Source organism: Photinus pyralis, unplaced genomic scaffold (assembly GCF_008802855.1).
Source record: "Photinus pyralis isolate 1611_PpyrPB1 unplaced genomic scaffold, Ppyr1.3 Ppyr1.4_LG3b, whole genome shotgun sequence".
Classification (NCBI taxonomy): domain Eukaryota; kingdom Metazoa; phylum Arthropoda; class Insecta; order Coleoptera; family Lampyridae; genus Photinus; species Photinus pyralis.
The window spans coordinates 9,508,200-9,796,557 of record NW_022170510.1 but is presented as its reverse complement, the minus strand read 5'-3'; the positions used below and the strand labels follow the sequence as shown (position 1 = coordinate 9,796,557).

Here is a 288,358-nt window from a genome sequence, read left to right as displayed (position 1 = left end):
ACAGTATTTTAACCCATTTATAAAAAAAAGAACAACTCAATAGGGCGGAGTTCAGACTGGAGCTACCAAGATAACCCCGTCTGCTCTACCACTCAATCCTTCAACAATATGTATTAATTACAGTGACAAGAACAGCTGTTATTAAAGACCCGGTAATGAGAGAGAGAAAGAGATAACTATAACTAAGAGTGAAAAGCAAAAGCACAGACTGCTATCTATAGCTAAAGTACAAAAATTTATAAAAAAAAGTAAAGAAAGAATGGTGTTGCTAAGCATGTTTCTGTCTCTCAAGGAGTATGAGGTACAATTTCTTTTTCAATGCATAAGAAGATAATTGTTTTAAATCAGTTGGCAATTCATTGTAGAGGTTGGCTATATTATAACTGAAGGAACGTTTAAAAAGTGTCGTTTTATGGTGGGGTATCGTTATTGATAGCTTATCTCTAATATTTAAATCGTGAACGGAGCTCCTAAAGATTACTTTTTCAAATAAATATGTAGGTGTTCTGGTTTGCAGTATGGTATGGAACAAACAAGCGGAATGCAACAATCTCCTATTACACATGTTTAGCCAATTCAAGTTCGTTAGCTTATGTGTCACTCGGTCGTATTTACGTATTCCAAATATTAGGCGAAGGCAAGAGTTCTGCATCTTTTGAATTCTCAAGGAATCTCTTTGGTCAATACATGGACCATACACACAGTCACAGTAGTTAAATTGCGACAGTACCAATGCTTCACATAACATTATCTTAATGTTACGAGTGATAATGAACCTACTATTAAATATGATCTTAAGATTAATAAAAGCTTTGTTTACAACTAGATCAATGTGTCTTTTGAAGCGTAGCTTAGAGTCTAACAACCAAGGTTTTTATACTCATAAACGATTGGTAATACCGTATCTTTTAACCTAACCATTAATGCATGCTTGTACTTGTCAACAATTAACGATCTACCGAATAACATAACAGCTGATTTTTAGCGCATTTTTGAAAAAAATACGCTATTATACTTATTCGTTATTGCTGGCAGGCCGGCTGTCCGCGTTAGATCTCCACAACTACAATAGCTAGAGACTTCAAATTTTCACTAAAAGTTTTCTGCTATAGTGTAGATGTGCAGGCTCTAGTCTATTTTGAGTTAGATTACTTGTGAGATCGATAATTGAAGAAAATAATTTCGATATGGGTTTCGGAGGTGCTATAATTTTACCGTTAGATAGCGCTACCCGTATAAAAACTTATTATTTACTTTGTGATTTGTTTTACAAAATGAAGACGTACCGTCAATTGAAATGAAATAAAATTAATTATTTAACGCAGCCAAAATTACTCGTGAGATCGATAATTTTAAACTTCGCTAATAAAATACTGACCTGCATTACCAAAAATGCGCTTTAATCATGCATATGCTGATTTACAACTTGTTTACAATTGAGCTGTAGTCCATGCTTTTCAGAGGTTTGCAGAATGTTAGATAAATCAGCGCTGAGATGCATATTCACGGTGTCCATATCTAGGCATGCATCAGATGTTTTATAAGAGTTGCGTATCATCAGCATACATGTGATATGTACAGTGCTTTAGACATTTATGAAAATTTGAAGTGTATAAAATATATAATAGGGGTCCTAACACTGATCCTTGAGGGACACCTGTACGTACTGCTATAGATTTGGACACACATTTATTAAAAACTACACGTTGAGATCTATTGCTAATGTAACTTGAGATACATTTAGCTGCTGAACTACCAAAACCACTATAATTTAGAATTGCGAAAAGTATATCGTGATTAATTCTGTCAAAGGCTCTGGAGTAATCCAACAAAACGAGAACTAAGATATTTTTACTATCAATAGCGGAAAAAATTGAATCTGTAACTTGTAAAAGAGCTGTCGTGCAACTATGATTTGCCCTAAATCCCGACTGTAAAGATGGTAAAATGCTTTCGCTATTCAAATAATTTTTATTTGCCCAGCCATGATCCTTTCCAGAACCTTCGACAAACAGGGCAATATACTTATGGGTCGCAGATCAGAATATTCTTTCGGGTGTTTAATTTTTGGTAGAGGTATGATTTTGGCTTTTTTCCAGGCATCAGGAAAAGTACAAGTACTAATACATCGATTAATAATATGCGTTATTACGTCACATAGATATGGAAGGCACAAATGTAGCATGTTGAGACTAATCATATCTTCCCCCACATGATTTCGATTTTAATTTATATAAACAATTAAGTATTTCGGATTCCGTGGTAGCCACAAAGTTAAATCTATGTTTCAGATCCCTACAATTATTATAATAAAAGTGCAATAAGCTATCATAATTTGTGTTACTATTTGTAAGTGTACAAAATGATTCATTAATTTTATCAGCATCACATAGTTCAGTTGGTATTTCGTGGCGAGTTTTCGTGCTATATATGTCTGCTTTCCGCAACTTTGACCATAATAACTTTGGATTGTCTTTAGAGAACTGTAATTTAGCCTCCAAGAAAGATTTCTTTTCTGACCTGATAGCAAACGTGGTATAATTTCGTAAACTTTTATAATACTCCCAATGGCTGACTTTGCGTGTCCTTTTGTACCTCGTCAAAGCTTTATTGCGAAGTGACATCATTAAACGTACGTTGTCAGTTAACCACGGGGCATAAGGTTTAGAGATTTTTATTTCCGATTCAAAAAAATGATCAAATATAATTTTGTATGCGAAATCACAATTATCCGAAGGCATTATGCATATTTACTTTTACACGATACGATCCCGCCGTGTATCACAACAGACACCGCGCATCCTGACAGCACACGGCATGCCAGATTTCATAAGTTTTCTAAATGTTGAATCACAAATTACTTCATTGTTTAGTATATCAACCATATGCATATTTTATACACACACAATCATGGTGGGCTTCCCTAAACGACCAGCCATCTTAGTGAAAGGAGACCATTCGAACTGACCCGATAAATTACCACCCATTCGTTTCGCCCTGCCAGACCACGGGATTCACACGCCGCGTATGGTCCTTGGGGCGTAGAACGACGGATGAATAAATCAAGAAGAAGCGCAAACCAACGCAACGGAAAGGAGATTGCGGACCGCACACCCCGCAAGAAACCGGTCAAAAGGCATCGAAGGACTGTACAAGATCCTCCAGGCCCTCCCTCCCACGACTTGCAAAGTTGAGGACAAAGATATACCAGGGACGGCGCTAGGATCACAACATCGAGTCCATCCGACCTATAAGGAAACGGGGCCGCCCGAGGAAGACACCCTCAAATCCTAACACTGATCAGGGACCGAGACGTTCGCCCGTCCAGTAGGGGGAGATTGCAACGCACCCTTTTCACGCTTACACAACAACCACCCATATAGCATCGAACACGTGCCAACTAAGGGCGCGAGAACGTTACTGACCTACCCTAACCAGCAGACGGCACCCGGGAAGAGAATAAAAAGCTACTTTTCCGTAATTGATAGTGCTTCCTTTTCCAAAAACAAGGTCTCTCTGTCTCCCTCTCTCTTTTACCCTAATGAAATTGATTGTTTTAAAACCAAATTTAAACAAATGCAAAAATACAAACAATACTTTGTTTCGTGTTAATTGGATTAAATTAAACTCATTAATTGAAATATATGCTAATTACAAAGGAATCAATACTTAGGTATACTCGCAAATGGAACTATTCATATAAAATATTTGAAATTGTTAATCTTATTATTGTATTTTTTTAGAACCTTAATTGGTAACTGTAATTGAGTGCGAGAGCTGTTCGAAAAACAACACAGTGCTCCTTTGCTGCATTGTACACCAAAACGTCTGAAATGTAATGCTTTACAATATTAGAGTTATGCAAAATTTAGATTTATACCATTCGCCATTGTGAATCTATCAAAAAATCACTTGATTTAGTACATTTCGTGCATGTCAAGTGGAATCTTGGTATCCCCTAAATGTACAGTTTTATGCGAATCTTTTATGAAAACGTGAAATGTTGTCTTACATCAACTTACTTCGCGTTTAAATTGCATGACGTTAAAAGTTAAGTAAGAGAAACTATTTACCACTATTTACAAGTTGCGGGGAACACTTTAAGCATTGCCTCGATTTTAGAGCTTTTGCTTTTGTATTATCTAGTGTTATTTTAATTATTGTTCCGTATTTTTCATTAGTTGCTGACCGTGCCGAGATTTATGCGTACCCTGTATAAATTATGTATTAATTTAGACTGTTGATAAAAACAGAATAGACCCTTACTTCACATTCATGAATATTGTATCAATGCTAAAGAAAGTCAATCTAATATAAAAAAATTCTTTAAACATAGTATACGTCTCCAGTTGAAAGCTCTTTTTGTCCGTTTATTAATTGAATTGATTGGACGGAATCTATTGGAGTCGAAAAATGTAATAACGTTATAACAGAAAGAAAGTTCCATCGCCTAATTATTTTAATTTAATGGCCTATGAAATTGAATGTGCTGCGGACATTTTTTATCAAATATTATGAAATTGTTTATTGGGATTAACATAGAATATCATAAAAGGTACATGAGCATGATCATTACAATAAAGTCCTTCCAGTTTCCCCTAAGGGGTTAAGATTTTAGATTGTTCAAAAATATTAACCGTCTGGTCTGCAAATCAACCCCCAGAATGGTATACTTTAGTCGTGGCAATCTACCTACAGCCATCAATTTTGTTTTGAACTCTGAACATAGATGAAAAATTAATCTTTAGTTTATTTAAATGAAAAGCGATTAAATAAGAGAATAATTGAAGATTATGCGTAGGGATTGTAATAAGTAAATCCTTTCTTCTTATACGAATATTGTGAGTGTCAGTTCTAAACCGCGAGAAATTGTAGTCATTTATTGACAACTATTTTATAAAAAGTGCAGTAGCAATGCAGCGTCGTTCGATCTTCCATTTTTAACCAACCTGCCCTTCTAATGTAATGGAGAATTCCTTCCCTTCTTCTGACGCCAAATATAAACCTAAGACATGAGTTTTGAACGATGTGAATCCGTCTTTTTTCACAGGAACCCAAGTTTGAACTGTAGAGTGTATCGCAAAGCAGATTTTTTAAATGTTGGTTTAATGAATGCCTATGAGAATACAACAATTTCAGCGTACAATATGGTTTATGTATTAATTTTGAGAAGTGCAACTTAAATCGCAAATCTGAATCCATAATGAGCTCAAGATTGTTAGTACTATCATAGATTAATTTAATCTATGGCACTATCACCAACCGTACTCGAGTAATATTGTGGTATTATCTTCCTCCAAAACTTCGGAAAAAGCAAAAAAATTATTCGTGAACACGCATTGTACGTAGTTGGAAAGTAAAAAGGAAAAAAATATCTCTAAATAGAGAAACAGTTGAAATTGTCCCATTCCCCTGTGTACTTAGCAATTATTTGACTGTCAGATATAACATCTCAGTGTTCTGCTCATTATCTTTAAAGCCCCCTTTAAGCATCGTACAAAAATGCACGACAGAAATGTGTCAATCGTTTAGAATCTTGTAAATTATTAATAATTCTAAATTGCAAAACGGGCCTAAAGGCAAGTCGTAAACTTCCTCTTGCTTTACGTCTTTTACACCAAAAGCGTTATACCTTCCTTCGACATAAATAGCCATTAGCTGACAGTCAATTACATTTTGTACATCTTTGTTGGGTTCGTTATTGATTTCTTGCTGTTAATATTTCCCTATCGTACATAGGTAGGATCAGTAGCTGATTTGTGTCTCTCGTTAATGTAGAAAGATCGCGATCTATTAATTTTTCACGTGCGACAAAGGTGGTGAAATGCATTTTCTCAAAAAACTGCTCTGTTCTTTATGTTTCAGTCAAACTTATCTGATATAAATATGTGATTATGTTAGTTTCCATGGAAATGACTGTTACATAGATTTAAGGGTGACATAATAAGTAACAAGTCTTAAATTATCTTATTCATTAAAATTTCTGTATAGGAAAGCGCTTTCCAGACGGCGCTATCAATATGCACCAACCAACGGCCAGGAAACAATAATACCTATACATTCTATAATTAATTAGCCCTGTATATTCATGATTTACGTCAAGTTTAGTTTATGGTTTTGAAATTATTACAAAGTTATTATATAGCAGGTTGAGAGATAATCTAAACCGGTAGTTATCTCAGCTGCAATATAAGTAAGTATAATAGGGAGCTAGAAACTTCAGTTTTTCATTACCACCTTTTACATTTACATACTCAGCTGCAGAGTAAGGTTCGAATAATTCGAGATTTTAACAATATTATTTAAAAAAACTGTAATTCTAATAGTTCTGGAGGTGTTAATAATTCTAGAGGTTCTAAGAGTTTAATAAAAGTTTTCCTACGTGGATCACGTGTACACTTTTGAAGATTTTAAGTGGATTATGGTAAAATTCTAAGCGTCTAGGACGTTTTTAAAATAATTCTAAGGATTCTAATAGATCTAAAGATTGTAGAGGTTCAGAGATTTCGGAAATATTATAATGGCATTCTAGAGAGGTAGCAAAACGATTTTGAGAAAATCTTTAAAAAATTTCAAGAGTGACTCTAATAGTTCTGCAACATTCAACAGAGATTCTGAAATATAGGATTCCAGGAACATTATAGAATTCAAATGTTTTTTGAGTAACCTATTGTATATTTAATGCATACTTTGTAACGAGAGTATTTTATGGTTTGGACTTATACTCTCCAATTTCTCGCAGAAATAAGTAGGAATTCCTTTTATAATTTAAAAATTTGTCTATACCACAATTTGATACATAATTTACAAAAAGAAAACCTATAAAATATAAATATGCCAGACAACCTTTCACTGTTTATGTGTAAAGAGCCCCCTCTCCATTAATCATCTACCAATAAACATCGATAAATATAGCATAATGTCAACTATTCTCTAACAATTTGAAAATGCAAGGGTTCACTCAAAAATTCATATCTCTATACAGAATGTTAATAAAAGTGGCCCTAAAATTTACCTCTGCGCTCATTTCTGGCGTCAAAAATAGTAGTTGCAACTTGCAATTTGAAAAACTGAAGTTTTTGACATTTTTTGAATGGTAACTGAAAAATTCTGGAAACTTTTTCAAGACGTTCACTCAAAAATTCCTTAGACTTTAAAGATTTGAGTATTAAATAGGACGATCACTTTTGTTAAACGGTTTAAGTTTAAGAGATATGAATTTCTGAATGGACCTTTGCATCTTCAAATTTTTCGAGAAAAATTGACATATGTCAAAAACTATGACAGATAGGTAGGAACTTAAATTTTAATTGCGTTGAATTCAGAATAAACTAACGCATTTAGAAGAAAATAGAAAACGCTATGTTTCTCTTAAAAAAATCAAGATGGCAACACTTCCGGTATTTATGGAAGGAGCGCCATTTTGAAATTATTTTATATTTCAATTCGTAATGGTCGGTTATGGCTGTAAACCAAGTCTCTAGTTCAACTGCAAGTTAGTAAATCATATAAACACATTTTATATGATTTACTAACTATAGTTCAATTTTCAGCCTTTCACGCATACAGACTTAGTACTTAACATTAATGACTTTTTCGCACATTCTACATTCGTATTTCAAAACCTGACTGAAATATATTTATAACATTCGTTCACCAAAAAATGTATTCCAGCAATGGCCCTCAGAAAAATTAACAAAAATATGTTTCACCATTTTAGTCCATTTATTTCCTTCTATATTATTATAAAATGGAGCACTACATCAAACACTACAGTTCCTACTTAAGGAAAATCTGAGGGAAAATCTGTTACTCTGTACCTACATGCGCAATGCAATTTTTGACATATACGCTTTGTACGTCCTTTCATGTCAAGGACCTGTTGTAAACATTTATCAAAAAATCGCATCTATGTACGAGGTAATTTTTCACGTGCGCCTTGAATTTGCTTTTATTTGAAGGATCCACATTAAAATTTTGAAAAAAATTGAGTTTAAAGGAAGTTGGGTATATGCATGCATTTTTTGACGTTTTTCATTTTTTACAAAAATCGTGTACGAATGAGCGAAAATAAGCTTCCGCTATAACGTTCGCCTGAAATTAAACTTAATACAGCCACTACAACAAGGAATAATGACAAAAGAAACAAATTTCTACTTTCTTCGTGCATTTTGAAAATATGGGCCAAACGCATTTGACGCACAGAAAGGGTTCAATCCAATCGAAAAAAGTAATACTTGGAACTCTACCAGGCCCGCCATTATGACTTCGATGTTACGATGCACGATAATATAAAAGAAAGAATCCACCGGGTTTAATCCACTAAGTCCGGGTACGGATCAGGATTTTACCAACCAAGCCCTGTCCGACTCCGGGTCCGGGTTTTACCCACCAAGTCTGAATCCGGGTCCGGGTCCGGGTTTTACCCACACCCAATCCATCAGGAATTATTTAGTTCAACGAATCACCATAGCGATCCAAAGAGGAAATGTTGCATTTTGTTGATTGTTTTAAATTATTAACTTTGTAGCTTATGGTATGCAATAAGTAATTAAAATTAAACAATATGATTGTAGATGGATTCTTTGGCTACTTCACTTTCGCATCCCCATTAAGCTCTTGCAAAAATACAACTTTGTTAAGATAAATAAATATTCACATTAAAACTCCATATTGCGTGGAAAACACATACCCAACCACCCAAGTCTTAAATTATAATGTTCGCATGCTCCGTCCGGGCTGGTTAAAGCATGAAATTTTAATTAAGCGCTAAAAGGGTTATATCGAATTGTTGCATAGATTCTCCCTTGTAAAGTGCAATCTTATATTTGAAAATTTAAAGCCCTGTTTGCATTAAAGCTTAACGTTCTTGGACAATTGTAAAAACAATCAATTTTTTTTGCATTGACACAAGATAAACAGGAATAATTTATGCCCAAGCGAGTATGCGTCGAGTCCAGCAAGTTCAACGGTAAACTTTCATATGCTAAAACAAACTTCAGCTTATTGAATATCAAATATTAAAATCTGTTAGCGAACACAAAAAAGGAGCAGGTATTGTTTTAAGTAAAAGCATATTTTGCAGAAATTAATGTAGAGCTGCGTGGGCGAGTTTTGATGAAAATCCTACGCTTGTTCACAGGAAAACTTAACAGTATTCACTCCAACGCTATTCAAATTCAAATTATAAACAACCATCCAGAGGGCCTCTAAATTTCCATGTGAATATTAATCAAATAAACAGAAGTGTCGAGGCAAACAAACTTGGTCTGCCGTTTTCTGGTGGGAACAGATACGCATTGAAAAAAAAAACAATCTTCAACCCTGTTTTGTCGGCGAAAGCTTAACGTTAAGGAATTAGCACACAGTGACAGGCCATGAAATATCGTGATAGCTCAAGCGAAGTTTAAGTGGTGTTTGGGAAAACGGTTCGACAAAATTATCTTTTGAAGTTTCCGAAATATGGTGGATGTTTTATAACCCTTTTACGTGTACATAATGTACACACCAAGTGCTGTTAGTTTCACAATTTGACATTTTCGAAATGATCGACGCTTTTATACGTGCACGCTTTCACATAGGAACTTGAGAATTTTGAGGTGCTTATGGATTGAGGGATTTTATTTCAAAAGGAAATTACTGCCTAGTTGGGAGGCATTTTTAGCTAGGAATGTACCTCTACAAAGCGAAAATCTCAAGTTTACCAAAAATTTTTTGAGACAGTGTAAGGTACACTGGGAATCAATTCATACAAATATGACATAAAAATAGGAAAATGATTCAAGGCAAAATAGTCCAGTATGCAAATAATTTTGACCTGTATAAAGTGGTGTAAAAGATTTTATTATTTTAAATGGTCCATTTGGACCCAAATAACATGGATTTGAAGAGTGCACACCAATTTTTTCAACATTGTTTTGGGTGTAATGCTTGCCAAAACTACGTCTTTTTTTGGTTACTAATGATTTTGGACATTTTCGACCTTCTACATTATTTCAAGTTATTACTAAATTTTATTGTAAGGTACTTGTCTTTAAAAAACACACCAAAACTTCTATTCCCAAATGACATCGTTTGTGGTTGCGTTACCACCATAATAATTTCATTTCCGAAATTCCTTAACTAACACGCTTCAACTACAGTATTTTTAGTTAATTTTCATACCAAATTTAATGAGCTTGGTTTGATAAATAGCCCTCGAAATTTAAAACATCTCTAAAACCGTCGTTTTAGATGTTACACTTACCCAAACCACGTCTTTAAGCAATGGGCTAAAGAATTTGAATTTTCTACAGCATTCCTAATGAGATTTACAACATCCCTAGGGGCGTCGTTTGGGGATCAAAAAAGCACCTCCTTGGATAGGAATTTTACAGATCAGAAAAGCATGCCCGAAACCTGGGTATAGCCGCAAGTTCAATCGTTCCATTAGTCATGGTTGCTGAGACAAATACTATTAAACACTCATGCAAGAGATAATAATCCAAAACAAAATTATCTGGTCTGAATATGCGAAAAATGGAAATCCATTTTTCGTCCATTTTTCGATTCTTCAGCTCTAAAGAAGTTTGTGAATACGTTGATATATTGAATGAATTTTTGGGTCAATTAAATACCTCTAATAAGGACCCGAATTTAACATGAATACAGAGAGAAAGAATGAAATTGCTAGTCACCATTTACGTACAGTTTTTAGGCATGAGGTGACACAATAATCTTTAATTGCCTATTTCGATTTCAACACATTTCATTTTGCGAAGGAGGTATTAATTGGTTCACTCGTATCAAATTAATTCAAAATTAGAAAACTGCGACAATTAATATTAAAGCTAATAAAAAGGCAAGTGTGGTTTTTGATAAAAAATAAATTATCAACAGACTTCTAAACACCTGTTTAAAATGCCGACGTCGCCGACGCAATGGACTACACATGTGTTTCCAATTGTAGACTTGGATAGATAAGATGATTTTAATTGTCGTATATAAATTTTTGATTTAAAAAATGATTGATTGAAACTAACGAAAGTTACATATTGTGTTGAGGTAAATTTCCCTACACAATATTTGCCCAATGCCCAATGTTTAAATGTAATAATCCAAATTACTTACTGAAGCATTTTACGCGGTACCTATAATCTGTCCTTCTCAAGATTCGTCCTTAGCTTCCTTGCTTTCGGTACTAGGCATTCTCCTTGGAACCATTTGAAATTTTTGGAGACCATTCCGCACAATATGCACTGCACTTCGCGTTAACACGATCGAATGATTTGGTCATAAGTTATATTTTTGATGGAGGGGCGGTAACGTTAGTAGGTAGAGATTAATCACCTGATGCGCTTATCTGCACGTGCGGTCACTTTTACCTTTCAATAATTGTTTTACCGAATGAAGTCGTTCCTGATAAAATACGACATGTGAACTTCAATTTTTTTAACCAATGAGATTGTGTTCTAAATTAATTTTCGTTCTCACATGGAAAAAGTCAAAATCTGACTTTCCTTGTCTACATTCCAATAGCATTTTGTCACTCAAATAGCTTTCTTTGGCTCGTTCAAAAATAAACTTTAACTTCTAATTGTTTTACTCAATATATTGCCACGCAGTATTTCAAATATAACAATCGCAAATATTGTTATTAATTTAATAATGAAAGCGGCGGTAGTAAAGTATTGGAATGGAGTGTCAAAAGCAAGTATGGGGAAGAATTTAAGATTTCGAAAGGATTTCTGAGGATTTATAAGGAATTTTATCCGATTTCAGGGATTTCCTTGGATCTCCAGGAATTGACGGGTTGCTTAAGGGATTTGATTTGATCGCTTTAAAAAAGTTTTCTATTGGACCGATTTTGTTTGTTCATCTTTTGATCGACGCAGGATTGTGTTTTCTATAATTTACTAAAGAAGTGTTATTCATATAATATGGACCGAAAAACTGCAAAAAAATCCGAACATTTTGAGGTTTTTTGGCTGCCAAAAGTTGTGCCGGGAAAAAATTGGTGTGCACTCTTCAACTACATGTTATTTGGACCCAAATCGACTATTTAAAATGATAAAATCGTTTACATCACCTTTTGCAGGAATCGGCCCTTTTGACTGCTCCGCATACTGGACTAAAAATTATTTCCTCGTTTTGAGGATTGGGTTTTATCGAACTTTAGTTTATTATCTCTGTCAGACCTACAGCTCCTTCTTTGTTTGAATGGTATCAGTCGCCACATTGACGAGAATTAGTATCGTTTCCTAAAAAAAAAAGGTAAGTTAGGGGCACCAAATCTGTTTCCAATGAGTCTTACAGAACGAAAATCTCAAAGGCATCAGAAACGATGGTTTTAAAGAGAATTTGGTCTTTAAATACGTATTGAAAATAAGGTGTTATTGTTTAGACACACAAGGCTACAAGGCAAAATTTCGTTTATGTTAAACTGTACGTTGTTTGATCAAAGTACGAAATGGATATTAGAGGTTATTGTTCAGGATTAATTACAATAAGGGGTAATAAATCAAACAATGCGGCACGGTATTGTATGGAATTTTAGTTCGTCTAAAAGTCCCAAAACGTATTTTAGATTGACTCCTATTGTGGGCTTTAGAAATGTCTGTATATTATTATAAATCGAGCAATCAAGTAAGCATGATCGTAGTAGTCGACAAGACATACAATGAACATTCAGGGAGCACACTACAAATTAATGAAAATGTAATGAGAGAATTCTTGATTTCAACACCTTCCCTCCTTGGATAATTTGTTATATTCTCAAGCTCAAACCCACATTATCACGCAATGTTAGAAGTCTTGGCCTGAATAATGGTTTCATTATGATATCAGCTATCTGGAATTCGGGGATGCTATCTATTAAAACCTTCCTCTGGCTAAAAAATGCCTATTGCGTTCTTCGATGGTACTCAGGGTCCTCAGGCAACCTGCTTCATTATCAACCATCAGGGCAGGTATCCCTTTCAGATCGACTACGTCAACTGATGACTACCTTTGACTCATCCGTGACACCGCTCCGTCTGCAATTGGTTTAACAGGAAAATTTACACAAATACCGCTTCGTAGCAAACATGAACAAAAGTATATCTGGAAATAAGCGATAGCATTGATATTAAATTGTCCTTACTTATTTCTTTTTATTTTTCCCAAAACTTCATTGGATTTTCTCTAAAGGTTCTCTAGTCTCTTTAATGTTTGTTGTCACAATATTGCTAAAATTTCTTTCTATTCTCCGAAAATGTTTATCTATTCTCCCAAATTCTCTCCTAAAATCTCTACGTTGACAAAAATGTCCCATATACGATACATTTCTTCAAAGTATGCTCTCGGTTCTTTTTCTAAAATTTTTTTTTATTTATCCAGAATTCCTTTGCCTCCAAAATGTACTTAAACATTTACTGTTTTAAAATGTATTGTTGTGCAATGTGGTCGATCTTTTAGCTTCAGCACCATCAATAATGTTGGGTCATCCTGCATGTGAATAATTTCAATGTTTAAGTGTGAAACTTGTGGGTTTTTACGAATAAACACAAAATGTGATCGTTTCGTTTGAATTTATATTTCAGTATTTGTTTTTCTTTTTAAAAATTCGTGCAGATGCGTAATTTTCGCTTTACTTTTGTCTCTCTGTGTAAATTATTCGATTTAGATAAGGTGCTGGAAGTAAGGCACATCTGGCACGTGTCACACGTGGTGCTAGTTTGCTTGTTTGTTTAGTAACGGTCGTCCTATTTATTTGGTTGGAGGCTTTCATCGTGATCATATTAAAGTTTGCAGAAAAAATTAAGTAATCGTGTTAAAGTTTTAACGTTTTAAAGTGATTTAGTAAAGTTATTGCGGGAAGGTTTGTCATTTATTAAAAGTAAAAGTGCTCTACGGTCCGGGCCACCAAATTTTGTCATTCAATTCAACACGCCAGTTTCCTTTTATTTTGTCACTAAGATCCTGTTTAGTAAAAAAGAAGTGAAGTTTCCCGAAGGTGTCGGCCAATGCTTTTGTGTCAATTGTAAGTGCACCTCAGTATGGCAAAATTTTTACCACCAGATTTATTGGATTATTGTAAACCTATAAATGATTAAGATTTTTTTTATATATTTATCTGTCGAACGTCTGTGTACGTGGTATGAAAAATTATGTCGGGTGTTAATTAAAATTCTTTGGAATTGTTGGGAGTTGATTGAGGCCACTGTGTCTCTGAAATTTTAAAAAATCCAACTCAGTATTAGGTTGTATAGAAAAATCTCAAATAATTAATTTTTTATTTTAGTATGTACTCCGCGATTAAAGCAAACCAAAATAGTTCGTAAATTGAAATGCGCATTTAACTTACAGTTAATTTGATTTTATGACGCCTACATTTATTTCCATCACGCAATATGAAGGTTACTGCGAATTACAAAGTATAATATATTATTTTTCTGCAATAATCGAAATCACGGTACTCATATTTTGCTTAGTGAACCTGAGCTATATTTCGGAAAAGGTTGATAGATACTATTCACGTTTGTGTTATATACTCGAAGTACAACATTTCAAATGTAAAAAAACAGCGCCATTCTGGCGGATAGGATCGGAAATGTAGATTCTTGTTTAAATATTTACCGTGCGTAATTAACGTAGACCAGCAAGTATGATTGTGACTGTTCAAGAAAAATCGGCCACAGCGTAAAAGTCACCGGGAGGGCTGGGATATAAACGAATATAGAACGAAATTTGAAAGAAATACAATTACGTTTTAGTGATTAGCAACACCAGTTCGTGCTCCCGCCAATTACTCCTTTATTATGGAGTTTTCGACGTAGAAGCTTTGCGAGGATGTTATTCGTTATCGATCGAAACGGCCATTCATAATATTTTATATCGTACACGAACTGCGTTAGAAATTAAGATGTTATCTACGGCGGGAATGTATCACAATTTTCTTCATTTTGTTCGGACGTGAACCGGAACTACTGAAATGTTGCTGATTGGAACCGCGGACAGTAAATTCGAATTGATATTAATTATGGAAAAAAATACTCGAGTTTGTACCAGAATCCGGAAGAACGTATTTTTTAATTAAAATTAAGGGATGAAATGAAATTAATAACCAATTTAATTCGTAGAACGTTTTTTAGATTTGGGTGAGAATAAAGATTATTATGACTCCTTGCGCAGTTGACCTAGACGATGTGATCAAGGAAGATTCCACCACTAACAGTAGGGGAACATTCTTGAGGTGGCTCTGTAAAAATACAGATGGATATTCTATGATTTTATAGCCATAAAAAAAGTAGGTACATATTTGTTGTCTGTAACCACGTAAAGTGGAGGCCGGTACTAGACCACGTGGTATGTCGCAAACACCCTTTATTTTTGACCTCTATCTAGATTTGCAATTATAATAATAATAAACAACATTCTTCCTACAATGATCTAGGACGCTTCACAATGTTCTCGAAAAAACACGTCATATTTCTCGGAAAGAATACGTTACATTCGCATTCGTTCTTTATCGCCTATCACTAATCTTTCATTGCACCTCGATGTCTGTCTAGATTTGTGGAATGTTCGGTACTATAATAACGTGTGTACTGGACAAACAAGCTGGTTTGTGGAAGGGCTGTCGGTTTCAATCAAATTACACACGTTTGGAGAAACCTAAGCTAGTTATTGTAAAGGAAGTGAGGTATAACCTGACTGCTAAAAAATGTAAAGTGATGTTATCCCAATATGACCTTTGCTATTTACAAAAACCGAAGAGCTTTGGTCGACATTTCTGCATTTACATAAACAGTTGAATCGAATAAAGAACGATACTCCCAATTTCGAAATTTTACTTGAGCTAACAGGAGTAATCTCCATAAATTTTACACGAATTCGTGTCTTCAGGAGATTTTAATTATTCATGAATCTGACTAAACGTCCTCACTTTAAAAAAATACACGTAGAATTAATTTTTGGTTAATTAAAATTAATACAATACGTTCCGGACCAATTAGTTTCAAACGCACTGCAAACAGTCGTTATATACCTAGCAATTGAGGTAAACAAATCCTCATTAATTCACATTCGGTCAATCAAAGCTGTCCAATTTACTATAATTGTGGAAGGAAATGAATCATTAATGGGGTTTTAAACCCCTCACACCCCCGCGCGATAACGGTAGACCTATGTTAATGTACGTAATTCTTTTATCTTTGAGTCTTTTTCACTTATAATCCATTTAGGGTCCACGGCCGACCGATTTAATCTCTCCGCTAAGTTAGTGCCAACTGCTCGAGATAATTAAAATCTTCCAAAGGGCTTCTTTCTTTCAAACCGATCAAATGAAATGGGCGCACGTCCTTCGAAAATAATCTAAATAAAGTTGACGTCGAGGACAACAATATTATTATTCTCGTAATCAATTCTAAATGAAGGATTTGCGTGTTGAATTAATACTTAAAGGGGTTCACTATTTTTTCAGTGTCGCGCCGTACGTAAATATTATTTGGCATATATCGTCGAGGGCTTTTGAATAATGCACGATTCGTATTTACCTAATGAGCTTTTTCAGAAATTATGAAAACGAAAGTGAAAGGAAAGCTGTCAATATTAGTAACGCACACCAACGGTAACAGTTTGATTCTCCCCTGGGAAATTTACGAGAATGTTTTAAATATATGTATACACTCTGCCCCCTAACATTTCAATTGTTGGTCCAAAACTGTCTGGAGACCTCATCAAAGTTTTCTTTTGAGCACACGACGCTCTAAACTGAGTTTTTACACATGATGATTTAGACTTTTCGGACCCTTTCCATATTTTAATAAAATGGGCAATTGTCATGTAAAGTACGTAATGCATTCGAACTACTTACGGTATGACTTACAGCGTGAAATGGTATTTTTCCTTTTAGGCTCGGATACCAACCGTGCATTATGTAAATTTAAATACCTTGTCACGTTACGTTATTCTTGAAAATTGCCACGTCAATGACATTTTATACAATTCGTATACGTACTGGGCTCCTAATTTCCATTATATTCTAAATTTGTTTTACGGTGAGTGAGTGGTGCCTGAGGAAGTATTCGGCATTCATAATTATTTGGGTTTGTACGGAATAGTTGAATGATGTGGTTTCGTGTGTCCAACAAAACTTTAAACCTTGAACTCGCCGATATTTTTCTTTTATCGATTTTCCTTTACCATCACGTTGCCTTCATTCCCTTCAACAGCTGAGACTGATCCTTCTTTACCTTACTCTTATTCATCCTTCGTTCTATGGGCAGCATTTACGGGTTCTTGTGTACTTCAACTACCTACTCTACTTGTGCTACTTGAAATATCACGGATTTGCTTCCATGGAAATTAAGTATCCAATAATTTTAATGATAAGATGAAAGATGAATATGAGGGATCCAAGACTTCCAAATATTGGAGTAGGATCTTGTTAAGTGTGGGAGGTGCAACGTTGTGTCTTCTGTAGAATGTTATGCAGTGAGTTTTTTTGGCCGAATACGGTCAGACCCTTTCTCCAAGCAGTTAATCGCTTTTTCCAGGTACCTTTGAGTAACTTCAAGGTGTCTCTTAGAAGTGTAGATTAGGAGATCGTCTACGAGGAGAGATGCTTGTATTAGGTATTTTGCGATTCCTTACGCCTAATTGCTAAGTACCCTCCTCTTTATCTCCTTCTGCAGGAAATTTCCTACAGCAGTATCATATGCAGGACCGGCACCTGCATCCTTTTCATTGAGGTAGTTGTTTTCTGTAAGGATCGGTTCTAGTGCTTTAGGGAGCTCTCGTGTTTCTTGTTCTTCTGACTATAATTGTTTACTTTAGAAATGTTCTGTCCTGTAGAAAGATTCGATGGATATAATCGTCAATATTGATTACAATTGAAGGTAGTGAAGTGCTCCTTTTTTCGGACTTGATATACAAGAATCTTCTGTAGCTGACTATGTAACTATCCACAGAGCTGGGCAGAATACTTTCAAAAAGTATTTGAATACTAAATAGTAAATACTTTACACAAATCAAAGGTATTTGAATACTAATAGTATTTTACATTATTTGCCAGGTAAGTGGGTTTTTACTGGCGATAGGAGAAGTTGACTGGCGAGCCGTTAGGCGAGCCTGTCATCTCCTAGAGCCAGTAAAAACTATTACCTGGCGTATAATGTACAATATTTTATTTGTTACTCATTTGTAAACGTAAATAATTAGTTCTTAAATTGATCTTGAAGAAATGTCTAAAATATCATGTGATCCATGTAACAGAGACTTCGCATTAATTCTGGCCAATGAAATTACTAGATTACTAACTTGTAAAATTTTTACAGGTCAGCTGTCAGTTTTACAAGTCAGTAGCGTTTAAACATGACGTTTACCCGTTTGCGTTTTGTCTTGTTAATCAACGTTTACAACTGAGTAACAAATAAATACTTTTATTTGTTACTCAGTTGTAAACGTTGATTAACAAGACAAAATGCAAACGGATAAACGTCATGTTTAAACGCGCCTACTGACTTGTAAAACTGACAGCAGACCTGTAAAAATTTTACAAGTTAGTAATCTAGTAATTTCATTGGCCAGAATTAATGCGAAGTCTCTGTTACATGGATAACATGATATTTTAGACATTTCTTCAAGATTAATTTAAGAACTAATTATTTACGTTTACTATTGTTTACAAATGAGTAACAAATAAAATAGTACATTATACGCCAGGTAATAGTTTTTACTGGCTCTAGGAGATGACAAGCTCGCCTAACGGCTCGCTAGTCAACTTCTCCTATCGCCAGTAAAAACTCACTTACCTGGCTAATAATGTAAAATACTATTACGTCCAGCATAAGCGCATACTAGATACAGATACATTGAAAAGTATTCAAATACTTTAAAAAATAAGTATTCACGATAAATCGAACGACATATACACATCTTCGAAGAAAAGATGAAGTACTGCTAAGAAGGCTAAGAATAGGGCATACTAATATTACGCACAACTACCTGCTGAACCGCACAGATCAACCCATCTGTGAAGTATGCAATGTAACAGTAAACTGTGGACCACATCATATTAAAGGGCAAGAAATATACACAAGAACGGCTCAACCACAACATACCAGACAACAATGAACAACTATACTCTCAGCATACGCAAAATCTTATAAACGTTCTAAAAAATATAAATATCATTGACCTATTGTAACATTTATTTCAACAGACGGTGCTAATAATCATTGTAATTGATGCACCTTAAATTTGTTAAATAAAAAAAAAAATACTTTAGAATGTAATACTTTCAAAAGTATTCTAATACTATCAAAGGTATTCGAATACTATAAAAAGTATTCGAATACTTTGAAAAGTATTCAAATACATGTCACTCAAATACATTAAAAATTTAAAATAGTATACTAGATAAAAGTCTTAATACTGCTTAAAAAATCAAGGTATACTTTGTATGGGGTTAGCTTTTTATATTTCTATTGTTATATACAAATTTAAGGGGAGTAAAAGCGCAATATTATTATTATATTATTATACAGGGTGACACTTTTAAAACTTTCAATGGGCGATATCGTTTTTTATATTAGAGGTATCACAAAATGGCCAAAACCGTTTCGGTAGAATCGAGGGGGAAGCAAAATGGTCGTATAAAGAAGGAACCAACTTCAACCTCGTACCCCCCCGCCACCCCATGCCTAAATTGTGAATTGTGACGCATCACTTGTGATACATCATTGGAAAGCTCTTAAAAAATGCTTTTCAGAAATACCATACACTGGTACATTTAAACTGCCCATTCACAATTTATTACACTAAAATGTGAACTCCGCAAATAAACAACTTTTATTTAATAAAATGTTCAAAATGTTCACCGTTTTGTTCTAAACAATACCACAAACGGTTTTCAAATTCATTTCTAACATTTTTAAACACTTCCCTGGAAAGTGAACGGCACTCCCTGACTATCCGGTAGCGAAGATCATTTATGGAAGCTGGTTCAGTTTTGTACACAACCGATTTTAAATGACCCCAAAGAAAGAAATCCAATGGTGTCAGATCTGGAGATCGTGCTGGCCATTCTATAGGACCTCTTCGTCCTATCCACTGTCCCGGAAATTTCTCATCTAAAAATTCACGAACAGCCATAGAGTAATGAGGAGGAGCCCCATCTTGTTGAAAATGTATGAAATCTTCAATCAAATTCATGTTTCCGTCAATTGGATTTATTTGATTGTCTATTTCATGAGTGATGAGAGGCTCGACGGTATTTTGTAGCATGTTTAGGTAAGTATCTCCAGTTAAATTTCCTGCGATAAACAGAGGACCAATAATGCTATCACCTAAGATACCTGCCCAGACGTTAATTTTTTGGGGCCGTTGAGTATGCCCCTCGCGAAAAAGATGAGGATTTTTATCGTCCCAATACCGGCAGTTATGTTTGTTCACATTTCCATTTAAAAAGAATGTACATTCATCACTAAAACAAATGTTTTTCACCAGTTCCGGATTATTTTGAATATTCTCGGTCATTATTTCACAAAATTGGATTCTTCGGTTAGTTCCTGTACAATCTGCATCTTATAAGGGTAGAATTTGTGCACCTTAAGAGTTCGTCGTACAGTTTCTCGCGAAAGTCCGGTCATAGTCGCTGCTTTTCGAATAGATGATGTTGGGTTTGCACCAAAATGACCTAAAACTTCAATCTGAGTAGCTTCATCCATTATTCTTGGTCCGTCTCTTTTCTTATTTTCCACTGACCCAGTTTCTTCAAATTTAGTTACTATCATTGCAACATAAGTGTGACTGATACGTCGTTCTGGGTGTCGGGCATTAAAAACAGCTGCTGTTCTAAATGCAGATCGCGCTTCAGAACCATAGATGAAAATAATTTCAACTCTTTCGGCTAACGTGTACACCATTATGAAATCTTTAGTTAAATTCAAAATTTGTAATTTTCTTGCCAAGAAATACTAAAAACGAGACTAAAATAATAATAACCGATCAACAAATAAAGCAATAGAAAATTATTATTTACTAAAAATTGCTGTCATTGTTTTTCCAAAGCATCACTAGATCTAAGAAATTTTTTTTATTTCAAACACTGACAAATTCATCAAATACTCAAATTACTCATTTTTATTACACAAATTTTGAATGGGCAGTTTAAATGCACCAGTGTATGGTATTTCTGAAAAGCATTTTTTAAGAGCTTTCCAATGATGTATCACAAGTGATACGTCACAATTCAAAATTTAGGCATGGGGGTGGCGGGGGGTACGAGGTTGAAGTTGGTTCCTTCTTTATACTACCATTTTGCTTCCCCCTCGATTCTACCGAAACGGTTTTGGCCATTTTGTGATACCTCTAATATAAAAAAGGATATCGCCCATTGAAAGTTTTAAAAGTGTCACCCTGTATAGGAGATACCGAGGGAGATACCTACCAGGTCTTATACCAGTTATATCCTTAAGAATACGTGTACCAGTTTTCAAAGCGATCGTACGTCGTGCACATGATACGTACGCCTTTCTGAAATTAATCCTAGCGATTTTGGAACAGATCCCTTTTTGACCATCCGTTTGTCCGTGTGCATGATAGTTTGTTTAGAAACGTGCGATCGCTTTGAAAATTGGTACACAATGGTCTTAAGGATATAAGAAAGGTTCCTATTGCTTTAAAGTTACGTGGACTATCGAGTCACAAAGTTTCACTCCAGGATCGTTCGGTATTCAGTTGTATCGGATTTTTATATTTGATTTTGTGACAATGGAAACTTTTCCTAAACATTTCTAAATTGTTCTCAAATATTTGAATAACTGCCTTTTTTTGAATCCGGAAAAAAATGTCTGAGATCGACCGGGAAAAAACATTTTCTTATAGAATTTGGCCCGTAGAATCCATAATTTAAAACAGTTTGAAGATTGGGCTACTAGAAGTTACAGCTCTTTGAATTTTTTTTCGAAATTTGTTTTTTGTCCATAAATTTATATCGAAAAAGAACGAATTGTTTTGGATTCTACGCACCAAAATTAATAAGAAAAAGTGTTTTCCCGAGAAATTTTGGTGCAGTCGATTTTTGATAAAAAAAAAGGAAGGTTATACACTGCCTCTTTTTGAGGCCCGAAAAAAAATTGTCTCAGATCGACCGGGAAAAGATTTTCTTATAGAATGTGGCCTGTAGAATCCATAATTTCAAACAGTTCCAAGATTGGACTACTAGTTCAAAAGTTACAACCCTTTGAATTTTTTTTCGACATTGGTTTCTAGTCCATAACTTTTTATTGAGAAGTCTGAACGAAAAAGTACGAATTGTTTTGGATTCTACGCACCAAAATTAATAAGAAAAAGTGTTTTCCCGAGAAATTTTGGTGCAGTCGATTTTTGGTAAAAAAGGAAGGTTATACACTGCCTTTTTTTGAGGCCCGAAAAAAAAATTGTCTCAGATCGACCCGGAAAAAAAATTTTCTCATAGAATGTGGCCTGTAGAATCCATAATTTCAAACAGTTCCAAGATTGGGCTACTAGTTCAAAAGTTACAGCCCTTTGAATTTTTTTTCGACATTGGTTTCTAGTCTATAACTTTTGATTGAGAAGTCTGATCGAAAAAGTACGAATTGTTTTGGATTCTACGCACCAAAATTAATAAGAAAAAGTGTTTTCCCGAGAAATTTTGGTGCAGTCGATTTTTGGTAAAAAAGGAAGGTTATACACTGCCTTTTTTTGAGGCCCGAAAAAAAAATTGTCTCAGATCGACCCGGAAAAAAAATTTTCTTATAGAATGTGGCCTGTAGAATCCATAATTTCAAACAGTTCCAAGATTGGGCTACTAGTTCAAAAGTTACAGCCCTTTGAATTTTTTTTCGACATTGGTTTCTAGTCTATAACTTTTGATTGAGAAGTCTGATCGAAAAAGTACGAATAGTTTTGGATTCTACGCACCAAAATTAATAAGAAAAAGTGTTTTCCCGAGAAATTTTGGTGCAGTCGATTTTTGGTAAAAAAGGAAGGTTTATACACTGCCTTTTTTTGAGCCCGAAAAAAAAATTGTCTCAGATCGACCCGGAAAAAAAATTTTCTTATAGAATGTGGCCTGTAGAATCCATAATTTCAAACAGTTCCAAGATTGGGCTACTAGTTCAAAAGTGACAGCCCTTTGAATTTTCTTTCGAAATTGGTTTCTAGTCCATAACTTTTGATTGAGAAGTCTGATCGAAAAAGTACGAATTAGTTTTGGATTCTACGCACCAAAATTAATAAGAAAAAGTGTTTTCCCGAGAAATTTTGGTGTAGTCGATTTTTGGTAAAAAAGGAAGGTTAAGTATTCAAATACTATGCGAAGTATTCGAATACTTCTCAAAGTATTCAAATACCTTGCGAAGTATTCGAATACTAAATATTTGTGAAAGTATTTGAGTTACAAATACAAATACTGCTTCCATAAAAGCATTTAATTACAAAGTATTTGAATACTTTAAGGGATTTGAATACTAAAATGTATTTACAAAATCGAATACTGCCCAGCTCTGAAACGAATGGATGCAAATCCTTAATAAGGATGAAACCGCTAAATAAATTCAAATTACATAACAGAAATGTATGGACTTTTCAAATATTTTGACAATACACACAAACTTGGTTATTCAAATTGGAGGATAATGCTAACGGAATCACATAAGATGGACTAAACTAGGACAAGGCAAAGTTCACCAAAACCATCTTTACGAATACAACAAAACGTAACGTCTCCTTGTTAAAATGAAAAAGCCCTTTTGCCATTACAGACCCAGAGCCAATAACTCAATCACAAGGGATATGTTGCGCCGAAAAATGTACCTACTTCCTCGTTTCATTCTTCCACCCCTAATTCCGACGTCTGCATATCCTACGACCCTTGAAATCGATCCGATTTTATCTATTCCAATATTATCCTAGGAACATTCCGGTCCGATAATGTCAACGGATAACGACACCGAGGGGTTTAGAGATATATGGATTATCCGTGAATTCGCAAGACGTATTTCTAACTTACATAAACCCATCTACGGGTTAATGCGAAAGTTCTACTTTGGTTTATAAAGGCAAACTAGTGTTAGTTACAAAGAGTTTCACTTGACTCTTTCATTGTATGCATAATGTAACATTGTTCCAGTACCTATGCGTAGAACTACACGTGTCTTGTTACAAAAGAGTCCTGACACTTCACTCGCGTTTATTCAGCAATCAACGAAGCTTTCAAAAGCTCGAATTGAGCTTCGACTGCAGTGCGATTGTAATAAAGGATGGCGTATTATGAAGCTCTCGAGTAAAGGAGAATCTAATACCTACAGTTATATTTTATCATTTTGTAATCTAACTATGCTTATTAGTCTAGTACTTTTTATGTGTCGTTTTGTACATGCAAATCTGTTAATACCTAACAAGTAATAGCTAGATATTGGAAACAAAGGCATATTTGGTATAAATACTCAGTGGTGTCACTACGGGTGCGCGAATTATTATTATATGTTGTTGAATTTCTATCCCCAATTTAGTTTGGGCTTAAAAAAGTACACACCCCCTACCTTAATAAATTTAATATACAATGATGGCGCACTGCAATCAAAGGTATTTCTATATTTCTTACTTGTTTGCTTCCGATTTCTACCCCCCAAAAAAATATTTTTCGCTTTTGCAGTTCTCGTGAAACCAATTAATTAAAATAATTGGAAATTAAAAAAAAATCCTTTTGATAAATGAAATTGTTTCATTGTAATCTTTTATTGGAAAAGGTATATTCGTAATGTTGTTCAATTACTGCAATGAAAGTAATTGGTTTTTAATTGGTTTTTAAATTTTGAAAGTAATTGAATTACCTACAATTAATTTCATTGCTAATTGAGGGAGTTTAACGAAATTTTATGTATGCAATATTTACTGGTTATAGTGCAATAATGCATAACATCTTAGTTATATGTAGGGGTTGAAGGTCCCACTAAAATAAATTTTAATCTCTGCGACACTGGTACTGTAACAATCAGTTTTTTGGAAAATCCACGGCTAGCTCAGTAATAAAAAACTTTTGATTACTTCTTTGCGAAAAGTTGCTTCTTTATTTCCCCTTATAATCTGAAAATCAAAACTTGATGCTCTGGTTTGATCACTATCGAATAAATCCTTGTAGCCGTTACGATGGAGATAAATTTTTGATTTTGTGACTGAGTGAGTTCATAATTTTATTATCAGGTACCAATCAACTTATCAACGTTTCGTGCTAAAGAAGTCAGTGCATGTCGATTGTATGCAAATTTCTCAAAAATCTCGAATTATTAATTTGTGAACAACCACAAATTTACGTCGAAAATCATGTGACGTTGACAATATTTTGCAGTATGTAAATGAAAAGTATAAATTATGAATAATAATGGTCACAAGCTCGATCCCAGTGGACCTCCTGCAGATAGCAGCAAATATGTAGAAAAGCATATACTTAAACTTACAATTTGTGACCAATAGGAGAGGTAAATGGATTGGACATTCAGTTAACAGCAGAGGAAATGAATACAAGGTATACTAAAATTGGAAGTAGGACATCAATTTTTGATAAACTTGGATGAGAGACTGGGGGGCCATAAAATGGTACTAATTTTTTTTAAAAACTGCATATTTCAGAGAGGAATATCTTTTGCATTGGGGTACAAATACTAGCAACTTCGACAAAAATAAAATAACTCAAAAATCGTTTGTTCCAGGCCGTAGATTTATAACAGTAATGAAGCTCGCAGAAATCGTGCAATCTGAAAACATCCCTTTTGTGTACATCCTTATAATCAAGCATAAAATTCACTATTAAAGATCGATTAGAATTTGGTTGTCACGAATATTCTTAAACGGAAGGTCTAATAAAAACTAGGACTCCTCTGAATTATCTAAAACTAAAGATTCATTTATCGAGGTTTCAGGTTGTTTATCGAATACTGAATCATCTCAAAATTTAATTAAGTGCCGCTTGTCTTCGACGACACTTAAAGGCGGATAAAGAAAAAAAAAGGCTTTTAATTACTGTAATGGATAATTTCTCTTAATTTAAGACGGTGAATGCCGAAATTTATAGACGTAGGCCTCGTAAAAAGAACGTACGTACTGTAGGTGGTGTGTTTTTGTACCATTTATCATGTTTGTCCTATTTCCCACTTGTTATATATTCATGGCACCTACTGCATACCGTGCCTACCATTTTAACTTATTCAAATCTCTATTCTTTTCTCTAACCTACTGTCCGCGTCGCGTATACAAAAGCTTCCTATACATCGCTGAAAAGTAACGCATACCTACACATAACAATATATACCTGAGACTTTCTTCACGGACTGCCTTCCAAATTTACGTAGGCAAACCATGGTATACATACAATTCTCAATTTAATTTAGACTTAAAAAATAGTAAACTTAGGTTCTGGTCGTCGCGGTCGTTTCCATAGAAACAGCATTATCATATGTTCTGAACCTCATTTTGTATCGTGCTCTGCATCCCATTTAAAATAAAAATGACAGATGTCATTAGAATGTACTTACGTATATTTTATTTATACGTACACACGTTGAACAAGTGTTGGCAAGCAAAGCGAAACCTGGTAGTAATACGACACCAGTTCAAAACTCTGGAAAACTTCCATTTTTAGTGACTTTTTACCAGTGACACATTTGAAACTGATATTCGGTTGTCAACCATTTTGACTGTAACTTTGCTTACTTTTAGCACGTACACTTATTCTTATGCGACTGTATTTACACGCAAAGTTTTGTCACGGTCGCCACAAATGTTCTATCCTGCCGAAGATCAAAATAACAGTTTGATTCTGGTTGGGTTATTTGAAAAATAATACGCTGGGAATAATACGAGTATAAACAATATTTTATTTATACAGAGACGTTGAACAAGTGATGGTAAAAAAAGCGAAACCTGGTAATAATACAACAACCGATTGAAAAATGGTAACTTTCATTTTTAGTGCCTTTTTACTGAACTATTAATAAAAGAGAGTAACCGATTGTGTACCACAGTTGCTCAACTTGTGATTACATTTGCCTTTTATCCTATCGGTTCTATGCATCCTTGAATCATAATACACAATTACAATTTAATAATTACTAATTGCAATTAAAGCCAACGATAATGCTTCCGTACTTTCCAATTAAGCTTAATCAATTATTCGCGAGTTAATATGATTTTCAGTTTGAGTGAGCCTAATGACTGAACTGTGGGATTTCTAAAAATTCAGGCCGCAACTTTGACGTGCTGCCACTTCTAAACAAAATCTCTAATTATAGAGCTCGTGTTTAAGCAAGACACAAAGCTTCTGTCCATTTTTACTTCATAAACAAAAATTGAGCTTAATCTATGTGCCAATGCACCTACAAATTGAAATTCGTTATGTAATTACAGTCGAAAAACGACGCACTTAAATCACTCCCCAAATTAAAAATCCATTCAACTAACCCTATATTTATGCCCTATCAAACAAGTAGAAATGATCCTTGAAAGCTTTCATTAAACCGATCTTGAACTAAGATTATACCTCGTCAAGAACGGCTAACAAGCCTTAAAACGACTTTAAATAGTACTTGCAGGAAAACTTCTAGGAATATTTAAGGACGAAAATATATTTAGGGTTCTTTTTCAGTCGACTAAAAATTCGACACGCAAAATGAACTTCATTTCCGTTTTATGTAGATAGTTAAAACAGAATGATCGTGATAACGTTGTTTAGCATCAAATATGTAGCGAGCTACGTGCTGTCTTTCCGCGTTTCATAACGGAAGCCTTATTTCCTCGTTCCTGTTTTTTTATTATAAAAGTATGCTGCAGTCAAAATGTTGGAAGTACATCTTGTAATGTTACCAAATTAATTACAGGTTAGCTTCCAACAAGAAGAGTCGAGCGGTTCTGCCGCATAATATGCAAATAGATATAAAAGCTTGCTTAAGGCGTTTTGCACTTTGAAATATAATGGTAGCGGTGCAGCAATTTATATTTTATTCACCTTCCATTTGCGTCAAGATGCTATTTCGCGAAAATATCTTTACACTGTCATAATTTTACGGAACAAAAGTTTAATACAATGATGCGGGCTAAACGTTTTTGGCTTGAGGTAGGAAAATTGAGCTTTTGTATAACATTATGAAGAACCTTAAATTTCTACCTTGATTCTTTAGAACGATAAAACACTTATGTACTATGGACAAGTAAATAGATTTTTCATTAATGACATTTTTGAAATTTAGGATTTCATGAAACATCCCTCTAAATTCCTCTTAAATCTCGCCTCAACTTTTTCAAAATTCATTAAGTACCTCAAAATTGTTGTTAGACGTAGACATGCCCGGGTTTTAGAATTCTAAGGCATTGGTAATTATTCCAAAAACATTTAACTTTCCCTAAAAACTACTAAGGGAGCCAATATTTGAAGTCCTTAGCATTACTACGCTGAAGGGGGAGATCACTGGAAAAGGTTGTAAGCTCTAAAGGTTGGTACGGTAGTGTGTGTAGTTTTAAAATGGGTCTACTTACAGCTCCATCGGCGATTTTATAGAGGAGAAAGACTGATTTAGACATTGAGTGGCCCACAGTACTGTAGCGAATTTTCTAGAGCGATGCCAAGGAGGCATTAAGTCGATAAAGGATCTGTCACCAGCGATAAGGAATGAAAGCGAGCGTGACGAATCTTTCCATGAAAGTATGATATGCTGATTCGAGACTTCTCTAGAAGCTTTTTTTGGGCTATATAAGCAAACTGAATTGTGGTTAATGGCAGTTCCTACATCTTTATTCTTTCTTAATTTTCATTATCAACAACAAAAATTCATAGAAGATTTTAGCTATTTCACTTAGAGTTTCATTTCTTTCAGATGTTGTAATAATAATTTTCAATATTCCTACCGAAACCACTCGGATTTTGACGAGATTTAGTGCTTAGGTCTTTTTGAACCTGAAAATAAAAACTGCGCAATTAGTTTTCAAATTTTTGGTAAGTTACAAATGCAATTCGTGACCGGACAACAAAATTTTGCCAGACTCATAGAATTTCGCATATGATCTTTCAGAATTTTGTACCCTTGGAACCGACTAAGAATGTTTCAACATGCATTGGTAGCCCCTGAAAATGATTTTAGGCCTACGCTAGTTTTCTTGCATGTTAAAGTAATTTTTTATACTTGTTTTCATGCTCAATAATCCCCTGATGCCGTATTTTTTCAAAATGTAGCTTTAGCGTCGCGCAAAGAAAAAATTACGGTTAAAATTTAAATGAAACGTCCTGTGTGTTTACTTGCAACGTAGAATTTGCTGAGCGAGCAGGTTCCGAAAAGAGATGAGATTGATTAACACCCGTTCGGGATTGTTAAAGAAAAAGACACCGACCAATCGAAAATTCCGAAAAATCCACCATTGTGGACGTTCAAAGTTATGAAGAAGCTAAGGGTGGATTAATCCGATTTAAAAAATGAATTAATTAAGCCCTGACAATTGCGGTTGCCAGAAGTAAGCTGAACCTCTGAGGATTAATATGATGCCTTCGGGTTTTTTTAACCATAAATGTGTCCTTAACGATACGTTAAGGGGGAAACAAGTGTACACTAAAAATTGAAATTCAAATTCATTCACGTTAATTCAAAATAATTCACGTAAATTTACATTAATTCAAGTTAATTCACGTAAATTCAAATAAATTAACATTAATTCACGCCAATTGAAGTTAATTCACGTTAATTCGAATTAATTCAGAGGGGTGTACACCAAAAATTCAAAGTTGTTTTCGCCTAGTTACGTACTTTAATTCATTAGAAGTTCAACAAAGTTAGTTGCCTCGCTTAAAAAAAACTGCCCCCCCCACTTTTTGAAAATTTGTCATGGCTTAACCGTGATGGTGCTAGCTGTAATTCAAGTGGCGCAATTGAGCGCATAACCAAATGTATCAGGTGACCTAGTTACCAGCGACAAAATACGTACTGGGGGGGGGGGGCTACGTACACTTGCCTCCTCCCCCAACGTATTTTCGGATTTCTAAAAAGCGATAATGGCGCAAGTTATTATCGGCGGCGCATGTGAGCGGTGAGGGGCCAAGTTAACGGACCCCCTTCCGGACATCATGGTATCATAAGTTACTGGGAAATAATGCTACAGAGAGATAGGAATAATCAAAACTTCGGACCTGTTGTTAAAATTCTATTACACATTGATCCCTTATAGTCAAGAGGGAGCATTATACAAAATGCAAAAATTGTTCTAATTGGCGCTTCATTATAAAATGAGAAGCCCATTCGTCTGTACAAGTGAGGAAACACTTAACATTCTGACGAACTTTAGGAAATCCTAACGAGACGCGTACCTTTGCTTTATTAATGTTAACTAAACGACCTCGTTTATCAGATTTAGTTACCAGTTCAAATAAATAAAATACAATAGCAGAAACCACTACAATTTTTTCATAAAAGAAACTCAAATCAGTCTATAGAATAACCGAAATTTGGAGAATTATTGTGTCATTTCATTAGGAGGGTGTAAGCAATAAGTTGCGTAGCTTTAGTGTATATTTAATCAAGAACTTGTACTTAATTATGCAACGAGTTATGCAACATTTCTAAGATTTAAAGTTTCCAAATGATTAGGAAAGGATTATGAATAAGTATCAATGACTCATATTCAACGGGACAGTAAAGCAAGAATTCATTTTAGGAATGGCCACAAAATTTCAAAGTAAAGTGCACCTACCTTCTTCCTCGATTTATCCATCATCCCATTGGATTCATCCATAGTCACTGTCCAGAATGCACTTTAACACACGGCCCCGAAACAACTACGAATTAACTAATCACAAACGGTGTTCAAATTTGCGTTATCAGCCGAAACCTGTACGTAACGCAACACGTGTTTAGGACATAATGAACTATAAATTCGATATACAACTAACAGGTGTTCTGCTCTTACATTAATAATTTTGAGATACGTCACATTTTATCTGCATTCTCCATTCTTTTTATCTTTCCATTACCATAGTGTGTTTCGCGCATTTTAAGTATAAGAAATTCAGAAAAATACACGAGATACTGAGTCCAAAGATTTTAAATTTTGAATACCTTTGCCCCTAGTGGTCGAAATTAAATTACTACCCCCGTGGAGACGGTTCGAGCGAAAAACAGTTATATCCTTCATGGAAGATTAATGAAATGTCTCCGGCTCCACGCCAAACCAAAGTTAATGCAAAATATAGCCAAATTAGATTTTTTATCTACCTTTTATACCTTCAAAATCGTAATCGAAGATGACCCGTCCCAGGTAGATGAGTTCTAAATAGTTTTGGCCTTCAAAGGATTACAATTAGCGCTTCAAGGCTAAACTTTAAACTTAGGGTGAGAATCTAAGCTTCATAAATCATGATTTAAAGGTACATTTTTGAGACTTAAATATGATGCAAGGGTCAACTTAAAATTTAAGGTTTCCAGTTTCAAATCGAACCTTCCAACTTCGATTGTCAAACTCAGCATTGAATTTTAAGCCTATTAAAAAACTCAGCCTTTAATCTAGAGGCTAAAATTCCATATTGACACCATACCTTAGAACAAATTGCAATGATTTAAACAACTTCAGTCGTGGGATTCCAAGCATAAAAGGAGAAGCATTGGGTACTCACGCTTCATTAGAGAAACTTCCTATATGATGCTTCATTTTCGAACACTACGCTACTTGGGCTTCAAAGTTGCCAGTAGAAGCTTAATGTTTGAGCTTAAAATTCGAAGATGCATTGTGTAAATTTCAAGCTTGAATTCTACAATGAGACCAAATCCTTGGAAGATTAAGTTTAATTAATTGCTTACAGGGAATAATATTTTGCGGGAATACGTAGCAGCGGGGAGTTTGGAAGGGGGTGGAATCAGTGGCGGATTTAAATTTTTTGCGCCCCTAGGCACACTGAAATTTCAATAACAATAAAAATCAAATTATAACATGAAATTTTGGAAACTAATATGAAAAGAAAGTATCTACCAATTCCAATTTATTTCATAATTTTAATTAAACATTTTTGTTATTTGTAACTTGTTAGAGGAGTTATTTTAAAACTTAAAATGTTACCTAAAATAAATATAGTGCGAAAAATGCCGCCCCTTAAAGCTGCCGCCCCTAGACACGTGCCTATATGTAAATCCGCCACTGTATGGAATACCCCCAATAAACGAGAATTTCATTCGTGTGAATATAGAAAACTATGATGAACGAAAGGACCATTCCATTTTCTTTTTTCTGGGGGGTATGATACCCTCCAAACTCCCCGGTTCTAGGTTTTTACCCAGAATGAGAATTACTGCACTGTAGTAATCGCCTAGGACATTTCGGGAAGGAGCCATATGGAATATATGACTATGAAATACTCGTTCGAAAATGAAGATTAGATACTATTCTTCTAAAGTTATGACGGGTAGGTAGAGTTGGCGCTGCGTTAGCTCAAAGCCACAGCGTAAACGGCCAACTAGCTCAGGGTTAAACACAAGGTAAGAGCTTGAAAACCTTCCACTGCGGTAGTTCGTTCTGGGTTATGATTTTGGTAACTTCGTTGCACTTATCAAGGGTTGAGCGCCACTTAATTGCTAACTTAACACTCCCCGCATGAAATTGAGCAGATACAGGGGTATTGCCTAGGGTATTACAAAAAAGGCAAATCAATTTAGGTACCGAAATAAATGCTGGTTTATTGTTACTATTAAATGGCAACAGAAAAATGGTCCTCACAATAGCGTAATAAAAACACACACAAAGAAATTGGTGTTCCGATTACAATAACAAGTAAAAAGTAATAAGACAACGTTTACCTTAATGTAAATTAGATATCGTCCAGAAAAGTAAGCTCAGTTCCCGGATCCATAAACCTGCAAATAAAGAAAACTCCCAAGCCACAAAGCTCGGAATGCAATGAACTGAACAATGCCTGAAGGGCATCGCCTTGTCCGTGTAAGCTTCTGTGACCAGTGCGATACTGACTCGGCCAACCTCTCCCGGGGGAAGTGGCAGGCTACCATAACATTTGCGTGTAAAACTGGACCATAACTTAATAGAGTTCGTATATATAATAAATAGGCTGGTACTGAAGTTAACAAACCCATGGCTTATTAACACCGAAAGGGCAAAATAATCAATTATTATGAGGGCCAATTATATATGAATGTGCAGCAATCATCCGATCGTCGATAGAAATTATATTATGCCAAATATCAGTCTAAATCTAACGTCAAGTAAATTAAATGCAAATGGGGTACTTATGATAAGCCATAAAAGACGCAATTTATATCATCCTCATATAGGAGTCAAGGGCAAATCCGTCCATGAATTAATGTAGAATTTCAAATTGAAGCAATTTAAGGATGGCGGCAACTTAAATTCCATGCGTTCTCCACTAAAGCCTCAGTTGTTTTTTTACGAAGTGCACTCTGTTGGAGCTCACAAACGAAAAAAGCAAGCCGAATTAGGGCAATCTCTCACCAACGGGCGCTAAAAATGCACGGTTAAAATTTCTCTTCCAAGGTTACGACTATTACGAGGATCGTCAATTAGTAAATATTGGCTGAAGAAAATAAACCCTTACAAAGTGAGAGGAGATCTTACAGGTGTTAAAATTTTGCGTGAGAACGTAGCAACAGGGGACTGAGAGGTATTGAATACCCCCTATCTAAACGAAAATTTAATTCATGCGAATATACAAATAATTCCATGATGCAATGAAAGAATTATCAATTTTTCTTTGCTATGAGGTATGTTATACCCCTCAGACCTCTGGTTCTATGCTTTAACCCAAAACTAGAACTATTGCCCGGTAGTAATCGCGTTAGACTGTTCGGAAAAGGGCCATTGAACTACGACTCAGGACCCATGACGTATGAGATACTCGTTCGAAAATAAACTCCCCTTCTAAGGTGTCACAAGATCTCTGAGGATGGAATACCCCCCAGCCAAACCAGAATTTCATTCGTGTGAGTATGTAAATGATTCCATAATGAATGAAAGGACCATCAAATTTTCTTTCTATGGAATGCACAATATTCGAGCACTTGAAGAACTTTTTAATCGCATACAATGTTTGCTTTCTCACATTGTCATGTCTTGCAGAGACCAGTGCAGCTGCACTTACCGAATTATGATATTGTGGTCCACACTAGCTCTCACTTCTTGTTCATTTTCCAACCAAAGTCACTTGGGCTTGGAACCATAGGTTGCTTTTGATCGCTTGCGCGCTTTTTGCTTGACCCAAACATCGAATGAAAAGCAAAAATTTCTTAATCATTACTTTTCAATCTGAAAAGTGCTTCTAATGAAAAGTGAAACCGTGCGTAAAATTTGATTGTCACTCGGTATTCCGAGAGTGTTGAAAATAAAATCCACGGTACACATACCTCACCGTATCTGAATCCTCTGCTTTTCCACGGCTTTTCCCACAACTGGAAAAAAACATGTGTATTGAAAGTCCTCAATAACTGCCGGCTTAAAAAATACCTTACACAAACGGTTACGGTTTTCTTATCAATTGAAATTCGACTCGCGCTTACAGACTGTTTCCTCTTCATCCCTATAACGCCGCAGAGCCTAACATTCGATTTGGAGATACTTAACGTGAATTTCGTAATGTAAGATGTATCACACGTATGCTCTAAAGCTACATTTAAAAGGGATCTAAGAATAGACAGCAATTAGCCCTGAATTAGGCAAAAAAAATGCCAATAACTGCTGATTTTCGACTACACCACATACCGTCAACGTTTTAGGGGGAAAAGATAACATTCGAGCGCTAAAATGTGTTACGATCGACCGAAGAGAGTGGCATTGAAATGTAGCTTTATCGGAAAACTCGAAGACGCATAAGAAGTAAAGGCGGGATTTATGTTTTTTCGAAGAATGCTTTCGTGTGACAGCTTCTCCAACTAGGCGTAATAAAAACCTCGCTTTCCGAATTGAGGAACTTAAATTGGACAATGAGGGCAATTAAGGTCATCATTCTGATAAGTGATCAATATGTCTTACAGGAGCAAGTTAATTCCATGGGAATTGTCGGTTTAACTGATTAGGTCAGGCAATTGGAGAATGCTGTTATTTATTCAGGGCCTAATCCTCTATAAGTTTGAACATCTTGCGGTGCTTTTAGGCTTATTGTAAAATTTTCAGTTGTTTCTTGTGCCTTTTCATTGTATTTGGTTCAGGATGGGTCAGAAGGAATCTTATTTGTTGCTAAAATGTTAGTGCAAATTTAGGACACAGTAGCAGCTTAGATAAAGTAAGTAAGATAAGTAGAAGTTTTAAATACCTTTGATATTTCCTTCAGTATTATCGATATATTTAAAACTTTCTTTTTCCATCGCCATTCTTTGTAATAGACTTTATTGGATTTTTTAGGTAGCGACTTTTCCTCAGCTTCTGCAACAAACCACAGACTGGGGACGGTCTATTATCTTTTTTAGCCGAATTAATTTTGTTTCAATAGACGGGCTTCAATAGGCATTTCCTAGATAATCATGGAATTTCGAATAAGCAGCCCTACAACGGAAAAGCGTTAATAATGAGTATACACCGAAGTTTTATTTTACAGCTATAATTTATAATTGTGTTAATACTTTTTATTAACATGTATGTAAATTCCTCTTTTAATACATGAAGTATTATTGTTGATTTGGAATTTATTTAGTGAAATGTATAAGAGTACAGAATGATATAAAAACGTTTACCAATAAATGTTATATGTCCATACTTCTATTAGTATAACCCGCTTAAAGTACGGGAAAATAAAGTCAATATACAAAGCCATTTATTGTGCAAAACAAGTAAAAACTGTATTGTTTGATATCTAATCGATATCGTATTAATATCAAAATTCTCAATTTATTGCTTGAAAGCACATTTCATCGACTAAAAGGTTGGTAGACCTTTGGTTTGTTTTGCTATTTCTATTATCCATTCTTATTATGCGACTGTATTTTACTCAAACCTTCCATTTTCTTCATCCACTTGAACCTTCTCTCCGTTTTTATTCCAGTATACTGCAACTAACATTAAATAGGTTTCATTTTTATGAGGAAAACTTTTAGTCTTCGTGAATTCCGGAGATATCTGTGATTGCAATGTCCAGCTTAGTGTTCCTCTTGAAACTTGATGGGGTGATTATGCACCACATTTCAATGAGAGCTCGGTTACGTATGTCTTTGTATCTGTAAAAAGAAATTGCAATGACTTTAAAAGAAAGACTTAATTAAAAAAAGAAATAAAATATTGGATTTTACCTTAAGCGTTATTTTAAAGACAGCAAAACATTGGAAGAAATTAAAATTTACAAAGAAGCGAGGGGAAAAAGGTAGGAAGTTAAGCACAATTCAGTTACATATTACGGAAATTGAGGATTATAAATATTCGACTCGAAAAAAACAGAAATTGTAAATATTAACGTAAGTAGACATCAAAGTAAATTTAACGAAAGCGGCGCAATTAAAACAAATTCGTTTTTAATAACATGCAGTACAATAATTATGGTATTTTAAATTACAGTGTTAGATTCATCCTTGTAGGTGTTTCCCACTTTGTTGAGAGTTTAGTTAGTTTTCATAAACTATTTTCACTGTGTTTGGATAGAGATTTTTCTACTTATTACTACTTAAACTTTTATAGTGTCATATATATTGCTGTGTGTCGTAGTATATGGTCACTATGCCACCCACAAAACACCTGTTCACAACAAAGCAAAGCTTACAAAACTTGTTTGGACATATTACCCCGCACGCAAGTGGTCGACAAATAAAATAAGAAATCTTAAAATTACTGACAGTTTTTTTCTTAATAATCCAACACAGACGCTTCTGAACTGCACTTGTTTTTGATAACACTGAATTAAATAAACAAAACTGGCTTGATGAATAAGATTACTAATTTTCAGAAGCTGTTCGGACGGTAGAAAACCCACCACTGTACCACATTGAAGCAACTCGGCAAAACTTTAGATCCGTAATCGAACAACCCGTTTATCTTTCTCACACAAAGCTTGGTTAACTTGGTTCTGCACAGGTTTATTATATCAAATGACGAACTGCGTCTTCAACAAAACAAGTCGGACTGACTGCCCGTAATTTAGTGTAAAGAGCTTTTCATACGTTGCGAAAACTAGCAGCAGCAGTCTCACTTTCTCGTTGTCTCTCGTATTTAAAGAAACCACTTACACCATAAAAGATTTCCCCACTTACCGTGACTTACATCGATTATTTTCGAATATGTTTGCTAAAATTTGACATTTTTTCTTATATTCTAGACACCAAGTCCGTATGAAATTAACTATTTAATTTTAAATAAACCGATACATGTCGGATGGACCCGACAAGTATCTGGAACTTCAGGAATTATCGATATATGTATTCACCCTGACAAAAATACCAAGATCCTTCAAAGCTCTAGGATCTTTCGTACAAGAGTTGGCAAAAAATCACACCAGTGCGAATATTTATCGACAATCGACCATCATCAAAAACCAGGTGTCAAATTCTTGACAGAATAGCTTCCTAGCTGAAACCAAAAATTGCCAACATATGTACGCACTTACAGATGGGAAAAATGTATTCTTTAAAAGTTGCTTAAAATGATCTAAAACGTCAACATTTGATGAAATTTCGCATTGTACCTAGCTCATGCTATGAAGAGAAAACCGTCAGCATTTTGTTTGCTTTTATTAGAGGGACCTACCATCCAATTTTCGTTAAAATTGCTCCATAAATAAGAAAGTTGGATGTTGCACATGCGCAACTCGATTTTTTGCGCATGAATTTTGTTTGCTTTTATTAAAGGGACTTACCATAGAAATTTCGTTTAAATTGCTTCAGAAACAAGATCGTTGCGTTTTGCACATATGCAACACAATTTTTTGACTTTGACAATTTTTTTCTCCGTTTTTTGATAATATAACCCGGCCCAATTTTTTGTAGGTTGTACACAGGAAAATAAGGTCTTCCAAATAATAGAATAAAAATTTTAGGTTGCTATTTGAAAAAAAAAGTTCGATGCCGTTACGGCGCTCCAAAATTTTTTTTCAAAAATCCGGCCCGTTATTTTTCTGTTCGGTATGCCTAAAACATATATACAAAATTTCAACAAAATCCGTCGAGCCGTTTTCTCAGAAAATTGCCAACAAACGTACGTACGTACGTACGTACATACAGACGGAAAAAAATTTTATTCTTTAAAAGTTGCTTAAAATGGTTTAAAACGTCGACATTTGATGAAATTTTGAAATGTTCAAAAAACGGCTATCGCAATAGCTACCTAGCACATGCTAGGAAGCTAATTATAGGTAATTATCGATTTCCATTATCATTAAATAATATCGGACTAAACCAATTTTTAGATAAATCGGCAACAATTTTATTTATATTATTATTAATGTAACGTAAAGCACGATGAAGCCTTTGCGGCGTAAAAACTTGTGGGGTACATTATTAAAGGCGGAAAAAGTAATTTCGAAATATGTTCCCCCAAGTTTCCTACTAACCCAGTTCAAAATAAAAGTTGGTTTCAACCCTTTGCCCAAGTTTTTCACAACTCAGTGCGGCGTTAGATATTCCAGTTAGAGTTCGAAGGTGATATTAAACTTTTAGATTTTGCAGAACGACACGAACGATAAAGGTCACATCTTTTAATAATTTATTGGAGATCGGTTCCAATGAAGGGATACGGAAACAAACACCATAACAATCAAAAATTAATGCATTTCAATAACAGCATAGAAATAATGTGCGTTTATTTTTCAGTTTGTGATGGGGAGAATAAATTATTATCACTTAGTTGCCGTGAAAAAATGTCTGTGCTATATAGTTTTAGTAATTGTACATTTGGGGTAGGTAAATTCTTGACCTCGGCGTTTTACTTATAATAACATATCATTTTCGGGTTTCTCTGGATTGCCAGCACGGCACCATAATTATATGACCGATTATCTTATGGGAACAGCGACGAAGCGTCCCCTTTTCTATTTATGCCGTAGATGGCACTTATGCAAACTATGCGAGATATTTACAATGAAAGAATTCAGTTGCTAGCAATCATGACGAAGCACAGTAGGGGTAGGTAATCCTAAACACGCGATTTCAATTATTTTAGTAGTACACAGTTTTGCTAATTCATAAGCTTTCTAGGGCGATTAATACTTAATTAGGATCACTGTTTTCGTTGAACAAACCCAACGTTTGCAAACGTTTTCCGTTCGAAATGGAAGCGAAAGTAAACACAATTAAAATCTCTCGAGACATACTAAGTGTCTCGAAAATGGCACTTAATACGGTAGGCAGTTTATTGTTGTTTTCGTTTTGGAGGGTTTACCTGTAATTAACCCCCTACGGAGGGAATTCTTGTAAAACAAACGGGAGGCATTTGTTTCTCTCGCGCACATTCACTCATACAGCTAAGTACACTTTTGCGGTAATTTTTATGCGAATTTCTGCAGAATACAATGTGCAATGCGTCTATTGTACTCGTAGTATGTCCTAGTTCAGTTTAGAGAGTTAGTGCTGTTATTTCATGCAGTCCAGGCATCATAATGTAATGGTAATGAAGTTGCGGGGCTTACCGCAGTAAACAACAAATGAAAAGAGAACTGGAGCGCAATTTATACAATAATACAGAGGTCCTCGCTTCGCCCAGGGATTTAAAAGGAATGACCCCTAATTTTCAAGTCATTGTTCAAAGTACCTGAATAGAAATATGTCTCAATAGTTAAGGTCTAGACAAATTCGCGATTTATCGCAAATTGACTTAGTTTTATATGTTGCAACAGTGTACCTACATCCAAATTTAGGATAGCAGAAAATATGCAAAGTTAATTCTTATCGCAATGGATTAAAAAATGTGCCAACAGCACAGATGCCTTCTCCAATTTAGCGATTTTTAGTACCCCCAAAAAAATTTCTCATTTTTACTTCGGTTAGCTCCACCAAGATAACTTCCGTTCGTCTACGCGGCTGTGTCAATCGTCCACCCCAGATTTCATCCCCCTTCCCCCGAACACTATAAGAAACTACCAAACTTGAAACTGGGATCAACATCCTATAACACACATCGTTTTTATTTGCCACAAAGCATAAAATTTAAACAGCTTCCTTACGCGTGCAATGTGGGAAGAAGGCCATTTTTGGAATGCTAAAACACAAAACAACAGTCCCTTAATTCTCTTATCCCACTGCCCTCCCACCCCTCAATACAGTTGCAAGGTAAAAGGACACTTCACTTGGATTCGCTCTTTCCCGGAGCTACAGGGGTAAAATTTCAAAGCAAACGATTTATAGTAAACGGATAAAGACCAAAACAATGGAAATAAAAGCAAATTACATCCCATACACAAAACCCTCGTTGTAGAGTCTGTGAAGGTGTCATGTTTTCTAGCAATGGACACGAGTATCATCCAATGCAACGTAAACCATTCAAATCTGATTGGATGATCCCTCTTTCTATATACATAGTGCAGTGTCTTTGAGCCAGATGTATTCTTCCAGCATGAATAAGTGTCTGTTTGAAAATTATTGAATTAACTTACCCAGATACGACAAATTCGTAAAAATTGCGAAATTACTGAATAAACTAACATTAGTCGCAATGTGAACACTTGTACAACCTTCCTTTTTTACCAAAAATCGACTGCACCAAAATTTCTCGGACTTTTTCTTATTAATTTTGGTGCGTAGAATCCAAAACAATTCGTACTTCGATAGACTTCAAAATTATTCTCTCAAAAAAAAGTGTATATACAACCTTCCTTTTTTACCAAAAATCGACTGCACCAAAATTTCTCTGGAAAACACTTTTTCTTATTAATTTTGGTGCGTAGAATCCAAAACAATTCGTACTTGTGTACGTGAACAGTTTATACGGCTGGAAATGGCAAACAGGAGAAAATTTATTACTTTCGCTCTACTCGAAATTAAGGCATGCTCAAACTTGCTGTTCGGAAAAGTGAAATAACCGCGAGGATTACCATTTTTAGACGTCTCTTTTCCAGGGTGAGAATTGAATTTTAAACTACCCGACCGCTCGATACGATAAAGGTCAAGTAACAATCAAATTTAACAATTCGAGCGCCGTTTTACGAGTACGGTAGGCATCCTCGAAACTTTGTTTATTAATCACAAATGTCCGAATTCGGGTTTATGTGGATGCATTGTACGATTTCGAGGCGATTCGGTCGAGGTCAGGTCATCGCGTAACCTTGACTCACTCTTTACCCTTGCACGACACAACCCCCAGCTAACCCGGCGTCGTGACGTCACGCGACGGTTTCACTACCAGACGACAATTCTTAATTTACTTCCAAACGTTATGCTGATAATAACGGCGAGATAAACGCATTTTCATTTGCGAACCGAAATTGGTTTTTGTTCAATATAGAAAAGAAGTGGGGGTCGCATGCGTTTCGCAAGAGCGACCGAACCAAAAAAAGTTCGCCAGATTAAAACTATCGACCAAAATTTTATATCGCCTTTTTGTATTTGAGCCCTTTTACGTTCTCTATACTCTATTGTCCTAACCCTTAAACCCAAGAAGAGCGAATATCGATTTTGCTCCCCTACTTTACTACCTTAGGTATATGAGTATGCATACGTACCTTTGCACCCTCTTTATTTCAAAGTAAGCGTTTTTGATTATTTCTCACTCGGAATCACTTTGTAGGAATTGACTTATTTTTGTAGAATACTTCTACAGGTCGGTTGATTATTAAAATTTTATACCTAAGCAATGGTAGTGTTTCTGAATTTTAGTTATCGGCTAATTAGTTTCATTAGTATAGATAAGTTCTAGAAAGATTGAGTTGTTTAGAACAATATAATTAGGTACTTAAATACCTCAGGTTTGGAGAAGATAACAACTTTGAAATTTTTGTGTCAGTTTAATATAATTTAAAGTACTGGCGGGCGTGAGAAATTCTAAAAATTAGTTTTGAAACAAGATCATCCCTTAAAACATGTTACGGAGAAACTACCTCATGCCCTAGATTGGAACTTCGAAAGAATGCTCTCGTGTAAATAATCTCTGACTACCATTGAGGAATTTTGAAATGCAAAGTAAGATAACCATGCGAAAGCCCGAGAGGAGTCAGAAATGCGTCTGTGCCCTTTTTGCCTCATATGTCGTTACGTATATAGGGTTGGGCTAGTGTTATGTTGTTCCTTCCTTCAAATTTAGTTTTGATTGTCATCGCTTTGGTTCCTTAAAACTTTATTGTTAGTACCAAAATTTTCAATAATTCGGTTCCTCCTAATTTTTTGTAATATAAATTTCAACATCCTATTCATTTTCTATGACATTTCAATAATTGTTCTTTAAAATATCCATTTGTGGGCAACGTTTATTGAAAACTGATTGTGTGCAAAGTGTTTGTGTTTCTATGTCTACCTGAATACAATAAGTTCAGCGGTACTCAATAAGTGAGCATTAATTACAACAACTTTAACCATTTTAATTTTCCCATTGTTAGGAATAGATTCAAATTTTGCTTCTCTCTGCCCTTTAGGCTTCGTTTAAGGCGCCCTTAGGTATTCCTGTATTTGAATCACTCTCGTTCACGTGAAATTTTTGAGGTTATTGTATTAGATCAATAACGAATAAAATGTTAATGTTAAAAGTATTACACATGCATTGAATACAATGGCGCAGCATAACTCGGGCCCTCCCTTAGACTCGGCTCTCTACGTCCACGGTGGCAAACGACGTTTAACACATTACACTTTTTTTGCACACCTTCGGGTCGCTCGGCATAGCTCGGACCCTCCCTTAGACTGGCCCCTCTACGTCCACGGCCTACTTACACGTAACACGCAGTGCCGGATTAATTATTAGACAAAGTATGCAACTGATGCCTAGGTCCCCGTGTACCCAACAAGAAAAAAAAATGAAAACGTTTCATCGAACGAAAATTTTGGTTGAAAATAATGGAATATAATATACACTGTGTCCAAGATAAGGATAGGGATTTCGGAAACCATAGATGATACTATGATGGTCAAATTAGGGAAAAGTTGCGCAATTAAACAGCTATTATCATGCTTTAAACTAAACCAGAAAATTCCGATTACTTATAAGATATACCAGAAAAACCGAAATTTGTCACTTTTGTTTTTATTTCTTACTGGTGTTATTTGAACAGTTACAGAAAATAAAAAAAAACACTTTTTGAGTTCTACAAGACAGCGTTAATAGATTTTTAATACAGCGTTTCGTTTCGGAGAAATCATCATCAACTTTATTTGTTTATATGGCCAGTAGAAAAATAGTAGAAATTTCCGATAGGTATTCTGACACGATTAGGGCATTGTGCGCGGGTGCACCATCCCGTTGAGACCAAAAGTTTCCAACTTTTGTTTTTCTTTTGTGTGCCCTACATCGTTGTATTCGTAATAAAAAATGCTACTCGATATAGTGTGTACTTTTTTTCAGGGCATATAAAAAAATAAAGTTGATGATGATTTCTCCAAAACGAAACGTTTCATTGGAAATCTCTCAACGCTGTCTTGTAGTGTGTTTTAATTTTTTTCGTAACTGTTCAAATAACATCTGAAAAAAATAAAAACGAAATTGGCAAATTTCGGTTTTTCCAACATATTTTCGGAAGTAATAAAAACCTTTCAAATTGAACTTCTTATCAATTTTTATAATATTTTTCATATACCTTCTAATCGATCTCACAATTTTGCATGACCCTGACGAGGATATTAATTAAACATTCCAGGGTGTTTTTCTAAGTTCTCATTTAATTGACGCGGTCCAACAAGAATCGACTCTCAAAGTCAAATCGTTTGGTGTGATGTTGGATAAACTGGCGAAGACTTAAAATCTCCACGAACATGAACTCACCGTAAAATTTTGTTCGAAGCTAGAAGTTAAAAAATTTATGATCCGTTGTAAGGGCAATGAATGGCGTAAAGAGTGGCGCACGAAGGTGGTTGTTAAACATTTGGGATTCGAGGAAAAACCTCACGAACGGAATATAAAATAGAAGAAACAAAATTTTATTATATACAAAAAAAATGGTTGCTAGGGACTCTGGGGTTTAAAACTTACCTAATTTTCTTTTGTTTCAGGTGAGTTTCGCCACTTGTAAGTATATGAATTAATCAAGCTCTTAGTTTACTATTTGTTTATTACTACGCTCACTGCAAATAGAGAAATCCGTTACACAAAGCACTTAATGGAATCAAATTTCTAAGCAAACACTTCCGTTTGGTGTAAACAGCAACCGCACAGACAAAGCGTGTTTTCCGAATGTAATACAAAGGAAACAATCTACTTTTCTTTTGTGACCAATGCTTTGTAACCAAGTATGTGACAATTCGAAATTTAAAGACGGCCTGATGCTTTGAGATTTTCCTTGAAATGCAATACTCCAAACGCATCTTTTGAAGTCATACGGAAGAGTTTTATACTTGTAGTTTAATTTTCCATGTTTAAATATAATTTGAAACGTACTTTAGCGTTCCACCTACGTATTTCAAGTGTAATCCCTAAATCTCAGGCTAGAGATTCCGATGTTAAAAGTAAAGGATCTTTCTGGAGCTAATGGCCGGAACTAATTGATAGGATCTGATGCGCCGTAAAATACATTGATTTAATTGATTTTGATTGATTACATTTTCTCGCATGGCGGGCGCGAAAAAGTTTGGTTGCGGACCTCCATTAATTTCTGTATGTGTTGAATTTGCGGCTATGAGTAATAACGAGCGCTACCCCATTCACGGTAAATTGAATACGCTTCCATTATATAATTTTTATTTATTCTAGTGAAAAGGGTTCGTTTCCTAATGCACTTTGTTCAAAATTTATACATGTAAAAATACCTCTTGTTATTAAAACGAGGGTCATAATACTTGGATTACCTAAACAGCATTAAGCAGAGATAAAAAGCGGGATTGGATGATTTGTAAAAGCTTTTGGGCTTCATCAAAACTCCCTAATGAAAACAACTTGCTAATTATTTGCTAAAAAATTCAAAGAAACGGTATGGAAGTGACGGGTAATTTTAAAATGAAAAGTTAAGCTTTCGATTTTAAAATTTGAAAGGACAAATTTAGAAGGCTATTGACGGAACGCTTTCGACTTTATCGATATAATACAGACGGAAAATTTCGTGCGCGGTATTCACGGGTTCTAGTGTTGATATACAGAAGTATCCCAACTCGAGTGGGAATGCGTGGATTACTTTTACATTATTAAAGGTTGTCGTTCAGAATCCCTTAAAATTCGAAAAAAAAATATTGCTGAATCCGCCGTTATAAAATATGACTGATGTCAAGGTAGCGTTTGCTGGCACTTTTATTGGATGCAAGGAAAACTCGACAAAGAATGATGCACTTCTATCTTTGAAATTTCAAATTTCTCCTCAACTTAATTAATTCCAGTAGATGCACACGAAGGTCTGCAAAGCAGTGGTTACGAACTTATGCAATTCGGGCAGTGTTAGCAACCGATTTAATCTGTTAATATCACACTGGGAAGTCTAAGTGTATCCATAATTTATACCTCCACAATCCACATGCGCTTTCTGAAGGAATAAGTGGTCTACTCGTGAGTTTGCACTGATATCCCCAAAGTTTCAGTTAGTTTTTCCTAACTTTTACCTTCTTAGCACGACACCGTTGCGATGTAAATTCAAGACAGTGGACAAAAAACCACGGTTATTTAAGATCACATGTGAATTATAGACGGTGTATAATTTTTTCGGTTTGGTTATTTTTTTTTATTTTATAGCATATGTTAAAATGACATTTTAATATGTTTGAATGACTAGGTTAACCCTTGTATAACCGTAAGGATAGATAAACCGATCACTTTAACCATAAGGGTAGATAAAGTGGAACAGATGAGTGTGCATTCTAATGACATCCGTCATTCTTATTCAAATCCACCATATAAAATGGCGTCCAGAGCATATGACAATTCTGTTTCTATAGAAGCGGTCTCGGCGACATAATTTAAGCTTACTATTTTTGACATCTCTAAATTAAATTCAGAATTGTCAGAAGCTTTACAATGGCTTCTGCTATAAAATAAAGTTTTGTATTATAGACGACGATAAAGAGAAACTACCATCTCGTGAAGGTTAACTCACTCAATGGTTAAAATATCCCTTTATCGTCTTGTATAATAAATAATTATTAGTTAGTTATGGATTACACTCTCGCTGTTTCGTTATTAAATCCTGTTGAAATCAAGAATTGTCTCATTACATTTTCATTAATTTACTTCCCGTACATTGCACCGAGAGTTCCGAAACGTCATGTTCAATGATTTATTTTGTCGATTGGAGTTCAGCGAGCTTTATCACAGTCAGCACCCGATTGCCGGAAATTGGTATCGTGTTACGTGTTAAAAAGAGGTACTGTAACGTTACATATCTGACACTGCGAGTTGGAATTGTCTCCAAAGGAGAGAAGTAAAATTTCTGCTATGTCTGCTATGCTAAATAAATAGACTTTGTTTTAAATTGTAACGGCAGAATTCCACATAAAGTGAAATTGCAACATAAAAAATTGATAGTACGTCGAGATTGAAATTTGTGTTCATTTTATGTCGCTAATGGAATTTCCCACACATTAAAACCTAAAATTCAGGAACTAACATTTAAAAAAACCACCGAGTTCAGGCTTATATCAACTATCAAAATTGTGAACTGACCAAAGGAATCACGACCTAAAGCTGCAGATAAACCGATTCGTTTCAAAGCCGTTTCTTTCCGAAAGCTGTATTTGGAGTTAAACATATCCAGGCCGTCGGGTTATGAGTGCTTTTCCAGCCATCACTGGTCAACTATACCAATGTAATCAATCATCGCCGTGAGTTGTAAACCACCTAGGTCCCACGACAAGGCTTGTTACACATATTGTATTGTTATTATAAATTCCGATCAACATCTTTATTGTCTCTTATCAAAACCAATTTTGAACTATCACTAGACCAACTAAATTCAGAACCGGATCATAAAGGTGACGAAAAACTTATGTAAAATTGTATGAACTTTGTATCGAAAGAAATCTCTGAGTTTGTGACCAGTCTTTACAGACTTTTTCATATTTTCCTGGGATTCACGCAAATTCGAATTAAAGTTCATGTCAAGGGAATCGAACCCGGAAGGTTTCCATTATATACTGCGTTAATACAAAACAAAATAAGCTGCTTTTGCAGAACAAACCATTAAACCATTTAAATGTAAGAAAGAAATAGCCATTTCTCCTTTAGGAAGGAGTTATTTAGGTCCGTGCGAGGTAGAAATTTCAAGTAAAATAATTTCATAAAAATTACTGTAGCTAAGCAAATGCATACGTAAGTTTACAATTAATTTCCGTGTCTGTTTTCCTTCAATATATCAAAAGTTAACAATTTCTGTCGTTGTTCTTGAATTGGACAGTGCAAATTATTAGCATTCCATATTTTAATAATTATTTCAGCTGGGGAAGGTTCCTTCAGCAAACTACCCTGAGACAGGTAAAATATCCAACCGACTGAGCTAGTTACCGGGTCAATTTATTCAATGTTATATTTTTGTGCCAGTTTTCTAATTGCAATTTTCATTTTTCAATCCAAACAAACTAAATTGTTAATCAACAGAGCGTTATAGTATTGAACCTGGGGATGCATGGCGTACCAAGAGAAAAACTGTTTAGGTACACCTAATCAGCTCGAGAGCTGAAACTTTACTAAACGAGAAAAGAAATAAAACTGCACCTAGTGGATTAAAGGGCCCAGAACAAGAGAGGGATAATAAATAAATAAATAAATAAATAAATAAATAAATAAATAAATAAATAAATAAATAAATAAATAAATAAATAAATAAATAAATAAATAAATAAATAAATAAATAAATAAATAAATAAATAAATAAATAAATAAATAAATAAATAAATAAATAAATAAAACGGAACAATCCCAGATCATGTAAATAGAATCCAAATCGGCAATATCAAATGGTAAGAAAATAGCGTTACACGTTGCATTTTATTAACACCTCCACCAGTCTCATATTGGGCATCTCCTTTACATCTCGCACCGAAAAAGAATAAGGGATAGCGACCGTGCGGTGACTATCTCTCGTACTGTTCCAGAAAAATACCATGTTTTACAATCCTGGGTAGAGGTTCAGTCCCTAAAATACGAAATCGTCTCTGACTTTCCATACTTGCACTACTTTTTCACCGTTGTAAATAATTAATTCTATTACAGTTATTTAACCGCGGCTTAATTAACATCATGTACCACCAGGATGGACAACCAAATTTCAAGTGTTGAGCATAGTCACGTAATTTGTGGGGAGAGACTAAAATTTTTGTACCTTTCGGATGATTGAGGATCCACATAACTGTTTAAATCGTATAGTGATTTTATACTAATTCGATTCGAAACCTTTTTTAGTGCTTCTAATATTTAGAGTTCAATAAAATATCATTAATTTCAAGTCTAATGAAATTTGTTGCTCAAGCTCCTGCTAACTATAAGCCGAATTAAGCCCTTTCTCTTGTTGCTGTTTTTAATCTAAATCTAAAAAGCAAACATTTACCTACATTAAAATTGCGATTGTCATTCTACCATGGCAGGGAGCAGAAGAATATTTACAATGCCGAGATTTTGTTGTTGGAGGCGAAACACCTGGGGTGTATGAAACTGTAATTGAATGAGGGAATAAAAATAACTCTAAAAGCAATTTTGAAATATAGAACAAGCATTTACATGAACTCACATTTAGCGATCCCCCGGAAATTATTCCGTTCCTTTATTCCTACGCAACGCTTATTCAAATTCAAGCAGATTTTCCAGTTTTTCCAGCCGTAAAACACCCACAACGCACAGCTTTCAGTTTGCGCTGTGCCATAAAATTGTTTTACTAACAACATTTTCAGGTGGCGTTTTGTTTCGCACATACTACGTACAAAGATCTGTACTGTTGGCCCGAATTTACAATTTTCCAAGCTACCTATCTGTACAAATGCAACGTGATTGTTTTGTAACGACATTACCAGCGCGACGTTCCAACAACGTTACTGTCATACGAATTATTTTTACAACCATTTGCAATTATGGCAGATTAAAGTTTCAATCAAATTCACGAAGTTGCCACGTTTTGTGAGATACTGACATTCTATTATGTATTTTCCAGGTTGACAAATTATTTTTTTTTTGTTTAGCAACACGCCAGGACTGGTAAAAAAATTTTATATTAATTTAAATTCCGTGCATGAATAATGTCACCAAACGGAATATAACGCCATTACATCGATAGGAAAAATCCGCCCACGTCGAAGTATAACACAAAATAAACTAAACCAATGCTAAATTATAAATGAAATTTAGGGTTAAGTAAAGCCTGAAATAAATAAATACGCTATTCCCGTTTGTCGTTCAAAAAGTTTGTAATTAAAATCGTGTCCTTTATTTGTATACATTTGCTAGGAAAATGTTTGTGATTGCGATTTAAAGTTAGGTAGGTACTCTGTGCGCTGGAAATATCAAAGGCGAAATGTGGATTTAAGAAATTAGTAAAAAGTACGTAATTCCTTACGCCAACGAATTTGTTAGCAATAAACGAAAGTACAAAGGAAGCTTTTAAATGCATTAGTTTTTTGTATTCCAAACGCGCCTGTGTAAGTATTTTTTTGTAATTGTGAGTGGTGCTTTCCCCGTTAATCCGAAAGTAAATATGAATAGGGCTTTTTACACATTTCGACAGGGTTATGGATGACACGCGACAAATTTAGATGCATTGAAATGAAAGACCTTTGGTATGGGTTATATCGATTAAACTTTGTAATTGTGTATGAGTAGAGATCCACCAAGGTAGGTACGTAGAAATAACAAGCGCGCATAATTAGATTTGTTTCAGATAGGGTTACCGTGCAGGATGTAATAGTATTTTACATTATTAGCATGGTAAATAGGTTTTTGCCGGTATGGAGCGCCGTTTTACTTTTAAATACTGCCGCAAGCTAAAGATTTGGAAGATTAATTTTCCATAAAATAAATATATACTTCAGAAATATTTTAAATACTCAAGCACGTATAGAATTAAAATTAAATTGAAATTAAAATATCTTGGTGATATTTTTAAATAATTAGAAACATTTATTGGAACAAATTTGTCTTCTACATTGGAACCCAATGAGATATTTTTACTTTTTATATTTGCATGAAAGAAAACTAGGTATTCAGAGCCAAAGTACACATAGCTACATATCGATTGAAACAATTAATTAAAGAAACCTTAATTATCTTAAAGTATTAATAGTCCAATATATCCGATCGGAACTGCGGTTTTCGTTAACTGATGCGCAAACACAGACACCAAATAATGATACCTCGGAACTACACTTCTTTGATTGCACTTGAATTACGATTTTAACGACAATGGGTTCTATTAAAGTCCGTCTCAAAAACAAATACGATTCAAGTCTTCCTCTACTATTTAAAACATTCTTCCCTCTCTCAGTGTCCTCTGCTTCAGTTTGCGCCATCGAAATTAAACATCTGTGGCGAAATCTGCTGGTTTTGAAACTAATTAACTTACGCAGCGATAACGAATTTCTTATAACTTTAACAAAGCATTATTTCCAAATGTCCTTAGTCTTTCTAAGTAAACAATAAAATAAAGTCAAAATACTACGCGATTATTTACACAAAATTACACAACAAATAATTCTTAAATAAAATTACATTACACTTCAAATTCAAATTTCGTGATCGAAATTGTGTTCAAACGACCACCTTTGTGCTTAAAGAAAATAAATTTTCTCGAAAACTTACAATTTGTAATTAATAGGTCTCCAAATTCTTTATTGTTCAAAAGCGACAACTTATTGGGGCTGAACCTAACTACCTGAAAGACCAAATACAATTTTTTGTTTTATAATAATTCTTGGATAGGTTTCTCTTTAATACATCAAATGCGCGAAGGGCGACCTTCAACCGCTGCAGCAACTACTTTCTCTACTGTTTGGAAAATGCAGCAGTGGTTTTTCTTACTCAGGAAATTGACGATCTTTCAGATGATTTTTGGTTTTTTGAGGAGATCGGTCATACTAGATACCTAGGTACGAGGCGTGTCTTATCATGCTGCTGCCACTGATTAGGCCAACCATGGTGGCTTGCAGCACTGCATTTTGGTATACTTAAGTTGGTCCTTACAGTTTGATTAAATTTGAGTTTGAAGGATGAAGGAACTAAAAATTTAAAGCCTAAAAGAAATCAAAGGTAAACCCTCTACGTTGATGTCATAAAATGTACATACCTCTTAAATAAGAGGGTTCATTATAGAAGAAGCATCAATTGTTGATGGAAACATTGTCGACAGCTGTATCTAAAGAACCGGTCCATTTCAAATGGAAATGCAAATGGCGGTACTGACGATAAAGAAGAAAAAACGCAATTATACCCTCCTACGGAGTTAAAGGCGACCGTTCACTAATTATTCCAGAATCCCCAATTGAATGTCAGAGATTAAGAAAATATGGATGATGACAATTAAAATTCCATGCGTTCTTACCAACGTTTCAGCTATTTAATTAAAATGAAGTACACTTTGTCACGGGTCACAGAAGAAAGAAGAAAATGAATGCCGACAATCGATAACCAAAAATCACGGTGCCAAAAAATGCGCGCCAAAATGGCGTGGTTAACATTGACGTTCATATAGGGGATCATTTTTATTAGTATAATCTACAATTGTTGCACTAAAAGGGCAGCGAACTTTGAATGCACATTTTTTTTCAAAATGGTCATTTAAATATTTCAAAACGAAATAGTTAAATATTTAAATGGTGGCCATTTTGGAAAAAAATGAAGCAGGTGATTATTTTTATGAGTTTAGCTTTGTATCCTCGCGCATTATATTCTCCTGATACAATATTTCTGACCTAACCTAACTATCACTCTAACCTAACTTCTCTCATAGTTTATCCTAACCTTAAATCTCCTCGCGCATTATATTATCCTGATACAAGATTTCTGACCTAACCTAACTATCACTCTATCCTAACCTCACTAATATTTTATCCTAACCGTCAATCTCCTCGTACATTATATTCTCCTGATACAAGATTTCTTACCTAACCTAACTACCACTCTTACCTAACCTCACTAAAACTTTAACATAAATTTCAACCACCTCCTCGTTCATTATATTCCCCGGATACAAGATTTCTCACCTAACCGAACTATCACGCTAACCTAACCACACTAAAACTTTAACCTAACGTTCAATCACCTCCTCGGACATTATATTCTCCTGATACAAGTGTTGTAAAAGTTTAAGACGAAGTAAGGCGTTGAAATATTTCTGTAAGAGCTGGGTTTACAGTCTGTATGCCCTATGTCCGCACAGGTGTTTGTAGCTCGTATCATATCGTATCGTATGGGTGGCACTCTCTAGGTACAGACGTTTTCAGCCGTCTGTGTGACTTTACGATAGTTGTGGTATGAATGCCGTGACCGCCAGCTTTACATGTCCTCCGAATCCTGGTAGTCAGAAGATGTTCTGTACCACTGAAAAGTGGCAAGATGTGGGATTCGAACTCACAACCTGTGAAATTAGAGTCCGAGTCTGTTGTGTATTTTGAGGTGGCACACTATTAGTTAAATTTACATGTCTTTAGTTTAGTAAACTTTAATTATCCATAACACAGAAGTACAGAGAACTATTTATGTCGAAATTAATATCCTAATTGAAAAGCGATGCGTAACTAACTAAAAAAATAATAATTGACAATCTTTTTTTTTCCTAGCAACAGCGCGCTAGATTTTTAGGCTTAATTCTAATTTAAATTGAGAACATAATAGTCTCCCCCCACAAAATTATGACAGTTGTAACAACAGTTTGAATCACATGATATAGTCTCTAAAACGTTCTGGAGGATGGCGGGGTCGAGTAGATCACCGGACGGATTCCACTGTTGGAGATTGTCCAACTTCTGAAGGTTCAGCTTCGACATCAGGAATAACATCCGATCGAGGATTGGCTGGTAGGAGCAGGGACGCCAGTTTTTCGTAGTGGTGGTTGATTTCAGGTGATTCCGAATCTAAAGTAATTTGTGGAGGTTGCAAGGGCGGCTGACGGTTGGGGTATATATCGACGTTGGCTTTTCTCAACTGGTTCGTGTGTCGTTTGAGCCGGTAACCATTATTAAGTTCAACTTGGTAGTGGAGATGTCCGAATTTTTGGATGATCGAACCAAATTTCCAAGTATTCTTGTTATTCGAATACCATCTTGCTAATACCTTGTCCCCAATTTTGAATTGTCGCGATGGTGGCAGGTCGAATTGTACTCGTTTTTGGATTTTTGAAGTAGGAGGCTTGAAGACGTCGAGCTGGCACCTAATGTTTCTATTCAAATACAATTCGGCTGGAGTTTTGCCATTCTGGAGAGGAGTGGCTCTGTATCTGAATAATATTTCGCGTACCTTGTGTTGAATAGAACCTGGTTCGGTCATACACTTCAGTTTTGGTTTCAAGGTTTGTATATAACGTTCGGCCAACCCGTTAGTTGCAGGATGACCTGGCGCTATAAACTTTTGCAAAATGGCATTGTTCAGACAGAAGGTTTTGAATATGTCACTGTGAAAAATAGTCGCATTATCTGATACCATGATTTCAGGGAATCCATGAGTGCAAAAAATGTCCAATAGCAGCTCTATGGTAGTTGCAGTCGTCTGGGCGTCTTTAATGATGCGAATTTCAGCCCACTTTGACTTGGAATCGACAAGGACAAGAAAATGGTGATTCAAAAACGGCCCAGCATAATCAATATGAACGCGTTCAAAATTATGCTGCGGATCGTCCCAATGATGGAGAGGAACTTTAGCTGGACTTTTCTGGGATAGTGCGCATTCCTGGCAGTTTTTTACCATAGCTTCTATGTCTTTGTCGATGTTTTTCCAGAAGCAGTGGCGTCTTGCCAACTGTTTCATTTTTACGATGCCCACATGTGTTCGATGCAGTTCCAAGAGAACTCTTTTTTGAAGGGCTTCAGGTATAAAAACTCGTTGATTCTTGAAAATGATGCCATTGGAAGTGCTGTATTCGGGATCACGTCGTTTTCCAGAAATGAGATCTTCATGAAGGTTTGAAAGAAATGCGTCCTTGGCTGTTTCTTCAGCAATAGTTGAACTGGTGATGACGTCAGTAGAAATCTGGTTGATGATCTGATCTTCAAGGGTTGAAACTTCGAGACTCATGATGCATTCTGTAGAGGAGCTAGATTGTGATGTAGGATAAGTAGCTCTGGAGAGACAATCAACATGTATGTGATCCTCTGCTTTTCTGTGTACAACTTTGTAGTCGAACTCTTGAAGAAAAGTCGCGTATCGAAGTAGTCTCGCTGACGTAAAGGATGGAAGCTTTCGTTTCCGGGTGTAAAATTCTGGTCAGCGGCTGGTTATCAGTGATTAGCGTGAATGGACGACCAGTAAGTAAGACATATACAGTCTTGAAACACAAAAAATTATTGCGAGTGCCTCGCGGTCAAGTTGGGAGTAATTTTTTTCTGCGTTTGTCAAAGATCTTGATATGAAGGTTATAGGCCTTTCTACGCCATTAACGTCGTGAGATAAAACACCAGCGATTCCCGTGGGACCGGCATCGCAAGCCAAACTTACTGGAAGCGATGGATCATATGGCATGAGAACTCGATCGCTAATGATTTCCGTTTTGAGCTGCTGAAATGCCTTTTGGCATTTTTGAGTCCAAACCCATTGACTTCCTTTATGAATCAATTGCTTTGTTCAGATGCAAGTCGTTCTTTTTTAACCTTTCGAGGCAAGCTATCAGTCTCTGCTTACACTCTTCAAATGTAGAGCCGTGGACGATTATGTTGTCATAGTACGACATGACTCCATCTAGATTAGCCAAAATCTGATCGAGAATTCTGTTGAATTCGCTTGGCGCGGTTTTGATACCAAACGAAAGACGATTCATGAGGTAAGTACCTCGATGTGTTGAGATGGTTTGAATTGCCTTGCTTTCGTCGCATACTTGAATATGTAAATATGCTTTGAAAAGATCCAAATGGCAGAAAAATTTTGAATTTCGAAGATTATTGAGAATATCATCAATCTTTCTTATAGGGTAATGAGCCGATTTGAGTTGTTTATTGACGCCAATCTTGTAGTCGACACAAAGACGAAGCGAATTGTCAGTCTTTGGAATAATGACTAGAGGAGAACCCCAGTCACTAACTTCAATTTTTGAAATAATGCCTGATTTCTCGAGATTGTCCAGTTCGATATTAACCTTCTCCAACAGAGCGTATGGGACAGGTCGTTCTTTGATGAAAACTGGTCTTGAATTAGGGCGCAACTCGAGGGAGCAAGTGATTCCAGGTACACATCCGACTTTGGGCTCAAATATATCAGCAAAATCTCTCATTATGTCTGCAATAATGTCAAGTGAGTTTACATTTGATAATGTAGAATTTTGTTCGTCGATATCTCCAAGGCTAATTTTCAAATGTCTAATCCAGGTTCTACCCAGGAGTGGCGAAAACTGAGCTGGTACTATGAATAGTAATTCGGTCGATTTGTGATCTCGGTATTGTACTGTAACTTCTGCGACCCCAAGAGGTTTGAAAATTCCGGAGGTGTAGGAACGAAATTGAACATGAGTCGGCCTGAGTAATGCCTTATTGAAATTCAATTTTTGAAAATCTGGTTCCGGAAGGAGCGTAATTCCGGCGCCAGAATCCACTTCGAAGGTTTGCGGTTTACCCTCAATGAGAACTTCAACAAAATATTTATTTGAGTCTTGACCAGGGCTGGATTTTTCGAAAATGTCAATAATTTGGTTGATGGCACTCAAGTCATGGAAAGAGTTTATGTTGACAAAATTTGTGTTTTGAGTTTCAGATCTTTTCTTCTTGGTTTTCTGTTGCATGAGAGTTGAAATACAAACTGCTGCAACATGACCCGTTCGTTTACAAGAATCACACCGCAGTTTTGATTTATCAGCGCGGCAATCTTTGGTAGGATGCTTAAAAGAGCAACGTAGGCAGCGGTTGTCGAGTCCTAGGTGCTAGTAATTGAGTCGAGACCGTGATTTTGAACGCGAATCTCGAGACGAACTTTGTGTATTGGTAGATGAGCTATTTGAAGACCTGATTCGATTGTCATGGTTGGTGGATGGATTTGGAGCACGCGATCTGTGCTGTCCAATTTTGTTTATGTCATTTCCTCCAAGAGGTACTGATAAAGTTGGTTGACGGTTAGAAATTTCACGGCTATCAATTTTAGACGCCTCAAGTGCAAGTGCCTTTTTCACGATGTCGTCGAATTTCGATTTTTCATCATCTAATTGCAAAATTTGTTCCCGGATAGCATTGTCCCGTATGCCCCAAATGAGTTGGGCACGCAAAAATATTTCCGCAATACTGGCTTGACAATTTTCTGCGTGACACACAAAAGCACAATCGGAAATATCGCGACGCAAAACCGCAATGTAGTCTGCAATGGACTGCCCGTCTTGTTGATACAAAGACAGGAAACGGTGTTGAGCAACCAAAATGTTTCGTTTAGGACACAAATGAGTTTCAAGCACTTGAACAATATCTTCGTACGATTTTTCGATAGGTTGCTTGGGCGCGACCAACGACACAATTAACTGGTAATTACTAGAACCTATTGAATTCAGGAGCATTTGAGCACATAACGTTTTGTCTTGAAAAACACCTTTCATCGTCAAGTAATTCTCAAAACGAGCTCTGTACATTTTGAAGTTTTCTTTGGAAGCATTGAAATTTTCGAACGGCGGTATAAGAACTTGTGGATTCACAGGAGCTTGTGTTTGAAAACCACTTTTCTGAGGTTGACCAGCGAATGTTTTTGCGATAGTTTCAACAGTGCTTTTTGTTGATTATTGAAGACTTCCATAAGCGATTGAAACTGTGTTTGATCCATTTCGAGTTAGATCGGAAATATCGAATAATAAGTAATTAAAGATTGCTTACCCTGACAAGTAAACAATACGCAAATGTCACTTTCATCTCGTCGCCAAAATTGTTGTGTATTTTGAGGTGGCACACTATTAGTTAAATTCACATGTCTTTAGTTTAGTAAACTTTAATTAATCATAACGCAGAAGTACAGAAATTATTAATATCGAATTTAATATCCTAATTGAAAAAACAATCCGTAACTAACTAACAAAATAATAATTGACAATCCTTTTTTTCCCCCCAACAGCGCGCTAGATTTTTCGACTTAATTCTAATTTTAATTGAGAACATAATAGCGTCCATCACAACAAACAAGCAACGATTGACGATCACCACCAAAAGAGCGTGATCGAAAGGAAACGATTCCCATCTACGAGAAACAGCAACGAGTAAAGCCCGTCTCTTCTATTTAAGACAATGTTTCTTTCCTTTTAACTTCCTCTTTTACTTTTCTCATCTTGAAACTAATTAGCTTAAGCAGCGATAACAAAACATTTATCTATCACTGGAGAAAATCATGACATAATCTTTTACAAAAATTACGCAAATAATTTCAGATGTTTAAATCTAATCTTTTAACATGTAATTTCTTTACAATTCAATAAACAAAACACATGCGATTACATATTTAAACAAAAGTTACACATCATTAATTAAATAATTCTAAATACAATCAATAATGACTCCAAACTAGAATAACATGATCGAAATTGCGCTTAGACCCAGTTTACAAGCAACTGTAAACGGTAAAAATAATACGGGGTGTCCTGTTACTGCAGGTGCCAAAGCCAAGTAAAATCCCCGCACGGCGTAGTTTATAGCAGCTTTTTGGGAAGATCTCCATTTTTTGCCAGAGTAATTTCAGGTAAGTGAAGGGTAGTGCAAGGAAAATTTATGTATTTTCTAATAGGGCGATCGATTTCGGGTTTATAATTTGCCCATCATCAGGCCGTGCGCCAAAAGTTGTAAAATATATACATGAATTATTAGAGCGAGCATTAGTGTCCAATCTGTGTAGTGGTGCAGCCATATATTGTAGTATATAGTTTTAGGTATGATAGTATGTTAAAAAAAGGGGACAAGAGAGGAGACGAACATTTCCCGAATAAACCAGGGATCCAACACGTTCCGTATCCCAAATTTTGGGGTTTTTCTTTACTTTCTTTCTCACAAAGTATAACACATGGAGGTATATGAAGCTTTATAAAATGCTATTGCCGATTTTGTAAAAATTCTGATCTCGACCAGATTTGGTCTCCAGGGTAACTGTGAACATGAAAAATCTAACTTTCTTTTTCGAAATTTTGAAAGAAATCCCAGCTACTCCTGTCGTAAGGATACCACTTAACTCTCTAACTGTGAATCAACCCTTAGACCAGCGTTGTACCTAGGTACTAAAAAGATTGCCGTTTTTATATTTTAGCATTTACATGCTCCCTGCCATTCAAAACATAGTTTGGTTATAACTGGAACGATCGAGAACGACTCCAGCCTCCAGCCCCCAGACGCTTCTTATAAAAATGCGATAAACGTAAGTAATCTACGGCAATTGCATATAACATTTAGATGCCATTGAATGATATTGGTAATTTTTATCATCGAAAGCAGTTAAGATAACATAGTTTTAAAAATGGCACACGCCCACTTACTACTTTTAATCAGCATTTTGTGCTATCAGTCACCTTCTGTGAGGATTTGTGCACATAGTAACCTGATATTGCTAAATTAGCGATACTAATAACCTAGGTTAATGGTTATCTTAACGTGATTTAATGATAACTGTAATTTTATTGCAATTACTGTGCAGTTTTTCCTTATCTCTCGTAAAAATAGCTACAAAAATTTCGAGCCGTTATTTTCGCAACAAACTTGTACCAATTTAATCGAAACGATTCTACCAGTAAGGAATTTTGTGGTCGTACCGTACGCACTTTGGGAAACCAAAACCCTCTGGTATCTGCCAACCAAGAGTAGGTACTGGTAGGTACTATTTGCTGTTATTGGAATTGCTACTACAATGGCTCTCATTCAAGTTCCCTTACGGTACATTTCGCTCCTCACATTTCTCTTCCGGACAATTCACCCCCAAAAATTTGCTCCCGGGTGGATCTCCTCTGGCGCTTCTCCCCTCAATGTTAGCTTGAATTTTTGGCATATTATTTGTATCTTCTCTTTGCTTATTATACTTTACCAGCCGTATTCCATAGGTTTGATGATGAATTTTGATAAACTTTTGAAAATTGTCTTGGTTTTGTTTGATAGTAGGGCGTGAACCGCACTTCAGGAACTGTTGAACCACACGATCTACGTCATTTATTTGATATTATGGAGAAATATTTCCAAGTCTGTTGGTAACTCTTCTGAGATGTACAAGAGAATATTTAAGAAAATGAATTAAATTGTGTTTGCAACACGAAGGCTCTCATTTTGAGCATGTGTTGAAGAAGAAATGGTTTTTTAAATAATTTGATCCTATTTTCATATAAGTTTTGTGTTTTAAATTATAGCTGATCACATTGTTGTCTTTTTTATTAATGAATTATTTAGACTAGAATCAATGATATTAAAGAATCCTTTCCTTGATTTGTTTAAAATTCGATTGCTATAAAATCATGGCTAACTACTGAAAGGAAAATGCGAAAAAAAATGGTATCAATTCAATGACATGGGAATAAATCAGAAACGTTAAAGATAGCTATAGGAACATGTAATATCAAAATATGCCAATTTCGATTCTATATCTCAGGCAATAGTAACAACATGGTCATTCCATTTAAAAAAACTGAGTTTTAGTCTTTGAAGTTTCTTAAATTTGGATCTCAGTAGGTGAGTAAGTGCACTAAAAGAAAGCCCTATTCATTGTCTATGAACAGATAAAAATGGGTTGCCATGACTACAACCGTTTTCAAGTAATCAGTTATCAAGGTACCATCTGCATCCGACATTTTTTTTCATAAAGTGAAAATAACTTAAAAATCATAAATGGCAGATATCAACATGTGGGTATCAGAAGAAATGAAATTTCACGTAGAATCCAAAAATGCAATAAAAAATAGGGGTTGCCATTTAAAATATCGAAGTTACTATCTACTTCCGGTATTTCCAGAAGTGCAGCCATTTTGAAAATATTTTATGAACTCTGACGTTCGTAACATCTGCAAATTTTCCCCGGGCGCACATTACTCTCACTATACCTCCATTTATCCATACGGTTAGTTTATCCTTGTAGTCCAGTCAAATAACGGTTTGGGCTGGATGTTGTCACTTCACTCAACGAAACCAAGCGCATCCTATGTAAAAAAATCCGCTGAATCCGAAAATCACAGTCCCCCTGGCCGGAAACGCCCGGAACGTATTGTTATTAACAAAAAACGAAGAAAAAAGGAGGCAAAGTCGAGTTTTTTCGCATTTGACTTCGAATATCTCGTTAACTATTGCTCTGAGGGAAAGAATGAATAGAAATGAACTTGTTTAGAATAACATTTTCTATAAGATGCAGTTGGTCCGGAACGATCATTTTCAATTGTTATTGTTGTTTATGGAAAAATGTGAAAAATTAATCCCTAAAATTAACAGTTTATTACCAAGTAAAATTCTTCCGATCTTTTTGAAAATCCGTATTTAGTAACTTATTTTGATAACAAAACAATATGACAAACCCGATCATCGTAGGTTTCATAGTAATTGATTTATACTCAGTGACATGGAAATTGCAACACCAAGAAGGAATTGGAATTTTTTGACCAAACTTGGCAGAAACGTTTAGCTACTAAAAGGTAACAAATGATTAAAATTTAAAAGAAAAAGGATGAAATATAAACATATTTTTAATAATAATAATAGTAGTCCCTCCCTATTGGTTACGCACTCCCTCACGCTTCGTAGCATCGATTTTAGCAGACGGCCGATTTCCTCTTGAGGCATTGTGTCCCAAGCAACTGTGAGTAACCTCTAATTCATTGTGTAGAGCTTGCAGCGTCTGCGGAGGATGGGGTAAGTTCATCAGTCTTCTCTTCATAATGTCCCAAACTTGCCCGATAGGCGATATACTGGGAGATCTGGGTGGCTATGGCAAGAAATTGACATTATCATGTGCAAATAAGTCCATAGAACGTCTTTCAATGTGGGGAGGGGCATTATCCTGCTGGAAAAGTGGGTCTTCCAACTGCTGAAGAGATGGAAGAATATCGGGTTCTATCACGTCATCCACATATCGCTGGGGGGGTCATATTACCTCGAATGAATAACAAACGAGCCCTACTCCCATAAGTTATAGTACTCCATACCATAGTCCCCACAGGCCACAGCTTAGTGCACATGCCTCATAACAGAAAATTCAACATTGCGACGTTCCCCTCGTCTTCGGCTGCCCTTCATACGGCCATCATGCATACCCAAACAAAATCGGGATTCATCACTGAACACCACCCAATGCTACTCTAGGTTCCAGTGCAGTCGCAACCTACACCACTCCAAACGCTGCTGATGAGCTGTTAATGGTAACAAAAGATGTGGCCGATAGGATTGCAAGTCGTAAGCTCTGATTCTGCGGTAAACCTTTCGAAGTGTTACAGGACGACCTTCGTTAGCTAACAATTGGTCGGCAATTGACCTGGTACTAGAGAATCGGTTTCTTGTTGCCATAAGTGAAAGATGGCGATCCCGCACTTCAATTGTTCTTTTTCGCCTCCCACCCTTTCCTACCCCCTCCCTTTCCTCTCTACGACGATCCTGCCCCTTTCCAAATCCATGCCCGATTGCAGCGAATCATGGTGGATTGACTTCGGTTAAGATGATTTGCAATTTTTGTGAACGAAAAACCACCTCCGCCCAAACCAGCAATATGACACCTGTCAACTTCTCTTAATTCGCGGTAATTTCCACTTTGGCGTATCTAGGCATGATCACAGCCTCAAAAGAAACGATTAAACACGAAAACAATAAGAACTGAACAAAATCTCGCAAAACGTACACGATATAAGAATACTAGAAAAAAATGAAAGAACTGTCAAATAAGCCATTACCACTTGATCCATATGAATGAAATTTTAATCAATTGTTACCTTTTAGTAGTTAAACGTTTCTGCAAAGTTTGGTCAAAAAATTCCAACTCCTTCTTGGTGTTGCAATTTCCATGTCACTGAGTATATTAAATAAACAATTAACAAAAGGGATGCCTTGTCTTTCAAACTGGGGGACTATTCGATTTTGTAAATACTTTTTAGTATTCAAATCCTTTAAAGTATTCAAATACTTTGTAATTAAATACTTTTATGGAAGCAATATTTGTATTTGTAACTCAAATACTTTCACTAATATTTAGTATTCGAATACTTCGCAAGATATTTGAATACTTTGAGAGGTATTCGAATACTTCGCATAGTATTTGAATACTTAACCTTCCTTTTTTACCAAAAAACGACTACTCCAAAATTTCTCGGGAAAACACTTTTTCTTATTAATTTTGGTGCGTAGAATCCAAAACAATTCGTACTTTTTCGATTAGACTTCTCAATCAACAGTTATAGACCACAATCCAATTTCGAAAGAAAATTCAAAGGGCTGTAACTTTTGAAATAGTAATCCAATCTTGGAACTGTTTGAAATTGTGGATACTACAGGCCACATTCTATAAGAAAAATTTTTTCCCGGGTCGATCTGACACAATTTTTTCTTCAAGCCTCAAAAAAAGGCAGTGTATAATAACCTTCCTTTTTCGCCAAAAATCGACCTCGATTTCTCGGGAAAACACTTTTTAGCGCATTTCCACAAAAATAAAAAAAAATGCGCTATTGTGGCCACTTTGTCCGTCCGTCCGTCGATCCGTCCGTCCGTCCGTCCGTCCGCTCGTTTTGCGACGCTACTAGTTCTTTATCTTAAGAGCTATTGTTCTACTTTTTTCGCTATTTGGTTCGTTATGGTGTCGAGTCTTGTACCAAGGAAGGAAATTTTTCTGTACCGCTTACAAAAAAAGTTATTGTAAAAAAAACAAAAAACCTTTTTTTACATGTTCCATAATTTTACACTTTTGCCGTTTATTAACGATCCTAGAGATCGTTTATAATTTTGCATTGCTATCTGTCGCCTCCCGGTTGGTCTCTCCGTCTGTTCCTTTGTCTGTCTGTCCATCTATCTGTCCGTGTGAACGATAACTTTGTTTAGAAATGTTCGATCGCTTTTACATCTCCGTTAGTTATGAATTGAATTGCATGAAATTCAATATGGGCATAGATTTAGCCATATAATACGCAATGCCAAAAGTTGAATCGAATCGATTCAAAATTCACAGTGGCCTTTTCGCATCTCGACCATTTATAAACCGAATTGCAAACTTTTTAGCGCATTTCCACAAAAATAAAAAAAATGCGCTATTGTGGCCACTTTGTCCGTCCGTCCGTCCGTCCGGCTGTCCGTCCGTCCGTCCGTCTGTCCGCTCGTTTTGCGACGCTACTAGTTCTTTATCTTAAGAGCTATTGTTCTACTTTTTTCGCTATTTGGTTCGTTATGGTGTCGAGTCTTGTACCAAGGAAGGAATTTTTTCTGTACCGCTTATAAAAAAAGTTATTGTAAAAAAAACAAAAAACCGTTTTTTACATGTTCCATAATTTTACACTTTTGCCGTTTATTAACGATCCTAAAGATCGTTTATAATTTTGCATTGCTATCTGTCGTCTGCCTGTTGGTCTGTCCGTCTGTTCCTTTGTCTGTCTGTCCATCTATCTGTCCGTGAGAACGATAACTTTGTTTAGAAATGTTCGATCACTTTTACATCTCCGTTAGTTATGAACTGAATTGAATGAAATTCAATATGGGCATAGCTTTAGCCATATAATACGCAACGCCAAAAGTTGAATCGAATCGATTAAAAATTCACAGTGCCCTTTTCGCATCTCGACCATTTATAAACCGAATTGCAAAATTTTTTACTTATAAAAGCATTTGAATGAAATTTGATACATAGGCACTTGAAATAAAGGAAAATCAACTGCCAAATTCAAAATTTGGTTTTGCGCATGCGCAGTGCCAACTTTTTTATTTATGGAAGAATTTAAACGAAATTTGATACATAGGCACTTGGGATAAAGGAAAATAAAACGCCAATTTCAAAATTTGGTTTTGCGCATGCGCAGTGCCAACTTTTTTATTTATGGAAGAATTTAAACGAAATTTGATACATAGGCACTTGGGATAAAGGAAAATCTAGCGCCAGTTTCAAAATTTTATTTTGCGCATGCGCAGTGCCAACTTTTTTATCTATGGAAGCATTTAAGTGAAATTTGATACTTAGGCGCTTGGAACAAAGGAAAATCTAACATTAGTTTTAAAATTTAGGTTTGCGCATGCGCAGTTCCAACTTTCTTAGAAAAGCATTGAAATGAAATTCTTCTCATAAACTGAAATTGAAGTAGCACGTCAAAAATGGATTGCCCATGTGCAACGCTATCTTTCATATTTGTGGCCGGATTTTTACCATTTTAACAGAAGTTGCATCTTACAAATGGGAAATGAATGCAAGTGGAAATGCGCTTTATGTAAATCGTTTACGATTACTTTTTAACTTGTTTGTCCTTTACCTCATTCCGTAAAAATCCAATTAGGCACCTATAAGAAATAAGAAAGTAGTAGCTTATACACGTAGCGTGTAATGGAAATTCTGACAACCGATTCAGATTCTTATTTATTTGTTTATTGACGTATCGATAATTCGACGATTAAATGATTGATTCTCCGAAAAAATGTGCCCATTTACCCTACACTGTATTTCTCACCCTTACGGAGATCCCAATGGTGAGACACGAATTTGAACAACCTTGTACTTCATGCCTCATTTTCCTAAAGTTAGAGTCATTACTGTGTAACCAGACAAGTTTTCAAAAATTTGGGGGGGGGGGGGCTAACTTAACATCAAAAGTTACTCTTTTCCTATCATGTTTTTATACTAAATTGTGCTCTTAACGAATGCGCCGTAAAAAGATATCTTTGCGCCAGTCTTGTTTTTAGTTATCTTTAAGTATATATGGTATGGCACGTGATCGCAGCCCCCCCCCCCCCCCCATAACGTATTTTGTGTTGTTGTTACCTATGCCAATCGATACATCCAGTTATGGAACCCAAATACAATTTTACTTATAAAAGTATTATGCTATTGAAATCATATTTGAGTGATCGTGCTCAATATGTGGGTTTTAATTGCTTTGAAATCTCAAATTATGTGTGGAGTGCCGCAGGGTGCAGTTCTCGGTCCGATACTGTTTTTGATTGACATCAATTAAAAGGTTGAAAAATGGCTTATTGACAATAGACTAAAATTAAATGAAAATAAATCGGTAGAATGTGCAGTTTTTTCGAACCACAACTAAAATGAATTTGTAGGATATTTCAATTTTTTAATAAACGAAAAGAAAAATATTGAATACACATCGCCCCCCAAATCGTCCCTCGCTATCTATCCCCCCTCACTCATACCCTAAACCGCTCATCTATCCGATTTCATATGGACACTTCCGGAATCACTTCCGGCTGAACCGGAAATCGATGCAACTTTTGTTTTTCAAATGCATTGCCTGTGTTTTTCAAGATATTTGAAAAGAGGACTCAAGTTCAAAGAACCGCAAATTGTAGGACAAACTAGGACGCTGAATTTTCTAAAAGTTTTCTCGAATTTTCTTCAATTAATACATATTTGTCATCTGCATAATAATAAATTTTTATTAAAACTAGTATTGAAATTGAAAATAAGGTTTCGGAACGTTGGTCCCAATACAGAACCCTGAAGGCACCCTTTACTTATTTCTTTGGTGACCGCTTGAAACTTATTAAGTACTGTAACGTGTAATACGATCTTTTACGTAATTTTTTATTACACTCAATAAATCTGTTTCACAATTCATGCTTTTGACTTCGTACATGATAGCTGGCCACCATATACTATCGAATACCCCTTTAATTACAAATAAATGGTCCGAATGTATTTTTTATCAGAGGATTTAACACGATTAAAAAGTTCTTTAATCGCGTGTTCTGTTGGCCTGGCTAAATAAACTGTTTATTATTTATTTTGTTTTCTTTCTCCAAAAAGTAATTTAGTCTGTCATTAATTAATTTTTCTAAAATATTTCCAGAGCAAAGTAGAAGCATTATAGGTCTGTAATTTGAAGGATCCAAGAAATTTCTATCTGCAGCTTTTTTTGATTATTATTAATTCGTTAATTTTCCTGATTAGAGCAAATCTTAAACGCATTCATTGACGGACCTTCCTAAATTTTTGTTATCAGAAAGAAATAAAAAACTCAAAAAATATGGATCTCAGTTATTTAAATAAATTATAATAACGCACATGAGAATTACGGAACGAAAAATAAAGTAAGGAGTACTTACAGCGCCGTTGGTTGAGCAGAACAATGACTGGATTTTTGTTTATTCTTCTATTGTGAAGTTTAGGTTCTTAGAGTTGAAGTTTGGCAGGACACGTTAGTAAAATTTTTATATTAGCAAGCAGCAAAATTGGAACTTGTTTTCTTCTATTTTCCAGTTCTGTTCACGACGCATTTCCTGATTCCACGAATATTTTTCGTGCGCACTAAGTAAGTACATACAAGGACGGACACAAAACGGCAGGGAAAATCAAAATTGTGAGTAGGTAATAACTGTATCAGGAAATTTTAAATTAAGGGAAAACGTACCTGATATTTATCTATGCAACATTTCCATTTCTTTGGAAAATATCCATGTTTTAAGCATGCATTGTAAATTATTTTTAATTTTTTTCTTACATGCTGTTTTTATATCGATATTACTTTTGTCCCTAACCTGCGGCTTTTTTCTTTCTGTTTAAAGATGCCATTTTGAATTTTGCTATGAGTGAATTTTATAGGATTATTTTGACTTATATTTGGGGTTTCTGAAATAGTTCTTTTTAATATTCAACTGTTAGTTTGTTCAATAATTTGGGATTAAATATTCAGTTAATTTTGTTGCTATTTCAATCCAAGCAGTTGTAATATTACCTTTTTGTGCCAAATTGTTTGTATATCTTTTTTTTCTTTTGAAATTTTATGTATGATACCCCATGGTTAGTCGTTGCTATGTGCGGTTACAAATTCCTTTACATTTTCTTATTTTGCTTTTCTAATCATTGTTACATAGATGTTCCGTTCTTTTTTTATAGTTTTATTTTGCTGTTTCTTTTAATTCTGAATTTTTTTTATGTTTTATGACCCATTACCTACCTTCTTTTCTGTTTTAAACTTGTATTCCACGATCTATTAAATTTTACACTTTGTTTAATTTTAGGTATGATTTTTATTATTAGCTGGTTCTATTTGTTCTTCTTTTTCTAAAATTTCTTGTGTGTTAAAACTTAAATTTTGACAGGCCAGTTTTTCAAAGAGCATCGTTCTTTATCGATTTCTAGTATATTATTTTTATAACTTACTAAATTTATTTGAAAAGTTATGACATTATGATTACTAATAGTTAAATTATTATGACTTTCTATGAATTTATATTTTTCCTTAAATTTTTGGTGATGGCAGTTGCCTTGATCTTTGTTTCCCCAGTTCCTACATACGTATAAGAGTTTCCCGATTTATTAGAGCTTGATTATTATGATATTGTTTTCTGCAAAAATTTTCTCTAGATTTTGACACCTAGTTTCCGTTCTGTGACTATTCCATGTTATAGATTTTGCGTTGGAATCCATTCCTATAATAAATTTGTATTTTGCTCTAGGGGGAAACAAGTACCACTTTGGTGTATTCAAATTCAAATTAATTCACGTTAATTCAAATTAATTCGCGTTAATCAAATTAATTCACGTTAATTCAATTTAATATCAAATTAATTCTCGTTTATTAAAATTAATTGACATTAATTCACTTTAATTCAAATTAATTCAAAGAGGTGTACACCAAAATCTCAAAGTTGTTTCCTCCTAGCTTTTGCTACTTCTTCTTCAAATTTATGGTGACTGTTTTAGAGTGTTATAAATTTAATTGCAAGAATTTTAGTGTTTTACTTTCCCTAATCTTATACTTCCGTTTATCCATATTTAATCCTTTTAGCATATTGGTGCTTGTAATATGGGCAATCGATACTTTTTACACTATGATCCGCTGGTTTACAGAATCTTTTACAATATTAACGCAAGTATGTTCGTCTTCTTTGCAGTTTTTAATATTCGTGACTTTTAATTCCACATTTACCACAAGTGTCAACTTCTTAATTGCAGCGCTTTGAAGTGTGACCAATACCTTGGCACTTGTAGCATCTTTCTATAGACACGAAGTCCTGAATGTTACACCTTTCCCAATATATGTAAATTTTGCCTCGATTTATTAACTTTTCTCTTATTTCTTTATTTGTCTCTAAAAAGTGTGTGTTGTCCGTATTTTTAGGACCAGTTTTAAAGCTTAATTTGATTTGTTCCTCTGAAACAATTTTCTCTAGTTCTGTCTCATCATTAGTTAGATTTTGCTTAATTAGTGCATTAATGATTTCTTCTTTCTATAGATTCGAACATTATAAATGATTAATTTTGGCCTATTTGAGTTTGGAACCCTAGTAATCAACCCCTCGTTTAGTAATGAAATTTGTTATTTGTTCTATGCCTGTTTTTTCCAACGTCTCAATTAGAACACGCTCGTTTCTTGTAGGTATTTCTAATTTTAGTTATTTTCAGGCTTCTTTTAGCCGAATCAATAAGTTTATTTAATTTTTCTCTTATGTCATTACTATTTTTTTCATGTGAGTTAATAGTTACAACGTTATTTTGCTCCCATTCAATGTTTTTGTTTTTATTAGATAATTTTTGTTATGTTTCTCGAAGCAATATTAGTGCGTAGGATGTTGTTTGTATAAAAACTTATACGCTTTATTACTAAATGTTGTTTACGATGTCTCGAAGATATACAGTATTGGTTTTGAGCCGTTTTGAGCTCTTTAAAAAATCGACACTTTTCGGAAAAACTCCAAAAAAATGAAGAAACATTTACTGAAACAACTTTTTTTTATCTGTATAGCCATTTTAAATTCCTTCTATTAGAAGCAAGGCGATTCCTTACGACAAACATGTCAAAACTCGAAAGCGTTGCGCGCATGTGCAGAACTAACTCTCCTATTGGTGGTGCGAACTTTCATTCCACCTCTTTCTAATAAAAGCAAACTAATCGCTTACGTAAAACACGTGGGGAGGGGGAGGGGTAAAATTTCAAATTACATTACTGTAATTAAACGTAAGAGGACCGTTTAAGATGAGGCCCTGCGGGATTTCCCTGGTATCCCGCGTGTCCAGTTCATTTGGTGTTCGGTGTAAAGTTGGAGCTCGTTTTTTTTTAAAATAGCATTTCATACTTGTACACTCATAGTGACAATGATCATCTACAATTTATATTAGAATGGCGTGTCAGAAAATTGGAACACTAACGTACAGAATAATTGATATATGAGACGCTTGAGGACTTAATAGAATACGAATTTATGAAAGTGAGGAAAGCGACAATAATTTTAATAAAAAGTAACTTACAAATAAAACTTTTCGTCCCAAACAGGATTAAGCTCTTGAGGCATTGTGCGTGTGCGTTTCTTTACTTTACCAACTTGAACAGTAACGTAAGGATCGGAAGTCCCGCTTTTATCCTTTGCAATTAATCCTTGTGCACATTTGACTAAAAACAGAAAACAAATAATAAGTAATCGGTTTGCGGCTGTCGCTACGAATAAATGTATGAATTAGGAGAGCACACACGTATAATTTTACGTACCTGACTCTGTATCATTTCTTTTAATTAAAAGTATATCTTACACATGCAAAGGAAGAAAGACATGCATATAGAATTACCATTTTAAAGATCCACACCCCTACGGAAAGATAAAGCATAAAAAGCATAAAAGCGTTATGTTGCAAAGAACTCAAATTGTTGTAAATTAAATGATTCCCTTCTTACATCTAGATAATGATAATAGTATGACAAACATAAATTTAAAAAGTAAGCAAAATGGTTATGTTGGCTTGTTGTGTAGGGGTGTGTATATTTCCATATGTTGTGTAAAGAGTGTGTAAGAATCATTTGCATTCGTGTAAGACAGTGATGAAAATGTGGACATCTAAAAGCTATATACAAGACATAAAGCACGAATTACAGTGTATAGCTTTACGATGTCATAAAGCATTTGTCGTAGGAATGTTTATTGTTATCGTTTTAATAATCATCAACAAAGTAAGCGGGGGAGATATTAAATTGTGCTATTTGAGATTAAGTCGATCTAGCCGCCACCTAGATTTTAACAATCTGAGGCAGGTCTGTAGCTACATTCTATGGGTATGTTGTAGCGCAGTCAAGTAGCACTACTCCGCTTTTTTTTTGTAGGACGTACCACACAAACAAGCTAAGTACACAGCCTTCAACAAACATAAATTGCGTTTTCTCTTTACGTATTTACACCTTTAACAAACTTTACAAGTATGTGCAGTTGACTTTGAGAAAGTGTTAAGTGTAGATCTGTGAAAGGACCACATGCGATTTCTCTCCGGCAAAAGCTGCAGATTTTCCCCATAGGTTGAATGTAAAATATCCAATCTCCTCTGTAACTAGACCTTAACTTAATCTACGGAATGGCAAATTATAATTGCGTTCGCACAAAAATGCAATAAAAGCGATCGTTTCCAATAAAGTTTACGGCATTGTAAAAATATATAATACGACGAACATAAAGGGGATGGATATCCCTGTTTATTGAAAAAAAATGTAAAACTTGTAGCGCCATTCGGAATGTCTAATAAATTCCGATGCCTGCGACTTATACGTATGGACATCAAGCGCTTTTGGGAATCGGAGACATTTGGCCTATTCAAATTTAAACATTACTGTATGTAAGTTACCTTACATCAAGGTAAATTACGAAATGATTTAGGTACCAATATAAAGGCCTAAACTGAATGTTTTTGGCTGAACCGATCACGTGGCTACTTTGCAAAAATTCGTTAATTAAATAAGTTTTCGCATTCTTGCCAGTTTTGCACCGTTATCCATGCGCTTTCCTGGAAAGATCTCAAAAATAGAGAGCTTCCACATTGGGAAAGTGGTAGGTCTTGACGAGACGCACTCGTCGCCAATAGCGAAATTTGCTTGCCCCAGGAAGGTAATCTGTACATCGGTAGCGGTTTCGTCTATCAGCTGGTGAACATTTTGAGTTTCTCATTGGATTTGAATTGTTAACATAGATCCTACTTCCAATATACAGGGTGAAGATTTTCTCTGGAACAATGAATATATCTTCAAAACATGTTTTTTTTAAAGAAGATTTTTACGGTATTCAAAACTATAAAAAGTTTTCTACCAATCTACGTACTTTGTGGCCAGTGACGTACTTCTGCATGGCCAAGGGGGGCTTATTTTAAATGGCTACCACTAGTTTTCATTACATATTTTAACTTTTTTGGATATAGCAGCATCATAATAATAATAATCATATGCGAGAAAAGTTAAGGAAAACGTTTGTGTTAATTAATTTAATAATTTCACTAAGTTGCGTTGAAAAAAATTTATTCTTAGTTATGTGAGAGCAATTTATTGTGTCAACGTTTATAAAAAAATTTAAGTAAATATACATGCTTAATAATTATTTACAGTGGCGTGCGTCTACCGAGGCGTTTACAGAACTAAGAGGGTCACCTTTTTTAACTGAGAGCACTCAGGTACTATTACAGTAAATTAGTAATTAATTAATTAACAAAGCATTTTCATAATTTGAGTTTTTCTTTTAAATTTGATTGTGTAATAGAATAATTTTTTATTCTGCTATATCCAAAAAAGTGTGCTCTTTAAGAGTGTGTAATGAGTAGTGGTTGCTATTTAAAAAAAAGTGTTCCCTGTTGACCATGCAGAAGTACGCCACTGACCACAAATTTTAAAGTACTTAGATTGATACCAAATTGTTTATAATTTTGAATACCATAAAAATCTTTCTTAGAAAAATGTTGCCTTGAAGTAGACCCACCTTGCAGGGGTGCCAAGAATGGGAAAGGGGTGAATCTGTACCCGGGAATGCTACAAGATGTATCTCCCAGGAGAATTTCTTCAAAGATATTGACATCCAAAGGGAGTGGAAGGGAAGAATCGTAGAATCCACCTTAAAGTACCGTGTGACCTATTTTGGTTGAGACTGCGGTGTATCTCAGCTGTTTTTAAAGATAGAGACTTGCGATGTTCGCGACCCTGTACCACTTTTTTTGTGAAACTTTTAATACAAACAGAATTAATTTATCTAATGAGATACAGGGTGAAAATCAAAAGGTACTGTGTGACATACCCATGTAAGGTAGAAAAAAGAGTAGAATCAAGTGGCATAGTAAAAATATATTTTTGAACCACGGTTTCAGAGATTTGACCCAACGCTGGTATTTTTGAAATGCAACACCCTGTATATCTTAATGTTACTTTCTTTGCATCCTTTTTTCTGATTACATTGTTGTATCAGAAGCTATAATATGTTTTGGCCATGAACCAAAAATTTAAAACCTTATTTTTTACGGTTTTTAAATAGTAGGCCATGGAGATTTTGTTTTCATGGAAGCCGATACCAATCAATAAAAATGGCTGACGGTAGAAACATTAAAAATGTTGAAAAATGATATAAAAAATATAGGTTGTGTTGTGATACATCAATGTTATCAGGAAAACGAATGCAAGTAATTGACATTAAGATACACAGGATGTTTCATTTAATAAATACCAACATTGGGTCAAATCTCAGAAACGGCGGCTCAACATTTTTTTTACTATACACCCCTGAATTTGAGGTAAAAATATCTAAAAACCGAAACAATTTTTACGTTTTTTCTATCTTACATGGGTAGCAAGATACGATAACATTTCAAAAAGTCAAACTTTTCATGTTTACCCGGTATCACAGAAACAAGAGTAGCTAGGGTGATTCTGTTTGTGGCATTAAACAAAACAAAAAAGTGGCACAGGGTCGTAAAACCCCAAGTCTAAATTATTAAAAACAGCATATCAGTCTCTATCAAAATAGGACACACAATACAGGGCTCAGAATAATAAAAGTAAACAGAACTTCTGCAAGATAAATATAAGGGCATGTCTGTTATAAAAATCTAAAATGTCATTTATCTACCGTCCACAGCTTTGGAATCTAGATTCCAAAAGTTTATAGCTTTACTACTATAAAAGGTATAAAGAATGGCAAAAGGGAAAAGATTTATACAGGGTGTAATAATTAAGTATTTGTATGTACCAAAACAGGATGGCAAAAGAGAAAAGATTTATACAGGGTGTAATAATTAAGTATTTGTATGTACCAAAACAGGATGGCAAAAGGGAAAAGATTTATACAGGGTGTAATAATTAAGTATTTGTATGTACCAAAACAGGATGGCAAAAGGGAAAAGATTTATACAGGGTGTAATAATTAAGTATTTGTATGTACCAAAACAGGATGGCAAAAGGGAAAAGATTTATACAGGGTGTAATAATTAAGTATTTGTATGTACCAAAACAGGATGGCAAAAGAGAAAAGATTTATACAGGGTGTAATAATTAAGTATTTGTATGTACCAAAACAGGATGGCAAAAGGGAAAAGATTTATACAGGGTGTAATAATTAAGTATTTGTATGTACCAAAACAGGTATTCTTTCCAAATAAATCGTAAAGGGTTTAGAACCCAAAAGCACAAAATCTTGCAGTAGATTTTTGGGTATGCCGTTTCTGATTTTGTATAAATTTTCAAAATTCTTACGCCCACCCGAAGGTGGTGCACTTTCAGACAAAGACAAAGAAATCTGATCTCAACGAAATTTAGTATCTGGGATCAAGAATATTAATAGAAAACGATGCATCAACGAGGGATAATTAACAAAAATTATGCAGTTGAAAATGTTCCTTTTATGTGATAAGAGTGGGAAATCAAAAATTGCTTTTAATAATTTTTCCTTCTTTCTATTCGGGTAATTGTTCATGCAAATATTAGAATATCATAATATTTTGTGTTATATATATTATACAGGGTGTTTAGATCTTCGCCCCTTGGATAATAGGGGCTTCATTCTGCGACAAAACTGAACAGAAAGTCCTATTACATTTTTGCTATCAGACAAATACGAGCTTGGAAGGAAAATGAGACAGAACTGAAGAATTATTTTTGTATTTTATAACTAATAATAAAATTTGATTTCATTTGATAATAGTATAATAATAGCAATTTTGGGAAAATGTAAAAAAAAGCTGTAACGGCGTACCTAAAAGCCTAGACAAATCCATTATTTCTATCGTTCTCTGTATTATGATTTTTGAGAAAAAAATTGAAAATGAAGCGCAATTTTGAGACTTCTTTTAATTTATTCCGCTCCCAAAGGTCTCAACATTTGCTTTTGCTTTTCGCACCATAACACACAAGCTTCTTTGGCCTCATTTTCAGTATTGATTTTCCGATTTTGAAGAAATTACGCCCTTAAACGTACGTGCAGAAAGAGATTCTGATCTCAACGAAATTTATTTGATTTTTTCAACGTGAAAATGAAGAATCCAAAACTATCTTTTGAAAATTCCAACTGTAATTCTTGGCGAGCCAAAAAAATGGTCAGAAATAAAAAATTAAAAAAACCTTTTATCTAAGTAGTGCAGTAGCGGAAGGCATACCCAAAATCCTAAGCATGACTGTTTATTCAAAAATCCTTGTGTTAGGGTTATTGAGAAAAAAAATTAAAGAAAGCGCAAATTTTGAAAGTTTTGTAAGCGTAACCCTAAAACCAAATTTTTGGTCTTTTAGAATATTTGGAAAAAATAAATTCGGTTTTGATCCATTACCATCCAGTTATTTTTTAATTGGAAATAGTCTTTTTCGATATAATAGATTTGAAAATAAGACACTTTTTCCTTTGCAATTGTTTATCTCACATAGTAATGGAACAATCAGCTCTTGAAAATCTTCCGAATTACTAATGCTGTATGTACAAGGCAAATGAGCCACCTTGTACATTTTAAAATATTTTGTATATTTAAAAAAATGATTATTTATGAATTGCTGCGCTCGCACATAGAGCAAATAAATAACAGTTGCTATTTTTTGTGGGCATGGAAACAGCCTTATAATTATTAATTTTTTCAGCGAGATTAATGGATAGTTTTTGTGGTAAATGGAAGCAGAAGCAGTGTTTTTTTCATGCAACGGATTTCTTCAGTGACAATTTCCAAAAGGCACTGAGTTAGAATGCACTTTCGGGTATCCCTTCCCTCGTACTTTTTGAATAATTTCAAAAGTTTTTTTAAAATCAATTAAGAAAAGGGGACAGCTTGATAGATTTTCTTAATGTATTCGGTTTTCTCACTAGTATATAGTTCTATTGTACATTGTCACTGGTAACAACTGCAAAATAGCCAAAATTGATTATTATTTACTATCATTAGACATTTTCCACTATTAAAACGCATATTTACTATATTAATGTAATAGTAGGAAAGCCCAATAGGGCATTTTCCGATGTCCTCGGGCGCGTTATGTTAAAGTAAGGTGGGTTAACTACGTGTTGCAAAGTGTGCATTTCAATGATCTGCCGATTTGAATGGAACGTGAGGGAGTGGGAAAGTCATAAACTTGCTACAAAACTTCACCTTGACATTCAATAGGTCTCTACGACACTAGAGAAATGCATCGCGGGCTCTCCTAACTGGAGTTTTACATTTTGGTACCTAACGTGGTCATTACATAAGGGAATTAGACCCCGTTAAATGAAGAAACAAGACGTGGTTATATGGAAACATGGATTAGGTACTTGTAGATGCAGTCGCAAAATAGCCTTTACTTATCTGTGCCGTAGTAGAGTAAAACCTATGAGGATAATTTATATGAGACGAAGGAACGCTTTTCTGCAGCGAATCACGCGTCTAAATTCGACCAAAATTGCAATATTAAATCTACTCACCCGTACGAATATTAAGTAAAAACTAAAAAAGGAAAGGTCGGCAAATCAAGCTATAGTTACAGAGAGCTTCAGAAAATATAAACTCAAAATATAGTCACAGATTATAGTCATGTCTACCTTGGAAGAGATTAGATTTAAAGAAGTTAAAAGATGCATTCCATTATAGTGGGTGCACAAAAAATGTGAAATCAGTAAAGGCAGTTGGTACTTTAGCGTGTTATGTTATGCCCGAAACCCGTTAGAATGCAGCTGGCAATACCTGTGATAGCAATCTTGCATGACCACTTGGAAGTGCCTTCAATGGTCATTTCTTCCGCTTGCTCGATTGAATCAATGTGTGTATCTGGGTCCACTGAAAATGTTGTTCTGCGCGCCAGCACCGGAAACAAGAACACCGATAACAACAAAATATGAACACAACAAGCACGGGGATATCTCTGCACTATATCTCACCTTTAACTAATTGGTTACTACTAAACCCTCGCGCTGCATAATTTAATTGCGCGAGGATATGTCCAATTAGTTTCAAAGGCAAAGCAAGTTAGGTGATGGATCCATAATATAGTAGCAGCGTCACATTCAACATTCTTTGAGTGGAACAATTAAGTTAATGCGGTCTTAACTTGATTGATCGTACACTGTTATATGTATAATTATGTACAGTTAGTAAAAATAACAGCGTATAGGGTTACAATGAGGACACCAATCGTACGTAGTCCCGACAAACCTGTAATTGCTATTTTAGCTGACCACTTCGACGTGCCATCCAATACCGACTGTTTCACGGCTTTCATGTGACCCGAATGACTTTTGTCTTCTACGCCAAAGACGTCCCTGTATAGTTTAACAATATGTAATATTTGTCAAAAAGGTTTACATTAATACTGAAAAAGAACAGATTATTACAGTGCGTCCCAAATATATACATCATCATCGCCCAGCCATACAGATTAGTCCGTAATTTAATCGGGATTCTATTAACCTTTTATAATGGCGTACAACCTCGTAAAGGAAAAATGTTGATATATAATGGGAGCATTTGCTGAAAAACAATCTGAAAAATTTGCGAATTTATCACAAACCCTCGGAGCTCCTTTTAGTAAAACAACCAACCTTTTCGCTATAACAAAGTATTTTCGAATTCTTTGTGTTGTACAAATCCAAATACTGTGATGCAATTGCTACGTGGTTAGTTAAATCGCTAAGAGGTAATTTATTTTGTCATTGTTCACGCCTCTTACGCAAACATTTTTTGTAAAAGTTTTCCATTTACGTTTCTCTGCTACCGTGAAAAACGCGAGGTAATTTAATTAGAATTCTTTCAAAGTAGATGAACGGTTTCCATGTCATTTAAATAAAACAATCCAGAAATTTTCATCAGGACATTTAAAGAGATTGAAAAGTTGCAAGTTGCTAATTTCGCAATTTTTATGCTGCGGTTTCTGCAGGAATAATAAATTAAACCCTAACGTGCACAAAATAATATCACGACCTGTTCAGTTTCGTGCCCTAGACACTTAATTTTTTTATGGAAAATGTAGACGACACCGCTGATATCAGACAGATAAACTGAAATCAATACCTTTCTTTTAGATACACGCATTTTTTATCTTTACGACTGTTGGGCGACTTTCGGCATAAAATCGGAAATTTGATGTACTCCATCGAAATTTAGTATGAAAGTAAACGTGACCTTCTGGGTCCATCAGATTTGATCGCAGTCTTTAATCGATTTTCAATTGTAAATTTCGTATTTTATGTTCGTGTGATGGCTCTCGGTAACCGAAAGATTGGTGGAAATTTACATTTTCTACCTCGAAGTGAACGGAGCTCATTTTCCATTCGGAGTTATTGGTGATTACACAAAAGAAATCAATTGTAATTAGATAATGCAGTTGATTATTCAATTTATCCGTCCTGTGATAAGTAATATACACTTCACATTCTGAAATGTACAGGGTGGGTCAAATTCCGTAACTAGAGCGGTTATTTGACGCAAATTTTTGTGTGATCTTTTTCAGTGAAATATGCAGAAGGATAATTTCCAAGTTTAAAAGAAGTCATGGTTTCAGTAATATACCACCAAACAAATACTCCTTATGGTACATACAAGTTTGTATTTCGGCGTTCAGCGAGCTTTAATTGTCGTATGCGTCGTAGTCACGTCTTTGTTTTAAATTGTATTTGACGGAAAATTGTTTCGTTTTACACGATAAAAAGAGGTCATATAATGTTACATTTCTGACACTGCGAATTAAGCTATCTCCGCCATTACTACTCCACCGTAAAATAGGTATTTTAAGTCAACTTAGTATAGAGACAAGGGATGAGCTTTGCACTAAATTAGGGATTCGCGTTTGAGCCGTAGCGCTAGTTGAAATTCGGGTTTGAGTCGTCAACCAGAGAGAGTTTCGTTTTGGCATCCAAAGAGTCAATACGAGGGTCAGTCAGTCAGCGTTTAGTATAGCGGCTTTTAGAGCCTAAATAATTCAATTTAGCGCTCGGGCTTAAAAAAAGAAGTTAACCTAATTCAAAGCGACGTTTAGTGTCCATTACATTCCGTAGCCATTTATCATTTATCTCAGTGGGGAAAGTTATGCGAAAAAGTAAAGTCCGTTTTAATTTTCGCTACCCTAAGTGAAATTTGCGTGCGCACATCAGTTTGTCAAGAAAAGTTCACCCAGGTTTAAAAGAATACAAAATTACGCCCAAGGAATCTTTACACGTTCTCGTATAGAAGTTAAAAAAACCGCTTAATCGTGTCGTAATTTAGTTAAATAAAGACCATGTCCGTATTTATAAACAAAGTGCTATTCAGCAAATTCCACAAAGAAAGTTAATATCTCGTCTAAAACGAAATTGCGACAAAGAAAACTGTTCGTAACTTTAAATAGCAAATAAAATTGTTATTGATATTGTTATAAATAGCAAATTCCACAAAGAAAGTTAATATCTCGTCTAAAACGAAATTACGACAAAGAAAACTGTTCGTAACTTTAAATAAATTTCATGGTCACTTTGTGCCGCTACAGTGAAGTGCAAAACAGTGAAAATGTTTACTAGAGGGACTTTCTAATTTGAAATACAATTCAAAGGAGATGCACTCTTAAACGTTTTCGATATTTTCCGTGTTTCTTTTTATCATTGTACCGTCATTTATTATTTCCGTTGTTTCTTTTTATCATTGTACCGTCATTTATTATTTCCGTTGTTGGCATTGTGCTGGACAGTACGAAATTCAAAGACTCCGTTTGTAGTAACTCTTTCAGCTAAAGGAGATCTCTTAAGCAAACCGAGAAAGTAGAAAGGTAAAGTAAATAGAGAACCGACAGAGCTAGTTGTCGGCATAATGAACTATTTTCCTATATTTTTTATGATAGAGTTTTCTGGTTGCAATTTCATCTTCAATAAAAAGCAAGGCAAATTGTCAATCAGTAAATTGCAGCAGAACTTGGTAGCTCCGTAACGGTGAAAGATACCGTTTACGTTAAATGGGGGCAGAGTTGTCCCTTTTTGTGACTAAAAATGCTTTTGAAAACTCCCATTTAGCATACACTGAATCTCTCACCGATAGGTAGATCCTAATGGTGCGCCATGAATTTGAAACACCCTGTACAGGTGTGTCCAAAATAGCAAACTCCTTATTCAGGTTACTACTAACGCTTTAAAGAATTCATGTGCAAACTGGATGTAATTTTCACTTCTTTTTCCTCAAAAGTGTTTGGAGCGCTTACAAGTTACATACCATTAGTTACAGCTGAAAGGCAAATATTGGATAATGATTGGAAAGTAAATATTTGGAGTAAATAATTCGAATACTCTCAGTTTTTTAAACTGAATAGCGATTTTACACAGTCGAGCTGGCGTTAGAATAAACTTAGAAGCAAAAATAAAAAGAATAAATTTCGCAATGATTCCTCAGTGGCCCTACAAGAACCTTCAATTTCTTTTTAGTTTATTACTAAGAAATTGGAAGTGAAGATAATTTCTCTATATTTCAAAGTAGGTATCTCTCTGGGGATTATGCAAAGATTGTTAGAACGTTTATTTATTCTTGAACGATTCTTTACAGAATCTGTTTAGTTTAGAACATACTCGCTTTCCTGCTGGTGGCGCAAGTTGTTCATTTAAAACAGATTAAGGAAATATAATCTTCAAGAATAACAAGGAAATGCTAATAGTGATATAAATAGCATCTAAACGCTTACAATAAATATTATCAGTTAACCATCTTACAATTGTTGGTGACGTACCGGGTTTGAGATATACGTAAAAGCAAAAATAAAAAGAATAAATTTCGCAATGATTTCTCAGTGGCCCTTCAAGAACCTTCAATTTCTCCCTGACCGAATTTTATCTCGTGTAAGATTTTCTTGGGTCAGGATTAAGATTTACAGTCCTAGCGCTACAATGAGATTCGAAACCTTTTCAAAGATTATTCTCAAAAGTCTCAACTATGAACCCTGAAAAATCGCTCAAATTTTGAAGAATTTACGTTCAGAATGCTGGAAGACCTTTTGGCATCAATGATAATATGAGTAAAACTTAACAAGTCTCTGAGACCTTTGATAAAGGATTTTTGAATAATACCTAATTTTTGAAGAACACAATAAATACACAAAGAATTTTTAGTGAACACTTTTTAAAGGATGAATCCTTAGCGACTCACTCAAAGTGTCTAAAAATCTCTAAAAACTGCACGAAGTACCTTAAATTCTCAAAAATCTCTGATGAACTTCTGAGCAATGTTTGAAAAAGTTAATAGAATCTTTCACTCAAGGATAAACATTGAAGTGTATTAGTACTTTCTTTTAGTTTTCTTGTATTTTTAAGACAGTCGATCTAAATTTTTATTCTTCTTCAATATTCGAAAACGGAACTCTCTTAGTCAGGGTACTTAATCCACTAGCACATATTGGTCTGCGTGAAGATTATCGGCAAAGTCGATCATAAATCCCCGAAAAATACTATCAGCTTTTTTAAAGCCTCCTGTAATCTAAATAAATTGCAGAAATGCTGAAAACTACTTTCATGAGTTAATAGGGATACATGTAGGTATACCCGCAAAAATCTTTTGAACCTCTGAGAAATAATTTTTGAAGAAACCTTGAAAAAACCTTTGGGGATATTAATGTCTGAAATTGCTTGCAGAAGTTACGGCATAAAAATCATTTTTCCACAAATGTACCTATTCCACTATTCTTCTACAAAATTTCCATGCCCGAACATTAAACTTTCTTTGCCGGATTCGGCATCCAAATCACTAGACGAAGTTGACCAGCAAATCAATCTGCATTCTTTCTAGAGAATATCTCTTAAATTGATCATACAATTTTCGGAAAACACCCTACCAGGATCTCTTAAAGAGTCCAGCCTTGACGGAAAATTGTGCACAACTGTTCGAAGATCTCCATTGCATTTATGAATCAAAGGAAAAATGTAGAGATCCATGGAGACTCATGAATCTCTGAAACTTATACTTAAAATACATTTGAATCTTTAAAAAATTCGTGGAGTTCTAAAAAAGTTCAAGAATGCCTAAAATTATTACCAGAGGTTGTCTAAAAATCAATTTTTAAAATCTCCGAAAATTCCCAGAAAGTTTTGTAATTCCCAAATATCATATTGTCACATTGTAATTTTAGTTTTAAGGTACATTATTTAAGAGCCACGAAATTTAGCGCGCCTGACTATTTTTTCGTAGTTAATTTGGAATCGGTTTTCAGGTAACCCCGTTTTGGATATGATATACAGTGTGTGTACATACGTTCGCGGCATATGGGTAAACTTTTTTATTATTAGGATTACGAAAAAAATCATAAAACGTTCTGTATGGTTTGAAACCTAAAATTAAACCATCAGATATCAAATTTATTCGATCATGTGGCATCATCAAAATATTGAGAACTTTAAATTTTGGATAATAACAAAAGAGTTAACTGTGAAGATTAGTTTACAATTTTAAATTTTTAACAAATATCGATATTAATAACAAATAAAGGTATTGTACTTTGTTGAATTTTCTCGAAAGCACCTAGGATATTCTCAAAACCGCTAGAAAGTCCTAGGAGGTTTTTTCAAGGCCTTGGAAAGAACTTTTGGAACGCATTTAAAAGGTATTCTAGCGCTTTTTAGAGTCTTTTATGTGATGCCAAGGTTTTTCTGTACAGATTTCAAAAAGAGAGGATGAAATGGTCTAGAATTAGTTGTAACTTTTTGCAATCAGTCCGTATCAAAATGCTGTTTTCGACAGTACCTATTCAGAAAAATACAAACAAAAATTTTGTACAAGATTGGTTGAGCCATTTTTGAAAATTGCTTAAGGGGTCAAAAAGCATTTATTATTGCATTAAAATTATGAACATCATGAACAGCCGGAAAAACGACTTACAAATCGTTACTAAGGGTTTTTCGTGACGTATAGTACATATCTGCTCTTGAAAATGACCGGGGTGCAGTGGAGTGAAAACCTAACCCTGTCTAGAAATTGCCCTCAAATTGTTACTCGGTCGCTGAGTTCAGATGTTCCCCCGAAGTTGCCCGGAGTTGCACAGGGGGGTGACACAGGAGGTACAATGGGGTTGTAACGAAGCGCCTTGAAGTTTTATACCCGAAGTTATGACCACATCGTATATTTGTAGAGTCGGCCAGCTTTGTTGAACACCGGGTAGCTAGAAACGTTTTCAGCTGGGCGCTTCGTCACCAAAAGTGTCGTGCTGAGAGTATCTAATGTTTCTAGGTTCTAAAGGTAATTAAAGTTAATTCCTAGAGTTGTGTCTCAGCCACCACTACCGCAAATAATGCAGTTTGTAACCGTTCCCGTCAAGATTAAATTGCCTGTGTTGCGTCCGAAAGCTCTTGTCATTTAGAAGAAAAGGGCAATTGATATTTTAAAGCCACGTTAAGCCATTATTAGCAGGTATAGTAAATTAAAACTGCACGCCGTTATCAGGTTGATTAACAATAGGATTTTAGAATATCCAATCCGGCCAATTAAGTAAGGGTAATTAACAGTAGTTCAGTAAATGTGTTGGAGTAAACGTCATGTCACATAGTCGTGTGGGGTATCAAATGAAGCGCTCTTAATTGATTTGAATTTTGGGACCACTTTCAGATTTTTAGGACGTCACCACAAATAATTAAAAAAGTTGTAATTTGTGTATGTAGGTAACCGAATACTTTGTGTCCGCTGGAAAACCGTCGTTCTCTCCATGGCCTAAGCCAAAATTTATAAAAAGCAAACCCAACTCCTTTAAGACTAATTTCGCAGTTTTGAATGCTTTATTAGAGCTTTATAGGCCAGCCCGTGTGGCATAGTTCAGTTGAAGCTCAACTGTGATACTAAGGGCCCCTGATTCGAATCCGTGTTCGGGCATGGCGGTAAATAAATAAGTAAAACGCCAATATAGTTTTAATTGCTTTAAAACGAACTTAGTCAACGTTCAGAGTAATATAAGGGGTTTTTCCCGTCCCCTTCCATACCTGTTAGGGTTGACTAGTTCAGGAATGAGTTGTATGAGTTTTCAGAACACTTCTGTCATACTATTTAATAAATTACCTTTAAGTATAAGAAAATTATCAATCATAAGCCTCAGAAAAATTCTTAAATGTGTATTAATTAAACATGCCTTTTATAGCATAACAGAATTTGAAAATTTAGATTTCAAAAATATTGTATATGTGTGACTTCTGCAAATGTATATTTTTTGTTACAAGTGTGCAGTAATAACTATTATTAATGAACCCAAAAAGCTCTGGAATAAACTTAAAACGCTCTGGACAAGATCTATTGAGTTGTGTGGAAAGCGACTACACTGTTGTGGAAAGTCACAAGGGCACACTGAAAACTAATTACAACACTCTGGAAAGATGGGGATGAAAGTATTGAATTGGTTTTACAGATTCTAAGAAAACAAGCTAAATTCTCTGCCCGGGGCACTTTGGTGCATGGTGCTCTTGTTTCTAAAAATTACTGAAATGGTCGTAGAGATGGAAACAAAATCTGAAAAATGTTTGGCCAGTGCCCTTTTTCAAATCCAAAAGTATGCAATTGATAATGGACAAGTTTATTGACGTTGATAGTGCAATATTTAACCTAACGACATTCAAATATAGAACAAAACGAATAAACTACTAAAAACATCTAAAAATCTGTCAATAAATGACAATAAATGACGTCATTTGACCTAATTCAATGGCGCACCAATAATTCACAGTCCAGGTTCTAAGCGAATGAATAGGCATCGTATGGGAATAGGTCAAGTGACGTCACACGCTGAAATGCCATTATTTTTCCAATCGCAACTTTAAAATCTTGTAACGTTTTTATTTGTGGAGGTATTTTAATATTTTACTTAAATTTTCATAATAAATTTACAATAAAATACTGGAAGCTTCTTCATTGTGTTTACAAATTCAAAAATTTGAGAAACAATTTTTATAAAGCGTAACTATTGAATTGATTTTACCGAGTCAAAGTAAATCTGAAAATCCTTTGGGCGAGTGCCGTTTTTGCAAGATAAAATATTGAATTATTTTAATAGATGCAAACAAATCTGAAAAATTGGGTGTGTTTTTTTGCAAAGCTAAAATATTTGTTGCACTGTGTACTTTTTCCTAATGCCCAAGTACAGAAAATCTGAGAAGCTTTCATCCGTAGTACTTATAGCCAATTGGTTTCATGGAAAATCCAAAAATTATACGTTCACTATTCAACAGTTAACTTTGATTAACTTCCGTAATTTTCTCGAATGTAAACTACTCATCCATAAATGTTTGAAACTTGTTAATTTACTCGACAACGTGCATTATTTAAAAGCACGCTGCATGAATAGAAAATGTCGCAATTTAGCCTTATTTATTTATTATTTTCCCCCTTTTAGCTTAGTCATCGCTTTTAAATATATTAACGGTTCGGTAATTTTGTGCCTTTCGTTGTCAGTTTTGGGTGAATGTAAATGCAAAATAAAGTACCTCCGCCAGCGAGATTGTAATTTATTCCTCATACAAAATTAAGAAGTTTTAATTGTTCTCTTTGTTGCACGTTTAACTATATTTGTTCATTATTTATCAGTCTGTAGCATGCAATTTGTTCTTTTGTAAGCATTTTTGCATGTCGCCGATGAATTAGTGACAAGTGTCGCCGCGGTGCAAAAATTGTGAAGGCAAAGCAACACGAAATATAAACGACCGGGGGTCGATAAATAATAAATGCAAAGTCATTTTGAGGGAAAGCTCTTCTTGTATGACTTGGACTGTAGACGAGAAAACGTAAATGGAAAACTTTCACTCGACACGACGCTAGGTACCCTTAACCCCTTTGGCGTGAAAGAATTGAACAACCATAGGAAATATATGGTTTTAGTCGTAAATATGGCAGTAACACGCTACTACGATACCTGATAAGCTCAAATATTTCCGGCTTCTCTCTCTCCCGCTGCTTCATTCGCTCCTTCATTGCTGTTATTATGCTATTGGCTTTGTCTTCCGCTCCATGTTTCGAACTTTTTTCAGCGGCTCCTAAAATCAAAAGAAAAATCGTTTGCATTAATGTTTTCACGAGTGGGAAACGTTTTGGCGCAATGGAAATGAGCTATTGTCTGAACGTCTGCCTCAACTTCCCTACTGCCACGGATAATCTAACATGGGGTGTGTTTGTTGTCTGTGCTACTGATTAGTAGAATTCGAATACTACCATTTCTTATAGGAAATTGTGTCCAACAGTTTTTCGTTTGCCCATGACAGCTGAGGTTTCATCCTCGGTTTCATCTTTTGTTGCAATGTAACAGACAAAGTGACTATGTTGAGAACAGAAAAATGTACGGTGAATAAAACGTTTCATGATTAGTTTAATTTCATTTCCAGAGATAAAAATGCAATTCCGTTGCAGCAAATTAGCGTTCTCTCACATTGTCAGAAATGTAGGTACACTCACAAAAGTAATAGGAAACTTCCACATTAGCGTAATAAGTTCTTAAACAGCGCGGCGCAAATTTAAATTAGAGATTTAATGCCCCACACAAAATGGGCGAAAGTTGTTGCGGTGTTCCCTTTGCCAGAATTTAAAGTAGGTAGTAGTAATAATTTATGGATTTAAATTGGATACGAACTCTCATAAATTACCTTTAAGCGCGTATAGAAATTCACAATTAATTCAAAAAGTGGAATCAATCAATTTCGGGGATTACAAGCCTAATTTATAAATTTATTACACTCGAAAACGATTTATAACATGAACGCTTTTTTGGGGGGTGCACATGTATATATGTCATAAAAATTTGGGATGCTATTGTTGAGAAGACCTTTAGTTGTGGTTTGTCAGATTTAAAGCGTGATTGATGAGGCCATTACGTGTCAAATTAGATTGAGTTTGAGAATTTGTAATCGTTTTGGTAAATTTTTTGTGATAAATTGGTTGTATGTAGTCTATCAAGTGATTAAAGTGTTACTATTTTTAAAATGAGAGCTGTTGGGTGATGGGCGTGTTCTGTAACCCTTCGGTTTTTTGGCGTTCAATACTTAATTGAATACGAAAAGCACTGCGGTTAATAATTAGCTTAGCAAAAAAATTGTTTCTTCTATTTTAAACTTTACAGTGCAGACTTTAGCCGCGGGTAGATGCTTTGTAAGGGTGGAGAAAATTTTACGGATAAACTCTTTTGTAACTTCCAAAGAAAAATATGTCGTTAAACAACTGAAACAAAACGATTGGAAACTATATGTTCTAGAGGCTCTAAAAGAAAATTACAAAAAGGTCAAGGGTATCGCAGAGACGAAAAGAATCCAAATTAAGAAAAATTACACTGAAACCAAAAAGAACATAACAGTTAGGACACATAACTACTAAAAATATGGAAACAAGTCAGACCCTATAATGAAACTAGTTGTCAGGTAAACTCATGATTTGACTTTCCGCCTACTTTTAATACTCATTGCAAGTCTCTTTGGTCATAGAGACATTTAGAAAATGCCCTCTAGCGCCTTTATTTTGAACCCAACGCAAAAAGTGTAAAAGCCTTTTTTGTAGATCTCATCAAGACACATCTTTTTTTTGTAATTAACATTTTCCACTCTGATGCTTACTCTTAGAGAAAAATGCAAATTTAGAAAAATAAAAAAAAGCTTAACTTTTCAATTCAAAAATCTCAAAAACAAAGGAACTCACAAAAAAATTGCAATGAACTTTTTTGTTTGTTTGTTTTCTATGCCATTTTGGCCAATGTATGCGAAAAAAGTTAAAAAAAAATTTTTCAAGGCGTTATGGCTCTTTTAAACTTTTGTCACCCTCAACAACCATGAAGATGCTTACGGATCAAAACCAAAATAGGACGTTTTCGATTCCCCATACCACCCTATATGCACCCCAAATTTCGTCCAAATTGGTTCAGGGTTTTTTTAGATATCGTGTTCACAAAAAACGAACCACATACACACACCCACACAAGACGTCATGCTAAAAATCACTTTTACCCAAAATCGTCATGATACCTTCATTTTCATGCCTACTTTCTTTCCATGACAGAGGCAGAGCAGACTACGTTTCCTGCCGCTTGTCACTTTACTGGCCGCACCTGTCACTTTACCGGCCGCACCGTCACTTTACCGGCCGCATTTTTGACATTTCCAAAAGTCTATAGTGGCCCCTGTCATCACTGACAGATTGACATTAATCAAACGTTCTATATAAAAAAAATTTTGTTGAAATTTTGTATTAAAAGACAATTTCGGGTAAAATTTAATACAAAACTCATCAGTAAAATGTCATTACCTGGCTCGGACATTAAAGTACTCGGCCCTAAAGGGGCCTCGCACTTCAATATTTCCTCGCCAGTAATGTCTCATTTTCCTGACTATTCCCCAAAATCGTCATGAAACCTTCATTTTCATGCGTACTTTCTGTCGCGAAATTTTAGTTTCCATGACAGAGGCAGAGCATACTACGTTTCCTGCAACTTGTCACTTTTCTGGCTGCAGCTGTCACTTTTCTGGCCGCAGCTGTCACTTTACCGGCCGCATCGTCACTTTGCCGGCCGCACTTGTGACATTGCAATGTCTATAATGACTCCTGTCATCACTGACAGATTGACATTAATCAACAGTTCTATATAAAAATTGAAATTTTATATTAAAATCCGATTTCGGGTAAAATTTAATACAAAGCTCGTCACTAAAATGACATTACTTGACTCGGAAATTAAAAAGGGGCCTCGTCCTTCAATATCTCCTCACCAGTAATGTATCAGTGCTTCAAAACGTCCAGAAAACGCAATATTGGCATATTGAAAATGTATCACGATTACAATACTTTCGTTTATACATACTTCGTATGTAGTCGGTAGTCGGAAAGTAAAAAGGAAAAACTCAGGAGCTACTGGAGTTGAAGCATGTTGAGTTTAAAAACACTATACCAAAAATACTTTATGTGACTGCAACTATGAAGAACCTTCAGTTTTAGTTTAAAAATATCAGTAAATATTTAATATTCATTTTGGTGTTTTATTTTTTGAGTTTTAAATGTTCTAATTAAAAAAGATGTTTTTTTAAAATTTCTAGCAAATGAAAGCGGATCTCGCCCCCCCTCCCCCCTGTTATTTCTCTTTGTTCCCCACTGTGGAGGAGGCAAACAAAAATGGCTAAGAAGCCTAAAGAACATCCGTATAAGTGAATTTAAAAATGTTTTGATAAATGGAAGGATCGTTTGAAGAAGAGCGTTGTAGTCAATGGAGAATACTTTGAATGTGATCAAAATTTGGTGTAAAAATATTAGGAAATAATGAAGTTATATCGTGGATTTTGCCCCCCCCCCCTATAAGTGCATAATATGTTTCAATTTTTCAAATACATTTCAATAATATTTTCAAATTGGATTTTGCCCCCCCCCCCCCCTATATGTTTCAATTTTTCAAATACATTTCAATAATATTTTCAAAATTGTAGACTCCTACAATACAAAGTCGCCATCTCTTCCCCTCTCCTACTACATATTTTTGTAAGCACGCATTTGGGTTTTTAGCGCATTTTTTAAGAATTAAAAAATGTGCTATTTTTTCGTTTTGTTCTTCCGGATCCACTTCTGCCGTTTCGAACTACTTCTAGGGGAATGGTCCTAGAGTCCTGGAATTTTTTTGCATTAGATAGTGTATACCTTGCAGGTGTGCCAGACGGCCATTAAATTTCGCTGTCGAAAAGCCCCCCCCCCCCCCCCCACGAATTATTTCCTGAGCTGCTGTTTTTGAAAGTAACACCTGCATAACTTTTACATACGACAACCGTCTCAGATTTTGCATGCCGTTAGTGGTGCCAAGTTAAACTTTAGAAAATGGAGGGGGGGGGGGTAAACACATGTTCTACCCTTCATGATATTGTAATGAAAGGTCTCATCGAAATAAATTGGTTTGCTATAACTTTCCCGTGCGACTCTTTTTCGAGATCAGTGAGCGACGGGACCTGAGGAGGGGGGGAGGGGGTAAAAATTAATGTTATCTCATTGTATTCTAATTAAAGGTCGTCCGCAAAAAATATATCCATTGGTGATGTCAAAACAAAACCTATTTCGGTTAAAAAAATGCGCTTTATCTGCACAAGAGTTGTGCACAATTTATACTTGTTTTTACCTATAATTATAAATTCCGTAGGTATATTTACTTTAAATTTTGGATCGATTCGTGACATACAGGTCATTCGTCTTTAACGCCCAGGTTTTCCTATTTTCCTTTTCTTTAAATAACAAGATAAGTATTGAACCGAGAGGCTTCGTTCTGAGCTTAAATTGAAGCTTCATAATTTACTATAACCTTATTCCCCTATAACTTTCCCTGTAGGATCCCTCCTTCGGCCGATATTCCCCACGAAAGTCGACCAAAACTTAAAATTTGCACTTTTTGCAAAAATGACCCTTCTCCGTAGAAGCCTAACTCAGAATCTATCACCCCTACAGAACTGCGCCGCGATTTATATCAAATTTAATATTTAAAATTTAATATTTCATAAGTTCACAAAAAATCTGTTGAAAGCATTTGATATTAACTGGGGATTTGTGCACGTTTGTGTCTGTGGCAACAGATTTTCATTACCCAAACAACCCAAATCTTCTCGCTAAACCGCTTGTGCTCTTTTGCTAAATTTCAACGATGTCGTTAAGTAGCGTGTAAGTAAGATCAGATGGGTGAGTTACCTGCAAGTTTAGTTTTGCGTTGGGACGGTGGGTTTAACCTAATTTGTAACAAAATCGTCCATTTACAAGTGATAAAATTTACGCGAAGGAATATTTTCCAGTATGAGTGCTTTTAACATCAAACCGAGAGTAAATACACTGATATTACTGCTAACAATTGTGGCTGGTTAAATAAGTTTCACAAAGTTGAATGACGTGATTGGACACGGCATATGGCAGGGAATTTAAAGACAATTAATGCGGCCTGTTTCCATATTTCTAATGGGTGCAGCATTTTCCGCGGGGAGATATTACCAACTGTAACCTAAAAGGAAAGTCAACCAACGTGTAACTTATTTTACAATTTTTGATTTGTGTAAAGTAGTGGTCGATTATTTTTAGGAATTGGTGTAAATAATTTTGTTTGAAATAATTTTAATATTCCTAAAGAAATCGACTTATGAGAACCATTTGCATGAACAGATTTTGTATTGTATATATTGATAACAATCGAATCCTAACAAAGGATTTAGGTCATTTTCTAGAAATGTGCAAAGAATTTGTGGAGAATCTTTAAGTTATTTTTAAAACATCTTTGAAAAATGTTTGATAAATATCTGAACATTCCCACAAGCAGCTCTGCAGCTCGTCTTTAGTTAGTGCCTCTGAATGTCCTTTTAATGAATCTATATGTACTTAGAAAATTGAGAATGAAGAATACCAAAGAACTTATGGAGAATCTGTGGAAAATCTTTAAAAATCGCCCAAGAAGATCTTCTCTAGAGGGTATTTAGAAACATTTTTCTTCTATTAATCTCCGAAGAACTTCTGAAATGCTCCTGAAGAATTTTTCAAAAATCAATGTACATAGCTACAGAATTCCTAAATGTTGAAGTTTTATACTTTGTTTAATATCTAGTGACATTCCTTCCTTTCCACATTAATGTTATTGTTGATGCAAATTTTCTCCAATCTTTAAATAAATTTTTTAAGCTTTGAGTAGGTCAAAAAATTGACTGGTGGAATTGACTACGATGTAACAGCCTAAAGAAAATGAAGGCCAAATTCTCCAGATAAAGCACGCGCATTAAAAGAGGCAATTAAAATGGTTCTCAAAAATCCCTAGAGCACGTAAGTTATACTACTGGTCCCTTAAGACCTTATACCTGTTACCGCAAGTCCTCAAATTATAAATGCCTTGATATGGCCCTCCATCTGTCAAAAAAATTGATGGTGCTCAACGAAGACAGGTGAGTTATTTTTTGGATCTTAATTTACGAGTATACGGTTCAGACTTTAGTGTTAATTTAGTTAACAAAAATCAGTTTAAGTATTCAAAAATAGCTCTGCTTGGATTTTAATGCACCTCCCTGGACCTGTCATGTTTCTTACTTTAAATAGCATACGAAAACTAATATTTGACAGAAAATATCATTAAAATCAACTGTGTCAAACGATTTAAAAGTTTTAAGGCTTTTATACGCTTTATTGACCCAACTAATAGGCTAGCAACTCAGTGATTGAATCTTAGTTTCAACACGAGACTATTTTGGATACATATTTGCAGTAGATCAACGAATCTCTTGCGACTTTCTGTATTTATAATAAAAAAGAATATGAAAATTTATAAATAAAAGAAATTGACTTTTTAAGTAATAATCGGAAATGAGGTCCCGCTATTTTTAAGTACGCCTAATGAGCAAAGTCGACGACAGTCGTTCGACAAGTTTACGCCCAAAGCTATAAATAAAGAAAGAAAAGGTACTTACGTTGCAGACAATCGGCATTTAGTAGATCCTTACATTTTTCATGGCATTTAACTCCGCATTCCGTACACCTGACACCCTGCCGTGCAATTCCCCACAGCAACCCTTCACATTCATAGCAGTATGTCGGAGAAGTAGCAGTCCATAATACAAAATTGTGCGGCGTAGTACTGCTAATTGGGTAAATGAGCGCTTGTAGGGTCTTTTTGTACACGTGCATTTTCTGTAGGCGAAGAAAACAATTCTTTAGATTAAAGTAGGCATTCTGTAGGAAATAAAATTTAGCAATCCTCTTTGTCGAGGCGCAAAGATTTATGTCCTCTCTCAGTAATTGCTTATGCGATTTTAATAACCCAATTTCACTAGCGTCTGTATTAAAAGCATTAGCGACTTTAATAGGTCTAGTGTTCGCTAGCAAAATTGTTTAGAACCCCTTTAAGATCAGTCTGAAACAGTAGGTATTTGCAAGCGTCCCTTATAATTTATCAAGAAGCGGAATTAATCTACTTTCCAGCATTGTGACGGTCTACTGTAATTTAATTTTGTACGGGGACGGAATTCATCGTGCATGTATCAAGGCTTTAAAGTACAGTTTTGCCGAGTTGCGAATTTGTTGCCAATTTTACTACTAACTCCCGGATATCCGACAGAGTGTAGACGAATGAAGAGTAAAACATAGCATTCCCATACAAGTTGATGACGTTACTTGTGTTGGTGCAGTGTAGCGTTAAAAAATTTTGTCGTGCAACAGACCATATCCAATTTGTTCCCTAAAAACAATATAGGTCTGTCTGTATCATACAGCACTTGAAGCATGCACGTATGGTTAAATTATTGTTGTCTTTTTGTAAATAAAAGTAATACCTTTGTATAAAAACAATACACAACGTATACATACCAGCTCTTCGTCATTAAGTGTAGCTCTCGGCACAGCAGACGTCAATCCGGCATTCCTTTTGGTTGCAGCCATAGTCTGCACATAAAGGAAAGCGTTAATTATATTACAATACAAGAACACACCCTTTGCTGTAATCATCGCCTTATAATTTCAGCCAATCACTATAATTTATTCAAGTCAATATAACTATGGTATTAAAAAAGAGGCATTCATTTTAAGAAGTCGATCCTCTTATCCTAATGAATAAATGTAACAAGCTCATAAAAATTTTACGTGTCACTTTTAAGGCTACTCTCAAAAATTCAAACTAACCTATTCTGTTACTCTACCTACTAGCAATATGCATATAAAATTTCGATCTCACGTTCCAATAAGCTAAAAGTAGACCAAAAGACAAAAAAGCGTTTGACATGCTAATTGGCGAAATAAAATTTTTTACGGTAGGTCCTACATTGTACAATTTAATGTAACAAGCGTCGAAGCAAAGCTACATAAAACATTGCAATAGTGTTCATGCTGCAGAAGATAATGTGGATTAAACTATCGTAGGAAGTAGTCAATACCTTGAGCACCTGAAGAGTGAATCGGCGTAGGGCAAACCAACAACAGAAAACAGGTAACACAAACACATTAGTATTTTTTTCTTGTAGTTTACGACATTTACAATAAAGTATGGATTAAGTTAGAAACAGTTAACAACGAGGGAAAGGAATTAAGGTTGTCGGTCGGTACACATAATGCACAAGTATACGGTGACTGTAATTAGTACTTGCTCCATCTCTTGCTAAATTTCAGTTGACAAACAATTATAAAAATCTCATCTAAAATAAGCAATGATCTTAAAGTAGATGAAACCGTTCCTAAAAAGTTGGAGGTAACATTTTACGGTACACTTCCGGCCACGTTTCATCGGCATTGTTTTCAGAGGTAATAAAACGTACCGAGTTTTATTCCCCCAATGAAATAAAGTGAAATAAAAATATATCAAGTTGCAGTCGATATTTCATTCTTATATAAAAGAGAACATCGAAGAAAATACATTAAATACCGAACGGTACAAATTTACTTTTCTAAATCACGTACTTGTCGGATTTTCTTTTCATCGTAGGAAATAAACATTTATTCTCGCACCTTATTTCATGCAAATAATGACAGCTGTGCGGAAAATGGATTTTGAAAGGTGGATAAACGTTGATACAGCCGTTATTTAAGCATCACTCTCAAATTGATAAACGTGAAAAACCGACACACAAAAGTGGATCATTTATTTTCTCTCGTACTTTTTTTTACTTTCGGTTTCAGTTTCCACTTGATAATTATTTTCACCAAGAACGAGCTTTCATTCCAAAATAATTTTATAATAAACGCAATTTTTCCGTAATTCTTCATAGAATTGAACTTTTTCTAGAGAATATTAATTATCAATTAAAAATATTCCACATAACACTCCTAGGAGATCATACTTCAAGGTCTTTTTTTGTGTTTTTGGTATTAGTTTTAAATTGGTTCTCTAGAATCCAATGAAAAACCTACAAGAAATGTAGAATCATTTCAAAAAATATAATCTCTCACAAATCTTTCCAGAATTGGTAAAATTTTTCCAAAAAATTACCCCACACATTTTAGAGGGACTTCTAAAAAAGGGACCAATGAAGGATTTAGGAACTCTAATGCATTACATAAGAAGAATTTCAAAAATCAGTTTTTCGGATCCCTGTACATCTACTAAAGAATCTGTGAAGAACGTTTGAACCAAAACTATCTGAGGAATCTCCAATGGATGTAGATATGAAACTTCTATAGGGAAATGTGCTATTGAGATTCAAACATTTTTAATTCCTGGATAATTTTTAGATTTTTTTTGGTGTGATTCTTAACTGAAAATGGTATTTAGAGATTCATTTGTGACAAAATAGCGAGACTAGTTAAAAGAGTAGCAATATGAGTAAAACATTGATTCTCAAAACATTTTTTTACACAGAGATTCTTGGAAAAATAAATAAACAGGACAGATTTTTCACGGACTATTTAAATATCTTTTAGATTGTTAAAGGCTCTTCACAATCCCCACAGTGTTGGGCCTTGTCGTGGGTGTAGGGTTATAGATACAACGGCTAATCAGGCGGATATGGTACAAAATCACCTGGTCAAGGTTCTTGACCAGCATCTGTTCAAGGTTCTTGACCAGCATCTGTTCGCCCTAAAAGGCGCTACACTAGCACCCACGTTCAGGGGTTGGAAGTGCTCTGGCGAATGTCGTGCGAGAACAACTATTCCCTTGACTGGTTGAAGGAAGTGGTTGAGAACCTCCCACCAACTTCTGTCGAACCTTGTAGGGCTTGTTATATCGCCCTATAACCCCATAACCTTATGGTGCAGGGCGCACGAAAAGCAGAAAACTCTGGTGGACAAACTGTTGAATAAGGCAAAGAAGAGCAAAGCTAAAGCCGATTGGGAGGCCTATAAAATAATCCTAAGACTATATAATAAGGATACTGGGAGGCGTTAGAGAGAGTTTTTGCAGTTCTATAGAATCTACCTCCTCTGCAGGATTTTTAGACGTTCTCGGGTTACAATTTTGAGTTGTTTAAATATTCTAAAAACGTTCTTCAGAGAAGCTGCTCTCTGTAGCTCTTTCAGAGGCTATTTAGCTATATTCATGAAAGTTAAAAGCCCAGAAATTCTTACTAAATTATTACAAACTTTTGCAGGTATTCTTCAAGATACATTCAGGTTCCTACGGGATTAATCAGAAATCCTCTTCTCGAGACTCTTAGAGGTACTTTAAAAATTTAAGATAATCCTTGGTAGACATTTTGAAATTCAAGCGCAATCCTTTGGGGTTACCTGTAGATTCAGTAGAGATTGTGTTTCTCCCGAATTTCAAAATAAAGGATTGCAAACACTGCATAAGAGCCTCTAGGAGGCTTCGGGAGGATTTCTGAAGGATCTTGGTATAAAGTATTAGTGAAGAATTTATAAAGAAATTCCTAAAGATTTCGATAGGATTCCTGAAGATCCACCTAAGAATCTGCGAGGAAAAAAAGAAACGTTTGAGGAATATATGAGAAAGAAAGAATTTTGAGAAATCCATTACAATGTTTTATAGTCTCATAATAAGCATCTTAAGAAACCTTAAAAAAATCTTAGTATATCGAGAGAATCTTTAGTGATCTCAAAATATTATTACTTGAATATCTTCTGCAAAATCTGAAAATATCAATAAATAATTTGGGCATTTGTTGGGATTTCTGACGAATTTCTGAAAATCTGAATTGGAAAATGTTTTTAAAAATCACCAAGAAGAACTTTCTAAAAATTCTTCTGGTGCCTTTTAAAACAACAAACATTTTCCAATTATGATGTTCAGAAATGCTTTGAAATAAAAAATTTGGGAACAACCTTTGGGTATTGTGAATTTCTGTACCGAAAAAGAATCTCTGAAAAATCCCCGAAAAACCTTTGGTGAGGGTTCATGTGAAGATAAATTAGCCAAAGAAAAAAGCAGCAATACTTCCTTTTGTTAAAAATAGTTGCCGTTTCGTCTGTTAAGACTTTTTCAAAAGGTTGACATATGTGTTAAAATAATGTTGTATTTATGTGACGGAGATCTGCAAAGCATAAGTTATTAGGGGAAATGGTGAAGTCAAGGAGAGTGCTTTTTTTTACTTACGAAATATTGTTAAAAATTAAAGATTGTATAATTTATTGATGTAAATAAGTTGAAAACGTCCATACTTTCTTCTTTAATTTATGTTGAGTCAAAAGAGGAGTAGGAATATTGAAGATGGGCATTGTGGTTTCTTTTCTAAGCGAGGTTAGAAGTTTGTTAAATCTGTCAAAAAATGCAATGTTCAAAAGTTCTACGAAGTGTTATCATTGGATCTAAAAATGTTTATAAGATATAATTTGTGTGCTATATAAAGGGAAGAAAGTTAAAAATGTTTAAGTGAATGAAAAGTTAAAAAAACTATTTTTTAGCAGTATTTGTAAGGATATTGTTGTAAGTTATGTTAAGATTTTCAATGTCGGTTTTGAAATTTATTGAATTAGAATTTTTTTAAATATATCATTTCTGGAATTTTTATTAAGTTTGGTTCAGTTTTTAAAATTTTAGGGTTTTTTAGATGACTGTTTTTTGTTGAGAGATTCTTTTGTTTAGGTGTTGTTTGGTTTGGCCATTTGACATTTGAGATTGTGGCGTTTTATCTTTTAATTTACTGAATAATGTTTTACCTACATTGTTTATATTACAGAAAGCTGTATTGAGATTAAATTCTTTAAGATCTTTTTTTGATTTTTGTTGATAATTTAGGGATAGGTATATATAATATATATAATATGTTAAATATATATAATAATAATAATATAATTATATATATATATATTATATGCTTTAATGGCGGAATAATAAGGTCCTTTCTCAAATGATGCAGTTCTATGTAGAGGAATTCTCAAATCTTTGTTGGTACGAGTCAGCATTGCGTCATATGTTTCAGCGTTAGTAGTAAACAAAGAGGGATATATGGTAATTTAATATATGTGTTAGATTCATTGTTGGTTATTATAGTAAAATCATTGCTGAAAATTTTGCCTAAGCATAATAGGCTGGAGGTTTATAATTTGGTCAGCTTTTTTGTTGGTTATATGTTTTATTTTGTATTGTTTTATTTTTGAATTTATGTAATTGATAGGGTAATTATTTTTGATGAGGATTTCAGTAATTTTGTTAAAGTTGAATTTATGAGACTTGGAACTGTAAAATAGCTCTGTTAACTAGACTGTTTATAACACTGGTTTTGTATTTGTTAGTTGTTATGGAGTTATAATTTAAATATCTGTCAGTTTTTACAGTTTTTATAAACCAGTTTCTTGAACAGTTTTTGTTATTGATGTCTTTCATTATGGTTAGATCTAAGAAATTTAGTAAGTTGTTATTTTCTTTTTCTAGGGTGAACTTTAGTTTTGGGTGGAAATTGTTAAAAATTTCAGTTATTTTGTTATTGTCGGCACAAATAATAATGTCATCAACATATCTTTTATAGAAGCTAATGTATTTTTGTTTTTAAGTAGTTCACTTTCCATATCAAAAAGGACAAGTTCAGTAATTGATCAGGAAATTGGAGAGCCCATAAAGACTCTCAAAACTTGTGAAAATACATTGCCATTAAAGGAAAAGTATGTTGATCCTAAAACGAAGGTTAAGGTAGTCATAAAATCATTTTTATTAATGAAAGTACATTTTTTAATTTATTTCCCAATTTTTATTGATTGAACTGATGGCGAGTTCAGTAGGAATGTTTGTATAAAGGGAGACAATATCAAGGGAAAAAAATTTGTCCTTCATGATATGTTGCGGTGTTAATAAAATTTTTAAAATTCCATGAATCTTTAATACTATATTTATTTTGTTTTCTTATATTTGTTAAGATTTTCAAAAGAGATTTAGAGAGGTTATGTTGTATGTGGAAAGGTGTTTATATTCTATTTTTGAAATGTGTAAATATTACTATTTTTAAGGTAAGCTATTATGTCGTGGTTTTTTGTTTTAAATACATAGTTCAAATTGCGGTAAAAAGTGATAGGGTGTTTTTTAAAGATTGAGCTTGTAAATTTTCGAATTTAGTGGATGTTGTTTCATTTTTGAAGTTAATATGTGACGTTTTTAAATGTAAAAAGGTGGGAGTTAATGTTTTTGTTTTACTCAAGAATTTGACTTTTTCACTCACCTTTACAATTTTGTTGTTTAAGAGTCGTAGTTCCATATTGTAGGTTGAATTCTTGTTGTTGAGGGATAATTTCTTCGATTTGATTGTTGGGTGTTAGTGAAGTTGGGAATGTTACGCAACACAAGTTACAGTTTAGTTAGGTTAATTAGGTTGAAAGGGGGATGTTTTTTGTAAGGATCAATGGAAAAGGGTTAGGGTACTAAAATAAAGGAAACAGGATAGATAGGATAATATGTGAAAATAGTTTATGGAGATATATAAAAAAAACCTGCAAATTTATCAAGGGCTTCGGAAACAATATTTCAATGAATGTTCCATCAATAATTTATATCGTTTTTACGTGATTTGCATGTACGCTTCAGGGAAAAGTTATTGTTTGCGGGATATTAAACGTATGGTTGAACAAATTTAATCAATCAGATATTTTAATTAAAATGAACGGAATTTAATTGCATATTGAAAACTTTGTTTAAAACTCTTGACCGAGGAATTTAATAATCCGATTGTAGTACGCTTGAAAGTGCCCAGAAATGTACTCCGTAAATCCAATCTTAGCCTGAACGAGGGTTAAGCAAGAGATGTGTAATTATTCCGGCGCAATTGGTTTAATACAGTCACCGTGTAGACGTTTTACAATTATGGACTATACATATTTAATAGGATTAGTATAATGGGATTTGCGGGTAGATTCGTGCTCTTAAATCGCATAATTTAAATTTCCACGTTTGCCAAATTTAATTTGGAATCGCTTCTGCACCCGTAAGCAGTAGGACCGTGTAACTTTTTTTTCTTTTTGCCATATCGAGGTCTAGCATGATGTAGTGCTACAGTTTCAAAGCTTGTTAACGCGAAACCGTTTCGACAAATTGAGTTACTCCCGAAGGATTAAATTTTAAAGTGCGAATGTGATATTTCCAGTTTTATGCGCTTTATTCAAAGATTTCCACACGAGCTCAATTTTCAACCGTTTTTATACGTGGTACGTTTTGACATTTGCGATATTCATTGCGGTGTTAACAGTGTGTAGTGGAGCAAGAGCCGTTTTAGAAATGAAACATTTGAGGTTATTTCAACTGAACTGTGTGCTCAATTTATGACTTAAGCTCGGGTCGGATAGGAGACGTTAGAAATAAAACTAAGTGCCGAGCCTTTTGTTTTGGTTTTGTACTTTCCGCACCAGTAAAATGAAACGGAAAGGCAAAGGACTGTTTTCTCTCGTTTTTTTGTGACGAGAAAACCACCATAAATGCGGGTTCATTAAAAACAGTGTAGGATGGAAATTGAATGTGGAATATTTCTGTTATCGCGCCCAAAAATATAGAAAATGACCCACTTAAGATCTACTTGTAGATTGTAACAGGAGCTGACACCTCATAATGAGTTCATTTACGAACGAATTTTGCTTACCGCCGATATATTCTTTAAATATGAAAACTAAAGGAGACGAACTGGCGTTTTACGAAAATTGGCGTTACAAAAAAGTGCAGCCCATTTGACCCGTTTTGACGTAGATAACTCAAGATATCTCGAAAGCTAATCCAATGACAAGTACTTTGCCTTATATCATTTGATTCCTAATGAAACAAGGAATCTTTAGAGGGCAGTCCCAAAATTATATTCCCGTCAGTTTTTAATTTAAACGGCCAAGGCTTCAGTAACATTAACTAAACAAATATTCATTATTATATTATATCAAGTTCAAGTTTTAATTTTGTCGATTGGAATCTGCCTCATAACCTATCAGTAACGCCTTTATTTTAAATAGTATTTGTCGCTACATTACTGAGAGCTGGCGTTTTACACTCTAAAAACGGGTCAGATTATGTTACATATCCTACACTGCAAATTAAAGATTTCTTGGGAAAAAATAAAGATAGAGTAAATTTTGTTGTGTCAGCTTTTCTGAAAGTTAGAGAACCAATGAAAATTACCAAAGTATCTCCGGCATTACTTTCCACCATGAAACAGGCGTTTCAAGTTGACTGTCCGTAAACCTAAAATGAAATTTCTAGTTGATTTTGGTGCCGCTAAAGTACAGGCAATCAGCGAAAAGTTTACTAGAGAGATTTCCTGAAAATTATACCCAACTCCAATAACGAACCGCTTCAATTGAGCTCCAGATTTAGAAAGAAATCAGGAAAAAAGGTTCGTTAAGAAATTTCTCGTCCTTTTTTGTAAATTTAAAACCGATGAGAAAAAAAAGAGATTTTGTTTGTAACCTGTCAATTAAATTTTAACTGAGAGATCCTAAAGTTGTTGAGAATTATGTCAAAATATTGTATTGCTTATATTTATTATTATCAAAAGAAACCCCTGAATTTGCGACCAGTCTAATTAGACTTTTTGCTTGCGCAATCAGATTCGGATTCTATTAACATTTGATTATAAAGGCATCAAAATCCGTAATTTAAGGTGTCACCATAAAACCAAACTAGGTTGCGTTTGCTGTGTAAATAATTATTAGCTTTCCTGTATCAAATGATGAATTGATTTAGCATTAGTAAAAGACGTGTCCATCTCGATTTAGAATTTATCTATCCAAATTTATGCCAGGTAGAAATTCAGTAATTTGACGTTTTCAGATAAAAACCAATTTAGGCAAGAGATGCCTTCTTAAACGCCTTTAACATCGTTTTTATCAATATATCGTAATTTGTTATCATTTAAAGTTTTCTGGTTGCAATTTCACCTTAAATAAAACGCAAGGTAATTTGTCAATCAGTCATTTGTACAGGAAGACCAGTACAACTAAGACAACTCGGAATTAGTAACGTGCCGATAGAGGTTAGTGAAGTAATTATTCAGGGATCGATACATGTAGTAGAGGAGAGGCAATAAGAAACTGGGAATTTCTACACTAACGGATGGGATCTTTACCCAAATGATGCCTGAAAGGGTTAGGGAGAGAAATAGCTGACAATAAACGGAGTATTAGGAGACTTCACAAGAATGGTACGAATGGAGGGAAAGGTAGATGTTTTGTGGGCAAGATTTAAAAGGTTGGATAAGAATATAGAAAAGTTATCACAAACAGACAGACAAGGGCATGTGTTAGGAATTAACGGAAGGGGCTGTGATGAGAAAGAAACAGATAAATAAGGTATAGTAGCTAATCAAAGAGAAGAAAATGCGTGATTAGTTAGAGAAAGGAAAGAGAAGAAAGGCTAGGACTAGTACATAAGGGAGGTAGTAGTAGCGTCTGAAGTAGGGTAAAAAAAATAAAAATATGCAGATTTTCAGGGAAGTCTAGGAAGGAGAATTTGGTAAGGGGCGGAGGGGGGGGGGTTGCGCTCCAGTATGCTATGATAACCGCGTTGATGATAAACGCAGGCACCAGGGTGAGAAGTATTCCACTTTGATGAGGATTTCAAGAGTCAGTTTAATCGGTAGTACCCATTGTCAAGGCAAGGTAAAATGATTGGAACAACAAACCTAACACGGGTTTTAAAAATAATGAGTCTGACTTTGGACGCAGCCATTATCGAGTTTAGTAGCAATTTGACCACAGTTTGTTCACATTATTTTCTTCAAATGACGAACAAAAAAAATTGGTTCTTCTTACTAATTCGTAACTTTGAAGAATATCTTTGAGCATAAAGTTTTCCAAATGTCGAAAGCTTTTAATCCTTCTATTTATTAAAACACTTTCTTGTTCGTATAAAATGCCATTGGACTATTCTGGAACGCCCGTACGCCTCCTAATTGCCAAGGGCGATAGTCTCTTCCATGAAGTAATTATTGTAAAATATTTTTGTAAATGAAAAAGACCTAAATAACTCTTATGATGTCTTTAATTTACCTGGTCTCCAGTGCAAATAAGATAACTGCTAGACGACGACATTGTTACTAATAATCCTCCAAGATCAACTTAAAATCTAGGAGGTGAGCGGTATAACAATCAGTGCATAAATATCGCTGACTCACTACAGTACGCCAGTACCTACCCTTATGTTAGCAATTGAGTACGATTCTATAATTCCTGTAATATTTCTCCCTCCTCAAATTTCCTACTTTCCCTAAAAAAAATAAATTTTAATACGAATTTCTGTTACCCTTCCCTTTTAATTTCCCCCAAAAACAGAAAATTAGCATGAAATCAACCTAATGTCGGACCTGCCCCGCCTCACTGTAATCGAGACAATTAATTTTCCATTGATGTTTGACCTGCCGTGAAGTGCCTAACGTTGCAACGTTGTTTTTTGTAATACCACTGACATTTTTCATTGGTATTGCCACTTCTCACTTCCAGTATTCCAGCATCTCGTAACAAACTTTATTTTTCTCCGGCTAACAAACCAGGCCGAGGCTTCATGTAATTAAGAAACCAAAAAGTAAATATTTATCGAAAATTACGTAAACAAATTCCCTCTAAATATTTCTACATTATTAGTGTTTTCTTATAAAATTTAAGCAGCGCACGTTCAGGCCCTAAAAATTAAAAATTAAAACAGAATCTGTCTGAATTAAAAATCGTAAACGGAATTATGAGATGCTCGTATTTCGCATTCAGTCCACGGTTTCATTATGAATTTTTGGAGGCAACTAGACACCCCCAGACGCATTGGGTGGTTAAATTACACGTGTAGACCGATCAAACATTTATAATAATAAAATATCCATAATATTCAAAGATCAAAGTACACGAAATTTTGCAACGCACCATCGGGGTTATAAGTCTCTGGGGTGACTGGACCATCTTAATATTTGAGCATTCCCAAGATATGCAACCCGGAATTAAAGTTTAATTACTCATCTCGCTATAAGAATAATTATTGGTTTATCTACATGATAAATGATCCCCTAACACAGATAAAGTTAGATTACCGAGTGACAGCACTCACCCTTAATATTCTGCGGAAGGCAACGCCACTACAATGTTAACACGAAACTGTCGATTCAATACTGATTCTGTACGGTATTACACACAAATTTAAAGGTAGTGCCCTTTTTTTTGCAAGTGACGAAATTTCCGTCCGATAACTGACGACCCTGATTAATGCAAAACTGGTCTATTTATTTTATATAAGCAATTTGTACACTTAAAATATTCACACTTGAAATATTTTATAGCAGAACAGTCAATTTTTCCAGTCGCAAACAAAAATAAAAGAAGCTGCATTTCCAATAATTAGTAATTAACAGCACGTGTAATAGATGCACTATTAGAATTAGCTTTCAATAAAAATGCTGCATATTCAAGTTTTTATCTCATTCTCTTATCCGATTTTTTTGAAAAATGGAACGATAGGTCGTGTGATAGAATTTGAAAGCTCAATTTTTTTCCTTACGATGTTCACAGTTTATGGAGGAAGAAACGCTGTAAGGGAGAAATATTATACAGGGTGTAGCGTCTCAGACCCCTCTCTGATCATTATTCTTTTATAATCAAAGATATCGAACAAAATGTAAGAGCAAAATTGTGCACAATTACGCGTTTCTAAAATGTTTCTGGTTATCAGTGGCGTGCTGTATTCCAGTGGCATATCAAACTTACGCTTTTTACATTTTTTAATGGAACACCCCCTATTTTATTGGGGAATCGAAAAGTACTTAAAGAGCACTTATTTTTTTACAATTTTTTTTATGTAACATTAAAACCCTTTAACCGATTTCACTGATATACCCACTTTTCTTCAAAATTTGACTGTTGTTCCCATTTTTTCAATTTAAAAGAAATAGTTAGGTATCAAAGATCTTGACATAAAAGTTCATTTTTTCAAACAAGGTGCAGATATACAGGGTGTTCCATTTCAAAAATCTTATTTTGTTGAAGAACTCGAAGCTTAGTTGTTTATCTGATTTCATCGAGTTTGACCTTAATCGACCTCGTGGCTCCAATAATAAAAAAAAAAGGTAACTGCCGACTTTAGTTGTAGCATACAATACGACACTCGGGAGGGGGCGGAATGGAAGAGTATAAAAGGTGTATCCCGCCGATAGAAACAATGAAATACCCTTAAACAGTCCACTCGGTATCAAAAACTCTCAAAGGATTTTTAAAGGCGGTATAGTTGAAGGCTTTCAAACCTCTTACGGACCTTTGGATTAAAGGCATCTTAAGGTTCGAATTTCGAAGAACGAATGCTCTTAAAGATTAAATTTCTATTAAAAATTTGCTCTTAGAGGATCGATGAAAGATTCTTAAATAATATTGCAAGCTTTTGAAGCTTTTAATTACACGTAAAGGCTCTTAAAAGTTCTCAAAAACCCACAAAATCTCTTAATGGTTCGACTCTTAAGAAGAGCACAGAATTTCAAGGACAGGGCTTTTGACAGGCGAAACTTTTGAACTGAATGCGACAATAAAAGCTTTGAAACGTTATTAAAGATCCATACTAGATTAAGACAATCAAGTCAAAATTCTAAAGAAAAGCCATGTACTTGTAGTCTCTAGAAGAAGTTTCTTGGCGCCTGTGTGGCGCAGTGGCGTGAAATAGAAAGCTTGAGTGCGGATATTTGTACATGCATAGTGCGTTCGGTTGGTAGAGCAGTCTTGGATGAAACTCCGCCCACTTAAAAATAAACACAAAAAATAAAGTAAAAAAAAGCTTTTGGAAGCTCATGGAAACACTTAACTGATTTTACAAATTTGTTCTAAAAGTTTTAGAATGCTGTTCAAGACTCGGATCTGATCAGGTAAAAGGGTGCGATAGAGGCCATTAAAAAACTGTGAAAACCGTTGAAAACTCCTGGAGAAAAAACATTTGGTGACTCATTTAGAGGTTCCTATGATGCTAACTGTAATGCCATGGAAAGCCCAGTAGGTTTGGTTTCTTGAACAACAGTCGGGCTTGGCAAACCTGCTTCGAAAAAGTAGGTGTTCTCGAGCGATTTCTGAAGAACTACAACTTTCCTGCGCGACTCCTTTCCGAGATCAGGCCGGCGGGAGGGAGGAGGTAGAAATTAATTTTATCTTTCATGGTATTCCAATTAAAGGTCTCAACAAAAGAAACTGTTTTCTACCATCTCCCTACTTTCGGATTCTTTATCAAAAGAATGGATGGGGGGGGGGGATGCAACTGGTTTTATCCTTCATGGTACTCTAATGGCAGGTCTCAACAAAAGGAATTAATTACTAGCAACCATAGTCTTCTTCTCGACTCTTTATCGTGATTGGATATAAACAATTCCTTATATCTTCAAGAACTGATTGTCGGAGGATGGTACTTACAAAGGGCGATTGGGACGTCTGGAAGAAATGTTAAAACGAGTGAATATCTCGAAAACGCTTTGTTGGAGGAAAGTACCCACAAAGTCAAAATGAATTGTCTGGACGAGACATATCTCTTCGTCTCCCCAATAATCATCTAATAAATATAGATGCTACTACCTTATAACGTAACCATTTACTAAGCTACTTCGGTTTCAAAATATACGCTTTATCTGCACAAGAGTTGTGCACAATGTATACTGGTTTCATTATAGTTCTTCAAAGACTCTAACGGACCACTAAGGATTAGAATTGCCTTTTTTAAAAGGCCTTTAAAGACTTTTGCTTGATAACTCCAGGTTTTTTGAACGCTTTTGAAGATTTAAATACTAAAAGTGCCTATTTGCCTTTTGAATACCCTATTAGTGTTAAACTAAGAGACGGCTAAGAATGTAACCAAATGAGTTACGAAACATAATTCTGGGACTGCTCTCGAATCTCAACTGTAGGCTGGGAAATCCCGAACGGGGGTCCATAATTTGCTACCTATCTCGGGGGCGAGATTCTGCTAACAAAAATCTCTACGCTTTAGAATCTGTGGGTGCATGTGTGATAGATGAGTTGCGATCCACATATTTTGTCGTACCGTTGAATTTGCCTTTCAAGCCATATAACTTTCCATCTTGCTCTCATAGGGATTTGATTGCACCAACTGTGAGTCATATTCTGCGTATTTTACGCTTTCTTAGAATGTTTACTACCTGCGTAGGCATCCCAAACTTTGATTGGATTTAATCAAATGTCAAGATTGTTGAATTTTGGCACTTCATTTGAATATGTGATATAGATACTTCCTCGTTTTGAAATCTCGATTTGTGCGTTGTAAGTAAAAGTGCAAATAAGCCACCTGAGACACGCCAAAGATATATTTATTTGTGTGCATTTGTTTTTATGTCTTAGAAAAGAACCACCTTGCTGATCGATTCTTGTATAACTCTCGCCAGGAAAGATTGCCGGTCACAGAACACTTGATCCCGATCTACAATCTCTGTTTTTCGTAAGGCGTTAGCGACTTCCGCGATAGCATCGTGTCAATGTTGAACGAAAAGACTTTTTGTTCAACATTAGCACGATCCTATTCCAGATGTCGCTCGCATCTTAATAAAAACAAAAATTGTAAATCGACACAAGGTGTGCTGTGACCGGCAATCTTTCCTGGCGAGAGTTATATGTAACGCTTGACATGTAATGACAGAGCATTGGTTTTGTGTCAACCTTTAGTTAAACTCTGCAAGTATCTGACCTCTAGAAGCCTACATGCCATATATTTTGTTAACATTGTCGTTATAATTTGATTTTATGCATTCACACCATTACAAACAATTAATTTTTCTTGGTAAGTTCTTTTTTCCCAGCCTATTTCTGTTTTTTTACCATTTTCAAAGTTTATTCTTGCAATGTAATATATTATTGATCTTCGTAATAATAATAATAATTATTAAAGAAACTTTTCATAATTTCAGTGTGTTATTTTACGTCCCTTTCCTACTGTACTTCAGGTCATAGCGTTGTTTACAACTAACGTAAACGAGCACTGCCTTAGATGTTTGATCACGTGCCACTTTTAATTTAAAATCTAAGCGGGATTCCAGTTAGCTTTTGGAGGGAGCAGCCATTTTTAAACGTTGCCGGGTTAATTTTAGTTCTGGTATTATGAAGTTTGCGTAGAACCTGGAGGTTAAGTACATTACAAACGTGAAAATATTAGGTCATTGTACGATGGAGTAGAAGGCACCAAAGTTTGACATTATCGCTTTTTACTTTTCCTTTTCCTGTCTCCGGGGGCAAAAGTGTAGTTATGGAAATAGAACAATTTAATTTTCACTCAATGCTGCGTTACGAAGAAAAAAGCACCTACATATTCATGAAAAGGAAAACAAACAAACACGTTCAATTTAACGAAAGTTATCTATATCCCATAAAGCCTATTATCAAGGTAAGTATTACTATTATGCATTTTCCAGGACAATTTGCATTTTGTTCAGCAGAAAACAATTTGGGTACAACATTTCTTTATGTTCGATTTCTAAGGCACTTACTCCAACCGGGAAGTTGCTGTCTAAGCTCTTTTGCTTCCTTAGTGTTTTCCCGATTGCCTACACCCAAACCTTTCCGTTCCCTTTTTTGTTTATCCATCAATGTCACAATTATACATTGCATTTTTGGCTTTTACCGCAATTTCCCAAAAGTCGGTCCATTACGCGTATGACTTTTTACTAGTATAAGAGCTATCGATCGACTTGGGGTCATAGATTTAACGCTCGGTATCCGAAAAAATTTGCCGGAAAACAAAAGGAAGACGAGAAAACTTTGTCTTTAATTTAAACCTTATAGATAATATTTGTGTAATTTTCAAAATATTTTGTGTAACACGGGCGAATTACCTACATCAAAATTGTAAATTTAAATTCCACCACCTGTTACCGCAATTCTCTCGAGAACACCTTCCGTAAACGAAAGTGGAAATGTTTATTTCACGCATACACAAATAATTTGTTATCGAATGACAAAATCTTGATGGATACAACTCTATCCGATAAAAGCTTCACGCGACATCCGATCCGTCGTCCAAATGTAATGTAATTTGTTTTTCATGCGAAAATTTTGCGGTTTTAGAGCACGTTTCTACATTGGGGAAGTTTTTGTGTTAATATCGAACGCATTGTTTTCGGAGAAGAAGGGAAGAATGTGGTTAATTAAAAACACAAAATAAATGTCTTGTTTTCACAACAAAGGTGGCAAAACGTACAACGCACGATTAAAATCGATAGCCATTAAATAAGCGACTTACCAAGTCAGATACAAGAGGTATCGACTTCCTTCTCGGTCGGATATCCGGCATACTGTCAATGTTGCTGTAAAATGGGTTATCCCCCGGGTGCCTGAAAAAGAAAATGCATTAATTAATTGGTGTTGCTTTAACTGTAACGGTTTAGTAGTGCTTTATGTGATTCTATAGTGAAATGTAGTCAGAGCGGCGCGGTGTAATTTCAGTGCAAATAAATAATTTAACACCCTAGTGCCATGGAAAGCAACATGGCGACAATATACCACGAAGTTATATTCTGGATTGTTTTACGTTAGTTTGACCTACACAGTAGTCGCAAAGACTTAATCGCTCCCTTGGTGTGATTACAAGATTACTGGTTACGCGAAATCGAAACCTTCCAATACCACTTGCATTAATCAGATTTACTTATTTCGTCCTCTTTGTCATTTTGTTTATGTTTCGTAAAGGTTCATTGATCCTATTGATTTGCTAGGAGTTTTCTCATTTTTAATATAATTAATATTTCATTGACTTTGAACCCTGAACGTATCGCTCAAGATATAAAAGAAAATAATTAAGTTTTTGCCCTGAAGCGAAAGAATACCGTTACCGTCTTGAGCCAGGGGTGTTACCAGAATGTAAACGAGATCATCCTCCAGTAAATCAATTGTATTAAAAGAAAGAAAACGAACGTCTCAAGGAGAGTCATTTCATTCGGAGAATTTTTGTTGTAAGGGTAGGTTGTCGCTGTATAATTTTCGGATATCTCCAAGGATCATCAGCTGGATTTGCAGCAAAGCGTATGGAAGGCATAGATGGTGCTCTTGTTCGTCAAACGCTAAATTAGAGAGTTTCACGGTCACATAACGGCAAAATTATGCATTTTTCGAGAAAAACTTTTAGAATATTCTTTAAAGTATTTAACAAAACTTTTTAAATAATATAAAACTTTATTTAAACGAAATATTTAAAATTGTGTAACAAAGAAAACAGTAATTCGAATAAGTCGAACTGTTTTTCAGTTGGGAGAGTGCCCAGGATACATGCGCTATTTCCACGTTGGATAGCCAAGGATATCCTTTGGAATAAAATTAATTTTTTTTAAAACAAACTAGCATAAAAATGAAGTGAGTTACGATGAAAATAAGGTAGATCCGTACTTCTTTCAGCGAAAAATCAGTGCAAGCAACCCCCTAATTAAAATTAGTCCTTCCCCTTTTCAAGTCTTCTCTAACTACGTATTATTAATACATTCTAGAAGTGTGACCAGTTTAGAAGACTTAATTTTGAAATATTTGAAGCTAAAAGTGAAAACGAATTTCTGCAATTGTGTATTACATGATATTACAACAGCATCCAATTGTAGTATTTTTAATTCCAAATATCTTCCTTACCGGGAATGTACGACACAAATCAAGTGAGATATACACGTTTAAAATGTGTATTTATATGGTAGCACTACCTTGTTGTGGCCCTTTAAGCTTACCCCATTTTAAAACTTTGAGTTTTAAAGGTATTTGATGTAAATAGCCTTGTAGCTCTTACATAAACCTACAAAATAGTTTTTTAATGCTCTTTTTAGCATAAAAAATAAAGGACTTATGATTAAAAAACGAATCACAATTTCTTCGAAAAAGTCTGAAAGCCCAAATCGGAGGATGACCGGCATACACGTCGTATACTACACATTAGAAACTTACATACACACTTACGCTATGTAATTTATATACAGGGCGAAATATCACCACTTTGGAAGTCTTATTTAATTAAACCATGGATTATATCAAAATGAAGAGTATTAAAGTAAGCGTTTTTTCACTAGAAAACAGGTTCACAAATTTTCAATATGACCCCACTCAAGAGATATCGATACGATTATACGTGCGCGTCAATAATAGATTATCAACTTTTTGAGGGTAAATACTTTTTTTTAAATTAAACTACAATAAGGGTTAATTTTTAAGGGTTGAAATATTCTGCAATAATGTTCCAAAGCCTCTAACAATCATTACTCAACTCATCTGAACCAAATTTCACTCACATTAAGCTGTAATATGTAGTTTTATGGATTTTGGCACAAAGGAGTAGTTTTCACCCCTAAAAACTGAAGAGCGCATATTGGCATAATATAGATTTTGAAGTGGAGGGTAAGTTGACCTTAATCCCAAATTCTCAAGTATATAGATGCATTTTGAAAAAATTACCAGGTTTTAAGTTTCGTCATATATTTTAATTGAAATTACCTATCTTTGTTACCTATATCGAAATCCGAAACCCTTTTATTAAATGGGGTACGTAAGTTTGAATTAATTGGAATTAGGTCTGCTTTTTTGGCATTGTAGTTTATGGATAAACTCTTCTTTATACGTTATGAGCATTGGACTGATCGTATTAAAGAAGTACCGCGTTTTGGATGAGATGCAAACACTCACTTTCGAATTGAAGATTGCTACATTTCGATGAGCTGGAACTGATTTTAAGTATCTAAGATCGAAGAGTCGCTACCAAATCTCAAATATCGGAAATTGGAAACGTACAGGTCTGTCGTTAGTTTATCTTCACCAGTCTTGTGACGAATTACTCTTCAATTGATATATTGAATACAAGAGTTGGGGATGTTTACGTAACTACAGTTTGCATTTATCTTTGCCTTTGTTGTTAGTGTTAACGAAGGGAATTCAGTAATTTATCTGTCTGTCTGTAAATCAGTAACATTAACATACTCAGCTGGGCTGAAAATTTGCGTTTAGTTAAAAGTAACTTTGCACAAAACTGCTAATTTATTTACTGTTTTACACAATTAAATATCTTTTGTGTATATTATACTTTTTTGGCGTGACTTGTGCATGCTTGGCACCAAAAAATTATATGAGCTTTGTCAAACCTCGGTGTTTGTTTCACTGGAATACCGTTCCCCTTGGCTAGCCGTTGCCCTTTTCCTTCTTGAGGTGACTTTATAACAGTGACTTTGAACCAATTCGTAGTTCTTACCAATCATGCATGCAGTCCATGAAAAGAGATACACTTATCATCTCTGGAGGTCTATCAGAGTGGCCTGGGTTCATTGACCGTTTTAGACATATTGTGGATGCATGTCAGTTGGTGCAGGGTGAGAAATTGGAAGGGTGACGCAAAAGACTATGTGAAGAATCTTCTCTTCACACATGCAAATGTAGATGTGGCCTTAGAGGCATTAGAGAATTCCATTAAAGGCTTCATAAGAATGACTGAACATTTGAACCAAGAGGGATATTGGCGAAATCCCGCGTTGCTCAACGAGATTATTGAGAAGTTGCCATGGAAAACGAAAAATTCATGGGTTCTGAAACACTGTCAACCTAGGTTTCAGTTGGATGGCTGATTCACGTTTCACTCTCATCAGCTACAAGGAACCCTCGGACGAAAAGGTTTCGAAAAAATAGAATGTCCTGGTAACTGATGATATTAGTGAGGATGGAGGTCGAAAGTGAAACCCACGGAAAAGTCAGCCAAAGCGAAATCAGTCAAACAATGGGAGTTCGACGAGAAGAACCCGTGTGTTATTTGGGATTGGCATCATAGGCTCGCCAAATGTAAGAAGTTTGCAGTACTTGCAGTGGATATGCATTGGTGCTTGGTTAAATCAAAGAAACAGTGTTTTCATCGCCCTGGAAAAAAATCATAGACTAATAGTTATTTATTATACAAGACGATAAAGGGATATTTTAACCATTGAGTGAAAGATGATGACGAGATGGTTAGTTTCCCTTTATCGTCGTGTATAATACAAAACTTTATTTTATAGCAGAAGCCATATAAATAATTGTAAAATTTCTGACTATTATAAATTTAATTTAGATATGTCAAAAATAGCAAGCTTAGGTTCTGTCGTCGTGATCGTTTCTATAGAAACAGAATTATCATATGTTCTGGACGTCATTTTATATCGTGCATTTGATGTCATTAGAATGCACACTCATCTGTTTCACTTTATCTACCCTTACGGTTAAAGTGATCACTTTATCTATCCTTACGGTTAAAGAACGGCTTATCCTACTCATTCAAACCTATTGAAATGTCATTTTAACATATGCTATAAAATAAAATAAATTAATCTTCTCCAATATAAGAGGCACAACTTGTTTTTTCTACTAATGCAAACTACTATTTCGTAAATAATAGTTTTATCACTAGATAACACAGACATTTGGGTTAATCAAAGGTGTAAATGTAATTTTAGTAGAAATTGAGAATTTTCCAGTTAGGTGTTTATTTCATTTTGACTCTTTAAAGTCTTGAATAAAATCAACATTGAAATTTGTTTTATTTTATAGCAGAAGATGTATAATATTGACATTGTAATAGGTCGCTCTTTAACCGTGAGGGTATAGATAAAGTGATCACTTTAACGGCAAGAGTAGATAAAGTGAAACAGATGATTATACATTTTAATCACATCTCTCCCTCTTATTTCAAATTGGACGCGGAGCACGATATAAAATGACGTTTGAATATATGACAATGCTCACCGCGACGGCAGAACCTAAGCTTGCTATTTTTGACGTCAAAGTTTAAATCAGAATTGTATATCTTCTGCTATAAAGTAAAGTTTTGTATTATACACGACGATAAAGGGAAACAAACCATCTCGTGAAAGTTAATTCACTCAATATCAAATATATAATAAATAACTATTATTTAATAAACTAAACGGCGAGAATTTGTCACTCCTTCCTACTAGGTTAGAAGAATGGGGATCGCCAGCTAAGGACCGTTAATAAACTTTCTCCTTAAATGTATGTGTGCATTTTTCTTTGTTTTAATAAATGTTCTTTTCGTCAGTGGGTAAAATCAGGACATTTTTTATCGAAGAACCGGGGAAACTTGAATCGCTCCAAAGTGTACGATATCAGCATCAAAGTAATACTTTAATTACTTCATTTATCTAAATCCTAACCTCTTTGACACCATACCATAAATAAATCATTAGATTTGAAAGCTATATCCTCAAAAACATGGCGTAGAAGACATTGTAATTTCTTTCCTTCAAAGTATTACAAGTAAAAACCAAAGTTTCTTTTTAAAAGTTTAACTTTTTTATGCCTCTGCTGAGTGCGATACTAAAAGCCAGCAGGAAACATACAATAAGATGGGATTTATTTAGCATGAAAAAAAGGGTTAAAAGGGAATAACGCATAAGCGAGTGTTAAAAAAACAATTTGGAAGGAGAAGTATAAAATGGAAGGTGAGGGATTCTTTGTTAGTTCCTTGCAGTATATAAATTTCACTTTTTACTTTAATTGACAATCGGTAATGACCGTGGGCGTATAATTTGTCGACATTTTCATTCAAAACAAAAATTACGTCAGTAATTGCAGAATCGAAGTTTGGAATACCAAAGTTGGCAGTTGGGTCTAAAATTAGGATGTAAAGTAAACACTGGTGTATGTATTTTGCACGGTCAAGGAGAATGTTATTACTTGGAACAGGTATACTATTCATTTATGAAGCCCAATATTATTTGGATCTCGAAATCTTTTGTGGTTATATTTTTCATTTTATACATTTACCCAAAATCGTCCTGAAACCTTCATTTTTATGCCTACTTTCTGTCAGGAAATTTTAGTTTACTCAAAATCGTCATGAAACCATCATTTTCATGCCTACTTTGTCAGGAAAATGTTAATTTGCATGATAGAGGCAGGCCAGTCTACTTTTCCTGCCGCACCTGTCACATAAATGTCCATAAAGACTCCTGTCATCATTGACAGATTGGCATTAATCAAAAGTTCTATATGAAAATTGAAACTTTATGTTAAAATACGATTTCGGATAAAATTTAATACAAAACTCGTCAGTAAAATGACATTACTTGACTCGGAAATTAAAGTCGGTACTCGCCCCCAAACAGGCCTTGTTCTTCAATATTTCCTCGCCAGTAATGTGTCACTTTTCTGATTTTTATGTAAATAACTATTCCATGACAGAGGCAGAGCAGACCAGGTTTCCTGCCGCTTGTCACTTTACTGGCGGCACCTGTCACTTTCCCGGCCGCATTTGTGACATTTCCAAATGTCTATAATGACTCCTGTCATCACTGACAGAATGACATTAATCAAAAGTTCTATATGAAATTGAAATTTTGTATTAAAATACGATTTCGGGTAAAATTTAATACAAAACTCGTTAGTCAAATGACATTACCTAACTCGGAAATTAAAGTACTCGGCCCCAAATGGGTCTCGCACTTCAATATTTCCTCGCCAGTAATGTATCATTTTCCGGACTTTTATGTAATAGTTATTTACATAAAAGTCAGGAAAATGATACATTACTGGCGAGGAAATGTTGAAGTGCGAGGCCCCTTTACGGCATGACATTTTAAGGCTAAAACCTTACGAGTGGGTCTTCTAAGTTGTCCTATTTCAACATTTCCTTTTGGTAGAAAGACAACTGGATTCTGTAATAATATAATATACTTATAGTTCATCGACCGTTTATAAATTGTGCAATAACCTCAAAAAGTTATCAGTCACAAATTACAATTGCTACAGTAAAAACAAAAGGACTATTGCAAATAAACGTAGGCATTATTAAATACCCGCCGAAATTATTCTGATCCGTAAATTATTTCGCTTCGAAAGAAGAAATTAACTCGGCTATTGCACTATGCATGCTCTGCTTTCCGTAGAAGAGTGGAACTTGAGAAGTCCATCTGCTTGTATAAGTGAAGTTTAACCCAGGGTTTAACCGACATCTACTGTTTTGGTTTCATTCATCTAAAATTCGAGGGTGTTCTGCTCCAAGGGTAGATTTAGATGCCATGTAAATAAGGTAAATTGTGTATTACGTCAATACGGACTGTATCCTATTAGATATTTTATGAGTAAAATTTTGGAGGTTTAAATTTTAAATAGAAACATTCTCGAAAGAGGCAATCCATTTTCTTTGTAGTCGTGAAAAAAGGATGCAGGATTTTTCCATTGCAATTCATGTTTGGGTACTGGGTTAGAAGAACGTGAGAAAGTTTTCCATTTCAGAAGAGTTATTTATGTACGTGTAAGATTTTTCAATTTGTGTGTAAAACAACCCGATTGTAGATGAAAGCGGATATTAATTGATTTGAATTTTGTGTCATTTGCCATCAAGGTGGCCGAAGGCGGAGAAAGCAAGTGTTTAAATTTGCAGGTTAAAACGCATAGAAATGCATTTTACTGAGGGAATTGGAATAAGGTCATTTTTATAAGGTGAGCTTAGCGGTGGAGACATTTTGGGCAAAATAATTTCATTTTACCGTAAACGTTCTAAATTTAAATAAAAAGTTCAGGAGCTTGTCTACCCCAAAATACTTGAGGCTTCCTGATCTAAATACAGCCGACATTTTTAAGGAATTATTGTCCACATTGTCATAAGAATGAAAAAAGAAATTGAAATTAGTTTAATTGATCAATTTTAAAATTAATTAATTAATTTAATTCTTCACAACCAAATTGCTCTTATGTATGGCTTCAAAAAGATTTTCAATAATTGATAAGCCTTAATCATCGTATGCAAAATCGCGAATGAATCTACTTTCTATTAGGTCACAAAAAGGTCACTGTCAATTTTTTAATTGTCACAAAATTCAAAGCCTTGCGTAACTGTCAACTGTCTAATACCAATTTTATTAATTCATTGAAAATAACTAAGGCGGAAAGGTCTAGCGGCTTGAAACTTCGTTCGGTCTCTTCCTATATTTTTTAACATCACCTTCTAATGTAGGGTTAGTAAAAACAAGTAAAAAAACACGGAAAAGTAATACATTATTCAGTTTTTTTTTAAATATTTTTATAGATCGTTTTTCATTTTCAAAGTACTTATTTATGATTTTCTTTTGTTTCCGTTTTCTCTCCCCAATATATCATTTTCTTATTTAGTTTTATTTTGAGTTCTTACCATTAGCTATTCTATCTTTGAATGTAGTTGCTGAACAATTATCTTTCTCAAATATTGTAAAACCAAAGAAACTTTTATTAAAATTCAAAGCAGGAATATGAAAAGAAGATGATATAATTTCTAACCAACTTAACGTGTTTGGCTAAATTTCGGTATTTTCGGTAATTTTTTTGGCCCGTTAGTCTACGTAGCCGCAAAACAATAGCGACCTTTTTTAAATCCTGAAGAACATGTGTAATGTGTATCAATTTTCAAAGTAATTGGACATTTCTACACAAAGTTATTGTGCACAAGGACTGACAGACGGACGGACAGACAGCAATACAAAATTAGAAAAGATCTCGAGGATCGTTAATAAATCAAAGGCGTGTATGAAAGATTGAGAATCGTCGAATTATATTTCAATTATGTTGATGCCACTGACTGAAACTAAGTGAACAGAACAAATCGTTTAGACAGCGCGCCAAACCCCTCGCTTTAGCGAAACCATTAATCTTATGGAAATAGTTGCACAACTTTAATGCAGTTTAAGTGATAGTGATAGCATAAAAAACTCCTTAATTGATGTTTCAAGTTTTAGGAAGTCATTCCTCTGCCAACACCGCTAACAGTGGATGTTTGTAAAAATCACGTCTGCCCATTACTTTTCTGTTCAATTTACTACTTTATTTGGCGATTCCACACCTTTTAAAACTGCGAAAGGTCGTAAATTCTTTTTACATTTCCAACCGAACAGTGCGCGCAATAAAATGAACCACCATTATACACGAACCTTCTATTAAACGTCTATTGCTTTCGAAAACGGTTTACATGTCAGTAACACGCTGTTCGTTTAGGTTTTTCTTTTCCTTGTCCACGACAAGATTTTTCATTGGAACGGTTTTTATTGCTTCATTAAAAGAAAAATGGTTGAGGTTCCGGTCGATTACATATTAATAGTTTCGTCTTGTATGCCTACTGCGATAAAATTGCTTTAAACGAGTCTAATTCTAATTGAGTACCGTATAGAGTATGTATTGCTTATCTATTATTAATTGCATTTTTTATGGGAATTATACCAAATAATAGTTGAAAATTGATTGCGATTTTTACGAGGAGTGGAGAATTTTGCCTGACGTCAACTAAATACGATAGAATGGTTGCACTATTTGAAAGATTTACAAAAATCTGTAAAGGGAAGATTGATAGCAGAAAGTATACAGGTTGTTAAAATTAGAGGGTCGATTGTCTCCAAAAAGTTGTAATACTTCTAGAATTTAGAAGTTCGTAGCTTCAGATTAAATTTAGCGATCTCTTTTCTTCGTAATTGAATTCTATGGAGTATTGAGCTGGTAATGAGTTCCGGGAACTGTCGGCGCCAGTGTGACTGTCTTTAAGCCTTAAAAATGTTATCTTAGTTAGTTTTATGGGCTTCCAATCTGCAGAGTCAGGGCGTAAGTTAATTCAGAAAATAGGTAGGGATCAATCCGGAAATGGGGACGCAAAGTTTGAAGGGGGCTTTTTCTTAGTGCGGCAGTAGTTAGCGACGATACGCTTCTTGTGGAGTTTTAAAGTTGAGACCCCTACAAATGCTATACACACATGATATTAGTGATGATATTACTATAATTTTGAAAATTTGTTTCTATGTGCAGTGTTTAAAAAAATTCAAACAAATCACGGCTAACTTCATGAGACCACCACAAAAATTTTGAATAGATTCCCTCGACGTACCAAAACCAGTTTCTATTGTACCCTTGCCGTATTTGGTTAATCGAGTACCCCAAAATTACAACCATTTTAACTAGAAAATTGCAAAGATGTCCTTTTCACCATTGAATGTACCTCAATCTGCGATAATTAATTAAAAATTTACCATTAGTTTCCGAAAAGTTCCTTATAAAGATATTTTCTGTATATCTGTACTGACCTCCAGACCTTTCTTGCATACTGTCTATGCCGAACTATTAAAATGATAAATCTTAAAAGGAGAGACACTACATTATTTACATAGCTCCAATGAGTTTGTTGATTAGCACAGTATACCTAATTTATTTTAATATTCAATACTCATTTCAATTATGTGGATGATGACGTTTGATAATTTGTGCTTTTTAGATATACAATGATATTTATTAAGAAGTAGACACAGGGATTTACGTCTCTTATTTTTCCCTATTTTTAACCACTTACTCCACTATTTCTGCATTAAAGAGATCAAGAAAGATAAATTTTTGGTAGCTTTTCAATGTAGTTATCAACAGTAAGTGTTTTTTCAACTTGGTGAAAAGATTTCAGTTTCGGGGTCATTTCCTATACAAGGTGTTGCATATAAATTCGTTACCTTTTGAACTGTACAACATAAATATGTAAAAAAATTGGGTGGTAGAGGGGATCAAAACAAGCACTTTTCCAAATAAAACGAGGGTCCAGGGCGTTTCGTTTGGAAGCCACTCTCGAGGAAGTGGTGAAATTTGCATTTCTTTTACTTTTTTTCTGAGCAACCATAACAGTTAAAAAGACTGGTGGCTCTCCACTGCAATTATAGGCCGGACAATGAAAATGGAAAGGATTCCACGAAATTTGTTGTTAAGGAACAAAATTGTCGAACATATTTTTTAAATCACTTTTCAAATCACTTGAAAATTCGTCCTTCGGGTCAGAAAATATCCTCCGCCTACTAATGATTCATCTTATTCTGCATGTAATTAGTTGAAGGTGGATCCCAATTTTTTTACATATTTATATGTAACACCCTGTATATCCATAAGGCAGGGATATACAAATTTCTTCTCAAGGGGTCTACCATGGTGTTTTATTTAAGAAAACATGTGACACGATTTTATTTCGTAGAAGAATGGACTGTACACATGGTTAAATGAAAAGGACGCAACATCTTATGACACAAAGGCGCTACCTTGTATCTAACCTCTTTAAATATTCATTATAACGTTCTTTAGACATAGTAGTCGCTGTGTGCTAACTCCGTACTAGACCTGCCAAATTTTGAATCATCTTGTTTGGATTCTCGACCCCGAAATCGTTTCGGACATAATTTTACTTGATAATATGATGAAACATTCTCACCATATACAGGGTGTTTCAAAAAAAGGTCGGATATTTTATGTATAGTACTCATGAAAAAAACATAATAGTCTTAATAAACATACGTTCGCAAATGAAGTGTTTCAGAGCTTAATTTAAATACTCGTTTAAATATATGTATTCGAACGAGTAAGACCTTCCTTTCAATGAAGATTTAAGTTACAAGAACTACTCTATATCTAATGAAACACCTATATACTTTTTCATGAGTACAATATGCGGATAAGATATCTGATTTTTTTTGAAACACCCTGTAGAATTTTGATTTTGATTTTACCTAATGCGTTGTACCTTCGGAAACACACTAAGTTTGATATGTGACAGGGAAGTTTTGACAATAGTATTCGCTCTAAATAAACTTTATGGTTAGGTACTTATTATAGAGCACCCACATTAAGTTTTAACTTGACTTGCAAAACCAAGCGAGAAATAAGTCAAAACGGCATTTGTAAAACTCAAATAGAACGTGTTCTTTTTCGATTTACGATTCTGTATTGAAATGTACGTAAAACAGAAATATAAATTTATGGCCCGGCACAAACGTAAATTTTCGATGTAGCGTAAATAACATCCAGTTTGGACCCACTCATTCGTGAATCGTCGATTAAACGAAACTCATGCGACATTGCTATAACGCTTTTTTTAAAGTAGAAATAAATAAATAAAGCCAATTGATTTTCGGTTATAAAGTTAAATTTAACAAAAATAAAACGGACGCATAATTTGGTTTATCGAATAACATTCACCTTTCGATATTGCATAATTAAATTTAATTAAAACGGGAATTATTCATCCACCGGAATGATTTTTTACCTAAATAATAAAACGCTCATTGAAATAGAATCATTGTTTGATTTATCCACGTCTGGCGAATAACTGAAATATTTTCAGATTTTAATTGCTATTAAAACCAAAATGTCTGAGTGCATATTTATGCATTGACGCTCCCCGTATGTTTACGTTGCGTTCAATACAGTGCCACACCTAATTTTTACGATTTTAACTGTTAATTATAACAGTTAACCGATAATGTCATTTTTTCAAAGTGAATAAGGAGCTTACGCGACTGCATTTTGGCTGCTTGCAAAAGTTCCATTGTAGAATTCCTGGAACTATACTTTTAATGTCTTTTGGTCGAGATTTTGGCATTGTGATAATAAGATATGAACCTAGGATTGTGTAGGAACAATTAACGAAAGAATTTCACTTACTTTTGACAGTTTTTATTACAAAACACTTGAAATATTAAAATGTCAAAAACCGTCTTTCTATTCTAGGGTTAAATGCAAAACTTCATTAGAGAAAGTTTCAGAAAATTTGAAGGTCCTTTACACAGAAATACAAATTATACGACAAGTTACAAAAGGCTTTATACGTACTGTATTGGGCTGTTACATTATAAAGGGTTGAAATTTTCCTTCGTTTATCAGAGTTTTGAACTTCTGAACTAAAACTGTAATCTTACCAGATAAAAATGAACAAGAAAATGCACCTTTGAATTTGGCAAATTGTTGTATTGAATTGTGGAATAACATTTACATTCTTGAACAAAAAATGAATCTTGAATCTACATCAAATTTAAAATTTAAAATTGGTCGAATCTTTTAAGGATCAAAAAATTTTACGTTAATTGTTACTCCTTACTTTATTACTTCTTAAAGGTATCCAATAATTAACGGCAACTCTGTTGCTCACGTTACCTCTTATTCGTTAAGCAGTTGACCTGTTATTAGAGCTTGTTGATCTGTGATATTTGAATAATTCTAGGTGGCGCTTAAGACTTTTTCATAAATACTACCCTTGTAATTTTCGTAAAGGAACCATCAAGCACAATTTCCAGTGGGGGCAAGACCACGTTCTAGGTCTAGGCTACGGGCCTGGTTTGTTATAACAAATTTTAGTCTAGTGCCACCAAAACGTAAATATAGTACAGTAAATTGGAACATAGTTAGCATGGGTTTAATAATGAATTTGGATTTGACGTTTGTGGTGGCTCATTTTGTTAATATCATTTGTTACGCTTACCTGGAACAGCTTTTAAATAATATTCGCGAGAAGGTGCCAACTCGCACTGAACATGTCTAACTTGCAACTAAATTATACGTAAGTTTACCTACAGAAAGAAGCGTTACATTTTCTTATCAAACCAGTGTAGTCAATGCTTTCAAATTATTCACCCCGGTTAACCTTCAAAATAGATGAGTAATGATTTGATTTTACCTTACGTTGCGTCTATGCAATTCGCAATATTATTGCCAGGTATACAAGGAATTTTTATTGTAGCATGAGCTAGGTAGCTATTGCGATCACCGTTTTTTGGCCATGTCAAAATTCCAACCTTTTACATCATTTTAAGCAACATTTAAAGAATAAAATATTTTTCCGTCTGCATGTACGTACGTAGTTGGCAATTTTCCGAGGGAACGGCTCGACGGATTCGGTTCAAATTTTGAATATGTATATTAGTCATACGGAAACGAAAAATAGAGGGCCTAATTTTTAAAAATAAATTTTGGAGCGCCGCAACGGCATCGAACTTTTTTTTCCAAAGCAATTTTAAAATTTAAAATTTTTATTAAGGTATTTCTATGTACCTACAGTCGTGCCAGGCTTTATTAAAAAAACATAGTCCAGGCTAAATAGCTCTAAAATGACACGGGGGTTGAAAGGGGTGGAAAGTGGTATTTTGCAAATTGTGTCAAAACTATTGATTTTAGACGAAAATTTTAAATGTAAAAGTTATAGAGATTAAAAAAAATGAGCAACTTTTGTATCTACACGGGGTAGCAAAATTTTCGTAACGACTTACATTTTAATCATCAAAAATAAAAAATATTATTCCAATAGAAAAATTTCAAGAAAAGCGGCAAAAACGGGGGGAACAGTTTTAAGATACACCGTTTTTGACAGTAGGCTCTTTGCAAATAAATTAACGTGCTGGATCCGCGCTAATAAAAAGTTTTGGAAATCTGTCTTCTCTCTCCTCTTTAATGTTGCTAAGATATTTCCTTTTGTTTCCCAGTGCCCAACTGCCTTAATTAAAACATCTTTATTATTTCTTTTTTCTGCGCATTTTTACTGCACTAAAAGCAATTCGAAGTAAAATCGAATTCTTTTGCTTCCTGAACAATGTTTTTGTTCACTAACTCTTCTTCCTGCCTGTTTTACAGCTGATGGGATTAAGCTGGGCCTGTTGATCGTTAATTTACAGGAATTATGAATAAAATCCTCACAAAGTTTATTCCTGCAGGTTTGACATCTCAAATCATTTGCTTTTGACCGGTAAAACCAACGTTCTTATTGCAGATTTTGCAAGTTTATCAACAGGCCCAACGCAATTGCATCAGCTATAAAACAAGCAGGAAGAAGAGTCAGTGAACAAAAATAAATTGTTCAAGAATCAGGAAGCAAGATACATAATTCGATTTTATTTCGAATTGCTTTTATTGCGGTAAAAATGCAGAAAAAAGAAATAATCAAGATGTTTTAACTAGAACAGTTGAGCATAAGATAACAAAAGAGAATATTTATGCAAACATTAAAAAGAAGGAAGAGGACAGATTTCGAAAAAATCATAATTAACATCCAACATGTTGATTTATCATGTCAAAAACTATGTAAGTATATCTCAAAACTGTTTTTCTGGTTTTTGGCGATTTTCTCGAATTTTTGCTACAGGAATAATATTTTTTTAGTTTTGTTTATTAAAATATGTCTTCCCGAAAATTTTGCTACCCCGCGCACCTCTGTACGATGAAAAAAAATAGATTTTTCATCCCCTTGAAAAAGAGGTGGTTTTTTTCAGAAATCGTGAGATCTTGGAAACGGTTCAACTTTATGGGCCCAAACCATCATCTTCTGTTTTATCATAAAACAGGCTATGTTACCTCCAAAATTCAAACCCCTACGACATTTTTTCGCAAAAATAAGCATAAAAAACGAAAAAAACAGTTTTTCCGGTTTTTCTAGGAAAATTGGAGGTTATGTGAAAATAGTGCAGATACAAAAGTTGCTCATTTTTTTAATCTCTATAACTTTTACATTTAACATTTTCGTCTAAAATCAATAGTTTTACCACAATTTGCAAAATACCACTTTCCACCCCTTTCAACCCCCGTGATTTCACCCGCGGAAAAATTCAGCTGTTTTAATTATTTTTTCCCAAATTCTATTCATTCCACCTGCCTGAAAAACCCGGTTTCGCCCGGTAACTAATTTTTTTCATACAAAAATATTATATAGCCTGGACTAACAGTAAAAACAAAATTTTAAAAACTAAAATTTTCCAAATTACATTGAATTCTGTAAATGATTAACAAAAATTTTCCTGTGTGAATTTCAATAATTTAGTGGTTAGTAATAAAACGGTACATGCAGCAAATTAATAAGACTTTTGGCAGTGTATAGTAGGTATAATATGTAAGACTGCCAAAATATTTTTTTGTTGCTAAATATTTGCTTCGAGCTAGGAAGGTCTTCTGGCAACTACATATGGGCTATGTATACTTTAAAAAAAATTGTTGTGGCTAGCACATAATTATACCATCCGAACATCTGCACATGCTCGATTCTGCCCTTTTATATCGGAGAATATGTGTACCAAATTTGGTTCAGATCGGTTCAACCGTTTAGCTGGAAATGAAAATAATGATGATTCGGATTCCTGGTGCTTCAAAACGAGTATTTCCGTCAAAAAACGTGGGAGGCCATTTTTTACCCCAATGTAATACCTCCCTTACTAACGCGCGGGCAAAAAAACGGACCATACGCATGGAATCATGATACTTAGTATTACACGCAACAAATTCGTGGAACCTATTATATTATATTGCCATCTATTCCTGTGTATTTGATCCGTTTTTACCACCTGCACGTTAGTAAGGGAGATATTGCCTTGGGGGTAAAAAAAGACCCCCCTCCCACTTTTTTGATGGAAACGCACGTTTTGAAACACCAAGAATCCGAATCACACAAAATCTCGATGATGTCGGTCTGTCGGTCCGTCTGTACTCTCATTTCCGGCTAAACGGTTGAACCGATTGGAAGCAAATTTGGTACACATATTCTTACACATAAATTGGCAGAATCGCTCATGCGTAGGTGTGCGGGTGGTATCTGTGCTAGCCACAGCAATTTTTTTAAGTATACACCGCCCATATATGTACATATTTACAAAAAATTCTCTGTATATGTATACTGTGAACTTCTTTTGACATTCTTTCCGTAAACAAACTCGACGATTTAATGATTCTCACTAATATCCCAGGCAGTTTAGACAAAAAAATCCCCAAAATTAGACAAAATTAGCAACTAGCTGATTTTTGGTGAGGTGTCAAAATATAAGGTAAGTATTTTCCGAAAGTTCGCCCATTTCTCCCGCTTGCTTCACCGAATACAGCGGTAGAAAGGGCCTAAGTGAAACGAAAACACTACAATCGCTATTGCGCGCCATTTATGGCACCAATTTTCTTCGTTGTGGTCTTAAATTGTTCGGAATGGCAGTGGAAACTGCAAGAATTCATAGCATTTCAACGCGTTTTCTTTGAAATTTTAGCACTTTTTCAACGACAAATACAATAGATTATTAAAACGGTCGCATAGTCCTCTGGCTGTCCAGGACCCTGTATGCAATGTGGCGTATAGAGCATCACCCACTTTTTTCATGAAGAGAACCATTACGACTTCAAAAGAATTGGGCGAGTAACCCTTCTAACTGGTGGTAGGTTTTGTCATATGCATAAAATTCGCGTATTCATCTAAAACATTCTTGTTTCATTTTACTTAAATTTTCATAACTAATTTATAACAAAAAAACTCTTCCATGATAACTATACTCGCGCTTCCGTACACTTTGCTACTAGTTGAAAAAATTCGTAGTGTCACATTTGGCAAGGGGTTATTTCAAGCGACAACTAAAATCTAAAGAAGAAAGTTAGCGTGACTTCCACTTTCCAATAAAAAATCAGGCTCGAAGGACCATATTATGTATATGATAAATTTCAAAACAAAAAAAATCTATAAAGAAATTGTTACGATTCCGGTTGTGCTAGGAGCCGTCAGAGACTATTGGAATGAGGAGATAAAGGGTGATAAGGAGGAGGGAGATTCGTACCACTATCCAAAAAGGCGGCGTTAAAAAATACGATATTTTTGTGTAGATAATAAAGAAACCTTTCAAACGATATATCACAAGCCCACGAAGGTTGTAAATGTTACTCAAGGGGGGGTTAAAGGTATGTATCACATTTTCACGTTGACGATTGTCAATTTGTAATTTAAATTTAATGTGTTTCAGGATTCACCTAAATCTACACAGTAACCGAATTAAATAATTAATTCATCGTACAGTTAATAAATTAGCAGTTGAAATAAAATAAAATTGGCAGTTAAATGAGTTTCATCTAAGCAAACTAGGGTTGAAACTTAAAAGAGAATTTAACACTTTAATTTCCGCTTTGAGGTAGGTACCAATTAAACTATGAAAAGGGAATGAATTCTGAAATGTGTGCAGTGACACAATTAAATTAATGGTAACGTTGATTGCGACGTTTACACGTTCCCTTTATAGATTGCGAAATTAAACAAGGAAGATTCGGATTTTTCGGAGAAATCATTTATCTAATTCCAATCAAACAAAAATGAGAATAGTAGTGTAATAATGGAATCGAATGTTCATGCAAAATGTAAAAACAAAACACTTACCCATTGAGTCGTCCACCGGAATCTCCACCAATGCCGCTGCCATTCTAAAAAAACAAAAAAGTAACATAAATAGATAATCAACAAAACATGTACATGAGTTACACTTTAACATATAAAAAAAATATAAAAATATATTTATTTCGATAACATACAATGACACAACCTTAGTAATAACAATAAATGTAGACATAAATAAACTCATTAACCACATCGGGATGTATACGAGTAGGTACCATCATAGTTTTAGCATCCTCTATAAGCGTATACAATTAATACTGCTAAACAAAGACATAGTTACGTTTAAGCATCAAACAATAGTGCTTTTTTTGTTTATTTTGCACTACTAACTACTTAAATATACGTCACCAATTAAAGTTGTCGCAATTAAAACTATATAACCTTAGACCTTACATCCAGAGCTTCAGTTTCTTTCAAACCAGCTTGAGCTTTATACTCTACAGCACTTTAAAAGGGTATGAAAAGGTATACGAGTGGATTGTCAAAATTTCTCACACAAAAGCAACAAAAGGGTGGGAGATTTAATTTGGCACTTCCCGATTTACTAAAAATATCTAAAATTGAAGGGCCAGTGGCGGATTTTTAAAGGAGCGACCACTTTGCTTTCGAAATTCAATTAAAAAAAAAAAAGAATTCGTCCCGAAGGGCTCGGCTTTTCAAATGGCATTTTATATACCTACGTGTAGAACGGACGAATTAAAGGGAAAAAATGGAGGACGTGTATTTTTTATCTGTTGAATATAAAAGTCAAGCAAGCGTTGAGGGCAGTATTCTAATCTATTTGAATTTTACGCAATCACATTTCTGATACTACTTTCGTTATATTGAAAGTTGGAATTATAGAAAAAAGGTGAAAGAAGTTTAGTTCTTTGCTTCAAGGGTTCGATCCATATTACTTGACCTGCATCGTAAGGGTAATAAAAGACTTCTGTCTTTCGAATTTAGTTAAATGATGTACCGACACAAAGTTTAGAATGTGAAATGTAATTGCGCTTAAAACTTTCAGTGGATAGGTATTGTTACCATGCCTTTGATTCATTTCTAAAATTACGCTCTAAACGTGGGAAACAAGCCTCAGGTGGCGGCGCTTATGCATCATAATTATCTCATCAATTGTAGATATTACTGGCATTTAATTAACTTTTCCCCTAATTACTAAAGTATTTCATTTAACTCGTGCTTGGAAAGAGGCCAAGTATTAAGATGTGAATCATTAAAATAAGTGTGCTGGAAAATACAGAGACGGATATTATATTATTTCACGAATCCCCTTGCTTTTAAGAATAGAAACAGCGGCAATATGAAAAACTATTTAATTTACAGCAACTGGATCATATGAGGAGCCTAAATTATAACTAGATGACTTTTTGAGCTGTAAGTGATGGGTAATGCAAAGGGGGGAGGGGTGCGACATATTTGCTTGGTTGTTTGGTTCTCCTGAAGATTGGCAAATTAGAAACAAACCAGGGAGAAAGAGAGGAAATCTATTTGAATTATTTATCATTTGACACCATGTATGTATCCTACACACGATTCGATTACATTTGAAAAATAAACCATAGACGTGTAGGAAATTGAGAGCCCTTTTCAATAATGTATCTCTCGACCCAACGTTCAATTTAAAAGAAGATGGCAACCCTGCGCAGGGGGTTGACAGCAGGAGTGTAAGTTCTGAAATAAAAGCAGCCCCCCTCCCAACCCAAATCGACGTGTTTTTGCGTTTCTTTCAAAAACTATTTCCTCAAACGAGTTATTCAGTCTGTTTCGTTTTGGTTGGGCCACCCTGTACACTATTATATTATATAGCATCCTTGAGTTTATACCAAAATGTGTTTAATAAAACCATTTTTCTCGATATATCGAAATATCAAGTTATTAGCAGTACAATGATTTTGTGATCATCTTGTGTTACCATACGATTTTTGTGCCCTTAACGTTTTGAGATATTCAAACTATTAGAATGAGACTTCAAATTGAAAACCCTTTCGTGCCTCTGTGTGGCAACCAAAAAGTGTGTTTTCACAACTCTGTTCAAACAATTTCGAAACAGTATACGAAAAACCACAATATATTTTGGAATATTTCGGGAAGTTTCTTGTCTAAAATACATCCCTTACCCCTTAATTATGCAATTTGTTTTGTCCCTTTCGGCTCAGTGTAGGTAGATTTCTTTAAAGTGTCCGCCATTTTGTTCCCATATGGTGGAATTCGCTGGTTCACGAACTTGATCGAGATATTTATGAACCAACCCTAGACTTTGTCGAAATCAGTTCATAATTACGCAAGTTAAAGTGTTTCTTGGAAGTGATGTATATAAACCTATAAACTTATAAATATACGCGTACCATTACAATAGGTAGATAAAAGTCTACCTAAAACCATTACATGAATCCGGGCACGACGGAAGGAAAAATAAGTGAGTGTAATTTACATTATATCATCAAAAGAATGAAAAAACGACATGGTAACTCACACATCCACACCTTAGATCTTATCGCTAGCTACTAGAAATTAAACACTTTTTTTTTTGTACTTTATGAGACATGTTTTAGATGGTCTTACGTTTTTTCATGATATGACGAATGAACAAGGGGCGGTTTAATGATATGACAATGATATGAGATTTTTTTGTATAAAAGTATGCAACTGCTTTCGTCAAACTTCAAGAAAATTATTATTATTATTACTATTATTGTAGATATCAAAGGCAATGAATTGACCGTATGTATTAGTATGGAATGCGGTGTTTTACGTTACATCAAAACGCCAAGTGAAGCAGCAGATTTACGTACGTACATTAATTTTCCTAAAAAAGCTTCTCTACGTGTCCTAGGAGCTACTTCCTGAAGTGATATTATTGTGCGAAGGCGATTTCTACGTTCAAATGCTCGGTTCTTGTCATACAATCGTTTTAACATTAAAAACTACTCTAAGTTTTAACATGAATTTCATAGAATTTTTGCATCATCCCTAGCATACTTACTTTATCTTTCTCGCTCGGGGTTTCTGGAGATTTTCCCTGTATGCTCTTTTCTTCGGCCTTTCGTTCCTTCAGCGCCTTCAACAGCTTCCATTTGCTGCCGAGCGGGCCCGTATCTTTCGCCGATTCTTCCTTCGAACATGTACTATCGATCGTAATTTGTGGCACTTCAATTACACTGTTTTGTACACTTTCACTTTCAGTTACACCCTCCTCGATTGGGATTTCAGGGATTGGCAATTGCAGATCCTCTTGCCCGGAATTTCTTAGGTGACATTTCGCAAATTCGAGCACTACGTCTTCCTCTTCCTCGTACTCCTCTATGCTGTGACGAGGACTGTCAGGACCCGAGGTTTCTCCAGAAGATCGCTCGTCATCAGATCTACGTTCGCTTCTCTTGTATTCATCCTCTTCTTCGTAGTACTCTTCGGGTTCACTCGTTGGCTGTGTTTCGTCAACTTCGGCCAGTGACGATTTGCGACTACTTCGGTGTTTAGCGGACATGAGAACTTGTCGATTATTATCTTGTTCATCCAGAACACCCTCTAAGACCCTCGCTTTCATCCTCAACTCTCTCAGTACAAACGACATTCTCTCCTTCACATCCTCGTCGGGTTCAAACGTATCTTCAATCTCAGGCACCTCCTCCAAGGTCTCGCCCATTTCTATCTCAAGCAAGGACTGACGTTCCATTTCCTCCAGCTTCCTCAATTCGTAACAGTACCACTCGTCTTCACTATCGATGCTGTCCTCCGTACTTTGTCGCCTCGAAGACACCCTGGAGCCACTACGCCACGAGTGGGTGCTGCGATTATCGTCGTCCTCCCGATAACCCGGAATTTCTAAGCTCTGCTGATGCCTAGGAAACGCTCTGTTTATGTGTCCCCTCAAACTCGTCGTCGACGGACTACTCTCGACGATCGATTCACCATTCGACACCTTCGTCCCGTTCACAGAAAACTCCACGGACTTCTGCTCCTTCAAAATCACGTCCGGTTTACTCTCCTCGACCGCGATGACCTCCTTAACCGCCGCCATCTCCATCACATCCTCAATCCTCTCGGTCGACTCGTCCGACAAAACCTGATCGTCGAACGTCGTCGAGGACTGTCTCTGCCGATATTTCCCCAACGCGCGTGACACCGCGAACTCCATCGACGCACCCCCGAGAGAAACTTGCGGAAACTTACCCTCGCTGGTAATCGAATCATCGCTCTTGTCGGAAATCGACGGCGCCCTCTTCGAGTCGCCGATCGTCGCGAAAAGATTCGACTCGTTCTCGCTCTTACCCGACTCGTCGTTCTCAGTATAACTCGCTACGTCAGGCTCGCACGGCTCCTTTAAGGACTGCTTTCGGATGTAATCGAATTGCGATGCCAGTTCTTCCTCCTCGTCCTTCTGTAGGACATCGTGGTGGCTTGGTTTGCGCACAGCTCTGGGTTTGTTCGTAATTACTTTGGGAAATAGGGATTCGCGCTCAGATTGACACTCGGAAAGCACGCTGAAGCTGTCGTCGCTTCTGTCATCCTCGGACACAACCGAACTGGCGCGACCGATAACCCACTCGTTTTCCGATTGTTCTGGATCGGAAAGGGAGTGCATGTGATAGTTGTGTTTTCGTTTAGCTTTCTGTATGATTCCCGATACTGTGGATACGAGTACGTTTTTCTTCTTTTTCCTCGGGGTAGTGCCCGTGTGCGTTTTGGTTACGTTTTTATTTTTATCTTTAAACTCATCCCGGTCATCCGAAGGGAGCGAGTAGGAGCGATTTCGCTTTTTTAGGTGTAGGTCTGGTAACCAGTGACTAACCGAACTCATAGCCGATTTCAGCGTGTTGCCTCTTTTCAACTTTTTGTTCGCCTTTTGCTCCTTATTCAGCTTGTGCATGTCGGAGGTGATCGTTATGTAACCGGATTGACTCATGATTACGTTCGCGTCGTAGAGTTGGTTGGAGTTTTGTTGCTGTTGAATGATATACTCGGGCACGTTTTTGTTTTTGAGATCGAGTTCTAGGTACGGAATCTCCTGTCGGTGGTTACCCGACTTTGTAAGGTCCCCCACTTGGTGTTGGTTGATTTGGTATTGCCTTTGCTCGTTTGGTCGTTGAAGTACTTGCGTGTGACTGTATCGGCGGTCCGTATATGGGCTATTGGTGTATTCGCTTTCTGCCGTATCGGCCGAACGTAAGGAACTCGACGTGCTCGTGTTGTCTAGAGGTATTTGTCCGTCGGTTGTACTTAACCAAATTGATGGATCTCTGTAGTCTGTGTACGTTGTGTGAGTGTTCGCGGATTCGTATCGGCCCGATGTTGGGTAATAAGACAGCGCATCTGTTATATTACCCGTTGGAAACATAGTGCGATGCATCGCCGTTTTGTAACCGTCATGAGTGGTAATTCCATCGCTAGACGGGCCGCTTCCGGTCGAGTACGCCCTAGTCAGGCTCGGTTTCCTATAGTGCGAGTGTACCAGTTTCGTTGTCTCTTGTTCGGTAGGCATAGACAACTGTCTCTGAATAACGTTACTAAGTTCGTTGTGTTCGTAAGGCTCTATGAGGTCGGGATAATTTACATTGTGGCTAATGTAATCTGTATTGTTCCCCGTATACACAGAAGTGTAGGATTCTTGCCTGTTGCTACCGGCCACGGAGTAAATGGCCGGTTGTTCTAATCTATACGATGGAAGGTCACCGTAGGCGCTACTTTTGTTGTGGTGGTGCTTCGACTTTGCTCTCGGACTGACGTTTATATCAGACGCGGGAGCCGGCGCCGGAACGAAGTTACCCGAAGATTCCAAAGTGCAAGGGGACTTTACCGTTGTAAACGCCGACATGTGGTGGCCACCAGGAAGGATGGTGTTATTGTCTTGATGTTGTGGGTTTTTAACAAAGGAGTCTGTGTCGGATTCTGCATACGCACTACTTTGCTGTGCCGTGGAATTTTGCATTTCTGTTGGTAATGGTGAGACGGCCCGATGAAAAATTTGTTGCTTATTAATTGTAATATCTGAAAAAAGCGAGTATAATGATAATAGATTCTATTGTCGATGAGACAAACCTGGAGATTTTTCTAAACTTGACCATCCGCTCATTGACGATAAGCCGGAATCGGATTTTGCCGCTACTATGTTGGATTTGCTACGTTTTGGTGAAGTTCTAGGTGATTTAGGCGAATGTGGTGTTCTCGGACTTAATCTTGAATGGTCTTGATTTGTAATTGACATGGTGGGCGCTTCGGATGAGGCACCAAGGAAGACAGGACTGGGAGCCGGCTGAGGCCCAGGAATTACCGTTACTTGGGATACTCGAAACGTACCGCACACATCCCAAGGGGCAGGAGGTGGGGGACTTGGCGATACGGCGTTGCCCATATTTTCCATGCTTAGCTTTTTACCTGGCGAACCGACGTAACCATCTTGGCGGATTCGTACACTGCATATTGACGTCGTTGGGGAAGTGGGTCGTTCGGATTTAGCGTTGAAAACGGCCGGTGACGTGCACGCTATTGTTTCATAGGGCGCGGGTACCAAAGAGCTCATTTCTAACGTTGCGCTGTAAAACGGGTTTTTCGAAACTGAATTTGCGGCCGCAGCCGCTTCGGCATTCTGTACCGCTGTGCTGTACGCAAGTCTTCCCGTGACAGTCGTGTAAGGCGCACTGCATGTTGTTACGTCGGTATGCCTTCGGCGAGGAGAACTGGGCGATCGAATACCACCAGCTAAGGTTTCTGCAACTTCATTGTCTGTTCCCACCACGCTATCAGATAAGGACAAACGAGAACTGGGGCGGTTTGTGGTGCTCAACTGACCGGAGTAGCCCCACACATCACTTTCGGGGAAGATTTTTTGAAACTCGGGTGCCGCATTCTCTTGGGTTATTTCGTTTGCGTCATCTTCATAGAGTTTACTCTGAAGATGCTTAATATTGATGGAGTCTTGTTGAATTTTACTACTTAACCTATCTAATTCGTTCAGTTTTTCCATAGCTAACTGATCTATTGTACTGATTCGAGATAATTGAGCTAAGTCTTGTTCGCTAACGCACGGCGTGTTACCGCGATAATCTTTATAGTCCATTGCACTGAACACTTCTTGACTTTCAACAATCCTCGCTGCGTTCTCCAATTGCTTGAGTTCGTCTCGCCCTATGTTCACATCTTCGCTGTCTTCTGCTTCTTCCCAAATCATACCTAAATGAGACGGAGGTCTGGAGGTGTCACATCCCACCAAGTCTTCTCTATACGCTTGGTTTAGACTTCTATAGAATGCCTCGTCTGGCGCTCTCATTTCGTCCATACCTAATTCCAGTTCTAATTCTTCTATCATGCTAGTCGGATGGTGATTAGAGGTACGTGTTACATCGACTCCTTCCTCTAGGCCATCTTCAACAGTTCCGTTGCCCAAAATTTCCCGTATGACCTCCAGTTGTCCCAGTTTTCCGTCGAGGATCATATTTTGATCGTTGATACCCTGCCCCTCGCTAACGCCTACGGTTGTATAAAAATCTAGTAACTGGGCAATGACACTTTGCTGTTCGTACAATAGGCCCTCAAGTTTCTCCAAACGCTCCCACATTTTAATATACTCCTGCGAGAGCAAATCCAAAGCTCTCCACGCGTACTTCAATTCGGCCTCAAGTATATTAAGCCTCGTACTCAGCCTTTCCATGTAATCACTGATGATGTAATCCATGTTGCCATCATACGGCTGTTCAGTTATAGCCGGCGCCATCGTACCAGATACACCTCCTTCCATCATATAGTGCACCGTTTCGCTCATATTAAAGTTACTTAAGTATTAACAATTAACAGATACCGTTTCACCCTGCACAATTTTTAAGACACTAATGGACATAAGCGTGTTGAAAAGCGATATGTTTAAAAATTAATTTAATTAATTCGTTGCCCGAAACCACATTCATCTCTTTTTCTTTAAATAAAAACAATTGGAAAGTACTTGACGCGCGAAGAAAAACTATTTGCGAAAGTCTCTTAGTGAAGTTAAACATTGAGACGACCGGTGATTGCATATTCGTCCTTTTGAGCACATTCTCACTTTTGTTTTTTAACACTGTGTTCATTTTCAAAAAAATATAGTACGCATCTTCAACTTGAGCATAATCTGTAAAAGAAAATTCCACTAGTATATGGTTATAAACACGCGATTGACTTGCAAAACATGTTCTATGCGTTACTCAAACGTGCTTTGCAATAATCGCTTAGGGCCAAGGATGAACAATACGACAGTACAGGATTTTTTAAGGTAAATAATACGGAAATAGATTACAGGCCCCAGAAAACCTTAGGTATTAGTTGGAAAAATACAGAAATCTTCTGTATTTAATTTTTTGTACGTGCAATTTTAAAATTTAAGATGGCAGTTACGCCCTCTGGTGGTCATTTTTAGAATTAAAAAATATTTTCCAGCGATTCTTCATGACCGATTTACACAATAATTTTGTTTACCCCTAAGTTATACGACGAACGGTTCCCGAGGTATGGCCGAGGAACAGTCTTATTGGGTCACCCGGTACAAAGACAAAAACGAATATATTTAGAGCTCAATTAAATTAAGTATTTCAATTTCTATATGTAGTAATAATTAATTTTCCTACTTAATTAGGAAGTTTTTTGTTTAATAGAAGTTCGGATGTCTTTCTAATTTAAATCGTTTACAAAGTGAAACTTCGCCTAATAAACGAGATTAATATAGTAAATGAAAAGTAAGTTTCCATTAGAGCAAACATACTAATTATCGTACTTTACATAAAAGTTTCCATCTCACAGAATCGATTCGTCTGAAAGTTTAATCTTGCGTAAACATTTTGTTATTTTAGACACTTAGTCGAGTTGACAAATTCAATTAGCGCGATCAAGTTCGTTGCTAATTAAATAAAATGGACCGAAGGGTCAACTCGACCGGAATCCTAACGCATGTAATCTAAAACGACAACAGCGTTAAGGTTTGGTTTGTCGAAGTAAAAATTTTACAAGAGACCCTTCACTTCAGCATCCAGTATGTCTTTGAAAGATGGTAGGGCTTAACAATAACGCGCTTGTTGAACGTCCACTTGTAGTAAAAGAACGTTCGAGTGGAAAAACACAAAGTGATCGATATGGCTGTAGTAGACCTCAATCTCATGTGAATTTGTCATTCAATCAAGAATGCCCACCTGGAAGAATGTTAAAGGGAAAAGGTGAATAACCTATATCTACCCTTTCTATTAGATCCTGTAGTAACGGAATGTACTTTCAACTTTAAGAAGTCGCTTTACTGCGCAACGGCATTAATTATTCACTGTTTACCCCATTTAATATTTATAAATGCTACCGTTCGAATTTCGAAGGTTGACTAACACAGCAAGATGCCCATTTGCATTGCAAAAATAGTTTCACAATTACCTCTGAGGTTAAACATTCTAAAACTTCCCGTGCCGTGGATCCCTAAATGTCATGTGGTGGACGCAAAATTGAAGAAGATTTCCCGCGGACAAATTGTCAATTCATACGTTTCGAGGTTGATGAGAAGGTCACCTTGCTAGACGGAATAGATTCTTCCAAGGACCAGTGTGTCGATTTTACAGAACTCTTCCCTTAGTTGTTCGTTGATTTTCAAGTTTTTATTTTGTCGATTGTAATACAGTGAGGTTTGGTCCTTTTCTCACATTGCCAAAGAATTAATTGTTTTTGTTTCTTGGTGTTGAATGCGATCGAGGTAAATACAAGTTACATTATCCTGAATATCTGAATCTGAATATTGATACACGCAATTTTACTGGGGCTAGTCACTAAAGTTTAGCTGGATCACCTCGAAAGCGATCAAGTTTTCAATTTTTCTTGGAGGGGCTTACCATTTCTAACCTAAGGAAAAACAGCGATTCCAGCGATATCTGCAAGTTACTTTAATTGTTTTTTTAACTGTCTAAAGTACTAGTTGGCCGGATGTCTTTAGAATATTAAATTGGAACTGGAATGAATAATAAGAAACAATTATTTCAAAAACATAGTGTTCATTGTAATGATTTTTGATACGCAACATTGGTACAGTTTTGTTTTCCGGCGCGTAAATAAATAATGTTGAAGGTTTTCCAACACGGGCACAAACGATATACATATAACTGGTCAGGTGAAAAACATGGAGATCGGCATAACCAACCTCTAGCCCGAAATTCTGGACCGTGTTGTACGGTTTCGGTCAGAAAACACAAAGTTCATACCGAGCTAAGCGAGCCGAAGGTGACATCGGCATAAACCAACCCTTCGTCCGAATTTCGGGGCCGGTATACGGCCCTGTTTTCTGACAGAAGTCGTCAAAAATTGCACCATTCAGTTGCGTTTGTTATCTCAACAATTACAAGACAGTATGGGATTAACTGACATTCCTAGGTGAATTCCAATTTAAAAAAATTCCTACTAAAAAGACTTTCGACAATCTTCCAGGTCCTAAGAAGATTCTACGAAAACTCTAGCAGATTGAAGGGATATTCTTTTAATTTTAATAAGGTTTTAGAGATTACTAAGTTCCTTTTCAGAGAAGATCTTAATCTTTCTAGAGCCCCCTTGTAATCTTACAAACTTACAAAAAGGTTCTAAAATCATAAGAGAATTTTAAGGGGAAGGCTGTCACTCTGGATCTTTATAATTCCAACGTGCATACAGCATAAAGCAAGGGTAGATAAAGTGATACAGATGACATCTGTCATTCTTACTTCACATGGGACGCGGAGCAGGATTTAAAATGAAGTTTAGAACATATGACAACGTTGTTTCTATGGAAACGACCGCAGCGGCAGAACCTAAGCTTGCTATTTTTGAAGTCTAAATTAAATTCAGAATTGTCAGAAGCTTCACAATGATTTATATGGCTTCTGCTATAAAATAAATTATACACGACGATAAAGGGAAACGATAAAAGGGGAATATACACAAGCAAATAATAAATTTAAGTATAATTTTTAGCTTGAGAGCATCACAATATAAATGCATGAAGAAATCCATAGTTAGTATGCATCCCAGGGGATCGATTGTGCTAACAGTAAAAACGCCGAATGCGAGAGTTTCAAAAACTACAGATATACGTTGTGTTTTACCCTTAAAATCTATGAGTTTGATCTACAGCACTCTATGAATAATTTCCAACCATAATACCTACCGAGTTGTATGTATTCTAGGGGATTTACCGTTCAGTGAAAAAATATGAACTACATTAACAATAAGTGCGATTTTTACAAAAATTCGTGTACGTTCTTTGTTATAAAGTACGCGTATTACATGCTTCCCTTTTATAGCCTCTTTACTTTGAATTCTGAGCGTACGTTTCTGTAAGAGATACGGCAAAACTCAATTATATGTTGGCTAATTATATCCCACCCACTTCGTTAAAGCTTGATGTTAGTATACTCTCATCGATTTACAATTGACTAAAAAAACACAAGATTTTCGGTTCATCCTTCATTTCAATCATAAAACATTTTAAAAGATACATTGCTACATTTATTCTTTGAATTACAGTCTGGTAACAGGAAGTTAAGTTGGAAAATAGGGAGTGCTGATGCAGAAGCATTTGTCTCGGTGGCTCAGTGAATATGTAAGGACGACGGGGATTGTAAATTGTGTAAATAATAAAATAAGTACCTACACATCTCTTCAGTTTAAATGTTTTGACCTTTAAAATTGAAAATAAATTCTGTGCTCGTGCGGCCTGTTTCATTTAACCACAGGTTTATAACTCACTCGCCTCTTTTATTCCTTGCCCTTTTAATTAAACTTAAAGGATTAATTAAAAAGGAACGTTTTTCCCTACTGCTCTAGTGGGTAAGAGGTTGTAAAAATCATTAAAAAGTAACGTATGACCCAATTTACATAGATCTAGATTTGAGATAGCGTTAAATTTAAAACGTGATGAATTTAATCCGTTAGAATGTCATGTGCGCCGAAGCTTCTATTCACTAAGAAAACCTCATTAAGAGTCTTCTTTACCTAAGCGCAACTTTTTTGCATTTTAGTGTATAGATGATTATAGCTGCAAGAGATAAGATGAATTTCTTGCTTTGTCAACTCCTGTCTTGGTCCTTAGTTAGTTCCCATCGACACTGTGCAGCGGCGCCACTTTATTACACTCAAATTGTTGATTTACCGCCCGCCAAGATACAGACTTTATTTACAAAAATTATGATTTCATTTTTTGGGGTTATGTTTAGAAGTAACTTATCTAAAAAACTGTCGGTTTACTTTTTCCATAAATCGTCTTGATCGAGAGTAAAAAAATAAAACAGATCAGCTCAGCGCAATAATCGGTGCGAAACATCTAATCTTTAAACAATCGGTATTCAGTTGCTATACACTTTAAAAAAAAATAGTCCGAACATTTTGTAGATAAAGGTCTAAATTTATAAAATAGTTAAAAAAAAAATTGTTTTTTGAAAAACAACTAGAGTTTTTATGGCGGGCGCTCTTATGGAAATTTACATTGGGTGCAGTGGGTACAGAAGACTCTTAATAACGCAGAAAAATAACGGAGTACGAAATAAGAATGAGATTTGAGATGAAACGCTCGTTATTATTATCAGATATGCCCTCGCTTTTGATGTAAAGATGAAAGCATTTTCGCTACTTTTATATTATATCATGAGTGTATTGTATTTTCACGATAAATGACGCTTGGGGGTGCAATTTGATTTGCAAGGCTTTGGTGCAGATTTAAGTAATAGGTTTTATTTCATTTCTGGGTATTGATATTAATTCTCTTTGTAGGGTTTGTTTAAAGCTCTGCAAAATTTTCAAAACCCCACTACTAATGAAAGGACAAAAAATGAAATACTTCTTATATACTGTTGTGTAAACAACGACAGGTGGACGTTATTGAGGCTGAAATAATACCAAATATGTTAACGGGACACCTTGTATATGCGAATATGCTGTAATTTAATTTAAATCTGGAGGATAAATCATTACCAATATGCACAGAATTGGTTTATTTAATCAGAATTTGTTATTATAGTGTCAATTTTTCCATTTTAGAATTGTTACTATTTGCTTAATTTCTTGTTGAAATTTATCATTCGTATAAATTGTAATGAGTCGTAGATTGGATTTACTTGTTGAATTTTTCTCGCCGAAATACGCGAAAATAGAAAGTTTTAACGTGTAATATCATTTGTGTTAGTTATGGGTTATTTAAACACACTGTAAGTAATTTTAAGTTTTTCCTTATCGAACATTGTAGTAAACGTCATTTTTTTAATTCTGCTTAATTATTGATCATGATTGGATAAGGGGAATACGAATTCTTAGGGTTTGGGGGAATAATATATTATGTGGGAGGATAGGAGTTTAGATTTCAATTGCAGTTGCTTATTTAACGCGAAAGTGTCAAAGGCTGAGTTGGCTCCAGTTACAACAAAGAACGGTGATGTTAGAAAACATTGAAACCAGATCCAAGAATTTCTCTTTCCACTAATGAGCCAAAATAGAAACAACTACAAAAACATGCCTTTTCTCAAAATACAACAATCAAAGTAGGAATTAAAAATAAAAAAATAGTGAATACTTTTGGCATTGATTGACCACGGCAGTTTAATTCCCTAATCTAATAATGAAAGCTGTCACTTCCAATTACATTTAATGAGTCTGACACATAGGATAATGCCTACTCTTGTTACGTCAAAGCTTATTATTGTAATTTACTACCTGAGTGGGATCGCGCTTTGACAACAAATCACGCTTACGCCTAAATAGACTGAACTGGATCTGTTTCAGCATTTTTTCTTCTTAAGGATTCTCAGATCCTTTACAGTTTTGTAAGGTTGTCTGTTCTTGTGTCCTCCCGTTCATCTGTGTTCGCTATAACTCTTAGCTAAGGTTCCCAGATACTTTTCACAGCTTTCAATTTTCGTTTGGTTAACAGAAACAAAAGTTATAGAGCCTGGAATGAATCACGAACAGGAAAGACTGTGGGCTCAATATAATAGAAACCAACTTGTTTAATTGCCTAGGTCATTTCTCGAGTCCTGACTTTCGCTAGATTATTCCCTGTCACTCTCATATGTGTAAAAAGTCAATATAACTCTTATCTGTGGTCTCGGTCTAGAGCAAGATGTATCCCAATTATTCTCTGCCCAGGAATTTGGAGGAGTTCTCTGTTAAGTTCGAACTCCCGCGACTAAAAAGAGAGATTCCTCAATGTGTTAGCTGTCAACGTTACGGTCATAATTATTATTAAGCATTTTATATTCCTATAATAATCGAAAACCAGGGAACGAGTTCCACAGCGAGCGTTTACACGTTATCAATCTTGCTGACGTGCCGGCATGTAGATAGCGACAACAGTTGTTGCGCCGGAAAATTCCAATTAACAATAGGTATTAATTGGATTGATGAGTATTAAAGTTTGATCGCGCCTAATTAGGTAAGCAGGGTTAATGAATGACGTTTTAATGAGTTGTAGAAAAACCGACAGGTCCAGAGTCATATCAAAATGAATGCGCTGTCTATCTTATATTTCTCCTATATAATAATTACATGCTGGGTAATTATTTAAAAACCGAATTAATTAGCATCGCTTTCGGAGCGAATACCGCGACGAATAGAAATTTCCCCATTCCACGTCCACCAAATTGGGTTTGCTTCATAAGGTAAACCCTCAATTTTTCATAAGATCTTATGCAGTTTGTAATTGCCGTAAGTTATATCGCATTTTTTTTTCGTCACTTAAATTCTGTAAGTACCGCCATTTTCCGTACGATTTTTCCCTTTTGTATTTGTATTTATAGGCTGAAAACCGTGCCTACCTGTTTAATAAACATAGTCGTTGAAATTCAGCGTTCAAAGTTCTAGTAATTAACTTGGTAGGTAGCTACGAAACGACGATGACATATCACCTTGCTTGTATAACGTCAGCTACAAGGTACCCGTAAAGCAGAATTAAAGTGGTTGAGAGAATGACAACAAACCTGGTAACAGGCCAGTCATAAAGTGATTACCTATTACGTGTTTCATCGCGATAGCATAAGGGTCCATTAATAATAAGGACGACGAAGTTATAACGGTTTAAGGCGTTTTTATGGTAACTATTAAAGTTAAGAAAAATTTATGTTCGCCACGTCGGTTTGTTTTCTAAAGTAATACTTTCGAGCGCAATAAATTCAATTTCCTCTTACTTTGAGAGATTTTCAACCCCTATAATTAACTTGAAATTTTAAACGCGAATACGCTTTTTTCGCTACATTCTTCACCTTGGTTCGTAAATCGGCGTGAACTAACTGCGCAACAATGCGAATGGAACAGAAAAGGGTGGAAAATAATTGGAACAGGGTGAACTTCAAGCCAAATTAAAAATGCATCACTATAACCTTTAGATCAATCATAAATCCTACATTGCAGAATTGGGTTTCATTTACTGAAGCTGTATAATTGCAGGTGCCGGTAACTTTTTTTTTCGGTTTTTTTTACAATTCCTCCGTTTTTAGAGTCATTTTTGAAAATAATTTTTACTTTGGACTTCATGTTGGGTTGCGAGGATAAACTAATCTGTTCTGATGAGGAGCCAATTTCCTCCAATTTTACTTGAAAATTCTATTAAAAATAAACATATTTGCCTTCTAATCTGAATTGAAAAGCTGCCACCCAAAATTGAAAGTCACTGAAATTTACTGTAGAAAGATCATGACCACGATCATAACGAATTTAGAATTCACTGCGTAACTGGAATAAATATTCTGTAAAATATAATTCGATACATCTTAATAATATCGTGAAGCTTTTCAAATATCGCGGGCCGACTCACTTATCCGTCCTGCTCTCCTCTTAAAAGCTTCGAGATACCTATCGATCCTTTCCCACACTACCCTTTAGAAATTGAAAAGAAAAAAAACTTAATTTATAACTTGTCGCTTACTTTTGAATATTTGCGCACACTCGACGGTTACGCCGAAGAAAAGAATACGGAATTTAAACAAGATCGAAGCTACGGATAAGGGTGATATTAAATTTAAAATAATCCATCAAAAGCAAGTTAGAAAGTCATTAATTTTACAGCACGCAACTGACACACGAAACCTTGCCGGCTCTTATCGCCCGTGGTTATTTTCCAATATTCGGGCTTTTAATCAAGAAAATTTTGATTTTCGTAAATTAAACTTGGCGTCCATTTTGAATAAATTTGCGGTAATTTGAAAGTAAACACCAAACGATGTTCTATAAATATGTATTGTAATTAGTGTTTTGCCGAAAATCAACACGTGTAGCGGAAAGGTTTAGTTAACGATGTAACATGAAAGCCACTTTGGAAGATGTATGTACTACACAAATAAAATCGGGCTTGGGAAAATAATATCTGACAAGTAGGTCAAAATTTCAATTACAGGTTTCCTTTTTCAGATATTAGTTTAATAGTGTTGTTTCAGTATAGAGTGTGTAAATTAAAACTTACATCATGAGTTTCCGAAATACGTCAATTTAGGGTTTGAAAACTGTCATCCCCGTTAAATTTTAAACGATACGGGAGGCTGTTTGACTTGGAACTACATTAATATATAAATTAAATAAATTTACATGGATAGCAAAAAATTATACAGGTCGTGTCGTGTCAATTTCGTCTCTCAGAACAGCGTTGATCTCACTTACTGTTTTCTTTTGGTATAGAATTTGTATTATCTTAAAATTGTTTGTTAATTATTATTTTCGTGTTTAAAGCAAAGGGGTTTAGGATAAGAACATGAATGGTAACAATTTGTTTACGTGGTACGTGTGAGCCCTGAAGTTCTACGTGACATGTCAGTAGTTTTTATTTTTGTAACGGTGCATCGTATCCAAACTGTGTAAAAGTCCACATCTTTGGGAGCAAAATGAAACATTTCGAACACGCGGTATATTTGGAACAAATGCCGTTTAGTTTGTAACGAGAGCTATTTATCGACTTCCCTCAAATGCGAGAGTAAATGTTGTTAATGAATGTTAATGTTACTGTGGATTTTTGACCTAATTAATTCGAGAGAAGGCGTATCATACTATCATGTTTATCTAGGTTGTAGGTGTCATATGTATAAAAACTACTTTCATTAAAAAACAAAAAGTGTTGTTGTTTACAATAGAAACCAATGTCTTAACTAAACGTGTTATAGCAATACTCGATAAAAACTTTTCGTAGCGTATTAAATAAATTGAAAGAGAGTATGTGCCAAAAACAGGCCCTAAAAAACTTTTTTTTTCAGCCTCTTGTTTAATTTGGTTTTTAATGTTTTGCGGAATAAATTTTTGTCTTGGATACTGTGTCTTATTCGAACCCAAAGTGCGACCCAGATAGAGTTTTTATGTTAGATTTTTGTATTCATGCCCAAGAATGATGTCAGGGTTAATAAAAAATTGTGTAGTTCATTCTTTGGAATTTTCAGTCAGCATTGAAATTTTTCATTGTGACAGGAGCCGGATGTCTACGAGGAAAATAATTACAATTCAAAATTTAAAGGTTGTTTTGATTTGAGCTAGCTCGATAAGTGTTTTGTGGGTGGCTTACTGACCGTTTGTCATTGCTCATAGCACTATACACTGTGTAAAAGATAAGGATGTCTACCATGGGGATCCCCGAAACCATAGAAGAGACGACGTTCGTCAAAATATAAGAAAAAGTGCGCAATTTAAGAGTCATCATGTTTTAAAGACAACCAGAAAATTCCAATTACCTACTTCCGAAGATATTTCAGAAAAACCGAAATTTGCCGATTTTATTTTTATTGGTTTCTGTTTTTATCTGAACAGATACAAAAGAATAAATAAAACACTTTCTTATTTTCACCGTTGAGAGATTTTCAATACAATGTTTCGTTTCGAAGAAATCTACTTTATCTATATGGCACGTAAAAAAAGTACATACTGTATTGGGTAGCATTTGTTATTACGAATTCAACGATGTACTGTACACAAAAAAAATAAATGTTGGAAACTGTTGGTTTCAACAGGATGGTGCACCCGCGCACAGCGACCTAATCGTGCGAAAATACGTATTGGACATTACATTGGGGTAAAAAATAACCGCCCCACTTGTTTGACGGAAATACACGTTTTGAAACACCAGGAATCCGAATCAAACAAAATCTCGATGATGTCGGTCTGTCTGTCCGTCTGCACTCTAATTTCCGGCTAAACGATTGGAACCAAATTTGGTTTTAGACATAAAACAAAGAGCTGAAAAGCTTTTGGGCGGAATCGCGCATGGGCCCGTGTGTCAAACTCTCATTGCCGACTACAGGAGGAGGAGGAGCCTACAGTGAGCAAAATTTCCAAAAGAGGCAAATTTTTATGACGGCAAAGAATAATTAATTTTATTTTCGTAAAGGAATTGCAATATTAGTTCCAAATTTCAAAACCTTTATTAACTGAAGGGAAGTTCAACCCTTTATGCAACAAAGACTATTGTAAGTACCCTGAAAATTGTATAAGTGGAAGGCACAATAAGTCAAAACTGAAGTCAAACATATTTTTTGGAGTCTCTGAATCTGTGGGCCGAATTTCCATAACACTCTAGCTAGATGTACTCGTAGAAGCTACCGGCTCATACTTATGTCTTGTAGACACCGCACTGGATTTTTACGGAATGAAACAGAGGACTAGAAAAGAAATCCTATCTCATTCCGTAAAAATGGTCTATAAGAAATAAAAGAGTAGTAGCCTGTAGCTTCTAAATATCCCTCTCAGCACAAGGTACTGGTAACACAATGTAGGGTGGTTAAGATGGGGGAAGTTCTAGTCCAGTTTAGACTTTAAGGTGACAGGCAAAGGCAATAAATTTATACAGGGTGGTGCACGGTAAGTAGGAACATAGGGATTTAACATGGGAAATGGGTTTTATGCAAAATCCTGCGCTCCTGTACATTTTACAAAAAAAACTGGAGAGTTTAAAGTTGTTCAGAATTAAAAGATGCATACAAAACTGTTTTTGCATGTTTTATTAAGCTTTTGGTATACCCGCAAATTTAAAAATAAATTTCAACATTTCTGTTAGTAGCAATTCATAAAACAACAAAAGTCATGGCTATGGCAATGGTAATGGCAAGGATTTGATAAAAGTTATGCACGATTTACTTTCAAAAACAGCATCTCAGAAATAATTCGTGGGGGGGGGGCCCATTTTAGACAGCGAAATTTGATGGCCGTCAGACACACCTTCAAGGTATAGGCTACCTACTGCAAATTCCAGGACTCTAGAACCATTCCCCTAGAAGTAGTTCGAAACGGCAGAAGTGGGTCCAGAAGGACGGACGGACAAAACGCAACAATAGCACATTTTTTTTTATTCTTAAAAAATGCGCTAAACATTATTGCGGTGAAGCTTGCAATGCCAACCGAAATATATAAATTTTTTTAAAAACGGTCTGTCTACCACCTTAAAGCCTAAACTGCAACTTCCCCCATCTTAACCACCCTACAGCCTGTAGCTTCTACATCTAGATTGCTATGGAAATTCTGATATCAGAAGATAGGGAAAATGAACTGAAATTTGTCATTTTCAGTGTTTCGGTGATATCTCGTTATTTTCAAAAATTTCAAATGCGATTTTTTGTCACAAAAAGGGACAGCTTTGCCCCCATATTTGTATCTCTCGTCGTCACGGAGATGCCAATAGTGGGCCACGAATTTGAACCTCCCTGTACGTTACTTATGATTTTACTGACCGGTCGAAGGATTTGTGAATATGACTTTCGTTGAGAGCGGGATTTCTTGTGTATTCTCAATTTAGGGGTGTAACATCTTTGTGTACGAATTTTGGAAAATATTATTCTTAATCGAAAAAGATATCCAAAAACCTAGGCATAGTTTTATCCTTCCATGCATCATCAGCGCTGATAACAGATTAATGAATTTTTGGACGCAAGTTTCAAATGAAAGTTTCTGGACCCTCGGTTCGTTTGGAAAAATGTCTATTTGGGCTCCCTTAGTTTTTATTTAACTGCTTATACGCTACACCCTGTGTAAGCGCGTGATAAAACTAATTGGAAGTTCCAAATACCAAATGGAAGTCTTCCCTTCGGTCCAAAATTCCCGAACGGTTATTTGACTTCCGAACTTTTAGTTCTTGGTCACCGAAATCGTTCGTTTGACTTTTGTTTGTAAACGAAAGGAGCATAAAGAAAAAATCTCTACATGGTGGATAAGATGGCGAACGAAAATGGTCACAGGAGATTATTTGGTACATCTAGGAGCAAATACAGCATTATTGACGTGCACGTTTCAACTTTTTGGTTTTGTATACAGTATTGTAAATACAATATTGTAAAATTTTCGAAAAATTCTAAGGTAAGTGTAAGTGTCCACTAATTATATACATAAGATTTAGCGTATAGCATATTTATAGTAATTAATGATATAGTTAGTTCCATATGAACATCATAATGAAACGCGCGTACCGTTAAAACCACGACACGTAACCCGAACAACAGGTTCTACAACACTAAAAAAGTTATTTAAGGTCAAAAAAGTTCCAAATAAATTTGACCCACCGTGTATACATGACGCTTAACAAAAAGTCTACAAAATTTTTACAACAATCCATTACTGTAAGTAATAAAATATAGTGTTCGCTTTAAAATAACAAAGTTGTGTCTTATTCCGACATTATGGAGCACCCTGTACATGCAAAGATATTTTTGCGTTATACACACAGCATCATAATTGCCCCCCTTGTATCATAAAAAGGGATAAAAACTTCCTCACCATGTTTGAGATTCAGAGCAATCGCTAAATTCGCTAATAGTAATCGATTGAAGAGAGTTATCGTATGCACCTCCCCAAAAGACAAGTTCGAACTGCATCCTTGAGTCTAAATACAGCATATTACATTATTCACAGTAAATGCATTTCTTAATTTGATATAAGTACAGTTAATTACGTGAAAGTATCAAGGGTTTCTTCTCAAGAAGAAAATCACAAAGTTGTAATGATAAAATGTGAATTGCCAAATTTCGAACTTGTGCATGGAAATCTGTCTCTGTAAATTTTTTTCTGGAGTATTTATTACTACTCTCTATCTTTGTATAGTAGGATTAACTGATGTAGCTCCGTTGAAATCTAAATATCGATATAAGCTACATAAGAAAAGAACTGAGAGTTGCTATTTCCGATTTAGAACCCAAAGCTAGAGGTTGTGTTTTTCAAAGCAAGCGCAATGTTAATTATTCATCTTGAGAATCTAAAATAGTTTTCCATGTTTTAAAAGCCAAAAATAATGTCACAGCACCTTATTGTGTTCGGGGCACTACTAAAGTAATGGTACTATAAGAAAAGAGCATTCAAGATAACACTTCCCTACGCTACGAACCCCTTTTTCGTATTTTTCGTTAAATTTTTCAACAAAAGCGCACAAAGAAGTAATCAATTTTGTTCTTTTTAGCTTGAATTAAAATTAGCATCCAGTGAAAAAAGCCGCTTCTAAATTTCCAAGCGAGAAGCTCGACTCCAATAATTCAACTTAATTTGGGCGTGCTACGTTCGAAATTCAATTTCTAAAGGAAGTCGGTCCCGCGTTTGCTTTATAGAGAAAGTATCGATCATTTCCCTACCTACCTCAAATAAAAATTTGTTTTACATACGCCACCATCTTCAATCCTAAAAATAACGAAGGTTAGAGAATCAAACAAACAAAAAAATAGGTCATTAACGTTGCGTAGAAGGCACACACAGCGTTGACGACCTTCTCAGCTTTACGGCTCTAAAAAAGATCTCACTTGGTTTCTCCCTTTACGTGTATTTTTTTAAGGGCCAGAGGTGAGAGGACCATTTATCCGCCGTTACGCTGAAATTAAAAATACATTCGCGAAGAGAAATGGAATCGCGGAGTCAATTTTTCATAGATCGAAGGGGGCCTGTTGATCGCAACGGACGGCGGGCGGCCGGCGGCGTTATTTGGGTCGATTTAATTTACGAGACGCTTAGACGCATTTGTTCTTTTCTTGGCGGGTTTATTAATGTTTCATTGTGTTCCGGCAAAAGTGTGCGATCGTTTTTGGGGGAAATTAGTGTCCATAAATTTGTTATGGATGCTAGTTTCATACTCGGTCCACTGTTTCAGCATTGGTGAAGCAATTTAAAAGGCGTCGATCGGACGAAGATGGTTACAGTTTTATTGGCGTCGTAAATTTTACTACTAAAATTAACAACCAATTCCAGGTTCCAATTTGGAAAATATGAGCATGACCGTTAACGGTGTGCAGGACAGGTTGGATGTACTTCAATGTCGGTCAATTGATTGGTAAAAAAGCAAAAAGGATAAGATGCCATAATTTATTGATAATAGCATTCAATAAGGAATCCGATTCCTTATTCAATGGTAATAACTTCAGAGAGCAGCGTCACTGTAACTACTTTATTAAATAAAGCACATTCGTGCTGCTTAAGAAACGTAGCAATAACTGTATGTGACAAATTATATAGAGAATAGCCACTAGGTAGAAGTTACAATTTGGAAAGACTTTGTATTCAGTTTAAATTTACAATTTCGTACACGCCAAGAGGAAAGTGGAATTACAACCGTACGATTCTTCTTAATTCTAAATTACAAAGAGAAAAGAGAAAAAAACCGAAAAAATATTGAAGATGAAGCACTAAGGAAGAACGCGTAAATAAGGGAATATTTAATCGAAATTTTGACGTAAGGTAAACGTTATCAGCTCAGATGTTTTGTAAAAAGGCGTTATCTGACAAATTATTGCCCTTGTTTACTAACAGCACCACGTGCAAGTTAACGAATGCAGGTGTTTGGGGTTCGGGCGATGGCGGTGGGAATAGCGAGCGATAACGAGGAACAACGATATGGAATTTAACTGCTACAGTTTTCAGGTCGATTGAGAAAAGTGTATGCCATTGAACGCCAAATTTTACAGGCAGTTTTCGCCAAATAAAGAAATTCTTGCACCTGAAGTTAATATGCATGCGGTTCCGCAGTTAACAAAACAAAGTCGTCCAGTTTTGTTAAAGTGTTGTTTAATTAAACATTTTGTATTACTCAAACAGATAGTATAATTATTAACTTCATCAAGCAAGTTATTGAATTACCTAAGTTATGTGTTAAACAAAGTGTTTTAAGTTTGAAAAGCTGTCAGCTCTGGGTAAAGTGTTTGGTTCATCGTTTATCGTGTTTTCATGTTCGGATCAGATAATTTGGATTTTTAACTGATTTGTGAAAAGTTGGATCTCTTGAATTGTTTACTTTTTGTTACAGGATTTTTCTTTTAATTTCTGTTTACCCGTTGGAATTTAAGGACTTTGATTGAGACTTTCGAATCTTTCAAATTGTTAAGTGTTTCAAGTAAATTTTTCTTTGAGTCAGAACCCAGTCGTGCCCTGTGATAAATTAAAAAAAAATAGTGGTGTCATTTATTTTATAAGCTTTTGGAATAGGTCCATACTGTTTACAAGGCTAAGTCAGTCTATAAAACTTTGGCAGGAACCAGAAATGTTTTTAAAATGCATTTAAATGTCCTAAAAGTGCCGAAGACCTAAATCTCCCATGAAAGATTGAAGGATCTAGAAATGCGAAAGAACGCTCTGTAATAACCGTGAAGACAATTAATTCGAATTTTAAAATTTGGATTAAACGTTGAAATTCAAAACTAAGACATTTTTATAGTATGAGTACAAAAATGTGTAAAAAATGCGTTCGTGGTATTGGATTTACATTCCCTTTATTACATCAAATAAGTGTCTGCCCCGTGGGCAGCCTAAAATTACATTTTATTTTGCTTTTAGTATCAATTCTCTACACTTTTGTTGTTTGTTTGGGCATCTTATCTCTTTTGTAGGTGGGAAAGAATATTCCTAACGCGGAATGTGAGCCCATGTATTACTGCCTTCACTGTACTCCCCCAGTTTGAAAGACAAGCATCTCTTTTTCTACTTACGGATTTTCAAAAAGATCGAATGAATTTTACTTAGTGTGTTAATTTTCGAGATTACTTTTTTACATTTTTCCATAAATAACAATAACAGTTGAAAATGAGCGTATCTTATTGAAAATTTTATTCTAAACGAGTTCATTTCTATTCATTTTTTCCCTCAGAGCAATAGTTTTCAAAATAATAATAATAATGTTTATTTACGCCTAGGGCAATTTACAATATAATATACTATAATAATAAATAATCGTAGCTAACAACTACGTGTACCTAAGTAGATGACACGAAATAATTAAATTTAAATATTGATATGATAACACGCAACGTCATTCAGTTAAAAGTATTATAGTATTCCATTTGAAAATCGGGAGAGATACACTAAATAAATCGATTTTATCATTAAAATTGTTCAATAACTCCAACAATCGATTTCGAGGACTGTTACGAAGGTAAAGAGTTCGATTAAGTCTCATGTAAAGAAGCCTCGAAGATCGAACGAATCTTTGAGGAACATTAAAGTAAATGTCAGACAAGATAGTATGACAGTTTATGTGGCCGTTTAATAACTTAAAGCCGAACTGTAGGGTAAGTAGTGTTCTTCGATTTTCTAACCGCATGATATTGAGATATAGTCTTACGTCATTGGTTCTTTCAAACACGATTCCTGCCAAAGAGAGCTTATATTTTAACAATAGAAGAAAATAGGATTGCACTCTTTCCAATCTATCGATATGTGTGGTAAGATAGGGAGACCATATTATACAGCAATAATCAAGATTCGATCGAACTAATGAGTAGTATAGGGTGCGTAATGTGCACGGATTAGAAAAATTTTGCATTGCCTGTTGATAAACCCAATCATGTTGGTAGTTTTAGATACAATGTGATCATAATGCAATCGAAATGTAAGCTTGGAATCCAAGATCACACCTAAATCACGAACAGAATCCACGCAATCAATCAGCTGACCGTACAGATAGTAACTTTGCAAAGGTGGAGAGTTCCTTCTGGAAAAACAGATCACGTGACACTTTTCAACATTTAATTTCATGTCATTTTCAACCACCCACTTTTCAAGTCGCACTAAATCAGATTGTAGCAAACTCATGTCTCGAAGGTCTGCAATAGGTCTATATATCTTCAGATCGTCCGCAAATAAGACATGTTTAGACACAAACACCGATGATATATCGTTTATAAAAATCAAAAATAGTACTGGACCAAGATGGGATCCTTGAGGAACACCCGAACTCACTTCAATTGGATTGGACCACGTATCACTTATCTTCACCTGTGCTTTCCGATTGCATAAGTAGTTCTGGAGCAGAATCAAAGCAGTTCCGCTAACACCATATTTTTTTAGCTTAAATATTAATAAGTCGTGGTTAACTTTATCGAAGGCCTTAGCGAAGTCCGTGTAAACCGCGTGAACATCAAGTCCACGGTCCAGTGAGACGAAAATGTCATTGGTGTAGCCGAACAAGTTGGTTTCAGCTGATCTGCCTTTGCTAAATCCGTGTTGGTATTGAGTAATTATAGTCGAAAAAGCATCCGTTAATTGAGGAGCAAGAATCGCCTCCAATAATTTCGGAATAGCAGAGAGAATTGCTATAGGTCTATAATTAGAGATTTCATTCTTAGCACCACTTTTATGTATTGGAACTATCCGAGAATTTTTCCACACTGAAGGAACACATCCACTTTTTAAAATAGACGAGAACAACAGAAACATGGGTAAATAGATAGATTCGGCACAACATTTTAAAAATCTAGGAGCTATTCCGTCAGGGCCGACACTCCCGTTCTCTTTGGTACGTATGAGATGGTTGAAAATCTGTTCAGCAGAAATTGTGAAACAATTCAGTGTTACCTCAGTTGTGGAAGAGAAGGAGTTTTCCTTGAGTGTTCCGTCCGTAAAAGCAGAGGCAAAATGATCAGCAAAACCGTTGGCAATGGCTTCGTTGTCAGTAATGAGAGTCTCACCTATACACATGGTAGATGGCAGTTGTGATGTTTTGTTGATGTTGTGGTAGAACCTCCAGAAGTTTCGTGGATTTGAAGTGATGTTATCTTCGCACGATTTCACGAAACGATCGTGACACTCGGAGATCATAGCTTTACACTGCTCACGGAGATTCGAAAAAATGGTGTATAATCACTCATGGATTTAGTTTCTTTGAAACGTTTGTGTGCTAACTTTTTAGATTTAATCATCATCTGAAGTCTACTGCTGAACCAAGGAGGGTATGTAGAATCATAACACTTAATTTTTGGAACGGATGCTTCGATTATATTATATATCACAGAATAGAATCTATCAACACATGACTCAACATCACAGTTAGAAAAAAGGGTGTGCCAGTTTACAGTCCTGATCTGATCATTTATCAAATCGTAAGGTGCGGTGCATTTGAGAAATTATATTTATACACAGCCCGATTTTTACTTTCATTTATGAAATGTGAGTGCACGGGTATGATAACAGTAAGGGCTGGGTGGTAAGAATCACAGCTGACTAAACACGTATCACATTTTTTACTGATAGATCACAGTTGGAGAAGATCAAATCCAGAATATTATTGCTACGGGCACTGTTCCTGATGTTGTTGTATTGATTGAACCCAATTACATGTAAATTCTGGCATAAGATTTCGTTAACGAGATATTGGCAGTCAAATGTGAAAAACACGACATTTTCCCATTTTTTCTTCGTTTTTTGTATATAACAATATGTTCCGGGCGTTTCCGGCCAGGGGGACTATGATTTTCCGATTCAGCGGATTTTACATAGGATGCGCTTGGTGTCGTTCAGTGAAATGACAACATCCAGTTTATACTACTTTTAGAGCTAATTTGACTGGACTATAAGGCCAGGGTTAATAACCCAATCCTTAGCTGCACAGGCGAATTGACGCCAAAACAATTTGTTTGCCGTTGGTCTTTGTTTCGGCTTCAGTTCGCCTAGTCAGTTTAGAATTGGTTTACCTACTGTTTAACAAATTTAATAAACTAAATGTATTTTAATTTAGAAAACAGCCATAACTAAAACAATTGATTCAATTTAATCAAATCTTTCATTTTAGCATCTTCCAAAACGTTTCGTTTTAGGATACTTAACAAATAGCCTGAGTGAATATCTGCTTGAATTCTAGGAAACAATAAACTGAAAATTAATTGAAAATAAAAGCCTCCCTTCAGTCAGCTTAATGTTTTCAATTCTTTCCATCACTTCATATAAACTTGAAACAATGAAATTTGGTTATTGATACGAAATGATTAAATTCTCGCATGAACATTCTGATATTCTGGGAAACAACAAGTACATAGAGATCACAAAATACTACTTTTTTGCAGTACAATTTCGAGCCTTATTAATACGATATTAATCCATATTTTTTAATTCTTTTACGTAGATACGAAATAGATCCAAACCCCATTTCGCTTCAACATGTTGTGCAGTTTAGATAATAGTACCTACAGCATAAAACAAACGGCAAGAAATCAACTCGCATACTTCAAATTTATTTCAGGGATCAGAATTAATACGCAAACACACAGAAGTATGAATAATTGTGGCATGTTCATTTCCCAAATATGCGGGTAAATGTATCCTTTATTTTTTAGTTTTATAGTTAGGTCCATTAATTGGCATAGGATGTAAGGTAATTGCTTTGCTAACGATTTAATAGGGGTTTTGCTTTTTGAGTTTGAATTTGCAAGGCCTTATTAAACACTGCGCATGGTTTATAAAATAAGTTGAGGTAAGGCCCGTGTTTAGGGGTAGGTAAGCTTTGTTATAGATAGCTTTCTCATGTACGTATCAGTTTCATTGAGAAGGTCGCTTGAAGCAAATTTTTTTTTAATTAATTAATTTTTAGGCTGTTTTGACGCCAGGGTTAGGTTTACCATTTATCACTTTAGGGTATATTTTACATTTTAACAACCCGCAGGAAGGCGACTTTAAAATTCAATAACAATTTTTTGTGATCGGCTTGTGTGATGAGTCGGGGGTTTTTGTTTGCTTTATGTGGGGGCGTAATATGTTTGTTAGATTTGTTTACAGTGGTACTATTCCATCACTTTGTTTTGCATATGTTTGAAATGTGACAATTTTTCATGACTCCTGAATATGTGTTATTGGAGTACTGTTAAGTGATGCAACTCGAATTATGAGAGGAAAATTCTTGTTTGTATTTCGAGTGTGAAATGTTTTAACGTTTTCAATTAAATTTGACTCCCCACATTTCTTGCGTTTTATTTAAGTTGGTCGATCAAAGAGCGACACGCAGACATCCTCGAGCAACTCGTTTCACCACACAACGTAGATCCTATCACTAGACAGGTTTGCTACTTGACTTGACAGTTAGGTTTGGCAAGAATTTTGATTTTACTCACTTCATTTGCTAGCAATTAATAATATAACATGTTTCAAATCAGTATAGACAACAAACGATAAACGCAGACGGACGAACAGAAAGTCCAAATGACCAAAATTTAATCAGTTAATCCCTTGATCACTGTCTACCTATTACTGAAAACAGAATTGTTAAATTAGAAACCGTTCGCAAGCCCTCACTTCAAATTTTTAGGATACAATTCACCCCCGCCTCAGGGTTGGAGTTACATGTACCTTATATGATATTCTATGTTAATCCCAATACACGATTTGTTATTATTATAAATAATCGTCACGCAATATCGGCCTCACTCCCAGGGAGTTGCATCATTTTCGTTTTGAGGAGTAGTTAATTAAACCTTTGAATGGTCGCCATACTTGCAGCAAATTACACCAGAAAAAGTGTCAGCATCTCCCGGTCTATAAAATACAAAAACTCGAATACGGCAAACTTTCACACCACACCACAAAGACGAAAAGATACATTTTCTAGAACTTTGTCGAAAATATTCCCGATGTAGACCTCAAAAAAGTTCCAGAAGATTCTTCATTAAATACTAGAATGGAAGATCCTTCCACCAAGTAGTAGGCAAAAACACAATTGGCAGTTGCCCGTCATAAATTGCCTCATCCTTTAGCCTACAATTTACAGGACATGCGTTTAGAAGTACTTCAGCTACAATGTTGGCGAACAAAGGGAATGTGTCGCGGAAAGAATCTATTGAAAATAAGATGAAATTCGCGAAAAAAAAGTTTTGTAGGATGGAAATGCTGTTGCGGTTGCGGAGACATCACCAATTTCAGTTTCCAGTAATTTTAACGTGTCAATTCTTCCCCATAATGAAGTGACCAAAAATTCAATTACAACTTTAATTGAAAAAAACCAAATTCCTACCGTTTTTAATAATTATTATTCTCCAATTCCAATTCAACATGAAATATCCTCGGAAATATCTAAAATGTTTGCCCTCTATTACTCGTACATAACATTCCGTTCATATTTTTTGTTGTTAATTGTGCATGCTTTTTTTTTTCAAAATAAAGAGTTGTTATAAAATTACATTTAACGTAAGGACTGGACTACGTATTAGGTCTAACAGGTCTATAGTCAGGTCTTGTTTTGCGAAAATCCAAATGCAAGAAGCATTTCATGTAACAAATAAGTTAAAACCGCCCCCCCCCCCTAATTCGACCCCGCTGAATCCGAAAATGTTTCCACTTTTGGCCATATGTACCTGATCCAGGTGTCTATTTCTGTTTTCGGGGACGTAGAGCACTATCAAGCACTTAAAAATAAATTTGGTGCATTAAAACACCATTAAAAGTCCATATTTTAACGAAAATTCTCCAGAAATCGAAAAATTAGGTGGAAATGTGTATTAGATGCTGTGCAATGTTTGAGGGGATCCGGACCGCGTTTAATTAAATGCTCAAAAACATTTTGAACAGTATTTAGGATATTCATTTAGTCGACTAATTGACATTAGTACTTTCTTTATTCATCCTCACCTGTCCCATTCACGCACTTTGCTTTACATCTGCACAACTTTGTGCAAGGGACCCAGGACTCTTTCTCATAAGTCAATGATAAATAAATCATTTGTAAAACCCTAGACCCCTCCTCTCCCCAACCATGGGAAGTGTGGCTCTCGCAAATTTCATGCAAAAAGAAATGGCTCTTGTAAAAAGTTTCGCCACCCCTGATCTTATTGTTACTTTGGATGTAACTCCCCACTTAAATTACTTAAATTGTGGTAATTTTAATTAATTCCAGGTATACAGAAGGAACGGACAGGAGATCCAACGGCAAACTGAGTCGATTACTACCTGGGAAATTTTCAGCTAAAATATTTTCAATTTTATACGCCCTAGGCTTTTACCAAATGGTATAGTCTTAACTTCATTTTTTAAATCTACACGAATTGTGGACTACATTTGATAAATTTTTCGAAATTTTTGGAAACTTCTTCAGTAAATAAATTGCCTTTTGTAAAGCGAAAATAAATCGGACCCATTATTTTCTGGATTTGCTTAAATAAGAAATCGGCCTTACTTAATATGTAATATAACAGTTCAAAAAGTTTATACCTAGGCAGAGTCGAAATTGCGACAGCTTAACTTTTTTTTAGTGCATTTTTCAACCAATGTTCAATGGTGGTATTATGGCCATTTTTCCGTCAGTTCGTCCGAGGCCTTATCTACTCCTTCACTTTTGAAGATATGTAGTTCGTTCTTTTTGCATACATGGAAAATGCGCTAGTTACTCGCCTTAGGGCGAAAACCTTTTCTATTTTTAATGAATACCCCCCCCCCCCTCCCCAGTCACGGATAGTTCTATTACATCAATTCCATGACAACAGGGATAGTATTTGTTTCTTGACGGTTCTGTTAAATAAAAGACAAGTAATAATTAAAAATACTACAATAGCTGTACAAATTTTCCATTTACTCCCCTTTATACAAAAAACTGTTCATTTAAACTACCCTTATTTTTCAGAGTGGAATCCACTGGTCAACAAAGGATAGGGGTTTTCATTAACCCTAATTTACAGATCTGGGGTCGATCGCACCCTACAGCCACTTTCAATGTCCATAAGTTTTTTTTCTTTCAATATTTGGGCCTGGGAGCTCGAGTACCTTCCAAGTTTAGTCTTTTCTATCTGGGGTTCGTTCCACCCCACGCCCGTAAACTTGAAAGATTTAGTGGCCAGTAAACTAGGGTTAATTTGGGTGCGTAGAATCCAAATCAATTTGTACTTTTTCGATCAGACTTCTCAATCAAAAGTTATAGACTAGAAAAAAATTCAAAGGGCTGTAACTTTTGAACTAGTAGCCCAATCTTGGAATTGTTTGAAATTATGGATTCTACAGGCCACATTCTATAAGAGACCATTTTTTTTTTCGGGGCTCAAAAAAAAGGCAGGGTGTATATAACCTTCGTTTTTAACCAAAAATCGACTACACCAAAATTTCTCGGGAAAACACTTTTTCTTATTAAAAAAAAGATTTTCGCATTTTAAATACGATATTAGGTATGACTTTCTGAATACTTCGTAAACATTTTTTAGTGAATTTTTACAAATAAGGCAAGTGTTACTTTGAAACATGCATTATTGTTGTAATATGATATATTTGAATGTGTGCATGCAGGACCACAAAAATAGAAGAGAAAGAGAAAGCGTTCGGAACGAATATCTACTTTTATAATTAACTTTTCGTTAAAATATGACCTTTTAATACTGTTTGGAATAGACACCTGGGTCGCATACATATGACCAGAAGCAGAAAAACTCTTAAATTTAACGTTATTTTGGCCGCCATTTCGAATTCCGCTTGGAATTTCGACTTGCCAAATGGAATTTTCGGATTCAGCGGGGTCGAATAGGGGGGTAACGGTTTTCTCAATTGTTACATAAAATGTTTCTTGCATTTAAACGGAAAGCTTTTCTTAGATTTTAGACTACTGGGGCGGTAAGTATGATTTACAACTCTCCTCTCATATCTTGTGAGATGCCAAAAACGCGCGATCGTGCATAAAATATGTTCTACTTCCTACAATGGAACTATGGCAATTATGCGACACGTCGAGTATTTATTTTTCTTTACTATTTATAGGTCCCTGTTACCCTTACATCGTTACGCACCGCGAGATTCTAAAATATTCGAATATTCGGAGGAAAAAATGAATACCTAATATAGAGCATGTTCGTAGGAATTTTTAGCACAGCAATTTATATTAGCTACGCAACCTTTACAATATGAAGGTAGCTCTAGCTTAAGTAAACTAGTAGATACCTCTGCAGAATATGATGACTCAGTTGACATACTGTAGGTAGAATGTAATAACAAAGGAACATTATTGTGGGAAGATTTGTGGAAATTAATTACGTCTTTTCCTTCTTATGTAGGTAATAAGAAAGTATAATATTCCTTCTGTAAATCCACCTTGCCAAAGGCGTCAATTATTCTAATATAGCCCAATTTATTATTAAAGCTTTAATCAGATTGTCGCATCCAGAACTAAAAATCTCGATGCCGGAATCAGTTTCCCTTTTTCTCCGTAAGGTCATCTCACTATTATACTATTCTTTACAGGTGGTAGAATGAAGCAATTTATTTCACAATTAAATTTTGGAAATATGCTAAATAATAAAGGTGTCATTCTACACACGTGTCCATGTGCAGATTAAAACTGATACACGATTTTATTGCACATGAAGAACCATAGTAATTGACAACTGATTGACATTACACCTCAGGAGCTCGAAGGTAAAGAAGGTAGTAAGAATAATATATTGAATAAAGACGCAATTAAAGTTTAAAACCTTTCTTCTTGTTATAAGAATTTTAATTAACAAAAACGCCTGAAGTCTGTGCGCAATACAAAGTACATAAGCCGTCCAATTGTAAACGTGGCATTATTCCAATTTTACGTGGAAACAGTATACTCCCCTGATTACAAATTTAAGATCTCCCTAACATTTACACTTCATCTCCTCCAATCCACGTTAAAAATATTGTTCATTAAACATTTATCCGTGCCTTTTGATTTTTTGGGCACGTACTCGGTATAAATATTAAAAGGAACGTCTTGCGAATGTGGGTCAACGTTTTCTAATTTCGCAGCGAAGACAAAGCTACGGGGTGAAATTAAAGCTCCGAGATGTAACGATCAAAACTGGAAATGGGAGGAAGCGAGTAACAGATGCCGTCTTTATGATTAAACGCATTAAGCTTGAGTAACGTTGTTTATGTAGGTAATATCAATCCCTAAATTCCTTTAATTTATTAACTGTATTGAGTTAACCGTAAGATTCTGATTAGGTACGCTTTGCTTTGTTGATATACATAGTTTCTCTCCGATGCTTATAAAGCTGACGTATAAATTATTCTCTAGTTTCCTTTGTTTCGATTTCGCCATCGTTGCAAATCAATAATCCACATGTCAAGGTATTAGTCGTGAGCCGTTCATAAAATTTTCGATTTACTATCTTTACTATTCATATCCAATTTGTAGGCCGAGCGAAAGTTTATTTTCACAGCTGTTTCTGATGTTTTACACATACTTTCTTGCAATCTGAAAGTTCGTTGAAAATTTGGTCAATAAACTAAGCAGTTTAGAGGGCACTTCCGCACTCTTAATAGATGTTGTAATTTTCACGAAACCTTTTTTAACTAAGTATTAAAGAAACCCTTCTAAAAATATCATTGTCTCATTTTTAAATCCTCTTGGAATCCTCCTGATATAAGTTTTTCAAAATCTTATTTTGCTATTGAAATATTCTTAAAAAATCTACAAATTTATCAACAAATCTTTTTGGAAATTAATATTCTTTTCTTAAAAATATTTTCATAAAACAATCTTTAGAAAACTCCTTGAAATTCTCAAACGCCCTTTCCAATTTTTTTTTATTTGAATAGAAACCCTTCAGGAAACTTTCTAGAGAGTTTCTTGAAAGAGGTTATTGCAATATTTTTAGAAATTTTTAGCAAAATTTTAATTTCATAGCAACCGCAGCAATTTTAATACCACAACATACAGGGAGATTCATGTAGCCCGATTGTTAGAAGGTTTTAAACTTGCAGTTGCAATATCACCTTGAAATTTGGTTTACCTACAGTCATAAACTCATAATCGACCATTGCGAATTGAAATCAAATAATTTCAACATGGCACCGTAAAATGGCGGCAAGATCTCAAGATCTTGGTTTTTTTTAATTGATCTCATTCTTATTTATTTATTTATTTATTATCCCTATGCTTCCACAATTTAACCGAATCTGTAAGTATAATAATAAAAAAAACTACTCAATTTAAGACACCCTGTATTGTGTAATTCTAAAAAAACTCCCTAATGATTCAAATTTCCCTGCAACCGACTGTAATGTTGAATCGATATAAATAGACATAGAACTCTTTTCATGGCGCTACTGTTAGGGAAATAATTGTAATTGATGATCCTTTAAAGTTTTCACCTGTTGAACGTAACCCCCATGCGTGCCCACGCGAAAACTTTTGAAGATCTGAATAATTTATTTAAGACACGGCCCTATATTTGCGACAGCTTCCAGCCTATTTCCGTTCGGTTACCATTAGGGAACTGAGTTATGAACTTAAAAGTTGGCATACATTCAGTTTTTACTAACTGAATAATTTAATTCGGCTAAGCTTATAAACAATAATAAATGATGTTTTTTGTTGTTGAAATTTTATCGTTTTAAAGGAAAAGGAATATTATAAATTGGCGCTAATGGAGTTTTCTGTTTTTTTTGCATTCATGTTTTGCTTTCAGTATGAGGTGCGGTTTCGTTGATTATGATGTGAAAGCTTTTACAGAATGTAGGGACACGTGTGTAAAATCAATTTTAATTAACAGGCATAACGTAATATTATAAAACGGTGCATAATCGAGAAACCACCATATTGAGTGGAGAATTTGGACGCCCTAAGTATGTGAGATGATTCTAGGGCATTTCGTCCTCGGACTATCCGTCCAGCAAAAAGTATTTTTTTAAACAAAAGCGCGCCTGTCCAAAAATGTTTGTACCTATAGAAATTGACACAATAAAATCCAAAAAGACAAACATTTGGTCGTGGTGGTACTTAGGGTAAATTTCAAACTACCACAACTCTACAACTGAATGTACTGGAAATCAGAAGGTTCACTCGTGGTGAAAATTGTTGTGTAAACTACATGGGGGTGTCATTTCTCTAGGTTAAAGCAATGCCCAAGATGAGAGCGAACTACTTTTTAGTATAAAAATACGTATTAACGTAATATTGAAAATGGTAGTCAGCACATCCTGTATTATAACATAATTAAGGTTATTTCAGACCAATGAATTTTTTTAATTGGAAAAATATGTTGATTTATCATTTTAACGTTAGTTTCTTATTTTAAATTTAGTTGGTAATTGTTTCATTTAATTCTATTTGTTGTGTTTAGTTTGTATTAAAACGGGACACTTTAATGGAAAATTTTACGTGTGTTTTAAAGTTTTATATGGTCAGATGTTGATAAAAAGTTGTAATCGGACAAAAATTAGTTGGTTTTTCGACAATGTCAAGTGCGAGATAAGCGATGCAGGTGGTTATCAGCTCTGGCGGCGTAGATGGAATTTCGAGCGTCGTCGGGAATAAAAATGTTGATTTTATTAGAGAAAATTTGGAACTGTTTGAATTTATGGATTCTACAGGCCACATTCTATAAGAAAATTTGTTTTCCGGGTCGATCCGAGAAAATTTTTTCTTCGGGGCTCAAAAAAAGGCAGTGTATAACCTTCCTTTTTTACCAAAAATCGACTACACCAAAATTTCTAGGGAAAACACTTTTTTTTATTAATTTGGATGCGTAGAATCCAAATCAATTTGTACTTTTTCGATCAGACTTCTCAATCAAAAGTTATAGACTGGAAACCAATTTCGAAAAAAATTCAAAGGCCTGTAACTTTTGAACTAGTAGCACAATCTTGGAACTGTTTGAAATTATGGATTCTACAGGCCATATTCTATAAGAACATTTTTTTTCCGGGTCGATCTGAGACAATTTTTGTTTCGGGGCTCAAAAAAAGGCAGTGTGCAACCTTCCTTTTTTAGCAAAAATCGACTTCACCAAAATTTCTCAGGAAAACACTTTTTCTTATTAATTTGGGCGCGTAGAATCCAAATCAATTCGTACTTTTTCGATCAGACTTCTCAATCAAAAGTTATAGACTGGAAAACAATTTCGAAAAAAAATTCAAAGGGCTGTAACTTAAACTAGTAGCCAAATCTTGGAACTGTTTGAAATTATGGATTCTACAGGCCACATTCTCTAAGAAAATTTTTTTACGGGTCGATCTGAGACAATTTTTTCTTCGGGGCTCAAAAAAAGGCAGTGTATAACCTTCCTTTTTTACCAAAAATCGACTACACCAAAATTTCTCGGGAAAACACTTTTTCTTATTAATTTTGGTGCGTAGAATCCAAATCAATTCGTACTTTTTCGATCAGACTTCTCAATCAAAAGTTATAGACTAGAAACCAATTTCGAAAAAAAATTCAAAGGGCTGTAACTTTTGAACTAGTAGCCCAATCTTGGAACTGTTTGAAATTATGGATTCTACAGGCCACATTCTATAAGAAAATTTTTTTCCGGGTCGATCTGAGACAATTTTTTTTTCGGGGCTCAAAAAAAGGCAGTGTATAACCTTCCTTTTTTACCAAAAATCGACTGCACCAAAATTTCTCCGGAAAACACTTTTTCTTATTAATTTTGGTGCGTAGAATCCAAAACAATTCGTACTTTTTCGATCAGACTTCTCAATCAAAAGTTATAGACTAGAAACCAATTTCGAAAAAAAATTCAAAGGGCTGTAACTTTTGAACTAGTAGCCCAATCTTGGAACTGTTTGAAATTATGGATTCTACAGGCCACATTCTATAAGAAAAAATTTTTTCCGGGTCGATCTGAGACAATTTTTTTTTCGGGGCTCAAAAAAAGGCAGTGTATAACCTTCCTTTTTTACCAAAAATCGACTACACCAAAATTTCTCGGAAAACACTTTTTCTTATTAATTTGGGTGCGTAGAATCCAAATCAATTCGTACTTTTTCGATCAGACTTCTCAATCAAAAGTTATAGACTAGAAACCAATTTCGAAATAAAAAGGGCTGTAACTTTTGAACTAGTAGCCCAATCTTGGAACTGTTTGAAATTATGAATTCCACAGGCCACATTCAATATATAAGGAAATTTTTTTCCGGGTCGATCTGAGACAATTTTTGTTTCGGGGCTGGGAAATCCCAAAAATGTGGGGAGAGGAGAATTGCACAGTGAATGAATGCTAGGGAACGGCATTAGAAAGCTCGAACATTATAGGAACCGCAGTGCTTTTCACTGAGCCTGTTAGGCACTCCTTTCGCAGCGGCGCTAAACATGTTCTGAGGTAGCAGGAAAAAGCCAAAGTACGCGGCACTCCACCAAAGCGAAGACTTTAGTCCCCCTACGATATGTAATCGGGTATTGTTTTTTTTTAAATTTTCTCGAAGCCGGTTTATTGGGCGGGGCCACTACATATCTTAAGAATAACAATAAGAATAAGCAAAGATCATAGAATAAGTTTGTGATCTGTAATAACAGTATACTAACTAAAGATTCGTCAATTTACTAATACGAGTACATTAAACCCTGCGATTGAATATTAAGACACCCTGTATACCTATTTTAAAGGTAAAGTTTTTTAGAAAATGGAAATACCACGAGAATTCATCGAATCAAACGTTTCCTTTCAAAATTCAAACTGTATTATAAATGTAATTATCCCCTCTTATTTTGTTTACTAGTCTGCTGGCAGGTAATAAATGCAAAAATTACCATCAAATTTAACTTTAGAGTGGGTCTCCCGATTGCTTGGTCGTCTCTTGTAAAAGAGAAAAGTTTTCGGATTGAATTTTGAGCTTCTGCTTGCTTGGAAACTAATTTGTGACGTAATTTTAGTTTCGAAAAATCAAGGGTATCTTTCAAAAAACGTTTTTTGCACTTTTAACACAATAATGTGGTTTATCGCAAGTTTTTAGTAAGATGATGCCGCTCCTCGTTTGTTCACGGAGGAATTTATTTGCATCCAATCGTTAAAAATAATCCTTTGTTAGCGCATTTTTAATGACACATCTAATTACACTCGTTCTTGACTATTAACAGCTGTCTTTATTCATTTCTACGACTAAACACGCAGGGTTCGCTTAAAATTCCCTTTTTTTACTCGCACAAATAATTGCTTTTGGCGTAAGTTCGAATAAAACGTTTATAATTACTTTACATCGCGCAACTTAACTTCGTGAGGAAATTTCCGTTTTAATTACTTGCTGTCATTTTACACCTTTTAACCCTACATCTGTTTTCTTTGGAAAACTCGCGTGACACGTCCGAAATTTTCTTTTCACATTAATATTACTATAGCCAACAAACAGAAATCTTTTCGCGCTTTAGTTTTTTGAAGTAGCGTGTCGTCTGCCAAAAACCGAAATTGTTTCACGGCGGTCCTCGTAGTCGAAGACCGAATCTTCTCGCAAAACTTTTTCCGGATTAATCCCTACCGATTTGTACTGATTTATTAACGTCTCTTTCAAAATGGCGCCTAGTAATTAGGTGAATCACTTTGTTCAAAAGCCAATTAGATTCGTTTGTACTCCCTACTCCCGAAATGGCCCGAGTTAGACTGTTCCTTTAAAACCCACGCGCTGAATTGTCTACAAAATCGCATTTTTACAACGTAGGCCGTTGCGGGTTTTTAGATGGTAAAGTAATGTAATGGAAACTACGAACCAACAAATCTCAAATTTGTTAAAATTTTGAAATTATCAGAACTATACTTCTACCACCCTGTATGTTCTCCGTGTTCAACTCAGAATAATGGACACCCCTTTTAACTTTTAACTTTTTAACTTCCAATTGACAAAAAAACCTAAAAAAATCAATACCCACTAGAAAGCTCCTGACGCATAAAAAAAGAGGTAAAAATCTTGTGATCCCGACTGACTTAATAGCAATACACAGAATTTCAAATGTGTAGTAATGTTGATAAGTGATAATGTGTGTGATAAAATATCCAATCCTGCAGAGAGATGCGGAGATGTTGGAAGAGCGACGAATATCTGATAAAAAAAATAATTCAAATTATGGGAATTAGCCATCTCAAACTAACTGGACATGAGGAAACTTATTTCCCGAAGGAAAACCGTGCCAGTTTCCGTGCAGATCCCGAATTTATTAACGCAAAGGTGACTATGGATTAACCAATCCTACTCTGCATAATCTAAAGACTAATTTTCCATAGACGAAGCTTTAACGCCCTTCTTTCTGAATGACGCGTGAAGTGCTTCCAATTCGTTAGTGCCTCAAGTAGAGAAGGCTTTTCCTTTGTCGTCTTTCGTGCAACTTGCAATTCAAATATCTTTTCGGCCGCCTTTATGGATTAAAATTTATGGCGAACTAAATAAATCAATTTGGCCATTCATTTCCACCCAAAGCAAATATTTTCATTTCAACAATAAAACGTTCCCGAAAGGAATCTTGAGAATCTCCAGCATCGGCTTACTAAATCATTCCATTAAAAAAGCGAAAGCGGATTTAGATTAGTGGTATTTGTCAAATAAATAGAGGGTTAGTAATTATCAGGGACTTTCGTTTTGTTTCCCTTTCGTTATCTACGGTCGAGTTTATTATTTTCGAAGGCGCAGGTCCCTCTGTCACGTAAGCTTTAGGCATTATCTGAATAAGAATCGTCGTATTTTGGCAAACGATGTGCGCGATGCGAGTGCCTATATTGCCGACAGTGGAAGATGGGCGAGCGAGGCATTTGTGAACGCGAATTGAATATTCTCTCATGCACGAACAGGGATGAGAAACATTCTATTTGTTCTACGGCTTTAGCATATTTTAACGAGTGGGAACAATCGTTCCGAATCCCGCTTGTCTGATATTGTGCAAGTGGGCAATCTACTAGCGCAAATATTCCCTTGAGTAACTGATACAATCTGAATTGAAAACGCTCAAGTGCACCATTTTCAAACCCAAAACTTTTCATTATTGCAAGAATAGTATTGGATGACTTCCCGGTATACATTTGGACCAAGGAAACGCACTATGCTTGTAGAAGCAAATCATGATCATTAGGCGTCAATTATACTGCTTAAATTGTAGAAAAGATACGATTATAAATGAAGGCGTTATCGCTTAACAAATGAATATATTTTATAGCCACAATATTTGTTGCGTTCCTGGCGCTCGGCCAAAGCAGGCACCGCAACTGATGTCTTCTACGTGTTATCACTTCAAGTGTATACGAAAAAAACTTGTTGGATGTACGTAATCGATTTTTTATTATACAAAAGTTTTCGACCATCCCACCTAAGTGTGCATAAATTGTAGCATTGTGGAATTTTAGGGGCATTTTCTCTTTTATGTCGAAAGGGAAGCGCCATTCCGTTTAGGGCAGAATTGAGAAACTTTGATGACGCAATTTAGGCGAGAGGATCGCATTTAGATGTGGTTTACTTTACTGACAGTGTAGAAGGTTAATGGTGAAGAAAAATAGGAAAACATTTTCAATGGTGAATAATGCTAAGGATTTTTAACGCACCCACAGTTTTAGTAATTATGATTGTTAATTTTAGTCCATTATTTCCTATTAATAATATTCTTTCATAAGGGTGGGTGTTCGAAAATTTTAATTGTTAATTGCTGCAAACTCTGTAATAAGCTTTGAATTTCATAAACAATAGCTTCATTTGAACAATGCAGTGATACCTGTATAAAGAGGATTTTCCTTAGTTTGCGCGCACGTCATCAATTCTGTTTTTGGGAAATGCTATAACTAAAAGCCTTTACCGAAAATTTCATAACGAACAATAATAGAAGCATAACTTCCGTAAGTCTCACTGCGATATTCTGCGTCAAAAGTTGTAAAACCCAAAAATGCCATCGGGTTTACCAAGAAAAAGTAAGCAATTTATTTCTAATCTAATTCGTTATTTTGAACGAGAAAAAGATACTGGCGGTCCACTGTTACCAGTCGCAGTAGTAAGAGAGGTGAGTGCTTACTTTAGTAGTATGTGAATTTGTATGCCTAACAAGCTTCTTTTCACAGAGAATTGCGGATGCATTTAATATTAGCGCCTGCGAACAGTGAATTCTATTTCACAAATTTCTAGATGGGGAAAACTTCTAGAATGTCCTAAAAAACCAAGGCAATGTAAGTAACCGTTAGCGATGTTGATGGTTTCACGCAAGAGTAGTAAATTTGAATTTGCGGGGGAGATTTGAATTTTTGAATTTGCGGATCCTACCTTTTTGATGCGGTAAATTTGAATTTGTGTGGGGGTGGGAATTGTTGGTGTTACAAGACCCGGAAATATATTTCTTTAGTGACTGATTCATGAAGTTATGTCGTGGTAGTACATTTAAATATACAGCAGGTGGGGTATTTGTGATCGGTGCTTTTGGGCAGGTGCGAATCATAATGGCGCTAAACTGTCAGCCATTCTGTTCCACGCGGTAAATTTGAAATTTACCTTATCCGCTCTTCGAAAGTCTAAAATACATAAACATTAAAACAGTAAATGCCGAAGACATTCGAGTAGTAATCTTGGAGAATTGTGTCGGTGTAAAAGATGCGCAAAGAATTCTTTTGCAAGAAACGAAGATAATGACCAAGCAAATATTTTCTCAACAGAATATTTGAAGTACAATGGTAGGTAATTATTAATTAACTAAAGTCGACTTTAATGAATAATATGAAAAATATCATGTTTTTCCAAATAATTCCAAATCTTTGTTCATGTAATAATTACATATTGACAGTAAGTTCTTCCTTTCATATTTTTGTCTTCAAATTGGATTATTATTATGTTATTCAAGAATTCGAAGCTTCCGCACAAATTCAAATTTTATTTTTCATATTATTCATTAAAGTCGACTTTAGTTAAATAGGCTTTTGCGTGATTAGGATACTGGCCCTAAGTGTAAGCGATCATTAGGTAACAATTCTAATTACCTTCCATATCTACTTAAAATATTTTTTTTTTTTAATTTAAACCTGCATCCACCTTTCGGTTATTAGCAGCGGAAATTTAGGTACAATTTTGTACCTACATGTAGATATCCTTAGATCTGTGAGGTAACCTTATGTCTTTTAAGTAGTTCACAATTTGAATAACGTTTTTTGAACCTTTTAATAGTGTATTTAAGTTATTGTTTATGTTATGTTTTTGTCGGTGTTCCCGATGTTTAGCACACTGTGTTAAAACGTGTTTTACGGTTATTGGTACCGTGCACCTGTCGCAGAGGGGTGGTGCGCTATGATTTAATAAATAATTGTGCGTCATCGCCGTATGCCCGATTCGTAGTCGCGACATTATCACTTGTTGGCGTCGTTTTATAGGTGTGTCGTTCCATGGTTCCACTGTAGCTTTGACTTCTCTAAGTTTTGAATTGGATTGGTTCCATTCTTGTTGCCATTTTTCGCGCACTTTTCTTTTAAAAAACTAGGGGTTGTGAGAGATATTGGGTTGTCTGATTCGAGGGCGCGTCACGCTAAGGTATCAGCGAGCTCGTTTCCGGTTATCCCAACGTGAGAGGGTACCCACATAAAGTTTGTAACAACGTTTTTAAGCGCCAAGTTATTTAACATTTCTTTAATGTTTTGTACTATTACATTGTTTGGGTACAGTTGTTTAAGGCTATATATTACGCTCAGCGAGTCTATTATTATTAGAAAATGCGTTTGGTTTTGGGAGTTTTCTTCCTGGTTGATGTATTCGAGTGCCTTGTATATACTGCAAATGCCTCGCCGGTGAATACGCGGCATGAACTAGATAGCTTGTAGCTCAGGCTTGTGTTTGTAGAGTATACAGCTGCTCCCAACTCCATCTTCGCATTTGGAAGCATCCGTATACAATGTTTTATACCCTGGAAACTTACTGCGAAGGGTATCTTTAAAAAGGTTCCTGAGTATTGAAGGGTTTGTTTCAGACTTGGTAAAGCGGGTGAGGTATGTATTGCAATTTGGGATGCTGGTGGTCCACGGTGGTGTAAGTTCGTTGTTTAACGGTAGGGCATTGTCGGTAGGAAAACTGACTTGGAGGTTGTTTGTGAGTTGGTTTAATCTATGGTAAAGAGGTTGATCTAAATGTGGTTTGGTCTGGTAGGTGTTGTAAAATCTGTTGTCGAAGACGTTTTGATAGGTGGGTTTTTTTTGTTGAGATTGATGCTGCATAGGCTAGGGTTAAGTATTCTCTTCTCCTTTCAAGAGATGGCTCTCCTGATTCGCATAATAAGCTTTGTATTGGGCTGGTATGAAAGGCTCCAATGATTGTTCTAATGGCCATGTTGTGCATTGGGTTTAGCAGCTTTAGTTGGGATTTTTTGCGGATGCGTATACTATGCTTCCATAATCTATTTTTGACCTTATCAATGCATGATATATTTTCATTAGAGTTGTACTATCTGCTCCCCAGTTGCTGTGGCTTAACGTTTTTAGAAGGTTTAGGCCTGGCTGGCATCCTCTTATTATTTGCTGTATGTGAGACTTCCAATTTAGTTGCTTGTCAAAGGTCATACCTAAAAACTTAATGGTCTCGACAAAATTCAAGCTAGACCCTTGAAAATTTAGCTGTGGTGTATTAGTATTTTGCCTTTTGGAAAACATCACACATGTTGTTTTTTCTTTTGAGAATTGAAAACCACTGTGTTCTGACCAAGTCTCAATGCTTTTTAATGATTCCTGTAGCTTGGTTGTTATTGTGTCGATATTTTTACCTCTCGTGTACAGGACAAGATCATCTGCATATAACCTGAATTTGACTGGCCGCTTTAAATGTTCTACTAGTCCGTTGATTGCTATGAGGAAGAGGGTGACACTTATAACAGATCCTTGAGGGATTCCATTTTCTTGTATCATTCGTTTTGACAGGGTGCCATTTACTCGAACTCTAAACGAGCGATTTCTTAAGAAATTTTGGATAAAGTGTAGAATATTTCCTTTGAAGCCAAGGTGATGTAGGTTTTGAATTATTAGATGTCGCCAGGCTGAGTCGTATGCCTTTTTGATATCAAAGAAGATTGCTATGCATTTTTGTTGGCAAGCAAAAGCTTCATGGATCTCAGTGTCGAGGTCTATTAAATTATCGGTTGCGGAGCGATGTTTTCGGAAACCGCTTTGGTATGGGGTAAGAAGATTTCGTGTTTCGAGTGTCCAGGTTAGTCTTCGGTTTAGAATTTTTTCCAATAGTTTGCACATTGCACATGTCAGAGATATTGGTCGGTGTGATTCTGGGTTAAGTTTGTTTTTGTTGGGTTTTGGTATTGGGATTATTATAGATTCTGACCACCTCATTGGGAATTTGTTTTGGGTCCATATAACGTTAAATATCTGTCTCATATGCTCCTTTGCGTTAGCCGGTAAGTTCTTCAACATCGCAATTGGGTTGGGATGTCGTCCGGTCCAGGTGAGCATTCTTTACAGCTTCGATTTCGTTTTTGGAGATGTCTACGTTGATTGGGTCGTATTGCGCTCCGTTGTTATTTATTATGATGTTTTCCTCTTCGGCAATTTTGTGTGCTTGGAAGGTCTTATTGTAGCTATCGGTACTGGAATATGACTTGTAGTTTTCGGCGAGGGCGTTTGCTATATCCCTCCTGTTAGATAGGAGAGTGCCGTTGTATTCTAGGGCGCTTAAGCCGCTGTACACGTTTGCTCCCGAAATACTTTTAACTTTTTTCCAGACTTTGGTTAGGGGAGTTGATTTATTTATACTATTTACATATTTACACCAAGATTCCTTTTTGCTTTTTTTAAGGATTAATCTTACCCTAGCCCTTGAGTTTTTAAATTTTAGCATGTTCTCGATAGTCTTGTGGCGTTTATATCTGTTTAAGTTCTTTTTGTTCTCTCTGATGGCTGCACTACATTCGTCGTTCCACCATGGCATGGGGATTCGGTTAGGTAGCGTTTTCGTTTTCCCGATCTTTTCGTTTGCTGCTTCTAAGATAATGTTTACAAAATTTTCTAAAGTGACGTTAATGTCGTCCTCTATTATTATGGTTTCTAATTGGTGCTGTATATATCTTGAAAATTCTGGCCAATTTGCTTTCTCCAGTTTCCATTTGGGGAATGGAACGTCTAACGGTTTGTTTTTTATTTCATTCTGTATTTTTATAGGGTAGTGGTCGCTTCCATATAGGTAGGGTAATACGTACCAGGAGAGGGTAGCTAATAAACTTGGTTCCCATAATGTTAAGTCTAAAGCTGTTGATTCGCCCGTCGTGATGTTAAAACGCGTTTTGTCACCGTTGTTAAGTACATTGAGGTTGAGGTTTGTTATTGCGTTTTCTACAATTCTGTTGAGGACTTTTGTAAAAATATTTGCTTGGTCATCATTTTCGTTTCTTGCAAAAGAATTCTTTAGGCATCTGTTACAGCGATACAATTCTCCAAGATTACTACCCGAATGTTTTCGGCATTTACTGTTTTAATGTTGGTGTATTTTAGACTTATACAGGGTGGTTACTTGCGTCACGCATCATAGGGATTTCAATGTAAAATTCATAACATGCCATTATTGGCTCCCCAAATTATTTTAGAGCAAAAATGTATTAAGGTTTTTTGTAGAAAAAATTTTTTTACGCTAATCAACCGTATTAGTTTTCAATTTTTTGCATAATAAAGACGGAAAATTGGAAAAATAAAACCTGCATCTTTTTCAATAATCTGTGATGCCATGGAATTTTATAATACAAAAACTACGCCACTGACATGCCATGGAATGTCTGCTATGAAACAAATCAAATTCTATCAAAAAGTATTATATTTAGAACAGCGAATTCAACATAAAGAAAGACCAAATTACTAACAACGGTTTCCTAATACAACAATTTACAATAAATGTTCGAATAAGAGAGTGGATAAGGTAAATTTCAAATTTACCCCGCATCGGGACAAAATGGCTGACAGCTTAGCGCCGTTATGACACTCCGGAGCAAAACGGTCAAACAAAAACACCCTATGTACAACTATCATTGCACCCTGTTTATTTCATTTAAATTATACCGACACTCACGATTCAATTTGACCTCATCGAAACAAAATGGCCGTCCAGTTAACGACCTATTGGCACCCGCAATAATAAATAATCGATCACAAATACCTTGTATACAACGATCATTACACTCTCTATATTTAAATTTCACCATGTATACATCTTTCGCAACTCCCTATACATTTATGAATCGGTCACGAGATGCTAATTACAGAAAACTATATTTCCGAGTCTTGTAACATCAAGAAATCCGCACTGGGGGGTGCCGATCATCCTACACAAATTCAAATTTATAACAACAAAATGGCCGACATTCGCAAATTCAAAAATTCAAATCTCTCGCACAAATTCAAACTTATCGCCACAAAATGGCCGGCGTCCGGAAATTCAAATCTCTTCCTGTGTGAATAGTGACATGAAATCGAGCTGAAATGGAGTGGGGCAAGCAGGTAGCAAATAATATTGGGCTGAAAAACCAACGCTGAGACCAGGGTGGAGACAAAATTTAGGGTTATAGGTGCAAAAAGAGACACAGTTGACTTTTTTGGTTACCAGTAAGGATTTTGTTAATTAGTTGACTGGCTTCTTTTTTCGGGGAGCAAACACTTGAAAATAAGGCAGTTATTTATCTCGGCATTCGTTTCAAGCCGTTTATGTACCTAGCTTACCTTTAGGGAAGTTGCTACAAGAGACACTCAGCGTTTTTTGGTTTAAGCCTCGGTTTGAGCTGGCATCTGCACTTATATCCTTGTCCAATATGCGTATGCGACGCATATTGCTCTTGTTTTTTCTTCACCAGTTTAAGAAGCTAATTTTTGTATTTTTCCGGTAAGTATTTTCTTTATTTTTGTCTCCAATGTACATTGTTTACATTGGTTATCAGGAAGAGTAATCTTTGCTGGCAATGCTAATACAAAACTGAGTAGTGACAGACTGAAGAGGGTAGAGGGAGCACAAAAAACAAACTATTGGCCCATCTGAGAGTCATTTCTGCAGACTAGGTATCGCTCGCAAAGTGGGTGGTTTTCCATAAAGAGTCTTAATCACTGACCAAGAGAATTGAAATGTTTTGTGGACCTTCACTTCTGTTGTCTTTGTTAATTTAGTTCGTGTATTTGTGCGAGCTGTCAGGGTTTTTGTCCCGAAGAAGGTTTTCCTGATAACGCCTGGTTGTGTACGTGATACATTTTATATCTTCTCGTCTTTTCTTACGTATAAAATTATGAGTACAATTTTCTTTTCCATTTGTGTAGCGCCAGTTTTAACACCGACTGCTATCCAAATTCGAAAGTGTCGCGAAACGCCCGACGTTTTGACACGAAAGTAACTGTGCCTCTGCTCTTGAGTAGGGGGTAAATCAAGATTGCAGTCGCCTGTCGACTTCTGCTGCTAAGTACTGCGGGTGTTGTTATTTCACCTTGTTAGTAAAAGATCGCGACATAGACAACTGTTACAAATAACTACTGAAACATTTTTTTAATTAAGGGGTCAGTAGAGTCGTTGTTGTAATGGGTAGCCTAGCCACAATGAAGCACTGTATCTGTATGGTTGCATATATACGAAAACGAAAAAAAGTCAATGCCTAATCCGACTGGTGTTCATGACGTTTCGCAAGATAGGTATTACAGTTTTCATCATCAGAGATGGGAAACTCATAGACCCAAATCAAAACCTTAAGATACAATTGTGTATCTAAAATCTAAAATACACCTTTCTATGGGAAACGTACCTACTTAGATAAAATCCATTTCAGCAAATCTGAAAAGCTTAAACAATGGGATATGCCCTGTTTGCTTAAGATGGCAGAAGAGCGGTGAATGTTTATTTTTTAGTATAACTTGATTGGGTACATAACAACAGAGTGTTTCAAGTTGAAAATAGCTGCAAAGCCCGAACAAAAACTTTGTTTTGTGTACTTACATTGCAAAAAAAAATACAAAATATTTTACTTAAAAGTACAATGGTACTTGTTGAATAGATTTTGAGGATAACGGCTAAAATCAAAAGTGAGGCATCGCGAATTTTCTCATTGTTCATCACTGCACATAATTTCTAATGCAAACATAACGAAAACTGACGACAAACATATTTCGCGCAATACAGCACGTAACAGTAATGTTTCATTAGGCACGTTCGCAACGAGAATCAGGTCACAGGGGCATACGTATAGGCACATACCGTTGATTTGACGCGATTCGCGACAGTTAAGACTTGCTTAGTAAACAAAATTTAATCAAAACTATCGGCGAAAACTCAAATCAAAATTACAATAATGAAGTTGTAAGCCTATAGCCGAAACCCTTTCATTTTGCAAATTTACATAGACAAAGTTAAGCGATGCGGAAAAGGGCCGATAATATTTAATCTGGTTAAAGGTTTTCTCTAATGCAAATTTGATATGCCGCTATACGGCGAGCGGGTCTACATCAAAGTAGCTCTTCTGTAACACAAAGAAGCGTTTACGAAAATATGCTGACACCGTCCTGAGCGGCGCAATATTTAAGTAATTTGACATTTCTGTTTCACATGACAGACCTTCTTAAGGGATACCATTAACATAACTAAAATATCCAAGTGCGTAACTTATCGTTGCAGCGGTATCTTGCTTGCCAATACTTTCCGTTGCTCATGCGCAAAATTAGCGGAAATGGCTGGATTTCTATTCTTAAATTAACTGAGATTTCTACGTGTAAATCAGAGGATTGGTTCCTAAAGGCAATGCATCTAAACGTAATATTCACGACACCAAATCACAGCATGCGAATCTTACTCATAGTACCAAGAATGTATTAAATAAAATCAATGGCAGCCACCTAGGTCACCCTGGGCGACTCCGTCACAAATCCTACACAAATAAAAAATGGTCCGGCTTCCGAAAGGTGTAACGTTCCGTTTCTGCGTTGAATATGCCCATAGAGAGTGTTTAACTGAATGCGCATTTAGTGTGTTAATAGAGAGTTGGTACCATTGGGATTAAGGAAATGTCAGTTTGGCTTTTGTCGTTGGAATGACAGGTACTGACTGCGAAAGATATTAACATCTTATGAGATTCCAAAAGCATCAAGTTCAAATTACCAAAATTATTTATCTAAACGTATTTACATGAACGGGCTTTTGCTAATTCCTAATCTAGGTAAGCATATTTCTTATATTGCGGTTGTTTAAAATAGTTTTCGATATTAAGTTAGTTTTTGTGTTTGTTTTCTCTAATTTAACACTACTTTTTAGCTTCATGAATATCACCTATATTCAATAGTGTATTAAAATTGTAGTCGATTAATTAAGGGAATTCTACGAAATGTAAAATGGTAGTTTAGGATGACTATGAAACAGTAATGACTCAAAAGCATTTATAATAATCATACGAAGGAATCAATAACCATATCCTACTCTTTTGCTTTAGTGCGCATTTGCATTATTTAAAATGATGGAAAAAAGCTTTCGTGCTTCTGGTGAAACAACTTTGGATTATATGATTTAATTAACTGAGCATTCATTGCACTCGAAACAAATTATATAAATGGTTTTAATAAAAAGCAACGAGTACAAAAGTTGTGCATACAATTAATTAACGCGAACAAGCAACAATGAACTTTAATTTGTAAAATAGGGCGAAGGCGGCGCCAATTTCGTTTGCAGAAGGCTTCATTTCCGTCACCTGTGCTAATTACTCTGCCTATATAGGCACTATTTCATATTCCACTGGCGCGCAACGTAAACAACCCGATCAGAATGTTGCTATAATTTCACACGTGGTCTCATTATTAAGCTCATGTAATTCAAATTTGTAAATCTCCGACTGCGAAATCGATTTTGACGAGAGAACTTGTAATGCCCGAGGCACGCCGATCCGGAAAATGTATTTCACTTGTCCTATCTTATTAAATATATAATCCCAGGCGAGACTAATTATTATGAAAACTGACTTACAATGTACTCGAACTGAAAATTGGCTTCAGGTGTACAGAGCGCGTACGAAAATTTGAATGTAAAATTTGTATTATTTAAATTAGCTACCTATTTTATCAGTTTATCGCGCGCAAACAATAATTATCCGCACTATTATGAAGTACAGTAGCGTGGAAATTCGTAATTGCGTTTTTCCACTCCCGACTATAATCAGCTACGGTTAATCTCTTGGTTTGTTGCATGCAATTTTCTACACGTCACTTGCCATTACACGACAACCAAGCTAGATTTTATTGGTCTATTTTTCGTATCGTTTGTAGCACTAAAAAAAAGAAACGAGTGTTATGAATTTCCTAGCTACACACATAAAGCACCTACTCGTAATTTTCTACTTCAAGTGCGTTTTTTAAGGGCACGGGTGCAAATTACGAATATATAAACTACTAAAACGCAGCTTTTAAAAGTACTGTGTAAACGAAATCCTTACACCGCCCAAGCTTTTATTATGGCCGCCGTAAATTGAATTTTCCTTTTAGGTTTCCTTTTTCCCATGCGGGCCGCTTAATACCGAAATTTTTCTGCGATCTACAATTTATGCCACGTTAGTCTTTAAAGCGGCCTTTTTATTCGTATAATTTATTGCAGTTGCTCATTAAAACAGATGTTTCTTATTAATTTACGTTTTAGGCGTACGAAAAATGCGGGAGCTTTTACGTTTTAAACCCATATATTTCCTAGCATAATGAGCGACCCTTACTTTCACAAAACAAAATCGTTATTTTTTTAATGATTTGCAGTCGTAACTGGGTTAAGTATCTTCAGTTTAATTTCACACTGCATAAATCGCATGTTTTAAATACCAATAAGCTTGTATCAAATGGAGAAGTTGATGGTTAGCTGCCCAAATTAATGATTAATGAACGCGTCATTTAGGGCACAAACATTCCCAGTGCTACAGTTTTGAGTAAGTGCGTTTCCGTGTTCGTCAAACGTTGCTGTCGCCATTTGCAGTTTCCCACCGAAGGATGTGCTATATGTAATTACAAGGATTAAGTAGACTACTCCAGTTCATTTTACTATTACTAAATGCACTTGCGCTAATGCATCAAAGACGAGTCACGTACTGCAGTACTGTAATAAACATTGCAGAAATTTAGAAATTTCTCTAGGTCTAGGTTTCCCTTTACACGTCTTTTTACAAAAATGATTCTAAACCAGAATTCACCGAAAACGCTACAATACGGCAAGCAAACCTAAGACTATTGCAGCATGGTCCAATCAAACTATTTTTTAATTCCTCTTTACTCACTTACATTGTAAATTAGTTGATAAGACAAATTAATATTTAAGAAACAAAGTTTCATTTATATTAATGCTGTGTATCCCACGTTATTGGTCGTCACCAACGTGGGGCACACAGCATTATTTTGTGGCGACCAACGTGGGGTACACAGCATTCTTTTGTGGCGCCCAATAACGTGGGGCAAATTCAGGGAAACGCAAAAGTAGGTCAAATTTCGTATTTAAATCCAGATTAGGGTTTTGTGTCGTACGGAAAATGTTTATTCTTGGTATCCGGACATGTCATTTTTCAGGGGAAAGAGGTGTGCGTTATGGAAGTTAATTGTTATACGAATTTGTAGGATGCGTAGGCGTAGGAATTTGTCAAAATGTGACAGGAAGAATTTGCTGGGGTGTGCTGTTGCTATATTAGATTAGGATGTTTAGGATAGGATTAATTGGGGGTAGCTAAAGTTAGAATTAGAGTTAGGGTTTAATTAAAAAGTGTATTCAAGACGAGATGGAGTCAAAGGTCGAAAGCGGAATTGACGTTACTCAAGGGATAATACCCGGTTCGATGGATGTACACGAGGAAAAGAAGGGAGAAGTCTCGACAATAGGGACATACAATACAAGCAATCATAGAGGCAATAAGAGCATCGGCAGAGGAATGGAGAAGGGAAGTGAAGAATGACATAAGAAGTATTATTAAAAAAATGGATTCGATGAATGACAAGATTAATTGGAAAAATGACGAATTAAAGGAGAAAATTGATTCACAGATTGAAAAATTAGATGAGGAAATAGAATTGATGAGAAATAACCGATCAAAGGAGATGATAATTAAAGAAGAAGTTGAAGTTAAGCAAGAAGTCGGGATTGAAGAAGTTGATAGGCAAGACGAAGAAGTCGTTCAAGAGAAAGAAGATAAAGGGTTATTAGTTAAAGCAGATGAAGGAAGTTTAGATGAGAATAGGGTTGAATTAGGTAGTGCAGGAATTGTTAGGGAACCAGAGGTGAAGTTGAAGCTGAAGTTGTTTTGTTTGAATTTAAGGAAGTTTGAAATAGAGGATGAGAATAGGGATTTGAATTATTTAATAGTGAAGAGTCAAAATGTTATGAAGGTCGAATTTTAGAGAAAAGTTGTGCAATTAAAGAGCTGTAAAAGAAACCAAAAAATTCGGATTACGTCTGAAGATATGCCAGACCGAAATTTTTTATATTTGTTTCTGGTGTTATTTGAACAGATATAAAAAAAACACTACTTTTTGAGCTCAACAAGACAGCGTTCAGATGTTTTGAATACAACGTTTCGTTTCGGAGAAATCATCGCCAACTTTTTTTTTATATGGCTCGTAAAAAAAGACCATACTGTATTTAGCACCATTTTCATTAAGAATACAACGATTTAATGACAAGTTTTCGGAAAGTATTTTGTGAAACGCTACTTTTAGGTTATTAAGCAAAGAATTGTACTAATCCCGGAGCTAAGCGACAAAATTCACCTAAACCTTGCACTTACTGATTAGTATATACCACTTTGCACACAACTTCTAGACACCTTTTAGATATGGCGCCATCAAGTCTTCCCGTGTGGGGAAAACCACTGTGAACAGTCCACAAATCATTATCGCACTTCCTTCTGGGGCGGTTGGCCGAGTCAGTATCGTACTTGTGATAAGTTACTACAAGTAGAACTCCTCGCACCATTGGTCGTCCTTGCCTGCTGGGGTTGCTACTTCCACTTCTTCTAGTTCCCAGAACTTGGATACTTAATTGTTGTTCTTCCTCCGTGGTGGAAACCATTCCAATGATCGATCTCTCTGCCTTTTCGTGGTACTGTACTTGCTCTGAAACGATTCAACCAAACTGTGTTGTGCCAACAAAGATATTCCACCTTCCATGAGTATTCTTGCGCCTAGCACTACGTCTATCGACTAAGATATGTTCAGGGTGGGGTGTGCCAGCTTTACCTTGTTCCATGAACTTCATTGGGAGCATCCCCGTTATTTTTGGCAGACGATTAATTCCGTTGTCAGCATGTACTTACTCGCTTGCCTGTGGAACCCTCAATTCTTGAGCTGCCTGCCCGCTAATGAACGAGGCCTGGGTTCGTGGGTCTCTCCCCCATGATGTCTTCTGGGCCATGACTTCTTGGATTTTCTTCTCCACTTCTTGGCCGATGTTGACGTATGGAATCACGCCTTGGTTGGGCAGCTTATTTTGTCGGCTCCGTTCCAGGGTTGGCCTACTCAAATACGGTCTTTGGTAATGCCTCTTGTCCATCCCTACTGCCTCGCTTTTTTGAAATCCACCATGTCCTGCAGCTCGGAAAACTGTTGTGGTTGTTTCAATGATTGCTCGAACGGCCTGTTCGTTTCTGCATCCCACTTTCTGGAAAGTACTTTAATTATTATTGATTCCCATGACGTCGTGTGCTCTAAATTCTTGATACTCCTGGATGGTGTCGTGGAGTCGCTTCAATGATTGTGCATTTTCTCTTTAGATTCGAGGGAAATTGCATTGCAAATATTTACAATAACTTACCCGAAAACCTTAAAAAACTTTCTTTAATTTCATTCAAGTGTAAGCTACGGAAATTCCTGCTTGAAAATCAGTCACGTGCCTAAACTTCAAATATTGTTTTTTTTGTTTGTTACATTTATTTTTTTTTTCTAGTTCACATTCATACTTTTTTATTTATTTTAATTTAGTAATTCTAATTAGTTTTCATACCAAATAGAATATGTCTATACTAGGTATCGGAATAATTTCTAGGGTTAAGTGTAAAAACAGGCAGCGGTTTTTTTCTGCTGCACTGAACTTCGCCCTTGCTTGAAAGTCCTTTTGTTATTTTTTCTCTATTTCCTCAAATAAAGCCAATATTATTATTATTATTATTAAATCTTGTTTAAAAATTTCGATATAATGATCCTCGTTTAATGCCTCCCATGCTGCCTTGTAATTTTGGTCGGAGATGCTGGATTAACCTGACCTCCCTCCCTTCCACGTGGCTCTTCGGGTATTGCTCCGTTCTAAAAATGGGAATTTGTATTGTTGGCAATTTTACCTTTTTCGGGCTGGCGTGTGCTTCCACTTCTTCCACATTGATTAGTCCCCGAATCCTCTCATAGCGTTCTTGGATCTCCCCGTATTTCCTGTCCGTGAAATACTCGTAGGAGAATTTTCCTTCATACGCCTGGACTACTATTTCCTCTTTACTTACATCGTCCCACCTTCTTTCGGCTTGACCAATCATCCTTATGACTTTCTTCATATTTTTGGGTGCCACCAGTCCTTCTTCTTCTATCTGTGTCAAAAGCGTATCAAAATTGGTACATACGCCCCTCTTGTTTCTTAATCCGTATAAGCTCTTCGACTCTTTTTTGTCTATTTGTAATATTTTAAGATCAAGTATTAAATTACCCTCGATTGTGACATCAACTCTAGTTTATATTCTACCCTGTCTATTATACTTATACTGTATTCAGTAGCATTTTTTATTACTAACACAACGCTGTAGTGCTGTGGTTTCAACAGGATGGTACACCTGCGCACAACGCCCTTTAGTCGTGCGAGAATGTCGATAGGAAAAATTTTCCATTTTCCAGGAAATCTGTCTGAAATGTATTCTCGCACCATTAGGGCGTTGTGCGCCGATGCACCATCTCGTTGAAACCAACAGTTTCCAACTTATGTTTTTTTTTGTGTGCCGTATATGGATGTATTCGTAATAAAATGCTACTCAATACAGTGTGTACTTTTTACGAGTCATATACAAAAATAAAGTTGATGATTTTTCCGAAACGAAACGTCCCGTTGAAAATCGACCAAAGGTGTCTCGTAGAGCTCAAAAAGTGGCAATGAGAAAGTGTTTATTGCAAAATCAGGTCGACTATACTAAATATTGAGACTTTTAGGTTTTCTAGGTTCCAAACGACACATTCTGGGCCTTCAGTATATTTGGAAACACTTTTTTTGGTTGCTTTTTTTTTGGTTTTTGGTTAATTTTTATGCAAATAGAATTTTTGAAATTTTCTCCCTGTGCTAGGAATCTCCCACAAATTGTTAAATAATGGTCAAATGATTCATAATATTTAGAAGGGGTTTTCGTTACTTTCACAAACGTTTTAATTTTTTTTAATCGATCGATTAGTTACCGAAAAATAAATCGCACTATACAGATTCAAAGTTTAAAACTTTGCTGTGGCTAGCACAGATACCACCCGCACACCTGCGCATGTACGATTCTGCCCTTTTACGTCTAAGAATATATGTACCAAATTTGGTTCGGTAGTTTAGCTGGAAATGAGAGTTTGCCACACTTGCGCATGTGCGATTCTATTGAAGTATTTAAAGCATGGGCTTTGTTGGACTATTTAATATTTCAGTATCATTGTAATGAATAAATGGATCAAAAAGGCGTTCAATAAAGATTTGTCATTTTAAAAATGTTCGCCACGAACGCAGATGTCTTATTGGTTATTATCGCTAAGAATGGATGGTTGGGGAGGTAGGGTGGCATGGTGATACCACAAAACGAGAATTCGGGAAAAGTCTCTTTAAATTTGAGTTTTTTTTGTGTAAGATCAATTTCTTAGTAATACAGTGTCAAAGGAGATTTTCTTTATTTGCTCGGTATAGTGAATGGCACAACAAAGCAATTGAATAAAATACAAAGAAGATGGAGAACTTCAATGCAAAGTTCAGACCAACCTTCATGTGGAATGATAAAGATGAATTGGAGAAAATAGGAAGGAGAGGAGGAAAAGGTGACGCAAATTAAAAAAACAAATTCTATTGGCTTTCAAAAGGAATGTGGGCAAAAGTAGATATTGTTCATTGACAGCGTTGTATACCCTTAAAGCTCACCGCAAAAGGGCTTAGTGTGTTGATACTAACAAAACCGTAATCGTCCAAGCAAGTTCTTTGACCATTTAAGAATAAAATTTAAAATTTCATTCCATTAGTAGGGAAATGTTTCAAATCATCAGACGCATACAACACGCCTGATAAAATCGATACATGCTAAGACCTATTTCGTACGCAAACATTGGAAAACTTTACCCCGTTTCTAGGCGCAACCAGGTAGCAGTAAAAACGTCATAAGATGAATAAAGTTACGTCTCATAAATCCGCTAGCGTCGGATACATGCGTAAATTTAGTTTTTGCATATATAACCCCCAAAATTAATTTATTAATAATAGCTTCAGCTTTTAAGATTTAGAATTCCTTTTAGAAGCGGCTCGTAAATTCCAAAAGCTTAAATATTGTGCATTCATCCCCAAAGTTATTACCTCATAAGTTTCATTAATTGAATTAGTCGGGTCACAGAATTCGTTCCATAAATGCTATCTTGGCGAACTTTCTCTAGGACATTTTTCTCTTGAATTTCACAGATCGGGTACTTCCCAAGTTGTTTATTACTTTAAGTGAGTTAATAGAGAATACCCTATTTCTTCTGTCTTGCCTAAAGATTGTGTCTTCATTTTTGTTCAGTGTCTGCTATTTCCTTGGGCTGCTTTTTGTATTAATTGAGAAAGAGGTAATTTGAAACTAGAGGTTAAATTAAAAGTGTTCAGTTGGAGACGTAGGGAGTACCTACCATTTTCATGCCATACGAATTTGCCAGAAATAGACGATTCCCTGGAATAAGAGCTATTAGTTGCAAGGTGTATGGATGATAAAAAGTTGCGTTACTGGTCAACATAGAAGGATTGTAAGAAAAGTTTTATGATTACTGCAGTACTAAAAAGTTTGGTTCTTTCACACCTCAAACTTAGAATGCGGCAAAATTACGACGCCCTTTAAAGTTAAAAGTTTTTCAAAAACATATCAGTGTGCGTGTACTTTAAAGCTCTTAATGAAAATCGATCTTAACAACCTGCAAGTTTATGGAAAAGAGCACAGGATAAAACACGCACGATGTATAAAAATAAAAGGAAGCAATAAAAGTTCATTATGACCTTAATATATGTTTTTACTTAGACTTCAAAAGACTGTGTTTCTTTGAGAACGCGTGTTGCTATTTTTTTTGAGTACCCACCTAAGTAGCTTACTTTGTACGTGACATCCAAGCCATTTTTAAGAATTAATGAATTGAAAGTCAAGTTTGGTAAAGTTCGGCAATTTTGATCAGAAACGTGAAGTTTAAAACGGATGCTATCTAAAGCCATTTTCTTCAATATTCGAAGGTAAATTTATACACGCGGGGGTTGTTTAAATAGGTACGATGGAGTATTCTCGTTAAAAATCAATATTGCCTCAATAAAATATTTTTCATTTTTATATCCTTTAAGCATAGGGATGACGATCTAAAATTTAACATGTTTCTCCGGCGTATCTAAAATTGGATGCTGCTTCTGCGTCTTTGCGATTAAATTTTTTTTTAGAACTAGAAGAGCGCGCACGGTTTATTAGCAGCGGAGTTAGGGAACTATCAGCAAACGATAAAACTTGTGAACGGTAACTTTACTCTCTCGAGCTGTGTTACAGAAATTGAATATTACAACAGGAGAAGTTACAAATTTCAGTATCGTTATTTACCTCGGTTCTATAGTACTATTTAAGTTGATATTTAAAAATGGATCTTTAGGCGAGTATTACAAAAAACGTTTCCGAAAAAATATCTAAGAATCTTTAAAAACGGTTTCAATGAAGCTGAGAAGGTTCCAAAATCATCTTAAAGTTTCTAAATTATTCAATGTAGATTAGGAAAACCGATGTTTAACAAAATTTGGAAAAAATCACGAAAACATGGAAGAAGGGTTCTGAAGTGACCCTTCTAAGGCAGACAAGAGAGTTATACAAGGGGTCCTCGATAAAGGAAACCTTCAAGAAGGATTCGAAAAGAACTTCTAACAAAATGGGTAATAAAACTATTCCGAAAATCTCTAAGAAGATTATCCATAGGGATTCATTTATGGTTCTTAAACGGACGCAATACAAATTTCGAAAGAGGCTTCGTAGGATTATAAAATCCAAAGAATGTTTCTGAGAAATTTACCAACAGAAGATTTCTAATGCAAAAACGATGTCTTTTAAGGTGATTTGTAGAAAAAACCTATGACTTTTGATTTTAATAGTTTCGTGAGATTTTGAAGACTTTCAAAGAAGCATTTTTAGAATATTTCTAAACAGGTTTTCAAGAGAGTTACTAATACCTTTAATAAGTGCTTAAAGTTTTTTCCAGAAAGATTTTTCCTATAAAGATTTGTATCTAGGAGCATTTCTAAGGAAGTTCTTCAGAAGTGGGTATTCAAAGAATATTGTCGAAGAAAATTACTGAATAGGTTGCCATAAAGGTTTAAAGAAGAATTCGAAGAACTGAAGAACTTCCTTAGAAATGCTCCTAGATACAAATCTTTATAGGAAAAATCTTTCTGGAAAAAACTTTAAGCACTTATTAGGCGTATTAGTAACCTTCTTGATAACCTGTCATGTTTTAGAAAAGATTTTAAGATTTATAATACAATTTACATAAAAAGACTCTATGAAAATGCTAACTTATTTCTAAGTGTTTTCTGCATTATTTCCGACGTCGATTGAGAAACAAATTTTTTTCAAAAAATATTCCAAAGATTCCTTAAGGAATTTCTAATGGGACATTACTAGTAAAATTCCACGAAACAAACTCTTAAGGGTGTTCAACGGTGTTCAACGGTGGGCGCATTATTTCGGCGTAAGAGTGGGCGCGTTTTTTCGAAGCTGGCGTTATCAAGGCTGATTATGATTGGCGCTTTATTTGTAAAAACCGGAAGAAGTAGATTTATTTTATTTTGAATGTGGTGTTTCGTTAAATACTGCAAGCAGAAGACTGCAACTGGCTGGTGCGCGACGGTTGGAAAGCGTACGTTTCAGAATAAAATTCTGTCATTTGTCAATTAATTAATTGTGTGTATATTCCAACCCATTGTGGGACCCCGACAGAGTTTTCATGTCAGATTTTTCTTCTCGTGTCTAAGGGTTGTGTCAGGTGTTAATGAATATTTGTTTAGTCAATCCTTTGGAATTTTCAGAAATTGTTCGAGCCCAAGTCTTCTAAAACCTTAATTTAAGTCAATATTGGGATTTTTCTTTGTAGCAGCTGCCGGAAGTGTACCAGGAGAAATTATAAAAATTTCAATTTTGGTATGTTTGAGCTAGCTGGCCAGGTATTTTGTGGGTGGTATGGTTAACCGCATACCATTACACATAGCAATATCTATTTTTTTTCTGAAGATCGCAGAACCAGTTTTTATTATTAAACTTGGAACACCTACCTACTTTTGCATGGTGGAAGATTCTGATGGTACAAAGGCATCCTTAACAACCCTAAAGAATCGAGTGATTAGAAAGGAACTATAAGGTGCCCAAAATCTAAAAGTTCTGAAAGCCTCTTAATTCTCTAAAAAAGCATTAAAATTAGCAAATTACTTATGAAAGCCCTTACAATTTCCAAACGAAAACACTTAAAACAAATAGTTTTGAAGAACCCCAAATATTCTTAAAGGCTCATAAAAGCGCTTAAAGATTAACGTTTAAAGATTATTATAAACCTTTAAAGACTCTTAAACGTTTCAAGTTATCTGCGACCCTTAAATGGTAAAAACCTTGTAAAAACTGTAAGTCATTTAGAAGAACCTGGAAAATGGAAATTTTTCGAGATTCTTAAAAGCTCTTACAGACTTTTTAGGACTAATAGAAGATTCTTATTAGCCTTGAAAGCCATTCAAGACTCGGTTTTAAAACATTCTTAAAGACTAGATGTCTGTTAATGGATCTAAAACCTTGTTAAAATCCTCTTGCTGAAAAATCCACAAAGATAAGTAACCACCCGGAAATGGGTTCTTCAATGTCTGAGAATGTTCTGAAAGTTTCGCGAAACGAGCGAGGTCTTATAGGTCCCTCAGAGGTTTCTTGGAGACTCTTGAAAACTCTTTGTAAACTCATGGAAATCTTAAACTTACAAGCTCTTAAAAATTCTGAATGAAGTTCAAAAGTTCTTTTGGGGGGCCACTAAAAAGCTCTGAAGATCATAAAAAACTTGAAGAGAAAATATGTTTGTAAATTTCCGCACAAGTTACCGAGACAGAATGTGAATAAAAAAACAGCATAATGAACAATTGCACGAATATTCAAAATATCCCAGTCTGGGAATATAAAAACGACCCCTCGTAAATGCTATTAAACACTCTAGAAGGCCAGAGCACACTCAAAACCTAATAAACCCCCAAAGCGAATTGAAAAACGGCACAGCACCTCCGTGTTACCCTACGGGGTCATCGGATTTGACACATTTTCAATAGGCTTGTTATATGTGATATTCATTTAGAAGTAGACATAGGGATTTGTGTGTATTGTTTCCCCTATGTTTACTTTTAAATGACCAAAACTCTTCTAAAGGGCGCCTAATTTATTGCAACCAAACTAACTTCTTAAAACAAATGTGCTGTTATATTAATTAATTGGAATATTATTGCTTTGGCTTCCGTATTTTTATTTTAGTTCATGTGCGATGTATTCAACTGAAGAAAAAGTTGATATTGTCAATTGGTATCGTGCCGGTCACGGTTTAAGAGACCTATTTACTGTGTTGACCACTTTAAAATTAGTGACCGTAAACATCCCTCAGTTTTAACGCAAGATAAGAAACTGAACATTTTAATTTTGATAGAAGAAAAGAGAATCCCATAAGAAACTTAAGGGAAATAGCGGCCGAATTTAATATCTCTTCATCATAACATAAAAACTGGCACAAAATCCAGAATGAGAGTGCAGAATACGTACGCAGGTTATTTTGGTTGCATAAATTAGGCGTCTTTCAGAAGAGTTTTTGGTAATTTAAAAGTAGACATAGGAAATTCCCAAATTTGTATAAGACTGTATGTCAGCTGTGCAAAGTTTGAACCGAATAAGTTCAAGCGAGAGAGGCGCGACCCTACAGAGCGATTGGGCTTGACCCATTTTCAATAGGCTTCTTACATGTGACGTATGTCAACCAGTTTGTGTTTTTAGTGAGCCATATGCTGCGTGGAAATTGAAATTGTGATCATTCATGGCTCAGATCACATACTGCGTATACTACCCGAAACGGAACGGATACAATTTGAAATATTAACTTTTTCAATTTTTGGCTCGATCCTAACCACCTGAAGAATGACTAAAAAGTGTCCAAATCGTTTACGGTGGAGAAACATCCAAAGGCTTTGCTCTGTCTGGACGCCACAGATGCGAATTTTACGCATTTTCGATAACCTACACTGGCATTCTGCACCGCATTTAGGAAGGGAAATGGTTTGTGGTTGGATCCGGTAAACTTTAATAAAGCAGGCTCTGCTTCGGTCCATGTAAATGCTGAATTATATCATTTCCTCTACCTCTGTTCCAGAGCAAGTCAAATAAATAGAATTGTCGAGGTAAGGCTTCCATAAAACTAACGGCGAGTAATAGAAGCATTTCGAAATTAGGAACGAAACGAAAGTAAAACCAAGCTTTAACTAAGCCACCGCTATTTTACATAATGAAAGTAACTCACGCAAGACGTCGCAAAATGAAAATTCTCAAATTACCCTCCGTTTGTTTACAACCGACTCGTGCGAAAAAAGCGAGCTTTGTTGAAACCTGCAGCGCGAACATTTCTGCTGGACGTACAATTACAGGCGCTCTTGAAAAATGGAGGCCATAAACACGACTGACTTGAAAAAAAAATAAATTGGTTCGGTTACATCCTAATGAATGTACTTTGTTACCGAACTATGTAACGGCTCCACCTCCAAACGAATTCCAAGTTCATTTACGCTCAATGTTTTTTGTACTATTAGGAAAATCGATGTCGAGCCCACTGGCACACTTTCCCTTAATTCGAAATGCTCAGACGCGGAGGTGCGAAATAGTTTACCATTTTCTAAAAATGGATGGACCTCTATAAATGGCATCATTTAACACGGATGGCGGAGGTTGTTGCTTAGTTACACACAACCAAAATTAGGTAACATCAACGCTGTGGAGAATCCCGAATGACTATCGATTTTCCAAATTCGCTGTAGACACGAATGCGTAGAGATCTAATTACGCTCACTGTTGTTTTTTGCGTTGATTTCAAAATGTGTATTGTTTATGCATTCGCCCGAAAACACATTAAGTACCTATCTATAATGGAGTTTCAGTTACAGTGAATTAAACGTTATTTTTTTTCCTTTGCATTGCATAATAATGTTCAAAGGATTCCCCAAATTATATATAAACTGACCAAAACTTAATCAATTACTCCCTTAGACATTGTCTACCTATTACTGAAAACAGAATTGAAAATTTCGAAATCATTCGCGAGTTATCATGTACACAGGATGTACGGACGGACGGACAGACAGTCCAACATCATGACCAAGTTGGGTCTCTCGTTAATAATTATTATAGTTAAAATTAGGACTGCCAAAAATAATCGATGTACACTGTGTCCAAGATAAGGATGTCTATCATGATGATCTCCAAAACCATAAAAGATACGACGATAGTCAAAATAGAGAAAGGATGGGAAATTTAAGAGTTATTATAATGCTTTAAACAAAACTAGAAAATTCCGATTACTTACGAAGATATGCCAGAAAAACCGAAAATTACCGATTTCGTTTCTATTTTTTTCTTATGTTATTTGATCAGATACAAAAAAAAACACCTTCTCATTCTCATTCTCATACTGTATTGAGTAACATTTTTTATTACGAATACAACGATATACCTACAGCAGAGAGCAGACATAAAAACCAAAGTTAGAATCTCTTTTGGTTTCAACAGAATGGTGCACCTGCACACAACGCCTCTAATCGTGCGAGAATAACGACTATCGGATAAATTTTTGGAAAATGGAAAATTTCTCTATTTCCGATAGGTATTCTCACACGAGGAACCAAAAGAGATTCGTAAAGAAATGCTACTCAGTACCGTGTGTACTTTTTTAGGGGCCATATAAAAAATAAAGTTGATCATGATCATTTACGCGCGATGAGTTGTTTTAGAAAATAACTATGTAGAAAAATTGGTAGCTATTTGTTGGCAATGTTTATTATCTTACAGTGAAATCCAGTCATTTTGAATCATGATACTGAAAGGGACAAGGCTAGAAAGTTTGAATCATAAATATTGACTCTTAAATTTTAGTTTAGTTACAAGCTGAAGTTTGGAAATTGGGTCTTGAAACCTTAAGCTGAAATTTTACATCTTCAATTCTTTGAAAATATTCTCTTGAATTTATATACAATTTAATATTACAATGGACAATTAAAAAGGTTTTCTCAAATATTATCCAATCCCTATATTTAAAACTTGAAACTTTCAATTTCAATACCGAAGCTTTGAAATTAGAACCTGAAGCTCGTTAATCCTAAAGCCTGATTCTTGGCTCTCGAACGAATTCATGAGCTAAACTTAGAAACTGGAATCTTGAAGCTTGTATCTTGAAGGTATTATCTTAGAAATAGAATTTTAGGTATTCTCTCTCATGGGATCTGTAACCTATTATTTGATTCTCATTCTATTTCCCTTTCATTGCCCATGTCAATAGCATATTTTTTTGTTTATTGTATTATTGTCTCTTTATCTCTTGCGCGATATATTTACACATAAGTTCATTTTCCATTAATGTTGTCTTGTTACTGGAATAAATATTCTGTTGAACAATAAATAGAATTATTATTATTAAAATTTAAACATTTTAAGGCTGAATTTTAGTCTCTTGAAGGTTCTATCTTGAAACATAAATCTTGTAATTTGTATCACGTGCTTGAAGCTTGAACCTCACTTTTCGGGCCTTGGAGCGTTGACTCTTACACTTACACTTTTAAGATTAAATTCTAAAGTTTACATTTTCAAGATTGGCTCATGACGCTTGTACTTTGGTTCTGAAATGATGAACCTTAGAGTTTGACGCTTGAAACTTTGAAGTTTTGAATTTTGAAGTTTGCTATTTAAAATAATATACATCTTAGAGTCTCCATATATTGAAGCTAGTATCCTGATGGTTGAATCCTTACACGTAACCTTGCAACTTGAAATTTAAAAGTTGCATGTTGTAACTTGAATATTGAAACTTAAAAGTTTGGATCTTGGTGCGCGATTCTTGAAAATTGAGACTTGAAGCTTTAATCTTGAATCCTGAAGCTTAATATTGAATCTTGTACTTCGAATACTGAGACCATTAAAGCTTACGGATTGAAACTAAACTCTTCAAGCGTGATTTTTGAGACTTGAACCTTGCAGCTGAAGTCTTGTTATTGTAACGAATATTACAGAGCGGCATCGGGGCGCCATTAAGGCGCCCTTAAGTTTTTAAAGAAATAGTCACCGGCGGTAAAGAATGGAGGTGGATGTCACGAATTCTTTTCGGTAAATATGACGTGCTTATTCGAGAATGTTCTAGAACTTTTGCTTTGCTACATCAGCAAATTGAATCATGTTTAATTTTATATACCTACATTCATGGGGCCATCCTGAGTATGTAGGTAATTTTGTTTATAAAATCTTGCGCCTGTTATTGTTGTTTGATTTTAATTTAAATTAAGGTTAGGTCGTTCAACAAGACCGCGATCACCATTTTAAACTAATTAGTTGTAATTTTCCTAATGAAAAATTGTAAAAGGGAATGTAATTTGGAACCTTAACAGATATAGTAATGTATCACATTTAATTGTGTATTTTGTAATTGCCCCTAGTATGTTTTAAATTTCGTTCTTACATTTGTGAACTAGTTTTCATAAACTGGGACCTTGGGGAAAATTATGTTTGTTATCGGTGCTTTTGGGGAATGCTTGTTTTCGGCGGAGAGAGAGAGTTCCTTTGCCGTGGGCGCAGTACTTACATATTAAGAATCAATTAATTAAAATTATTAATTGGCTTTGGAAATTTAGGCGGCTTTAAAGTTTAAATGAAATTGTTGCCCGATTCATAAGGGAAAAGCCTTTAAGTTGCTGTTTGTAAATTAAATCGTCTTCTCGTTGTTCGGAATTGCGAAATAACCGAGGGCTATATAGAATTGGTAGGCAGAAGTTTGCCGGTGCCACTGAAACCTGAAACCCATCCGCCATCTGGAACTGAAAAGTTATAAACGTAACGCTTCAGGACCGAAGCCCCCGTACATTCAAAAGCAAAGGTCTTAGTTCGTACTGTTCTTGGATTCTGATCACCACGACTACCTTTATGCAAGGGTTGTTAACCAACGAAGAGGAACTACACTACTTTTAATAATAATAATATTTTTATTCCATGGACCGTGGTAGGTATAGGACATGTCAAATACACATATAATTACTAACAGACAAATAATAAAAAAAAATCTGACCTGCTCGGTATCGTAAAAGCCTGCAGTTTTTTCTCTTTGAAATTTGTTAATATTGTTGTCAATCAAGATATCCTGTCCGTAGTAAAAAAACTTTTTAACTGTCACCTTTTTACTCTCCTGGTTTACCCAAGAGATCTCCTTCCTTTATCTGAAACTTAGCTACAAATGACTGGTACTGTCCAGGAAAATAATAATTAATTTTTCTACTGAAGTTTCTAAACATTAAACTTCTACCTGATATGGGATAGTTAAAATTTATTTCGAGGAGTTGGTAATTTCTTTTTCTAGGTCTAAATAGGTCAATGATTCGAAATATGACTAACCTCTTCTTTACAATTTTTTCCTCAACGTGGAAGACCTGGGGTGGTTATCAAGTGTATCAACTTAAAACCCGCCGAATTGACAAACCGCCTTTTTTCCTTAGCGGCACATATATGAAGTTAAATATTATATGATTTTACTAACAGTTTTCTTTGTTGTAGTTTCGTTTCACGTATAAACTTAAACTCAACTTCCTTTTACTTGATTACACTCCACTAAACATAACTATCCAGCAGATCGTGTTGTAGATGAAACAGGTCGTAGCGTCGTTCAAAGTAAGACACCACAAGCAGAGCGTGCCCTACCAAAAAAGGAATTAATTCACAATTCACAACGTAGATGCTAATTCACCCGAGTATAATTGACAATTTCAATTCATTTCAAGAGGAATTAATTCCCAATTCAAAAAGGAATTGTGTTTTACAAGCCCTAATTCATAAACCTTCTTGTGATGTGTTCGTGACGTCATTGTAGCTCCATAGTATCGAAATATTATATTTTATTTAAAAAGATGCAAATAAAATTTTTACACTACACCGCACCTCTCTGTATAGGTAAATAAAATGGCTACACCGTGGCGTATTATTTAAAGACTACGGTTTCACAATTGAATGGTTTTACTTATAACTACATACTTGTATACCAATTTATACTGGGTGTCAACTAATCTATTAGACAACTTTCACCGGAAATGGTCTAAGTTTTGAATTTTTAAATGGAACGCCCTGTATACTTTTACATTTTTGGGAGACAATTCTGAATCAGAATGTGGATCTTTTCATGATTTTTTACGCCTACTTGATTTTTTTAGAGCCACTTTTAATATTGCATCTACGTAGATGGCCATGATCGGACCCAAACTAATCTAAGGACTATAAAAAACTGATAGTCCTCACCACAAATTTTACACTTAAAAAAACATTTTTTAACGAAACTCACAATGTTAATTTAGACCCAGAAATCCAAAAAAGTAAAAATGTACAGCGTGTTCCATTTAAAAATTCAAAACCTGGATCATTTCTGGTGAAATCGAACGTGAGCGGAAATAGAAACATTTGCGAAAACTCTCCTCTTCGCGTACCATTTACCTGTACCAAATCTCATTTTGATACATCTAATACTCTAGAAATTATGGCTTGTCTACTAGATTCGTTGACACCCAGTATACCCACTGTTTGCCTTTATCATTGAGTGAAATTCGTTAATGCATAGATTGCTAAAATGATTTATGGACTACAATTTGCATTCGTAGTGTTTTCTGATTTAGCATCTCTGAAAGAAATTAAGCCTTCATATGGTAGCTTAAGCCTTTTGTGTAATTTAAGCCTTTCATGTGATTTAAGTCTTTTTTACAATTCACAATTACAATTCCTTTTGTAAACGGATTTAATTACAAGCCCTTTTACAGCAGTTCTAAAAAAGGCTTAATTCCATTGGATTTAATTCAGCAAATTGAATTAAATCACGAATTAATTCCATTTTGAATTAATTCCTGACCACTAAGTAATTGCCACATCAGAATTTTTCACTCCCGTCACACACCGCCCACAAACTCCAGCCTCTGGATCGAACATTCATGGGTGCATTTAGAAGAACTCATTACAGTGAGAACATCCGACAGTGGATGCTTCACGAGAGCAAACCATTTGGGCCCTACATTTTTTTTGTTAAACAGGATTTTCTGCTTTGACTTCGTTGAAATGTACATGAACTCCATATACAGGGTGGTCCTAAGCAAGGTTAGAACTAATAAAAACAAGAGATTATTCTAAAGCCAAGGCTTACTGGACCATTTTTAAAACTTTACTTTCATTTATCTAACTACAGAAAAATGGTAAATTAAGTCCCTTCCGTATGTACATCACCCTGTATATAGAAAAGGGACCAAGTTTTAATAAGTCACTTTAAACGTAGGTATTTTTATTTTAATTTACCAAGTGAGGAGCGCGTCCTACGGTTTGAGCACCATTCCAATACACGAATATAAAATTCTTGAGCGGAATATCGGCTTTAAGTATTTAAGATTGAGTTACACACAAATAAAATACCGATCTTTTGAATTCACTTCCGATTTCGCCGGCGGCTTTCAACTCGAATAACACATTAAAAATTATCCATAGGTAAACACGGTGGATGTTTTGTGACTAAACCGAAAACTTGAGAAAGAAAACAGGAAAACGTTTGACGTCGTGCAACGTTGGGGAATTCTAACATGAACGGAAAAATATTTGTAAATTGTAAAAGTTTGATGCATATAGAATTGTTGAGGGGATTGTAAGACGTTTCGTATGCAGAACAGTCAGGAGACTATTGTGCTTTACTCGCCGTAAAGAAAATCTCATTTGCCTAAAACAACAAAGGTTCAGCAAAATTTCATCAAGTTTTCCATCGAGTTGGATTGTTAACGTTACAAAAACCTGAACCTACTTAATTTTCCTAGCGTTACTATAAATCACGTGCCCCCTTTTGTTACGCTTGCAGTCATTATTAAACGTTTACGCATTGAAATGCGAACGGCGTTGATTAAAATCGAGAACACAAAAACGACTTTTGCCCTTTCAAATTCAATACAATCTTCACACATTTACCGAATTGAAACGCATACAAAAAAATTATTCACCTAAATTCACCCTTTGCTGAAAGGGGAAAGTGTTAAATAGTTAAGTAGCTTTTAACATATAAAATTCATAGATCATCTAGTTTGACGGCATTTATAAATGCTTATATCACCCCACACGCCTTTGATTATTTGTACGTTACACAATTTTAGCACGTAGATGGCGTTAAGGTGAATACTCGTTATTACGAAGAAGTAAGTGCCCAAGTTTGATTATCCATGCCAAGAGCTTTCGCCTTTAAATGATTAAATTAATGCGGACCTTCCCCACGTAATCCAATATTAGTTTAGAGTTTACTCGGCCTGGACAGCATTTGAAACTGAAAGTTGTCCAAGGATTTGCGGTTTTATTTTATTTTGCGGCTGAGGGTTGCGGTATTCATTTTATTCACAGTTGAATGTATATTTCTATCCATGCAAACATTTCCATGCAAATTGTGTGGTTATGACAAAACTTTTACGTTTCAGGTGAATCAGACTGTGGGATAGAATGTTATAGCTCGATTCAAACTAAGTTATGCATGATCCATCACTAAAATGCCCCAGAGCTCATATTATACTATGACAGTTTTCACACCTGATAGTATAGTCAATAATTGCAAAGTAGATACCAAGCTGTAACACAATAATTATAGGTACAGAACTTAGTTTCAATTAACCCTTAAATCTTCTTTGAAAGTTGCACATTTCAAAATGTAATTTTAATTTACCCTTAGACAAAATTGGCCTGAAAACCAATATTTTTTGCATGTCTGTTTTTCTAAGCTCTGGGAGTAGGTACATCAAGTAGGATTTTCCTTATTTTGGGTGCACGTCATCAATTCTGTTTTTGGGAAATGCTGTAATGCCAACGTATTACCAAAATAAAACAAACAAAATCATTTTAAACCATAATAATCGTTGGAATTACGTGTTTATGTTAGAAGATAGACTGGATTATTTAATTTTGCATTTGCCTGAATTTCCTCGAGTAAATCAATTTTATTCAATGAAAGAACAAACAGTTCAATTAAAGATCGAATATGCATCGATATTGATCAGTATAAGTGAAAAGGTATCACTTCTTTTCTTACCAGACCTGTGTTTTCATAGGGGTTTTCCACTACGTCAAATTTAATGTGGACACAAGCCATTGGGACACCGTATGAAACATAATAAATTTTGCGCAATTTCGACAACATTTCCAAAATATACTACACATTTACGAAATTGTCTACACATTTTCACCCTTCAGATACATTTCTGAAACATTTCTCTCATATTTCAATCACTTTTTTAGAAATTCTAGAAAATTTTCAAATTTTTATAATTACTTACAGCTTTTGAATAATTTGGGAAGATTTTTGAAAATTGCTACACATTTTCGATACATTTAAAGGAAATTGTAAAACAAAAAGACTCCACAAAATGTTTAAGCGACACGGATACTTCTCTCAAGGAGCAGTTGAGATTAATAAATTTTTATAAATAACTAAACCCAACAAATACTAGGCAAAAATAAGACAGACAGGGAATTCCTGAGAATAATAAATTAATTTTTTAAAATAAAGACACCGGCAATATCAAGAAATCGTATGTGAACGTAAATATTAAAATTCGACATGGAAGGTTCACTGAAAGCCTAATCAAAAAAGGGAATTTTTAAAACTGCAATCAGAACTGTAATCAATAATCAAATTACATAATAATCTATTGAGCCCTATGCAGTTCGGCTACAGGAAAACAAAGTCAAGGATGGACACAATCAAAAACCACACCGATTATATTATTGACGGTTTGCAAGTGGGATAATCCGCCTGCTTATACTAATACTTTAATCACTTCATTCTTCTAAGTCCTACCCTCTAGAATATCATTAGTCATTAGATTCAAAAACTATATGTAAGTACATACTCTGAAAAACATACGGAAGACATTGTATCCTTTCCTTCAAAGTAAGTATGAGAAGTAAAAGGCAAAGTTTCTTTTTAAAAGTTTAACGTTTTTATGGCTCTACTGAGTACGATACTAAAAGCTAGCAGTTTGGATTGAATAAGAAGCTTACAATACGATGGGATTTATTTAGCAAGAAAAAAAGGGTTGAAATTTAGGACAAGTATAAAATGAGTGATTCTTTGTTAGTCTGCATTTTGACGCACCTGCACATTTTTCTATACAATTACCGGTTTTAACTTTAATTGACAGTCGGTAATGACACTAAGCGTAAAATTGGTTGATATTTACACATTTTCAATTAAAAACACGAATTGCGTTGGTAATTACAAATTTAGACTTTGAACAGTTTGCAGAAGAGCTTAAATTAGGACACCAAGCAAACACCGACATATTTATTTTGTACAGTTAAAGAGAATAGGTACTTCGGGTATGTGTGGTATACAGGGTGACTTATTTATTATGCAGTTATGCACAGCATAAGGGGGTTCGGTATCCATTAGATTTACAGTGGTCAGTGAATAGGAGAGAAATTCTGGCTATTTCGGTGCCGAATTGAATCATGCTGTTATTTTACTTGGACAATAACATGGGGTAACTAAAAATAGAAACGACCAGACCAGATTAAATAGCTCTAAAATAATTTATTTTACAAAAAAATTAGTCACAATCCAAACCGGGTTCTTTATGTCGGTAAAGTGATTTGAAATCGGGGACAAATAATTAAAACATCTGAATTTTTCCGCGGGCTGAAATCCTGGGAGTTAAAAGGGGCGGAAAGTGTTTTTTTGCTACACCGCGCAGCTCTGTAAGATGAAAAAAAAAATAGATTTTTTATTCCACTTTTTTTTCTAAAATCTTAGAAATGGCTCAAGTTTACGGACCCAAAACACAACTTTTTGTCGTTAAAAATGCTATACGCTTCCTCCAAATGTCAGACCCCTATAACTTTCGTTAGCAAAAATATAAATAGTAAACAGTTTTTCCGATTTTTTTTCGGAAAATTTGAGGTTATGTGAAAAAGTGTAGATATCGTTCTTCTTTTTATTCCCTACAACTTTTATTTCGAAAATTTTGGGTATTTGTATTTGTGCAATCCAATTTTTTTATTTGGAAATTTTGTATGTAGAAAGAGAATCAAAAAAATGATTTTGCGCCCGCGCAGTCTCATTTTTATTTGTTAAATGAAATTTTGTATATAGGCACATCGAATAAAAATAAAACTAATACCAAATTAAAAAATTTGATAAACAAGCTATGCTGATTTGGTGGGATAGAAGTGTAAAATTTATCGTTGCGTGAAGCTCTCGAGGATCGTCCGGTATTCATTTGTATCAGATTTTTGTGCTTATACTTACAGTCTTACAGGGTGGCCATTTGAAAACGAAACAGAGCCTATTTTGGGAACCTCAAAACATTTACGAAAAAATCCTCGGACCCGTCAATTTTTGATTCAAGGGGGAACCATTTTTTTGCTAGTTTCGCCTCCCTAAGGGCAAAGCCCTAGCGGGGGTGACAAGTGCTCCCAAAATTTTAAATCGAATGGGGGGTCGAGTGATAACTTATTTTGAAGGTATTTTTATGTGGAGTATAACCCTTAAGTTTTAAATCGCTACTAATTTGCCTAGCCGATACAGGGGCTAATAAATGTTAAAAACGTGTCAACATTTTCTTATGAAAAAAATGCTTGTAAATGAATTAGTTAAATAACAAAAATTAATGCAACAGTAAATACAAAAAATGTTGTTCTCCTACATTCTGAACCGTACTTTTTGTTGTTGTTTTTTTTCTTTTTAATACCTGTAGGTAGGTGGCTATGCCAATTCTGCAACGGAAATTTTGGTTATTGTTGAGAGCGTTACTATAGCAACATTTTAAAGTTTAATAGTGCTTGTCAATTGTTGTTGTCAAATAATAGTAGTGACAAATACACACCTGTCGCTATTGGGCTGATTCAAATCCCAGAATATTTCGTGAGGTGCATACACATACACAACGTCCCGAAAAATTGAATGTTTGGGCTGGCATTTTTGGTAACCATATCGTAGGCACCTTCTTTTTACCTGGCAATCTAACAGGAGAGAAGTACTTGAAGTTATTAGAAAATACGATTCATCCAGCATTAGTGGAGATACTAGAAAATAACAACGAGTACTTGGAAAATCGTATAGTATTTCAACAAGATGGTGCGCCACCCCACTATGCTGCAAGGGTTCGTCAATATTTGGACTAAACGTTTCCAGGACAATGGATTGGAAGAAGAGGATCTATTGAATGGCCTCCTCGTTCCCCGGACTTAAATCTGTTAGATTTTTTTTATGGGGACATTTAAAAACTAAAATTTATGCTAGTCAACCAACGTCGCTAGAGAACTTGCGACAAAGAATAATTGATGAATGTCGTCAAATCACCCCAGAAGTTTTGCAAAATGTACGGGAAAGGTTTGAACAAAACCTGTATTATTGTATGGAAGTCGAAGGCCAACATTTCCAACATTTACTTGATTGATTTTAGCTTTAAGCACTTAAAATAAAACTGATTTAAATCTTAAAAGAGTTATAATCTACATAAAAATACCTTCAAAATAAGGTATCACTCGACCCCCCATTCGATTTAAAATTTTGGGGGCACTTGTCACCCCCCTATGGCTTTGCCCCCAGGGGGGCGAAACTAGCAAAAAAAATGGTTCCCCCTTGGATCAAAAATTGACGGGTCCGAGGATTTTTTCGTAAATGTTTTGAGGTCCCCAAAATAGGCTCTGTTTCGTTTTCAAATGGCCACCCTGTATATATTCTATACGATAAGATGATTTTCTTATAAAATCAAATTGAAATGGCAGTGCTAGCTAACTTTCTTATTTGTAGACGGATTTTTTTGTTTAAATCACTGAAAACGAATTTGGCTGGAGTAGGTAACTAATTTTTTCGGACAAAGACTGCTACTGTGGAAATGCGCTTTTTGTAAATCGTTTACGAGTACTTTTTTAACTTGTTTTACATTCTACCTGATACGCCATTTATGTTTTTGTGTTTTTTTTAAATATTCTTATAAGATTGTACTAATGCACGATTTTCTGTGATTAGATTGCGCGAACAAAATTTGCTCAAAGAACGAGAGTAACACGCAGGAATACAATTCAAAAACTTACGCAATGACTCATTGGACTAGTAATCAAATCAGACACGCAATGAACTAGACTAGACACAGCCGAACTGTAAAATTTTCGTGTTATTAATTAATAGGGAGTTAAAAGTGGAAATGCGACCGAATACATAGAACAATAGCTATCTGCATCAAATTAATTAATATGGCACGAGATATAATCGTATTTTCGGGCTAAACGTAACGGGCATTCTTTAGAAAAATGCCACAAAAGGAAAAATGTATACGACCCAAAATTCTGTAATCCAATTGATATGCGTAAAAAAGGCAATTTTGCAAATAAAAGATTCCCTACCTTACTTACTGTTCTGGTATTTGACACCTTAACATCATCTTCACAACAGCAAATGCAATTTAAGAAAGTTCAAACAAAGCGGCATTACACAAACGCGATCACGAAGCAACTGCCTATTCAAAACCAAATTGCGGCTTATCAGTAGATTAACAGGTTGCTTTTACCTGCAAATGGCAAGCGTTTGCATCGCCTGATCAAATGACTCACGTTTTGTTTTCGAACTTGGTTATCACTTTGGCCACATTTAATTTACCTGAATTTTTAATGAAATCGTATACATATTATAAAATCGCACAATTTATGGACTCAACATAAAATGTTGTACTCTTATACATTCCGAAGAAGTAGGGTATCGACAAATCAACTATTTTGTCAAGAATATATACATCCTAACAAGGCCCTACTGTCGAAAATGTGATGCTGATGCTCTCTAGACCAGGGGTCGGCAACCTATGGAAACAGAAGAGCCAAAAGTTACAATTTACAAAATTTCCCAGTTTTTAAAGAGCCACTAAACATTTTCGATTCGATATTGTAGTATTTGGTTATATACAGGGTCCTGCAACATTGCGTCGACCTTTCCTAGGTTATAGCTGGCAAAACAAAAAAAATCTTGTGTGCAAATGTCTGTAGATGGTTGTGCATCTACAGAAATTATTTTTGAATGCACAGGGTGATCCATTTTTACGGTGTTAGTAACAACTGATTTTTTTAAATAGAACATCTTGTATATTTTTACTTTTTTCAATACCATTTACATGGAAACCTATTCACTTTTTTTTTTTTGTCAAAGTTGCCATTTTATTAATTTTTTCCGAATAATTCCCCATAAACAAGCCTCACTTTGATGAATCGTAGCCACCATGATTTTGAAGTGCGAAAGTTGGATTTAGTGATACAGGGTGTTCACAAGGAAATGGATAAATTTCCTAAATAAGTGTTGATTTGGTGTAGTCAATTTTTGGTTAAAAAGGAAGGTTATACACTGCCTTTTTTTGTGTCCCGAAAAAAAAATTGTCTCAGATCGACCGGAAAAAAACATTTTCTTATAGAATGTGCCCTGTAGAATCCACAATTTCACACAGTTCGAAGATTGGGCTACTAGTTCAAAAGTTACAGCCCTTTGAATTTTCTTTCGAAATTGGTTTCTAGTCTATAACTTTTGATTGAGAAGTCTTATCGAAAAAGTACGAATTGTTTTGGATTCTACGCACCAAAATTAATAAGAAAAAGTGTTTTCCCGAGAAATTTTGGTGCAGTCGATTTTTGGTAAAAAAGGAAGGCACTGCCTTTTTTTGAGCCCCGAAAAAAAAATTGTCTCAGATCGACCCGGAAAAAATTTTCTTGTAGAATGTGGCCTGTAGAATCCATAATTTCAAACAGTTCCAAGATTGGGCTACTAGTTCAAAAGTTACAGCCCTTTGAATTTTCTTTCGAAATTGGTTTTCTAGTCTATAACTTTTGATTGAGAAGTCTGATCGAAAAAGTACGAATTGTTTTGGATTCTACGCACCAAAATTAATAAGAAAAAGTGTTTTCCCGAGACATTTTGGTGTAGTCGATTTTTGGTAAAAAAGGAAGGTTGTACACTGTCTTTTTTTGAGGCTCGAAAAAAAAATTGTCTCAGATCGACCGGGAAAAAAAATTTTCTTATAGAATGTGGCCTGTAGAATCCACAATTTCAAACAGTTCCAAGATTGGGCTACTAGTTCAAAAGTTACAGCCCTTTGAATTTTCTTTCGAAATTGGTTTCTAGTCTATAACTTTTTATTGAGAAGTCTAATCGAAAAAGTACGAATTGTTTTGGATTCTACGCACCAAAATTAATAAGAAAAAGTGTTTTCCCGAGAAATTTTGGTGTGGTCGATTTTTGGTAAAAAAGGAAGGTTATACACTGCCTTTTTTTGAGCCCCGAACAAAAAATTGTCTCAGATCGACCGGGAAAAAAATGTTTCTTATAGAATGTGCCATGTAGAACCCATAATTTCAAACAGTTCGAAGATTGGGCTACTAGGTCAAAAGTTACAGCCCTTTGAATTTTCTTTCGAAATTGGTTTCTAGTCTATAACTTTTGATTGAGAAGTCTAATCAAAAAAGTACGAATTGTTTTGGATTCTACGCACCAAAATTAATAAGAAAAAGTGTTTTCCCGAGAAATTTTGGTGCAGTCGATTTTTGGTAAAAAGGAAGGTTATACACTGCCTTTTTTTGAGGCCCGAAAAAAAAATTGTCTCAGATCGACCCGGAAAAAAAAATTCTTATAGAATGTGGCCTGTAGAATCCATAATTTCAAACAGTTCCAAGATTGGGCTACTAGTTCAAAAGTTACAGCCCTTTGAATTTTCTTTCGAAATTGGTTTCTAGTCTACAACTTTTGATTGAGAAGTCTAATCGAAAAAGTACGAATTGTTTTGGATTCTACTCCCCAAAATTAATAAGAAAAAGTATTTTCTCGAGAAATTTTGGTGTAGTCGATTTTTGGTAAAAAAGGAAGGTTATAACACTGCCTTTTTTTGAGCCCCGAAACAAAAATTGTCTCAGATCGACCGGGAAAAAATTTTTCTTATAGAATGTGCCCTGTAGAATCCACAATTTCAACCAGTTCGAAGATTGGGCTACTAATTCAAAAGTTACAGCCCTTTGAATTTTCTTTCGAAATTGGTTTCTAGTCCATAACTTTTGATTGAGAAGTTTAATCGAAAAAGTAAGAATTGTTTTGGATTCTATGCCCCAAAATTAATAAGAAAAAGTGTTTTCCCGAGAAATTTTGGGGTAGTCGATTTTTGGTAAAAAAGGAAGGTTGTTGTACACTGCATTTTTTTGAGGCCCGAAAAAAAATTGTGTCAGATCGACCGGGAAAAAAAGTTTTCTTATAGAATGTGCCCAGTAGAATCCACAATTTCAACCAGTTCGAAGATTGGGCTACTAGTTCAAAAGTTACAGCCCTTTGAATTTTCTTTCGAAATTGGTTTCTAGTCCATAACTTTTGATTGAGAAGTTTAATCGAAAAAGTACGAATTCTTTTGGATTCTACGCACCAAAATTAATAACAAAAAGTGTATTAATTTGAATAAGCGAGCTATCATAAAAATTCATTATCTGCAGATGTAAGGATAAAAGATTTGAAAGAGGCAGAGTTTCACAATAAGTATATTGAAAAATACGGTTTTCTCAGGAAAAAGGTTTTCATTGCGCCAACAAAAAGAAACCAAAACAATAGGGTTTACTTTAATGCTCGAAAGAAATCTGACATACCGCTGAATTCATTTTTAGTTTCTAAGGAGTCTTCTTTCGCTGGAATAAATCCACGTTTATTTTGTAGACGCACGGATATTGAAAATATTAGTCACGACTTTACCTTCTAACATGATGGCGCAATAACCCATACTTTCAGAAGTACGATAGCGCATTGGCAAGAACAAGTTACAGGTACAAATATTATAATATCGACTTAAATTCTTAACTCTTATGGTTCCGGAGAAAAAAATTAAGGAAGAAATGCAAATTTCACCACATTTTGAGGGTGGTTCCCAAAACCAAAACCCTCCATTTATTTGGAAAAAGTGTTTGTTTAGATCCAGTCTATCACCCAATTTTACATACTTAAATATAATACCCTATTTCACTTAACCCTTTTAGTAGCAAACTAAAATTAATACAATAACAAAAAGAAACACACAAACAAAATTTTGAAACATAGCAAATTAAATGAGGAATGAATAGATGGTGGATGGTTTCGAGTAACTTGATTGGACAGTGGCGTCAAAGACAATCAGTGTACTTTTATAAGTTGGTTGACGCATTTGCCAACATGAAAAAAGGCATCCTCATTCGTATTTTGATATTGTTAGACTTATTTTATAACTATATATTAAGATAACAAGCTGCTTTAAAGGACGGTGCAGAGTCCTTTAAACTATAAAACACCGTGTTATCTTCAAGACTTTTTATATCACTGAAGCTTATTTTGTCCAAATTCGAGAGATCTGAGAGAAAAATGTTTCTCAAGGCTGGCTTAGGTAGTAACCATGGTAATAGAATCAACAAAATTAAGTATGAAAAATTAAAAGCGTACTTGAGTAGTATATAAAGGACGTTATCATTCCCGACGTACTTTATAACAAACAATGAATTTTACAGGGCTAACTTAACAACTGAGTTTAAATGAGTTTTAGAAACAGTTTAAAATGTCAGTGGTATGACAAAGGCACATCAGCAGGAGGGATGGTCAGGCACTGGAGGAGGTAAATCTTAGTCTGCATTTGTTCATCATTACTATTCAGACTAGATTGTCAGTGGTAGTTTGTACTCCATGATGAAGGAAACGAAATGTAAAAAAAGCAAGTCCGACAACGTCAATATTGTTGTTTTGCGCTTCCACGGAACGAAAGTTAAATTGCATTAATTAGAATAATGAGAAAGAAAAGTACGCGTAACTTCCAAAATTTTAAAGTAGGGAGTTCTCTTGTATAATGCGCTGCCATGGCAACCTACCCGCGATTACGGTACAAGCTCCCTTTAATCTTATGGGTATATTAAAACTGCTATTGTCTCACGCCGTGTATATAAAGGGATTAAGTATTATTTTGTAAAAATCTAATTAATTTTTTTCTCTTACAAAGCGCACGTCAATCTTCCTTTAGAATTCGGGCTCGGAAAATAACATCGAAATCAATTTATTGTATGCTACGTGCATGAAGGCAGTTTGGACATTCATGTTTAATGTATTTTTTAATAATGGATTCTCTTTGTAGAGAATAGTTCCTTTTTAGTACTGAAAATGCTCTAGAATGGTTTTCTTTTAAGAAATCAATGTTAATCCAATTAGAGTAGATATAGAAGTGGATTGTTAAAATAGGTATAGAGGCTTGAATAAACTTTAATACTGTAAAATGTATGCATTAGCAATTATTGTACCCGAGTTTGACGTGGAGAAGGTGTCGCGTAGTTCTAAACAATTCAGTGCGTTTGTTCCAATCTCAAAGTTTAGAATAAACATCTTCTAAATGTAAGCAATAATTAAGAACGCCTGTAATATATTCTACGCTTGGTACATTATCGACATTGACTGTAACGGTAGCTCTAAATATGTTTTTTTTAGATACACTGATTAGAGCCGATTAGGCATTATATGTCATAGAAAATTTGCAAGATGTCGAAACTTATAGGGTCGATTTCCCAACAAATTATATTGCTAGTGGAATTTCAAGAGTAAATCTGTAAGTATTAGGTGGAATTGCAGATTGTTCTTTCTGCGTCTTCTAATTTCTGTAGAGCATTGTTTTCATCATGGGTTTCAGATGTCTGGAGACGAAAACTCGAGCTAAAATATGTTAATTGGCCTTATCTACTCCAAACAACTGAAAAAGCGTACGATCATGCGGTAGCGTCAAAATGCAGAATTGGCATATATTGAAGAAAACGTATAAACAAGTAACGATGGCCGTATTCCATTGATAGGAGGTCATTTGTTAATTAATTGTAATAAATAAATCATTAAATTTACGTTATAATATTAGAACGTAGAACATGAACGTACAAAAATAAAAATCGTATTTCAAAAGTAATGTATAAAATGGTCCTACAAAAAAAAACGTATACCACACTACCAATACCAAATTTATCCTTTTAAAGCGCTTCAAAGCCATTTATTCAACGTAAGCGTGTTGCCTGGGCACAACTAACAATGCTAAGGCTATACGGTAGATGACAATACGAAAATATGGAAAATAAACGGGTCTCTGTGAAAATCCTCACATAAAATTGTCAAACTGCTGAAAAATCTGTAGATTGTCACTTGATTGATTTCAATATTTTCTGTAGAACGAAAACTGAAAACAGCCTTAAAACATAAGTTTCGATCGACTCTAGTCTCGTGAAAGGAGCGACACTGCTAGATTATACTTGAAGGCGACAGTTGTTAATCCGAATGCAATTTCGTTGTCTGCTGCTAACCCGAAACTGTTCAGTTAGACGCTAAGGCAGTAAATAAAGGATTACTACAGACTGAGAGCAGTTCTGCAGCTTTACAAAATGCGAAATCCTCTGACATTTCACGTATTTTCGGATGTACAATTTCGGCTTTAAAAAACGAGCGACCATTATTGCAGTATTCACAGCTGTTAACCGAACATTAACAGCGGAGGCAAAATGTAATGATCGTGTGTGACAGTGACGCCGATATAATGAAAAATTCACGACCACGTTTCCCTTTCTGGCTCGAGTGCAAAACACTTTTGTCACGTTATATTTGAAACGGAAAGAATTTTACGAAACACAATTCGGAGGCAGGCAAATCTTATTACTTTGGAAACGTCACGTTTGCGCGTCTTTTTGTTTTTATTTAAAAAATCAATTTCTAAAACCACTTTGTGGGAAACACTTTTGAAAAGTTTACTAATCCGCTTTAGGAATTCCGTTTCAAAGCAAGTTTTGAGTACACCGTCACTGTTAAGGGTTTAGTGTCACTCTGTGTGATTTCCATAGCTTTTCTTTGTGACATATACCAACTGACAAGAAGTGACCGAACGAGAACAAGAACAGTAGGTAATGCAGCGCAATATAACGTGTATATTTAATAACATATACAGGGTGGTGACTTGCGTAACGCATCATAGGGATTTCAATGTAAAATTCATAACATGCGATTATTGGCTCCCCAAATTATTTTAGAGCAAAAATGTATTAAAGTTTTTTGTAGAAAAAATTTTTTTACGCCATTCAACCGTATTAGTTTTCAATTTTTTTCATATAAAGACGGAAAATTGGAAAAATAAAACCCGCATCTTTTTCAATAATCTGCGATGCCATGGAATTTTCTAAAACAAAAAGATATCCAGTTATCAATTAGCAGCAGTTCGAAATGGATTTTATGATCGACTTGGTTACTGTATTGCAGTTAATGGTGACTTATTCGAACATTTATTGTAAATTGTTATATTAGGAAACCGTTTTTAGTAATTTGGTATTTCTTTATGTTGAATTCGCTGTTCTAAATATAATACTTTTTGATAGAATTTGATTTGTTTTATACCAGACATTCCATGGCATGACGGATATTGGCGTAGTTTTTGTATTATAAAATTCCATGGCATCACAGATTATTGAAAAAGATGGGGGTTTTATTTTTCCAATTTTCCGTCTTTATTATGCAAAGAATTGAAAACTAATACGGTTGATTGGCGTACAAAATTTTTTTCTACAAAAAACTTTAATACATTTTTGCTCTAAAATAATTTGGGGAGCCAATAATCGCATGTTATGAATTTTACATTGAAATCCCTATGATGCGCTACGCAAGTCACCACCCTGTATAATGAATAATAACGGCCGATCAAAAATGAGTGGCGCTGGAGTATCATTTGGATCAAGTTATATTAAGAACAGTCGCGATATTATTCGCTGTCATACTTTCATTTTGGATAAGTTGGTAGACTAAAATATTATTTATTCAATAATTTCGGCACGGAAACTATAAAATGCATTGGCTTGATGCAAAATAACACAAATGAGGGAAAATTTGCGCTCTACCAACACAATTCCGTATAAAACCCATGTATTATAGACAAAAACCTTACGTATATAATACGCATAAATGTCCGGCGGATATTGCTATATTCTAATAGGAATAAATAAATAAATAAGTAAATCGAAAGTTGGAAACTGTTTTAACAGGATGGTGCACCGGCGTACAACGCCCTAATCGTGCGAGAATACCTATCTGACAAATTTTCCATTTTACAGGGAATTTGTAAAGTTGATAATGAGTTTTTCGAAAGGAAACGTTATTTCATTTCATTCCATGCAATTCGGTTCATAACTATCGGAGGGGTCAAAAGGGCCTTGTTTATTTCTTGCACGAACTACTCCGATCTATAAATTTGATTTAAAAAATCCACCTGCAAAATTTCATCGTAATCGGTCCATCCCTTCTCTTTTAAATCAATCGACATGAGGTCATCGAGCGAGCGAGCGATCGGGCGATTGGGAGAAAGCATGGTGGATGATGCCCATTGGCATTAAGAATGTAAAATGTGCGTGGAGATTAAAAATTATGTGTATGAACGATGCGAAAGGTGCAAACTAACCACACCATTTTCCACCTTTCACATCAGAAGTGGTGCGAAAAAAATCGTAATGGTAAATCTAATTTTGAATTTAAATTGTTGATGTTTTCGCAGAAATATGTAAAACGGGAATTTTAGAAATTATGGGGTTCTGAGTAATTTAAGCATTGAGCGTCATCGAAATTTTCAAATTGGAAAAAAATTATCAATTCAAAATTATTTCCTAGATAAAGAGTGTTTTGGTGGAATCTGAAAGAATAAATTGGTCATTTGCAGTGCAAGGGACATGCATGTATTTCTACGTATTTTTTTTGCATTGGAGCATTGTTTCTTAATTGCTTTCGGAAATTAGTCATAGCCATAAAGTCTGGAGTTTGTGTCATATTTCATCTTTTAAATCGGTACTTTTCGGTTAAATTTGCGACTCGGCAATTTTAATATTTAATATCATGGAACTTGCAAAATTGGCATTATTTACAAAAGACTGGGGGATTATTTATCGCCCAACTTTAATTTTATACGTAAGGCGGGATTTAAATCAACAAATTAACAATATAAGAAGTTCAATCGTGGTCTCTTTTTTTTGAAAAAAGGTTGAAGTTAAAATTTCAAGTTGCCATAGAAGCGATCAGTTAGAGCCCATTTAAAAAATTAAAAAACCTTAGCTGGGAATTGGAACAATTTGGTGTGTCTGTGTAAAGGGTGCGTAAACATTCACTAAAAAATAAAGCCACATCGGGGTTGCGTCAAATCAATTCCCTTTTGAACATTGTTAGTTTGAATTGAAATCTTACGGCGGTCAGGCGTTTTGGGTGCCAGTTTGAATTTTTGAATCCACGATCATTAAGACCTCGTCGGGGGGTACCACATTCCCTTTGTCGGTACGAATTCTAAGAAATTTTTGGGTGCCCAAAGTCGTCTACCCCTCGAAGACGCGCGCCTTGCAAAAGGTGGTTCATTTCGCCCCTACAACATAAAACAAAATTCCGTCACGTGGGAGTTATGCGCGTTTACAAGATCTCTCCGACGATACCTGCAGTTGGAAACAATCGGACAAAAACTGTAGAAGAAGATAGGAAAAAACTCGGGGATGGCGCCCAGATTTCGCCGACCACACATCATGTAGCTCGGTCCCTAAAGTTGTTAATTACACGGCCCCTTGTCTTTCTACAAGCATTCTTCAACGGGCCCGCATTTGCTGCAAGCCAGCCGACAGCCAGCCAGCTGAAGTGAGATTAAAAGCTACTTGTTTACTAATAAATTTGCAAAAATACGTTAAAAAGTAACTTTTAAAAGCGTTAAGTTGGCCCCCACTTTTTGAAAATTTGTCATGGCTTGACCATGACGGTGCTAGCTTTAATTCACGTGGCACAATTGAGCGCATAACCAGTAGTACCAGGTGGTATAGATATAAGCGGCAAAATACGTGTTGGGGGGGGGGGGGCTACGAAAACTTTGCCCCTCACCCGGCTCCTCCCAAATGTATTTTTTTTTGGATTTCTAAAAAACGATAATGGCGCAAGTGACCATACAACTAGCGCATTACTTTATAATAATATGACTATCAAATCGGGGTGGGAGGGGGGGGAATCCCATTTTAAGGGGTCCATACACTTGCTCCTTATTTGCTGCAAGTAGTTCAATTGCGAATTCATTATTAACGAGCTGCTAGCGAGTTTATAATTTTGTGGTGTCTGTCCGTCCGTCAGTTACCACGATATCTCGATAACGAATGGACTGATTACGATGAAATTTTGTAGGCGAATTCTTTATCAAATTTGTAGATCGGTGTTCGTGAATTGGCAACGTAGGTCAAAAAATAAGGAAGGCCCTTTTGAAATCTCTGTTGCCTATGAACCGAATTGCATGAAATTCAATATGGGTATAGCACCAGTCATATAATACGCAATTCTACAAGTTGAGTCTAATTGGTTCAACATTCACAGCGCCCTTTTCGCATCTCGACCATTTATGAACCGAATTGCAGACTTTTTATTATACACATATTATATACATATACATAAAGGTATTTAAATGAAATTTAATACATAGGCGCTTGGAATAAAAGCAAATGTAACCAACCTTTAATAGTGTGCTAACTCTTGACAACAATTTAAGGGATCAAGCCGCATCCTTCCTTAGCTGTTTTTATTGACATACCCTAGAATAGCGAACCTTTTGTCAGCATTTTATTTCAATGGGCCTCTCCAGTTAATAGGAGCTAATGGCTGTTGGAGAGGCAGCAGAGGAACAGCCGGACAGTCTCTTCGCGTTTGTGAAAATGCGCCAGAAATAATCTTTGAACAAACACCCCGAAGTTTTCCAAGAGAGCATTTCCAAAGTGAACATGATTAAGCAATAAATGTTGCGTCTTCGGCCATGGCAGGCATTTCAATTTATCAGTTTACGCGATCACTTATTTATAGTACTTTGTAGATGGTATGCGAAATATCTAAGGTACAGAAATATGCCGGCGCTGTCAGGAGGAAAATAAAATTCTGTTTTATATACGGAATAATAAATTTTCCGAAGAAAAAAACGCTTTGCAACTGTAAATGGACAGTTTCGCTGTTTATATTTAACCATTATAAGCGTTGTCCCTTTTTTATTTCGAGTCGCTTTGTTCGTAGTTTCCGGTAGGAAATAAAATGATTAAGCTCGGAAACGCCCGTAAACATTTTACATGCAAATTGGTTACGTACGCGAAAGGGAACATAACGCAAATTCAAAATCGAATTGTCGCAGCTGTGAAAGGAATTTTAATACCGTTGTACTCGCAGTTTGCAATTCGTCCAGTTTCAATGCGTCGAAACTAAAAGCTATCTGTTCATGCTTTGATTACAGTGCCCGTTGAAATTGACGGTGCAGCAGGCGCAAACGGAAATTCACAATTTCGCCAAATAGTGCCAATTTCCTGAGGGGTGTATTAAATAGCACTCAAATAGTTTGACTTTTATTAGGCAATTATAAAACTTGATTTACTATTATGATATCGGTGGGTATTACACAAAATTAAAAAAAAACTTACATTGGGTTCGTGGCCATTATGCTTAGGGAGAATTTGGAAGCATATTAATCCTAGGAATATAAGCAGCGATAGGTAGCGGAAAATTATTTACTCTCAACGTAGAAACATAAAAGAAGATGAAACCTATTTATAACCAGTTTGGGTAATTCTAACGGTCGCAAAAAACGTACGGTCGAATTTCCCAAACCCAAAACAGCAGAGTATGCAAAATTGGTAAGCCACCTTACGCAAACCGCATACTAAACGAACTGCGAGTATAGAGTAAATAGCCAATCAGTATAAATATGATAAAACCGTTCTCGACAATTAAACGGGGTTGATTGGTTTATAAACCCTTGGCGTTATTCCCAGCCGCCCTTTGGTTTAATTCCAATGTTGCGAGTTTGTGACTATTCAAATCGTTAAATCGCTCATTTTATTACAATTTAATGCCGGTTTCGATCGACTAGTTTGATTCGTGCGCATTTTTACACTCCGCCCTATAGGTACTTAAAGTGTATTCAGTGCCAAGACAAGAAATTGTAGCGATATATTACAGTCGGGTACGATAAATCAATTTCAATACTGTCACTTTAATCTTGTGCGACAATAAATAAGTGCTATGTAAAACATGGCCCGAAATCGATTGACTACAAGGGCCTTTTTAGTCTACTTGCTTTTTACGCTATCCTCCCACTTCATTGTCCCCGTATTGTACGTAGACATTAAAGGTTGTAATAATTTGAATATTCGTAGCCACCCTTAATATTCCATCGGACTCAATATCGAATATCGTTAATGGTTGCATTATTTTGGAAGAATGGAACACTCGTTCTCAAACTGCAGGTGTTTTGTTTCGAAGGTGATTCGATCAGTCTAATTTATAACGAGATGCCGCAGAGTAAATTGGAATTTTAAAGCTGTAAAGATGTCTTTCCAAACAAATTTTGCTAGCAATTTTAAAGAATTTAGCTGGTTGATTGCAATCAATAAAATATGTCACATGTATGTTGCCTTCCAGTCTGCCAATTGTCTTAAATTTCAAGTCCGTAATGGGCTATTGAATTTCATTTTTGAATAAGCATGAGATAAACTCGTACTGTGGAAACTGCTTAACTGTAATGTCTTTAACATTTAGATATCGCCATTTTGAAGATTATTCGCCATTGTGGATGTCAAAAAATTTACTCAGCAATTAAAGATTAAGAGATGAAGTCTCTCAGCAATCAAGGAGAGATAATAAAGTAATATATTTTAATTTAATTTAGATCGTAAGACTTCATTAAGAAGAGTTAAATTCAAATTTTCTGTGTATAGCGCTCGAATTATATTTTTCGAATTACAAGGGCAGTTGGGAAAAGTTATGTTGTGTACAATTTTCCGTGGAATTACTGGAGGAGTTGCTTTTTAATATACGCAAAGGATTACTATTACGTGATAAACCGAAGAGGAAGTTAACATTCCTAAGTGAAGAGTTGCAAACGTAAATAAATAGACTTCCTTCGAATACGAAAGTAAATGTGCTGACCAAACGAGTTCATCATTAGGCTTTAAAAAAAAACTGTGTGTCAGATTAGTAACGTCGTAAATAAATGGTACATAAAAGTGGCGAAATTATATCCACAATTGCCAACATTTCAACAATAAACTCAGTTTAATCGGTCCCATTGTTGGAGACGTCATCATAATCGTATTTTTTATGCAACTGCTTACTGAGAATTTTTCCAGTAACAAAGTTCCTTAAATTAAGAGTACGTAAATTACGTTCCCAGAAGGTAATTTCCATTGACCAGTAGAAATCAGACATCGGATTATAAGCCCTTATAATCAAGAGAAAATTCTCATTTGAATCGGCGAGTTTCCAAATTCATTTACCGGAAGACAATATCTGTTATAAGGGTTAAAATGGGTTAAATTTTGTTTTAAGAAATGTTTTATGCCACAATTTGACAAATTCAAGGGTCCATTTTATCTGGTAAAAAATGTGAAATATAAAATCTTTAAGGTGTTTATGCATGTTATAGATTGGGCAAATGTGAGAATTTGAGTTGTTATAAAATTGAGAATGAGATGGCAATTTCAATTTAAATTACTGTAAATGATCCATATCCATAAGATCAGCAACTAAATAATGGAACAATTCATTAAACACATTACTATAAAAGAGTCTAACAAAATTTATTTATTTGCCAAAAAATTTAATGTATAAGAGGAAAGTGGAAAATGTTTAAATTTCATTCAATATACAATGGCCAGTTGAATAAACCGATACAACGAAATATCGAAGGATCCTCAGTATTACAATCACTTTTAACGATAATTTATTTTAATCTTACAAAATACATCAAATTTATTTTAATCTTACAAAATACATCAAATTCATGTCTTGGGCATCGAGATAATGCTCTTAATCTTGTTCCCAATGATCTTTGTGCATAAATAACGATTTTGACACGTTTTGATCAAAATTCATGTGATCGCCAAAAATAGATCAAATTCATGTTTTGGTCCCTGAGATAATGCTCTGGGTCTTTTTCCCAACGATCTTGGTGCATAAGGAACGATTTTGACATGTTTTGATCAAAATCCATGTGGCCTCAGAAAAATAATTGAACATCTTTGAATCACACACATGTGGTTATCAAATGTGCACGTGATGTACTCTTTCAGCATCAAGATAATGCGTTTGAAACCTTAAAACTCTAAATTCATGTATAAAGTATAATTTTGGCTACATTTTGCTCTAAAACTTTCGACCTATACCACAGAGAAGAGTTATATTGAATTGTTACACATCTAAGAGTCATAGGGAATAATGTAGCGAGAGTCCGAACTCGATACATGACCTAGGGAATTAAATATTTTGATTTCTATAGCCCGCAGATTTTCCTGTTCCCGATTCACTCGAAGTCCTATAACTTTTGTTCCTGTTGAAACAGCTTCCTGAAAATCAATAGCGTCCGTCCTTAATGTCCAAAGTACCCGTACACCAAATTTCAACACAATCGGCCACTTTTAAAAAGAGTTAGACCGCACACGGACGAACGGACGGACGACAATACAAAACTATAAAGGACCTGAGGATCCTTAATAATGTCAAAATTACGTATTAAGTATGTACTTCAACCTTCATTTTGGGCATGCGGATTGTATTTAGTGTCTTTCAGAAGTTCAGACTAAACTAAGGCTGTAGATACAAGTTTAGAGCTTTTATCTTATGGAATTGGCACTTCAAAAGTGACTTTGAAGTTCAATTAAGATGTTATTATCGGCTTGTGCGATGAGTCATTGGATTTTGCAGGGACGTAATATTATATTTGTTGAATTCGTTCTTGCGGTAATTCCAAGAGAGAGAGGGAAACCACCAGGCCTTCTTAGTATGATTGCTAAATGCTACTAAAGCAATTTCAGAATTAACAGCGATTTAGTAATTTTCTTGATTTGCTGCGATCTGACTCCTCCTTCCGAAAATGTTGGCTAGCCTAAAGAAAGTCCTGCATAGAGTTTCAAATTACTTTAAGTAAGGTCCATAAACTTAACCCTTGTTCTTGTTTAGTTTAGAGTTTCTCGGCTGCAAAAGTAGAAGAAAAGGATGTTACCGAAAATCTTAGAAATCTTGAGAGTGCGCAAAGAGAATCCTAAATCATAGAAATCTTATAACGGTTTCTATGACTTGAATATATCATACGTTCAGTGCAATCTAATGAAGTAGAGTATTTTTTAAATACCTGTTTCATTGAATAAGTTCAATACTTGCTTATTTGCTTATAAATACTTTGTAAGAAAATTTTGAGAAGCCTTATATCGGAATAGACTAACAAAGAAGTAACCCTTTCAGATGTTATATCTGTGTTAAAATTCTTCATGGACGTCAACAAAAAGGTCTTTTAATAACTTGTCTACAATCCATTGTAGCCCCCCTCCTCTCATCACTCTATTTACTATTGATTGTGTAATAAGAGAGTCTGGCATATCTTTTATGAGATTCTGATATAATTCGCCTCTTAAATTTCCTTCTGGAAAAATATTGGCCCCAAGAAATTGGGTGTGATCTTGAAACAAGTGTGAATTTTCGCTATCTCAGTACCTACAATTTGTGTTTCTTCACAAATCCGTTTAAAAAGACAAGACTTTTTCTGTTTTGGAATTTCATGAACTGATCCGGTAGATACATTACTCAATTTTGCGACCTTTGAAATTGATCACTTTTGCAGCAAATTAAAAAAGTTAATTAATAACAAGATCATCAATTGGGTTTTGTGGGTAATTTTATAAAAGAGAATTGTATGTTCTCTAAAATCTGTCATTAGATTAGCGGTGGAAGGGGGGGGGGTCGCTAATTTTTAAGCGGCGGTTGCTGATAGTGCAGTGATAAATGTTAAATCTAAGGCACATTTTTTCCCTAACTTACCCAAATGGGCGTGTTTTTACAATTTTTTTAATCAATATTACAAAATACATTTGGCGATTCGTTTGAGATTTGTCACCAAGTCCCAAAATTTCAGTCATCTCATTTGTTTCTCAGCAACCGTATCACATAGGGAAGTGGAATTAACCTCCTACCTCGAGATATCGCGTCTTTATGGGGGATGCGAAAGAAATTCTGATCTTGACAAATTTTGGCATTTAAACATGAAAAACCCAAAACCGAACAGTAATGATTAGGTGGGCTAGGTCACTAAAGTAGAGATCTAGGGAGACATGACGCGAATATCAGAGTGCAACCAGAAATGACACATCATTTTTACATTTTTCTGTGTTTTATTGTTTAATTGTTCGTAGTTAATTAATATGTGCTAATAAAAATACTAATAGACTACTTGGTATTTCCGTAAGTTATCAAGGTAACGTGCTTTCTTCGGCCAGCGGTCACAGTTAGAAATTTTTTACTTTTTTTCTCCCCCCACTATTTTTGCTTAAAGAGACCAATTTATGGTAACATCACCAACAAAATTTTTGAACAATTTTTTTTAATTCCCACTTGCAGGGAAGATTTAATTAAAAAAATAGAAAAAAAATAAAAATAAAGCCAAAATAAAGTATCTGTATGAAAATTACAAAAATTACCAGATTATTTAGAGGAACCGCCCCTGAACATTTCTTGCCCCTTAACCAAAACAGGTCCTCAGAAGCCTCTCATGCTATCCGCCACTATTTAATTCATCAATAAATTAGGTAAGCTCTAAATCTAACAATTAAAGTTAATGTTTTCATTTCCGTAGTTTCAAATTCATAATTTCAAAGGCGTCCACTATAAAACCAAAAGCTGTACAGAACGATCTCCAAATGTCAAAATTAGCTCCCTTGGGTTAAAGTAATTGTAATTTGAAAAGTTTGGTGCTAATTACATTGAAGTAACCATAAATACGGATGGGGAACGTGCGCTTAAACTTCGGCGAGTTACATAAATTATAAACTCCCTCAAAAGGAAGAAGGACCTCCGCCAAACTTGCTAAATACAAGATTATAATTAAGACATTTCCAGTTATGAACGTTTAACGACCGAAAATAAATTGCTTGGTAAACTTTCGAGAATTGAAGCTAGATAAAGAGTCTCCTCAGAGACGTTTCGTCGGTATCGAAATAAACACAAATTTTACTACCAGCCTAAAAAATTTAAAAACCAATACGTGTAATCTCCCCTATTCCACTCTCGCGCCTCTAGAGGACACCCTTTGACCTACATAGTTTGCCTAACGCAATCTTATTAAATTACCAACGTGACCGTTCATTTAAAAATAACCGCCGTAAATGAATGGTTGTTAAAGTAAAGGTGTTATTAATTTGCGCTCGCGTTTCATTTTGCGCTTCTTTGCCTTCGTTTTTTTCGAGCTTTTCATTTAATCCCGTACCTACTTCACGGAGATTATTTATATTGATCCTCAAACAAAACTTCCTCGCTTTCATCTCTGAATGCTGAGACACAGATTTTATCTTAACGTTATTATATAGAGCTGGAAATCTATATTAATTGACCAAAAAACGAGCCAAGAGTTCTTTCTTGCCAAAACTTGTTGAGCTTACGTTGACTATAACAGTAATACCTAACGATAATATGAGAGCCGGCGCTACAAGTAAAATCTACTTATCATAGAGCTTTACCGTTTACCCCTATCTACTTCATTAAAGATGAAGGTTAGAAATTCTTCACCAATATCAACGCTGCAACCAAGTCGTTCAATAAAACTCCTATTTAGTTGACCCTAATCGTTCTCTACAAAAAAGAAAATGCAAACTAGTTCTTATGCACCAATCTTGGTTGCAAAACATTAAAAATCGTCGGGGCGTCCACGAACTAAACCTAAAATTAACACTAATCATTAATTTGTGTGTTGACGTGGAAGTATACAGAGCGCAACTAACGCAAAATAACTCATTTGTTATTGAGCTCAAGTTCTAAAAATACCACCAAGCAAACTGGCGTTAATTCGTTCAAAATTACCGAAAATTATTTTTAAGCCTTTTCTCGCCGAGTTTTAATTTTTGAAATAGACTTTGTTGTAACCAAAGTTACTTCTTAGGCTTTGTGAAAATTTCATTTAAACCAAAATTGTTCTCGGAGAGAAGAGTTTAAGTCTACTGTATAAGGAACAAAAACGTAAGGAGTGTTTCAAGCATTTTTTACTTCCTTTAAGTCGATGAAAATTCCTCCCTTTGAAATTTTCCCTTGCTTTAATCTCCGTGAAGTACTAATAAAATATAAATTGAATTTTGTAAACCTCCACTTCGCGATTTTCAACGTAATTCTAAGTACACGCTCTCGAAAAGGATCAAACTAAAGGTGCGTTGGGTTGTAATGTGTACCTTTTTAATTATTATCGACGCTTTTATTAACCTATGTAATTATTAAACTTAACCGCAAGTAGCTGTAATTGGTATGAGGTGACCAAAATTTCATACATGTCCTACCAGTTAAATGAAAATGCGTTATAAAGAGCATAAGATAGTTATGCAGAAAGAGTATTTCATTATCTCGGAAATGATTGCATTTTTGCATAATATACTTGCAATTGTACTGCCTTTAAAAAAGTAATACACGCTGTCATGATTTATACAGTGATATTTAGTATGAAGTAGACATAGGGATTTACGTGTATTGTACTTGCCACTACTTTTCAATGACAGAATTTCTTCTGAAGGGCGCGTAATTTTATGCAACCAGAATAACCTATGAAAACAAACAAAGATCTGGCTGCCGTATTTTCAATTTCGTTCGTGTGCGATGTATGTATTTTAACTTAAGAAAAAGTTGATAGGAGCGCAAGAGATTTATTTTTTCTGAAGTCAAAGTAACAATACTCAAATTAATTAAAATGACAGCTAGATCTTTGTTTGTTTTTAGAAGTTATTTGATTGCATAAAATTAGGCGCTCTTCAGAAGAGATTGGGTCTTTTAAAAGTAGACATAGGGAAACACACTACACGTAAATCCATATGTCTACTTCCTAATAAATATCATTGTATAAATGTATAATATGGGTAGAAATGATGCGTTTCGAAATTTTTCGATGAAGGTTTACATCTGTGTAGTATGGATCAATCATTTTTAAAGCTCCTCCACTAACTACTCAAAATGATGTCAATAGAGGAATCTATTTGAATGTAACATTCCCCTTCCCATATTATATTTTCTGCATAAATTACGACAAACTGTAAATTTTGCCCTTTTCTGAGAATAGCAATGAGTAAAATTTGCATCTTTCCAAAATTTCATAAGAACGACTGAACATTTGAACCAAGAGGACTATTGGCAAAAGGCCCAAGAAGCTTATGGATGACAACAGGAACAAACTTCAAGGGTGCTTCGAAGGAATCGAGGAAGCTCTTCTTGAGTTAGATAAGAACAAAATCTCGCGTTCTGTGACCATAGAGGAAAATGAATAGCTATTTATTCCTCCAGCCAGTCCCCCCGTACGTGAAAGCTGGGAACAACTTGTTGGAACTGTGAAAAGAGCGCTTTGGCCTGTTCTTCCAGAACTCCAAGGGAGGAAGTACCGTAATGGCACTCTGTTAGCGTCCCTATGTACCGAACTACCCTGGGGATTTGGAATGCATAATTCCAAATGACTTGTTAATTCGAATGGACTCATTGAATGGGGAGTCAGGAAAATTTGTAAATTGGGACATTATGAGAGCTCAATAATGTCGAAGTCAACTCCCTACATTGGCTACTAGGACGAAATGGATCATCATTTAGAGTTGGAGACATGTGCATCATTTTGGATCCTAGTTTGTGTCGTAATCGAAGTAACAAATGGGCCTTTGGGGAGGGTAGCGGAAATTGCTTGTTCGTTAAGTTGCTGGGAACATTTGTGTTAGGACTCCCTTGACACCTCTGGTATACAGGGTGACTCAAAATTGAGTGCAAAGATGTTAAGGGGGTATTTACCAGCCAAAAATAAGAAATTTTTTTCATATAATCGTATGTCCTAACTTGCTTCGTTTTCTAGATACAGAGCGTAAAGGTTTTTTTTTAATCGGTTTTTTATAAATTATTCAAAAAGGTTTCAGCTCTGGTTTCAGCCGATTTAAATAAAATTTGGTAGGCTTATTTCGTCATAAAGGCCTTCCTTTGGTGGGAATAAGATCAATAAAAACCGATTTTTTACCCCCTGTATCTAAAAAACGATTATACGAAAAAAATTTCTTATTTTTGGCAGGTAAATATTTATTTATTTATTTTGGCCTTTATTTTTGAGTGAGCGGGGTTTCAAGTCAAGTCAAGATGTAATGACCATAAAATATGGTGCAAGAACCAAAAGCTCATTACCTTTTAATTCATCCGGAAGGAAAAGTGTATAGTCCCTTAAATACAAGACAAAACACGTTAGTTTCAACTGAGCATATTGAAAAATCTTCAAGAATTTACAAAAAAATTGAAAATTTTTAAAAATGATGTAAAACTGATATATTTTGGAATGTTTAGAAAAATTTGAAAATATTTCAGAATGTGGGAAATGTTTCGGAAATGTGCCTGAAGTGTGGAAATGTGCAGAAACTTTTAAATGCTTTCCAAATTACGCAAAATTTGTAAGAAATTATAGAAATGTTTCATATGGTGTTTTAATGAATAATATTATAATATTAAATTTTCCGTAGAAAGTGAAAAACAAGTTCCCTATGCAAATGCGTATGTTAAGAAAAAAATGGATAATTTTATTATTTATCGATCGATATCGATATATAAGTGAAATGAGCTATACGAAAATCGTTTTCAATTGCACTAGTTCCTCCGTAGCAAGTGGAAAACCATTTGTCTTTGAAAATGCACATCTTATAGGGGAACAATTTAACCTCTTTATTTTATAGCAAATGTTAATTGACACTTTAATAGGTTTGAATGAGTAGGCTAAGCAGTTTTTTAACCGTAAAGATAGATAATGTGATCACTTTAACCGTAAGGGTAGATAAAGTGAAACAGATGACTGTACATTCTAATGACATCTTACATTCTTATTTCAAATACACGATATAAAGTAACGTTCAGAACACATGACAATTCTGTCTCTATGAAAACTATGGCGACGGCAGAACCTAAGCTTGCTATTTTTAACGTCTCTAGATTAAATAATTCAGAATTGTCAGAAACTTTACAATGATTTATATGGCTTCTGCTATAAAATAAAGTTTTGTATTATACACGACGATAAAGGGAAATTATAAAACCATCTCGTGAAGGATAATTCACTCGTGGTTGCGCCTCTCGCGAATTAAAATCTTTCACTCAATGGTTAAAATACCCTTTTATCGTCTTGTATAATAAATAACTATTCATTTACTCAATGGATATGGATGCAAATTTTACCTAGTATAACATAATGAATTAAATGGGTTATCCGAAACGATATTTCATTGTTCACTTTCTAGGGGGTCCGTTTTGGTTGAAGAGGCACCACATTACAACATTTAGAAGTAAATGTCTGTACGAACAAATAAAACCTTTCCCTACTCACTGCAAAGATAACTATTTCAGAAGCAATGTCGATACAATCTCGAATAATTAGTTCCGCTTTTCCATGTTACCTTTAACTTTCTGACACGTTGTCATAATTGCGACTACTGCCATCTACCAAACACGGAATTTCTCGTGATTATCATAGACCTTAATTCAGACTAACGCCGAAGTTTGTGTACTCACTTGAACGTTATAAATTAATAATAAGCGTTCGAAATGGTGCACACAGTTTTCTCATTAATCAAATTTCGCATTTGTGCGATATGTAAATTTCCCCCGTGCCCCATTTGTTATTAACACCATGCGAAGTGTACGTATTTACAAGCTAAGGCCTTCAAGGCTCATTTATAACATTCTTTATCACCTAATGGTCGGTCTTGAATGGTAATTACAAGGTTTATTCAAATGTCGTTGCATGTACCAAGAGGAGATTAATGAACAGCAAATTTGGCATTGATATTGTGGATATTGCAAGAATCGTTCAAAATTTGAGTTCTTCTGTCACGTATAAATTTACAACTGGTGGCAATGTCGATTAATTTTGTATGAAGAGGAAGTACCGGTTATTTTCCCGTTGACGCGAAGTATGATCGATCGGTCAATGGGGAAATGTTGACTCTCAAAACAACCCAAGTCATTCACCGTTTTCAGTTTCTGTGTCTGCGTCATTTGTGCAATTTAGATTTGCTCGTTATAATAGCTAAAACCGCAGCTTCACGGTAACGCACCGCACCGTTTCATAAATTCTAATAGCATCACCTTACCTAATCCAACTAAGGCAAGGGTTTAGATCCATCGGTTATATGAAATCTCTAAAAATTTGCATTCGGCATAGGTAATACGTTTCAGAAAAAGCGAAGAAAAATATAACTTCCTTTGATAAATCCACCGAGTCGAGATACAGGCAATATAACAAGCTTCCAAAATTACAACTCGGGAGAAAGCGAGGCAGAATATTAGGGAATCGATCGCGTACAGTAGGCATGCTCCACTCGAAAATCACGTGGTGTTACACCAACTGCTTGTCAAATAATCAAATTTCAAATTCGCCCAAATTTAACATTGCATGAAGGCTTATTCTACATTTAAGATGAAATGATTATAAGCCGCCGAGCGTAAATTTTCCCAAAATTTAAATGGAGAAAGTTGTAGTTTCATTTTTAAGCTCGATGGCTATTTACCCTTGTCGGAAAAATGTCTGCATTTGACAGGGAAGATGTATATTGGGTAGACAATATTACCTATTGATTTTGCTTGCGCCACGAATTTTCACAAATAACTAAATTGTGATTTCCCGTCATTATGTCCAATTTTATTTCTTCCCGTTGTTAGTATTGACGTTTCCGTCGTAGCAAAGAGGAACTTCGGATTTTCTATGCAGAAACATTGATTTTGTAGTGAATGTAGGTTTAATTTCCAACAGCTAATTTATATATCGCAGATGGCATTGTGGTGCAGCGGTTACTGCTTAAATAACTTATATCCGCAAAATGTGAGGCTAATAAATTGTTTCAGACAATTACGTGTATACAATTGTAGTTATTTATACTAATATACCATAACCGCCGGCTGCAACCACAGAAACATATTTTATCCCCAATTAACATCATATTCGCCAGAATTAAAACATTATTTTAATTTAAAAGTAATCGCCAAATGCAGTAAAGGTATGTCATCACCGAGGTCATCACTTCATTCCAATTGCAAAACATTTGTTTTAATAGTTGAAATAGTATTCAAAAAAGGAAATTGACGAGAGACTTGCGAGAGTACGCGAAATGAACCGCACCACGTGAGTGTCCATCGCCATTAATTAAACGTCGAGTCAGCAGAAGTTTGCTTACTCTCGTAGAAAGCGGACACAAGACAAGTCCAGAATGTTGTGTGTCCTGAATAAATCAATATACTGAGCTTTTTGTTTAATTCAATATCGCCGTGCTCCTTCTAGCTGACATCGGAATGCCTACTAAGGATTTGGGCTGTAAAGTATGCCTAACTAATTTGTGAAAGCTGTTCACTGAATTAGGTGCAGCATTACGCACGGTTTCAGTATGAAGGAAATTCGTCAATTCCGCACGATTCGCGCAAAGATTGACATTTGAACTTAGTTAAAAGAAGACTTTCTACGAAACACGTACACAGTTATTTACGGCTGCTTTAAGAATTGTGTCGATTACGAGATAATTTAGGATATTGGCGGAGTCCCACGAAATATCTTCCAGAAATTCAATAAGCCCTATTCGCGTTTAGCGTAAATTTGGTAGTTGGCACAATTCCCGCTGCGAATGGATTCCTAAGCACAACATTAGTGAACTTTATTGTTTTATTTTTGGAAAAGCGTTGAACCGAAGCTTTTTGCACAGGCGGTAAATACCAAAAATGTAAGTGGTTTAATTGACTATTACAGTCAAAAAAATTTTCAGGAACATTTGGGCGCTTTGGCGGAGGATTTTTCCCGTCACATGCAACGTATCGTGCAAATATGGCAAAAACCTAGCAGGAAAATCGATGGTGGCCTTCTTTTGGGAGTGAGGGCATTTTGCGTGCCGAATACATGGCAGAAGGAATGGCGATTAATGGCGAGGTTTATGGAAGCAAAATTGAATGCTTGAAGAAGGCCTTTAAAGCAAAACACATTTTTTTCATGTTTCCTGTAGAACTATATAAAATAGAATTATTAATCTGTATAAAAATGTGAAGGTTCTAGAATGTTCCCCCCTGACAAATATTGATCATGTTGGTCTTCAAGTTTTGATTGGAGTCAAGAGACGAGCAAATGTTTTTGCGTGTATTTTTCCATGGATTGGTTGGAAAAAGATTCTTAACCAATGAAAATTAATTAATGCCCTTCATTAAGAATCCGCCATTGTTGGGCTAAAGATTCAGTGGGAATTACTTTTCGGGATTGTGTAATATAGCGAAAATTGCAACATAAACTGTCAATAGTTCGTGCACCTTTCAGTCCCTAAGAGTCTCAATCACTCCCCAGATGCTTTCACGAGCCCAAAAAATATACCAGAGTCAGATTTTGGTCAACGCGGCAGAATTACTATGAAGGCAATTCAGAGTGCGTGCGTTTATTCATTTTTTTGGTAAATGTATCATGAAATAAGTAAAATTTTTTTTTATATAAATAGCTCATACATACTGCTGCATCATGTACGTAGAAGTTTCATTGAGAATTTCGTTTCAATTACGTTTATGGGAATATCACTAGTTAGAAAACTTTCTTTAGTTTAATTAACTTTTCATCTATTTTGACTTCAGGGTTAGATTGATTTTGTGTTAGGGGAGGATTAAAGATTAGTACAGGGTGTTAGTACAATTTAGGGTATATTAGAATTTTTGATACGAGGGTGGTTAAACTGGAATTTTTCATAGGTGTGGGTGGCTTTCATCTGAGATTAATATATAATTATATAGGGTGTTTAGATAAGTAAGGGATTTTTAAAATTCATTTACGATGAGCCGGGGGTTTTCGTTTGTTTTATGGAGGGGCGTAGTATATTTGTTGAATTTGTTTGCAGTAGCATTTTGCTATCTTATTTTGCATAAATACCAAATGTAATTATTTTTCGTGGCCCCTGAATATTTTAATTTTTATGTTACCTATACGAAAACTGTTATATGGATAATGGATCTCGAAACCCCTAACCTATTACAATGAGGCAGGTTACGACCAAATGCAGGTGCGTTGTCCGTGAAAGATGGTGATATAATATTTTAAATATCAGTATAACGTCACTAAACTTCTCCGATGTCGTACAGGTTAAAAATCGAGTTGAAAACCATTATAATGTGAAGCTGTAAAATGCGAATTGGAACAGAAATAAGAAAGCGAGTACCTACATATCCTAGAAGGTTTTCACTAGCTCTTATTTCCTTCCCTGTAATCAATGAAGCCCCTAGAGCTATTCTCGTGTAACTAAGCGAGGGCCCCACTATTTAAGTTCCATGTGTTTTCAAGGTGCTTTAGGGGCGTTCCAAAGCATGCTTGACTCTTTTACGATTGTCAATAGCGTTAAAGACCATTTAATTAATGCCTCGAAGTGCAAGAGCCTTTAAATGTCTAGTTAATAGTCAAAAACGTCTACTAAGAGCTTCTAAAAGCCTACAAGAGCCTTCTACAAACTGTGGCAGGCTTTAAAGGAACTTTGAGATGCTGCATCTGTTTTTAAGGTTGTTAAAATCTTATGAAATTATCTAAGAGCTTTTAAAAACTTGGTTTTAAGTTTAAAACGTACCTTTAAGTATGAACTATTATTCAGATTCTCAAGAGGATCAGAATTTTAAATTTCCTTACTAAGATTCCTAATATTATCACGGCCCCTATGATTGACATCTTCCCAAGATTCGTCATTCCCTAAATACTGAACGAATTTATTTTCTGGGGCTACACACCCTACCAACGTTCATTTTGAATCGTATTTTTCTACATTTCAAAATTTAAATGGAACATCCTGTATATTTTTACATTTTTGGATTATACAGATAATTGCACACCTATCACGTTGTTATTAATAATTTATACGAGGTTGATTAACAATATAATTAATAATTAACCGACACGTTAAGACAACAATAATAAAATCAGAGAAAAATCTCTTTTATTCAACAGTGAAATGAAGGCGCTAAAAAATATCTTACTGCGATTCTATTTGAAAAAATTACTTACCGGTAAAAAAACTTACTTAAATCTGTGCCTCAGTGGGATTTTTCCTTTTGGTTTTGTTAAAAGTTAAAAGTTTGTACCTTCTGAATAGCCCCCGGAAATTCGTCATTTCATTCATCGACTTAATGTTGTTTGTCATCAAGATCAAGAATAGTGAAGTCCAAAAGCGTTTGTGTGTGGAGTTAACAATGCGCCCTGTTTATCGCAAAAAGTTGAACGCCCAGATTATCACAAGAAAAAAATTAAATAACTTCAAGGTTTTCTTATTTTGTTTGTCAAACGCCTGCGTGCTGGGTAATTTTGTCAAACAAGCTTCAGTTTGTTTCAGGAGTTTTGTTTAATGTCCTCTGCATGTCTTTCGGAATAAAATTTTGTCATTGTCAATCAGTGTTTATTCGACCCTATTGTACGACCCGGATAGTTTTCATGTAAGTTTTTTCTTCTCGTGTACCTGATGAGTCAGGTTTAGTTAATGCTTTGGAATTTTCAGAAGTCGATCAACGTTACTGTGTCTCCCAAATTATTAATTAAAGTCAATATTGGGATGTGTACGTTGAGAGATCATCAAAAAGTTTCCGGTTCGGGTTTCGATATTTTATAATGGAAGTATACTCAAATATGGCAATGATTCTGCTTCCGCAAAAACTATTTTGTCGTCTTCTTCCGCTTCTGCTTCCGTTATAATCTTCCGTTATACACTACTACAAAGACAGGTAATGACTTCATGCGATATACAAATACAAAATAGAGCACAATGCCCTTCTGTCTGTCGCAAATAAAATGCGGCCTTTTTTAAATAACTTTTAACGCACACAGTCAATACAACACATATCAAAAGGATTTATCTGGCACCAGGTAACCCAATAAATGATTTGTTGACCTTCTTTGGCTAGTCAAGATACTTAATAAAAACCAAATTCGACCTAGTTTATTTTTATGGGGGCGTTAATGTCAATTGGTCCTAAAAGGCGGGATCCTCGAATGTCTCTCACAATTTAGTGCAGTGATCAACATTTTCCTGATAGTTTGTGATCCCAATAAAAAAAGTATATATACAGGAACACCTACCCCCATCAAAAGTCATTCAATCATTCACTGTCATTTAATAAACCATTACGGATACTATTGGGGATGTCAAAATTATTACTTATTGCTGAAGCATAGCAAATTCTATTATAATCCCCTATAGCAATTTACTGTTTATACATACATTAATGGGGCATTATTCCAATAATATGTATACATAAACAATAAATCCTACAAGCGGTCGTCCATTGTGCTAATTGAGGTCTGTTTGGAAATGAAAATATCAACAATTAGTCGTGTTTATCATTTGATTGATGTACACGAAAATTTGTTTGCCGCTGTCACTCCGCCACGCATCATCTAATGATATTAGTAAAAATACTCAAAAGGCTTCACATTATGAATATCAATTATCTAAGAAACAAGTATATTCCATTATACTTCGCCTGACCTCAATATCTATAAATAGAGCAATTTAATATGGATTATCATAACAAAGGGCTTCCATTAATTAGAGTGTATACACGAAATATTTTTAACCGAAATACGCAATTTTGCTGATACGTAGTTGGGTAGAAAATTGCTCATTTGCATATATACATGCAAGCATTAAAGAATAAAGTCGCCCTTATTGTGGGCCAATCAAGATTTAAGTGTAGGGATATTTTCACTACTGCTTGCTTTGATGTAAGGGTGTATAAGTTAATTTTAGTGGGTATCCGAAGGACCTTTTATGATATTCGTGCAGTGAAACCTTTAACATTATCATGGCAGGGTCTTGTGCTCGAAGCACTTTCAAATATGTTGCTTTTCCTGACTTTATGGCCAGGAGCATTTCTTACATTTTCAACATATTCAATTATAAAGATGCGATTCACATCGGGATAGTTGGTTTGAAAACTCGCATAGTACGAATTTAGTTATCCTTAGTATCGATAGTATTTGTTGAATCATGAAGTAAAGCATTGACAACCCAGAAACATTCCTATTTCCGACAGAGTCTGTAAATAAATTATACTTGGCAAGTGCCTAACCTTATCATGTTCAGTATGAAATAAAAACAGCGTCGCAAGTCGCACTTTGCCCTTACAAAGACGATTGAATAAGGAAAAGGATAACATGGTTAGAGTTGTACAAATTTGTTTCATAATTGACTTATGTATGGTTTCCTTGCAGAGTCTAAAATAACTGATAGTGGCTTATAGGAAAGCAAACACCGGCATTATTAAACAAAACAAATCGGAACCTCACGCGAGCATCGATTTTCCGACACCCCACCGGGAAAGCATCACTTTGTCCAATCCATTTCCACGTTTCCCTTCGAGGATTGATGTGGCATAATATGCGATGGACCATCGCTGCATCAAACAATCAAAGGCAATGCATGAAGAGCGAATGTGATATGAGATAAAACTCTTTGATGCAACTTCGCTTCTCAGGCATACTTACGTTAAATTTAATGAAACGGGACCTTAAAGTAAAATGGCGAAAAGTTAGGAATTGAAACTTTTTCCTACCTACGTCTAAAATTAAATTGTTTGAACTTTTGCTTTGGCGTAGCTTTGGGCTATTTTCAGTTTCGAAAGATAGACGCAATGTTGAAAAACGAATTGATTTACTGTTCTCGTATATCGTTGTCGCATACGACATTAAACATATTCGCTGACATTATCGCGAAGACCATAAATTACGGTTTAGCACACAACAGCTAACTTACGGTAGATTTTCGTAAAGTAGGTGTAGTTGAACATTTGAGTTCGTCATACAATAAGAACACTTTTATTCCTCCATTACACGCACGGTAGCTTAAATGACCGGATACAATGCCCAAATTGAGCGTACTGCGACCATAGCCAGTTGCAAAAGCTGTATACGGGATTAGACCGCGATATTAACTTTCTGGATTTAGTAAACTTATGAAAGTACAAAGCAGAACCCCTCCCACTGTGCGATTTGTTCTAAACGGCATTGCATAGCATTTATCCACGTTTTAAAATGCAAGGAATATACTGCTAAGTATACCGATTTTGGATACAAATATTTTATATCGATACAAATATCGCTTATGGTACGCGAAATAGCAGAGTGCCACATCAACGCAAAAAGGAGTTTTAAAAAATCCTATAATCCGATCGGGCCCAACTCCTCAACAGAATTCTTTTTTGAAGGTTCAAATGCTAAGATTGGAGATTAAAATCTCAGGCTTCAAAGTTACAGATCTAAGAACCTAGGTTGATATCTAAGCTTTACGTTTCAAGTCTTAAGCTTCAAGCGTGAAATTTCAAGATTGCGTGTTACAATTACACAACATCTGGAAAGGCCTTTAGTTGTTTTGTTATTAATTAATTTAGTTGTTATAAATATGTGCTTTGAGCAGTCGTTATATTGTAACCGATGAAGGAATATTGAAAAGCAATTATTGCTAGTTGAAAACTTTAAACTTTATATTACATTGCAAACAAATTCAAGTTAGAATACTTGAAGTCTTAAAGTTCAAGATTGAAGAATTTTAGATTATGGATTAGTTTAAGCGCCAGTTTAAGAGGCAAGATTCAAGTTTCGATTGGTAGAATGTACGCCCGAGGGAATGCCGGTTGTGACTTTTGAGTTTGTTCCGGTTGAAGCTCGTGCGGCAAGATAGAGGAAAGATAAGGCAACAGAAGCACAACGTTTAATCTACAGCACAAAGCACAGTTTCTTAGTTAGACTTTTTTAATCGCGAAAACGTAAATACGTGCAAATTCGTAATGGGAACTATTGTAAGTTTATACAATCACATCCGGTGATTAAATCATACAAAGAAGTGGCGTGCCGATTAATAACAAAGTCTAATTCGAAAACGAAAGAATAACTAGTTTTGGTGTTTAGCCTTTAATCGTTTTGGCTTTTGTAAGTACTGGTAATGCGAAGCTGAAAAGCTACTTTGGATGCAGTCGATATAAATAAAAAAGGTACTAGGAAGATTCTAGAAAATGTTGATCGTATTGCCCCAGGAAATCCAATTTTTCGTTTCTGTATTTCCCAAATAAGACACTATCAATTCTAGGAGGGACGTACCAATTTGTATAATAGGGCGGTAGGGAGGTAACGTAATCTTTTGATGTGTAAAAAAAATATAGATCGATTTTCTTTAAGAAATTGCCTTAAATTTTTATTGAAAGTAGTCAGAATATCTTTAAAAAAATTAATCTGTGTAAACTGACCGCATGGAATGAATTTGTATCTTCTTTAATAATCATGATTTGAACGTATCTACAGGAATGTTGATTGGTTTCATTCTTTTGGAAATTGTAAAATCACATTCAATGAGAATATTCCTTCTTACGTTATTTTTGTTAACAATTTAAATATATTCCTTTTGGTATTCTTACGTCATCTCTGCATTCCCTCTGTAAACCCGTTTAGTTTAGATGTAGTTAGTTAAGTATTATACGTTTCTTTTATAATAGTTCTTTATTTATCCCGCTAGAGGGCATGCAGATGTTTCCGTGCGCACTACTACAACTATTTCCTGTACAGACCGTTTTCCTTTTGCGATTTGTTTTCTATGCTTCATTGAAACGGTTGTTCCGGATATATTTACAAGTTCTAAGGTAGTTTACGGTATATACCTACAAGTGCGTAATAACTTTGACTTTGAATAATGCTTTTTAGGCTTCTGGCTTATTCTTTTCTTCATTGTTGTCATTATCGCTATCTACATCAATATCCTTTGTGGAAACCGCAGAATTTTGGATAATTGCACAACAAGGAAGTTCCATTGGAACATACTACCGCCATCTTCTTTAGACACCACGTGTACCTACATTACCTGATGACTTACTTACATCGAGGTTATTTTACATTTGAATATTGTTTCCGTTTAACTGTAGGTATTACGACTATGATGGAGACTATTGCTCTTGTGGATCGCTTCGATATTTCTGGTTCTACGTGCATTACTTTTCTCGTTGCCGAAGAATCCATCTTTCGCGCTTGTGAACTTCTCTACGTAATACTTTTGTCCTTACGAAGATTCACTTATGTTAGTTTGATTACGTTAAATCCTTCAGTAGTTTGCAATACGAAGATATTTGTTTAGTTACATGTGGATTATAAATTAGATTTTGAAGTTACCGAGGCCTAGTCCGAAACCGATATATACGATTTTTATTTACATTACTGGTATCATTACGTAGATCAAATGTAGTTATTTGTGCATCATAATAGTTATTAATGATACGAGTTCGTTTATGAACGTCACAATGAAACGTGTGTAACGTTAAATTCACGAGGCATAACCGACTGATTTTAGTTACACATAACTTTCATACAGAACGTGTATCATTCAAAATTTAATCTACGACGGTCCAAATAGATTTTAATCAGATTTTTATTTAAACGTTTTATGATGCAAAATTATCAAGTGCCAATACTAGTGGATGTCATTGTAATCGCGTTTGTCAATTTTGACGGTTGCTATAGAAAAAAGTAGTAATTATCATTTGCGTCCTTTTATGAATTCATAAGAACACTATACTGTATTCATTTTAAGAAGGTAGCGGTAGACAGCATAGGGATGCTTTGACATTCACTGTGATTGGTTAAAACATGAGTCAGTATTACAATGAAACATAAAACGAATTGTGAATTTTGTAAGGTGGTAGTTTTGCCAACTAAACTGCCGAAGTGTCATTAGTTGTAATTGTCAAAGATTTATTTCTGTTCGCAGTGCTGAATATTTCTACTTTACATAATTTGATGCCGTTTTACATTTTTCCTGTGTGTGTTTATCTTCAAACACAGCGCCATCTACTACCGTCTTATAATGAATGCAGTATAGCACTTTTATGAAAGCCGTAATGACATCCAATTGGCCATGCTAAATCTGTCATAATGACACCGTCGTAGATTAAGTAATTTAAGCTAACGTCACGTTTATGTTTTTATGTCACCGATTTGGATGGACGATTCGTTGTTGACCAAAATTGTGCTTTTGTTTAGTTAACGTAAATTGAATTATTGATTATTAATTGCAGTTTGGCCTAGTGTCGAATGTTAGACATTGATATCGCAATATTTATATGTCGCTCTATTCACTACCCCTCTTGTTTTTTTGTCATTTTATCTATTACAGATAAAGCAGAAAGCACCCTTCTGAATTCAGACGGCCTTTACGACCAGAGTTCAAAGTAATATTTTTATTTTCCACGACTCCCTAATATAACGTTTGATTAGATACTGGTTTTCTGCGGAAGCCTATTTGGACATTAATAATTTTCCTACCTACGAGTTGATTCCCTTTTTGCTAAAAAATGAGTTTCTTTCAAGGCAGATTTTCTCTACTTTTGGTTGAGGACTAATGAAAGCGACTAAAAGCTAAAGGCACACCAAGATCACATGTTCAAAATTTGGATGCATTCATTCTAGAAATTGTACTTCGGAATCAACTAGATTAAAAGCTCGTATCCCACGAAAAACCTCATTTCCAAGATTAAGTAAAGTTTAAATAACTAGCGCTTTGTATTCCATATTTATGTTTTGCGTCAATCTTGAATTTCAATTTTAGATATTTTGTATATTTCCATTTCAAACTTCAATGAGATTCCTTGATATAAATGTAGAAGCGGAGATGGGATGACTAAGAAAAAGTATTCGAATAATGATTATAAATTACTTTGCCTTAAAAGTATTTTAATTACAGTAATTGATTAGTTCACAAAATTTGTATTCGATTACTGATTGGAAATGTAATGTAAATGGCATTATATCATAATTAATTCTCAAACTGTTAGAGAAATGAGAACTACTTTATAGCACTTCGTTAACTAATATGAGAGCAATAAAAACCTACCCGGTATCCCCTATTCTAATTAGTGGCAAAGTGAATCGCTTAGTACGCTGGCTTGGTCACTTTTGTGCAACTTGAAGTTTAAGGACTGGTCGTTATACGTCGGTGTTTCATATTATTGTTGTCTATCTGACAGTTAATTTGTATGGAAACAAATGTGATAGTATAAGAGAATATCTATCAAATGTGTTTAACTAAAACATGAGCAACCTCCCCTAAATCAAAAACATAAGCGCGCTGGCATACCAAGGTGTTTAACCAGACCTATTAAAGGTTTAGATGGCATTATTTTGTTAGACTTTAGTAACGCATTGTCCTACTTGTGGAGATGGCAGGGAGAATAGGAGGGTGGCGTCTCAGTTTAATTATGGCACCAGGTCTTACGGACCTTGGCGCTTGATTTTGGAAGAGATATCTTACAGTGGTGGTGCTAGCGTTCAAAAAGTACCCTTACCCACGAAGGGTTTTCACAGAAAATCTATCATGGCAGTAGAACAAGTGGGCCTACTGGGTCGTGCTGGGGGCTGCCTCTTCCCTCACGGGAAGCTGGGGTGGGGGTCCCTAGTTTTACAAATTATGGCAAATTCGGTATGTGTTTCAGTCAACGTAATCGTAATCGTAACTGACAGTTTGGGTATTGGTGGTTGGTGGTCCAAGATTTAACTACTCAGAGGTGTAGATTTGGTCGAGTCGTATGAATCAGGTAAATTGTATTTAGTGCTATTTGTACGCAGTACGCCTTTTACATTACGGATTTTGATCAGTTGGAAAATTTAACCTTTAAAAATTAACTAGAAATACCATAACAGAAATTTTCCACTGTGGCCCATGTTCGGGCATAAACTCGGTTAGAAGAGGGTAAAAAAGTTTTCCATTTGAAATCAATATTAACTGCCGAAAATCTTCTAACTGAGTTAAATGGGAAAGAATAGCAGAATTTTAAGTTTCCCTTTCAGAGTTTCTTCTAACTGTACAAATAACGAAGTTATGGTCAAAAACAGAAAAAAGTCATTTTAGAAAATGCGCTGGCGCTTATTTATTTTCAAAGATATCAGTTGATTCTGAAATCAAATATTTAGTATCAACATGGCGCCGTTAAAAAATAAAAAAGTTGATGTGATTTAATCGGAACTCACAAGCATTATTAGAAAGCTGAGAAAAAATTACTAAGGGTTTCTTAAAACTACTTTTTTAAAATCTTTGAAAATAAATTAACGCCAGCTCATTTTTGAAAATGACATTTTTCGGTTTGTTGACCATAACTTTGTTGTTTGTAGAGCTACAAGAAACTTTGAAAGAGAAACTCAATCTACATAAAATTCTGCAATTCTTTGCCCATTTAAGCGACCTTGTATCTCTTACGGTTTACGAGATCCCCACACTAAACATCGGAAAAAACCCACCCTGTATAAAATTTAAGGTTTTCAATTCGTGTGTAAACGGTGATACTTCGTATTTTTCTATTGTTTATTTAAGGGAGACACGTACATGAACGTAGTCACAATTTTGATATACTGAACGTTTTAACAAACATAAAATTGATTTGTTTAAAAGCCCTTGCATACATATGGGCTATGTGTATGTATACTTAAAAAAAAACGGATCAAACCCATAGAATCATGATATAAAAATAGTCGCAGGTACCCGCCCAATGCAAAATTTATATATTTTTCTTTGCATGGGCTAGATAGGGATGAAAATATAGCATAATTTGTGTACACCTCACAGGCGACCAGTTTGTAGATACCTGCGATGCTTGGCGTGACTGTTTTTATACTAGAAGGGCAATAGTATCATGGCATGGCATAGATGGTTGTAGGCAACCAACCTGACAAGCGACAAACTGGGGCTGTTTTGACAGTTCTTAAACTGATACCCTAATACCATGTTACTATTTCAACCTTATCGCCTTTGCTATACATCTTTGTGTTAAAAATCACGATTTGATGCTAATAATAATAGCTAACCCTAATTTAACCGTAAATAATCAAGGAACTGTTTCCATAGCATATGCAGATTATTACTTAAATCAAATTCGTATAGAGTTGGTTTTCTATATTATAGCCATCTATTCTATGCATTTGATCCGTTTTTACCATCCGGATGTTAGTAAGGGATGTATTGCATCGGGTAAAAAATGACCCCCCCCCCCACTTTTTTTGTGGGAAATGCACGCTTTGATGCATCAGGAATTCGAATTAAACAAAATCTCGATGATGTCGATCGGTCTGTCAGTCTTCCTGTACTATCATTTCCGGCTAAACGGCTGAACCGAGTGGAACCAAATGTTTTAGACATTTCCTGAAACACCCTGTTAATTTTTAATAATGGAAGTGGATCAAGGTAATTTTAATAAAATGAGCTAGCCGTGGATACATTTTGGGGCAAAAATTTAACATTACCGTAAACAGTTAAAAGTAGTAATTTAGTTAGACTAAGTTTCCGAAACCTCCATAGAGCGTTATTTAAACAGATGTGGGAAGGGGGAATGCGCTACTGATTAAATAAAAGAATAAAAAATAATAAAACGACACATCGGAAAAGTTGTAGTTTAAAAAATGCCATACACTGCACCCCATCTGAAAATAAAGAGGTGGACACCTGTATTAAAAATTAAATAGAAGAGAAATAGACAAAAAAACGTTACTCATTTTTCATAAGCCAGGGATTTAAGTAAAACATTATACAACAAGAGCAATCATTTTGGTAATCAAAATTAATTTACTCAGAGTGATGCTAATTCAGCGTTGATATAATCGTCTCTGGGTCTTGAGGCTCTAGTAATTAATTACACGGCGATTGTTAATGTAAGAATAGAACTAACTCCTTATTGATCTTGCTGTTCCCTTAATTAGCGGAATGTGAACAAATATCAATTCTTGCCCGTTACGAGGACATCGTTATTAATCATAACGCCTTTGCGGCAGCTAGATGATTAAATTTATGGTTAACGACCGTATTACGAGTTTGGGCGACAGAGATTAGTTCCAATATGGTAAGCTCAAGATCAAACTTTTTGTTATGGTCCTTTAGACAAAACTTAATTCATGCAGTTTGAGTTCTCTGTCACATAAATCTAATTGTATTCTATAGAACACATCTTGCGAATGAGATTAATTTTTTCTAAAAGATGCAAAATTGTGGTATGATGGATGGCCTGGCGACATTGTGTGAAACGCTAATATACCTATAAATTTTTATGTTGTTTTCAGCTAGGTGTTTTACTAAATTTTACGCATCAAATGTCGCGTCTGTTTCCTGTTGCAAAATTTCCCCTAACTTCATTATACAGCATCGAATAAAATAAAACAAAGTGGTATATCAGTAATATAATTAAGGACAGAAAATGAAAAGCGAAGCACTTACGTAATTACCATAAATATAATTACGCACCAGTCATTTAAGTGTGCTGATTAAATTTCCTTTTTACAATCAATATTCGCTCATTTTCTTGAAACGCATGCACTTTAAGAAAAACTTGGACACGATAGGGTGGGAAATGAATTCTGCTTTTCGATAATATTCCACCCACACTTTAAATGTTGTGGTGAATTTCAATGTAAATATGGGACATAACATCTCACTTTCTAAAATTTTCACCGATTTTCCTATTGCAAATAATTTGATATTCAGTACGACAGGAAATCGTATCGGGTGAACCACATTTTTCAATTATTTAGATTTTATGTAATGCTACGCACGCATTTCAAAGAAAAAAGTTAACTATTTATGACATCATAAAATTGTTGTAAGTACTTACGTTTCTTTCTAGCAGTATGCAACCTTTTATACTTTAGAAGTTAAATGAAGCTTAAAATCTTTATTTCTTTTTATACGACTATAAAGTCAGTGGATGTAGACGAATAATAGTTAAAATTGAGTACTGACTTTGTGTAACATTTTTATTCAATGATGTAACATACGACCAAGAACATTTCTTATTAGGAAAAAGTGAAATACACTGCTAATTTTAAAATTGACATGAGGTGTATCAATATCCACTGATCAAATCGCCCCTACTAGTGTACAATATCAAAGCGTTCCAGTCTCAGTAATTTGTGTTACTCAGTTACCAACTAAAACTCTCCATAATCCCAAAAGTTAGTAACTTGTGATGCTACTTTAAAGTTACCCCTACACGAATATGTTTCCTTCCAGAAAGAAATCTTAGAATATCTAAGTGGCCATAACATAATTATAGTGTCCTAATGTTCATTTATTCAACACAACTTCAGAACACGAAAGTTTCCCAAAAATATCTAGAAATGTTTACTTAAATTACACCAGAATAGTGCTGGAAATAACGAACAAACAATCCCATAAATAGACGGGTTAATTCCCTTTGAGTCTGCCGTTGAGAATTAACACCTGCGACTTTGTATTCTGATGCTGTTCGCACTCGACGCGTCCAGCATTTTATAAACTCTAACTTGATATACGGCGGCCTATTTAAATAGTAATAATAATTTCGATGAAATCGATTCGGTAATTAACTGTGATGAAAGTCACTTCTGTACACATGAACCTTTCCATTTCATATACCTTAATCCTGTAATGTCGTAGTACTCGAATCAACATCAAACAGAGGGAAAGAATAGGGTTCAACACACAAACATCGAACTGACCTGAATTTCACTTCTGAAAAATACACAAAAATACACTGAAAACCAAACACTGGATGTTATTAATTCACTTATTAGGTACGTGCGTTCACACTTAGTACTTTCCAAATCGATACAAATTTCGTTGAATTGAGCAGTTCCCGCAAGACTAAGTTTTCCATTTAAAGCTGAAAATCCTGAAAATGAGTATATCTTGTACTTGAGGTTAGTGCACCCGAACGGTTCCTCATTAAACCTCGAGGGAAGATTAATGGAGGAAAAATCGTGATTTATTTACAATTAGCTTTTCCTGAACATGACTGGGGAAAAACACGTGTAAACGTACAGTTGGCACTTATATCGAAGAGTACACGTGACCTATGAATTGTTGAATGCCGATGCACTGTTCGTTAAAGCTCTACCACAAAAAGCTCACACGACTAACTACACATGCAGTGATATCGTTCTAGTGTTATATATCGTTCTATAGCTGGTGATAATGCGGATGCAATAACCGAATGGGGCGAAGGCAGACTGGCGCTTTCTGGGCTCACGGGGGCTCAGGCCTGCGCCCCTAAAAGCCACCCCTCATATTGATTTCGCCTGACCCCGCGCGCGCCTTGTAGTTTTCCTACAGAGGGCTACCGTTTGCTGCTTACACGAATTTCGCAAGATTTTTACGAAAATTATGAATGCGCCTCCTTTTCTCGGCAGATGACCACCAAAGCTTCGCACTACGAACTTGTTGATTTCTACATAGTAAAAATTATGCCCTTGATTTCAAATTCGGTGGTTCTTTAATAGTTACAGCACACGCCACTGCCGTTGAACTGAAGCTGGGTTGAATGCAACTTAGAAGGAAAATTAGAAGTTTGAGTGAACACCAGTATTGTCTTGAACTGGTTACAACAATTGCAATAAACTAGGTTTATTTTGACCATAAACGCAGTTTCGGTTAGATTATCACAGTCAGTTATTAATTCCAAACGAAATGTTACGTTAACCCTATAACCCTAACGTTTATGTTATAAATTCTGGTACAGATGGTTTACGTTTATTAAATCTTTAGAAAGACAATCTCGGAAAGTGTTACGAGGGTTTAAATATAATGTCATTAAATATTATATTGTGTGACGGATATAGTCCCCAATTAAAACTTTATGACCGCGTAGCAGTACAGCCTACAAGAGGCAAACGATAAAATGTACTTTTCCACAATTTTTTAGAATCAAAGAAATAGTCGATGGATAGATTTTATGAATGGGGATCCTTTGCTACGGTTCACGAAATGCTATAATTTGATCATTTTTCTTGTTACAATGATATAACCTTTGAATGCGTACAGTCGATAGAATTGTGTCTCGTAGATCAATCGTACCGAGTTCGAGCACAGCATACTAAAACGTTCCGACTTAGGATCTCAATTATGTAGCCAGCAGCAAGTAGGGAACAGTATGGAATTTGATTAAAAAGAGAACATTTCTGTATAACGTTACTAAAAATATCTGGTAAGGGTCTCTATAAGATAGTTTTCGAATACCGTAGCGGCGCTACCACGATAGATGCGGCGGAAAGCGTAATTTTTCAGACATTCAGCGTAATTATCCTAGAATCTCACTCAGTACTTAACGTTTTAATTTTTTATAATTATGCGATGTGATGGCCTCTTTTCCTTAGCGTTAGATCTACAGATGAAACCGTTAAATTACGATATCTTTAATCCGATCAACTCAAATCGTTTATTAACGCATAATTACAGAATTTCTATCCCCTTTTTAACGATGTGATATAAGCTATGATTTAATATTAATTTTTTACGTTTTAGTCCGGTAGGTTTAATTAACTTATAATTACAATTTGCTAGTGTATTTTTCAGACATCCATAAAGATCACTTAATCAAACCCAATAACACAGGTATCTGTTCAATTAGGCTGAGCTAGACCGGTGCAACCCCATTTAAATTAATATTTATGTTTCCTACAGTTTTAGTTGGAATTTTGACTTACACACGTAAGTGGTAGGAGAGAATAAAAGAAAGTCCTCCATGGAAGTTGCCTGTCAGGTTGCATAATGCATAGTTCTACATAATAAAACGTTCCTCACAATGCTTGCAATCCATTTTGTAATCTAATAAACATAAAGTTTAATAATTGTAATTATAGCTCCTATTAGAATAGTTGGGATACAGAGCATTTGAGAGAGAAACTTTCTAATTGTTGGAAATTTGGAATATACTGTGTCAAATTCACGATAGATAGTTAATTACAAAATATCACTCTGCTTGTACTTGTCAGATGCATATTCAGTAGGTCGAGATATTGTTCCATGTATAGCTACAACTTTCAACATTCAAAGGAGTCATTCCAAAACAATCGTTTAACTCAATTAATACGTGTAGGTACGCATGGGAGACGTGTTACTTTAATTCATTGAAGAACGCAATCGAACAGGTGCGTAGACTCAAAACTCAATGCTCGTTGACGCCCAAAGCCCACAACAATTATTACCATTTTCAATACTCATTTTCCGTTACGGTTTTATAGTTCGACAGTTGGTAACACCAGACACGAGATCAAGACGAGTGCCTGTTTTAGTGGATGAGGTTCAGTACTGTCTTTAACTCGGAGATTATCTCCTGGTGACAAGTGCCTAAGCTGATCCTTGTTGATTTTACGAATTTTCCGCTTCCGACAAATCAGACATCTTGGAATTTGATAACATTGGTTACTCATCGTCCAACTTTCGGAAACATTTTAGTCAACCCGCCCAGTTTGACTTGATTCCGTTTTTCTCGTCCCCAAACGGCGTAATTTGAGGTGCTTCACATAAAACTGGGTCACTGGTTATTGATGGATACTAAAATAGTAAACACAGGCAATCTATAAAGGAAAAACTAGCGACATAACGACCTTTACATATTAATTATGTATAGTTGAACTCACAACATAACCGTGGTAATGCATGAATTATTTCCCCTTCACGTGATTGTATTGTGCACAAATACTCTATACCGATCACAAAATCAATGATTATTCTGCTCACGTCTCAGACATTGAATTTATTGGGGTATGCATAACAATTTCCGGATTGCAGACCCGAAAAATTCAGGTGATTTTTCTTGTAGCTTATTTTATACGAATTAAGTTGTACCGTTGAAGGTGAAAACTGCTCTATTTTCATAAAATATAAATGCAATTGCCATTTGTTTGTTAGTAGAGATAACGATGGGGTGTTAATTTTTTATATTTTATTTTCCTGAATCAACTGAACTCATAGTAATATTTTCCCAACCAATTGTAGTAGTACATCTTAATTTATCAGTAGTAAATCTAAATTAAACACTCCGCTCGTATTCGGTAGCCAGACTTTTGATCCGGCTCATATACAATAACTAAGAAATAATACATCATTTTGTATTATTAGGTTTATAACTAGAGAAAAGGATACTGAGATGACCGATTTTGTTTAATGGGGCCTATTGACTCCAATTAAACAAAAGAGGCATTCATAACTTTTTTTTGGGTTTTTGTGATAGATATAAAGAAGTATTGTCAAAAATAGGCTTTCGAGTATTCCCTATCCGATTTTGAAAAAAAAATTTCAAAATTCCTACCACGAAAGGGCGCACCCCTACTTGGGGAGTGCGAAAAAAATTCTGATTTCGACGAAATTTGGTACTGGGAGTTTTTGAAAATGAAACTCACGAATCTGGAATTAGTTTATGAAAATTCGGAAAAAAAAGTTCCACTGCAATTCCTGGCCGGGTAACTAAAATGGAGAGAATTCCAAGAAATTTATTGTATACATACTTGATGAGTTAAGGAACAAAATTGTTGAACAGTTTTTCAAAATGACGTTTCAAACGAAAGTTATACTCATTTGAAGATTAGGCCTTCGGGTTCCCCGCCTAAATGATCTAATTTCGCATATAATTAATTGAAAATGTCGCAAATAACAAAAAAATAAAGATTGGTTCATATTTGATAGTGCACTCTTCGCCTCTTGCTCACAAGCGGCTTAACGAATTTTTGTTTATCATATTTTTCAAAATTTTGTAATGACATGTTTCTACCGTCAGTCAATTTTATTGATTTGTATCGGGTGCCATGGATAAAATAAACAAAACAAGATCTCCATAAATCCATGGCCTACTATTTAAAAACCGTAAAAAATACGGTTTTTATTTTTGGTTCATGGTTAAACTTTAAAAAATATAGGTTGTGATAAATCAATGTAATCAGGAAAAGTATCCAAAAAATTTACGTTAAGTCCAAAACAATTCGTACTTTTTCGATTAGACTTCTTAATCAAAAGTTATAGATTAGAAACCAATTTCGAAAGAAAATTCAAAGAGCTGTAACTTTTGAACTAGTAGCCCAATCTTCGAACTGTTTGAAATTATGGATTCTACAGGGCACATTCTATAAGAAAACTTTTTTTCCCGGTCGATCTGAGACAATTTTTTCTTCGGGGCTCAAAAAAAGGCAGTGTATAACCTTCCTTTTTTACCAAAAATCGACTACACCAAAATTTCTCTTCGAACTGTTTGAAATTATGGATTCTACAGAGCACATTTTATAAGAAAACTTTTTTTCCCGGTCGATCTGAGACAATTTTTTCTTGGTGGCTCAAAAAAAGGCAGTGTATAACCTTCCTTTTTTTACCAAAAATCGACTACATCAAAATTTCTCGGGAAAACACTTTTTCTTATTAATTTTGGGGCGTAGAATCCAAAACAATTCGTACTTTTTCGATTAGACTTCTCAATCTGGTCCCGAAAAGATTCAACCTCTGCTGGAATATGAATGGATACGTTTCCCGGTCGATCTGAGACAATTTTCTTTTTCGGGGCTTAAAAAAAGGCAGTGTATAACTTTCCTTTTTTACCAAAAATCGTCTACACCAAAATTTCTCGGGAAAACACTTTTTCTTATTAATTTTGGGGCGTAGAATCCAAAACAATTCGTACTTTTGCGATTAGACCTCTGAATCAAAAGTTATAGACTAGAAACCAATTTCGAAAGAAAATTCAAAGGGCTGTAACTTTTGAACTAGTAGCCCAATCTTTGAACTGTTTGAAATTATGGATTCTCCAGGGTATATTCTATAAGAAAATTTTTTTTCCCGGTCGATCTGAGACAATTTTTTTTTCGGGGCTAAAAAAAAGGCAGTGTATAACCTTCCTTTTTTACCAAAAATCGACTACACCAAAATTTCTCGGGAAAACACTTTTTCTTATTAATTTTGGGGCGTAGAATCCAAAATAATTTGTACTTTTCCGATTAGACTTCTCAATCAAAAGTATAGACTAGAAAAAAATTTCGAAAGAAAATTCAAAGGGCTGTAACTTTTGAACAAGTAGCCCAATCTTCGAACTGTTTGAAATTGTGGATTCTACAGGGCACATTCTATAAGAAAATCAAAAATCGTCTACACCAAAATTTATACTATACTATAGTATAAATATATACTAAATATTAGTCAGCTCCAGACTTGACTATGGAGCATCTGTATATTGCTCTGCAACTCAACGTTCAATTTCACTATTGGAGTTTATCCGGTCGATGGTATCAGTTGATTTCCGGGAAAGTGCATTTAGTTACCTCTCCCCGCCGGGACGGACAGCTTTTATCACCTCAATAATACATTTTTCTGAGTTACCGAAGTTAAAATGACTTTTCTCTGGTAAACGTGATACCGCGAATAGTCTATATAATTTAGGTTACTTTACTTTTACTTTATCACGTACAGTTTAATTAGTAGATTTACTGTTCATAAAGAGAGCAGTCTTTGTTTAGTTATACGCGGAACTCTCCACCTACAGGGAAACTTAAACTCGGCTCACGTAGTCATTTGTGCGTTAATGTTTATTCCGGTTAATAACACTTGCAAACACCGAATTATTTTAAATCTCACTGGCAAATCTTTTTTTATGGGGACCAATTGTCTGCTTCGAATAATTGACTCGGGAAAATTTTTTATTGTTCGGGACCGAAACTGTCCGCTTAAAGCCAAAATCGAGAATACCCTAGTCTTCCAAGACTAATTCCCACTCAATTTTTAGATAACCAAACCCGCTCAAAAATGGCAGATTGTTAATGAAGGCGGCCCTCGATTACTTTCCATCGGTTACATTAAAACTCTTTTTTTGTACCAATTCCTGTGGTTTTACAAAACCCCCGCAATTCAAAAAACGTATACTCAGCACTTCATCTGCATAATGAGCTAAGGACTGTAAATTTATATAGCTATTTAAAAAAAACTGAATTTGGGACCCACTCGCGCTATCGCGACACTGTAATATCCTGTACTAATTAAGAGGACAAAAGAGGCATTGAAACTTGAATCTTGCAGAAGGTTAGTTCATTTCCAACACAATTTAAAATTGTATTAGTGAAATTACTCCGCATTTGATTTTATTACCTATGTGACCCAAGTTATAATTTCTCACAATATTCAAAACCGAAACGGATCTACCCTTACACTCAAAACCTATCACATTTACAACGAAAATTCGAGAAAGAAATTAGAAAAAATTAAATCCTTTGATACTCGGGAGCTTACTCGCTCTCTATTAAAAAAAAATTAAAATGGTGCACAGTCGCCATCTTAGAAGTTAGTCAGTTAGAAGTCTGCGCTGTATATAAAAGTGAGTAAAAGGAAATAGTGAAAGGCAAGTACCTCTATCCAAATATTGCAGACTCTAATTATTATTACTGTTACTAGGCGCGCAAGAAATCTAATGCGAATATACGTAAGAGCCTGGACTCCTTCTCTTGTTACTATACTATAAATACCCCCATAGTAATAGCTCAATTAAACTATACCTACACAATCAAAACTGTAATGAGCGTTCCGTAATTATACCTTACGATTTAAGAAACTAGATCACCGTCTATTAGGTTACGAAATGGAACAGTATCCTTGTAAACCGAATTCTACAAATGAGTTCCGAGAAACCATTACATTTTCCAATACCAACGAGTGACCCAACGACAATTAAACGTCGACGTCTATAAAATTTGTGCACTTACCTATTTTTTTTCCTTTTCTTCATACTTGTAACTATAAATTTTGTTATTTTGAAATATTATCATCACTTATTGTTCAAGAATTGTGTTTCAATATTAGTACAAATGAGTGCTATGGTTTAATATAGTGAAAATAACACGATTTTCATAGATATGTAAAATGTATTCAACTTTGATGAGCACTAGTTCTAGTATGGGAACGGATGGTCCAAAAAGTATGGGTCTTGTCTCATTCAATGTATAATTTAGTACCTTAAAACTGTTAATGGGAATATGTTTTCGATATTGTGAATCATTATAACCGCAATACCCTTTTTGTAGGTACCTTTTTAACCCTCCCCCCCATCCGCGCCACTTATGCACAGCTTCGCTGGGGGGAGGGGGCTAGGATGTTGGGAAACAAATGAAGCCATGAAAACAATAAAACCATTTGCAGGATTGCAATCCGATTTGGATTTTGATTTTATTGGTCAATAATCATAAGTTTCCAATTGACCAAGACAGAAAGAGCAAGTTAGTTATTGTTCATCAAGGCAATGGATTTTGCAATATCCGCTGTGTAATTAATCTACGGGGCCAAAATAAAAGTAAAATAGAAGGAGTACAAAATTTAGTTTTTGTGCATAAAAGCAATGTGTTTTGCAGTTTCCCCGATGAAATTAGTAAATAAGTATTTTTTTCTAACAATTTAACCAACAATGGAGTATGAAGATTACAAAATCTAGTTCCTGCCCAATGTGTTCTGGGGTTTCCACAACGAAATTAGCAAAAAAAACCAATTCTTGCTATACTAATGGGAGAAGTGTAACCTATCACCGCGCTTTTTACGATTTTCCGATACCCAGACTGACGGACGCACGGAAATTCCCATAATCGCACATTTTATTTTGTGAAACATGCGCTAAAAATTTAATACCCAGCCAAAAATCAATTGTGTCATTTACTATAGTCTATAATGGTACAACGCGATGTGAAGTTTCCAGAAAATTGGAACTGTACCGTTTGTTGTACAGGTTTTTACATTTTCAAAAAAGATCCACAAAGGAATGCCAAGTGAAATTCTGCGTTTAACAAAAATAAACTTCAAAAATTGTTGCTTGATTGATCTCTTACAACCTTTTTTGTGTGCCAAAATTAGGTGATAAATGTAACGGGAGCCCTTTTAATGGGGTTAATTTTTCCAATTTTCTTTTGTAGGGGGGTTCACATTTTTCAATTCTCTGTTCTAATTGAACAATTCACATAAATTTCGACTTTTAAATATTATCCTGGAAGTGATGGAACAACCTGGGGCGAATCTGGAAATTTAAACTCGGAAACTTGGGTTGATTTTATAAGATACATTTACGGTCAACTTTAGCAGAAATTTTCAAGTCTTTAATGAATCAATTTTCATTTTCTTATCATTATTGAATAGAGTTCCTAAATGCAACTGTTATCACGTTGCAGAAATACATATACTAAACAATTATATGATGGTACCTACAAGTAATTAGATAAGCACTTACCCAGTAGTTATTACATCCCATAATTTGCAATTGAAAAATTCGACTTACCTGTAACAAAAAAAATACATATTAGAGTATATTCATGTAAAGAAGATAAGTTAATATCAGCTTGTCTAAAAGCAACCTTCTCCTTTGTATCAAAAATCGCCCTATAAAAACTAACGTGAGTAAACCAAAACTGTCCTATGTTCAGACATGACAAATTTTCGCCCACTAATATCGTTTGCTGGGTTTGATAACAGGTACACAATATTTGTAAATTCGACCTTTTGACTTAATTTTTGTGAGTAGCAAGTTCAATTTGTCCTCGTCGAGTAGGACCCTTCGTTTAGTAGGCGTGCTCTCCGGGAGTAGGTCTACTTTGAAACGAAGGACATCTGAAATCGGCGCTCATTTTCCGGTTAGGATCTATTTTAGTTCTTCTGGTCCAAGATCCATGCATTTCTTTTCCTCTAGAACCTCGGGCAGGGTGGAAATGAGTTCCTTGCATTTCTTCCATTTCCTAAGTTTGAACCCTCGTCGTTTCAGCAACTCGATCAACAGATGTCGAAGGACCTGCGCAACTTCTTGGTTTTACGACCCTGTCTCACAATTGCCGATGCTTCTGGAAAGTGTTCAGCTTCGTCTTCTGCCAATGGTTGCAGGATCCTTACTGCTAGGTATTGTGCGAAAGTAGTGTCATAAGTGACTGTGGTCGTACTCTTTGATAGGCCCAAGAGGGGAGTAGCGTCAAAGTATGGTCTGATACAGTTGATCGTCTTCTCGTATTTTGATTTACCCAAAATCGTCCTGAAACATTCATTTTCATGCCTACTTTCTGTTAGGAAACTTTAGTTTCCATGACAGAGGCAGAGCAGACTACGTTTCCTGCCGCTTGTCACTCTGGCCGTACCTGTCACTTTACCGGTTATGGAAGCTGGTTCATATCGAGTAGTCGTCCTCAAATTGTGGGATCTGTATCCGTGGGAGAGAAATCCTTTTGTATTCCTTTTCCTCTACTGATTACTTCCTACAGACCGATATTATGATTCGGTGAACTGTTTCCTTTGCAGTTTCGTAGTCTCAGGTAATTCGCCGCTTACCATCATATGGTCGTGGGCTTCTTGGATGATATCCCAGATTTTGGGAATCTCCATCTGTTTGTATTTCCAATAACTGCTGGAGCATTCCTCATCCAGTTCTGCCCGTATGTCCTGGATAATTTCCGTAAGCCGTAAGCCGTAAGCGAACCTTATTTGCGGCTTACGAAATTGTGGGTGTGTCTGTGGTGTGACCCAGGTTGAGTAAGGGGATGTATTTCTTGGGATCCTCGCCCTCCAGGTGTCGTTAGTAAAGTTGTATCTGCATTTCCTTGATATTCTTGGAGATTATATTTCTTTAATTTTGAAAGTCGCTTTAAATTTGTTCTAAATCTTGGGCCACAAGTAGGAAAGTAGGGTGGCTTGTGGGTGGTACGGCTCTCAGTGTTTCGGTTTCTAGCTCGATTCCAATTTTAATATTCATTAAACACCGTTTGCAGGTCGGAGTAAAATATCTTAATATTTTACATGGCGGTTAAAGAACACAAAAAAATGCATTAAATGCAGTCCGTAGAGCATGGATTTTTTAACCCCATTACTTAAATAGAAACAGGATCCGCATAAACATCCAAAATATTCCCTTATACTTATAATGAAAGCATATACGAATTTCTATGCATAATTGAATATAGTCAAACAGTACTGGGATTGTAAATAAAGGTACGATAAGTGAACCAATTATGTTTATTATAACTATGTAAGCGGCGAAAATTAAATGTGTTAGAAAACTAGATTTAAAATCGTGAACTTGCGCAAGTTCATTAATATACACCTCGCTAAATATGGAAATACAATCTTAATTATGACAGGATCGAAAATTGCGCAAATGAAAGCCATTACAGTGACTTTCAGGTTAACTTTGGAACAAAGCCGATTAGTAGACACCAAAATGCGATTACGTACCAAATAGCGGCAGATATTAAATTTTGAAAACGTTTTCCCTTATTTGGTGTAATGCAAAGGTAAAAGGTGCAAAATGTAGATTTTAGTTCCTCTTCTATATAAGAGCAGTCGTGACCATTCATTTTTTTCTTACGCTATATTTATACGAACCGAGAGCTTTCTGTCAGAGACTATAAATTAACGTGAAATTTCTCGAACAATACTGGATAGCTTAATTTGACGAAAAACGCGTTGATCATAACATGTCAAAATCTCGTTGCAAAAATTTCATAAGAATACCCCTTTTCGATGACCAATGTCATTTTTGAGTGGTCTCAAAACCTGCAGACGAATAATTTTGAGTACCTATCATAAAAATCTCAAATGGTACGCAGTTCAGACATCAGAAAACATTTATTACACCGGAACTCTCGTGCGAAACATAATTATTCCACCTTTCGTTATACGATCCCCGTCGCGACGTCTTATATGAAGAAGACGCCTTTAATATAAGCTTAGTATTCTCGTATACGCTTACAGAAAAATAGACCTCTTAATATGTATGAAGCATGGCCGAATACATTTCCAAAACTAATCTGTGTAATAAACGTGAAATACGCACCCTCCTGTTTTGCACAAAATAATAGGGCGACATTTAAAATCAAAATTTTTGTATCACAAGAAACGCATGAACAGATGAAAAACGAATCATTAAAACACTCTTTTTGCGATTTTCCTCTGATCACTGACAGCTCGCATCGTTAAATCTTTTACCCATTAATCACCTTTGAAACATGTCCAGTTCCACGAAATTCATCAAAAAACTTTATTAAGACCTCATTGTATCATCGTTCAGTCCTCTGATAATGATTATTTAGGATCGGGTTGTTTTTCTAATACGTTTAAAATTAATTCCGCGAATATTCAAACTTGAAATTAGTTAAATAAGAGCACAATACGCTTTACATATAAATGCCCTTTGCAAGGCAGTTATTACAATGGAATTAAAGTAATAATAATTTTTAGAGTTTTCCGCTGCAATAATATTTGCATTCTACAATTTCCGTGTCAATGCAAAAAAGTTTGGAAATTTTATCCAACGACAAACAATTATAGTACCTCCATTACTAATGGGCGTTCCAACATGTGTAATGGCATATCTAGAATTACAATAACAGAAACCAATTTGGGTCAAATTTACAATTACACTGGATTTTTTGCCTACAGGAAATAATCCAATGCTAAAGCTAAAAATCCTCTGACAAATTCTATATGCATACAGAACAGCTCCAGCTTTGGAAATGGATACTATTTTTAGGTGAAAATATAATATTTTGAAAATTGCAAGATGAGACAAACGGGTTCAGAAAGTGGCCGCAATACAGCACAAAATACGTGGTATCTGAGCCAAGGAAACTAAGCAGTTGTGTCTTAAAAACCCTTGCTGTTAAAAGGGTTCTATGATATTTTCTGAACCAAAATTCACATCCCGAGATTTCACACCCAGAAAATTTTCACCTAGGCATTTTGCTTCCTGATATTCAACTCCTGGAAAACAGTACCATCTATAAAACTCGTATGCGGGCAACTCCCATTTTTTTATGCTCTCCAGTACGCAAATTTCCGTTCCCTATACAAGATGGTGATCGGTGACGCAAACTCGTATAGGATATGGAAGTAGTGAATGTATTTACATATTCTATCCGATTTCGTGATGTGATCAATTATGTGCAATGTGAACATTACTATCCTCATTTGCATTTTCAAAACATTGGAACCAAGTAATAAAGGGCATTTTGGATACAGACAAAAAATAATGAAAAGTATGAAATATTTTACGATTTTTTTGGATCTTAGTAATTCCGTTGGACAATCCAGTTTGATTTTGTAACTTTTGAAAATCTTTGATCCAGTTAACTGCATCTACTTCGCAAAATTCGGGTCTAAATTTTGTTCGCAGTTCTATATTTTTCTTTGCGTCTTCTTCACTTCACTTCTTTTATAACTTGACACTTGTAATATATTAAAATTTCATTATTATCAAGTAATCAGATAACAAATATATCGAATAATATGTCATAAATATTTTTCATATTAAATCAAATAAAAACGTATTTTGTATAATTAAAACTAATACAAAACAAGTGGCGACGAGGTGAAGTACATTTTATTATTCTTTAACGCGATCAACACTGGTAATCGTTACCAATAATGGCAGATACCGCCCAATTAAATCAATTGATTGCAGCAATGCTAGAGATGACTACGACAATGCAACGCCAGCAGAATGTGAATGCAAATCAACAAAAGCCTCAAGTAACATTGCTATCAAGTTTTGAAACATTTGACCCGAAGAATCAAAATTTTAAAAACTACAAGGAACGATTGGAAATCCACTTTCAAGTCAAAGGGCTAATCAACGATAAGGAAATGTGCGCAAAGCTACTCCTTCAGTACATAGGATCCTCGAATTACGATTTACTAACTTCCTTAGCTGCCCCTGAAGATCCGAAACGGCTAACCTACGATAAGTTAATTGAGCTACTGGAAAAACATTTTTGTCCGAAAACGAACATAATTGTAGAGCAGCATAAATTTTTATGCGAATATCAAAATGACAGCGATTCTATAACAGAATACGTTGCAAAACTACGGAAATATGTCAATAATTGCGAATTTCAATGTGAATGTGGCAAATCTGTAGCAGAAATCTTTTTACGGGCACAAATTCATTCGTGGTATTCGTGATATGAAGATCAAAGAACACCTTTTGCAAAGTAACACGTTAAGTTTTACAGAAGTCATTGAAAAAGCACTAGCATTAGAAGCGAGTAAAATTAATACACAAGAAATTTCAAATTCCCAAGGAACAATCAAATCTGAAAATGTTAATCATGTGTCACGCCATCGTACTAGCACTAGTAATACTAACAATCGTAACGCGCATTGTGATCAAAACCGGAATAAATCAAAAAGAAGAATAGACTTGCGAAACCGATCAACATCGAGAATAAACTATCAACATTTAGGCATCAACAATTTGTGTCTAAGGTGCGGTCGTGCTAATCATAGGGCGAACTGTTGTCGTATTGATAGCAACAGGTTAAAGTGTAATGCGTGTGGTAAATCGGGACATGTATCAAAAGTATGCATACAAACAATAATGAAACAAAAATCAAACAACGCTTCAACCAATGTGGAAACGAATTACGTTTCATCACAAAACGAACAATTTAATAGCATCAATAACATTGTGGACATATTTCAAAAACACAGTGTACAACATCAAAATGAAATCCGTAAATATATTACTGATATTTATATCGAAGGAAAGCGTCAATCATTTGAAGTCGACTCGGGAGCAGGATACACCTTGATTCCGGAAACAGATTACGTGAGATTGAATTTAAAAGCAACTCTTCGAAAGCCATCAACACTATTTCGATCATATACGGGAGAAGTTTTTACCCCAATAGGTTTTGTATCTGTTGAGGTTGAATATCAAGGAAGAAAATCACAAGAAGAAATGTACATAGTACCATCGAAATATCACCCAATTTTGGGAAGAATCTGGATACGCCATTTACAAATTAATTTAGCGGAAATCGATAAAAATAACACAAATTTATCAAAGTCGGATTGTTTTGCAATTGACCCTATTCCAAATATATTTTCTGAATATAAGGATATATTTGAACCAAAAGTGGGATGTATTCCAAACGTAAAATGTTCCTTAAAGCTACGCGAAAACGCTAAACCAACTTTTATCAAACATCGAATCATACCATATGCACTTCGAGAAAAAGTCGAACGAGAACTAGACGTGCTCGAGAAGACTGGAATTATTACCAAGGTTAATCTAAGCGACTGGGGATCGCCATTAGTAGTCATACCCAAACCAGATGGAAACGTAAGGCTTTGTGTGGATTACAAAATAGCTGTCAACCAACAATTGCAAGCAGCCCACTATCCAATTAGGAATATTGACGAGACTGGACTTATACAAAGCGTACCTACTTGCATGTACAAGTTGATGAAGATAGCCAAGCAATTCAAACAATATCAACACATAGAGGAACGTACCGAATGAACAGGTTATCCTTTGGGATCAAAACCGCTCCGAACGAATTTAATAGAATATTGGAAGAAATTTTGCAAGATCTAGATGGAACCATGTCTTACTTTGACGATATTATTATACATGCAACATCTAGAGAGGAGTGTGGTAAACGATTGATAAGATGTTTAGATAGGCTGAAAGCAAATGATCTACATCTTAACAAAGATAAATGTGATTTTTTCAAAACAGAAATCCAGTACTTAGGATATACCGTTCGATATAATCAAATTTCCAAATGTCAAAACAAAGTGGAAGCCATCGAAAAAGTTCATCGCCCGAAAAATGCAGATGATGTACGTAAGTTCTTAGGAATGGTAACATATTACTCAAGATTTATACCAAATGCATCAACACTAACATATCCACTCAGGAAGCTACTTCAAAAAAATTATAAATTTTCATGGTCATCAATATGCGAAGCGGCTTTTATCAAATTGAAGCAAGAAATATCAAGCGATAGAGTATTGGTACCATTCAATCCAAATTTACCTATAACAATTGCATGTGATGCCAGTCCGACAGGTATCGCAGGAGTTCTATCAAATATTATCGAAGGAGGAGAAAGACCTGTGGCTTTTGTATCAAGATCGCTCACCCAAGCAGAGCAAAATTATAGCCAACTCGACAGAGAAGCGCTCGCAATAGTTTTTACAGTGAACAAATTCTATAATTATGTCTATGGCCAACAATTTACACTAATCACTGACAATAAGCCATTAACACGTATTTTTCATCAAGATTCGAAATTACCAGCCATGACATCAAGCCGATTATTGCGTTATGCAACATTCTTGCAGAATTTTAACTACAAGGTTCAACACAGGAAAGCAGAAGAGCATCAAAACGTAGATTTCTTGTCAAGATCAACACATCATCAAAAAGTTCCAGGTATTGAAACACTGCTAGATGAAGAACTACAAGTTATATGCGATCAAACCATAAATCAAATATCCACCCATTCAATCACACATACGTCAATAGCAGAAGGAACCGAGCAGGATAAAGAACTTTCCAAAATGAAAAATGACATAATTCAAGGAAATGTGGAAAATACTGATTACAGTGTGGGAACTGGAATAATATTCAAAAGGTAATCGAATCGTAATACCAGAAAATCTTCGTTCAGAAGTACTAAGGGAACTACATCATACCCATATAGGTATAGTAAAAATGAAACAACTTGCAAGAAAATACTGCTATTGGAAAAACATCGATAAGGACATCGAACAATTGGTAAAATTATGTAAAAGTTGTGCTCTCATAAGAAAGAATCCAGAAAAGGCACCACTTCATCACTGGGAAGAACCTCAAGAAAATTTCGATAGGATAGGATTATGCAGGACCTTTCCAGGGTTTCCATTTCTTCGTTGTAGTAGATGCAAAATCAAAATGGGCCGAAATTAAACCAATAAAACAAGCACCTACATCCGAAAATACCATACATTTATTGCAAGAAATTTTTTGTACGCATGGGTTACCAAAAGTATTGGTATCCGACAATGCTTCAATATTTCAAAGTACAATGTTTCATGAATTTTGTACAAGAAACGGTATCATCCAGAAATTTACTGCACCTGGACATCCATCAACAAATGGCCTGGCTGAAAGAAACATACAAACCCTCAAACGTAAACTTACAGCTATGGCAGAAGAGAAATTATCTATGCACGTGAAAATTAGAGAAATACTTTTTAGATATCGAGCAACCCCTCTACAATGTGGAAAAACACCAGCGCAATTATACTTAGGAAGAGATATCCGTATAAAACTTGATGCGATGCGACCACCAAAAGAAAGTGTTGGTAACAAAATATTTCATCATAATATTCGAAATTATAGTGTGGGAGAGAGGGTACAAGCACGATGGTATGCAGACAACAAACCCACATGGAAATTCGGAACTATTGAACAAAAATTTGGACGACTACATTATCAAATTAAATTAGATAATGGTTACAGCTTAAAGAGGCATATAGACCAGCTTGCCAGAACAAGCGTCCCTCCAAAGAAAACAATGACATTCCAAGACGATCGACAGGAGAGTATTACAGACAAACAGTAGACTGAGGGAATGGACGAAATGATGATTATACAACCCCGACAGCAAATAGAGCGACCTGTATTAGAAGATATAAGGAGACCAGCACCAGAAGAACCTATACTACGGAGATCTGAGAGGTATCGACAACCACCTAGATACTTGTTAGAATATATACAGAAGAAGTAATTCAAAAATATTCAATTTCAATTTTTTAATAAGTGTGGGAGAATCTGTAATATATTAAAATTTCATTATTATCAAGTAATCAGATAACAAATATATCGAATAATATGTCATAAATATTTTTCATATTAAATCAAATAAAAACGTATTTTGTATAATTAAAACTAATACAAAACAACACTGTTTATCAAATATGCTATATTCCGCTTGCAAATCACGAAATCGGATAGGATATGTAAAAACATTCACCACTTCCATATCCTATACGAGTTCGTGCAACCGATCACCATCTTGTATAGGGAACGGAAATTTGCCTCCAGTACCAGGCCCGAGATATTTAGGAGAGAACGTATAATAAAAAAATTATCGACTATTGCGAACTAATTACAATTATAAATTTAATAAAGAGTAAATTTCGATTTTGTCCGAGTATAGCAAAGAAATGGCATGGAAGTATAGTAAAATTGTTCCCATATATAAGACTGGTAATAAAGCCGAAGTAAGTAACTATAGGCCAATCACGATTGTTTCAATCATTCCAAACATTTTTGAATCGTTAATATATGACCAAATCAAGAACATGGTGAACTTTTCACTCTGCGATGAACAACATGGCTTCCGATCGGGTCTATCTACGGAAACAAATCTTCTATTGCTACAACATTCAGCTTTCGATGCTCTTCAATCTAAAAGTCAGCTAGACCAAATATACACGGACTTCAGTAAAGCGTTTGACCTAGTTAACCACATGATGCTTATTAGCAAGCTATAACAGTTCGTTTTTCATGGAATGCTTCTAGAGTGGATGAAATCTTATTTGGTTGGAAGAAAGCAAATAGTCTAAGTAAAGAACGCTACCTCTTTTTCAATTAATGTTATAGCCGGGGTACCCCAAGGAAGTCATTTAGGTCCGTTAATGTTTTCTATTTTTATAAATAAGTTACCAAAATGTCTCAAGTCAAGCTCATGTCTGCTATTTGCAGACGATATGAAAATATATCGTAAGATCTCATGTAATCATGATGTTGAACTATTACAACAGGATTTAAATGCTGCAGAAAATTGGTGTAAAGAAAATGACATGTTGATCAACATTAACAAATGCAAATCGCTCACCATTACAAGGAACACAACACCTATCTTTTCATCATACACCATAAATAGTATTCTATTAGAAAAAACCAATTGTATCAAGGATCTTGGTGTATACTTTGACACAAAAATGACATTCGTAAACCATATTAACAAAATAGTAAATAATGCTCTTAGAACGTTGGGTTTCATAAAACGGCATTGTAAACAATTTACAAATGTAAATACCTTAATTTTATTGTTTAATTCGTACTGTAGGAGTAACCTTGAATATTGTAGCATAGTTTGGTCCCCCAACTACAAATACTTGAAGCATAGTTTGGAAAAAGTGCAATACAAATTTGTGAAATATCTTTCCTATAAAACTGGTCATGTCTCTTTGCCAAACTCATATTCAATTATCACTTCGACATACTCAATTTTATCACTAGAAGATCGAAGAACAATATCAGATATTTTATTTGCAGCAAAATTATGTGGTGGAAAAATTAAGTATCCAAATTTACTATGTTTAATTGAGTTTTCATTACCAACAAAAGGAACAAGAAGTAAGACCATTTTCAAAGTAGATGTAGTAAATAATAATAACTATTCATTAAATAAACCCTTTGTCAGAATACCATCTCTATGTAATAGATACAATGACATAGATATCTTTTTTTTAAATACCAAATGCATCACGTCTACATTAAAATCTAAATTTCTATTATAAATATAACCTAAATATATTATAGTCATAAATTATAGTTACTAATTGTTGGTTTTTCATTGCTATTTTGTAATTTATTATTCTGTTATTTATATCATTGTTATTGTGTAATTTTTTATTGTATTATTTATTAATATCTATATCTTGTTATTAATACTTATTAAAATACTATTGTTAATTGTTAATATTGTATGTATAAATTGGCTTGGCCGTCAATAAATATTATTATTATAAATAGAATTCGGACTAGTGGGATACGATAAGCCGAAGGTTCTTCATAGTTGCCTACAAACGATATCAGTTTCAGGGACGATTTCCTCTGAATAAGCGAGACGAATTGGGGTGTAGCCGAGCATTTCTCTTGTGAGAATCGACTATTAGTTCCGTAATCTTATATTTCAATGTTACTAATTAATTTATATACAGGATATCCCATTTATCTTGGGACAGTCGATTATTGCGGAAACTAGCGGGGAAATAAAAAACCTTCTTCATATGAAGGCCAATTTAATGATGCTATGCACATTTTCAGACTGTCCCTTAAAGGTCAAGTGTAGGGCAACTATTTTTCTTCAAGCAGAAATTTTTGTTGAATATTCTTATTCTACATCGGATAATAATAAGCTTTCGTGGATAACGTTTTTTCCCTACACTTATCCTTTTTTGAAGACACTCATCTAAAAGCGCAATATTTAGTTTGAGCTGGGAACCTGTTCTGTCAAGGTTTTGGCAAATTGGCAGGACTTCCCTTGTGGCCTTTAAAATTTTCTTTTAAAAATATATAGGAAATTATAAAGTGCGAAAAAGCACACCTGCAATAATTACTCAAACATACCACTATTTCGAATAGCTTCTTAAATTTGGCTAGCACTTTTCCGATATTTGTGTTACTAATATTACAGATTCACTAGTAATATTTGGGCTACTAGTTCAAAAGTTACAGCCCTTTGAATTTTCTTTCGAAATTGGTTTCTAGTCTATAACTTTTGATTGAGAAGTCTGATCGAAAAAGTTCGAATTGTTTTGGATTCTACGCACCAAAATTAATAAGAAAAAGTGTTTTCCCGAGAAATTTTGGTGCAGTCGATTTTTGGTAAAAAAAGGAAGGTTATACACTGCCTTCTTTTGAGCCCCGAAAAAAAATTTGTCTCAGATCGACCGGAAAAAGGCATTTTCTTATAGAATGTGGCCTGTAGAATCCATAATTTCAAACAGTTCCAAGATTGGGCTACTAGTTCAAAAGTTACAGCCCTTTGAATTTTCTTTCGAAATTGTTTTCTAGTCTATAACTTTTGATTGAGAAGTCTGATCGAAAAAGTACGAATTGTTTTGGATTCTACGCACAAAAATTAATAAGAAAAAGTGTTTTCCCGAGAAATTTTGGTGTAGTCGATTTTTGGTAAAAAAGGAAGGTTATACACTGCCTTTTTTTGAGCCCCGAAGAAAAAATTGTCTCAGATCGACACGGAAAAAAAATTTTCTTATAGAATGTGGCCTGTAGAATCCATAATTTCAAACAGTTCCAAGATTGGGCTACTAGTTCAAAAGTTACAGCCCTTTGAATTTTCTTTCGAAATTGGTTCTAGTCTATAACTTTTGATTGAGAAGTCTGATCGAAAAAGTACGAATTGTTTTGGATTCTACGCACCAAAATTAATAAGAATTCCCGGGAAATTATGGTGCAGTCGATTTTTGGCAGGGTGTGTATATTAATTAGTTGCAATAATCTAAGTTACTTATTAATACAAAGCGGAGATGTTAATTCAACTACTCCCGTATTACAAAAGCATGCATATGAGATGGTTGCCGTTACATACAGTTTTTTTGTATGAGTTAAAACAATATAATATAGTAAAACTAGCTATACACTAGCAACAATATGTATATGATAAATTTTATAATTCTTTATAGCTATCCCTATACGTATTATATTTTTTGATAGCTTTTATTATATTTTTAATTACCTTTAACATACAGTTTTCTCCGTGTAAAGACGCTTTGTTTTTTAGATCGGCCATTTATTGAATTTGTTTTAGCGTCTTTGAGTTCCACACTAACCCAAATAGTAATTGCTTCAGTGTTTCTATATGTGTGCATTATAAAATTGCAATAAAGCTCGTTTTTTTTTAATTGATTTATTGCCCTTCGAAGCTATATCGGATAAAATTATCTATCCACAACATGTTTAAAAAAAGACAATGTTATACATGCCAAACAACCCGCGGCGCCATCCTGAAATCGTGATTATAACGCTTCTTGCAGACAGTCCGAACAGTAAAACGAACATTACCCCAATTTAAACGCGGTGTTTTCGCATTGGTTTACTTAGGTCACGATCGTACGTTATTTTTTACTATTGAAGCGGTTATGTGGTCTGAAATTCAAACACATTGAACAAATGCAGCGTTCATTTAAAATTTATATTGGCGTACTGTTTGGTTTATTTTCGCGTATGTAATTCGAGAGAGCTTATCGCGCTTAGAAATTTCTACAAGCAGCAAAAGCTTTAATATTTCAGCATTAAAGTTCACGAATAAAACGAGTTATATTTGAATATAGAGCGTTAGGCTACACATTTCCTCATACTCTCTTGCTTGCGTTTTTTTATAACGTTGAACTAATAAAGATTAGGAAGTACTCCTTTTCGGTCATATTAAATTTTCCTCAATCCGTTTCAAGAAATGGGGTACAAACTATTTCAGCCTATACAAAGACAGTACTGTTTATTAAAATGCTTTTTATGGAAGAATGCCAAGATGCAATATAGAATATTCAATATTGGTACAGAGCGTCTTAAATTTGCATTTCTTTCAGTTCCATAAACTAGAAAATTGTATGAAGTAGAATGCTTGAGAGGCAAACAATTAATATTGCGAACATATTATCTCAAATTGTATGGCATTCCTCGAGGGAGAAGTAAAGTTAACTTGAAAAATTGTAGACGGATAGTCGTTTAATTAACCGAGTAGAACTGATGGATAAAATCCTAGAATTGTAGTGAAACTTGACTTTAATTCCCACTTATCGTCGATTAATAGAACTAAATGAAGGCACGTCGTGTACATGTATGACTTTTTCTAGGTCAACCTCGCTCACTTTGTTAGAAGTAACAATATTGAGTCGAAGTTAATAAATAAGGAAGCTTTCATGCTATAAAACTACCACTAAATTGAAGTTGTTTCAGTTAATTTTCAATTACGTCTGCTTTTTGTGGAAAATTAGTTTCACAAACATTTGAAGAGGCTCACGTTTTCATTAAGAAATTAGGTATTGTTTAAATATTAAGGTATTGAAATAATGGTACTTAAAGGTTTTTTTTATCGAAAGAAAACGAAGGATTTATTACTTATATCTCCAGCCAAACTTATATTCCATTTAGCTGAGCTATCAAAAAATTTATACTTCAAAACACATTTAGGATAAGATACGTATACGTACACTTCGAGCTTCAAATGCGAGCCACGCCAGCAGAGTTTTTGTTGTAAATTTTTATATACACTGTGTCCAAGATAAGGACAGTCAGAAAATTCCGATTACTTCCGAAGGTATGTCAACAAAACCGAATTTTACTGATTTCGTTTTTATATTTATCTGATCTGTATATTGACAGAAAATAAAAATTCAGATTTGTGACTTTTTCTTTTAGGTGAATTAGGTTGCATTAATTTGTACCTCTGTAATAAATCAATTGAGGATAACTGCATACAAAGATATTTTGATCCAGAATTTTTGCTTCTTTCTTTTGCTTGGTACCGTTCTGTAATCGTGGTATTATAATGTTATGTAGTGCCATGTGTAATCAATCGTACGCGGTTGAAATATCACCCTTGTCCTTGTCTCCCTTTTTAAAATTCCTCTTCGTAATATTGACCTTAAAACTGTTATAAGTTTGACAATTACGAAGTCCTTAATCAAAGTCTGTAAATAACAATGAAATTATTACACAACTTCTGAATTGAAATTAACAGTGAGATATTTGTTCCACCCAAAAGTACCTTGGCACCTGGCTCAGGACCTACTACAGTGTCACATTCTGAAGTTCCTTTTGAGCCAGATTTTTCCTTTTTGCCCCTTCGTTCCTTTCTTTTGAATGTTTATCTGCAAAGATTTTTTTAAAAATCCAGTAGTCTTCCTGTTTAAATAGAAGGCAACCAAGACGCACAGGAACTTGCGAGAGCGGCGAAATCATTCATAGGTTCAAAACCGGCCTGGTAGGGCTAGATATAACACAGCCAAAAAGATCCAGGGAAAACTCACGAAAGAGCACTGCAGACATTGGTCGAAAATTCCAGGACAGAACCATTCCAAGATCTTTCTGGAAACCCCAAACGGGGAATTAGCATCGTCCATCTTAAGACTAAGTAAGATGAAGATAAAACTCGCGACAGAAATGGTCATAGGCCACTGTCATTTGAACAACCATCTGCATAAAATGGGACAACCCGCTATGCAGGGGTTGTGGTAAGGAAGAAGAAACACCACACCACGTCATTTTCCAATGTGAAGTACGCAAAGGCAAGGGAACGCCTACTTGGATATGAAAAAAATACACAAGAAGAGTAACGAGGGTTCGCATTATCAAAATCCGGGACTTTGTTAAAGGTACAGGTATTCTTGAAGGGAAGAGAATGCCGGGGAGCGCAATAGACCAAAAGTTCGCAGTGCAGGAACCGACTAGGACCACCCCTAGCACTATAATAATAATAATAAATTCTCCTAACATTTTTAATTAACCATATCTCCTTTTTCATCACCTGAGCCTGCCACATTTTTTAATGTTTTAATTGGAAGATTCTCATCGTCGGAAAAATGGTGTCCTGGTGCGTTTTGCTAAAATAGCTTACATTTGGTCAGAAAGTGCGTTACCGTTGTGAATGAAACTAAAAACTCCTCATAAAACCGTCTGAACCTGAGATACACTCTCGCTATCGCGTCCCCTTAGCGTCCTGAAGCAATTAAGAAATCAAAAGGGCTATTCAAAACAAACCACGCAAAAATAAATGTACTTGCCTATGCATCGCCTACTTTCGTATAAGAAAGATGCATGGGCGAGTAACATTCTAATGGACTGGGAGTTCGCGCGCATCCTTCACATGCATCTCGATACACGCGACATGCAAAACGAAAAACTCCAAAAAATAAAAAAATTTTTATGACAAACTTAATCAAATTATAGTTTTAAAAGTACATCTATTGTTTTATTGACAATAAGCCGCTGATATCGATGTACTTTAAAAGTTCGTGCGACCTCCCCGTTTCTGATAAAATCGGAACTTACATAAATGGCTCTAGCCTCTACAAAAATTCGATTTTCGTACTAAAATTTTAACTACTTATTTAGAAAGGTTCAATGTATAGCATACTAAAATTTGAAGCGATTTCATGGGGTGGTTTTCGTTTTATTCGACTCCAAACTTGACCGTAACGAGAAATATCACAAAAAAGGGGCATTTTTTGCACTTTATGCGTTCTAAACGTAGTTAAATTTTATGGAAAAAATATCCTTTAGGCCTAATCAACGCAAAATTAAACGAGCTTTAATTTGATACCCCTCCCATTAAAATAGGTCAACTGGTTATTTTTTTATTAATCTTTAAACTCGGGTGCACATACTTTTTGCGCCGACGCAGTAAGTCTTATATTGGTTTCATTTGATGGCCTCATTTTCCCAAACTGGAGACATACGGTCTTTTCAACATTTAAAACAAGTTTATTTACACAACACCAGTTTTTAAATTCCTTTATGGCAAGAGTGGTTAAAGTAAGTAAATCATTTGGAGTATCGGCCGAGACCACAATTGTAGTATCATCAGCGAAACCTACCAATTTACCAATTTTTACGAACTTTGGAAGATCAGCACAGTATAACAAAAATAGCAGAGGACCAAGCACTGATCCTTGAGGAACACCCAAAGATACTTCAAACGTCCTAGATGGCACATTTTCTATGTCCACGTATAGTTGTCTTCCCGTCAAGAAAGATCTTATCCACGCGAGCAACGGTCCCCTAACACCCAGATGTTCGAGTTTATAACAGATACATTCTGTTTGGATGGTATCAAAGGCACGACTGATGTCAAACAGTAGAACGTTGATCAGTTTCCTTTTGTCTAGTTCTGTGTACAGATGTGTTAGTAGATCGAACGCTGCGCTTTCAGTAGACATCCCCGACCGAAAGCCATGGTGGCTTTCATATTTTTATTTTCGTTCGTATGCGAAGCATTCAACTGAACAAGTTGATATAGTCAATTGGTATAGTGTCGGTAACAGTTTAAGGAGCGCAAGAGATTTATTTTCTGTGAAGTCAAACCAACAATCTGCACAGAAATAATGACAGTCAGATCTTTAATGGCTTTAAAAAGTTATTTTGGATGCATAAAATTAGGCTATTTTGTCATTAAAAAGTAGACATATACTTACAAAACCAAGGGGAAAAACAATACACGTAAATCCCTATGTCTACTTCTTAATGAATATCACTGTGTAGACCAATACGCAAAACTGGAATTTTATCTCCAAAAATAAAATACACTGTTTCCCTGCTCATCTCGAGGAATATTAGAAGGCCCCTGCTACCTTCATTCACTTATGTCAAGGAGACGAAAGTACAACCTTGCACATGCGGACAGGAACAGTTCTGGATTTCGGAAACGTAATGTTTCATTTATCAATATCACCTTGATGGTATGAAACAATGAAAGCCTTGAAGGTGACCCTTTCTTTTGGCGTTTTCGTACATGTTCCTAACAATAACAAGAAACGGATTACTTAGCATGTAAATTTTAGTTTGGGGCACTTTGAATAAATTATTTTAAGAAGCTGTAAAGTTAGCGACAATGCGTAATGAGTAAAGACCTTTTTATATTAGCAACTTCAATTGTCAGTATATAGCTAGTTAAAAACACAATAACACCTTAATAAACATAAAAGTGGGCAGCTAGTGCGCCATTAAAAGTTAAGAAATTGGCGTCATTTAAATTTAATTGGATACTTTCGTATCTTTCAATAAAACGAAAATGGTATTTTTTGGTGATTAAAACCTTAGTAGGTACTACCTCCCTATACCAAAAAGTACCCATACTCTTTGCCTATACGTAGTACCTATGAGAGGGCAATCGAAATTATTCGAATTGCCAAATTGATATAACACACCATTTAGAAGGGCAAATCGTGTTGTGAAACTTTTCAAGGAACTAAACTTCCTAAAATAATGCTTTCTCAAATATGTGCTCCATATGGAGCGTTTTAGTCCTTATGTCAATTTAGAAGCAATATACCTAGTAATTTAAAATAAATTTCAAGTCGCAGTCGCAGCTTTGATCGTGAACCATATTATTTTGTATTAAATAAATAAATTTGAGTTAGCATATCATTCGCCGTTTTGAACTAGGATGTATGCTCAGTCGTAAATTAATATTATCCAAATTCAAGGAGGAGGAGCAATATAACATAATTTGTGCATTTCAGCGGTTTCAGAACCACGACGCGGAAATACGACTGTACTCAAAACCAAAATAATTAAACAATGTTCAAGAACTCAAAATAAGTAATAGAAAGGAAATGTCAAGACATCTGTAATAAGGAACGAGAAATGTCTCTTTCTAGCACTGCAATCACGCTCATTATTTACAATAACGTCCGTTAAATATTCATATGCAGCATTGTATGCACACAATAGCGTACATAATTTGCAAAATGGCGTAGGCAACTTTTAAAGAAGTGCGCCAGAGTGATTTTTCTGACAGTCAAATCGCACACAAAAGTGATGACTATAAAGAAAGAGTCTGTATCTCATAATTTTACAGGTCAGTAAAACTTCAATGAAGAGTGAGTTCGTTAGGTACCTTTCTTGTTTAATAAAGCCTCTCCGGGAACGCGAACTTATTTGGGCGAGTGTTAAAATGCCAAGAGGATTCGCACGTTTATTGATCGGTTGGTTTTTGGGGGATGAAAGTATTCATGTCCAGTTGTTCGATTGTGTAATAATGGAGGAATGGGGTTAACTTGGGAACATGCTTAGTTGAAGGTCTCCAAAAGAAATTTGTCTGAATTCGGAACGGCCTCAATAAATTGCTTTTAATATAGCTTCGTGGACGAAAGTGAATAGAAATGAGGTTCCCAACCGATTGACCTGTTGATATATTGGTTTATGTTGAAAGAGAAATATGAGGAAATTCAGTGTTGGAAGTTGTTTCGTTTCGTATCGTGCAAAAGAAGTTCCGGTTTGAAATGCATTCATAACTTTTAAGCAAGCGGGGAATTTTTTCATAAACTCGATTAATAATACAAATTGATTGGAATTTGTTCAGAAAAATACAAATGAATGCGCCAATTTTCACGCCACAATTTTCATTCAGTATAATATACGTTTCTATGCACCGGAAAATAGATTTCCGATTATTTTTAGTTTTATGCAGTGCAGGTAACTGTTTAAAGTAGGAGTAGTAAACAAAATCGCAAGATTTCGATACCGGAAGTAGCTCTATTGCCGGATGGACGCGATAAAACATGTTAACGTATGATTTAAATATGATAACGTATAATAAGATCTATCATACGCACGTCGCGGATTAAACCAAACAACCTCCTCAAACTTTTTCATTTGGGGCCTCAGTTTTATTGCGAACAAATAACTTATATTGCGCGGTTTTAAAGCAAAACCTCTAAATTATTATTGCTATTTATGAAAGCCCTTACAAAATTAAGAAAAGTTTGGGTGTTTGATCAAAGTCTGAGCATCGAAACATTTGGGCGTAAAATATTAATTGAATAAAAATCCTAGCAGTTAAATAAAACTACCGTGTGGTGTACTATTTTGATACTTGCCAGGTAAGTTTTAATTTCTTTGTTCTTTTGTTACAGTTTTGTCAACTATTGTTATTTTTTTTTAATTGAATATTTACAGATACAGATTTATTAATAGATTATGACTTTCATATCAGGAAACCAGGAAAAGAAAATACGAACGCAGATGATTTATAGAATAGACTTAAATTCTAATATCTAAAAACCCATGATTTTAGCTATTGATATTCAATGTCAAAACATCAAAACACTGACCCTCAAACGAATATTTATAGTGACGACTTAGTGGTTGCTATGGAGAAACTTAAAAAATTGAAAATAAATCATAGGTTAACCGATATAAATGCAATAAATGATATAAACGGTATAAATGATATAAATGTAATAAACGACACAAATGAAATAAATGGCGCGCATTTTTCTTTGGCAATGAATGATGAATTATTTAATTTTATAGATATCTCGAGGTTTAAAAAATGTATAATGAAAAATATAACAAACATGAAGTTAACTTTAAAAATTTACTTTATAATCCACCACAACGAATTGAATCTAAAGATTTACAAGCAGAATTAATGGAACAATATCACAATTCATTAATAGGAGCTCATACTGGCGTAAAACGTACTTTAAAACAAGTTAAAACAAAAATTTGTTTGGAAAAACATGTCAAAAATGGTCAAAAATCACGTTAATAACTGTGTAAATTGGAACAAGTACTTAAACATCCAATAGAACGTTTAGTAATTACAGGACCATATGTAGTTTTAGATAAGGATAAGGTAAATTCTAGTATAGTAGATGATAATGGTAAAATTCATAAAGTTAATAATAAAATAGATAGATTCATTTCCACGTTCACTATTGGATATACACAAAAACAGACAAAAAATAACAATATGTATATATTCTAAAAAATAAAAATGCCCGTGTGGCGCAGTTTAGTTAAAGCTGGACTGTGGTGCTAAGGGTCCCTGGTTCGAATCCGAGTTCGGGCATGGATATTTGTATTCTTTACTCTCTACGCTCTATTGTCTATGCTGTTCAGTTAATTCAGTTAGATGTCAGTAGTTATATTGTTGAAATGACATGTAATTAGTGTAAATAAATCATAAGTATTTGAACGAGAAGCTCGTGTAGTTTTCGTGAAACCCAAAAGCGCACCACATGATGTTCAAGCTTTGTTTTTAACAATTGCACACACAATAAACTCCGATAGTGCAACAGTAAATGTCCAAATTCAAAGATGAAGTAGATGGTGGAGAGGCAGCAAATTTTGCCACTATTTTTAAAAAAAAACACTTGAAGATCCATCAAAATACCAAAGCATTTTGCCAAAATTTCAGAAGCGTGGGATTGGCGAGACCTTGTGGAGTAGTATTGTTTTACTGTTTATTAATCTTGATCGTGAAACACCACATGCATTTTTATTATGATCTGCGTGCATAAAGGAGGTGTGAATTTTCAATTAGTTTATGGAACGAATTGATACTGGAGTACAAAAACGCAATTTATGCGCGTAAGAGCACTATTAAATAAGCCATTTACTCGTGAAAGGCATAGCTCACATTAGGCCATCTACAGTTTTATTTGATAGGGCTATATACAAATTGTTAGTGGATTCTGACAATCTGCGGTATAGCAATGTCACGCGATCGTCGAGTATCGATTTTCGTTCAGGGGAATCTGACATTTAATATACCCGTGCTTGTCAGTAAATTAAAAAGGGGGGTCTAAATGTATATTTGAATATACACTTATCTTCAATTTTGGTTTATTTCAATTTTCGTCTCAAGATCATCTTATGCCTAATTTCAGTTATATATAAATATACAAGTATTGGTGTGATTACTTGAAACGCTTGCTTTGCTTCAATATTTCAAAGGACGTCTTAGCTGCAAAACTGTGTCAACGCCAGCTAGAAAGCCACAAATAATAACTACTGAACCCTTAGAGTTTGCGACAGTTCCTTGTAGGTCATCATGGTCTCTGAATGACTGTTCTAGATGCACCGTTGTACGGTGTAGAAAATACAAATATTTGTTATGGTTCTAGATAGGGCGTTCCAAAAGTAACGCAAAAAATTTTTCCTGCAAAAACGCGATTAGTATATAAAAACTGCCATTTTGTAACATTTATATCGAAATTTTCATAATCGATAATTTTTTAAATAGCACCCCCCATTTTTTTTACTATCAAGTAATAGTCCCTTTAAAGAGAACTTTTTTTATATAGAGTGCAAGCTAGTTTACTCTTATTAAAAATGGGAAACAACCAAAACTTACTCTTGTAGAATAAATAAGTCAAACACATGTCAACATTTGACATTTTGAAGGATGACTGACAGTCAGTTTTTCGATTAATTTTCATTAGCACGTCATCTGTCAAATGTGACTAAAAAAATTTCGCGCTAATGTCAACTTGTATATGTATATACTAATCGACATGTTTTTGTATTTTTCTGAAAACACAACAGGAAAAAAGATATGAATTTATTACGTTACCTTTGGGACGCACTGTATAAAAACGTCAGTCAGTCAGTCAGTCCATACCATACAATATTGCACCGAGATCAACTACTTTCAGTCATTATTGAGTTAATCCAATCCACAAAATAACTACTAAATCCAATTCTTACGTTTATACTTTTATATATTCACTTTGTACGAACGATTTGTTGTCGATGATCAAAATTTTGCTTTTGTATAGTTAACGTAAATTGAATTATTGATTATATTGAGTATTAATTACGGTTTTAGGATACGAGTTACTTGATTAGTGGCGAACGTTAGACATTGCTATCGCAATTAGGTATGGGCCCCATTATTGACTATCCCTTTAAATTTTTGTTTTGTTATCTTCAAGTTTTCTGTTTCTCAGTCTGAGAAGAATTCAAGAAATACCGACAATCTTATCGCGAAATAAACAATTTATTATTTTCCCTAATTTAATTCGTTTGGTAACTCCAAGCGGTGCGTAAATCTATAGCGATCTCTGTTGGTTATGCTCTCGCGCGCTTATCTCTCACACGCTCGCACTCGCTGGGATTTACTATACCTAAATTTTTTAACTTCTAAGACGTCTGCCACTATTAAAGCTACACTTAATATCGTCTGCCAGGATATATTTTAAAGTAGTGACAAAAAGAGGAATTTTTTATGTATACTTTTTATACGGTCCTCATGGTTTAGTTCAGGGGTGTTTTTCCCTACATTGGAGGGCGTCTTTCGCTACCAACGTTGCACTTGAAATCATCTGTCATAGCATATTTGAAAACTATGAAAAAATGGGATTTCTTGATACAAATCTTTTCCGTGACCGTAATAGTTTGGTAATTTAGTTGATCACCTAAAGAAGTCACCTATTCAGCGCCGCCCCAAGTTAATGCTGCCACTTACGACTGGCAGACTAGTGATTTTCTTATTAGTTTTCAACGTACTTTCAGCCTGTATTGTCGAATTTTTTGTCGCTTATGGTTTAGTTACTATGTACGCTGCCTCCCGGTCTATTTAATAATCGAACGCATATGCGGCGTTTATTTACTCGGACGCTGTGCTCCAATTTTGTTAAGTAGAATTTTAGGTTTAATTTAATATGTGGTCGCAGAATAAATTTTGTTTATGTAAAATCATGCAAGTTGTGTGTTTATTCGAACCCTTTTAGCGTTGGGATAAATTTCTCATGCTCAATTACGATTAATGTTGTTGATCCGTGTTCACTTTAAGTGCTTTCAAAATTTGGTAAGTGAATTTTTAGTAGTTTTTCACGTGTTTCTAATTTTGACATGTGACATGATACTTTTCGTCACCAGTTGCGAAATATTTTACTTTGCACAACTGGTTGTGGCATTTGACAACGTCAACGAGGTTAATAAGGTTAGATAGTTACTAATTCTATCCTCCATGATGACATTTTGGAACTCATCAACTATCAACGATATTTATTTTTTTAAGTTTGCCTTTGAAGCTTTTCCCAAGTTTTCTCAAGCAACTCTGATGAACCAAACGTAAACGGGCGCAATTTGAACAGCGCAGCCTGATAAATAGCCAAGATTAAGGGTAGTTTAATTTACTTACATCGTTCCAGAGCGTGCTTTAAGATGTACCCTCAAAGCCCCCACATTAAGAATTCGGGGCCTTAGTTAATTTTGACGCACAAGAGGGGAAGTTGGCGCGCAAATCTAAAATCTAAATTTTAGAATGGAAAGATCCAGTTTTTGTTCTTGTATTTGGGAGAAGGGCAAACACAGTTTCCATTAATTATCAATTACATGTATGTACGGAACACATGTTTTGCAGATCGTAATCTGTTAAGCTTCTCCAAACAACTCTTCCATAATATTGTATTGAAAAGCGCACTAGAAGGATACAGTCATTGGGAAATAATGACGGAAATATTCGAAGCCGCACGGCATAATGTTTAAAAGTATTACATTAGACAGACTCAGAATGCCTAGTTTAGTCGTGTATTATATAAAGTCCGGGCCATAACTCACGGAAACAAATGACACCTTTGGATACCTACCTGTTATTTTAGGTAAATGTGACAGGCAATTTTCAAAATAAGATGAATTGCTCCTCCAACTTCAATTAAATCTATTTGAAACTCTATTACACAAAAAGATATTGCCAATGGGTTAGATACATTGTCGAATGAAAATTAATTAATTTTATGTCAAGGAAACGTTGCTTATTAAATAAAGTATACGAAAAGTGTCAAGAGAATTCGTCTCCAATGCTTTAATAAAGCTTTCTGTTTGGCTGATAGGTTTCGATTTGAACTAGCGGCTTTTTGTCCTTTTTAGACGTAGACAGTGTTAATTTTAGTGTTTATTCTACAGAACTACATTCAATTCAATGCTAACAAAAGCGATTTTGTGATTGGGGCATATCCCCAGGAGAATCCCGCAGTGTACGCTCCTATAAATTGATTTACGCTACAAACATAAGTGAGGATTGCATTGCCCCGGTGCGTCACGATTTCTTAATCCAAAGTAACGTGACCTACATTTCAAATCGATAACGGTTACTTTTTTTCCCCAAGACCCCCTGATTTTAACGTATAATTATTCAATTTAGTGGTACGTCATTATTCCGAATAAACACATTGGCATACAGAGTATAATTGCGGATAAAGCGCGCATTCCTCGAATCCTCGGAGCTTTTTAAAAGCACTTACCGTCGTTTTCATCTTATTCAAATTCCAATTCCAAACAGTTTCTGCGAGACTGCCGTCTAAAGTTTCCGTTCGACTATTCATAAAAGAATCCGCCAGAAATATGCATTTGCTTTCGTAGCGTTCGGATGATAAAACTAAGCCCTAGGATTTAATTAAAATGTCTTAATCATTCTTGTAATTTTCGTTTGTCGGGGGCAGTTCAAAGGGATTCTCGCTCGAAAAGAACGTACGGACTTATAAAGCTTATAGAATCGCAAATAATAGATGGAAGGAATAATAAAACAAAACCGTGGTAAATAAAATATGGACTTTTCTCAGCACATCGGTGATGGAGTTCTAGCAAAAAATCCCAAAGATCTTTACGAAAAATTGGAAAAAAATCATATGTTATAAAACGAGTTTCTGTTCAGTTTATAGCAACAACCTCTAGTTTGAATCTGTGCCGTATGACAAAATCTTTTTTCGGTGCAATAGTTAAAACGAGCATTATACAAAGGTTGAGGTATTTGATTAAATATACGCCCATCAGGCCGTAAAAAATAAATCGTATGCTTAACCCTCGCTAACCAAATATTTAATCTGCTGTTATAATTATATACAATTTTTCTTCCATGTTTCATTTATTTTCTTTACTTTGTTAATTCGTTCCTGCTATACGCTCTTTCTTAATGAGCCAATTTTTTCCATGTTTATCTTATGAAAGCAAACAGTGCTGTAAGCCATTATATTTCTTGGAGTTATGTATGTTTTCGTTTCTTTTTATAAATTATAGTCCTAAATGCGAGATAATATTGGCCATTTAATACTGTATTAATAGAAGTTTGAGAAAACTGGGGAAACCGCAATGAACGACACTTCATTCTCTCAAGAACAGGTATTTATCCTACAGTGCCTCTATAGAGACAGTGTGGTCATACGGTGGTGTTATTTTCTATTGGTTCGGAAATCCGCCATGTTTTGTCCAAATACACCGGATTGGTAGAAATTAACCTGGAAACCAAGGTAACGAATTTATCTCAGAGTTTATCTTTTTGGACACAATTGTGACCGCATTATTGCAACCATAGCAAAAATCTACTAATTCGGTTAAACTAATAAACTCAATGATAATGGAAAAAACATGGCTGACATGGACCATTATGATGAGACTGTCTTATCAGAATGGCAAGATATTAAGATTAAGAAGATCAATTATTTGTTAATCGATAATTAATCAACGATATTGAATTGGCACCATTTTAATAATAAATATTAAACAACAAGGAATCAAACATATTTATTAACGAAAACATGTTGGTAGAGCATTGGGTTATAAATCCGAAGGTCGGGTGTTCGAACCTGGGTTGAGGTGAATTTTTCATCTGTGGCAGAGATGGAAATTACCTTAGACCAGTTCCGAGCATTCTACCGGCTACTCCGAATTAGGTTTTCCTGCAGTTTTCCTAATTCGTAAGGTAAATAGAGGAGTAGTATAGACCATCTTAAGACCTTCTGCAGAGGCACCTCTAAATAGCATTGTGCGGGTCACTCTGTAATTGGGCGCATGCCTGTTGAGGGCCCAAAACAAGAGAGGGATAATAAAATTAAAAAAAAATAAAATAAAATAAAAAAATCACAAGCTGTTACAGTTTATTTTCTTAAGTACGTATATATTGATTATTTTTGGTTGATAGGCCACGGTACTTAATTGCTTGAGATTCGTTGGCATACTAGATTGTAAGTGTCATTCCGTTTACTAGCGTCATCGGTCGGTAGATTTTTTCACGCGACACCCACGAGGTTCTAATTTCAATTTCCAAATATAATTATTCTGGGGATTGGACATATATTTTTTAGATCCCTGATTTAGTTTCTCCGAGGAGGCTATACCTTGGCTAGCTCTAATTACACGAGTACGGCCATTTTGGCTGATTCACCTGGTTAATGTTTGCATTCTTTTAGGCTCTGCCATTGGAAGTTCGAACCACGGAAGCTCCACCGTTACGGTAATTTCATTGTTTTTTAATATTATTATTATTATTTTATTTTATTGTTTTTTATTGTTTTATTTTATTTTATTTTATTATTATCTCTCTCTTGTTCTGGGCCCTCAACAGGCTTGCGCCCAATTACAGAGTGGCCCGTTTTATGAGTACCCCTCTTATTTGAAGAGGGCGATTATGCTACGTTTAAGGGCGGTATTATATGTGGGTATTTTTTTAGAGTTTCAATTTTACAATTTTACAAATGTACCTAAGATTTTTCATCGATCCTAACTTTTTTCGAGGTTTAATTTGACTTTTTGGGAATTATTATGAAATCCGGCACATTAACTTGCTCCATCATTTTTGATCCATTGGGGTATTACTATTAAGTTCAATTTTAACGTAATAGTTTTACTACTTATATGGGGATTTATTGTGCTTGGGTATGAGAAATTTATTGTAAATTTAGTAAATCGATATTTTCGATGCTCAAAAGTTGTAAGTTAAGTGGATTAATGCCCGTTTGCACCGACAAATTTAAGCGGAGCTTAGCTTAAGCGTAGCTTAAAATCCATGACAACAATTATTGAGACAATGGTTGCCATGGATTTAAGCTACACTTAAGCTATAAGCTCCGCTTAAATTTATCGATGCAAACGGGCATTAATCCACTTAACTTACAACTTTTGAGCAGTGTACAAGTGAAATTCAGAAGCTGCCAGCGAGTGTTTTTGTGTAAGTTAAGTGCGCCTAAATATCGCAAACTTTTCACCACCACATTATTTAGATTCTTAAAAAAACTAATTTAAGATTTTTTTAAATTTTTAATCGACCGCCTGCGTGTGGGATATTATGAACAAATAAGCTTTTCTTTTTTGCAGGGATTGTTTCATGTTTCGGAATAAATTGTCAATCAATTAATTGTCTGTTTATTCGAATCCATTGTATGACCAGGAAGGAGTTTTCATGTCCCATTTTTCTTTTGCTATCCAAGAATTATGTCCGGAGTTAATTAAAATTTGTGTAGTTAATTATTTGGAATATAATTATTTGGGCTACCGAGTCTCTCGAAATGCGCGTGTTTGTTATTTATTGATCGATATCGATGCAAATTTAATGCAAAATAGCAGGCCAATCGGGATATCCGAAACCAATCAGCATTTTGGGGTGTGGAGACGCAATTCGTCGTTATCCTCTTAATAAAGTTTTGTAGAAGGAAGTTTAAGTAATTATGTTAAGAGATTTCAACGTCACAAAGTGAGTAAAAATTCGTAACAAATTTAAAGCCTTTCAACTATGAAGTTTTTTTTGTTTTCAGGTTACCTGTCAAAATTGTGGTAGTTTATGTTTACATTGCGACCCTTCAAATTTGACAACTGTTCGCTACCGTTTTCATTATTTTATCGCTACATTAACCGATAAGAAATCCGTTAGTTTTACAACGAACAATTATAGAAGCATAACTTCCATTGCGATATTCTGCGCTAAAAGTTACATATCCATAAATGCCATCGGATTTACCAAGAAAAAGTAAGCAACTTATATCTAATATTATTAGGTATTTTGAACGAGAAAGAGATAATGGTTTGTATTTTTGAACAACATTTTACGCATCAATTTCTTTTGCAAGTTCGAAAAGAGAATGACATATTTAATGGGTCCACAAGTTCTTTAAGAAAAGTTGATGCGAATATTGGTTTCCGCTAACAAAAAGATAGTCCAAGAAAAGGTTTAATGGGGTTCATTGAATATGAATATGAAATCTGAAAGCGCCAATGTCTCTTTTTGGATGAAACGTGGATATTCAAAAATGGAACGGTATGTCATGGTAAGACTTGCGGTGTTTTAAAATTCATGGAGTGATCCGAAAGGAACGGTTTTTCGGTAAAAAGGGTGTGGTTCCATTTTTACCAGGAATATCGGTGAACAAGTTACGTGAAAGTTTATCGCCCTTGCGAAGTTCAACAATCAGAATCTTGAAATTCCTGACTTGATTTTTATTGCCACACAACGTGAAATATTTTGGGGAATTTCTTTTGCTTTTGTTGTCTTTGCTAATTTAGTTCGTGTATTTGTGTAGGCTATGCCAGGATTTTTGTCCCGAAGAAGGTTTCCCTGACTTCGCCTGGTTGTGTACGTAATATATTTCATATATGAATTCTCATCTTTTCTAATTATTTTTATTCAATTTTCTTTCCTATTTGTATATAAAAAGAACCGACAGTTTTAACACCGCCTGCTATCCAGATACAAAAGTTCCGCGAAACGCCCGTTGTTTTGACTTGATAGTAGCGATGGCTTTGCTCGTGAGTATGGGGTAAGTAAAGATTGCAGTCGCTCCTCAACTTCTGCTGCTAAGTACTGCGGGGGTTGTTATTACGAAAAAACAATTAAACTGACTGTTCTTTTAATTTTTTCTGTACATTCAAATAATAATGTAATAACTACAGAAACAATTGGTCAATAGAAATCGTTGATATAATGGGTACCCTATCCACAATGCAGCACTGTCTGTATGGCTGCCTACATAATTATGTCTTCTCTTTCATTAGTTGCATGATGCTATGTAAACATACTTAGTGATGACGTCATAATACATGATACATAATACATGAAATGGAGTTTTTGCTCAAAAGAAATCTAATTGTTGACTTTCTAATCACTAGTTTGCTGAACTTAAGTTAAGTCATGGATTTTGGTCACTGAATACCTACACCGCAATTATATTAAGATCGCAAGTTTGCAACTGAACTCCTATCTGAGCGTAATGGTTAGGTACTTTTAATTTTGGTATTGCTCAAATGTAATGTATTATGCGTTCTCCCATAGTCGAGCTAATTGGTTTCAGTACACTTATTAAGGTAACATATTGCTATACTGTTAAATATGATTTATGAAGTTAAAACCCATTCTCGTTTTGTTGCGTTTGCTGTGGTTTGAATTAATCCTAAAATAAAATAACGAATGCCCCTAAAAGGTAATTATAAACTATATACATAGGAAGGTACACATTTATGTATATTTTAAGTTGAAACAGCACATTATATGTGAGTCGTCAATATTGAAATTCTCTTCCTTTCCGAAACACTTTGCATTAAACGTGTTTCGATTTAACATTTTGAAGTTTAATCGTACTTGAATAGTTTTCCATTTCGATGGAATCATTTAAATCGTTTTCCGCCAACTTATATTTGCAAATTGCATTTTATTCTCTACCTTTTTCGAAAGAGAGAAATATCATGGCGCTTCTCCAAGCATTTGCTTATGAATGTAATATTCAAATTACACACTCCCATAAAACGAAAATTATAATGTTGAACGAAAAGTGCAAAAAGAAAACTATGTAACGTACTTCCTTCGCGGATGTGATGAAACGTTCAATATAATATTAGAAAGAAAGTTTAATAAAATATAGGTACGGTTTCAAATGCAATTTCTCACGTTACACATTGAGAAAGTTGTGAATTTTATTATATGCTAATGTTGATAGTACTGCATTTACTTTTTCTCCTTCACCAAAAGAGCATACGTATATGCTTGGCTTTTGGTGACAAGGTGACAAGCATGGAGTGCGAAGAAGCCACATCAGTTAAGGGACCTCAGGGGAACCACAACTAACTGTACCAACCACAGCGTTTCAGTAGGTAAGCACTGTTTTATTATTTGCCGTATGGTAAAATATCACAGTATATGCATCACAGTAGAGAGACATCTGCCCCCTTCTGTGCATACATGAGCAAACATCATATTTATGTAGCCCTCGTGCAAGAACCTTGAACCTACAAAAGGCTAATACGAAGTCTGGAACTGAAAGGAGCGCGGCTGATGAATTAAAAGGGACCGAAACCGCATTCATAGGACCCGAACCGGCCTGGGGAGGAAACACCTACTTGGAAATGAAAAAATAAGACAAGAGGAAGTAACGAGTGTTCGCCCTATCAAAATCCTGGACGACTTTGTTAAAGATAAAGATTCTTGAAGGGTAGACAATACCGGGGAGTACAATAGACCAAAAGTTTACAGTGTAGGAAGCGAATAGGACCACCCCTAGCATTATAATAATATAATTTTGGATTATTATATTTTAAGGTAATTAAGACTTCTTTTAATCAATTTGTTCTATCGATCACTTGTTTCGTGGTATTTGCTTTTCAGGCCCTGAGCGCCTATTTTCCTTTCGGCTTATTTGATGGCCGTTTGCACCGACAAATTTAAGTGGCGCTTAGCTTAAGCGTAGCTTAAAATCCATGGCAACCATTGTCCCAATAATTGTTGCCATGGATTTTAAGCTACGCATAAGCTCCACTTAAATTTGTCGGTGCAAACGGCCATGATTGATTTATGTCGAATAAATTTGTTTCATCTGTAAATGTTTAGTTTTGAGGTCAAATGACGACCTAGGTACGACTTCTCATGTTAAATTTTTCTATTTTGAACGTGGAATTATATCACATGAAAATTAAAAATTTCATAATACAGTCTATGGACCTTTGGAGGCGATTAAGGCTGCTGAATTTCCCAAATTAATAAAATTTACTTCAATATCGAAATTTTCGTCGTGGCGCAGGCTAGACGTACCCTAAAAAAATTATAATTGTTTCTTTTAAAGGCTTTATTAGTCCCTGTGTTTAATTGAGCTAGCTGTATAGGTGTTTTGTAGGTGGTTTAGTGACAGTTCGCTATTTTCCATAGCACTATAACTTTTCAAATTTAACACTGGATGTTGGGAGAATGAAATCAGAAAGTTTATTGTTCAGTTCTGAAGCACACAAGCTTCCAGTTCAAGTTGAATGGTTTGGACCTCGAGGTTTGAATGCAACTGTGAAATTTTGCACAATTCTAAGAAACTGTCGGAAATGTGTAGAATTTCAAGAAATGTTTTCAAATCATGGCAATGGAGGTAGATCACGAACTCTAAACCCTTTGTAATTTTAATAAAACACGTCGAGAAGGTTTCAAGTTTTATAGATTTTCTAAAGTTTAAATATTTAAGAAATTTTTGAAACTTATTTAGTAAATTTTGAAAACATTTATACAGGGCGTTCCGTTCTGATGTAAATACGGAAGGGACTAGTTCTTTTACTTATTTTATGACTAAAAGATCCGCAAACGCTTCGGTATCGATCTACAGTGTGTTATCATTTCACACCGTGTACTTTTGAAAAATCGCAGCAGCCTTGGAAAGTTTTTCAAGGCTTTTGGCGGTTACTTAAAGAATCCTTAGACTTTAAGGATTTGATCATAAAAAATAGCACGCACTTTTAGGGTTTAAGAGATATGAATTTTTAAATGGACCCTTCCATCTAAAAATTTGTAGAGAAAAATTGACATATGTCAAAAACTATGATAGATAGGTCCGTAAATCTTAATTGCGTTGAATTCAGAATAAAATTGTGCATTTAGAAAAAAATAGAAAATGGTATGTATCTATTTAAACAAAAAGATGGCGCGGTATTTACGGAAGAGCCACCATCTTGACATTATTGTATTTCAATTCACAATAGTCGATTAGGGCTGTAAAGCAAATTTCAAGTTTCTATTTCAACTGCACGTTTTAATAATAAAAGGGGAAACAGAACGCGAATCTCAATAGAAAAACTACTTTGTGCCTATGAAAACATAATTTCTACCAGACAGTTAGCAAAAATTATGCGTTTGTGATTTAAAGGTAAATTCTCAAAATCAATAATAGTTTACATATCTACACATTCGTCGCCTACCAATGCGAACGAAAAAAGTATCGACATACAGCATTTTCCTTTTTATTTCTATAACGTGCCCACATAAATGTCTGCTAAATTCAAATACTACGGCAGCACAATTGGAAATGTTTTTATAAAATGACTGGTTTTACTCGCTTCTGGGAGAATGAACTGCCATGGCGATACGGAATTAATCATTCAACTGTAATAAAAAAAAGTAAAAGGAAGGAAATTGTGGATGTGAAAAATTTTAAATAAATAGTTGCCCTTTTCACCGACCGGTGGCAAGCAAGATAATCAAAGCAAACAGAAAAAAACAGTTAATCATGTTTTGATCCGGAAAAGGGAAGGTTTATATTTTCATTTTGAACTTTTATACCTACAAGTAATTAACTGATTCAAAGGAAAATCGTCCAATGGCGAGCATTTCTGAAGCGCAGTCATTCAAATTTAAAATTTAATTACTCCGATAACTTTCAGCTGAACCAATTAGTTATTCGTCTCTAAGCTGCGGTTCCATTTTTACATTGCTTTTTTAAGAGGAACTTCCATAATCATGTATTTGTGTTGCCTTTTCCGAGGCTTTTGTTATAACATATTTTCGAAAGCCTTTCGGCTGAAAAGCTTCTTTATGAAATAGTAATTTTTGTTTGCCTGTCTGTCTCTCTCTCTCCGCGGAAGACTATTAACAGGATTACGCGTGAATTAAGTTTTTGGTAGTCAGTATCTTAGACCCCTGTCTCTTGGATACGTTCCAGGAGAACAACATCATATTTATCCTCGGTGTACAAGTAATGTAAATTAGGCATTTTTTAATTATGATAAATTAAATGATTTAACCGAGTAAATGTCAAATCTAGGAAAATGAGTGTCATTTGCCTTTATGGCTCACCCACTAACTATCTTTTCAGGATGTAGGTAGGTACTACATGAATATAACGGAAAGGTACGCTACGTTTTATTTTTACGTGATCACAAAGGTGTTCAAAATCAGGAAAATGGTCCACAGGAAAATCCCGTGAGAAGAACCGGTTTATGAGTTCGGAGATAATGGCCGTCCTATTTGGCGTACGGAAAAATCCCTAAAGGGAATGATATAAAAGGAAACAAAGTTGCAGGAAATAATAAACGCATTACGTATTGGTTTTGTGGGCCAAGTAAAAATCCGCACGGCCGTATATGCGGTACTTAAATTTTATGCATGGTAATTTTGAGATTTATCGGAGGACGAGTAAACTGTTGCGGCGCTCATTTATTTTAAAATGTAAGGGTGCTTGAAGAGCAAGCACTACGTAATTAAATATCGTGAAGATAACTTTCGTCGAGTTACGGTAATATTTATATAATTTATTTCATGGCTTTTAATACTGATGAACTGTCTTTTCGATTTTCGACTCGCTCGTCTTAATTGGAAGAGTGTATCTAAGCTATAGCAAAATTTATATCTACGCCAAGTTAACAATAAATGTTAAGTACTAACCTTGTAGCAGGAGTAAAATGGTCACCAGTAGGTGCAAGAATCATCAGCGAAAAGAGAAATTAAAAATATCATACTTTTGACTACACAATAAACTTATGCTCTTGCGTGCTATTTTTGCCGTATCATACGAATTGTGTTCTTATATCATTTCCGAGATATGAAAATTATTAAAAGGTTGATTCAAATTCGAGGGCCATCATGGGGATCTCGAGAACTGTAGGAGATAGATAGGCAGTTTAAATTTGGCAAAGTAGCGTACTTTGGTACTTAACAAAATGCTGTTTTGAAACTGAAAAATCCGACTACTTTCGGAGAAAAAGCCGAAATTTTGCAAAATCGTTTAAATTTTTTACTGAAGTTATTTAAAAAGATATTTCGAAATAAATAACACATTATTCTCAACTTTGTTTTTTCTTATGCAAGTAATTTTGACTTTTTAGGTCATTTGATAGAGAATTCAAAAGAGAGTTCAAAAATATAAACATCACAGTTTTTTTAAATTATTAAAATATTTTCTTTTTTTCCTGGAAAACTGTCTTAGATAGTGTTCGTACGTAGTTTCTTGCGTTTTTACGAATTAATAGCGCTATTTATGATTAAAAGATAGTGATGTTTGAATTCAGAAAAAAATTCTCCATCAAATGACACAAAAAGTAAAAATTACTTCCATAAGAAAAAACAAAGTTGGTGATGGAGTAGTTTTAAGTTTCAAAACAGCATTTTGTTAAGCATCAAAATACGCAACCAAATTTAAACTACTTACCTATCTCTTACAGTTCCCGAAATCCCCATGGTGGCCCTGGAATTTGAATCACCCTGTATAGTGCAACTTCCTGCACATACTCAATGTTCTAAAATTTACTTCTTTAATAAATATATATAACAAATGTAAAAATATTAATCTGAAATTATAAACATTATAATATACCGGGTGGTGCACGGTAAGTAAGAACATAGGGATTTAACATGGGAAATTAGTTTTATGCAATATCCTGCCCTCCTGTACATCTTATAGAAAAAACTGTAGAGTTTAAAGTTGTTCAGAATTAAAAGTGCATACTAAACTGTTTTTACATGTTTTATTAAGCTTTTGGTACCTATACCCGAAAATTTAAAAATAAATTTCAAGATTTATGTTATTAGTAGCAATTCATAAAACGTACAGAAGGGCAGGATATTGTATACCTAAAACTAATTTCCCATGTTAAATCCTTATGTTCCTACTTACCGTGCATCACCCCGTATACACAATACTTCCGGCAAAGCTGCACCATTTTCTTACGGAAGACAGCGTATTAATCGCCAGGTAGTTTGTAGACGTAATGAAACATCCCATTGTAACGAAGCATCCGTTTTTCGCGCCGAAGTTAATACCTGAAGTTATGACCGCACCGTACATTTGTGAAGTCGTCTAGCTTTGCTGAACGCCCGGTATTGAAAAGCTTTAGAGTTCGGGAATTTAATTATTTGCTCGAGAGTGAGTTGTATGTATTTACATTTTGTGTATTTTTTTATTTTATCGCCGCTAAATACGTAAGTTTCGTAAAGAATCTATTAGCTTTTTCCAACCCTTCCGGTAGGAATAATTAAATTATTCTTACCGTCGCTCTCTTACCAGGGAAGAAGGAAGTCAATTAATATTTTGTTACTTCGGCGTCGTTAATTAATTATTAAGCATTTTAGATTCCCATGATAAGCAAAGAGTAGAAACGAGTTCCACATCAAACCGTCAGACGGCGTTCAAAGTTTTTCAAAATGGCCGCGCTTAAAAAACGAGAAACCCGACGTCAATCGTATAGTTTTCCGATAATTACAGGCCGAGTAATTAATTAAAAACCGAATTGATTTGCGTCGCTTTCGGAGCGAATACAGCGAGAAGCTGAAAATTCCCTGTTCCATTTCCACCAGCTGGGGTTTTCTTTATAAGTACGGTAAACGCTCAATTTTGGAAGAATCTTTTTCCATTTTGCGTGCCGTAAGTTAGAGCTATCTTTTGCATTTTACTTGCCGTAAGTAAGTCTATTATCTTTTGCCTTTTTACCATCACTAGTAAGTTCTAATTTTTCGTAAAACCTTTGCCATTTTGCTTATAGTAAGTTACAGTACAGTACCGTAGTCTTCTTTACCGTGACTAGTAAGTTTTGTTGTTTTTATGCTCCATTAATTCTTCGCAAGGAAAGCTTTTATTTTCGAAGAAAGGGGTTGGATTTTCCGTACGTTTTCCCGTAATTGTTTTCCGGAGAAGCCGCTCCTTTGACCGTGCTTAATTGTTTTCCGTCCGCTAGGAAATTTTTTTCGCTTGGGCTCAACGATTCCGAATTTGCGCGAGCTGCGCAAGTTCGTCCTCTTTGGGGACGAGATACGCACAAATGTTATTAAGAAAAGTTTTAAAGAAAAGTTGTTCCGAATAAAAAAAATGAGTAAACGTGCCGTATACCTAATTCAAGTTCCGGTTTGGGAGCTTAAGAGAAAGTGCGTTTCCTCCAGGAGCAGAGACGATTCTTACAGGTATAGGTATTGTTTATGGGAGATTAATAGGAATTGTGACTCCATTTTTTAGGATTATCTGAGAGTTCTCTAGAAGCTCACTGAAGAACTGTAAAGAACATTTTTGGCAAAACTTAAAGAGATTCCTAGGATAGCTGCAAAAGTTCAATAAAAAATAAACATCTGAAAAGAGAAAAAATTCTTGATTAAGACGGACGATCTGAAGAAACGTAACAACATTTTGAGGATCTTTACTGTACCTACTGAACTGATGATATTTTTCAGAAACTGTTTAGAGCTTGCCCAGAGATTCTTCAAAAATGTGCCAGGGATTACTCAGAAATTTTATACAAATACCTAACTAAATCGATAACAATCCTTGAAATATAAGAAAGAAATATAAAGAATTTTTATATGTTTATTTAATCCCCAGAATATTTTCTCAGAGGAATCTTTAGTCAAGATTTTTACCTGAAAAACCAAAAAGTACGAAGACTCTATTAAAAATTTCTGATGAATCTTTGAAAAATATATTTAGAAAACCTCTATTCAAGAACGTCTAAAAATGTCCTATTGAATATGCACATCTGAAAACAAGTCAGATGGTACCTATTGCATGAACTTCTGGAGAACCCTTATAATAACTTGTAAACTGCAAGATCAAAAAAGTATGTTTATACAGTTACATTTCGATATGACTGCACGGATTTCCTAATTTCAGTCAAACTTTGTGTAATAAATTTATTTAAACAATTATTATCGCTCAAACAACGTCATATTGTTTCAAATGATATGGTCTGCACGTTATGTAATAAGTGGTCATCAGCATAACTAAGTAAATTAAATGGTTACCGTCAATAGAAATCTATTCAGACATTTCAATTAAACGTAGGACTCATTTCCACACTTTTCCCAGCTTCACGTATAACTAGATTCGAATATATTACATTCCGGATCTAATTTTCGTACTTCACATTTCCGCTGCTATGAGATCCAGAAAATCAACTACAGCTTTACTATACTGCCACTGCAGCAACATGTAATCTCGAAAGCGTCATTTCATAGTATCGATCCAAACTGTATTTCCTGCAGTAAAATTTATTAAGCGATTAAATGCATCAGAGCATCGTAGGAAGTCGTTTAATCTTCCGCTATCTCAATGGAAGCACAGCGTACAATGGAGCAGGTACATACAATTTGTTCATAGTTTACGTTTATGCCCGGTTTTCCTGTTATCGCTTAGAAAAACGCGCTTCGGTCTGGTGGAAATATTAAAAGAAAGATCGCAACACAGCGTAATTGTTTGGTGGCGAGCGCGAAATTTAATAACGGCGGGGGTAGGTGAAAATTTGCTGGAAACTTGTATCGTGGAGTCATGCAATAGCCGTTGTATGTGGCATGGAGCTGAAGATAACTAAATTAAAAACCTCGTCTTACACTTGAATTGCTTAACTTTGTTTCTGTTTAATATGGGCCATTAGAGGCTAAGATGTACATAATTCTATACATCGATGATTCGATTTTGCAATAGATTTTACGTTCGCAAATATGCTATTCCTGCATGGTTTTTACCGGCTTCCAAAGAATACTCGTAGTAATTCCTTGTAAGAAACTTTCTAAATGTCTGGGATTTGTTCACCAAATCTTTTATTAATTTGAAAGTGAAATATTTTTCTGAAGCCGCTACTTAATCTTGAATTTTTCAAAAAAGAAATCGGTGATCTTATATCTTATATATCTTATTCCGAAAAATTTCAAATATTTCCCAAATCTTGGAAGTAAATTAAAAATTGGCAACTGAAGATTCGCGCCCAGAATATTCGCTCCCAGGTCTTCAGCACATCGTCTCTACTAAAAATAAAATGTAACGGTAGCTTTAAGTTTACAATTACATTTTTTTGAAATTACGTTGTGAAGTTTTGGGATTTCTAAGAGTAGAACAATTTCAGCATTGCCTATCATAGAAACTTCACAGAATATAAAAAATTTAGCGGGTCGAATTGGTTTTCCAAATAACGATATCCTTGATGAAAATTCAAAGAATAAATTTGTCAACCGCGGTGCAAATGTGATGCGTTTTTCTTACGTCGTTTAATTTCCATTGAACATTGTCCTTTAAAAGGTTTAAGAAGCCTCAGCCGAAATGAGTGACTCTTGACCTAGTCCGGTAAAAAGTATTTGAAGAATTATGTTCTAGAAAAATCCTGAAAAGTCTTTCTAAAAATGTTTCCAAGAAAATTCCCAACCTTGCATTAGACTGTGCAGTAAAATTAATAGTAAGATCCTCAAAAGTTTTTATAAAACCTTTTTAACAGGGTTCCAAAGAGTTCTTGGAAGGTATGAAAATTTACACACAAGCCCAAAATTCACTTGCAAGATTGCTGAAATGTTTTTAGTCAATTTCCAAGAAAGGACAATTCAAGAGGATTACTATGAGAGTTTGTATTGCAAAGATGACCCCTGAAAAACATTTGAAAAAAACTTTTATTTGCAATATTTTTAAGAAAATTCTACCCATTTTCGGAAATTTTCGTGCGTAAAATTGCTTTAGCATTTCGCGTAGATTTTAAAAATTTTATTTGTGTTTATTTTTAAGCGAGCTGGGTTTCAGTGAACTCCACACACTGTACACTATTCCCCAACTCGAATTTGAACCAGAGATGGTCTGTACCGTAGTCGAGCGGTTGCGGATGGAGAGGTTTCTCCACTCAGGATGTGAGCTGCCTAAAAGTTTTCTAGAAAAATCCTTAAGACATTTTTCGATAAGGTTTCTGGGAACACTTAGCAAGATTGTGAAATTGGTAAGATATTTAAAGGATTGTTTAAAAAAGCAAATATTTGTTAATATTTCGAGCAACTTTAATATGAAGGGTTTTAAGAATATATCTAAGAAAGAGTGCAAGTGCTGTATTGTTGTTACATGCCACCTCGCTATTTTTCCGTGAGATACGGGTGTCCGGAACCCGTCAATCTGAAAAAGTAAGATACACATCATCTACAATTCCCTTAAACGTCTGTAAGGGAATGCGTCTTTTTTACCCCCTTAATTATTTTTTCTTATATATGTAGACAATTCAACGAATTCAAATAAGGAAAATCAGAAAAATCAAATGAAAATTATTTAAATTTAATTTCGTAGGAATCTATTGAGCAAAAACTGTCTATGTGCTGTCAGTGGATATTCCAGAAATCCAGACCTCGGGCCGCCAGCAGTGTAACGAAGCACCCGTTCTCCGCCTGGAAATTACCAGTTTCAGTGATCACCCTGTAGATCGGTATCAAGAAGCGTTTAAGTTTCGCGCTTTTTTATGAAGATTGTCGCTCCGAAAATATTTATTTCTGTGTAGGAGTTGGAAACATAATTCAGTTAAGGAAAATAAGAGGCCGTATGTAATTTGCCGTTTGCAACCATTCCCGTACGAATATTTGAATTGTTTTTGCAGCCGCCGTGAAAGAAAAGAGAGAATTAATATTCAGTTTTAAGTCCATTAATCGTTTTTAATTTTCTAATGGTATACGAAATCCAGCATAAAAACCGGCAAGGTCGTGCAGTTTACCGAAATACCCCCGCCGTTTGACCTCATATTCCAAGAAACAAAAGGGCATTACTGATCTGCCGAATTTGGTGATTTCATTTCGACTATTTGGATAAGTATAATGAACCGTAATTAGTTAAATGCGTTGCAGTAAAAGTCTCCGATTAAGTCGAGATAAGATCCGTTAGGTGCATCCCGAGGTGCGCCCTTAAAAGATTTGAATTTTGACACCGGTCCTGTATTTTTAAGACGTAATTAATTAAAAACGGTTTTAATTTTCGAGATTTATCGCAAGGACACGCCTCCGAGCTGAAAAATCCGTCGTTCTTCCATCGCATAGCCGAAATTTTATGTAAGATGAACGCTTAATTTAGAGGCTTATCTTTTTGTCATTTTTCCTTTTCGTAAGCACTTTTTATCCGTAAAACTACGTTTTGTAAGCACAGTAATTTTGAGCTTTTCCGTTAATTTATTTTGCCGCTTTTACATTAACTTTACCGCACCGTAACTATAGTTTTTACTTTTATATGCACAGTAATTGCTACCGCTCCGTTAGATGCAAGATAAATTGGTTGCTACTTTCCGTTTAATTAATTATTATTATTAATTATTTATACAGTTTATTTTTGGGTGCAAAAGATAATCGATTCCACCGTGGGTGCGCGAGCTTCCGACAAAAGTTTCTCGCCGCAGGAGGAACCGAGGCACTATAAAACATTAGTCACCGCCGACAGGGAACCAAAGCGGATGTGATGCGTTCTTTCCGAGAAATGCGATGTGCCGACTTCGTAGGTATTCGCTAATTCTTGAGAATGCCCGTGATCTTTCTAGAAAGTTTTCGTTTGCTATAAAGTAAATCGAACTGTGTTTAATAGTAAGTTCCAACATCAGCGCTGAATTGAAGAGGTAATTGACATGTTATAAATTGTCTGTGATGAATAATAATTCACTGTTATAAATCAGTTCTTCCTTTAAGGACTGTTATAAATTTATTATTAATTAATAATGTAAATAAAAAAATTTTGTAATTAAATTTACGTTACCCTGGTGTCAGATATAGGGTGCTAACTAAGATATAGGATAGGTCACCATAATATGCAGTTGGATAGAATGAAAGTGCAGTACAACGTGAAGGCCCAAGCTGGTGGTTACTAAGCTGGAGATCTGGTTTCGTTATATCGTTTTCAAAAGATCAAGATTAAGTTCTGGTTTGGGAGCTTAAGAGAAATTTATGTTCAACGTCCTGAGGTTGGTAAAACGTATTTCGCAGGGTAGCGAAAGTCTAGAAAGCTAGACATCGGAGTGCCAGCAACCGCGATCAAGGCGCCATCTTTCCGAGAAGTGCGATATAACTTCGCAGGATTCGAGACTTCTCGAGAATGTTTTTAAAAAGTTTCCATTTGTTATATAAGTAAATCGAATTGTGTTTAATGGTAAGTACCAACATCGGCGCCGAATTGATGATTAGCCATTTCGTGTTGATATGTGATATATTTAGATGATATAAATTGTGTACGAGTAATAAATAATAACTGAAATAAATAAATTACGTAATTAAAGTTACGTTACACAATGTATATTAAACGTTACTGAGGTTACTTTCTACGGCGATAGCAAATAAATACCGTGCCTTTCTTTTAAAGGGGTGATTGAAACAGTGGAAATGTTAAACTTTTTTAAAAATTTACACACCCAGGTTTTTGACTTGGACCATTAACTACTTTTTTGAAATAATGGCAGTTTTGCAACACTTCCGGTTAGTGGCGAATAACCGGAAGTTGTGACCAATATCCTTATTTTAAATGGCAATCCTCATTTTTTATTCCACATTTAGATTCCATTTCGAAAATTGTGGTCAGTTTATTAAATAAATAAATAAAAGATATTTGTAATTTAAACAAAAATTCACCAAACATTTCGGTCTATGGTGTTCATCAATTGGTAGGATTTTGAAGCATAAGTACAAAGCTGTTTGTATTCAACTAGCACACCATTTAAAGCCCCTCAAACCGGGTGGAGTTTTATGAGTCAATCCCGATCAAATGTCAAGAAGATACCACCTTTTTGGCGGATGAAAGTGTGGTACCAACCCACAATTATAAATTGAAGAAAGCTTGATATTTTGTTTTGTGTCTTACACTTTTTTTTGCGAGAGCATATTAAACAAACAAACAAAAATGACTAATGACTAATGACTAATGAAACAAGTAGTCTACAAACATCCAATCACAACAAAGGAAAATATGTTGGAACGAGTCTATAATGCCTTCTGATCCTTAACACAGCGTTGGGCTACATATCCCGAAGTCGGGTGTTCGAACCTGGTTGAGGTAAGAATTCTTGATCTGTGACAGAGATGGGAATTTCCTTAGATCAGTTTCTAGCATTCTGCCGGTTACTTCGAATTAGATTTTCCTAATTCGTAAGGTAAATACGTCGAGAACCTTTGCATGTACATTTTTATAAACAAAGTTTGTTGTTTTTGTTGAATGCTGACTTTCAAGTACGGCGTGCTAATTGGGTAGATCATAATAAAATAATTGTAGAGAATTTTTATCAGTTTTCAGTCAGTATTCACAATTTATTGTCCTACGGTGCACCGTGCTAAAACTAAAATCTATCTCTTGGACATCGGCACTATTAATGTGTTTACTTAAAAACCACGCTAAACAAGCTTCCAACGGAAACCCTTATGTCCGAACTCACACACTCTACGCTACGCCCCCCTTTTTGAGCATTAGTTGACGGTTGAAAAATGACACCATGTAGATGATTGATTTGTTTAATGGACGAAAAACTAAATTTTTCGGTAGATTTCTCGGAAAGTATAGTGTTATGTCTTAAATATCCGCAAACTTCTATTTTCAAAACAACAGGCGTTACATAAATACACATTACTCACGAATATGAATGCTTAAGCTGACATATTGGCTAATGTTCTCCAGCAGAGGAAGCGAAAGTATTCCATTAAAATGTGTGCACAATCCTCATGAAGAACGACACTAATCAAACGAATAAAACACAAAGTTATGATAGTGCTGTTAAGTCTACGAACAGATGTAGCTAATGTGAAAAAATAGTATATTAAGCAAGTGTATAATCAAGTCTTTCGAGTTTCAAAGCAGTGCCTTTAAGCAAGTGCTTTAAAGATAAATTATACACGTGTATCTTATAGTATTTTTTATTATACCTGCAGTATAATACAATAACAATGTCGTGCTAATTAAGTGGGCTGGGTGTTCGTAATTTCACGATTGCCATGGAAATGTCACTTGACGTTTGCTTATAAAAATCATCGTCTTTGACAATTAAACGATTTCCGTTGAAAAAGATAATACACCGTCCATTAAATCGATTGTTGTAAAATCTAAACAAACGTTGGTAGGTGTAAAATCCAACTCCAGTAAAGCCTATTGTAAAGAATATGAAAAGTTCTTTCCATGTGAATAAAACACAAGTCAAAGCATTAACTGTAAAAACATTATTCATTAAAAAGTGCAAGTCAATACCCTCTTGTAGTAAAGGCCAGAAAGTCTAAGAGGATTTTTTATTTTATCCAGATGACAGTTTCAAAAGTCATACTTGAAGTATCGTTACT

General features: G+C 35.1%; 3 protein-coding genes across 7 annotated transcripts; all 3 read right to left on the bottom strand.

Annotated features, from left to right (window-relative positions):
• Positions 1-52,908: 52,908 nt before the first annotated feature.
• LOC116167095 (uncharacterized protein K02A2.6-like) lies at positions 52,909-54,210 on the bottom strand. The gene has a single exon (XM_031482334.1). The coding sequence runs from the start codon at positions 54,208-54,210 to the stop codon at positions 52,909-52,911; it is 1,302 nt and encodes a 433-aa protein (XP_031338194.1).
• A 526-nt stretch (positions 54,211-54,736) lies between these two features.
• On the bottom strand, positions 54,737-55,903 carry LOC116167093 (uncharacterized protein K02A2.6-like). The gene has a single exon (XM_031482333.1). It carries the CDS (start codon positions 55,901-55,903, stop codon positions 54,737-54,739), a length of 1,167 nt encoding a protein of 388 aa, XP_031338193.1.
• A 13,470-nt stretch (positions 55,904-69,373) lies between these two features.
• Positions 69,374-237,461, bottom strand: LOC116166509. 5 transcript variants are annotated; one of them, XM_031481481.1, is made up of 11 exons: positions 147,674-148,062; positions 132,179-134,240; positions 129,126-132,127; positions 126,125-126,168; positions 108,446-108,536; positions 93,279-93,287; positions 92,716-92,790; positions 91,821-92,040; positions 85,298-85,418; positions 76,159-76,265; positions 69,374-69,625 (listed from the first exon to the last, which is right to left on the bottom strand). In XM_031481481.1, exons 2-11 carry the CDS (start codon positions 133,896-133,898, stop codon positions 69,480-69,482), a joined length of 5,535 nt encoding a protein of 1,844 aa, XP_031337341.1. In that variant the 5' UTR covers positions 133,899-134,240; positions 147,674-148,062; the 3' UTR covers positions 69,374-69,479. The 5 variants fall into 5 exon arrangements, with proteins under 5 accessions (XP_031337341.1, XP_031337340.1, XP_031337338.1 ...); XM_031481480.1 differs by lacking the exons at positions 76,159-76,265; positions 147,674-148,062 and adding exons at positions 76,627-76,733; positions 236,987-237,461 and having other exon boundaries at positions 69,375-69,625; XM_031481478.1 differs by lacking the exon at positions 76,159-76,265 and adding an exon at positions 76,627-76,733 and having other exon boundaries at positions 69,375-69,625; positions 147,674-148,061.
• Positions 237,462-288,358: the final 50,897 nt, after the last annotated feature.

What these genes read in the sequence shown, in the direction of transcription:
- LOC116167095 (XM_031482334.1), bottom strand. Translation starts at nt 54,210, where the DNA reads ATGAGTCTCGAAGTTTCAACCCTTGAAGATCAGATCATCAACCAGATT.
- LOC116167093 (XM_031482333.1), bottom strand. Translation starts at nt 55,903, where the DNA reads ATGCAACAGAAAACCAAGAAGAAAAGATCTGAAACTCAAAACACAAAT.
- LOC116166509 (XM_031481480.1), bottom strand. Translation starts at nt 133,898, where the DNA reads ATGAGCGAAACGGTGCACTATATGATGGAAGGAGGTGTATCTGGTACG. An exon ending in CACTTAATGACGAAGAGCTG is followed by an intron (nt 92,041 to 92,715) that starts GTATGTATACGT and finishes CTTCGCCTACAG; the next exon opens with AAAATGCACGTGTACAAAAA. An exon ending in AAATGCCGATTGTCTGCAAC is followed by an intron (nt 85,419 to 91,820) that starts GTAAGTACCTTT and finishes TTTTGATTTTAG; the next exon opens with GAGCCGCTGAAAAAAGTTCG.